The 220,919-nt window shown below is 42.1% G+C and overlaps 28 protein-coding genes, 1 non-coding gene and 1 pseudogene across 35 annotated transcripts; 14 read left to right on the top strand and 16 right to left on the bottom strand.

Moving 5' to 3' along the window:
• Positions 1 to 889: 889 nt before the first annotated feature.
• Positions 890 to 6,102, top strand: LOC102709085 (eukaryotic translation initiation factor 3 subunit D-like). Its single transcript, XM_040524399.1, has 7 exons — positions 890 to 1,310; positions 1,400 to 1,558; positions 2,096 to 2,191; positions 2,331 to 2,395; positions 2,494 to 2,563; positions 2,853 to 3,015; positions 3,985 to 6,102. Exons 1-7 carry the CDS (start codon positions 1,189 to 1,191, stop codon positions 5,857 to 5,859), a joined length of 2,550 nt encoding a protein of 849 aa, XP_040380333.1. The 5' UTR covers positions 890 to 1,188; the 3' UTR covers positions 5,860 to 6,102.
• An 8,911-nt stretch (positions 6,103 to 15,013) lies between these two features.
• LOC102700712 (mitogen-activated protein kinase 7) lies at positions 15,014 to 20,107 on the top strand. Of its 2 annotated transcripts, XM_006654736.3 has the most exons (10): positions 15,014 to 15,215; positions 16,106 to 16,514; positions 17,015 to 17,142; positions 17,258 to 17,317; positions 17,746 to 17,895; positions 17,991 to 18,146; positions 18,274 to 18,485; positions 18,586 to 18,678; positions 18,880 to 18,962; positions 19,069 to 20,107. In XM_006654736.3, exons 1-10 carry the CDS (start codon positions 15,156 to 15,158, stop codon positions 19,494 to 19,496), a joined length of 1,779 nt encoding a protein of 592 aa, XP_006654799.1. In that variant the 5' UTR covers positions 15,014 to 15,155; the 3' UTR covers positions 19,497 to 20,107. The 2 variants fall into 2 exon arrangements, with proteins under 2 accessions (XP_006654799.1, XP_040380193.1); XM_040524259.1 differs by lacking the exon at positions 15,014 to 15,215 and having other exon boundaries at positions 16,025 to 16,514.
• Positions 20,108 to 20,298: 191 nt separating this feature from the next.
• On the bottom strand, positions 20,299 to 25,957 carry LOC102700432. The gene is made up of 10 exons (XM_040524258.1): positions 25,583 to 25,957; positions 25,344 to 25,478; positions 24,490 to 24,600; positions 23,817 to 24,098; positions 23,275 to 23,474; positions 22,871 to 23,102; positions 22,265 to 22,378; positions 21,560 to 21,748; positions 20,649 to 20,969; positions 20,299 to 20,472 (listed from the first exon to the last, which is right to left on the bottom strand). The coding sequence occupies exons 1-10, from the start codon at positions 25,922 to 25,924 to the stop codon at positions 20,437 to 20,439; spliced, it is 1,962 nt and encodes a 653-aa protein (XP_040380192.1). The 5' UTR covers positions 25,925 to 25,957; the 3' UTR covers positions 20,299 to 20,436.
• Positions 25,958 to 28,288: 2,331 nt separating this feature from the next.
• LOC102708527 lies at positions 28,289 to 33,837 on the bottom strand. The gene is made up of 7 exons (XM_015837463.1): positions 33,751 to 33,837; positions 32,014 to 32,223; positions 31,687 to 31,778; positions 30,298 to 30,379; positions 29,272 to 29,700; positions 28,849 to 29,186; positions 28,289 to 28,664 (listed from the first exon to the last, which is right to left on the bottom strand). The coding sequence occupies exons 2-7, from the start codon at positions 32,174 to 32,176 to the stop codon at positions 28,497 to 28,499; spliced, it is 1,272 nt and encodes a 423-aa protein (XP_015692949.1). The 5' UTR covers positions 32,177 to 32,223; positions 33,751 to 33,837; the 3' UTR covers positions 28,289 to 28,496.
• Positions 33,838 to 40,513: 6,676 nt separating this feature from the next.
• On the bottom strand, positions 40,514 to 44,048 carry LOC102708248 (WRKY transcription factor 6-like). Its single transcript, XM_040524303.1, has 3 exons — positions 43,262 to 44,048; positions 41,811 to 41,960; positions 40,514 to 41,505 (listed from the first exon to the last, which is right to left on the bottom strand). The coding sequence occupies exons 1-3, from the start codon at positions 43,747 to 43,749 to the stop codon at positions 40,872 to 40,874; spliced, it is 1,272 nt and encodes a 423-aa protein (XP_040380237.1). The 5' UTR covers positions 43,750 to 44,048; the 3' UTR covers positions 40,514 to 40,871.
• A 17,122-nt stretch (positions 44,049 to 61,170) lies between these two features.
• Positions 61,171 to 61,713, top strand: LOC121054540. The gene has a single exon (XM_040524566.1). The coding sequence runs from the start codon at positions 61,254 to 61,256 to the stop codon at positions 61,662 to 61,664; it is 411 nt and encodes a 136-aa protein (XP_040380500.1). The 5' UTR covers positions 61,171 to 61,253; the 3' UTR covers positions 61,665 to 61,713.
• A 285-nt stretch (positions 61,714 to 61,998) lies between these two features.
• On the top strand, positions 61,999 to 66,074 carry LOC102700146. Its single transcript, XM_040524398.1, has 10 exons — positions 61,999 to 62,968; positions 63,444 to 63,665; positions 63,870 to 63,935; positions 64,648 to 64,722; positions 64,811 to 64,873; positions 64,966 to 65,025; positions 65,112 to 65,201; positions 65,301 to 65,408; positions 65,496 to 65,618; positions 65,693 to 66,074. The coding sequence occupies exons 1-10, from the start codon at positions 62,012 to 62,014 to the stop codon at positions 65,819 to 65,821; spliced, it is 1,893 nt and encodes a 630-aa protein (XP_040380332.1). The 5' UTR covers positions 61,999 to 62,011; the 3' UTR covers positions 65,822 to 66,074.
• Positions 66,075 to 66,217: 143 nt separating this feature from the next.
• On the top strand, positions 66,218 to 66,290 carry TRNAR-ACG. Its single transcript has one exon. It is a non-coding gene; the product is annotated as a tRNA-Arg (tRNA).
• Positions 66,291 to 66,485: 195 nt separating this feature from the next.
• On the bottom strand, positions 66,486 to 69,511 carry LOC102699865 (urease accessory protein G). Its single transcript, XM_006654733.3, has 7 exons — positions 69,384 to 69,511; positions 69,087 to 69,296; positions 68,022 to 68,082; positions 67,559 to 67,760; positions 67,229 to 67,350; positions 66,973 to 67,077; positions 66,486 to 66,856 (listed from the first exon to the last, which is right to left on the bottom strand). Exons 1-7 carry the CDS (start codon positions 69,470 to 69,472, stop codon positions 66,773 to 66,775), a joined length of 873 nt encoding a protein of 290 aa, XP_006654796.2. The 5' UTR covers positions 69,473 to 69,511; the 3' UTR covers positions 66,486 to 66,772.
• A 479-nt stretch (positions 69,512 to 69,990) lies between these two features.
• LOC102699588 (cytochrome b561 domain-containing protein At2g30890-like) lies at positions 69,991 to 71,859 on the bottom strand. Its single transcript, XM_006654732.3, has 4 exons — positions 71,115 to 71,859; positions 70,780 to 70,941; positions 70,541 to 70,689; positions 69,991 to 70,429 (listed from the first exon to the last, which is right to left on the bottom strand). Exons 1-4 carry the CDS (start codon positions 71,250 to 71,252, stop codon positions 70,123 to 70,125), a joined length of 756 nt encoding a protein of 251 aa, XP_006654795.1. The 5' UTR covers positions 71,253 to 71,859; the 3' UTR covers positions 69,991 to 70,122.
• A 3,298-nt stretch (positions 71,860 to 75,157) lies between these two features.
• On the bottom strand, positions 75,158 to 77,087 carry LOC102699309 (60S ribosomal protein L18a-like). The gene is made up of 4 exons (XM_006654731.3): positions 76,987 to 77,087; positions 76,780 to 76,895; positions 76,608 to 76,671; positions 75,158 to 75,671 (listed from the first exon to the last, which is right to left on the bottom strand). Exons 1-4 carry the CDS (start codon positions 76,999 to 77,001, stop codon positions 75,330 to 75,332), a joined length of 537 nt encoding a protein of 178 aa, XP_006654794.1. The 5' UTR covers positions 77,002 to 77,087; the 3' UTR covers positions 75,158 to 75,329.
• A 609-nt stretch (positions 77,088 to 77,696) lies between these two features.
• On the bottom strand, positions 77,697 to 80,262 carry LOC102707681 (60S ribosomal protein L18a-like protein). Its single transcript, XM_006655528.3, has 4 exons — positions 79,881 to 80,262; positions 79,188 to 79,266; positions 78,986 to 79,103; positions 77,697 to 78,003 (listed from the first exon to the last, which is right to left on the bottom strand). The coding sequence occupies exons 1-4, from the start codon at positions 80,182 to 80,184 to the stop codon at positions 77,944 to 77,946; spliced, it is 561 nt and encodes a 186-aa protein (XP_006655591.1). The 5' UTR covers positions 80,185 to 80,262; the 3' UTR covers positions 77,697 to 77,943.
• Positions 80,263 to 82,606: 2,344 nt separating this feature from the next.
• LOC102707403 (ethylene-responsive transcription factor ERF094-like) lies at positions 82,607 to 83,434 on the top strand. The gene has a single exon (XM_006655527.1). It carries the CDS (start codon positions 82,607 to 82,609, stop codon positions 83,432 to 83,434), a length of 828 nt encoding a protein of 275 aa, XP_006655590.1.
• A 2,892-nt stretch (positions 83,435 to 86,326) lies between these two features.
• On the bottom strand, positions 86,327 to 91,893 carry LOC102707124 (WUSCHEL-related homeobox 12-like). Its single transcript, XM_040524397.1, has 4 exons — positions 91,701 to 91,893; positions 90,433 to 91,566; positions 86,491 to 86,750; positions 86,327 to 86,359 (listed from the first exon to the last, which is right to left on the bottom strand). Exons 1-4 carry the CDS (start codon positions 91,891 to 91,893, stop codon positions 86,327 to 86,329), a joined length of 1,620 nt encoding a protein of 539 aa, XP_040380331.1.
• A 6,787-nt stretch (positions 91,894 to 98,680) lies between these two features.
• On the top strand, positions 98,681 to 100,466 carry LOC102722859 (ras-related protein RABA1f). The gene is made up of 2 exons (XM_006654730.3): positions 98,681 to 99,131; positions 99,702 to 100,466. Exons 1-2 carry the CDS (start codon positions 98,914 to 98,916, stop codon positions 100,132 to 100,134), a joined length of 651 nt encoding a protein of 216 aa, XP_006654793.1. The 5' UTR covers positions 98,681 to 98,913; the 3' UTR covers positions 100,135 to 100,466.
• An 845-nt stretch (positions 100,467 to 101,311) lies between these two features.
• Positions 101,312 to 108,718, bottom strand: LOC102722578 (probable E3 ubiquitin-protein ligase ZFP1). 2 transcript variants are annotated; one of them, XM_015837883.2, is made up of 7 exons: positions 108,500 to 108,718; positions 105,180 to 105,887; positions 103,505 to 104,303; positions 102,921 to 103,264; positions 102,267 to 102,359; positions 102,031 to 102,186; positions 101,312 to 101,784 (listed from the first exon to the last, which is right to left on the bottom strand). In XM_015837883.2, the coding sequence occupies exons 3-7, from the start codon at positions 104,208 to 104,210 to the stop codon at positions 101,638 to 101,640; spliced, it is 1,446 nt and encodes a 481-aa protein (XP_015693369.1). In that variant the 5' UTR covers positions 104,211 to 104,303; positions 105,180 to 105,887; positions 108,500 to 108,718; the 3' UTR covers positions 101,312 to 101,637. The 2 variants fall into 2 exon arrangements, with proteins under 2 accessions (XP_015693369.1, XP_006654792.1); XM_006654729.3 differs by lacking the exon at positions 105,180 to 105,887.
• Positions 108,719 to 111,750: 3,032 nt separating this feature from the next.
• LOC102722121 (splicing factor U2af small subunit B) lies at positions 111,751 to 116,740 on the bottom strand. Of its 5 annotated transcripts, none has more exons than XM_015837803.2 (4): positions 114,258 to 114,361; positions 114,098 to 114,151; positions 112,977 to 113,509; positions 111,751 to 112,863 (listed from the first exon to the last, which is right to left on the bottom strand). In XM_015837803.2, exon 4 carries the CDS (start codon positions 112,831 to 112,833, stop codon positions 111,955 to 111,957), a length of 879 nt encoding a protein of 292 aa, XP_015693289.1. In that variant the 5' UTR covers positions 112,834 to 112,863; positions 112,977 to 113,509; positions 114,098 to 114,151; positions 114,258 to 114,361; the 3' UTR covers positions 111,751 to 111,954. The 5 variants fall into 5 exon arrangements, with proteins under 5 accessions (XP_015693289.1, XP_006654790.1, XP_006654791.1 ...); XM_040523974.1 differs by lacking the exon at positions 112,977 to 113,509 and adding an exon at positions 115,920 to 116,740 and having other exon boundaries at positions 112,827 to 112,863; positions 114,258 to 114,441; XM_006654727.3 differs by having other exon boundaries at positions 111,751 to 113,509.
• Positions 116,741 to 117,917: 1,177 nt separating this feature from the next.
• LOC102721553 lies at positions 117,918 to 122,928 on the top strand. Its single transcript, XM_006654725.3, has 4 exons — positions 117,918 to 118,305; positions 119,536 to 119,645; positions 120,385 to 120,489; positions 121,640 to 122,928. Exons 1-4 carry the CDS (start codon positions 117,963 to 117,965, stop codon positions 122,399 to 122,401), a joined length of 1,320 nt encoding a protein of 439 aa, XP_006654788.3. The 5' UTR covers positions 117,918 to 117,962; the 3' UTR covers positions 122,402 to 122,928.
• Positions 122,929 to 127,127: 4,199 nt separating this feature from the next.
• On the bottom strand, positions 127,128 to 127,856 carry LOC121054503 (monothiol glutaredoxin-S9-like). Its single transcript, XM_040524436.1, has one exon. The coding sequence runs from the start codon at positions 127,810 to 127,812 to the stop codon at positions 127,417 to 127,419; it is 396 nt and encodes a 131-aa protein (XP_040380370.1). The 5' UTR covers positions 127,813 to 127,856; the 3' UTR covers positions 127,128 to 127,416.
• Positions 127,857 to 137,313: 9,457 nt separating this feature from the next.
• Positions 137,314 to 138,513, bottom strand: LOC102706847 (fasciclin-like arabinogalactan protein 12). The gene has a single exon (XM_040523828.1). The coding sequence runs from the start codon at positions 138,423 to 138,425 to the stop codon at positions 137,598 to 137,600; it is 828 nt and encodes a 275-aa protein (XP_040379762.1). The 5' UTR covers positions 138,426 to 138,513; the 3' UTR covers positions 137,314 to 137,597.
• Positions 138,514 to 141,179: 2,666 nt separating this feature from the next.
• LOC102706568 (fasciclin-like arabinogalactan protein 11) lies at positions 141,180 to 142,182 on the bottom strand. The gene has a single exon (XM_040524483.1). The coding sequence runs from the start codon at positions 142,140 to 142,142 to the stop codon at positions 141,381 to 141,383; it is 762 nt and encodes a 253-aa protein (XP_040380417.1). The 5' UTR covers positions 142,143 to 142,182; the 3' UTR covers positions 141,180 to 141,380.
• A 4,319-nt stretch (positions 142,183 to 146,501) lies between these two features.
• Positions 146,502 to 148,544, top strand: LOC102706289 (annotated as a pseudogene).
• A 473-nt stretch (positions 148,545 to 149,017) lies between these two features.
• On the bottom strand, positions 149,018 to 154,631 carry LOC102721276 (auxin response factor 15). The gene is made up of 12 exons (XM_040523875.1): positions 153,953 to 154,631; positions 153,763 to 153,819; positions 153,482 to 153,652; positions 153,289 to 153,373; positions 152,663 to 152,753; positions 152,428 to 152,592; positions 151,968 to 152,087; positions 151,817 to 151,889; positions 150,667 to 150,826; positions 149,728 to 150,587; positions 149,526 to 149,656; positions 149,018 to 149,440 (listed from the first exon to the last, which is right to left on the bottom strand). Exons 1-11 carry the CDS (start codon positions 154,253 to 154,255, stop codon positions 149,591 to 149,593), a joined length of 2,151 nt encoding a protein of 716 aa, XP_040379809.1. The 5' UTR covers positions 154,256 to 154,631; the 3' UTR covers positions 149,018 to 149,440; positions 149,526 to 149,590.
• Positions 154,632 to 172,201: 17,570 nt separating this feature from the next.
• Positions 172,202 to 179,165, top strand: LOC102720988 (guanylate-binding protein 3). The gene is made up of 14 exons (XM_006654723.3): positions 172,202 to 172,543; positions 173,170 to 173,331; positions 173,906 to 173,971; positions 174,079 to 174,222; positions 174,347 to 174,460; positions 174,584 to 174,685; positions 175,261 to 175,446; positions 175,974 to 176,063; positions 176,146 to 176,280; positions 176,452 to 176,574; positions 176,685 to 176,770; positions 176,924 to 177,536; positions 177,621 to 177,698; positions 177,778 to 179,165. Exons 1-14 carry the CDS (start codon positions 172,292 to 172,294, stop codon positions 178,816 to 178,818), a joined length of 3,192 nt encoding a protein of 1,063 aa, XP_006654786.2. The 5' UTR covers positions 172,202 to 172,291; the 3' UTR covers positions 178,819 to 179,165.
• A 34-nt stretch (positions 179,166 to 179,199) lies between these two features.
• LOC102720707 (NAC domain-containing protein 73-like) lies at positions 179,200 to 181,395 on the bottom strand. Its single transcript, XM_006654722.3, has 3 exons — positions 180,889 to 181,395; positions 180,442 to 180,637; positions 179,200 to 179,986 (listed from the first exon to the last, which is right to left on the bottom strand). Exons 1-3 carry the CDS (start codon positions 181,048 to 181,050, stop codon positions 179,412 to 179,414), a joined length of 933 nt encoding a protein of 310 aa, XP_006654785.1. The 5' UTR covers positions 181,051 to 181,395; the 3' UTR covers positions 179,200 to 179,411.
• Positions 181,396 to 187,467: 6,072 nt separating this feature from the next.
• LOC102706010 (protein DMP6-like) lies at positions 187,468 to 188,384 on the top strand. The gene has a single exon (XM_006655524.2). It carries the CDS (start codon positions 187,494 to 187,496, stop codon positions 188,238 to 188,240), a length of 747 nt encoding a protein of 248 aa, XP_006655587.2. The 5' UTR covers positions 187,468 to 187,493; the 3' UTR covers positions 188,241 to 188,384.
• Positions 188,385 to 190,210: 1,826 nt separating this feature from the next.
• Positions 190,211 to 192,298, top strand: LOC102720430 (dnaJ homolog subfamily B member 4-like). The gene is made up of 3 exons (XM_006654721.2): positions 190,211 to 190,564; positions 190,703 to 191,172; positions 191,707 to 192,298. The coding sequence occupies exons 1-3, from the start codon at positions 190,400 to 190,402 to the stop codon at positions 192,143 to 192,145; spliced, it is 1,074 nt and encodes a 357-aa protein (XP_006654784.1). The 5' UTR covers positions 190,211 to 190,399; the 3' UTR covers positions 192,146 to 192,298.
• A 2,657-nt stretch (positions 192,299 to 194,955) lies between these two features.
• Positions 194,956 to 198,152, top strand: LOC102720148 (protein DEHYDRATION-INDUCED 19). The gene is made up of 5 exons (XM_006654720.3): positions 194,956 to 195,304; positions 195,441 to 195,580; positions 196,632 to 196,709; positions 196,859 to 197,136; positions 197,636 to 198,152. The coding sequence occupies exons 1-5, from the start codon at positions 195,232 to 195,234 to the stop codon at positions 197,742 to 197,744; spliced, it is 678 nt and encodes a 225-aa protein (XP_006654783.1). The 5' UTR covers positions 194,956 to 195,231; the 3' UTR covers positions 197,745 to 198,152.
• A 1,760-nt stretch (positions 198,153 to 199,912) lies between these two features.
• Positions 199,913 to 204,062, bottom strand: LOC102705724 (putative mediator of RNA polymerase II transcription subunit 26). Its single transcript, XM_040523975.1, has 3 exons — positions 203,816 to 204,062; positions 202,645 to 202,920; positions 199,913 to 201,552 (listed from the first exon to the last, which is right to left on the bottom strand). Exons 1-3 carry the CDS (start codon positions 203,918 to 203,920, stop codon positions 200,377 to 200,379), a joined length of 1,557 nt encoding a protein of 518 aa, XP_040379909.1. The 5' UTR covers positions 203,921 to 204,062; the 3' UTR covers positions 199,913 to 200,376.
• A 3,109-nt stretch (positions 204,063 to 207,171) lies between these two features.
• Positions 207,172 to 210,206, top strand: LOC102719866 (3-deoxy-manno-octulosonate cytidylyltransferase). The gene is made up of 8 exons (XM_006654719.3): positions 207,172 to 207,516; positions 208,285 to 208,330; positions 208,575 to 208,661; positions 208,757 to 208,881; positions 209,160 to 209,299; positions 209,372 to 209,423; positions 209,531 to 209,641; positions 209,966 to 210,206. The coding sequence occupies exons 1-8, from the start codon at positions 207,277 to 207,279 to the stop codon at positions 210,056 to 210,058; spliced, it is 894 nt and encodes a 297-aa protein (XP_006654782.2). The 5' UTR covers positions 207,172 to 207,276; the 3' UTR covers positions 210,059 to 210,206.
• Positions 210,207 to 220,919: the final 10,713 nt, after the last annotated feature.

The raw sequence follows: 220,919 nt of genomic DNA, 5'->3' as shown, positions 1-220,919 counted from the left end.
TCTGGTACTAATACGGTATCAGATCTGACACTGGTGAGGTATTATGTTTGATACCCGGTAATCATCCCATTATAAAACAAGATACCGTGCTATAGCAATCCCCTAAAAGAAAATATATTAATAGCACATAAAATAAATAAAATATTATTTTTTCTGAAACGTGTGATATATTTTCATAGAGAATATTTATCTTAATTTGATTATATATATAACATTTAGATTTGATTGTTTCTTAATATTAAGAAGTTAAATTGAGAATTCACAAGATTTATAAATGGGATAGTTATGGTGATAGATTTACTGTCGCGATCATTTTTTCCCTAAGGAGTATAGATTCATGCTAACCCGTCTGGCTATTTTTAGCTAAGTTGCTCTGCGTTGCAAGGCCCATACTGCAAAGGTTCGTAAAACAGCAGTGCCACCATAGATTACCGCACTCACTGTTTCCCGTAATGAGCGATGTCTTGACACACTGGCTAAAGGCTGAACCAGAAACTGATCACGTCTAGGATTGAGTTAGCGTGACATTCACTATTTTTAAATTATATACCGTAATTGATAATATTTCAGTCGGATTATAAAGCTATAAACCAAGGTTAACTCCGTTGCCCCCCACTCTTAATTCCGCACTGAAAACGGGTGTCCTAGATGGTATAGTTTTTAAAATAAACTTTAGTGTGGTTTATTTTTAAAAACAATTATGTAAAAGATGACAAATAAAAGAATGAGTGCTAGTTTTCTCTAGAAAAAAGAGGGGAAAAACACGAGAAGTTGCCGGTCGCGCTCGGCTCCTCGTCCGCCCCACGCGCGGCGGTCGATCAACCCGGCACTCCACGTCGCCGTCCCCGCCACGCGATCGCCGATCGGCTCGCCGAGTCAGCCGGGGGAGCTCAGATCCAAGACGAGATCACACCATCGCCACCACCCTCGAAGCCGACGCGCACGGCAAGCGAGGCCTGACTTCTCGTGGGCCGTCGCCGCCCAGCCGCCCGGACACGTGGACGGTCGCGGCGCCCCCCCGTCCCGTCCTGCCACGGCTTCGATAACACTAGCAGCTTCGTTTTCACCTCACCGGTCAGTTCAGTTCGTCACGCGCAGACAAGAACTGCTCGCCCAGTTCGCGAATCGCGACAGGCTTCTTCCTCTCGCCTAATTCGAGAAGAGAGAGAGAGAGAGAGAGAGTGAGAGATGTCCATCTCGCTGCGGCTCGCGGTCCCGGCGGCGGCGCCCACGCCCGCGCTGCTGCGGCAGACGGTGCGGGCTACGTCGTGGAAGAACAGCGGCGCCGCCCTTCCGCCGGCTGTGCTCAGGCGAGGCTTGCTTGCTCCGGGTTAAGTAATGCGCGCGGCGGGGTTATCGTTTTGTCCACACTGACGATGCCGTTGTGATGGATTTGCAGGGGATGCGCCTCGCTGCCCCTGAAGCCGCAGCCGCTGGGCGCGGGCGCGGGAGCCGGGGCGGGGCGGCAGAGCGGTCGCCGGGGTGCCGCCGCCGTGTGCCACTCGTCGGCGCACCTTAGCGCGCGGACGATGCAATGGGTCTCCGCCGGGGCCACCGCGTGAGTGCCTCCTTCCCTGCACCCTAGCCACCCAAAGTCTCTGTTTCTCTCCATATCTCTCTCGTCAAACGGAAGTGGATAATGCGATGCGATTCATCCGTGCTACGGCATGGCGACTTGGGGGTTTGGCATCTGTTCGATCTTTTGCCTGTGAGAACTGTGAATAATCGTGCAAGTGTTAGCTCATGTTCTTCTAGTTGCCACCTGATTCTCTTGCGTTTTGTTGTCTGGACGTGACGATGTTGATTGCTGATCCTTGAGGAAGGGCAAGGCACAAACAGCAACATGTTAATCTTGAAAAATCACATTAACACATAGTCTACCGTTGTCCCATGTAAAGATCAAGCTAAAGGAATATAACCTCCGAAATTATGTATCGATCTTTGTGACTGATAACCATTTTAAAATCAATTTAGCTCAAACACAATCTCTTAAGAATTTTCTACTGTTTGGTTTATTCGTGGAATGCTACTATAGTGCAAATTACCAGTACAGATTATTATTTGATTATTTACGCCCTTTTTTTGTCTTTTGCAGAGTGCTATTCCTTGCAAAAGGTACAGCCATACACAAATCTTTCCTCGTGCCACTGTTTGCTCTGCTAGCACCTTGCAGTGTAATCTCATGGATCAAGTAAGGCATCGCCATTCTGTGTAAATAATCGTATAATACCTACTATTTTTCCTTTGTTAACAATAACTAGTAAATGCTTCTTCGGTTTAAAATAAGATATCATCTTGAGTCTCAATTTTTTGATCAACTTGAAATGTAGGAGCGACTATGGTCAGTGGACGGCTTTTCTTGCTCTTTTGGTGCGGTTGTTCTTCTTCATTCCAGGTAGAGTAACAAAAAAGATCCATATTAGAAGGTTACGCAATTTCATTTAAAGTGCCCTCGTCCAACCTGAATTCAGATGTTTACCCTGACTGTCATAGGTGAGCTGGAGCTTCCACTGTCAACGATGTTGCTTGTGAGCATTGCTCCTCACCAGCTGATGAATCTGAGGTGCTGAACACTCTCCCTGTTTTGGAAATAATATCAGTAGCAACTAGCCAACACAACAAATGCAAAAGGTTCAGGCTGACATTAACACGAGAAAATTCAGTCTTTGGCTATAGGGTTATCAGAGGTTATAACCATACGGTATGCGAGTAGCAACATGAACATATGTATCCATTGTGTTACTATCGATAGGGGACCACTTCATGAGACCTTACTTTCTCTGCTCATGTTCTGATTCTGAAAATTGTTGTTGCCTTTTGCTCATGATCTACTTACCATTTCCTTTGTACAGGGGAACTCAAGGTGGTGCAGCACTGTCTTTGGCATTGGCTGGGTATCTTGCTTTTCAGCACTTCACCAGGGTTGGGGGTTTAGGGAAAGCATTTGATCAGGGATCAATCATTGCAACCTTGGCCATCATCTGCATCACAGTTATCCCCCTGTTAATGCTGTTCTGAGGCAGATCAAGGTTGCAAGCGGTTGCTCTTCATTGAGGGCATTGCAGGAGCCAATAGGGAGTAAAGATAAATAAGAACTTTGTAATGCATCATCTTGCCAGACTTTGTAGCCTTGATAAAAATAAGTTCTGAGATGGCTACCGAAAATATGTAATGAGACATCGTGATGCATGGTTTCTTTTGCCCAAATGTTTCGAGATAGCAGCTCAGTTTCTCTCTGAGTTCACTTCAGTAGCTCAGTTTCTCCTCTGATGTTTGATACTTGTTCCGCTGTCTGTTTTGTTCAGCTTGGGTAGTTTCTCTGATAAACAAAAACATCTCGCAAACTGATGTTTGATACGTCTCTCGTATCACTTGTTTTACGTATCCTAGTCTCTCGACATGACAATCAGAGAAGTTGAAAAATAAATTGGGACCATATCTCGAAAGCTGAGGATTAGGCTATAGATTAATTTGGACGAGAACAGAGTTTTATGGACAAAATTTCCCAAATGCAACTGTTGAATAGAGGAATTAAGCACCAGAACAGCATGCCTCTTTAGTTGGAGAGAAAATTTGCATATCTAAAGCACGATCCATTTTAAATTTTAACCCAAACTTGATGTATTTTTTCATTTTTCTTTCACTAATTTATGCACCAACTGGTGCTTGTATGCTACAGTGATCTATACTTTCCATGGAAAGACACTAACAACACTCCTTTGTTTTACTATTTTCAATTCTCTCGTCGCAACACATGAACATATTTGCTAATCTAACTCTAAACTTTAATGGAATTTACCGTGTTCCAAACATGATATCCATTTGAAACGCTATCAAATACATGCTTCACAAAATTCAGGTGCTAGTGTATCGAGAGACTCCTGATGGGCTAAAACTAAGAGGCTTACGCGTGGGCCACAAAAATAAAATACTCTCTATATGGGCCGGGCTCCATTCGCCGAGCCGATGCCCCTTAAATATTAGAAATATTCTTATTTCCAAACCCTAATTTCCCCTCCTCCACCCCCCACCCAAACCCTAGCGCCGCCACCTCCAGCCTCCGACCGGATCCAGGCCACCGCCGTCGCCGAGCACACCATGGGCTTCGACGTCGGCGTCGTCGCCTTCAACCAGGACGGCTGGGGCCCTCCCGAAACTGCGCCCGCGCCGGCATCCCTCGGCGGAGGCGCCGCCGCGGCGTCCATCCCCTTCGCGCCCTTCTCCCGCTCGGACAAGCTGGGCCGCATCGCCGACTGGACGCGCAACCCGGCCGGCCCCGCCGCCCTCGCTGCCGCCTCCCGCGACTCCGTCTTCGACTTCACCTCCGTCGACGACTCCCTCGCCGCGGCGGCGGAGGACTCCTCGTTCCGCCTCGTCGACGCCAAGCCGCCGCCGCGGCACCCGCGGTTCGGCCCCAAGTGGCGCTTCAACCAGCGCCCGCAGCTCCCGCAGCGCCGGGACGAGGAGGTGGAGGCGCGCCGCCGCGAGGCCGAGAAGGAGCGCGCCCGCCGCGAGCGCCACTTCCAGAACCACCGCTCCCACCACCACCCTGGCTTCCGTGGCAACCAGTCCTCGTCGGCCAAGCCTTCCGTCGACATCCAGCCTGATTGGACCATGCGTGAGCAGATCCCCTTCGCCAACTTTACCAAGCTCTCCTTCTCCGTCACCGATCAGCCCGAGGACCTCCTCCTATGCGGCGCCGTCGAGTACTACGACCGTACCTTCGATCGCGTCAACCCCAAGGCCGCACGCCGCCTGGAGCGCTTCAAGTCTCGCAACTTCTTCAAGGTCACCACCACCGACGACCCTGTCATCCGCCGCCTCGCCGAGGAGGACAAAGCCACGGTGTTTGCCACCGACGCCATCCTTGCCGCGCTTATGTGCACTCCCCGCAGCATCCACTCGTGGGACATCGTCGTGCAGCGTGTTGGCAACAAGCTTTTCTTTGACAAGCGTGATGGTTCCCAGCTCGATCTGCTCTCTGTCAATGAGACTGCTCAGGAGCAGCTCCCAGAAAACAAGGATGATATCAATTCAGCGCACTCCCTTGCTGTTGAGGCGACCTACATCAACCAGAACTTCTCGCAGCAGGTGCTGCTGCGTGATGGTGAGAAGGTTAACTTTGATGAGCCTAACCCGTTTGCTTCTGAGGGTGAGGAGGCGGCATCTGTTGGCTACCGCTACCGCCGTTGGAAGCTGGATGATGAGATCAGCATAGTTACTCGCTGTGAAGTTCATGCTGTGAATGCTGACCCAGGTGGTGGTCGTCAGTTCCTTACGCTCAATGCGCTCAATGAGTTTGATCCTAAAATAACTGGTGTTGACTGGAGGCAGAAGCTTGAGACACAGCGTGGTGCTGTGCTCGCTACAGAGCTCAAGAACAATGCCAACAAACTTGCTCGCTGGACTTGCCAGGCTTTGCTTGCTGGTGCTGACATGATGAAGCTGGGTTATGTGTCACGCGTGCACCCCCGTGATCACTACAACCACGCCATACTCACTGTGATGGGATACAAGCCAAGGGATTTTGCTGCACAGATCAACCTCAACACCGCAAACATGTGGGGAATTGTCAAGTCGATTGTGGACATCTGCATGAAGTTTGAGGAGGGCAAGTATGTGCTTGTAAAAGATCCAGCGAAGCCACAGGTGAGGATCTATGAGGTGCCTTCTGATGCATTTGAGAATGACTACGTGGAGGAGCCACTCCCCGAGGAGGAGCAGGTTCGGCCGCCATCAGATGATGTTGATGCTACTGCGGAGGAGATGGATGCAGCTGCAGAGGCAGAGGCCAGTAATACGGCAGCAGGTGCTACAGTTGGTGAGGGTGAGAAGAGCGCCGAAGCTACTGCTGCTTGAAGTGTTCTCTTCAGGTTGTAAGCTAGATCCTTTTTGGCTTATAATTATCTGTTTTGATGGATTACTTTTAAGAGTTGAACTGCCTATTATTGATATAGTGGTCTTGTTTTGGTCGATCAGAGAACTGCTTTGTTTTTGGTTCTTAAAAGATGCTAAGCTGTCCGTGCAACGACTACATTGGTAGTTTGATGTCAAAGCTGGCTGTTTATTGAGCAAGTTACTATGTTTGAACCATTACAGTGCTCCATTGTTTCCTCAGATTACTTTTAGTCGTTAATTAACTTGCAGTTAATCAGTTGATTAATTGTTGATGGCTCGAATATGATACTGCGGCGCGCTTTAGTTGTGTTAGTATTGCATGTATGATGATTGATGTGGTACGCTTCCACTCCACCCAAAGGTTAGGGTTCTGTGTTTGCAACTGGGAGAAATCAAACCAGGATTTCACGGCTATTTAACAAATGGTAGGCATATGGCAGACACTCAAGTTCATTGCAAATCATAGCCGTTTTTTCTGATAGTTTCTGCTAGATGAGAGGAGCGGATCAGATATTTGCGTCTCCTGTATTCATGTTTAGACTTTCAAACAGTGTATTGGCTGGAAATGTTGCATATTTTAGTCTTTTTTTTTTCATCTTCACATCCCTTGAAGAGTTGGAGAATGTTGTCTGGTTGTTTTAATTATTGGTGTTCACTCTGTTCTGTTGTGTCTGAAGAACGAATTCAGATCTGGTACTCATGTAGGCTTTTGCACAATTGATATCTTGTTGACACCTGAATAAATATTTCGGGTGGGAGGTGGAAATGCAAGAAGACAACATCTCTGGGCCTCAATATAGATTGGGCTTTCATTGCATCTCCTCTGGGCTGCTTTTCTCTTATACCTTTACATCTCATTATCGAATGATTTTGGATCCTTTGGATACTTTTCTCAAACTTCTAAACAGTATATTTTGTAAAAGGAAAATTCTATATGAAAGTTTCTCGTCTAAATAAATCTTTAAATTTGTAGCAGTTAATCAGTCGTTTATATACTCCTTAAGTAGCAATCACAAAAATCAAACAATTCAAAAAGCTAAAAATAACACCACCTTTGCTGCTTGCTCGCTACTGTGACCGAAGGCAAAATTGGGAGGTTTACATGTGACAGACTGAGACACGATCACGCAGTCCATCCATCCCTTTCCCAACACCAAGCTGACCTACCCAGCATGGATCATCGTGTAGCCGATCATGTATTTTGTTTATGCGCGGCTGCTCACCTTCTCACGATCGTTGTCACCACGGCTGGTGAGAATCGGATCGTACGCACACATCATCCTGCCATGCGTAAACCCGTTTACTTGCGTCCGTTTCACAGCAATTATTCTATCTGCAAAATTCTTACTGCTCCCTCCGTTTCACAATATAAGATTTTATAGCCTTAACTAGATTCATTAGATGCTAATGAATCTAGACATACATATAAATTATATACATTTATCAATGAATGAATTTAGACGATGCTTAAAAGTCACAATATAGTACTATCTAAGCAGTGCCATTTCCAACCAATCACGTCCGTAATTTCACATGCATCATCCTCCGTGAGCCACCTGTTTGTTCCTGACCTAATTCACGTGGCAGGGCTATCCGATACACGTATGCTCGCTGCATCACTGTCACGCCCAGCCTTGGCTGCTCTACGAGTCTTGCAAGTTCTTACTTGTAAATTGGCACTATGTCTCCTCATGCGTGGCTGAATGCGCATTGTCTTTCTTACTTGCACTTCAAATGCTACCACATTGGTATTTATTGAGGACAATTATAAATTTATCACTGATTTAAAATGTTATTGTAAAACCGTTACTAGAAAATTAAAAAATACAACCTGCTTGCAATTTTGAAAACAATGACAAATTTAAAAAACTCCCTATTTGTTACGGTATTATCCCAAGCAAAAACGTAGCAAGACTTGGGAGGAAACCATGGCATCAACCTGGCCTGGTCCACACCCAGACAAGGCGTGATGGTACAAGGGAAAGTACCAAATTAGCGTGCTATCGCACTAAGCACCGAGACAGAAAGCAACCGCTGAGAATGGCGATATGCCTTGGACTATACTCATCACACATGTATGGAGAGAGAGGTATACAGAGGGAAAGAGGAGGAATCTGAGAGGTTGCATCGTAGCAAAGGCAGGAGCAACTGGCTGCAATTATTCTCTTGTGGCTATATCAGCCTAGCACTGAGGTTAGTTCATCACAGTTCACACCCTCCAGTAAGTCACCGAGCTCTCTATGGGAATATCATAAATTGACCCTCGTATAAGCACTCATTAGGAATAGATTTTAGCCAAAGCTTATTTTAAAAACAAACCGACAACTCATTGCCAGCTCCGATGATGCTAAGAGCTAATATCACGGTGCCATATAAGACCTAGTGATCACTTAGATTAGGGTTTACAAAACCGATGGAAACTGGTTCAGATGGCACAAATAACTTGGTTTTTTTTTTGCAAGTTCAAAAGAATTCAAACTGAATTTTAGGGGGGTGATCGAAAAAACAAACAGCATGAAGCGAGTTCAATTTCCGAAATAACTTTTTTGGAAAGGGTTCATTTGTCAATTCTTTGGGAGCTCTCTCCTCCGTGGTCCTTCCTGTCCATACGTAGATGCCTCACGTCGCGTTCAAAAATAATTTGGATTCGAGTGCCCCTCCAACTCTCCAAGTGACTGTGTGCGTCCCCACGACGCTGACAGCAAGTCTTCTGCGTCAGGAGAAAAGATGCCTGGACCTTGAGCAGCAGAAGGAACCGTGAAATTCCTAGCAGAAACAGCAGCACGAGAGTAACCTTTTCGCCATGTTTTTTTTCATCCTTTTCTCGGTTTCGTTGGTGTGGTTTTTAGCCTGATCCGCAGATACGAGCACGGACACCGGCGAAGCCGCACGCCGCCGGGCCGTGTCGCGTGCCGGATTCCGCATCGGTAGCATGGGCAATTCGGCATCGGATTCATGGGACCTCCTCTCCTTTGTCCCCGTCCTGGGTCACTATCTTTTAGATTTTTCATTAAAAAAAATCAAACAATATATTAAAACATAAATATAATATGTAACAAAATTTAGATATGTGTTTTTATCGATTTAAAGCAAAACTAAAATATAAACTTACGATAAAAAATTCTTAAAATCAACATCAATCAAATTTAAGGTTGCATACTTATATATTTTTTATAAATATAAACCGAAATACAGGGCCGCAAGATCGCAGGGTGGCAATCGACCGTGCGTTGCCGTGTCACCGTGACGCGGACATCCAGCGACTGTACGTTGGAGTCTACATGATCGAGCGGCTGCAGATGGACGTCAGAAAAATCACGGGAGATTTTTTTGGGTGGTTCATTCAGGTTTGTACGTCGTGCTCCGCACTGGAGTACATGAAGTGACGGCGGCGAGGCGAACGGGTGAGCGTAGGCAAAGTGATTACTGTCGTAAAGGGGAGGGAAAGGAAGGTGGCCAGCCATTCTTCGGCAGGTTTGTTTTGGTTTAACAAAAAATACTTTATCATAAGATATTAAATTATTTTTTATTATTAGATCTAGCTGACTAGGACGTGTATTTTAAGCTAAACTTATGTAACTGAAAACTTAGGATCTACTATTAGTCTAGGTAGTGACTAATATTATAAATTAACTCTAAATTTAAGGTTAAATCTTTAAATTTAGAATAAAAAATATAAGTAAAAAGAAAAAAGATACGTAGAAATAGACGAGTGATGTATACGGTGCAAAGCAGAGACGGAAGACCCATGCCATGCACGCGGCGAGTTGGGTAGTGGCTGCAGGAGGCATGGGTTACAGAGTGGTTGATGTTTTCGTGTGGTTTTTAACGGTTCTATCATGTTTACAGGGTAAATCATGCTAATTCGGTCTATCTCGTTAGTTTCGGTAACCAAGGATATTAAGGTCTTCTTTAGATTCTTTAAAATAGTAAAAGTTTTACTATTTTAGAGTATTTTTGATAAAATAGATCTAAACACTAGGGTAAGAAAATATCAATTTTGTATTTGGCATTTGACTAGCAAATTTCGTCAAAAAACGCATAGAGATGTGAACCACCTCTCACTTTTGCAAAAAAGGGCAACTTTTGCATGCCTCTAAACACCAAGTTGTAAAAATATAATATCAAAACTTTTGTCACCAAAACTTTTGTTATTTGCTATTTGCTATTTCAAATGGTTCAAAACAGGCCGTAACTAAATTGATCCACAAAATATGATTCCAAACACCTGAAAACGAATTTCTTGGATCTTAATGTGCTGCTGCGCGCTGCAGCTGCAGCTCCCCACGCGCTACCCGTTCTTCTCGTGTTCCCGTGTCCTCCCTTCCTGGCTTCTCCACGCCTCACGTTTCTTTTTAGCCGAGCCCGAGAGGCCGGGTACTGGAGCGGTGGAGCCTGCACGCATCGCGCTCGCGCGTAGCGGATCACGTGAAATCCACCCGTGATACCGCGCTGCTCTCTCGCGGCCGCGGCCGCAGTTGGTGGCCCGCGCGGCGCGCGTGTACGCGTCGGAGAATAACCGAGCACCGGCACGCTGCACGCAGCAGCAGATCGATCGGATGACGGAGAATCAGGGGGCCACACGCACGCCCATGCACGCACACCGTGACACGCCATTTACCGACGTATTTAAAAAAATAATTAAAGTTTTATATACGTGTTTTTATCTAAAAGTAATTAACTTTAAAATTTAAAATTTGTATTATAAACATTAGTAGAAGAGAAAAGATAACTGTGACGGATGCTTAGCTGAACCTGGACGCGTTACGTCCTCTGATTCGGGTGACGACGGACGGATGGACGTCGTAGCTCGTCGTACCCTCGGACGGCATACGCTACGTCGGTGCATGGCACTGATTGATTTTGAGCCGGCCGAGAAAATATCTTTTCCTGCTGCGGCTGCGGGGGGTGCATTTTTCACGTGTCATATGGCTCTCGCTACCACTGCTAGCTACTACACTGATTGCCCATGTTGCCAATCACCAGCTAGCCCGGCCAACGTACGTACGCGTCATGCGTGTTCCACGCCGCTAATTGTTTAATCAGTGTTTCACATTTCACCAATCAGTTCACTGCTAATCATGTAGCTGCTCCTCCCAACGACCACGAAACGAGCAATTATAATAGCAGGATGCAAGGAGTGTTTAGTTGGTGAAATGAAAATTTTTATATGTCACAACAGACGTTTGATCGGATGTTGAAAAGGGTTTTCGGACACGAATGAAAAAACGAATTTCACGGCTGGCGTGGAAAGCGCGAGACGAATCTTTTAAGCCTAATTAGTCCGTCATTAGCGCATTTGGGTTACTGTATCACTTATGGCTAATCACGTACTAATTAGGTTTAAAAATTCGTCTCACGATTTCTCACGTAACTGTGCAATTAGTTTTTCGTTTTATCTATGTTTAATACTCTATTTAGGTGTCTAAAGTTTCGATGTGATATTTTTGGATGAAAATTTTTGGGAACTAAACAGCCCCTAAACCGGCTAAATGAGAGGAGAGATGGGAGGACAGAGAAAAAAAGGGCTGCAAGCCTATAGCCGGCTCGAGCACAAGGAAAAAAACATCTACAAGAGATAAGTGAATTCTATATTAATAATGGAAAGCTAACTACTAAATGGATGAATTAAAAAAAACTATAAATAATCCTACAGCTGACTTGTTGACAATATTATTATTCTCGCTCTAATATAACTACTAGTATATTGGTCGATCAGCTTCATGCGTATATTTATGTGTACTAAACGAAGCCATCAAGGTGGATTCTCAAGGACGGCGTATTAATACAGGAAAGGTGACTACCTCTCCATCAACCGATCCACACGTACTTAGTTTCTATTAATTACATCGACTAAGACGTATATGCATAATTGCATATATTTACACTCGTTGACTGCGTTTGTATCATCAACATCCGGGCAACTCAATATATATATACGTGATCATCGTGTGTGGCTCGTGCTTTAATTTGTTAGTAGCTTGCAATTAAACATTGCGTTGCGTGATGCTGCTACTGTTCTCCCAACAGTGCAATCGCATCTCACGATTTCACACATGTGCACGTTTATTTCTCTATCGATCCAACGGCACGGCATCCATCTTGTGTAGTAAATTAATTTTAAAGAGTGGTACACTTAGTTATTAGCATGTGGGACAAATGTGCCGGGCACAAACAATTTGGTGCCACCGGGCACCGACGATTCATCTCCTGATCCACCTTGGCGTATTCAACAGTTATATACTACTCCCTCTCTCTACTAAAACAATCCCGCAATACGTACGACCCAATTATATATTTATACTACATATGTCCGACTGAAACATTGTAATCATTAATTAGACAAAGGGATCAAGTGAATGGCACTGTAGCCGTTGATCAATTGGGTCATACGTAAGTTAGATGGTTGAGTCGGACGCATAACAATTTTCATATAAAAAATAAGAGCAAGGGTTAATTGATTGCTATCTATTACTATATCATCTATAATTAACTTAATAATCTATCCCTACAAAAATTAGTCATGTGAAAATATAACAACATTAATATATTGTTATATTTAGCCCCACTTTATACACTCACATAAAGCTTTTAAAGCACATGATTTAGGCTGATTATAGATTTGTAGCTCATATTTCCCCTCTCTCTCTTCTAACTTAGTACAAATCGTGAGATGCAACTTCGATTACCCACTTATAGCCACCTACATCATACAAGGTGTATTTTGTTTTTTATCAAGATAAGACTTCGACCATTAATTACTTTATTATAACATTTTTTTAATGCAAAACTGATTTCAATATATTAATATTTCAACACTTCTTTATTATACTCTTGTCTGTTTGTCTCTTTTTATACTGAGAGAGTATACTACACTAGCTAGACACTCGACCGCCCAAGAAATATGATCTATTGTGCATAAAAGGCCGGAGAGTTGGCATATATATCTATAGAGCAGATAACCGCTCAAGCCATATTGTAGTGGACAAAGAAGAGGATCAATTAATATGCACAAGTACTGGTATGCCGCTATAAACCCATAGCTTAATTCTATTCCACTGGTAATAAAATACTATGTTAGAGAACACGGTAGTATTTCTCCCGGCACAATAGTATCCTAAGCATCTTCTAGTCACCGCCCTCGTGGACTTGCTTGGAACAGACAAACATGTGAAACACATAAACCTAATTAAGTTATCCCTGGGCTAATACATGTGAAAGAAAGACACAGACAAAATTAATCTAAGTTATCCTTGGCAACATCCAAGTGCAAGAAATCACCACCGACTCCTGCAACTGCAACTACGATGCCGATCGATGCAAAAGATTGCAAGTTGCTTAAATATTACACTGTTACCTCGGCATGCAACGCAAGTTGCTTGAACAATAGAGCAAGCAAGGTATTAGCTTTTGTGTGCAGTCCCACCATTCGTACGACCTAATTATACTACCTGTGTACAACTGAAACACTCTAATCATTGGTTAGATAAAGGGATTGAGTAAGTAACACTATATCCATTGAGTAATTGGATCGTACGTAAGTCGAATAGTTAAGTTTTACGTGCACCAATTTTTCTTTATGTGTGGTGTGTGTCTTGTGGCTAGAGAAGAGGCCAGCAAGCAAGCAAAAGCAGGGAGATTAATGCGTTTTTGGCATCGTGTGACGCAGGGGCAGCTCGGCCTCGGGTTAGTTGGGGGATCGGTCTCGCGGGGCTCTTCGGCTCCAACGGAACGCGCCACCTACTCCACCGCCGACGAAGCCGTCGCTGACAAAATGCGTCCTGTACTCCCTCTCCGATTTGACAAAATGCTTCCTTCCCACCGATTCTGGTTCAGAAAATAATCATATTGTTTCGTATGATCCCTGATGCTTATAAGCCTAAATTTAAATTTTAAACTTAAATTTGATGTTAATTTTAAGGACTTTTTATCGTATTTATTTTCAGCCTTTGTTTTGGATCGCTATGAGAGAAAACAAACACACATATATATATAATTCATAAATTATTTTATTTATAAATATGTTGTTTGGGTCTTTTCTTCGAACATCCAAAAATGACCATCGTATTCTACTCCTGTGATAAGTAATTGTAGATGTTGTTGACATGCGTCCGGTTCTTAGTAGATAAACCGTTGTGATTGAATTTTGATAATTCGATTCTCCGTAACTTCTAGAATTATATGCGAATTTGCTCTTCTTGATAACAACCCTGGTGTAAAGATAACTTCACCCACTGTATTCACTATAACGTTATTTCATCTGTACAATAGGTTGTAGGACTAAATCAACAAAAAAAAACAAATATGACAGCATTACCATTTTATTTGAGGAGATACTTCGATCCATCTTCGTACACAAATACACATAATCCAAATATTAAATTTCTAAACTACACGCTACTCAAGTGAATATCACACGAGAAATGCCAATTTACTTATCACGGAAAACGCTTGGATCCTTCCTTCATCACACGCAAAGCCACCTCAGGGCACCAGCACCAGCAAACCTGCATCCACATACATTGGCATGGATACCGAAAATGCCCCTGCAAACTAATGCTACCTTATTTACAAAATCTCTTTTACGCTGTTTAGCATAGACTATTGAGCTATTAAAAGTATTTAATTTTAATTTTGAATTAGATTTTTTTCTAAGCATCTAATTGGCTTTAAAATCATTGACATTATTAAAATAATGAGGTTCAGTAAAAAAATGCTTATACTATGATGGAGATTTAAATCATAGAAATACTTATGATTTTCTTAACGGAGTGAGGCCGCGTTTGCCCAGCGGTATAAGTTAACTTACATCCCATGTTTCCCAAACTGTTAAACGGTGTATATTTTATAACAATTTTTTATAGAAAAGTTGTTTTTAAAAAATCATATTAATCTATTTTATATCTTTTAATAATTAATTAATCATATAGCAATTTATTACTATATTTTTCGTGACAAGGTAAGTTAAACTTACCACCTCTCGGCGAATGCGGCCTGAGTATTACTACACATGAAAGGGCAAGACCGTCCATTCCCCCAAAAGACCACGTCACCGTGGACGGTAGAAGTAGAACGGGACGGAGACCAAACCTCTCTCCGCCTTGTTGTTTTTTTAAGACACCAACAAGGCCACCACCACCATCACCGCACCGCTACGCACTCAGCTGCTTCCTCCCTCCCTCCCTCCCTCCTCCACATCGCTGCGGATTCCAGCGGCGGGGCTTTGGATTTTTCCCGGCGAGATCTCCCGTCTCGCGATGCCTGAAGCAAATGCCGGTGGGCTGGGCACCCGGGCGGCGCCGGAGCAGCGCAGCAAGGTGGGGAGCTCGTGCCGGGATTGAGATGAAAGATTGCTTCTTGTCTTCTGGGTTTTGCCGGCGTTGTTCGCCGTGAGTCTGGCTGGATTCTTGGGTTGTTCGCCGGCGTTGAGCCGTGAGTCTGGATTTGGCTGGCCTGGAGTCTGGTGGGTGGTATTGGTTCGCCCTCTGAATCCGGGCTCGCTCCCGGATTTGCAGCGAATTTCTTGCCTTGTAGGAGGATCCTGTGCTATCCTATCCTATCCTATCTGATTTTTTTGCGAGCGTTTCCTGTTATCTGCAAGAAGTCAATTATCTCTTTCCTTAAAAGGCATTCGATTTCAACTCCTACAAGGCTGTACTGTTAGCCTGAAATAACTCGGTAATTCTTGTTTGGTTCTCAATCTTGGGAAGTTATTGGGGTAGGTGGCATGGCAAGTTTATCCTAATCCAAGCGACTAGTAGTATGTTCTTGGTTTGAGCCAAAAGTTCATCTTTTCCGAAGTGATCGTTGGAGCAAGGAGGTAGAGATCATCGGTGTTGGTTGGGTCAGATGGTATAGAGGCTGCAGTGTATCTACAGTTTTGCAATTTGGTTCTTTGAATTACTTGCTGCAGTTTGTAGTCGAGTATCGCTCATAGACTGGCGAAGACTACTGTTTCATTGGTTTTTGTTTTGGTTATGAGCAAATATTAGTAGGATTTCAATTGCAAGCTGTATGTAATTTTGCTTAACACAGTTTTCTTATGCGAAGTTTCTCACACTCCAAATAATGCGAAATGCCAAAATCCTTGGTTTTGTGATAAGTTGTGTTGCAGCTGCTTAACTCTTTGGGTGGGGTGGCTTGGATGCCATTGTCTTTTGAGACAAAGAAAGCTGATATCTTATTTTCAATCTTGAATTTTGTCCAGAACACAACAGAGATGGATTTCTTCAGTGAATATGGCGACTCCAGCCGTTACAAAATTCAAGAAATTGTTGGTAAAGGGAGTTACGGAGTTGTATGTTCAGCTATTGACCAACATACCGGTGACAAGGTAGCAATCAAGAAAATAACCAACATCTTTGAGCATCTATCTGATGCTGCTAGGATCCTCCGTGAGGTCAAGCTTCTCCGTCTTCTACGGCATCCTGATATTGTTGAGATCAAACACATAATGTTGCCTCCATCCAGAAGGGACTTCAAAGATATTTATGTTGTCTTTGAACTAATGGATACAGACCTCCACCAAGTTATTAAGGCTAATGACGACTTAACAAAGGAACACCACCAGTTCTTCCTGTATCAAATGCTTCGTGCTTTGAAATATATCCATACTGGTATGCATATTAAGAAATCTTATCTACTTCTGAAAGTTCTGCTGTCATGGTGTCACATTGCTGCTTCTGTGAGTTAGGATCATGAGCAGTTCTGGATAGTGCATTTGCACAAGTTTCAGTTTTGTGTTAACCAATGTGATAGGCTTATTGTCCTGTGCATTTTCTTAAGTCGCTGTGAAAAATTTCTTAGTGCCATTTCTACTATATCTTATCGACTTATCTATATGGTGTTAACCATGATTCTACCCAAGATAACTTTGAGGCTCAGATTATATAGAGCTCTTTTCTGTCTTGAAATATCTTCCATATATGAGCTAATTGCCAAAAAATGCGCTCTTAATTCAATAGCTATCAAGTTGTGTTCAGTTCATAAAGTCTTCGTTGTATGAATCCTTGTTCAAATTCTGCCTTTGGATCTGCTAGCTGCAGTTAGTAATTTACTACTCAGTCGGGTTTTGAGTATTTGGCTATGTTCTGATGACAAGCCTTTGTGGGTGCAGCTAATGTTTATCATCGTGATTTAAAGCCGAAAAATATATTAGCAAATGCTAACTGTAAGCTCAAGATATGTGATTTTGGACTAGCAAGAGTTGCATTTAATGACACTCCTACCACAGTTTTCTGGACGGTATGCTATTTTCAACACTAAAGTTCTCTATGGAAAACTGGATACCTTGTTGTGTTCCATATGAAAGAATCTGACATGCAACATAAGTCTGACTATCTGATTCACCATGCCACAGGACTACGTTGCAACTAGATGGTACAGGGCTCCTGAGCTGTGCGGCTCTTTCTTTTCTAAGGTAATCAATTTCCCCAACCTGGGCTTTGCTTTATCATAGTATATTTTCTGTGCTCTTTCATCGGGCTCTACAGCATAAGAAAATTTAGTAATTGTTCCAATTTCTTCTTCTTATCTGTTGAAATTGACATTAAGATGCCAGACACATACACATAAAGAGCAATAAATAAAAGAACTGAGATTCGGCATGGTTAGTGCATAGGTCTCTGTCATTCTTTGGTTATTATACATCAATTAGTTTTAGAGTAGTGTACCAGTATATTAATAGCAGGGTGCTTGTTCAGGAGCATTTTTTGACAGGCCGAAATACATCACTTAATGTTACGGGTACTCCTGTAAAATCTGCTGTTAGGTTTTTTTTGTTATCCATACCTTCATATTAAATCTCATTCTATGCTAAGTAGATACTAAGTTGATTCTTTTCTGCAGTATTCACCAGCTATAGATACATGGAGTATTGGTTGCATTTTTGCGGAGATTTTGACTGGAAAACCTTTGTTCCCTGGTAAAAATGTGGTTCATCAGTTGGATCTGATGACTGACCTCCTGGGTACACCATCAATGGATGCTATTTCACGGGTATGACTTACTACTTTTTTTGGAAACATTGACTTGTTTAATACCCTGGCAGAAATTATTCGAGATCTGATGTTTTCACATTTTAAATGTTTCAGATTCGGAACGATAAGGCAAGGAGGTACCTGAGCAGCATGAGAAGGAAGCAGCCGGTGCCTTTTTCAGAAAAGTTCCCAAATGTAGATCCTTTGGCACTCAAGCTCTTACAAAGGCTCCTAGCATTTGATCCTAAGGATCGACCAACTGCAGAAGAGGTAGGCATGCTCTAGTTACATTTAGATAGATTTCATGTTACTATTTTGTGTTGTCATTTGTGCTACTTTCACAGTGATATATATGTCTATTTTAGATGTTTTTCTAACAGTGTGTTATATGTATCAGGCTTTGGCTGATCCATATTTCAAGGGTCTTGCAAAAGTGGAGAGAGAACCATCATGCCAATCAATTTCAAAAATGGAGTTCGAGTTTGAACGAAGAAAGGTTACCAAAGACGATATCAAGGAACTTATATTCCGGGAGATATTAGAATACCATCCTCAACTTCTCAAGGATTATATGAATGGCTCCGAAAATACGAGCTTTCTATATCCAAGGTTTTTATCTTGACATCTTATAAATTCGTTCCCCTATCTATATGGCTATATTCACAACTTATACCCTTGTTTCTTGATTTTTTTTTGGTATGGTATGTAGTGCTGTTGATAATTTCCGGAGGCAATTTGCCATCTTAGAGGAAAATGAAGGAAAGAGCAGTGCACTAGACAGGAAGCACGTTTCTCTCCCTAGGTACGTTACATCATTACAACTCTTTACAACGCGATTGTAATTTCCAATTCTCAGTGATTTGTGCTGCCATATATTGCACCTGTTAAATTTGATAAACGAGAAAAATGTTTTAGTTGTTAACACATTTTGGGTTATTTTGACTGTTAGGTCCAAGATATTGTCCTCGAACTTCACCGCTGACTTTTTTTATTCTCTTTGTAGGGCTACAACAGTTCACTCTACAGCAGTTCCTCCTGACGAAGGCCCAGACGCAACATCCCAAATTCCTCAGAGGATTCCAACAGGTATCTATCTGTTTATGTTTTACTATTTGGCACTTAATCCAGCGTACATTTTAATTTTCAACTTGAAGAACATTGGTCTCATGATTTTCATCGTTCACTCTCACAGCTAGACCAGGAAGAACGGTTGGCCCAGTATTACCATTCGAGAATCCAAGCGTCACCGATTCGCACAACGCATGGAGGGTGGGGAGGAATCCAGTTCCTCAAGCAGCTAGCAACAAACCGGTGTACAGCTACCACCTAAAGCCGGACTACTCCAGTACTCAACATCAGAAAGAGCTTGAGAAAGATAGAGCGCAGTACAGGCCTGCACAACAAATGATGGATGCCAAGGTTGCTCCTGAGACGGTCCCTGACATGCGGCCTTCGCAGTACTACATTACAAGGAGTGCTCCCAAAACTGATCTGACAGACAGGGCTGCACTCCAGGGGAGCATGCTGTATGGCATTGCTCCCTTCAACGGCATCGCCGCGGTTGCTGGTGGATACAGCAAGGTTGGCGCCGTTCACTACGGTGCTACAAGGTTGTACTAGAGTAGAGCAATGGTCAGGAAAGTTGGGTTGCACCTCGGTGGGATGCAAGATGGGGACGCCGGTGCCCGGCTTTATGCTCATCCAGCCAGACATTCAGGCTGCAGCAAGGCAGGTGGCCACATCTGGATCATCTGGTCATGGATGGAGACCATGGTTGATGAAAAGAGAGACTTTGGCTGGGAAAACTCCTAATCCATCTCAGGCGGCTATGTCCATTTTGCTGAGGAATGGACATGAGCGTGCTCTAGAGAGGATAGAGGGAGATAAAAAGTTCAGGGTGCAATTTCTCGCACTCTATTAGTTGCTGAGAAAGGGGGAGAATGTGAATAACAGCACTAGGCTGGGCTTGTGTACATACCTGCAACATTTGATTTTCTTTTTCCTGCTCTCTTGCTTGAAGCTGTTGCTTCTTGTGTAATACCTGCACAAGCATACTCCGAAAGCGAGTTTTCGCCAAAAAAAAAAATGGAACGGCAATTACTTGATAGAATGTTATGCTAGTCAAATTTTAATCGTACTGGAACAAATATTGTGGAAACACACTGTACCTGTGAAATTTGAGCCTCCATTCCAGTTAGTATATAGAAGCTAAAAAGGCTACTATCTCCATATTTTTAATAGATGACGTTGTTTTCTGTATTTATCATTTGTCTTATTAAAAATATTAAAAAGAACGAACTTATGTGATTGAATTTTTTATGAAATGTATTTTAATTATAACTTATATTTTTTATATTTACACCAAATTTTTAATTTTTAAATATGATGCATATTTAAACGTGTAAAAAATAACGGTGTCGTATAGTTGAAATATGGAGGGAGTATGTATTTTTTTCATGTACCTTTGTTTCAGCCCACTGCCCAGGTTCCTTTGCTGCGATCCAAATTATGATGGATCAAATATACTGCAATAAATATTGGCGACCCACATTCCATTGGGCTAAGTTCGATCGCAATTCTGTTGGAATAACTTGGGCTGTGGTTTTAGGCAGATAGACAAATAATCAAGTGAGCTACGCATGAGCCATCATGAACGGACCAATGGCTCATGCAACATTTGCTAGATAGTAGTACTTCATTTCTATGATATACACCTACCTAGCTACTTATCAGGCAGAGAGCCTATTGCTCAACAATCTCTATGACACACACCTTGTCAGGAGAGCAGTAGTTCAAAACACTAGAGACCTCTGAGTGCAAGCGATGACAGTTCGCAGCCTCTGGTTGGACGCTGACCCATTGGCCATCGTAATACTCGACGTATGCACGTTGCTCCGGCTGGGCAGAGAACCTGAGCTTCGTAACATCTCTGCACACCTTGTTTATGTGGTTCATGGAAAGAATCAAATCAAAATCATCTTGAATTTCCTTGCTGCTCTTGCTAAGCATGAGACCAGCATCCGCGCCAAAGGAGTTGACAGCCCCAAACAGCAATGGATGCCCAATGATGGGCTTGTTGGATAGACTGCATATCTGCAGGACAAGTAAGGCTCATTTCAGGTACCCCGGTTTATTAAGGTATAGAAGTTAACAAATATAATATAAAATTGATGAAATGAAGAGGAAGGGGTGCAATCTTCCAGATAGCATGGTCAAAAAAGGACTTGAAATATTATTGTACTATACTCATAACTGCCTCACTGGTATTCAGTGGAGATCTGGCTGTGCTCTTTTGGTAATGAAAGATAAAAGATTATCTGATTTTTTAATAGCTATATAATGGTATAAATGATAAAGTTAATTAGTATAAAGCTAAAAATCTACTCTAAAAAGGTGAAATCATCTAGGTAAACAAACGCATATACTTTCACTTTCTGAGGCACTCATATCAGCAAACAGTAAGGTGCAAAAAACGGCTATGCTTCACGTTTCTAAGTTGTAATTGAAAAATAAATATGGAGCAATTAGACAACATGGCTTTATATACACAGTGTTGCACTTTATTCTTGACCATCATGTACGGAGTTCCCCATTCATAATGAATGGAGTCAACAAATACCAAAGTAAACAAGTGGATGCCAAATGATTGACAGGATAAAGAAGTGGACGGCACTGGATCTTACCTGCACATACTCCATATCCATTTCATTTAGAGTGTCCCAAATTTTATTTGATGAAAGCAAGCTAAAAATAACCCCAGATCCTGCTGGTTCCTGTAATATCTCCCATGGAGATTTCAACAGAATCCTCCTGCTATTTAGCTTAGAGGGCATACTGACAATTGGAAGTTTGATCTCTTCCACAACCCATACCTGCAAATTGATTCCACGGAGCATTTGTAAAAACAAAAGGATAATCGGTCACATCCAGACTCCAAGTTATAAATAAAGAAATAATCGCTACAAACATCAGTGAAGCCATGATGGAAAAAAAAATGAAGCACTACTGAGGATCCACAAAAGGGGAAAAAAGATAAACAACTCTGAAGAAGGTAGGCATGAAAAAAGTTCGTGTACAGCTGCACTAAATATTGCCAGTAAGCTTGTCTCCACCATGATGAATTCAAGGCTCTCCTTAAATTTTGCAAATGGGGCATATTCTTACACTACAGCACTATTTCTTTGTACTGGATTGTGCGATAATTGTATTTGGATTTGATAAAGTAGAGGGTATTTTAGTCTTTTAGCTTTTGTATTGGTAGGTGTGTGATGGTTGAAAAATAAAGTTATATATATAACAGAAACAACTAGTCATCTTGGCTGAAAAAACTTTTTTCTTTGTATGCAAAAGATAGAAGAACGTGAGGTGGTTTTTAAGACATATTTTACCTTCTGAGTGTCTAAACCAAAATAGTCATTCTCTACCAGACAGTTCTGAACTGACTCCACATGACCAGCTGGACAAACAATAACAAATGGAAGAGAGCCTCGGGTTTCTTCAACCTGTATCAAGGACAAACAATAACAATAACATATGAGTTAGTCTAAAGTTCTTAACAACAGAACGTATGAAACAAACAAGCAGAAATCAACCAAAATTAAGAGAAATGTTTATCCTAGATAAATAGATTATACTGTGAACAATGTGGTCATAAAAGTTGTAGTTTTTCAGGGACAAGATTATCTGAGCAATCAGATCGAACTTAAAAAAAAAAATCAATTTTCAATATCACGAAGAGCGATAAGTAGCAGTACTCTCTGTTTTCTACGTTCACTGTGCTCTTTGGGCAACTTCTATGTCAAGGAGTGATTACATACAGGAAAATAAAAAACAAAACTGTAATATCTCTCTCTCCCCCTTCCTAGCAAACATGGGTTAAATTTATAATTAGAACAATCAGAAGGGAACATAAAACTGTGAATTTCAGGGGGCATGCTAATATATTTAGCTTCCATACAGAAAGAACTGCAATAAACAACCATGAAAATGCATACCTTCACTGACTTGTGAAAAGAATTAAGCAATCCTTGAAACTCAACATCCAGGGTAGAAGATTCATTTGTAATAAGTATGGTGGCTGCTTTCGACTTCTGAAGGATCCCTATGCCTTCATTAAGTTCACTACTCAAGTTCACAATCTCTTCATGATTCATGAGGGCTTCGTACGGTATTCGCATCAATTTTTTTCTCGATGAAGAGGAATTCACAAGCATATTTTTTGACAAGCTGCAAATAATAACATGTTCCATAAAGGAAGCTAGAGTTGAGACAAATTACTCACATATATTGTTTCTTCATATTCTACAAATAGGAATGATGTAGTGAAAAAATGCAGCACAAGTCAGCTTCTATTGAAAAAGATTTAGTTAGAACAAAGAAGGTTGTTTGGAGTCTGGACCTGCCAACTGGTCTGCTAACACTATGCATTGCATGTCTGAACAACTGAAAGTCAATGGATCCAATCTGTTCTGCAAGTGAAGCCTTCTGAACCTTGTCACCAGATAGCAAACCTTCCAGAACATGACCCTGGTCCATTTCAGATAGTATCTTCTTTGCTGCAATCACACGACGTTGTAACCTCTTCTTTTCCTTCCATTCCTGTGATAGTTCACATGTGGTCATGCTTTACTTGCAAAATATCAGGTGGTCCATATAATTGTATCATTCTTGGTTAGCACCACAAGCAAGCGAATTCAATGTATTTACTGCATCTGTTCGTTAAAAAGTGTGACAATATTCATTTAATATCTGTGATAGCTATGCAGCTGCTGAAACAAAATGTTTGAGTTCTTGAGCACCTTTTATTTTATGAAACAGGGGTGGTCACTTGCTTTAACAAAGAAAAGTTCTTTAGATCTGACATATTCTTTACTATTACGTTAAAAAAATACTTTATATGTGGGAAGATGGCATGCAAGAAAAGGATGATGCAGACCTAACCATAGCACGCCTTTCTTTCTTTGATCTCTTATCAGAACGCGCGTTGAGCTCGAGTAGCCCCTTCGGAGGTGTAATCCACATTTCTCTACTCTCCATATTAATATCAGGTACAATATCCTCAGCAAATGGAATCCACACGTGCTCAACAGTTGGGGTGGAATCCTGGTTTTCTGAATTTGGCTGAGGAACAGTATACTCATTGCCACCAACCATAACCCGTAGAAGATCTCCCGCTCCAAAGTTGAAAACCTGAGCAACTGTCCCAACAAGCTTGCCCGTGTCCTATGATAAAAACACTCAACTTTAATTATTGAAATGCGATGAAAACTGCCCAATGAGAAAACAAGCAGCATATTGTGTTCTTGTTTCCATGCCAGTACACATTTTGCCAGTGGTGTTTACTCATAGTAGGTGGGAACAGATACTAAATAATAAAAGAATGCCCCAATTATTATTCTGTTGGACATCTGCATATTTATTTTGAGTATCCAAGGGCAAGGTCCAAGACAAACCCCAGAGAGCCAGTAACGCATTACATGTACACATCATCCAGATATTGACTATATTTAAGTTTTACCACCTAGGCACTAAGTTCATAGTAGCTTCATTTCTTATTTAAATCAACAACTGAAGCATGAACTTGAAAAGAATAACATGAAAATAAACTATGTACCTTGACAATAACTCTCATGCCAACAAGATCAAGCGAATAAATTTCATCTTCCTCCATTTGTGGCCTATCCCCAGATTTCACAAGTATAGCTGAACCAACTATTTGCCTGGCCTGAAAATAGAGTGATAAATGAATTGCGACAGAAGATAGCCATATGACAACATATAGTAAGCATTAATAACACATTATACACTGAATGCTATTCATAAAAGAATTTTGATCTAGAGACATGCCGAACATACTATACAATTTGTGTGCATTAGATCAAGCTTAACAACTTATGCAGTCATTTTTTAAGATAATGGAAGCTTTTTATTGATCTCAGTAAATTACATCAAGGAGATACAATCACACTGAAAACACTCCAGGCCTCATGCAGTCATATTCAGTGATAATGTTTAACTGGAGCTGCCAGCAATGAGCGGAACAAAATACAGAATGGACAAAACATTATAAGGTTTTTTTCCAACGGCCTAAAAGTATGAACTAGTGTGAATTATAGAAAGTTGATTTAAGGCTGCATGTCCTAGAAATTGCGCAAGCCTACTTGGGCCACTTTTGTCCCCCTCCTTTAGGTAACTTATACCCCTCGTTTTCCACGTGCACGTTTCCCGAACTACTAAACGGTCTATTTTTTGCAAAACTTTTCTATAGGAAAGTTGTTTTAAAAAACCATATTAATCTATTTCATATTTTTTTAATAATTAATTAATCATGTACTAATCTATTACTACGTTTTCCATGGCAGGGTAAGTTAATTTACCCATGCACCAACGAACGCGACCTTGGTTGCCAATTCAAACTGCAGTGCGAGTCCATACACACAATCAAAATCAAAGTAAAAAGCAACAGACCTCATCCACGGTATCGATCCCATCAAAGGTGACGATCCAACCCTTCTTCCCCGTATGAGCTCTTCCTCGAACAAGCTCAAACTCCTTCACCTGCTGCTTCCCAGCGGCACGGGCCCTCAGCCATCTCTTCCCCGGCTGTCATCGTGGCGTGATCGGGATCGAACAACCGGGAAAAAAAACGTCAGATTGGATGACCCCGAAACTGGGGAGCGGGATGATGGAGAGGAGAGCGATGGCACCGTGGCAAAGCGGAGTTGGGGGAAGTCGGTGCGGGGCGCCACGAGGACGTCGCCGCGCACCCCGTGCGCGCCGCTCACGTATCCCACCTCCACCATCTCTTCCTCCCCCTCCTCCTCATCTTCGTACTCCTCCTCCTCCTCCTCCTCCTCCTCCTGCGCCTCGCTGAGGCTGGAGAGCAGCGCTAGCGCGGCGCCAGGGCGGGCCGGCGCGAGCGCGAGGCGGCGCGGGGGTACGTAGGTGTGCGGCGCGGGGAGGCGGCGGAGGCCGCGACACGACGGAGGGGAGTGCGGCCGGGAGAGGAAGAGGGAGACCGGCGCGGAGGCGGAGGCGGGAGGCGCCATTCGCGGCGTGGTGGAGCTGGGAAGAGGTGGGGAAGCGTGAGAGCGAGCGAGGGAGAGGATAGGGAGGCGGAGGAAGGAGAGGAAGGTTTTGGGTTTTAGCCACGGCCCGTTAGAGAAAGATGGCCTTCGTCGGCCCAAGCTGTTTGGATTTTGGAATCCTTACCGGCCCGAAATTTTGTAGGATCTTCAAAAGCAGCGCACTACCGGCCTATTCATCTTGAAGGAAAAAAATGGTTCAGTTTTGAGATCTGTTTAAAAGCTATTCGGTCAAGTATAGAAAAGATATTGGAAAATTTTCTTTCTTACAAGTTGTAGGGAGAAAACATAGAAAATTTTCCATTCACTCAAAACTCTTAACTCTTGAAAAAATTCATATGCATTGATGTTGTCATACATTTCTATTCCTACGCTTTTTTCTATTCCTATGGGTTGAAATTTTTCTCCGAACCTGAATAATCCCTTCACTTGTTAATTGCTAAACCCTTTGATTTTTTTAATTTAATGTCATTGATTCTTAAATATTTATTTGATTACTTTTCTTATTTATTTTTTTAAAATATGCAAAATTTTAGGTTATGCTTAAAGATCCTTAATAAAACACATCACAATAAAATAAATAAATAATTTAATCTTTTGGAATAAGATGAATGACCAAAGATTTAAAAACTAACCATGTTAAACATAAAGGTTTGTTGAATGCCTACGTCATCACGTGTCTCTGTTACTATCTCGCTAGTCGCTACCGCTGCTGGTTCTTTTTTTAGCACCGTATCGGTGTATCATCATGCACTGATGCACATCTTTGTGACACAGCAATTAAAGATTACAAAAGAGAAATTGGCATGAGCGGATTGCAAATTCAAAATATGTTGATCGTCGCGATGACATTCGTTGTAGATTTCCTAATAGAACCGGCTGTCAATAGAACAATAGGAATGCAGTGTGCACCATTCATTGTTTGTTCTGCTGCCCAATTTAACCCCGCTGACCAGCTCTGATGGTCTTGTAAAAAAGAAAAAAAAACTATTAAGCCATACCACATACTCTCTCCGTCACGAAATATAATTATTTATAAAGTCTAACCTTTTACCATAATATAAGCAATCTTGCACATATTTCCATAATTTTAATCATTCAAATGATTTTAGGACAATTCAAATTCTTAAAAAAGAAACCTAATCAATTCAAAAATTGATCAGTGAAGTAAGTAAAAAAACTTTTGACATCTCCTTAGCCTATACTAAATAACCGAGAAACGAGAAATGCTCGTATTTCAAAACGGAGGTAATAATCAGTAACCATATGTACGGTGTACCGCACATATCCTTTCTAGTAATGTTTAATGTCAAAACATGATTGTCAATCGGTAGGCTACCTGTTTGGCGCAATTATTACTTATAAATAAAACTTTTATATACATGTGTTTTATGATCTAAAAGCTAAGTCTAAAAAATAAATTACGATAAAAAATCCTAAAATCTACTCTAAATTTAAGTCTGAAAATTCAAATGAAGCATAAGCGAAAAATAAATTACGATAAAAAATCCTAAAATTTACTCTAAATTTAAGCCTGAAAATTTAAATGAAGCATAAGCAAAAAGATCAGCAGAAGGAGTTCAAAGTTTGAAAAGAAGCTGGGGTTTTCAAATATTCAGGAGAATAGAAACCGAGCTGTGATCTTTTTCTTTTTCTTTTTGTGAGGATGTTTGTTTCGATATCCCACACCACTTTGACATCATCTTGTAGAAGCTTCCTTCGTCTTTATTTGTAAGTACTCCCAATCTTAAGGAAATTTGGTCGGCTGTTTCTTCGGCCAGCCCGCCAAAAAGAGTGTTTTGATCACTGAGAAAGCAGGGACTTCCAGGAAGGGTACATGTCCATAAAATGCTAAGATATGTGAAATCAGAAGCAAATCAGAAGTCTGTTCATGGCGATGTAAAACATATCATGCTGAAGTCCCAAATGAAGTTTTCTCGACAGATTTTTTATATTTGAAAAAAAGAGTAGTTTTATTACAGATTACGGAGCTTCAGATGTACAGATGCAGATCACCAGTTCACCACCACCACAGGATTACAGAATTTTTCAAGTAAGCCTAACAGCTGCATCAAGCAATGAACCATGGCTCAACTAGTCCAGTAAGCAGCGCCATGACTGAGCCTAGAGAATGCAGGCATTGCTCATCAGTAACTACATCAGAAATGAAGGCATGATGCAACAGATGGATCATGCATTTGGACCGCACATCCCTGATGTACCAAAACAGCACCAGCCTACACATCCCTGATGTAACACATTAAAGGATCAATCAAGGGAACTTCTTGGAAAAAAAAGAATCATCTTTCATCTCCTATAATTGTTTGTATACATGCTAGTTTAAGGTGATGCTACGCACAAAAGTGCAAACCACAAAATAACAATCCGACAAAAAATGCACAAAATTCTGGAATCAAACTGTGAAAGAAGCAATGGAAACTAGTTTGGTAATGATACCATACATGTTACTGTTCAACCATGGGAAGAATTCTTTGTGAAATAAGCAACGGGCAGTTTCTAATATTTGCTGCAACACCTAAATAATCGATCTGTGCCTGCCTAAGTTTTCTGCGATGATTGGTCGGACGTCATCTGCAGCAGCAAGGACTTCCAGGAAGGGTATCAGCTCAAACAATGAATGGTCATCCAGGTCGCTGGTCCAAGTCTTTATGGGAATTCCATTTTCCTCCTGTAGCCGGAAAACCTACAGCAGGTGTGAAAGAAATATTCAGGCATCATCTGGATATGACGCTTCACAAACTCATAAATTTAGTTTTCAAACCCAATGTAGAGATCCATTAAAGCATTCAAAATCCTAAATATTAGTATAGCGAGAAACATTGGACAGAGTTCAAGGGCACCCGAAGACGGATTACATAATGACTCACCTCCGGAGAATTGTCAATTATAGCAACCTTTGCAAGATCAGCAACAATAAAAGTCAGATCCTTAATATATCTACCATCTAGTGGCACACATGACTCCCGGAAAAAACGTTGGGAAATCAATCTGTTCTCAGGATCCAATATATCAAGCAGCCGATTAGCATACGAGCTTACGCTAGCTGTAAAGATAACCACCTTAAACATCTCAGACACCTTCTGAAGGAAGGTGTCGACATGTGGCCTCTTCTTTACATACACAGTGTGCTCTTTTTTGCCATAGCACATAGGAAATGAAAAGTCAGCACCATTGCAGTCATTCGTTGATGAGTGGATAAGAGTTTCTGTGTACAAAGGAAAGGAGCATGTCACTAAACTCAAGTGCTAAGGAAAGAAATACACATAAAAGGTTTCTCTTTCAGGACTTACCATCAAGATCAAGAACAAGAGTGATGCTCTTCCTAGGTGCTGGTAATGCTGGTAAGTTACTGGTTGGATACATGTCAGGAAGATCAGCTAAATCGGGCAATGGACCAGTTAAATTCTGGTCAATCCAATGAGAGAAATAGATATTATTAGAGTACAAGCTTGCAGTTGCCCCGTATGAGTTAGCTTCATCAATGGCAATGCTGCTTTCTTCAGTTTTCTCGATGGAAGGGAATACTCCAAATCTCCCACTCTTGATTGCCAACTCGTTTATGGGCATAAAATCATTTAAAGCGCCAATATTAGTCAGGACTCCAGATGAAGTATCAACGCTGAAAGGGGCAGAATCCCTGGTCAGGGAATGGTCCAACAGATCACAGCTCTGACTCAATTCCCAGGTAGGATTTGTTGCTGAAGGAATGCCATTTCCATCTGAGAAACAAACAATACCCAAAACATATCGTATCTCCATTAGAAAAACTTATCTAACTTTGACCTTCCCATGGAATAAATACAGTGACAGATAAATAATTAATACACAATATATTTTTTTCACATTAATTTTACAGTTTTCCTTAAACTGTAATCCATGTCGAATAGACATATTAACTAATGAGGCTGATTATGACGAAGTAACCATCAAATGACAATGGCATGGGAATGAAAACCACGTACAAATTTCACATTTTGCAACGCGGCTTTGGCATTCGCAATAAGTGAAAGCATAAAAGTGGTCAGTGTTATTAGCGTATTCCCATAAGCAGCCTCTACAGGGATCTAGGATGGTTATAATTATTGAAAATGAAAACCCTCAACTATGTTAGTTACATTGATGGCAGACTTGCAGTAAACCAGTGACATATTAACACAGTAACAACTAAATCAATATTCCCATAAAAAACAAACTCTTCTAAGGAGCATTTTAAATGGTTTGTTTGTAAACGGTTTATTTAAATTAGTGTATTCTACATATGCAAGCAAGCCACGTGTAGTATTCTTCAGGGTAAACTGTAACTCATAACTCCATACCTTCATTGACATAATTTAGTGAATTTAATTGATGAGCCCCCTCATAATATGGTGAAGAAGCTCTTGTTTCTGTTATCAACCCCTGCAAGTATATGCCACAGTTAGCATAAGAATCAAGAATTCCTCCAAGCTAAAGAACAGCAAATATTCTGATAGAGTGATGCAGTTACAACTTCAAAAAGAAAATGGAAATGATATAACATGTACAGTTCTTATTTGAGATGAATGCACAGTTCATGTTAACCAAAGGAATTTTGGTACAACATACAATTAAGTAAGTTGTAAAAATAATACAAAAATGTATAGAAAGCATCCGCATGTAGCATGATTTTTGGAAGCAAATCTAGCATGCACAATCTTATAAAGGTAAAAAACTGTTATTTGTCTAAATTTCAGTAAAATAAACAGTTGTTGATCAAAATGTGGGACTTCTGCATTCAATCACCATCTTAGAATTTTGTCTCATCATTGGATTTGGCAAAACCACAAAACAATGCAGCCTGACTGGGTTTACCTAATTCTAGATTACATGCATTTATAGATTTCACGGAACCATCTTCTTTGTCCTAGAGCAATTGCTAGAAGAAACTTTTGACTGCAGCGGATGGTGGCATGGCATGACAGTGGTGTTACTTACTTCAATCTGCATTTTTTATGTTTTCTTTCACTTGTCAACTGGATGTCTTGATTATCCCTGTCTTGTTGAAGGTAAACATGGTATGTGTATATGCATGTTTTTTCAACAATCCCATACAGGACATTTCATTAGATAGTAGATAGTTTTATGCAGAGTAATATTAGACGTTGGGAGTACTAAGATTAATGTTGTCAATGCCAAATATTGTAGACTAGAGGGAGAATATTTTTTTAAGTCTTGATTACAGCTTTTCGTTAATAACTTGCTATATCGAACTAGCTGGTGAAGTAAGGAAGCAATCGTTCTCACATGTTGTTCCCCAACTCCGAATAAAAGAAGGAACCAAAGATAACCACAGATGGGATAAAACAGGGCAGATGCATCGACTGCTGAAATAAAATATGTTCTCCAAGAATAGTCACTAGCAAAACACTCGTGCAACACAACAGTATCCCAGTGCACATTTCTTACTATGGTAGTTGTCTTACCAATGAGATTAAAAAAGAAAACAAATAATTTTTTTGTGATTCTTTTTGGAGAATTTGATTCATGCATACATGAAATAATCTGGGATTAGCCCCATCGAATCAATAAAAGTTCAAACATATGCAGTTAAGCACATAATCAAGACAGGTTATTAAAGGAAATACGTAAGTAAATAAATGCGAGATATCAGTATCATACTAACATAGAACTAAAAGAAGTATCATTTCATCAGAAGAAAGAAAAGGAATTAATAGCAGAGCTGCCACCTTAAGCAAAGTAAATGCTCTATCATCCATAAAATCAGCACCTCCCCCAATCTTAATATCTTGTCCAGCTACATGAGTCCTCAGGTATGCATCTGAAAAATGACAGTCACAAATTATAGATGCGCTAAATTATGGAAGTGTGGTTTCTCCATCAATGTATTATACACATGGATATAACAAGGCATAGTCAAACTCCTACTCGTGGTCGACAGGTTAGAAAATAAGCATCGAACTCTCAGAAACTGTTCATTAAGCTTCTCACCGTTACGCCGCGTAACGGTGAGAAGCTTAATGAACAATTTCCGAGAGTCACACCACGTAACTTACGCGGAACTCCATAAGGCAAAAAAAACCCAGCTGGTTCCTCATAGTTACTGAAGTCGCCACTTTCAAATGGGTCCACCCCATTGATTTGTGAATAATGGTTACTGAAGCATTCATAAAATTCACTCCCAGTATCACCATCATTATAATAATTGTTCTTCATCATCAATTCTGAGATGTTAATGAATTGCGCCAGTATTAACTATAATACATCTGCAGCAAATATTTGACAAAAGGATATTATCATTAGAAGGCAAACCAAGCCTACATTAGTATTCTAGCAACAAAACAAAAAATAAGCACAAATAGAAAAGAATGCATACAGAGAAAGTTACAAGTTCCATCATCATTTCTATGTTAGACAGAATGCTCTTTTTTTGCTGGGATGGCCAAAGAAGGACCACCCGAATTTCATTAAGATTAGAATGCACAGAATACAGGACGAAAAGAAAACTCCCTAGTCACAAGATGAAACTAGAGAGAAACAGCTGTTTAAGAACAGCGAACAAAGCCCCGAACTGGGGCAACAACCTCAAGACAACTACAGGATGACTATCAGCCTATCCCTTCTGGTACCCTGAGGAATTGTGCTGCAGTCCACGCGGCCACTTCCTCAGACAGAATGCTCTTACAAAACCAGTTTAGTAACGAACCAGGTGCAAGTTTTCATGTAATGGAAAATTGAATCTGTGAACAGACCAGCAAACGTAGGAAACATATCGATCATCCAAGATTTAATCATTATCAGAGTCGTCACAATCATACAGCTAGAACAAAGAACCCTCAAACACCCAGCCAATAACAGCATTACAATATATTCTAAATGGTAAGGTAGATCATTTTACACTTTGCTTGGTGCTGATTTCCGGCAGTACACTTAGTTTCCTACCCAAAATATACAGCTTCAGATAATAGTTCTTAGCCGTACAGTAAGTACAATTCTGCACCATTTTGGGGGGAGAACTACAGCTCTGCACCGATAAAAACTACCTCAAGTGCAAAATCATGAGCAGCGGGTAGAGCAGTACATTTGCATATATATCCCATGCTCTACCATTGCTAACTCGCTCAGAAAATCAAAGAACTATTCTTTTACCAACTCAGTAAAAGAGTAAAATTCGCCGAAACATCACTTACTGATTTTTGTTTTGTTTGAAAAAATGGAGATCAACAAATTTCAATGCAGCATGTCCGATAATTCGATTAAGCAACGAGGAACGGGTATAGCCCATTCCTATTCCTATAACAAAGGAGGAGAAACAAACGATTTAAACCACCGAAAATCGCCACCCCACAGGCGACGAAAGAAAATGAAATTGCTGAGAAAACCACGCGCTTGAAGTTCAAAAAAGCGCCGCATAAACTCAAAACGCAAGCAAAAAAAGGGGCTAACCGCGGGCAAATCGATTTTTTTTCGATCCCCGCTTCACCGAAAACGGACGAAGTCAGGAGAGCGCCCATTCGAATCCCCCCCAAAACAACGCGAAAACACCGAATCGCGCAAACGCCATTACAAAACAAGTGAACAACACCGTCGAAGCAGAGAAGACCACCAAAAGCACCCAGAATTTAGCAACCCCCGGAGGGTTGGGAGCGACAGGGCTCCGAGTTTTAATCTAAAACCCATCTCCCTCACGATACAATCTAACAACAAAAACCCACCACGACACCAACCGAGCGCGAAGCACTCAATCCACAAACCATTGCTACAACTCGAGGAAGCAATCGACGTTTGCTTACCAGAGAGAGATACACGCGGATGGATGGATCGGTGCTTCTCCTTCCCCTCTCCCTCTCTCGCTCGCGTCCGCTCGAGGCGAAGAGCAGTGGAGCGGAGAAGAGGAGGAGGAGGAGGGTAGAGCGGAGGGAAGCAGGCTGGTTATAATGGAAGCTCTCAGCGCCCATTCCACACTCACCGACCGACGAGCTACCTCTTTGCAAACCGCTGTCACTGACATCCCGGACCCATCTTTCAACCCAGCGTGCGGGCCCACTTGTCATCTTCGTAATGGGGTGGGCTCTCGGGTCGGACACTTTGCTCCCCTTCCTGAATTTTTTATTCTCCGCCATACGAGTTTACCGTGGTCAACTTACCCACAGCGACAGACATGTGGGACCAGCGGAGCGCGGTGGGGCCGGTCGTAGCAGCGTCCGACGTGTGGAACTGATCGCGACTCGCGGAATGCGGCGGGGCTCGTTGGTCCCACATGTCATTGGGAGGCCATGGTGCAACGCTGTGGACCATGGTGAAATAAATGCTGGAATTTTTTTATGTTTATCTTTTCGTATTTAAATCGTATTTAAAATTTTCCAAAACTGGCTTTTTTAAACAAATATTACAAATCTAGATTCCCAACTCCCAAGTCCCAGCTGCCCACTGGTCTGACATGGAATACGACGTGGTCGTTGATGATAGATACAGGCTACGGTCGTTGGATTGACACCCTATAGCCGGTCGTACCCCCTGGTAGGAACATCTGCGAATGTTGTCAACTATGATAGAACTAGCCACTTTATACGTGCTCCTTGCCGTACACTATCTAGATGTTTTATGTTCTAGTAAAGACTTCTTGCTATAATTCACCCGAGAGATACAAACCGTGATTTGAGTGACATCTAAAAACAATGATAACTTTCTTGTGCGAACTTGAAATCGAGCAAAATTTATATCCACGAACATCGACAGAAAAATTACATATGTATCACCCCGACTTGCAAGATTGTGTTTTGAGGTGAGAAGCTTCGTAAACATGTTAGATAGATATGGGAAAAAATTTATGGTTAAGATAGTTTGTCCGTTTGAGCTCATTTTTTTGTTGGTTTTCATCTGCTTTTATGTAACAAGGAAATATCAATACAATAAAAAAGTGTCCTCTCTCCATTCGCGCTAGAGAGAGAAAGCTATCCACCCCTCTCTTGGCCTCTCTGATAATTTTACATGCAGCCCCTAGTTGTGCTTAAAACACCCTTTTACTGAGCGGCAAAGGCTCACCTGCAAAATAGCGAGGGCTCCAAGCCTCCTCCCTCGACCAACTTTATACATTTGCATGCGACCCTCTGCCATAGGATAAAACACCCAAAATTTAGGCGATAAGGGCCACATGCAAACATCCCCTCCTCTATTCGATACCCATTGTCCCTTTCCTATTAGGCTGCGTTTGTTTGGAGTGGAGAGGTGGGTTAATTATCCGGCGTGGAAAACGTATTAATAGATTAGTACATGATTAATTAATTATTAAAAAAATATAAAATAGATTAATATGATTTTTTTAAAACAACTTTTCTATAAAAAAGTTTCGCAAAAAATACACCGTTTAGCAGTTCGGGAAACGTGCTTGCGGAAAAAGAGAAGAGTTAGATATCTAACTCCTGTGGCCGAACACGGCCTTAGTCGCCTGCCATATTGGATTATGTGCAAGCTTGTATGAGTTTTATATTCCTCATTAAATTGCTGGACAATGGTTATATATTTCCTATTTTTTCAAAAAAACTATTTTCGGAAAAAAATAAAAATATTTAAAAATCTTAATGTTGACGTGCTCAGCTGATCGGCATTGTGGCCCACCACCATACGGGCGTCGCAGCCCAAAATAGTTGGGCCGGAACGGGATTGTGACCTCCATTAGGTCCATATTATATAAATGGGCCGGAACGTGATTGTGAGTTTGTGACATCCGTGTGGCCCATGCTAGAACTTCTAGCGTCACGTCACTGTGATTTGTGCGGCCCAAAAAAATAGAGGACGCGTGGCCCATGATGAGCTGGAAATTTAGCGATGCTACAGTTACAGAAGGTGCACCGTTGTTGGGCTCCTGGAGGGATGAACAAGAAAGCCTTCGGATTCCAGGTTCACCTCTTGATGGAATTTATTTGTTTGGGGGCCAAATACAATAATTGTACAGCAAGCTTGCAATGTTTTGCAATTTTGCAGACACTTGAATTTGATCCGAAGCAGATGCCCAACAGATGTACACCAGTCCTCCTCTGTTCTAACTCTGAAAAAAAAGGATTAATATAGGAGGAACTATTATATTAATTAAGAATAAAATAGGCACCCAAATTCGCCACGAAAACATTACGAACATGGGTGTGCACCTGAATCATCGACCAGCTAAGCTACTTAATTACTTTTGTTATAACGCTCAATTTAAACCGTAAAAATTCAGCAAGCGCTTACACATTAGTAGTATTAAAGGCTACATACTACTAGCTAATTAGGCATGTCAGGTGCGTCACCATTCTGCACCTACTACAGAAGTTGCCCACTGGACACCATTTCGAAGATATTCAGGTCTGGACTGCCATGAATGCTCATCTCTTTTTTTTTTTCTCCCATCCCTGTTCCCTTTATATGTACTCACAAATCACAGTTCATACATGTAGGTAACCGTCCACTTGGGAAAAGTCCCACATTGAGTTTACGCAAACAATCTCTTGCAGGACGATCTGATAATGGACAATTGGACAGTTCGTACGTTGGGATAAAAAAAGTGGGTAGTTGTGATCGAACAATCGCTGTCCAGTACTCGCGTCTCACTCGCGCTCACCTCTCTGCATTCATTACAGAATCGATAGATCCCACCCTGCAACTGCAAGATATCCACTAATGAACGATGGCCAATTCATCCATCGCTCTACCGGCTCATCATGTACGTCCTCGTCTAGCTTCAGTTCACTTTGGGGCTCAGGTGCAGCCAGCTCTATCTGATCAAGATCGATCTAACTTTGCAGTATCAAGCTAGATATGTACTACTCCTAAACCGCGTTCGGCAAAGCATGATAGTGGTTCATATTCTATCTTTTTTCTGTACATACTTTCCAAACTATTAAACGTTTAAAAATATTATATATAAAAGTTGCTTTAAAATTTTAAATTAATCTATATTCAAATTTTCATAGTTAATAATCAATTAATCATATATTAGTCTGCTGTTGCGTTTTTGACGTCTGATAATACACCAACCGCCGAACGTGGCGATAGTAGCAGGCGATCCATGGTTGAAGAGGCGGCAGCGATGGACCTCTCGTTGCGACGAAGGACGAAGCTGGCCGTCGTCGTCGTCGTCCGTCCAGCCGGCCGGCCGCTCGCTCGCAATTAATCCAAGCCAAGCAGCAGCAGCAGCAGCAGCAGCTCCGCGTAAGAGGAGGCATAAACACGTCGGCGTCGCTTTCGCCGGTGGCTTGCAAAGGCAGCCTCCACTCCGGCATCGATGGGACCGAAACGCCGACTCGCTGTCGCCGATCGTTACACCTCCGTCGCCGCCGCTCGATATATACACCACAAGTTCAGAACTAGCAAGAGGGAGTAGTTTTACGGTACTTGACGAAAAACATGAACACTAACCTGAAACCTTATTAAAATACGTGAGGCTGTGAAATTATAGCAACCATCTTTAATTTTCGCTTCTACTGGTACTTATAAACCAAAGTTGGAATTTTCAACTTTAAATTTATAGTTGATACTGATGTTTTTTTACCGTATTTTCTTTTTCAGTGTTGACTTATAGATCACTAAAAACTCATATATAAAAATTTTCTTTATAAATTATCTTTTATTTATAAATATACTGTTTGGTTTTTCTCTTAAAATGCCAAAAGATTACCCCTATACTGCATGTGGGCTGACGAATGGTGATTTGACACGGAAATTAAGCCCAGAGCACCACAATCTTTGACCATTTCTTGCATCGATTGCAATTGGTTTCGACTTCGACAGCACTGCCTGCACTTCTATTAAATCGCAGCAGCAGTCGGATCGATCATTTTGGGTAAATTTTGACCAAGGAAATGAAGTTATATGCGTGGCCAATCAATGTGCAAGCAGTAAGGCGTTTCGCTAGCTAGATAGCCAAGTCAGCCAGCCAAATTAAACCTTTTGGATTGACATGTACACAAATACATTTCAGGCAGTCCGAGTCAGTGTTGCTCAGTCGTCATGGAGGATAGACGACTTTCCTTTGGTCCAAAGCTAGCCCATCGATGAACGGGCTATTTGCATTGGTTGACGGCTTGATTCCCATTAATGAACGGTGCAACGACAGCTTAACTGAGAGTCTGAGACGAAGTGGCCGGGTAACTGATAATCTAGATGCATCTAAAATATAAGTAATTTTACATTATTTAGCAGAGAGTAAAGTTAAGAATAAAATACTATGGTATCCATTATAAATAAGAAGTAGATAGAGCAGAGGGTAGTTGATGATAAAAATGAGAAGAATTTTAAAATGGCAAGTGAATAATAGAACAAGTACTGATGTGAATAATGATAGTAATATTTATATTTTGCTATCATATTTAAATCATAGAAATACTTCATCATACTTTATCTTTAAGTTTAAAACTTTTTAGAATGGATTGCGCATTTTTATTTTTAAAACTTTTTATTTTTCTAATTTTTAAATTATACTTCATCATACTTTATCTTTAAGTTTAAACGTTTTGCCACACCCCTAAATCCTAAACCGTTGTCACGTCAAGAAGAGTTAACATGGCATCGTTATTTGCTCAAACAAATTAAACTGGCATGGTTGAAAAGTTTAAATCTCAAAATAAACTATGGTGAAGTTTAATTTTAGAACATGTTAAAAAAATAAAATATTCCTAACACACACGACCTGCCGTTGATCTCCAATTAATTCTCCATAGGTGTCGACGTCATCGAGTTGGATTCAATTAAGCAGATGGAACGGCGACCGGCCGGGCGTGTCACACACGTTGGATCAGGCCTTTCTGGGGCCCTTAATTATGTTGCTGGATAACACGAGTTTAATTACGATCGATGCGATGTTCTTAATTACTTGTTGCATGCATTGCAGCTGGACGCATATCTGAAACGTATTCATGGTCGCCTTAATTTCTCTTGCAGTACTACACTTTACGTCTATTAGTACTCCTATTAAAAATATCCGTTGCTTAAGACAAAATTTAGTCAAATTTTAGAATTCTTACGAGCAACTTTTTGTTAAATAAATTTATAAAATTCAGTGAGTTTATGATATTATGAAAATATTTTTTAAAAGAAGCCTATATATTTCATTTGTTTTGTATTTAAACCAATTTTTTTTAAAAAAATATTGATAGTCGGAATTGTAGAAATTTGATCAAATCTGGTTCTAACAATAAGTAATTTGGACCGGTGGGAGTAATGCTTACTCCAGGAGTATATATTATTTTAACCTCATAAATCGCTAATCATGCATGTATCCTGGACGATCGATCGTACTATCACAATTACCAAAGTGAGCATTGAAAATCGGATGACATATTGTATTTTAACTTTGTTAAGTCAGATTTATTTAAATTTAACCAAAAAAGTATAGTGATGGCGGATAATAAATATGCCAGTCAACCTACCACTAATTCCCTATTTCTTTTCAAAAGAAAAAATGATTGTGCTAGCATAGGGCACATATGTCGATCACTTTCACTAATGGATCGCTAAGAATATATATATAAAATTTAATTCAACTTAATTATTTTTTATTTACAAATATATCATTTGCCTTTTTCCTTCGAACAAGAAAAAAAGATAACCCCCTTAGCATTACCAATAAATTGGTAGGCTGAGAATCAAATAGGCCGTTAATTAGCTGAATACATATACGGATTAAATGATTGTTAGGTCCAAACAAATGCACCTTATGAAAATAATTCTTCTTAAGATTTTCAGTTAATTATTTTTTAGATCTATCGGTTGTTACAACAGCTACTCGCGATTATTTCACAAGTGATTTTTCAGTCAATTAGTTTTCTGATTTCACGTGATACATAAGTACACTATGCCATAGGACTCCTATTGTCATGTGCACCCTCTATTTTCATAGAGCAAATTAACACATTTATGTATCCTTTTAATAGACGTTGGTCTTAGTTGTAGATCAACGCTTAAAGTACTGCAAGTACTTCGGTACGTACTTGATATGCAGGAGGAAATTGATTTTGATCACTCAATTTATAAAAAACAATATAAATTATATGTGATATATCATTTCATAAATCAACACGGTAAATTCAACCTCTATAAGTTGTAAAACAAAAATAATGAATTAAACTATTTAGGTACTATGTGCATATTCACAATTACATTTGTTTATTTTTTTACAGTTCATAGAAATTAAATTTTATATTGTTTACAATAATTGTTTAGTGACATACCACACATTAATCTATCGTATCATTTTTCTTATAACTAATTAGATATAGTTCGTAAGAGATAAGGGGACCTCTTCTCGAGGTTTAAAAGAGCTTCCCATAATCCCATTTTTTTTAAAGAAAGGAACAACAAAAACGCATGCCTTTTCCCTAACAAACCTCTGAACGTACTGATATGAACGAGCAACAACAAGTACCATCTCATAATGACAAAGTTAGAATCAAGCTAGATGCATTGCATGCATGGAGATGATATTGACACCAGCAACAATCATGCATGCATGAGCATCAGAGGATCACCTCTGCTGGCCCCATGAACAATCAAAGCACAATAGCTATATATCAGTTGGATTCAATTAAGGAATGGAACAAGAGCATGAAATTACCACTGCTAGCTCATCATCATCATCGATCAGTATTCAGTATCTGAAAATGCTCCAAACTGCAGTACGTACGTGCAAGGTGCAACGTCTGCAGTGCGAGCTCATCAGAATCAGGTACATGTACAACAACTTGAACTACTAGTAGTACTACTGCTGCTGCTGCTACTACTAGGCTAGATCATGATCATATCATCGTAGAATGCATCGATCACTCATATTGATCAGAAGTTCAGAACCAAAAAAAGAGAGAGTTAACAAGACGCAAATCACTATCAGTGTGCGTACGTCTAGCCGGCCGGCCATCCAGCTCGAGCTAGTGATCATCGATCAATGGTGGTTGGTGGTGTTGTCGTTGTGCATGAACGACGACGGGATGAACATGTCCTGCAAGAGGCCGTAGTCCTGCGCCATGAAGTGCTGCATCCGGAGAGGTGTGGTGGCACTCCCCGGCGGCGCCGTGGTGGTGGTGGCAGCAGTGCCGGCGGCGGTAGAGGCGATGATGGCAGCCAAGCCGGCAGCATGATCGGCAGGCTGCATCTGCTGCTGCTGCTGCTGCATGGCGACGTGCACTCCGGCGGCGCCGCCGCTCACCGCCGCCAGCTGCATCTGCTGATGCATGGCGTGGAGTTGCTGCTGGTGGTGGTAGGCAGCCGCGGACGCATGTGGAGGCGGCGCCAGGAGGCCGCCGAGCGCGTCGATGGCGGACGGTGCTGCGCCGTGCGGCGGCGGAGGCAGCCTGCCGGCAGCGAAGTGGGCGGGGTGGTACTGGAGGCCGCCGTGCTGGTGCGCGGCGGCGGCGGCGGCGGCGGCGCCGAGGAGGTGGGCCGTCCCGCGCAGCGTGGCCGGGATCTGGTGCGTGTGCTTCCCCTCGTACGTGGTGATCACCACCGCCGCGTCCTGGTACGACCTCTCCACCCTCTTCTTCACCGGGCACTTCTGCGTCGTGCACCGGTAGTAGCTCCTGCACCCATCCATCCACACACACGCGTTAGAACTTAGAACCCTAAATCCCTAATCAACCGATTAATGATCCCTACCATGCACAGTGGTCATTGTTTCGCTTATCCAATAAAAAAAGACATATTTATAAAAAAAATAATTTATAATTTTATATTCATGTTTTAACAATCTAAAAGGAAAGGCTAGAAAATAAATTACGATAAAAAAGTTTATAATCAACTCTAAATTTAAGGACTAAAAAATTAAATTTTTAGCTTATAAACATTCAATCTTCTAAGTAAAAAAATGAGGCTGCAGGATGCGTACCTGGGAAATGGGCTGTTCTTGACGGCTTTCTGGCCGTACTTGCGCCACCGGTAGCCATCCTCGAGGTGATCGACCTCGCTCTTGGTCATGAACGCGAAGCGCGGCTGCCGCGGCCGCTTCTCCCCCTTCCCCTTCCCTTTCCCAGCTGCGCTGCAAATGCAATTTCACACACATCAATTCATCAGTCATCAGCTTAGCTGATCTATAGCTAATTAGCAGCGAGTCAATGGCACCACTACCCAACATGCTACATATATTTTTGGTGTGTGCAATGGATAGATCGATCGAGATCGTATTCATACTAGCTGCAAGTTGAGATTACACTAATTAATCAGCTGGTCCATTCAAAGATAGTGGCTGTACACACAGTACGTACGTACAAGAGCGTAGACGCGTATGGACGGCACGGCGGCGCGGGCATGTACACATGGCGAGTTCAGAGTTCACACGGCCATACATACGTACGTACGAACGGCCTGGTCTTTTTGATATAAACTGTATATGATATGTAGATTGATCTTGATTTATGGTCAGTTGCTAGCTAGCTAGCTAGCTAGGTAATTTGGAGGAGGGTCAGGGTCACACGGATGCAACAAAAATCTAGGAAGTTGCAATTGCAAGAGGCAAATTAAGCTGACATGAAAACGATCGATCGATGTGTTCAGTTAAACCTCATCAGTCACCAACTGATTGATCGATCGAGATCGATCCAGTTGGGTTTGATATATACAGCCTGGTGTGATGTATATATATCCTAATAAAATCCTTGATACTTGTAATGGTTGCTAACTAAGAACGCACCAGGCATACGTATCTGAAGGAGGGTGAAGACAAGAGGAAGAGATCAAGAAAGATGATGCAGAGGGCTAGCAAAAGGCGTGAGCAAAAAAACATTGATCAACTTTTCATGAGAAAAAAAATCAAACCTACCTAAAGATCAAGCTCTTTTCTCGTTTTATATTGATCGGCGTGCATATGCTAAGCTAGTGAGAAACCCTAGCGCGTCGAGTTCACATTCACACGCCTTGCTTGACCAAACCCAGAGGAGGAGACAAAATGCACACATCTTGACCAAACCAAAGAGGAAATAAATTAGGATGGGAAGAAAATTAGACATGCACAAATCAGGATGTCACAAATTCAGGCAAAAGATGTAAGAAAAATCAACATGAACCTTCTTGATCTTTAACGTCCACATTAATCATGAACTAAATTAACTCTCAAGCAAGTCAGAACAGAAGAATCAAGGGGACTAGGCAAATCAACATCTAGATAGCTAAAGCTGGTCAGAAACTTCAAGATCCAGTTCAAGATTATTAGATCAGAATATCATCAGATTAATTAGATCAGGTAAATTAAAACTCTTTTCTCGAACACACAAAAGAATTGCACATCAATAAATTAGAAGATAAAGAGCACGTGTTGATACACGAGATCAGGTAAAAACTCACCCTTTCTTGTTCTTGTCTTCTCCTTCGGCGTCCCCCTTGGTCGTCGCCGATCCCTCCTTGCCGTCGTCGCCGTCCCCCTCCTCCTTGCACTTCCCGGCCGACTCCTCGTCCCCTCCGGCGCCGCCGGCGCCGCACGCCTCGCTCGACGTCGACGACACCGACATGCTGTTCGGCGTCATCGGCCCCACCGTCGCCGCGGCACCACCACCACCACCACCGGACAACCCCACGCCGGCAGTAGTACAGTCCACCACCAGCTCCCTCTTCACCTCATCCAGAAGCGGCCCCGCCGCCGGCGGCACGTCGTCGTCGAGCTCCCCGACGAACGCCTCGTAGTCGATGAACGACGTCGGCCAAGTGTGCTGCTGCAGCAAGCCCGTCATGCCGCCATCGCCGGGCCGCTGCGCGAACAGCGACGCCAGCTCGTCGCGGAACGGGAAGCCGTCTCCGCCGCCGAGCTGGAGGTGGTCATGGCTCGCCCCCGACATGGAGCCAACTAGCTATAACCTATAGCTACCTCAGATCGAGCTAACCTCCTTGCTCTCAGCTAGCTCCAACTCGATCCTCCAAGCTGATCGATCGATCAAACCACCAGGCTAGCCTCTCCTTCTCTGCGTCTGCTCACATATAGATCGTACTTGCTAGCTAGCTAGTAGCTACTGGCCAGTGAGGGGAGAGGCGAGGTAGAAGAAGGAGAGAGAGGGGGATGAAAGGGAGAGAGGTGTGCATTTGTGTGTAAGCGATTGAGCTAGCTAGCTATACCAAGTGTGATCATGTGTGGGGGAAAGAAGGGATAAGTGGTTGGGTGACCAAGGGCTCATTTGAGAATTCCTAGCAAATTATGAACTTTGCTGCATAATTTGAATTAACAAATTATTTGATTTGATTTGCTTTTGTCATTTGGACTAGTACTTCACTGCCGCACTTGCATGCGCAGCATTGATTTTTTTTTTTACTATTGTTTTTTTTCTTTCAAATAAAGTATTCGGTCGCAGGTTTTTACCTTCTAGCAACGTCTCGTTTTACCAATTCTCAATGCTAGCTGCATTTCTCTATATTATCAGCTAAACTTTCCCTCTAGCCTGTTTAATTAATTTCTTATATGGAAATGAAAAAAAAAAGGTGAGTAGAAGACCATGTCAAGGCTTGTGAGTTACTTTCTCCAGAGATATCTAATTGCAGAGTTGTAGATTTATTTATTAAATGACATTAGAACAGTAATACTAAATTATTAGGGCCCAAACAATGTCCTAGTTGCGAACATGGTGGGGGTAGCTAGAAGGGGAGTGGTCCAAGGTCGTAATAGGGTTTAGTCAGCGACGGCCACCGGAGGCAGCCGGTCAGGTTGGTCAACAGGACGGGCTGCGTCAAACCGTTCAAACCCATGGATTACCGACACGTGTACGTGAAGCTTTGACCAGGCCCCACCTGAGTGACCGGGCCCACCGTGGATGGCCCAACCCGCTGACGACACCGTGACGCTTGCCGGTGCCTCCTCGACCCGTCTCCGTCCGATTACGATCCGACGGATCTGGGCCCCCGACGGTGGAAAAGGCCACGTCAAAAGGGAAAAAAAAACGGCATGCCTAATAAATCGTAAACGAAATTTGCAAGCCAAGAATTCATCGCCTGCCACGTATTAAATGTGATTAATGTAACTTTCTGCACAGTCAATTAAAATGCCATTATATTACTTCAAAAGGACAAGTTGTTCTTAAAGAAAAATATGTCTTGTTTCTTTCAATACAAACAACAAACGCTCATATAGATATGCGGAGTCACAACTTATAAACATATAAAAAACCATTACTTTTATTTGTGGTATAGGTTATTTAGGATTGTAGTGCATTGCATAAAAACATATTAACATCTACCATTTAAATAATTTTTTAGTATATTTATTTTATGTTAAATAGTGCTATATATTTTTTTAAACTCGATCAACTTTAATTAATTCGTGATATTCCACGAACTTATTATTTGCTTTCATAAGTGATTAGAACACGACATTACACGACTTACAAGCACCGTAACCATATGCAACTTATGTTTCCAGAGTCTCATCTATCACTGCCTGCTTATATCTCTGAGTTAAAATTTGAATTTTTAGCTTAAATTTAAAGTTGATTTTAAATTTTTTTATTGTTGTTTATTTTTCAGCATTGTTTTCTATATCGCTAAAAACACGTATATTAAAATTGTATTCACATTTTGTTTACAAAAGATGTCCAAAACAATCTCCCTCAATCTTCGATGATAATGATTCATCATGTTAATCTGTTTCAAAACGGAATCGCTTCATTAATGATTAATGAATTACCTCTCCCGGCTCGGCACGTAACTTTTGTCAGAAAGGCGTTCCACCTGACGAGGCAGGCGGCCGGTGCGACGCCGGCGCACGCTACAGCGAGACATGTCGTACGTGTATCCAACCTGCATGTGCGACCGGGTCCGCTTCGTGCCCGGGGGCCGGACAGGTCACCGCGAGGTTGGTCGCGGCCGGGCCGACCACGGGTCCGGTCCGGGATGACGTGTCCCCCGATCCGACCGTCCATCCGCCCTCCCCCTCTCTCTCGTTTGCGATCGATCAGCTGCATGCAAGTGGCTCTCTCTTGGAAATTTTGACTTGGATAGCTTGAGCGATCGAGATGTTGATCTCCCTGCCGTTTTTTCTTCTCTGCTTTTAGCTGCAAAAAATAAAAAGTTTCGGCTTAATTAGTTTGGTCCAAGCGGCGGCCGCCACCGCGACGGCGACGATGACGACGATGACGGCGATGTCACTAAGATGCCGGTCAGCTTCAGGCTGTATCCTTGTGGTTCAATACATGGATGATCCTGCAGCTCGGATTTGTGATGAGTTTGTGGTGATTTTCCTTGCCAGATTTGTTTAAAGGATCAACACAACAATCGCGCCCCGTTTGGATCTACCGATTTCCAACCTAATCTTTTCGTTGCTTCTTTTTGTACCTAAGCTAAAGTTTAAATTTTTATTCTTAAAGATAGATTAGGTTTTAGAATTCTTCATCATCATTTATTTTTTAATATTGTCTTTTAGATTAATAAGAACATGTATATAAAAGTTTATTTATAAAATATTATTTATTTATAATATGTCATTTAACATTTTTACTGAATAAGCCAAACGATCCCCTTGGATTTTCGTGAGGAGGTTTTCCAATCTCCTAAGAAATATGAATGCTTCATGTAAAATTTTTATATATAAAAGTTTATCGTCTAATCTTTCTAATAAGATATTTACTATACAATATTTATTTTAGCTGTTTATTATCTCAAACACCACCTTAGGTCTCGTTTATTTGGACAAAATATTAAATCGCAACACAAACCAGATCTGTTTCCAGGGGAATTATGGTGAATGAACAAATTCTGGGTACTAGGTAGGTCATAATTCACGGTCGTAATTCATGCTACAAGTCGACTAGTTTTGTATATGTACCCGATGAATTCTGAATTTTCGGCGAAGGGAAGATGAAAAAGGAGCTTTCATCAGTCTACAAGTGGTCCTGTTGTTTCTGAATTCCGAGAGTTTCATACTGCAGGCTGCGGAGATCCCATCGCGTAGCACAATGGAATAGCTTATTAGAATTTATCATTATATATTTTGTAGTTCAGAACTTCAGATTAACATATGACACGAATTTGACTAAACTGATGCCTAGCTTCAGTTTAAGCGAGACTTCTCACTAGCTAGCCAAGTACGATCAGCATATACAATCATGATCAGGTCTATGGGTTGGTTGGTTGGACAGATTTTATATTGAAATCGAGTTGAATTGCAACGACCAAAACCGAACTGTCTCTGATGCAGCTAAGCTAGTGTTCTTCATGCTTGCAGCAACATCCCGCTCTCAACAACCATCAATAATGCAGAGCTAGTCTGAAAACCTGAATATTGCAAGAACCTGAGAAAATATATATACAACTCGAGCATAAATATTTTCAGCGTTCGTACAGGCAATATCATCTTTATATCTTGGATTGTTGAAATGTTGAATCCCATCAACTTTTGGTCCAAATGGAAATGCATCTTCGGGGGCTGTTTAGTTCCTAAAAATTTTCACCCAAAAACATCACATCGAAACTTTGGACACCTAAATAGAGTATTAAATATAGATAAAACGAAAAACTAATTGCACAGTTATGTGAAAAATCGTAAAACGAATCTTTTGAGCCTAATTAGTACGTGATTAGTCATAAGTGCTACAGTAACCCACATGCGCTAATGATGGACTAATTAGGCTCAAAAGATTCGTCTCGTGGCTTCCACGTCAGCCGTGAAATTCGTTTTTTCATTCACGTCCGAAATCCCCCTCCAACATCCGGTCAAACGTCTGATGTGATATTTTTGCTAAAAAATTTGGCAACTAAACGTCACCTCAGTCAAGAGTGTATCCTCTACCGTTGGTACGTCAGAAGAATCACACTATATTTTTTCAGTCAGATCCATGCAACTAAAAATTCAGAGTTCAGACTTGACACCAACATTATATTACCGAGACAGAATTAATTAGAGAAGTACTAGCACAGTAGCACTAGTGCACTACAATGAGGTAGGAATCTTTTGCAGAGTTTATTAATTTGGAGGTTGCTTGTCATTGCTGTCATAAGTTAAACTATTTAACTAGTGCTAGTAGGAAGCGGCCAAACCGAAGTCAAATGCAAATCTGAAGATGTGTGGGAGAGGGCAATCGATATCCACAAACAGGGAGATTTAACTTTATGTTTAGTCCAAATTAATAAACCTCCCATCTGACGCGACCTGGTAACAAGGTTAGTAATCAAGCAAAACAACATGCAGTTAAATCAGCCAGCATCCAACTGCTAATCTACAAAAAAGCACTGTCTTTTAGTGATTAAATTAACATGATAACCTCACTACAACATCTTTTTTTAGCTTAGTTAATCACAAGTAAAAGACACTGTGCCGCGTGAGGTTCATGCAGCTCGCTGCCATTGGTTTGACTTGTGCCAAAGTCCCCATAGGTTCGTACATAATTATGGAGTAGAATAATTTTGGTCCAACTTCTTGCTCGATTAAGTTAGGACGGTGTCTACACCTAATCCGCACCACTACGATAACAAGCATCACCGTCCTCTCCTAGCTTACATATTTCATAATTTTTTTTTTTGCTCACTTGCTCTCTAGTTTTTGCTCTACCATTCACGTGAATTTCCATGCATCTATACATGAGAACACCCATCAAGCATTTTATTCTACAATATGCAGCCATTGCTTCGTCTTGAAGAATTTTGCTCCTTATTCAGGAAGAAAAAATTCAGAATACAAGGGATAGTTTCTCTAGATTTTGTCTATCAGCTTGGTACAAGTGATCTATCACTTTTAATTCAGCAAGTGTGACTCACCAGAATATAAGTAGTAGAGCAATTTTACTGTCCTTAAGAAGGTACCATGAGATACTAAAATTTTAGTGTAAAATTTTGGTACCTCATGTTACATTAAAATTTTGGTACCTCATGATATCTTAAAAAGGACGGTAAAATTACTCTAAGTAGTAATAATTGTGAGTTTGTGACATGTACTAACACAATGAGTGAAAAAAAAATATGGTTCATCTAAATGTGGCCTACCAGATTTAATTAGGCGTGAACCAACAAAGAGTTAAGCATATAATTCAGAATTCACATGATAAACAAGGATCTTTCTTTTGCTCATCGATCTGGAATCGATGGATTTTTTCCAGGCGAGCAAGGATCATATGCATGTTGCATGGGGACCTACTTAAGCCTGAGAATGTTGACCACAGGATAAACAAGGTGTACGTATTCCGTACTCCGGTGGCGGATTAATTCCAACTCGGCAGCAGATGAGATGATTCCGCAGGCGCCTTTTGAACAGTGGACGGACCAAGCAGACGACCGGCCGACGTCTCTCTCGTCTCCGGCCGGCCAGCCGACGTGCCGTCGCCGTCGCCGTCGTCGTCTCTCCGCCGCAAACATGTACGCACCTTGCGAGTTGTTTCGAAGTGAACTCCAACTGGCTAGTTGCAACTTGGGCGGTTTAATTAGCTTGCTAATTTGCAGCTCTATGGGTGTTAGGGTTCATCGGAATGAGTAGCCTGCCGATGGACAAGAAGTGTACTGCTTGCTTTCCTGAAAAAAAATGTGTTCTTTTCTTTCATTTGGCTGTAGAAAGATGGATCAAAGTGTGTACTTGCACGCAAGATAGACAGGATATTTATATATCTGCACCTCTCTGCTGAGCTACATCATATAGTAGATCATTAGGCTGCCAAACAAACTGCTGGTGTAAGATTCCAATGCAAGCACAAGATCATCAAATTCTTGGGAATCATTTTATCAGTTCTAGATCACTGTACTGTGTCCACAATTGTTTAATGATTTTTTAGGTGTAGGGTATGTGTTTGCTTATGGGGCAAGAGATCCATGGACAGGGTTAGAAAAGATCAAAACTTATGCTTGCAAGGCATGAGGCATTCATGAACATGACAATGTTTGTTAATTAATTTCACAAGGCTTGACTTAATCCGGTTAATAGGACTAAACCTCACAAAGTCAAGTACAGCTCTTGGACTGCGTTCCAACATGTTCAACTTGGACTAGTGACCATCATGTCACTGTCTTCAAATGGTGTACCACCTTTGAAAAACTAAACTAATCTACCCAAGGAAAAGGGTGATTAAACATCTCATATAGATCTATCTATTTATCAACCAGTTAAAAGGAAACACATTACCTTACCATGCAAGTGGTAGTTGCAAATTGCATACTTTGAACTTTGAATCCTTCACAATTCAGGCATCTTTGGAGATTTTCTTCTATCTTTGTACAGAGTAACAATCCTAAAACCTTCTAGCACATGCATCCGTTCCAACATCCTGATTCCATTGCAAGACAGATTTTCCCAACTATTCGGTGTTTGAAAAACGAGCATCTTTGAAAAGTTTCTGTGGTGAAAACAACATTCTATTTATCACCCATCTTTTCACTTATGCTTCTGCTTATAATCTAAAATTTAAATTTTCAACTTTAAATTTAAAGTTGATTTTACTGTTTTTTCATCGTAGTTTATTTTTCATCCTTTATTTTTAGATTGCCAAGATCACATATATAAAAGTTCTATTTATAAATTATTTTTTATCTATAAATATGTCATTTGATTTTTTCTTAAAAAAGCCAAACAATAACCCCATAAGTCCTACAAATTAATTAGAATGGGATAGAGAAAAGGAGCAAAGTTGTTCCCCGGAAAAAAGCTAGAATCTTTTCCTTGTTCAAACTGGGTGTACTGATAGACAGCATCGAGAAGTACAGCCGTATAAATTCCACATTTCCACTGTAACAAAACATCCAAATCGAGCACGTTTTGGTTGCCGTCAAAAGGCTGAAAATGCCAAGGTTTTCAACTGTCCAGAGTTTACTGTGGATGGCCTTTCTGAGCCAAGGCATCAACCTGCAAGACTGAGTCGCAAAGCTGGACTGGTTTACTGATGCCCGTAAGAAAGGTTCAGAAAAGTTTGCAGCTTTCAAGTGCTAGTTGATAGGCAATGGGTAGGAATATCTCACATTTCAATATCTCGTCACCCCCACTAAGAGACAGGATGTAGAAAGGTTGGCTATCTCTGATCCTTTCGTTTCAAACAGAAGCCTTTTCTAATCTGAAAATAATGCACTTTATCTATATCACGCTTTTGTAATATGAAAACTCATACCGTCTCATCTTTTCATTTATGTTTGTGCTTATAAGTCAGAATTTAAATTTTGGAACTTAAAATTGAAGTTAATTTGAGGGTTTTTTATCATAGTTTATTTTCAGCCATTGCTTTCAGAGCACTAAGAATATGTATATAAAAATTTTACACATAAATTATTTTTTAATCATCAATAAGAAGTTTGGCTTATGTTCATATATTATGTAGATTCTGAAAGTGATTTTATTTGGAATTTGAGCTGTTTGCAGCAGATGGTCCAAGCTTAGGATCACGTTTACTTAAAGAAATTATCCATATATATGGAAATTTAGTTTTAACTGCAATCTTATGTTTGTATATCTGTGGATCTTATGCTCTGGGTATAAGTCAGTCACTGGATTGCTTTGTGATCTATATATGTTTTCTTTTGGCAGAACAATTCGCATAGATCATAACGCTTTGATGTGATTTTCAGAGTTTTGGCTTTTACGGTAAAAAACTGTTCCTGAAACAAAATTATTAGGAAATCAGTATCAGTGGATGATGTGATTGGTTAGCAGAGCAGATTTAAAAGTTCAGATTACATAATCTCTAGAGAAGGCATTCAAGCTGAAATTTGGTGAACAAAGTCAAGCGATGACCACTGTTGCAAAGAGAAATTCTGTGGAGATCCACCTCCTCTTTGTTTTCTGTTCTTATTCCCCTTTGAACTAGTGCCCATGAGCAGCCGCCAATAAAAATTGGAAGCTTTCAGTGGTTTCAGAAAGGCTCTACCTCTTGTGATCTACTCTTGAAGTATTGTTAAAGGAGAGACCATAATCCAGGCAGAGTTTTTTATATGTGGCAGGTGAAATGGAATTTATTCTGAAATAATCATGCTTCTGTTGGGCTCTTTTGACTTGCTCCTAGCACATCACTATTTTTTTTTCTGCTAGTAGTATTATGATATCGTCTTCCTCTTTTTCTGGGGCAGCAAAAATGCAGGGAATCTTATTATAGGAGCCCCATACTTGGAAGTTCACACTGCAACGCTGGGGAGTTCTAATGATTAGGGGTTGTTTAGTTGGCAAAAAAATTTGCTAAAGGGGTCCAATCGAATGTTTGATCAGATGTCGAAGGGCGTTTTTGGACACGAATGGAAAAACAAATTTCAGATCCGTCTGGAAACCGCGAGACGAATCTTTTGAGTCTAATTAATCCGTCATTAGCACATGTTGGTACTGTAGCACTTATGGCTAAATTATGTCCTAATTAGGCTCAAAAGATTCGTCTCACGATTTCCCCGTAACTATGTAATTAGTTTTAGTATTCATGTATATTTAATGCTTTATTTAGGTGTTCAAAGATTCGATATGATGTTTTTGGGAAAAAAATTTGAGAACTAAATAAAGCCTTAATATCATGTCTTACCTAAAAGGCTGGAGAATACAAACATACTCCTATTTGCTTCTTCTTTAATTTCTTCCTACTTGAGTGAGGAGTTCTTGCAATTGCCATCCTCAACTGCCTCTGAATATTATCTGAACAGAAACCAAATCTTCATGAATTACGAGCTGAACGAAATGCATTTGCAGACGTTGAGGACTCAGACAAGTGGCTGACCATCTTTGGCTAGTTTCAGATTAATCAGATAAATGAACCATGAACTTGCAGTGCACATGCACTGCTCCTGGTTCTGGAATTACCTTCACCTCGAGATTCCGAGTATTACCTGTGCATCCCTAGTTGTAGCTAACCTAGATAGAGGCATCACGCATGGAGAAGAGATCGATTCTTATAATTGCAGAAACATGGCGGTCGGAAGGTCAGTGCAGATCTCACATGAACAGTTTGTTGACACCTTGCTGTAGGCCGGATAGCTTCAACCTGCAATTTTTTCTGTTCGATCTGCAGCACCAAGCTGAAGCTGCGCATACGCGTGCGCCCACAGAGAGCACCCAAAGTCAAGCCCTGCATGCCATCTCCTTCACACTTGCAACCCGGTTTTACACAGGGAAAGGCCTAGATTAGTTCATGAAAAGAGAAAATTTGAATGTTATATCGGACGTTTGACTGAATGTTAAAAGATGTTTTTGGACATGAATGAAAATATGAATTTCATAGCTTGTCTGAAAACTGCGAGACGAATCTTTTGAGCCAAATTACTCCGTCGTTAGCACATGTGGGTACTGTAGCACTTACGATTAATCATGGACTAATTAGGCTCAAAAGGTTTATCTGATCACGATTTTTTACTAACTGTATAATTAGTTTTTTATATTTAATACTCTATTTAAATATTCAAATATTTAATACGATGCTTCTGCGAAAAAAGTTTAGAAACGAAACGGACCTAAGGAGCTAGCCCTTCCAACGAGAACAAAGAACACAACATTGCAAGCACTCCACTGTGGTCACCCACATCGCAGACACCGATGCATCCATGCAGCAGAAAAGCTAGCAGGAAACGCGTCTGGTCAGTATGAGAGTAGAGACAAGCGTGTGCGCTCGTCGCGATGCATGGCCCATGCTGGCGATCTCGTCAGTGCCATGCACACACACACACCTCTCTCTCATCTCATCTCACCTCGCTCTAGCTAGATTCTTCTCTCGTCGCGGCGATCCATGGGCCGAGCAGTGATTCTATTTCTACGCTGTCGCAAAGGTCAACGACTCTGGTAAAAGTTTTCTCCATTGGGCAGTGATTTCTGTAACAGTTTACTCTACGACGCACAGTCGCATGCGGGTAGTAGCATTCAGTAATGTCAACTGCTGCAGAGTTAATTACCCGAGGATTAAGATATGATCGATGGGCCCTCGTGCATCGATCGAGCAGAAAAAAAATTAGTTAATTTAGTGATAAACTGATGCACGAGCACACCGCATGACAGACATGAGAGATGTCTGTCCCTCCTCTGAGTTGGTGCATGCATGCCAGCGTGATTTGTGCTAGCTCTCCTTGGTTTTGGTTTTAGCTCGATCCATCTAAAACAATGGACGACATGCCTCCCAAAAAGTCAGAGCACATGACCAACAATCCAACAAAGGCGCCAGACAGAGGATATGTAGGGGGCAGTAAATTCGAAAGAAAAATGTTTGCATGAATGAGAGGATATATATATATTCACTTATTCAGCATTCATTCAAAAAAAGGAAGATGATATATTCAGTAAGTGAAAAGTTCAGAGTAAAAGACTGAATCTTTGATGCAGTAAACGGAGACAAAAAGGTGAGGTCAAATGCAGCCATGGTGGCGACAATTCAGTCATCATTTTCTTGGTCTCAGGCAGGCTCTCTCTCTCTCTCTCAGCAAATGGGTTTTGGTTGCTGGAAGATCAAAGCTAGCAGCTGCTAGCCGATGGAGTCAAAACGCTTGACTCGGCTGATCCTTTCTCCTGATCTGCTCGGATCGATCGATGCAGCTCGTGCCTTTACTTTTTGTCTGCACTGTTTACTCTTGGACTGATTTGGTTTGAACAGATAATTAGCCTGATTGTTAACCGAGGAAGGAGTCTAGCGCTGTCAATCTGGAGTCCACGTTTCGTTCTACAACGGCTCTAGCTGATTGGTGATACAAGCGTCTGGTGGATTAAGGTTCTGTTTAGTTCCAAAAACTTCTCTTAAAAATATCATATCGAATCTTTAAACAACTAAATGAAACATTAAATATACATGAATATTAAAACTAATTACACAGTTATGAGAAAAATTGTGACATGAATCTTTTGAGCATAATTAAAACATGATTAACCATAGTGCTACAATAACCAACATATGCTAATGACAAATTAATTATACTCAAAAGATTCATCTCGTGGTTTCGAGGCAGAACCTAAAATTTATTTTATAATTAGACTACCTTTAATACTTTAAATGTATATTAAAAAATTCGACGTGATGTTTTGCAAAAAAAAAAATTACAAACTAAACGAGGCCTAATATCGTGTGGAGAGAGGCGTAGACTCGAGGAGGTTGGAGGGAGGCATGCAGGGGACGGCCACCATCGCTACCTCCGGCGAGACACGGCATGAACGGCGGCGACGTGGGTGATGCCCATTTGGGGGGGGGGGGGGGGGGGTCGTGGTTTAAAACTCGACTAAACTTCGCTATAATTTGATTAAATCATCTCAAAAGGTTATGTATCACAAAACTATATAGCACAAATTTACCAAGAAATTATAATTATATATTTAAAGTTTTGTATTAAAAAAATGCAAATTTGTTTTTATTAAATTACAAAATTTTTATAGTTCTATGATACATTAGCTTTTATTAAATTTATTAAATTAAAAATACTGGTTATCCGTTACCCATCTTCATGTCCGTACTCACAATACTTGAGTATGATACGAGTAAAGAATAATTTCCAATTAAAATTTTTCGGTAAATAGATGGTATTGCCTATTACACCCACTTTATCCATAGCCATTTAATATGTATATACAATCGGATATACACTTTTTAAACTTGTGTTCGTATTAAAAAAAAATAAATTTGACTAAAGTTTTGAGAGATGATTTATTATGCCGAAGAACAACTTTGTATATAATTTTTAGTCCATTTCTACATATGAGACCCACGTGTACCTATCTCATACCCATTGAGTTATAACCATTTAGTTTGGTTATAGTATATTAGAAAAAGAAAATGAGTGTGATAAAATGGCTACGGGTAACCCATGCCCTCTGCCTATCTTTCCAATTTGGCCCAAACTGCACCATATTAGTTGGGCTGGAATGTTATTTCAGGCACGTGAGGACCATGAATGGGAGCTGGACTTATGTGCGCTGGGGATTTCGGCCCAGGTACGACACATTTCATTCGACCGGAACGTGAGGCCCATTTAGTTTGGGAGCGTAACGTACGGCCCACTGACCATGCAGGCCCATTTTGACGAGAAATCCAAACGCCACATGGGCCTCACGGCCCACGACAATACACACCCTTTTGTTTCCCTTTTCCTTTTTTTTTTTGCATGAATATGGCTTCCAAAAGCAAAAGGTGTTAAGGGGAAAGCCGTATCTCTGTCGGTAAGCTATAGCCACGTGTCACCCGGTCCAAATGATCAAATCCGTTAAGACGATTGATTAAGCAGCCAGGCTGGCCATTGGCGCCAATCAGTTTGTCATCATAGCTTGCAAGCTAGCTGGGTGACAACAATCAGCAGATAATGTGGCAAAAGCACATCTAATCCTCTATGATCTGCTTTGTCGTTAGTACTTCCAATCCAACCAAAGAAAGCGTTTTTAGTCTGAATATATATATATATGTGTGTGTACGAGCTGAACCTGAATGTGCATTGCTCCAGCTTGTTCATATGGAATGGCTTAGTTTACTCCACTGCATGCATCAAGGCATGAACTTTCAGTTTCATCAGCGTTCGTCGAATCGTCGTGCAGGAAAAGAAAAGGGATGGCCATCCACCATCTTGTGCTTTTGCACCATACAACGCGGGAAAGAGAAGAGAAGAGAAGTAGTAATTTCATTTTTCTAGAACCCTGTAGAATCCGGAGAAGCGTAACGAACGCGTGATCAAACGCTTTCAACTAAAGGTCCTCGAGATGGAGACGACAAAGACCCCAACGGCCTCAGCTTTTGATCGCCACAAGCTGGAGTAAACCAGCAATTTTGGCTAAGCAAACACCAAGGCCAGTAACTTTCACTTTCAGTCATCTAAAAAAATCACTTTTTTTAAAGTTAAAAAAAATCACTTTCAGTCTACCTATCAGAGATTCAGAGCAGTGTTCATGAAACAGCTTCATTTCAGGGCATACAGAACAAAATCATGGCAGCTACCAGATTTACTCACCGGCCTCTGTTTCTCCTAAAAGAAGCGGAGAGAACATATGCTCTCTGAAAGAAGGGAAACAAAGTGGTAGATCTGAAAAAAATCGAACATTCAGAGATGAACACATCTGCAAAAAAAAGAAGCGGGGAATGTGACTAGGATATGAGGGTGATAACGATGTGACAATTAATCCATCGCTCAGTTCGCTAGCAAGAAGAAACCAATGGGAGATGAGTCGAGTGCGTTCGATGAATGGGGCATATGTTCCTTGGCTAGAAAGTGATTTCTGCCCATCGTTTTCGCACGTTAACTTCGCTTTTCTCTTCTTCAGCTAAGCTAGCCAGTCACCTACCAAAGAATCTCCTTTGCTTTCTTCCAGCTGTTGCAGCTACAGGCATACTACTACCACATGTCTGCAATTTGTGGAGGAGCTGGAGATGAAAAGGATTGGAAGTGCCTGGGCAGTGATCAGATTAGCAGAGTATGATCAAATAATCAATTGATTAGTTTGAGGTGTTCATATGCTGAATGTGCTGTGCTGACAATTGGAGTGTGTTAACTCCACTGCACTTTCAGCAATTCCGCATGCATACAGAGAAGGAAAAAGATAGCTCCACCATCCTACACTTTCGCGCCATGCGCCATCCCATGCATGCGGCCATTTTTGTTCTGACGAAAAGAGGAGGAGAAGATGTTTTTTTTTCTAGAACTCTGCAGGAGCTAGAGAAAACTTCAGCCTTCGTGAATCTCCTTTTAACTTTTGATCACCTCAAGCTTGAGCAATGTGCTTGGCAAACAATTCAAAGTACACAACCTTTTTTATTTAATGCCGTTAACTTTTAGATCTAGTTTGACCCTCCGTTCTTTTTTTTGGTAAATATGAAAAAATATATAAGTCATGTTTAAAATATCTTTAGTAATAAATAAAATCATAATAAAATAATTAATAATTATGTAAACTTTTTGAATAAGATGATTGACCGAACGTAAACCTAAAAGTCAACAACGTTAAATAAAAAAGTGAAAGAAGTAATAAGTAACTAATCCATTTTCTCTCTTAGGATGTGCTCTTTTGGTTGATAAAAGATGAATGATTATATGATTTTTATAGTTATTTAATAGTATAAAGATAAAATTAACTACTATAAAAATGGGATGATGAACTTGTATATAGAAATTTCTTTAAAAAATACCTCATTTAATAACTTAGGAAACGAGAAATAATCTGGTACAAACAACGCGAGTAGAGCAGTATACATGAAGCAGATTGTGCATATTCAGTATTCACCGCATGTGCAGTTTACTGCAAGCAGCAAGTATAAGGCTAAAATGTCCTTTCAGAATAACCAGAAAACAAATCAAGAGAACAAAATCATCTCTGTTTTTTTTGTTCGCGAGGGAAGAGAACAAATTCTTTTACGAAAGAAGGAAAATAAAGCAATAAAGTCCAACATGCAGAAATGAACGCATTCGCAAAAGGAGCAAGAGGATGTGATGGCGATGTTGACGATCCATCACTCGCTTCGCTACTAAGAATGAAAACATTGGAGAAATCGAGTGCATGAGATGAATTCAGGCAATGGCATATATTCCGTAGCTAGCAAAGAATCTCCTTCAGTTTCTTCCGGTTGAAGTGCTACTAGTACTTTGCACTATTAAATATTACTAACTCCATCTCAAAACATAATAATATTTAGGATTGATGCATGTACTAAAAATAGGAATTAATAGAAAATATTGTGATAATTGAAAGGAGAAATTATATGAAGATTTAGGGCCTCGTTAGATCATAGGATTGAAAAAGCACATGAACAGAAATACAAGTATGAAATGTAGGATTGAAAAAATTAGCAAAAACACATTAACTATAGTTTGATTAGATCACTGGAAAAACACAGGTATTTGAGAAGAGAGATAGACTAAAAGGAAAGTTTTCATGTGCTTGGGACTTATGTTGAAATTCCTTTAAAACTAACACGAATGAAATATTTCATAGGAATTTCATGTGATTTAATAGGATTCGATCATTTGTTTCAAATGATCATATAGGTAAAAAATCGTATAGGATTGAAATCCTATAAATTTAATTCATATGTTTTTTTCTTTAAGCAAAGGAGACCTTAAAAGGTGAAAGGTTGTGGTTGGAGTAGGGGGAGAATTTAAAAGGTATAAGGTTATGAATGGTTGAGAAGAAAATGTAGGTGCTGAAGTTTTTATATTATAAGACAAATTTTAAATGCTAAAAATTATTGTATTTTTGGGCCGATGGAGTAATATGTTTGTTTCAAATTTCTTCATGTCTGAACTCGTTATTCCAGAGCAAAGCTGAATGCAATGTGTTTCTCTCTTGCTCCTCCCGTTCTAAAATATAGCTACTTAGTAACCGCTTTGATGCTTCTGGTATAATAAATCAAGATTCAGTTAGCAATATTTTACAACGCAGTGAGTGCCTCCGATTATTAATACTAGCATTACTTTGTGCGCCGTCAGAGATTGCAATGAGCTGCTTTATTTGGCCACCAATTGTGCGGCCAAATGTTCCGGTATGCGTCTGCCACACCCTGCATGCGCGCGGGATCTTCGCATTGGGGCGCCCGGAAAGCTTCGAGATTCTCTGATTTGTCAAATAAATAGTATTGTAGTAGCAAGCACTACCTGTCCTGAATCCCTTTCGTGCCTAATTTTCAGCCTGCGCCTAACACTGAACCAGATTTCTTTAGACAATGGATGTGCAGATCGATATGGTTCTAATATTTCTTAATGGCTATTTGCATTGGATTGCTTATTCTGAATATTTCATCTCTGTATTTTAAGTTGGTGGTTCTTGTCTTCTTCTTGATACGTGCATCTAAACGCGACATCAATTCCTTAGGAGCATACACCAGTACAGTATTTTAATTTGTGAATTGAATCAGTCCTCGCCTAATCCGTTTGGGGTGCAAATCTGAGCTTCAGGCTGCATTTGACTCGGTCTAAGGTGTCAATTACCTGGAACATCTGCTTCGATTTTGGATCACTGAAAAATGAATGGAAGAAGCAACGGGTGGATGCAGCTGTAGTACTTGCCTTTGCTTTAAAACTGACGGATCATGCACGTTCTTTTCTACTCTACCACCCAACCAACCACCCTCTTCTCCAGAACTTTCATCCAACGGCACGGCAGCCAACGCAGGCAGTGTATACGTGCTTCTTTTGCACGAGCAAATCAAAGCAGATCACTATGAAAAACATGCTCGCTCCCAGGAAATTCAGAAACTTCAGTTCAGGCTTTCAGGAAAAAAAAAACCCACAGGACCTGAATTTTCTCTGAAATTTCGAGTCTGTGAAACGAACCCCTCACGCCTCTGACAGTATTGACACATACTGCACTCTCGACAGCGAAAAACGAAAACGAACAAGAAATCGATGATAAATCGACAAAATTACTACCTTAGCGACACGAATAAAAAAGAACAAGAAGTTGGCAATGGGCGTCGCCATCGCATGAGAAACGCAGGAAAACGAGGGCGAATCCGGCAGTTCAGTGGCAGCGTAAAGCCATCGCTGCTGCTGCCGCCTCGTCGAATGCCCTGGCTAGGCCGGCCTGCACCAGCTCGCACGTATTCCGATCCTCGTCGGCCAGGTTGTTTGGTTGCCTTCGCTGGCTGCATCATGAGGCGTAAACACGCGCCTGTGCTGTGCTGCGGCTGTAGTAGCCTGTACTGTTTTTAAAATAAACCAATCAAAATTTGATTTACGTGTTGATCATCTGTATTATAATTTTTTTTAAAAAAAATTAAAAAATAACTTTTTTGTTTTGGTGCACTTTTCACCCTGAGATAAGCAAGTCTTTCAGGCTGCCACAGCCAACTTTAATTTTCGGTTTGTGCTGATCCTATGTATGAGCTATCTGAGATTAAAATATTATCTTTTTTTGTTATAGCCATGTGAGAATATAAATAAATAATTAAATAACATATAGTTGAAAATTTATTTATTTAAAAAGTCAAATGAGGCACTTTTGCATATGATTTACTTTTTAAAAAATATGTTTAACTTCTGTATCATAAAATCAGTACAATCTGAATCTACCATCCAACCATTGGTTCCAAACGGCTTGTTTGTGATCCAGAATACGTTCTCTAGAAGAACAGTTGTTTGTTACTAACGTATACATCTCCAAAAATACACAAACAATTCGCTGCATCACATCACTAAAACGTTACCTCCACTGTATTGAATTATCGAGTGCATCATCGCTGATCTACCAAAAAAAAAAACTGTATAAAAAACATGTGTAGGTTTGATGCTGTTTGCTGGGCAAGACGTTGCCTTGGAGATAAAGCATAATCAGTAAAGGAGCAAATCGCAATTAAAAGGAAAATTGGGGGCGTAAAATGGAAACGTGGCTTCTCCCCCGGGTGCCATATATCCCCCTCGCCTCCGACGCTCTCAGCTTCGCGAAGCACGCCGCGTCCCACGGCGTCTCTTTCCTCCAATTTTCCCACCAAAAGATCCGAGTTTTACCTACCAAACCCGCTCCGATCAACGGCCAATGGGCATCGAGACGGACGCGGCAGCGAGGGCGGGGTCCGAGACGGCGCCGATGTCGCCGCAGGGCGAGGCAGCGGCGGCGATGGCGCCGCGCGCGGGCGCGGGCACGGCCACGCCGCGGCGCGGGTGGCTGCGGCGCCTCATACCGCGGGAGTACCTGTCGAGGAGCCGGCGATGGAAGCTGGGCGCGTTCGCCGCGTCGGGCGGCGGCGCCGGCGCGTCGTCGAGGCTAGCGTCGCTGTCGCGGTCGCTCCGGTGGAAGCGGCTCCCGGGGTTCTCCCTCACCCTACGGAGCGGCTCGGCGTCGGCGGTGGTCGACGCGGTGGCGTTCCGCGTCATGTACGTCGTGGAGGCCGTCGTGCTCGGCCTCGCGCTCTCCTGCTTCTTCCTCTGCTGCGGCTGCCACCTCTAGCTCTCATCTCTTCGTCACACCACGCCATAATCGGGCGTGCAACAACTGCAGCCAGCTTAATTTTCCACATCTTTTTCTTTCGTTCTTCTCCTGATTCTGCTGCTGTATAAATCTTCTACTGCCTTTCGGTGCAAAGATTGAAATTTGCAATCTCCTCGAGCCTCGAAGTAATTTGCAATTTCGCATTTCTCTTTTGGATGATGCAATGCAAGAGATAGATGCCGTGTGGGGGCTTTCGATCCTATCACCAATGAGATGTTTATTTGTCGCTGTCTCGTGTGAGAACAGAAAATGCGACAGCTTTGGGTACACTTGGGGGAGTAGAGGGGTAGAGAGTGGAGGCAGTCATGGAGGGGAGCAAGGCGGATGCGGCGGCGGAGGCAGCGGCGTTTGGGTTCCCTTCTCCGGTGCGGCCGGGCGCGACGCGGGTGGGGTGGGTCGGCATCGGCGTCATGGGTGGCGCCATGGCCGCGCGCCTCCTCGCCGCTGGGTTCGCGGTGACCACGTACGCGCGCACGCCGGCAAAGGCCGAGGCCCTAGTCGCTGCCGGCGCGAGGCTTGTGGACTCTCCGGCCGCCGTGGCTGCGGCGTCCGACGTGGTGTTCACCATGGTTGGGAACCCCCGTGATGTCCGTGCGGTCGTCCTGGACGCTGTCTCCGGTGTTCTCGCTGGCCTCTGTCCCGCCGGCGTGGTTGTGGACTGCACGAGCTCATCCCCTTCCCTCGCGCGCGAGGTCGCGGCGGCGGCGCGCGCCGCCGGGTGCTACGCCGTGGACTCCCCGGTCTCCGGCGGCGACGTCGGCGCCCGCGACGGCACGCTTGCCATCCTCGCTGGTGGCGACGAGGCGGTGGTTAACTGGCTCGCCCCGCTCTTCGCCCATCTCGGCAGGCCGACCTACATGGGTCCTCCCGGCAGCGGCCAGAGCAGCAAGATCGCCAACCAGATCGCGGTGGCCGGGGCGGTGGTCGGCACCAGCGAGGCACTGGCGTTCGCCAACGCCGCTGGGCTCGACGCGCCGCTGTTCCTCGACGCGGTGTCCAAGGGCGCGGCGGGCTCGCGCGTCATGGACATCTTCGGCGAGCGCATGCTGAACCGTGAGTTCGTGTCCGGCGGCGCCGTGAGATACATCATCAAGGACCTTGGCATGGCGCTGGAGACCGAGGAGGGACCAGAGGGGGCCAAGGCGCTGCCAGGGGCAGCGATATTCCGCCAGATGTTCTCCGCGATGGCGTCGAATGGCGACGGCGACCTGGGCATGCATGCATTGATCACCGTCGTTGAGCGCCTCAACGGCATTCGCAAGTAGGGATGGTGTTCGTCAGAATGCCGCACTGGGAATTCAAAACTTCTATTTCTTACTTCTGAATAAAATTTGATGCCCATCTCTCTGTAACAACATGAACTTCACGGGTTCCCTCTTGTTAATGCATTTGTCATGCTTTACTCAGCTGATTGCAAGTGTCATTTTGCTTATGCCTGCTGATGTAACTTCAGTTATCTAAGTGTGTGCTAATCTTATGGACGAACATATTGCTGATCTTCTAACCTTATCTCCTGACAAAAACTCTTTACACAAAAATAGGTGGATAGGACAGAAACCACCTTCTCTAATCTCATAATTGTGCCAGTTCTTTACTAATCTGAGTATCTAACAGAAAAGGACCAATTTGAGAAGGATGAGAACTAAGAGGGGCTTTCTGATGAACCATGTAAGATTTTCATGTGTCAGATATTTGCAGAGGCGAAGATAATATATGTACGGTCTCTTTCCTGTGTAGTGCAATCTTATCTCTTTCCCTCCAAAAAAAAAAACTTCAGAAGAGGAGAGTGGCACAGGAGCAAGAATGGCGGCGGCAGGCTCGCTCGGACTTCTCCAGGTGCCGTCTTTCACGGCGAGCCGGCCAGCTGCACGGCGAGCTCTGTTCGCCGTGAGAGCCTCGGCTGCTGATGCCACCAAGGACTCCGTCCTCAAGGCCTTCCGCGAGAAGAGAGCTCTCAAGGTCTCGCCCTTTTTCATGCTACCTCTGTGCCAGTGCAATGTTTAACTGCATATGCAATAAGTTCTGAACACTAGTGCTTCGAATGTATGGAGCAAGGACATCCATGTCTGAAATGGAGATGTGGTGTTCTCTATGGAATAAGTAGCAGAATCCATATTGCTTTAGGTTGCTGGAATCTGACATTTGTTGATCTTTGCACTGCAGATCATTTCAGGGCTTCAGAATTTCGACAGGAGCAGTGTTGCCTCTGTTGTCTCAGCTGCAGATAAGGTGTGGTTATCCTCCAGGCTTTGATATATTTTTTTGAGGGTTTGGTTATGTGCATGTGGATGAAGTGTTTCGTAAAAAAAAATTCTATCTTGATGGATATAGAGAATAAATTGAATGATGGGGTTGTATTGAGTAAATTTAGTGGATATGCAGGCTTCTCTCAAATCACGTCAACGAAAAAAAATAATGTATTGTGTGGCTCTAATGAATCCATCACTGAATATAGTAATAGTATTATTCTTTTTTACCCACTCAACATATATGTGTTGAGTTGCCTACTGATGTAGTCTGGAACTATAAATAATCTGGGCTTACGTCATTACTGATTTTGTCAACGAAGAAGTCTATAAGCAAACGGCACTGTAGTGTAGTGCCTACCCCTGTTTTAAGCTGATGATGAGAGTCAAGAGTTAGCACACAACATTTACTACGACATATCAATAGAAGTTAGTTGCATCAACAAAAGTATCCTCTTCGAAATCGTACAGCTTCTACAAAATCAGTAAGCAGCCATTTTTTGGGGGGATTAAGGCAACAAATATTGTCATCTCCTTCTCTTCTCTGACAGTTGAATTGTTGAAAACGTTCCAAATTTTTGCTGAAAACTTTGTATGAAGTTTGTTTAAACGTTAGGTAACTTGCAACTAGAACAACCAGATTTTGGAGGGAATTACACCATTTGTAATGCTCTTCAGCTCTTGTATGATTGCAGGGAGGTGCCACCCATGTTGATATAGCATGTGACCAAGACTTAGTAAAGCTTGCTCTCGAGCTAACTTCTCTTCCGGTGAGCAAAAGCGTTCATGTAGCTGTCCTACATTATCCAATTGTGTTATTTGATAAAATAAATGCATTTTGGGTGTCTCTTATTTCAGATTTGTGTCTCCTCCGTAGATCCTTCAGCGTTCCATTCTGCAGTAGAAGCTGGCGCAAAGATGGTCAGGCTCTGAGTTTGGATAAGAACTGCACTAATTCAAAATAATTGCATTAGTCCGGTGGTTCCTTCCGCTCACAAGATTTCTCCATGCAGATTGAGATTGGAAACTATGATTCTTTTTATGACACAGGCATCGAATTCTCTTCTGAGAAGGTAAATTCTTTCTATTTGATAACAGGGCATCTGTTTACTGCAACTATATTTCATTTCTTTCTGAGATTAACTGCCAGTCATTTCAGATCTTAAAGCTGACCAGGGAGACAAGGGGAATGCTTCCGGATATCACACTGTCCGTGACAGTTCCGCATACCCTGAGCCTACCAGATCAGGTATACCTTATACAATCTGTCCATCTCTGCACTGAAACAATATTCTGAAATTATAAGTAACGAATTATTTAATCTAGAAACGTTTGTGCATAATTGCAGGTAAGACTTGCAGAGCTACTCGAAGAGGAAGGCGCTGATATCATCCAAACTGAAGGAGGAAAGTGTTCTAGTCCAACAAATCCTGGAGTGCTTGGATTAATTGAAAAGGTATGGAAAAAAATTACAGAAAAAGAACGCCTTGAAATCTATTCAAAACACATTGTAAACTCATAATTAGTGCTCAAACAATTGTAGGCAACACCAACTTTGGCTGCTGCATACTCTATCTCTCGGGCTGTCAGCATTCCAGTGATGTGTGCATCAGGGCTAAGTTCAGTGACTGCACCAATGGCAGTAACTGCAGGAGCTGCTGGTGTGGTGTGTATCTCTCTCTAACTCTGCAGAATGGTTGGGTAATTTGTACATAGCTGATGTTTTTCTTCTGACTGCAGGGGGTTGGTTCTGCTGTCAACAAACTTAACGATGTCGTCGCAATGGTCGCTGAGGTGAAAAGTATCGCAGAAGCATTGGGTTTGCCTTCAAGGAACGTGCCTAACAACTTGAGAACAGTTCACCATTAGTGCTAGTGACCTCCTTTTCTAGTGCCAGTAATTAGTAATAAGAAATACAAAGATGCAGACATGCAGTAGCTTAACATGTTTTTCTTTGTCTGCTGCCTTTTGTAACATACAATGCAATGCAGAGGTGCTCATCGAGTCAATATCACCAGTCAGGTCATCTTTTGTAATGTCTCTTTTGCTAGTGGACTATGATCAAGTTTCAGTTTCGGATATGTGAATTTCTTGATAAGATATTCTGTGCATTCAATTGTCAGATATTGCACCTGCATTCCTGTAATATAACTATAGTATGTCTCGGTAAATGCATGCCTAGATAAATAGACATGGCTTAAATCAGGTTTACAACTTAAACAGCTGCGTAGATAAAAAGAAAAGAAGATAGCTCTTTTCAAGCAGGACTCCGTGGCCCAATGGATAAGGCGCTGGTCTACGGAACCAGAGATTCTGGGTTCGATCCCCAGCGGAGTCGTTTTAAATTTTTGGCGCTGTAATTTTCACTGTTTCCCTCCTCTTACCCCTGTAACTCTCTGCTAATGTGCATGAGTTTATTGTAATTTCACTGCTTCTCCGATCTCTGCTGCTCCTGCACTTTTTTGGGCTGTGGGGTCACTGTAAGTTTTCACAGCACAGCAGGACGCAGCGATCATACGATATGGGATGCAGATCTCTCATCGGTTATTACTGGATGAACACACAATCACACCTCATCCAATTTATGATGCATACTTTTGGCCCTCACTTTCCCAGTCAGAAATAACTTATGGACTATCAGCTAGTCAAGTCTCACATGCTTGATTGTACACTAGCGTCTTTCAGCAGAACCAGAGCCACCAAAAGATGCAGTTTATTCAGAAAAACAACAGTAACACTGGAGTGCACGATATACACGCGCGAGCCTAACAACTCGTGATATGAGGCAGGCCGATGTTATTTTGTCGCCGGGCTACGTTCTTAACGACGCTTGTTGCCGGTCGCGATCTCCCAAGCTTGCAGAATGTGGTTCACGATTTCTTCCACCCCGACTCCATGCTTCACCTGAAAGCAGTGCAAGATAAGCATGTGTAAATTCGAAACTTTGTCATGTGCAGTTAGCATCAGTATATCGGCTCGTGAGATAAAGAATTAAGCGTTTGTATGGTTTGATCCTGAACCTGTGCAAAGACAAATGGTCCTCCTTCCCGCATGCGAAGTGCATCTCGTTCCATTACAGCTAGGTCAGCTCCAACTGCTGGTGCTAGGTCTGTCTTGTTTATTATCTGTTTTTGAAAAGATTGGGATTGTTATCATTCAAAAAAAAGATTGGGATTGTTGAAATGGTAAAAACATATGCGTCTCAAGAAGGTCAGAAATAATCAGCTTATCAACACAGGTTTGCATTGCAATGCAATGGAGAAAGCAATAACCCACCAAAAGATCTGCCTGGGTTATCCCAGGGCCACCTTTTCTTGGTATTTTGTCCCCACCGGAAACATCAATGATATAGATTATGTAGTCTGCCAGTTCCCTGCTGAAATTGGCAGCCAGGTTATCTGCAAAAAGAGTGTAAAAATGTTTCTTAGCTCTTGGTTTTGAAGTTAGCACAACATTTTCTTCCAAAACTAAACAGATAATATAATTCTGGTTGTAGTAATTTCTCGCAAATCAAGTCAAGACAGAGCAGGATGGTATACAAAAACATATATGATAAAGAAAGAGTAGCCAAGTGCTTCCAGTGTTGGCATTCAGATAGTAAAATACCTCCACCAGATTCACAGAGGAGTAAATCGGCTTTGTACAAGTTTGATAGTTCTTCTAGAGGACCTAGGTTTATGCTGATGTCCTCACGTATTGCAGCATGAGGGCAGCCTCCAGTTTCGACTGCACGGATACGCTCTTCGGGCAGTGCTCCATGTTTGATCAAGAATTCTCCATCCTCTTTTGTGAATATATCATTTGTAACCTGCACAACAAACAGCAAAGAAACAAAATTCCAAGCATGAATTCAACATGGTGGAAACTACTAGGTTGATTTGTTTTTAGAAAACTAGCATGGTGGTCCGCACATATTGCACAGCTAGCATCATTATAAATTATATCTATAAATAGGTTCTAATCTTGATATTAATTAATTTTTAATTTTTAATTCGAATTTAAATGTTAAGATGGTGCTTGCAGAAGATCTGAAATCCAACAAGCATTAGGAAGAGTAAAAGAATCATACTGCTGCAAGACTATATTTTTCACGGAGGAATCTGCAAAGTGCCAACATCAGTGCTGTTTTCCTGTACAGCAGAAAAAAACCAACATTTTTAGGGATCAAACATCACCTATGTTAATTTCATAGATTACAGCGCGCATATGAACAATGCTCTACAGTATTTGTACTTGTTTTGTAGATATGAAGGGAGCATACAAAAATTAGAAACACTTGCTCCAAACTGACCTGATCAACGCACAGCTCAAATCCTATGAAGCTCATGCTGTTGAGCTACAGCTGTACTATTATAGGTTTGTAGGAACACAGTTCTGAAAGCAAGAATGGTAAAACTAACACAGAAGCAAGGTCCTTTCTTCAGCAAGCAAAACTAAAAAAGAAAAATCCAACACTCTGACCCAGACAACCAAACCAACAATCACTCTGCAGATTTTATTTTTCTTCGTGCTCAATAGTTCCATTCCAACATTCACAGAAACATTTTTGTCTAAAAAAAGCTAAATCTGTGTGATGAAATAAACTCATTTATCGCCAAAGATCAACAAACACCTAAGCAGGAAAGCTACTAACTTTGTGCAGCAAGGAAAGGTGTGGTAAGCAAACAACAATGGGTTTGGCACGCCCACCAAACCAGATAGATCTAAGCCCCGTGCGCTGAAATTCGCACCAATCCTACTCTACGTGGGCAAGATGAACAATTTCAGAGAATAATGCAAAGCAGGCGCCTTTCTCCACCGGCCACCACAAACATCACCAAACAGGAAAGCCACGCCACCGTATGTTTCTCCCTTCGTTGCATATATTATAAAATATAAGATGTTTTGTTCCTATCTAGATTAATCCATAGATCAATAAATATATTTTATATACGTGTCCAGATTCATTAGCATCTATACGAATATACGAATCAAGGAAGAACCCGAATATCTTATATTAGTAAAATGGAAATATACGAATCAAGGAAGAACCCGAATATCTTATATTAGTAAAATGGAAAGGAGGTAAGAGAAGCTACCAGGAAATGTGGAAGGTGCAGTAGCTAGTGGAAAGGAGCTGAACGGATAAACCTACCCAGTGCCGACGGGGCCGCCAATGCCGACGGTGAAGGCGCGTTCGGCGAAGCGCCGCGAGGTGAGCGGCGGCGCACGCTTGGTGAAATCGCCGGGGGAGTAGATGGGCTCGTGGGAGTGCGGCGCGAGGCCGTCGTGGGAGTGCCAGACGCGCCCGTCCTCCCCGACCCACGAGCCCGCCCCCGTCCCGGCGCCGCCATGGCCGTCGTCCCTGCAAGCGCGAGGTCAAACAGCTGGTGAGCAACTCAGCCGCAAGGACAGCCCGGAAAGGGGGAACAGAAGCCCCAGCTGCACGCACTGGTGATGAGAATGGTGGTGTTCGCCGTGGGAGTGGCCGCCGTCGTGGCTGTGGTGGTGGTGGTGGTGGTGGTGGTCGTGCGACGCCATGGATTCGGACCTGGAACTCCGGGGCGGATTCCTCCGGGATGCGGGTGGGTAGGGATGACGAAGACGAGAGATTCTCTGAACAAGTCGTCGTCCCGTTGACCAGGCCCATATCATTTGGGCCCAAAAGGGATACCGGTTATGGTGCGGCCCAAAAGGCCCATATGTATTGGGCTCAAACGGGATTTCGACTTCGTGTGGCCCAATAGTGCGATTGGGATTTGGCCCATATTACTTGGGCCGGAACGGGATTTCGTGAGGCCCAAGAACGCTGGCCTAGACGTGTCTTCCCCAACTCCGACGAGGCGACCAATGGCGCCGCCACGCCGGCGAGGCAGCTACAAGCCGTCCTCCCCACCTTTGACGAAGGCAGCGGCCACGGCCTCGCGAAGTCACGGGTCCGCGGCTTCACGCTCGTTGGATTCGGCATCGCCCGTCCCGCCGTCTCGGCCGGGCGGTAGTTGGCCGCGGCGGCGGCGGCGCTTTCGCAAATCGTAAAAAGGCATGGGTGATACTGATCGAGCAAGGCGAATGTATCAGAGATCCTCTTCTACCGCTCTCCACTCGAGCAGAGCAACTGTACAGATGAGAGCTCTTCAGCACAAGCTCTCTCAAATCAATACATTTATGATTTCTACTGTTTTTTTTTCTCACTACGGCACCACCTCCTTGTGATCGTTGGCAGGGTACGCGTGCTCCTCCGACTGCTCGTCGTCGTCTCCAAGGGCGGCCGCTTCTTGCTGCTGCCGCACGACGTGGTTCCACCTGTCCTGGAAGAGGTAGACGAACGCCATCGCCGACACCTCCACGGTGAGGAGCACCGTCCACGGCCTCACGCTCCTCCCCGTCCTCTCATGGTACGTGTGGATGCCGATGTATACGTTTGCAACGCCCACCACGCAGATCCCGATGCCGAGAAGCCAGTGAGCCAAGTACCAGACGCTCCTGAATTTCACACCTCTGAAGAAATGCACAACGTACTCAGACATTTTAAGCTTCAGAGATTCAGACAGACAAAGCGCTCCATGGTATGAATGGATTCAGATTTCAGAGATGTGCTCGCTCTTCTACCTGTCTGGCCGCAAGAAGCCGATGAGTGGCTGAAGCCAAATGAAGCCGTACAGTACCAATCCTATTCTCTGGTGTGTGTTGTTGAATGCATTCTCGAAGTTACTTATCGACAGGACTGCGCCAGCAGTAGCAAGAATGACAGCAACAATCTGCAGGGTCAAGTGCTCAACACATAGTTTGCATCCTGATGCTTATGTGGGGAATCGATCGAACAAGGATAGCGAGCGAAGGTTACATACCTGTGAAGCGACATGGGAGTAGAAAAGAATCTTGATGCTATTGGTGCTTTTCACATTGCTTGTGATTCTGATTAGCAGCACTCCTAATGGCATCAAGAAGCCAACTGAAGACCAGAGCAGGAAGGCATGGAGCTTGAGTTGAAGGGAGAGTTTGGGTGTGAGCTGCAAGAATAATTGATGTGCTGCAGTCAGTGATGCATCATCTACGACCAGATATTCAGGTTACAGTGCATTTACATGGAACCAGTGAATTTCTCAACTATCATCAGATAGTCGTATTACAGTGCATTTAAATGGAACCTGAAATTCCTCAAAATGACAGAAGAAGCAATTACCTCCAGAGGCTGGACAGTCTTGTAACTCTGATTTAAACTATCAGGGCTGCTTGAAGCACACTGAGTTGGAGTGAGAAACAAAAGAACAGTACAACTTCCCAACACAGCAAGCAGTCTTTTTCTTCCAAACAGTAGCATTGATGCTAGTCAATTTAGTCTCCCCTCGACGGAAAACAACACAAAGGAAAGATGAAGCAGCAGAGATGAACCTCTTCAATAGAAAAAGAGCGAACTAAAACAACAAATGTTATTCCTATGCTAACAAAGACAGGAGACGAATAGCTAAAATTTCTTGATGTCTCTCACTATCATCTCATACTGATAAGGAAGTCATCCCTTCCTTCAAAGGTCTACCTCACCTTAAATACTGGCATTACAAGCAGATAAAAGAAACCTATCTGCACTAAAGAATGAACAAAAAGAACAGAAGGAACCAATGCCTTCTAACTCTCTGCACAATGTTGGCTGTGTTCCAGGATAACTTCTAGTCGAATGGGAAGAATCTGCCAAGCAAATTAAGAAATAAGAGTTCTCATGGGGAATAACTTGAGAGGGGTGTCCTATGAATGATTTGGATATGAGCAGCTGCTTTCTCTTCTTAGCAATACTATAGTATATGGTGGACTTTTGTGCTGTTGGGGGAATGGAATGGAATGAGATGGGCGCTTTTGATCACATTCAGCTTTGCTTTTACAGCTCTATGGTATGATGGTATAAAGGAAGGCTTTTGTGGTGGTGCAGCAGGAAGCAACAAGATATTGTTGGCTGCTCTATCAGCATCTAGGACAAATTGGCGAAAGCAAGTCTGAAAGAAGGTGTCCAACTGTTCGAATTTGTAGGCCAATTGTCCAGCTCCAATGGCCAACAAACCTTCTAGGTCACCACAAAGGCGCAGCAAAGTTATCTGCTTTGGGTCATGGCATTGCTTTTTCTTTTTTTCAGATACGGCCATGACATTGTTTCATATCTTCATTCATATACCTGTGTACACATCAACATGACGAAATGCGTAGTTCTGCTTGAATGGAGTTAAGCCTGAAGTTCTTACAAATCATCTTAGGCTCATAACCCATCATGTGCCATTTTCTTGTTACTGTTCATTTGCCCAGCAGATTGTCATGTGCCTCACAATGTCACTAGCATGATGACAGTGTCACTGCTAATGCAACATTTTATTTCCAACAATTAGATATAGCTAAACTTGCAATTAAGCGTTGCATTGCACCTAGCTAAACATGATCATTTTCAGAGTGATATGTTGTCTGAAGTATTAGCCAAAAGACCGGGATTCAGATATGATTATTGGAGCAGTTCAGATTGCTTGAACAGCGGGCTAATGTAAACAGCATCACCTCAGCCATGACGGGAGCTAGTAGTGGAGATCCATAGGTCAGGTCCATCCATCTCGTCCTCCCGGTCTCCTACCAACTCCATGTCTGCATGTTTGATGCCAACTCTGCTCTACAATTTGCATGGGCAATGTGCGAGATACCCTCCTTGATTGTCTGATCAAGAGTAGCCATCCATCACTTTAGCTCATGTGATTTCTTTCTCCTCCAACAAAAGAGATCACCAAAAGAAAAAAAGAGGTGAAAAAGTCTGACCAGGAGCTGAAAGATTTGCATGGCGTAACAGAATTCGGACTTCGAGAGCTTTGATTCTTCAGTAGTAGTTGTTGCTAATGGGATGAACTGTTGAGCAGTCATTGTCAGGCACAGACAGAGATGGTCCTGCTTTGGTCAAGGGGATTACGCTGTAGAAGCGGAAAGTGACGAGCTAAGCATGATCAGTGCCATGGCCTAATCGCTTTCTTGATGTTCGTTTGCTAATTGCTCTAGACTCGTGCAGGCTAGCATACAGGTTTTCTTGATTTTTCTTCTTTTAGGATTGTACGTGTGCATCTGTCTCAATGGGTTGCCGTGATGTGCAGGGTTCTTGTACGTGCATTTCTTGATTAGGAGATCAAATCCATGTATAGGCAAATGATGGGCTCAGAGTTCAGAGATAACTGAAACTCTGAAACTGGATCAACAGTTAGCAAATGCTCTCTCTTATGATGGCCAAACCGACCATTCAGCTTTCCTTTTAGCCTTTTCTCCATAGGAGCAATCATCTCTCTCTCTCTCTCTCTCTCACACACACACACACACACACACACGATATATCGTGCATTCGTGCTGCACATATCTGCAATTTCTGCACTCACATGCACATGCATGAAAGGCCAAGAAGAACATTTCAGTGACAGGAGGAAAATGCAGAAAAGGACACGTTATATGAGTTTCTGCAATTGCACTCATTAGGCCATGGCCAAATGGGCCAGCAAGCACTCACACTGAATCCATACGAATCAATTGACAAAAAGGTCAAATTTCTGCAGCCTTGCAGCGTCCATGGTTCACGCCACTAATATCTGCTTCCGCTCTTTTGAGTGGAGGTGAAACTTGGTGCTATTTCTCCATGGACCATCAGTACATTTATTATTATTACCATCCTTTACTTTGCAAGTTTGTGCTGCTGAAATTGACAAGTCAGTATGGTCAAACCTTCGAGAAAAATGATGAAGGATCATTTCATTGCAAGAACACCATGCGTGTCTCCTCCTTTTGGGTACCTTTTCATGAGTTTACCAGCTACAAGGAGCTTTCATCCTTGCATTCTTGATAAGTTTCTTTGAATTGAAACCTAACTGAAATGTGCCATCTTTCTGGATCTCTTCTTCAGTAGTTCAGTGTACTAATTGCATACTGTTACAGTATTACTATCTTGGGCTAAAAGTCAGTCACCAAGATCATGAGAAACGCAGCCTATCTGAAGCGTAATCATGCCTATGATCTCCTTTCCAACAACCACCATTCGCTAATTATCAGATCACGAAAAGCATCAATGGGCTAATCGAGCCATCGGTCCTGCCTGGGAATAGTTTAGAGTTGGCAGCGAAAACCAACTTCGCGATTTTTTTTTTAAGAAATAACATTATTTTAATAAAAATCACAAGATTAGAGGCCATACATGAAAAATCGCAATTTTAGAGGTCTCGATAGGCCCCCTATCGAACAGGGGCAGTTCAACAGACCCTCCACAGGTGCTTGTCGAACACTACATCGCCCGACTGAGGCGGTAGGGGGGCCTGTCAACTTTTAGCAGTTCGACAGGGAGGCATGTCAACCTTTGGCAGTTCGACAGGCCCCCCTGTCAACGTTTGGCAGTTCGACAGGGGCCTGTCAACCTTTGGTAGTTCGACATGCCCCCTCAACGTCAGGTGGTGGGCCCTGTCGAACGGTGGGTGTTCGATAGGGTCCCCTCTCGAACAGCAGCAGTTCGACGGGGCCCAAATCGAATATTTCACTGTTCGACAGGGTGTTAAAATTATGATTTTCTACAAATGGCCTCTAATCTTACGATTTTCCATTAAAATAATATTATTTCTCAAAAAAATTCCCAACTTCTCACTCGAATATGCTTTTGCACACAACCATAACCAAACCATGGACATAAAATCAGCTGCTGATTGAAGTCTTTGGTGAGCTAACTTGCCCCTGATGTTGCATTGAGCCATTGATGCTGATGTTGCATTCATGGGTAAAAGGTGCTGATTGAAGTCTTTGGTGAGCTAACTTGCCCCTGATGTTGCATTGAGCCATTGACGCTGATGTTGCATTCATGGGTAAAAGGTGCTGGCTCTTGTTTTTTCACTTATACTTATAAAAAAAAATTAAATTTTTAACTTTAAATTTAAAGTTTAAAATTCTTTTCATCATATTTTATTTTCCATACTTGGTTTTAGATCGCTAAAGTCATATATATATATATATATATATATACACAAGTTTTATTAACAAGTTATCTTTGTTTCATTTTGCTTATTACTGAAATAAGCCTAGCCAAATGATGGGCACCGATATCTTCAGCTTAAATCATTGGTGCAATGAAATGCGAGATGAATTTAACACCATGGTGCAATCAAAACGAATGTCCAACCACAGCGATAAGAAACTGCCATCGCAAACTACAGAGATAAATAATGGCACATGAGGAACAGATTGAAGTAACAAGAAGTCTGTTGAGTACTAATACGACGAAAATTCAAGGTTTTGCAAAGCATCATTTGGAGGGGTAACAGAAAATGCCTAACCAGCAGGGCACCAAAACTTCCAGACAAAATCTTTTGACTCTTGTGCACTAAATTGCAGAACACGATTACACACCAGTCAATCACATGAACAAGTTCGGCCTAGATGCCTTAAAGGTGGTCTTCAGCTTCCTGGTGGGCGGCCGGACCTTGCGGTAAACGAGTGGGAACTTGATACTTCCGTTGTGGAACTGCTTGGTGTTGTCCCTCTTGCAGAGCTTGAAGTGGACTGTTGCGGTCTTGATGATCTGAATGCAGGGGAACCTCACACGGTGACGAGAGGCCATCTCAGTGTACATCTGCTCCACAGCGCCATTCAGAGTAGTGTCACGGTATTCCTTGTACATGTTGTGGTAACCTGTTCTGCTCTGATAACGCAGCCAGATGCCGTAGTTCTTGATCGTCGTTGGGTTACGCTCAAAGATCTGAGAACATTCAGGGAGTTTACAAGCAGGCTTGACTATGAAATAACAGCAATACAAAGATAATAGCACTAAAAGGTTCGACTACATTTAACCACTCAACTCCAATATATGCGCGTCTTAACAAGTGAAAATTTAGCTTACGGTGAATACATGGCTCATTACAAAATTTCTTGCCATATATGATGCTTGATTAGCACGCTGTTGGCACATCAGCAATCAATGGACTATAAAATGTCATAATAGGACATCTTACAGAGCAAGAACATGACTACTATGTGACAAGTTACACAATGTCTAAAGCTGACTCCAATAGTCCAATTTTCAGCATGCATTACCGTGAATTAGAGATCAATACTGACAGTTTGATACTACTGAATGCAACTGATTTTTCAGTAACGTGCGATGAAGTGACTTGGGATGTAGGACAGAAGGCTGTTTAGAGGAATCACTATCAACATAGATATCATTGCCTCATGGGCGGGGCACACAAATAATTAACATGGTAGCATGCTTATGGTACCGGAGACAGTTCGTTTAAATTACGTTTGCCCCTCAAAGGACCCAGTAATTAGCACCGGTATTTAATTGTTTATTATAAATGATTAACAGCTTATCTGTAATCAAACCTTTGTACGCAAAATATTAGTCATTTCGGACTACCACTAGGTCATAACGCACAGATGATCCTTCCTACTAGTAACCAAGGATCTCCAGTACTGAATAGTAACTGCAAGCCATGTAGATATCATTGATCTTATCACATTTGGTCGAGACATTGCATTGCATACTTATCACTGCCTAATGAGCTAGGAAGGCAGACTATGAATAAATTAAGATCAACGCGGAAGCAGCATTAATCTAAGACGAAATCACAGCAATTGATACGAATCGATCCAGAAATCTTGCATTACTGAAAGTGAGCAAATTGAGTGGTACCTCGTTGATGGCGAGCATCTGTCCATTGCTCTTCTTCACCTTCTTCAGCTTCCTCAGGAAGTACCTGCGCGCCAAACACACACGCGGATGAGTCCACACGAAACCATCAAGAGATCACGCACCGGAACATCGCACGAAGGATAAATCGCTTCAGGCAGTTTGGGACACCAACCAGAACTTGGACTTGGCGCGGACCTCGTTGGTGGCCCAGAGCTTCATGCGGTAGATCTTGGGGTGCTCATCGCCGGGCGTCGGAAGCGCGCGACCCACCACCTGGTACTGATGGAACTGCGAGCCCGGAAACCAAAAGATCAGCCACACCGGCGGAAGAACGGGAACGCGAAGGAGAAGACGACCGCGCGGGAAAGAAGAACCTTACCCTGTAGGCGACCATTTCGGCGGCGAGGGGGGGAGACCGGAGGCGGAGGAGACCTAAACCTAAGCGGGAGATGGCGGCCGTCGGGGGAGGAGGTGGAGGAGGAGGAGGTATTTATGTGTGGTAGCGAGAAACCCTAACGGGCCGTGGTCTTGGGCCTTTCTGGGGTTGAATTGCCCGTTCAGTTCATTTTCAAGTTTGGGCCGGATAAAGTTGGGCCGTATCTGCTTGGTTGTTACTCGCTCCATCAGTAACAGCACATTTAATTTATATTTTGTTAGAATTGTATAAATCTTGATACGTCATAAGATTTTAACTTAGTTAAATATGTTCTAATGTTTACCTACATAACTCATATTAATATTAGTCTCACTGTATTAGAAAAATATTATCTTATTCAACTTTCCCTAACATAGACCAATGAGCCAACGGGTACATCAACTGCCCTACCAAATGCTCCAGCTGAAATTATTTTTTTAACCTACGCACCCGTGGCCCAAACAAGCAACAAGTGCTTATAATTTCTAGTCTAGCACTTATACTTCAATGTATGAAGTTTCTTCGTCTTATTTCTCTTTTATCCATACACCTCCTTGAAATTGAAAAGTACACTGGAGCTACCCTAAATTTAGATCATCCACAATATGATTATGACTATATGATTGTAACGTTCATGCGTATTATCCATGAACAGGGAAAATTCATTCAAAAGATTTCAACATTGTAAGATCCATATAACAAGTATATTTCTTCTTATGAATTGTATTATACGCTTGGACTTTTATTTAGTACAAAGTAGAACACCGATGGTTCGATATAAGATGACAATGAACTAAGCTGCTCCACTATATTACTATCCATACAAATAAATATACAAGGGATACAACCCAGTGCAGGGTTTAGAACAGTAACACGCATTTACATTCAGTGGCCGCTAGAAAGTAGAAACTCGGAGACAGCTCACCACACGTGTGCTCCTTTGGTTAGCCCCAAGGGGATAACAATTGCGGCAATTACAGCCTGTTTGTGATGCAGAAAAAATTCAAAACGAAGTCAGTTGAAACATTAAAAAGGAAATTCATGTATAAGCGGTCATAACGTCACACGACTGTCTTATGTGAACACAACATGCACATTCACTATGTAGACAAATTTCAAGTGGCAAGCACCAAGCAGTACCACATTGTACTCCTTTTTAGTAACTAATTATCAGAAAACATGAAAAATGATGATCTAATTATCAGTGAACATGAAATATAATGATCTAAGCGTGACCTTTTTTATGTAGTCTGAAAGTTTCAAATTGAGCTGAATTTTTTCAGCGTGCATGTTCACCTCTGGATTTGTTATGACAATCAACAGCATGACTACATTGCTCTACCTCTATGTAGTAGTTCACAATCTAGAACTACAAGATGAACTGAAATTTTAGCTACATAAGGTGCATGCTCGCCTCTGAATTAGAATTCATCAACAAAGAGCAAGGAAGACAGGGCAGGAAAACTTCAAGTTGGCTCAAAGCTTCTCAAACAGGTGGCTGAAGATGTTGGGGATAAACATGGATGGAGTTTGAGGTGAAGCGTCTGCTGGGTTGATAGCGGTAGTGGAGGAAGGTGTCGAAGTTTGTCAAGTAACCCTGCTGTCTTTATCTTGTGTTTCTCAGGTTTTGTAAGCTGCTGGGCAGCGAGGTGTGGTTGTACTGCAGATCTAGATGTTTGCTGTGAATGTAATCTGGGTTTAACCCTTTTGTTTTGGTCTCTCCAAAATTCTGGATGGGATGGCACCAGAGTTTCTTGGAGAGTATCTCTATTTCCTGGGGAAGCTCTTTTATCTGCTTTTTAGTTAGTTTCTGTCAGTTTCAAGTGGTGAATCTGCTGTGTTAAGATTGGTTGTTTTCATTTCTATTAATAGAAATGGGAAGGGTCTTACCCTTCTTTCTCAAAAAGAAAGGAATTAGGATAATATAACAATGTCATTGCAGCATCAGTAGAAATGTACTTACAGCAACAGTGCAGGCAACAAATCCTGGTTTCTCTCTGTAATCGTGTACTCGGACACAGATTAGTATAAAAGCCCCAACATACCATGGAATGGCAGCAAGGAAAAATCCAGCAATAAACCTTTTTAACAAAAAAAAAAGCTTAATAAGCAATTGGATTTAACTTTATAGTACTGGAAAGAATAACAAAAGCATGGACACTCACAGAAGCCAGCCTAACCCAAGGCCACAACAAGGAAGACGACGCATTCTCACTGGTCTGCCCTCAGCAATAGGACCATAACCTGAGAAACCACAAACCATATGATCATACAACATATTTCTTTAGTTTTCCTGTTAGGGGTTCGCTTATTTGATTTTCAATGTAATAAATGCAAATCTGATCCGGAGTTAAATTTTCTTAAAAGAAAAGGTAAAGAAGGATATGATGACTATTGCCGTCTGGCGACGGTAGGAGGTTAATCACAATAAGCGTTTTTTTCTCTTTTTGCGGGGAATCACAATGAGCTTTGAAGCTAGTAGCACTCAAATTTGTCTATCGTCAGTGACAGAAAGTCCAGTCAAAATCAGCTACCATGCCGATCACAACTTTGTAGCCGAGACAAAATGGTGGTTGAGCTAAGGAACTAGTTCATTTAGCTTACAGGTTCATAATCTAAGTAGGTTTTAACATCCGTGAAGAAAATTAAGAGGGTTTGAAATTCGGATCACGCAGGCACATATTGCTCAGAAATATGATTCTGATCGTGCAGAAGCACCAAAAGGATCGGAAATTTGTAATTGCACATGGGAGATTGGGAATTTAGCCATGAGGTGTTTGGCGAAAAGGAACCTACAGCTGCAAATTTCCCCACCAATTCTAAGCATCACAAACAGGAGACCGAGAGACCGACCGTACCTGGCACGGTCTGGTACCCCTGCGCGTAGTAGGGTTCTGCCGGTGCGTAAGGCTGCTGCTGGTGGTGGTGGTGGTGGCCGTCGCCGCCGCCGCCGCCGCCGAAGCCGGGAGGCGGCGCGGGCTGGGGGAACCCGACGGGCGGGCGGCCGAAGTCGCCCGAGGCGGCATGGTGCGGGGGCGGCTGGAAGGTGCCGTACTGGTACTGGCGCGGGTCCTGGCCCTGCAGGTGCGGCGGCGCCGACGGCGGGAGGTCTCCGGTGGGGGAGGAGTACCCCGCCGCCTCCTGCTCCCTGCCTTCTCCCATGCTCTCTCCCGTCTCTCGTTGACCTTGACGAGACCACGTGGCGCGATGGCGCGGGAGCTCGGGTGTGGGGAATCTAGAAGGAGAGTGACGAGGCGAGTAGTAGAAGAAGAAGATGCAGGTGTCGCTTATGATTTTTTTTAATTGAGTACAGTATTAATTTTCAAAAGTGCATATAGTTTGATCATACTATAAATTTAATATTATTTTTTTTTACTAAACAACATATTAAGACATTGTATTCCACTAAAGCTTTAACATCAATTTTATTCCAAGACTTCAACTTTTGTAACTTAAAAAAAATAATGGTGGAAATCTAAAGCATGAAGACATTGAGGTGTATTTTTGCAAATTTTTAAGCTGAACATATATATTTAAAATCTTTTAATAAAGAAAATCATGTCGGTGATTATTTCAATGCCTTGATGGGTCCAAATCCGGCCCAAATTTTTATGGGCCTAATTTCAGCCTTGCTCGCTATGGTTTCAGCTCATGGTGTCACTGTGTTGAATGGGCCGGTTTAACCCATTTGCTTCACCCTTTTTAAAAATGTTTTCTTAGAAAAAAAAACCTCTAATGTATTTATAGATTACTTGTTTCCAACTAGTATTTGTTAAGCCTATTTCGGATAATACTTACTTCATTCTTATAATCAAGTAGATAATCTAAGGCAATAATTTAATGAACAACTTGTTTCCAACGGGCTAATATATGCTTCATCTGAAAAACAGAATAGACAAACTGTTGATTCCAAGATCCCGTTTGATGGAAAATTGCAGGGGTAAGTGTACTTGCTACTCCAAAATTCTCGTGGGAACTCAGTACGGTTGTATCACCTTGATTTTTATATATGATTAGTTGATTTATATATAATTGGTTGAGATCAACAAAGCTTCCGTTATCTAAAAATTTCTGGTCCATTTCTGGTTCAAATTTGCAAGCTAACTATTGCGTCATGCATGTGTCGACCGAGATGCAAAAGATCACAAACATTCTAATGCAACCTCCCCAAGCTATCTGCCCTCTGTCTCTGTGGACGAGCAACGGCCATCAGATCGATCCATCGCATATATCACGGTCAGTCCCTGCACCCAGAAGCATCTTATCATTTGTGTGACATTTTTCTGCTCCAACGTACGAGCAATGCAACGATGGAATACGCGATTTCCTCCAGAAAGTCAGGCTTCAAGAACACTGCTTCAATGTTCCAACTCAACTCCAGATTAATAAACTAAGCAGAGCATAATTAGCTTCAAGATCAAGCAGTCGGATAAACTAAGCTGTTCAGTCTCGTCAGAAAGCAACTTGCATGATAGCCTGAAGAATTGAAGACGGTGTTCAGATTGAGTGATATTGTCAGCCCAGTTGACTTGTGAGGTAAGGGTTATATAAATTTATAAGTAATTTATAATAGGGGGTTCAAAGATAAGACCCACAGATCGATTCAGATGCAATTGTAGAAACAAGTGGCTATTGTGCCTGAATGCAAGCGGCGCCTGCAGTACGCATGAACATGCATGGCTTCGTGAAGCAGATTAAGCAACTGGATTCAGGAAAGGAACCCTTCTCTGCTGATGTGATGACCCAATCATTAGGTGATTACCTTGTTCATTAAGCAATTTGATTAAGGAGATGCTTTACTCCTGAATATAATGCCCCTTGTTTACTACTTCTTTTGTAGAATCGATGGGGATGTTGTATGTCATAACCAATAGTATAGTACTACAACCGTGCAATTACAGTCTGACAAAGAATTAAAATACTGTGCAATGCATGTATGGGTCAAATTCTCTTCAGAACCGACTTGAGTAAAAATGTGTTAAAGTCTCTTCCTGCTGTAATTCATCTGCTCAAAATTGCACCAGTTTCATAAATGAAGGCACGAATGAATGAAAAATACATTTTCTGTGACAAAAGAAGTATTTGTGCATTCTGAATAATATGCTGGATTAACAAGAACACCTGCAACTTGCAGATCAACCTTGTGAAAGCTTAATTGATATCTGAACTCTGAAATTAATACCGGGGGTCTGGGGCTGACCTAAGCATTGCATGAGAGCCATGCATCTGGTCAACCCAGCTGGAAAAAAATTATGAATTTAAAGAGCACAAAATCAACCACCTCAAGATACCATGCACGCGTGAACATCCCTGGATTTCTGCAGAGATCTTGCGCGGCGATTGAATTCCGGTTCACTCATTTGCAGAGCCAGCGAATTCTCCCTCTCATTCGCTTAGCTGGCTTGCGAAATGAGCCACACGCGCTGACTTGCTTTGTCAGAAATCGGCAAGCGGCCATCCAGACATTGTCAGCTATGACACAACCACCTTGATGAACACACGCATATATATCCGGGTGCAAATGCACCGTGCAATCTTCAGAAGAAGAAGAAGAAATCTTCAGAGCTAGCTTGCTCGATCGGACATGGCGATCGGAGCAGCACCAGGTTCCAATCAGCCTCGTGACACGAGCAACATACTCGAGAACGTGTGGGCTAGCATCATGACAGGGTGCACCCCGAAGACGTCGTCGGTGGTGTCAATGGCCAGCGAGGAGGAGAATTCGGCGATCTTGCAGAGGTTGCCGAGCCTGGGGAGGTGGATATCCATGGGTGCCCAGGAGTGGGACGAGCTGCTCAGCGGGCCGGCGCTCGCGTCCGATTCCTCCGGCGAGCTAAAGCTCGTCGCCTCGCCCGGGGACCAAGACGGCCACCGCCAGGTCATCGTCGTCAACAGGACGACGACGTCGTCGTCGGCGGCGGCGGCGTGCAAGAGCTACCGCGGGGTGAGGCGGCGGCCGTGGGGCAAGTTCGCCGCCGAGATACGCGACACGCGGAGGAAAGGCGCGCGGGTGTGGCTCGGGACGTTCGCGACGGCGGACGAGGCGGCGCTGGCGTACGACATGGCGGCGCTCCGCATGCGCGGCCACCGCGCGCACCTCAACTTCCCGCTCGACACGGTGCGGGGGCACCTGGAGCGCGAGCTCCGCGCCGGCCGCTCCGACCAGACCACGGCGACCCGCGTGCTGCGCCGCAAGAGGAGAAGAAACACCACCACCGACTCGGCAGCAGCAAGAAGCGCCGTCCTCGCCGCCGACGTGATCACAGCGACGAACCGTGACCAGATGCTGTCGTTCGCTTCAGAAAGCGACCAAATCTCAACGCAAAAATGCTCGACAGGTGACGCAGGAGCGATTGATTTCGATGAGATCGGTGGTGAGTACTGGGATTACTTGTTCCCGCCTCTTGTGTGAGAGGGCGAGCGAGTAGCTATAGATTTGAATCCAATATTATTATGTCATTATATGAGTGACGTTACGGTCACTGATACGTCCTTGTTTATTCCTAAATTTTTTTCTAAAAACATCACATTAAATCTTTAACACTTAAATAAAGCATTAAACATAGATAAACCAAAAAACTAATTGTACAGTTATGGAAGAAATCTTAAGATGAATCTTTTGAGCCTAATTAGAAAGAGATTAACCATAAGTGCTATAGTAACCAACATGTGCTAATGACAGATTAATTAGACTCAAAAAATTGGTCTCGCGGTTTTCAGCCGGAATCTGAAATTTGTTTTGTAATTAGATTACGTTTAATACTTCAAATATATATTCGAAAACTTGATGTGATGTTTTTATAAATTTTTTTTGCAAACTAAATACCACCTCATTCTTCCGCGAGTTCACTTAGAGGTAAGCTAGATGATATGTAGCTATAGCTAGCTAGGCTTTAAGTCTGAACTGAAAGTCCTGTAGACTAACGGCTCATTTGGAAGGCTCGATGACTGCTTGGATACCGGCCCAGTCCACAGCGGTTCGAATTGGTTTCCTGGGGATTAGGCCAGATTCTCACAATGAATCGGGCTTTCCAGATGGGCTTAGCACTTATTGATTGTTTTTTACAGGTATGTGCATTTTACAGCCCACTGGAAATGAATATAGAAGCTGGAATTGTACTTTAGATATAAGCACGAGTGGCATTTTGATCCCATGCAGTCTACACACTATAGTTGTTTGATCCTAATCCAATAGTCCAAAAATTTCATGGCACTGTTCATGCGAAAAAAATACTATAAACGGTTGAGATTGTGTGCAATCCTTAACATGCAGTTGACATTAGAACTATATCGGATCTCAATTCGTACGAGTGCTACCATAGTACCATACAACACAATATAAAACGTAGTACCTTGTCAATTTGTTCGACCGTTCATAATCAGTTTTTTGTTTCACCGTACCGAACGAATCGATGTTTCATACTACTATAACGGTACAAAGCTACCACGAAAAAACAAATGAGAAAAACACACACCATCAGTCTACAACTCAACAACGATGGTTGCGTTTCTTTACCATCTTATCCCTAGATTATTGCTCAGTTTTCACGCTCACAATTTTTAAATTATTAAATAAAATGTGTTTTGAAAAAAAATATAAAGAAAGTTTATTATCTTATATTAGTTAAAATAAAAGTTTAACTTTATAGTATTTAATTTTATTGTTTATATCACTAAGGGCAACTTTAGTATTTAGTTCTCTAGAATTCGCTAGGGAGGACAAGTCAGTCATTAGCACCATAGCTCAATATTGCTCTAATGTATAAAATCTTATAGTCCATACTAAGATGAGTCCTATGGATTATAGAAATATTTGGTAGATATACTTGGTACGTAGTACAGTAGTAGCATTAACTCTCTCGCAAAAAGTCCTTGGCACCAGGTGCTAAAAGAAGCTACAGTGCTTTCAAATTCTAAGCTAGCACCTTTACTCTAATGTATAACACCTCTTATGTTTATTTCTCTATCTTCTTGGCACCTTCTTAGCATGCACATTAGAGCTGCCCTAAATAACTAAAAAATAGATAATTTCTTTTGTCTGAAAAATAACACATCCAATGATGCATGAACTAGTACCAAACTTGTCACCACTATGCGCGACAGTTACCATCAGCCGCACGACCATAACAAATTAACAATCGCAGCCACCCAAACATGACAGGATCACGGGTTAGAGATGGGGAGGACAAGAAACATACTACTAAGCAATGCCTGAACTTTCCATAAGTTGCCTCCAAAGAGGAGACTTGAAAATGCCATCGACACCACCCATCCAAAAAATTCCTTCACAATTTGTTAGACAAGAAGATTTTCAACCGGAGGGTGCAATACCTACTGTATACGCATGCGGTATCTACCCGTCGAAGCCAGGGCACCGGCTGACCGGCACAATAGCTCCGCCATTGATATTTTAACCAGATTTTCTATATTCATATCGAGTTTATAGTGCTATGGAAAGTTCAAGCATGAAGTAGACGCCAAAAAAAAAAAAAGATCTACGACACAAATGACCTACACCGCTACACACACGCTCATGCTAACTTCCTTTTGACGACAAACCTGCCCTTTTGATTCTGGCAGGCAGGCAGCGAGGTAGCGAGTGATTGATGAACACAGAGACGGACGCGGCTGGCCTGTCTGTGCCTGTGCCTGTGCCTGCCTGCTCGCTTGTGAAGCTAGCAGAGAAACGAGCACGCACGCACGCAGGAGCACAGTACGGGAGAAGCCTCTGCCAACACGAAACGTGTGCCATTGTTTCCCCTGCGTCCATGCACAGTGCAAAAGCCGGCCGCGCGCGCTTGCATTCAAGTCCGCGAAAAGGCTCTCGATCCTGGCCGCCTCTCCTCCCCTGCATGCATGCATGCGCCCTGCAGACCATACCTTGTTTTGCTTCCCCTCCTGCTGCTGCCCTGCCTAGCTCGGCTCCTCTCTCTGACCGTGCATATGTTCTTGATTTCAGTAGCACTTTGCATGATCATTGCATCAAATGAGAGCATAACACGACTGTTCAGAGTTCAGAACTCGATAGCAGTTCATTGGGATTATCTCAATCGATGTGGCATGCTTATTGCATCAAAATTAAAACGAACATACGTAGTACTGTGCTAACTGTTTGGATATCGGACGAGCAAAACACAATACACGACAGTGAGTACATTAGCTAGCTAGGCACAAACTGAAGGAAAGTAACAGAAATGAAGCTAGCTAGCTATAGCTACCAACGCTACGGAGAAAATAAACTTTAGACGACACGATTCGATCGATCGCAACCGGCATCAACAGTGCCAAATTTCAGACGGCTTAATTACGTACTCCACTGCACAACGTCCTCGGTCGCCTGCATATATAAGAAACGTAATAAAAAAAAGGACCACAGATTAACTCGAGAAATGCTAGTTAATAAATTAATTCGATTATTTGAACTATGATATTTCATGAACGCAGCTATGAGATTTATTGTGTATATACCAGCACTGCGTAGTAGGTCGCACCCTGCTGCAGCGGCTCAACGGTGACGCCGGAGTTGTCGACGAGCACCGTCTCGCCGCTGTTGCGCACCAGCACGGCCGCCTCGCCGAACATCTTCACGTTGAGGTGCATCATCGCCGGGAAGCTATAGCTCGTGGTCTTCGTGCCCATCGTCAGGGCGTCACGGCTCACCACCACCACCGTCGCCGAGGGTAGCGGCGGCGGCGCCCCTCCCTGCAGCAACCCAGCATCCAACAGCCCTGCACCTCGTAATAGTTTACAAACCAAATTTAGTTGACCGTCCGTTCCAAAATATAAGAATTTCAATGATTCGAAATGTTAACATAATATAAACATCGTGCGGTGATTTAGGCCCTGTTTCTTTCGGCTTAAGATTATTATAATCTAGATTATTAAGTTAGATTATTATAAGCTAGATTATTATAATATGCAGTAGAATAAACTATGAGTTGTTTCTTTTTTCTATATTATTATAGCCTAGATTATTAGGTTTGTAAGTCTAAAGAGGCAGCGGGGTGGCATGGTGGGTAATTTTTCACCCAATAAGCTAGAAAAAACTCATCTAAGTAATCTTATTAGATTATAATAAGTTGGGCTCCAGATTATAATAAGATATTTCAATAAGTTGTTTGTTTCTTTCAGCTTACTCCTAATAATCTAGATTATAATAGTCCCAAGCTGAAATAAACAGGGTCTTATATGATTTCCCTGTTTCTACAACCGATTAGGTGCTTTGGAAAAATTAAGCAATTCAAAATTCAAAATTTGATCGCTGGAATGATCAAATAAGTTATTTTTTGACCAAATCTTAGTATGCTCCATTCATCTCAATATAATTGCATTTCTACAACTATAGATTAGTGTGAAGAATAAATAACTTAATATCCCTCATTAATTAAGAAAATGGTACGAAGTGTGAGAGATGTGGCGTTAAATGGAAAGAAATTTAAGTATGAGATGATCGATATGATAACCAGTAGTCCACAATATACTTGTAATGGATAAATTTGAATTTCAGAAATCAATTTATTATGAAATAGATGTGCTCTTTTATAAATAATCCAGAAATGATTATATTATTGATACGTGGAAAACGAATTCAAACAAACAATCAAACTTGCAATAATCTCTACACGCAGAAAGTCATGTCTGCTAAACCTATTCAAACCTCTGCAAATATCTATGCATGCGGAAATCCAAGCCAGGCCAGGGGAGTCAAGATCAGAGGCATCGACGTTGAAAGCATCTTTTTGAGAAGAAGGTTTGCCATGCACACGTCCAATCTCGGAAGAAACGCCCTGAAAGATAGAGCTGCTACTAGTACTACTGATCGAGCTAGCATAGCAGCTTTCAATTTCCAAGTCTTTCAAACTTTCAAGTCAAGTGCTTTGGCTTGGAGATCGAGCAGCAAGAGAGGAGGATTTTTTCGATTGAGCAGCTAGCGTCGCCCTCAATCTTTTCAACAACGTACGCATGCAAATTGATCAAAGGCCCTCGATCCTTTTACCCAACCCAACCCGGCCTCCCTCCCTCTTGAAAAGAAGCACTGCGACGTGACCATACAAGGGGCGCCATTTATGATCTCGATCCACGTCCCAGACCTAGCTACTGCACTGTTGGTCGATGCTCTTTTCGGTTCTCATGATGATTATTTTCTCGCGTCTTGTTAAATGGTCACGACTCTTTTCTCTGGCTACTTCTTGGTTACTTTTATCTGTACTCTCTTTCCCTCTCACCACAAATACTCCGGTAAGATTTTTAAATTATAGTAAGAAATATACTAGGAGGGTGATTGAATTGCATAAAAAAGTCAAATAATATATTTGTAAATAAAAAATAATTTATGAATACTTTATATATATATATATATGTATTCTTACTGATATAAAAGACAAGTCTGAAAAATAAACTCTCGTGAAAAATCCTCAAAATCAACACTAAATTTAAGATTGAAAATTCAAATTTTGGTTTAAAAACATAAGTAAAAGAGAAAAGATGAGATGAAAATACTTGATACCGCTTGTTAAATGAGGGATTTATAGATATATCGTTGGAATTAGGATTGGATGAAATTAAATAAGAGCTGGCTGGGCGGAGAAAATAGTACTCAAGAGGTTCCTATATTTGTTGACAAGTTTCATATGCTAGATGCCCTTATGTTTATGTATAGCTTCGAATATTTGTAGGCATAGTGATATCATGAGGAATAATTTTATGTTACTTCAGAGGTGTTAAGAGGCTACAATATCACTCCAATATACTCTAAATGTGTGTTATATATAATCAACGAGAGTTGTTTAGGGGTAAGATCACTTACTGATCCATATGTTTCAAAATATAAGTATTTCTGCAATTTAAATCTGGTACCAAATGTAATCTTTTATGACACTATTGGCATTTTTACTTATTGCATCAATCACTTTTCATTTAAAATTCTTTCCATTTTAAGCACACAAATCCTCCCACCCCATATCCGTTACTCGTTTATTAAGAGCATCATAATATTTTTTCTGAACATTTCTCTATGCTAAATAATTTAGAAATATCTATATTTTAGGACGGAGATAGCCCATCCCTTTTCTATACTAGTACTATAAAAGAGATTAATGATGTTGGTGGGAACTAACTCCCCACAAATTCTAACATATGGGACCACTTGACATTCTATCTTAAAAAAACTTGCCAACGAAAACCTATAATTAGTTGTAAAATTCAAAATAGATTCTCTTTACAGTGTCCTAATGTGATATTTTTTTTAGTTTTTAGATATATGAGTGGGAAGGACCAAAATCCTTTATAGGAGTATTTGTGGATGGAGGGAGTATATGCATGATAGATGTGATGTTTTCCCATCAAAAAATTGAACCACCAAGTACTCTGTCTTATGAAACCATGCATCATTTGTCCTTCTTGGGGGGGGGGGGGGGGGGGGGTGAGAACAGCTCACAGTTTTTAGCACTTAAGCAGGACCAGTCTCAATGTATGTTTTATGGGGTGTCATGCGCATTAAATAGAGTGTCATATCAGTAAAACTGCTGACTTGGCAGTGTCATTAAATGAGAGGGTTTTATGAGATAATAGAGGGGTTTCATCCCCATAAAACTTATCTCGTTTGATTATCTAGTTTACAGTCTTGATAACTATGTTATGAAGACTGAACTTATTATGCTAGTCTCAACAGCCTACGCAAGCATGGAAACAAGCTGCCAAGTTTCCCCCTACCCCTCTGTCATGGAAATGTCCCTCTTTGCATCAACAGCTAGCATATGCATATAGCATGACAAGATCGGTGCATGCACAGGAGATTTTACATAGCCTAACCTTGTCTCATTGCCTGCACCATCCATGCGTACATGTAGCTGTTGGCATCCGATGTGATTGGGAGATCGAGATTGGAGCCAACCGTGTAGTACACACATATATACGCTGCTGGCTGTATGCATGCGATGCAGTGTGCAAACCCAATCCGATGCAACTATTCAAGCTAACACACAAAAGGACACGCCGTTGCCCTGTCTCTAGCCATTACTCGTATCATCAGAGACGGCAAGAGTACTCTACTTTTTCCTCCATTGATGCCAAAGCTTGCTAGAGCCAAGGTTGCAGCTGGTAGATCGAGACAGGCCATGGCCGGCCATGCATGCACGCACAACATTTCATGCACGAGCTGATCGAGCTTGGTGACCCCCATGAGGAGACACTTCTATGCACATGCTTACAAGCATGAACAATGCAGCATCATATCCATCCATGCATATGATAACCAACAAAACAGGGAGCAGACAAAGCTATGGCTAGCATGAATGCAAGAGTAGTACTACTTGCAACAAGATCCTGAATGTGCTATGGGGTAGCTAGCTCCAAATGAACTTGTTTTTTTTGCAGGCATACGTTGCATGCATGAACATGGTGATGACATACCTTGCAACTGATCGGCGAGTGCAGAGTTGCTGGCGACGACGTTGCTGCTTGGCGTCGCAGCAGCAGTGGTGGTGAATGGAGCATCTGCAGCGGCAACAGCAGCATGCACAGGAGAGGCAAGGTGATGGTGGTGGTGGTGGTGATGATGGCGTGGCGCCGGATCGGTTGCAGACGCAGTGACACCGACGCCGTAGGGCAGTAACCCCAGCCTCGCCTTCTCGTCGTCCCTAATCACGGTGCTCACCGCGTCGGTTTTGCTGCTCAGCTCGGTGCAGCTCATGTCCATGTAATGGCCGAACCCCTGCTTGGAGCAGCTCATGTCGTCCATGATTTCTTGCCCTAGTGCTTCGTTGCATAGGCCTGCAAGGAGCACGCCCGGGGAGATTGATGGTTGGTGGTGGGTGACCGCCGGATTGTGCCCGTGGGAGCCGAGGACGCCGCCGAGCTCCGTCGCCGGCATGTACTGGCCTGGCGGCCACTGCAGGAGGAGTGACGTCGACTCCGGTGAGGTGAGCTGATGATCACGTGCCAGAGGTGTATGCGTCAGCGTAGGTTGGCTATGGTAGTAGAGCTGGCATGCGGGCAGCGTCGGCGTCGGGGCCACCGAGAAAAGGTCTATGGATGTGGCCGCCGGCAGCATCCCGGCCTGGGCCGCCGCTGCGGCTGACGTCAGCGCGGCAGATGGTTTCACCGACTTGCTGGATCCTGAGGAGCGGTCGGAGGAGGAGGAGGACGAGGAGGTGGGCGCGACGATGCCCGGGGCGGCGAGGAGATGCCGCGGCGGCGTCACGGGGGCAAGCGCCGCAGCAGCAGGGCTGTTCGTCGTCGAGGTCGTCGGCGCCGGCGGCGCAACGCACGCGCGCGCCAGGGCGGCACGGCCGTGCTGCGGCAGCGGCAGCTGGCCGGCGGCGCGTAGCTTGTTCTTGGTGCGGGACTTGCGGTTCTGGAACCAGTAAAAGACGTTGGCGTCGCCAACCTGGCCGTACTCCTGCAGCTGCAGGCGGATGCGGCGGATCTCGTCGCGCGGCGGGTTCACCATGCCGGAGTTGAAGATCCCCTCCAGGATCCTGATCTGCTCCGGCCGCGGGTTCCACCGCGGCTTCGGCTCCGGATTCCTCGTCCCCTCCTCGCAGCCTGCGCGCACACACCAAACAAATTAAACAAACACCCATCAAATAACCAAGAACTCCTCAAGAAACCCTAATTAACCAGCTAGCTCATGCAGCTAAACCTAGCCTAGAACTGAACAGTGACATGCATGCGTATACCTGAGGAGATCAAAGAAGGCTTGCCGCTGGTTGCAACGGGGGGTGAAGGTGACAGGAAGAGGGAAGGGGACGAGCTGCCACCGCCGCCGCCGCTGCCGTTGCCGTTCATGTCAGGCTGCTGCTGCAGCTGGCGGATGTTGCAGGCAAGATTGGACCTGAACATGCTCGGCCAGTGCCTGTTCGGTGAGGCCATGCTCGCTGCTGCCTCCACAATCCTCTGCTTGCAACCAACCAAACGAACGAACGATCGATTCAGATGGATGATGGCGAGATGATGAGAGTGGGTAGGGGTGTGTGTCTTCTACAGCTGCGGCTGGGCTGATCTCTGAAGTCTGTAGAGGAACAGTGTGGATGAAGAAAAGAACCCTATGGATCTAGCTATGGCGCTCTCTACTCTTCTTCTTCCTGTTCCTGTCTCTCTCTGCAGCAGCAGCTGCTGCTGCTGCTAAGCTTATAATGGCCTCACCTACCCCAGTACATTTGTGCAGAGTTACACAGCACAGTTAATGCCATCACTCTCCTCCCCTCTCCTTCCTTTTGTTTTGCTCCCTTGGACTACTTGCGCTGTTGTGCATGCAACAGCTGGGAGAACAGCTATTTGGTAACTAATTTATGAGAATATGAGAAAACTCTTAAACCTAGCTTCTGGATTCTTAATTTATTTTTTAAATTCTCATAAGCTGTGGATCGTTTGGGACAACTTCTGGTAGAAACAGTTTTTGAAAAAAAAAACAGTTATAAGAAGCTCCCTAAACAGAGTCTATAGTGATGATCGGTGATGGCTGATGAGATATCGCAGATTAAAAGGGTGGTGAATCTTGTTGCATATGGTACATGTGGTCGACTGTGGAGAGTGAAGGCTAATTAGAAAAGGATCCAGTGTAAAAATTTTTTTGATCATGTATGGACACAAGCATTTCCTGCCTACACTGTTGGCAGCTTGGTGGCTATCAGGTAGGGAAGTACACTAGGTGTGATTGATTCGTCCAGTTCGTCAAGCAAGGAAGACAATGCAAGTGACTTTCTGCCTGGCCTTCTATTAGTACCAGTACTTTTGCGTCGGAGAATATCAGGAGGCCCTAGTGATTAACCAACTGTCCCACTGTTTTTTTTATTTAGCATCATTGGCTTCTATACGTATGTTTAACTATTTGACTTATTCTAAAATTTATTAACTATTTTGTTATGATTTGATTTAATTTGTTACTAACAAAACTTTAAGCATGACTCATAATTTCATAGATTTGTCCAGCTCATTTTGTTTGTGTCACGGTTTGTGCCCCTCCATCGATCAAGTATTGTCTCTATTTCAGATTATAAGTGTTTAACTTTCGTCAAAATCAAAAAGTGTGATCAAATTTGTAGACATAATATACCTGTCTTAGTTGGGTTAAAATGTTACTACATTTTTTTTATAAACTTGGAGTAGTTCGATTTTGACTAAAGTCAAAATGACTTCTAATCTGAAACGGATGGAGTATCACTTTTTCGTACTGTTCATATATACAGTCCTCGGTACGCTGTGACTGGTTGATTACTATATATTAATACTCCATAGTCCTCAAATATAGACATATTTATACTAGTTTTTAGCTAGAGATAGACGAAAGTAAGATAGGATGTTTGTAATTGGTTAAGACAAGAGAATTGGTGTAGATATAGTTATGTTTGGGACAATTAAATGTCAGGAGTACCGAGAGTATTGTTGAAAAATGAGCCAAAAAAAAAACCTTTTTGAGATGGCTATAAATAGCACATGTATGAGTAGTCTGTTACGTCAAATGGCTCTTATTGGATAAGCTATTGTTGACAATCCGTAAAAAAATGAATGGAGTAAAATAATTAATTATGGTTAAAACTTTTATGTTTCATCTTTATTTGCCACATAATATTTTATCTTTAGAGCAATTATACTTTATCTGCCACATATTACTTGATAAGCTATTTGATATGCATTGCAGTTTGACAATATGTGAGATAAATGTTTTGAAAAGGTGGGGATAGATACATGCAATGGTGTTTGCTAAAGTGAACATCCCTACAATTTCTTTAGTTTTAGTTTTGTATTGGCATTACAAGACGAGCTAAAAATGATTATCTAGACATATGTGGTATACATGTTTTATCCTCGGTTAAATAGCTAATGCTAAAAACAAGATACGATAAAGATGGCCCTAAAATCAACTATATGATTATATATAACTTAAAATTTAAATTTTGGTTAATTACGAGGCTGTTGAGTTTGCTCTGAGCCAGCAAACAGACGAGAGGGACTTTCCCTTATAAATTCCATCCAACTCTTGGAGATATGTGTAAACTCGATCGATATATGACGATGAATTTACCGTACTTGTGATGCATTGAAATGACTACTGGTACGTACGTCCCGATCGAGTCTAGTGCGAACAATTCGAGATCATGAGCACGCAGCGTCAGTATCGATCCATGATCCCATCCGATCGATCCTACCATTTCTCTCCTCTAATTCCTCATCCGCCGCAGACGGAGACCGATCGAGATAGATAGGGTTCTAGCAACCCCGGCCAGCTAGCTTCCTCTCGCACGTACGCCGCAAGTCATCAACGCACGCACGCACGCTCGCTCGCAGCTGTACGCCGGATGGTTTCTTGTTGGTACTATATTAAATGGCAACGCGAGAGAGAGAGAGAGAGAAGAGAGAGAGAGAGAGAGATCATATGAATCCATGGATCGATGCAGAAGAACTAACGGCCGGCCGGGAGAAGTGCCGGGCATGCAGGCCGGGCTCCATATGCATCCCGCGGATTCATATCCCCTTTCACTACCATAACGACAGTACGTGCCATTGCTACCACTAACATAATATGCATGAGAATGCATGGAACCCACATGTCAGTGATCGCTCGATCGATCGACTGCATGCAGCGGGGAGGGAGGGAGGGAGGAGGTAGTAAATGACGCCGGGAGGGTTGGCTACGAGCCGAGGGAAACCCGGAGCTGATCAGGGCGCCGGATCGCGCGCGCGCGCGTACGTGTCGTTTGCTCGAGAGGAGGAGGGAAGCAAGCCGGCCGCGCGCGGAGGGGGAGAGAGATGACGCACGCACGACTGCACGAGCACGGCGACGACGACGACCGCCTTCGATCTTCTGGCTGGGGTCGTAGCGAGAGATCGAGGCAGCTAGCGAGATTCGGGGGCACCGGTGCGCACGCACGCACGCACGTACGTGTGCGTGGCGTGTCTTGCAGCTAGCTGGCATTGACTCGAGGTGGATGCGACACGCGCGGGTGGGGTGTGCGTGCGCACGTGCACGTGCACGTTTGGCTCGGTAGCTAGCCTAACCATCGTGATGCATGGCTACTTCTGTCACTCTCTCTCTCATCTCTCTTTACTTTTTATTTGCACGGCAGTTCATCCATGCTTTAATTGTGCACCACCGATCGAGTTGGAGTTGGGCTGGATGGCCTTGGCTGCCCGGCCAACGACTGTCAAGCGGTGTTGCTCAACCGTCGCCGTCGACCAGAAACAGGAAACACAGGGCTAGTGGGTTACTGTCATTTTGTTTCAAAAATTATAAGTAATTTAAATTTTATACTAAAATATAAGTATTATTTATAGTACTCCTATTTTTATATCAATCTATATTTATTTATTTTTTCTTCTCATTTCATTAATAGATATCACTGTCTCCATCCCAAAATATAATTATTTTTAAAATTATTTAGTAGATATTACCATCGAGGAGAAAAACCTACGGTAACTTTTAATAATGAGGAATGAGGGTAGTAGAGGTGGAGGATAAAATAAGAATAATATTGAATAATAAATGATCGTTAGAATACTCAATACTATAAATAAGACTACAAATGTTTATATTTTATCACATGGTTTAAATAGTAAAAATGATTATATTTTAGAATAATGAAGTATATATTTTTTCAATCTTAATCTAAATACTTGAAGTATGAGAACGGAGTTAGGTTTATTGCGGCAGCATGCATGCAATGCAACGAAGCGTGCCAGTTTCCAGAGCGACACTGACAGGCATTGCCTCCTTTGGGCGAGACACGAATGGGGAGGGCATTCTTCTCCTGCCTTTTGGGGGACCAGGACGTAAGGCCATGGGGATTTGGGGCGGGGCACGTCGGGACGAAGGAACGACCAACCCAGCCCATTCAAGCCATGCATGATGCATCGATATATCGCGCGTCGGGAATCTCCCTCCCTCCCTGCTGCGACGACCGACCCTCTCTCTGCCTGTTGCCGTGCCAGACGTGACACATTTTCATTTTTTGTGTCAATTCGTGCGCCGAGGGAGGCAAAACAGAGCGCTACCTCTTGCATCGAGTTATTAATGTCGACTGAATCTGTGAACCGTAGAATACGTCTTCATATGTTGATGAAGGGAAGCGAGGAACGAGTACAATAAATGTAGAGCTGGCTCGATCTCAAAATTATCATATTGAATTTATATATGGGTGTAGGAGAAACGAGAGTAGAGAACCAAAAAGTCCTACAAATTTATAATTTATAGCCAGATGCAGTATATAAAGTGGACTATATATTAATACTTTATATATATATATATTATGTGTGAGCTAATTATATTCACAGTAAATAACATGCCAATTCTTTTTAGAGCCAGCAGTTTATTATATTACTCCAGCTAAATTAATTAAATACGAAAATACGAGTAGAGAGTATCAACCGCTAACCACCACATGGCCGGTGTGGCCTGAGTAAATATCCGGACAAACATGGACATATATATATATACGTTTCGGAAACCGCTTAGCATTTTATACTAGTGGTATATATATACACATACAGCATGTGGCGTGACATGATATGTACTATATCCATTATCTTATCAAACCATCTTTGCTGCATGGATGGAAAAACAGAGAACGCGCGAGCCCACATGCAAGCACACGGAACTCGATCCTCTCTCTCCCTGATGCATTGGAAAAAAATTCGGTGGAGGAGGGCTCCAATCCCGTGCAGCTGCAGCCCCTTGCAGATGTATGACGTGTGGTGATCTAACGGTCCACTCGGCACCACGTTATTTTCGTTATTTTTCACGGGAGGCCATCGGCTCAGCTTTCAGCTCGGCTCGGCTTCAGATCGATCTAGCCTACGGTTGTTCTGTTCCTTTTCGTCGCCGGAGCCGTCACTGTCCACTTCTCTCACATCACTGGAGGCACTGCCTACTCCTCCTTGCCTCCTCCTCCCACATGTCAGAGACATCGCGTTTGTTTTCTACGGGAGGTAGTGTCGTGAAGTAGCACAGCAAAGAGGAGTCGAGGGCCGAGCTCGCTGGCGCATCAGCTTCTGCGGTGCCTTCGCGTCCATGCCCGCCTGTCCGCGGCTGCCCGGCGACTAGCAGCTAGCGCAACACGTTCGTTTTTACCGGAGGCGGAGGCGGAGGCGCGGAGTGGCGGAGGGCATGCGAGCGATGGAGCTCGCGAGAGGAAAAGCAAGCGCAAGGGAGGGTGCGATGGGATGCGAAGGCGGAGGTGAACGCGGGAGCGAAGCGGCGCGAGGAAAGCGACGCGAGGGGAGCGGGAGGCGGCATGGGTGAGGAGGAATGATCGTGAACTGAACAGAACAACTGCAGGCTGCATCGATCTAGAAGCCGAGCCGAGCCGAGCCGAGCTAGAAGTTGAGCCGATAGCCTCCCGTGCAAAATAATGCGGTGCCGAGAAGATAGATGCTGCCGTTGGATCTCCACGCGTCATACATCTGGAAAGGGTCGTAGCTGCACAGGTTTGGAGCCCTCCTCCACCGAATTTTTTTCCGATGCATTTCGATCTCATCTTATCACTTCGCAAATTTGTTACTAGCGCTCCACTCTTTTACCCGGATTACTTTTAGATCTTTTTATTAAATTTTTGCAGTCACACATTTCTAAATAGAATTTTAACTTTAGAATAACTAATTGCATCATTTATATTATTAAATAATATTTTATCTTTTATCTTTTATCCTTAGGACATGTTCAACCATTGTGGGCTCTACTTAAGCCACGTCAGTAACAAAAGTCTATTTTAAAATGATACGTTGAGTCAGGCGTGGTTTCTTCATTAATGCAATAAAATATTTTTTATTAAGCTAGTTTCCTTTTTATACATTCCCATGTAAAAAGTTTCTTTTAATAAATGCTAAGAGTCGACTCTAACCGTTGCCATGCATGACAATAGTTTTTCTCTCTACTTCCCTCTCTTTCCTTCACATCGCCAAATTTACTTACGTGGTGACTAAGAGAGCCAGTTAGGGTGCGTTTGGTTGATGGTCAAGGTGGGATAAGATATGACCATCAATATTTTTAGGGATATGGTGATTCAGTTTTATATTTGGTTAGATGGAAGGTATGATCCAATTTTTTGTTTGGTTGGATGGACGAGGATGGATGGGACATGCACGACGACGGCCGGGTTAATTTATCTTGGAAACAATACGGGCGTCTTTGAATGGGCTGGGGTGGAACTATCCTTCTTTTGACAGTGAGTGGCTTGGAATCATGCATGTAGAACATAATCATATCTTGAGAAAAATATTTATTCGAGATTTAGGATAAATTTATTTCTAAAATATGCTGGGCCAACCCAACCCACTTCATATCTCTCATGATATTTCATACTAACTCATTTTTAAAAATACTATAATATTATCTCTTATTCTAGACATACACTTGAATCACCCAATGTTAAAAGTACCGAAATATAAGTAACATATCCTATCTCGTCTCCAAACCAAACATATACTGCAAAAATCGCCCGAAATGACCCCAAATGAGCCGTTTTTGCTGTGATTTCGAGCATCCCTCCGCCCGCAACGTAACGTTGCACAGGGGACAAAAAAAAAAACGCCCCAAAATGCACCGAAACGAGGCGTGCTTGGCGTGATATTTTCCGCACCCGCGTCGATCGACGTGCGCGCGACTAACGCCAGGAGCCCAACCCCGCGTCCGCACACGACACGATCACGACCCATTCGCGCACAAAAACTCGGGGGAGAAACCGAAGACAGATCGATCGAGCCGCAGCAGCAGCAAGCCACCCCGCGTCCGCGTGCGAAAAACGCTCTCCGCCCTTGCTCCCATCCCATCCGCGCTCCTCCTCCTCCCCTTCGGCTCCGCCCCTCGCTGCGTGCGCGCGCCGGTGTCCCGCCCGCCGGCGGCGAGAAGGAAGAGGGGGGAACGAGTGAGAGAGAGAGAGAGGCCGGGCCTGCCGGGCGATGGCGTACAGGGCGGACGACGACTATGACTACCTCTTCAAGGTGGTGCTCATCGGGGACTCCGGCGTGGGGAAGTCGAACCTCCTGTCGCGGTTCACGCGCAACGAGTTCAGCCTCGAGTCCAAGTCCACCATCGGCGTCGAGTTCGCCACCCGCAGCATCCACGTCGACGACAAGGTCGTCAAGGCTCAGATCTGGGACACCGCCGGACAAGAGAGGTAGCTTCCCCTCCAGATCCGCCGTTGCCCAGGGAGCCCCCATTGATCTTCTTCTGCTTGTTAGATTAAGAACATTCGTTAGCGATTAGTAGATTTCTCTCGTGTGGATCTCTGATTTGGTGACAATTAATTGCCACGCCCATCCATATGATTCACTTCATCAGATCCGTGTAGGTTCAGAAATGGCATCTAGACCATATGATTCAGTGATAATTTCGCTTTTTTTTTTCTCAATTCATACTTCCTTGGTTGCACCCCAAAATGTGCGAGGCTATGACAATGACATTTTTAGCTGTAAGCTATATGGTTGGCAAAGATCGTGTAGGACCAGGCATTGGCAATTTGGCATACAGTATGTTAAGCAGTGACATCTTGATTGTCAATTTGTCATGGAGTTTGGAATTGTGCAGATTGAGGACACTTTTTTTTAAAAAAGAAAGGACTGAGGGTGTAGATATGTAGCAAATTATCACCCCCTGTGCTTGATGGAATGTTGTTTTCATGTGCTTTTGCTATTTATTAACTAGTCCATGCACAGCAAATGATCATTATTTCGTGTTGCTTCTGTAGATACCGGGCTATCACAAGTGCATACTATCGTGGAGCAGTAGGGGCACTCGTTGTCTATGATGTCACACGACATGTCACCTTTGAAAATGTGGAGAGGTGGATGAGGGAGCTCAAGGATCACACGGATGCCAACATCGTGATCATGCTTGTGGGGAACAAGGCGGATTTGCGCCACCTTAGAGCTGTCTCGACCGAGGATGCTAAAGCATTTGCTGAGAAAGAGAACACTTTCTTCATGGAGACGTCTGCCCTGGAGTCAATGAATGTAGAGAATGCTTTCACTGAAGTGCTCACCCAGATATACCATGTTGTGAGCAAGAAAGCTCTTGACATTGGCGATGATCCTGCTGCACCTCCAAAGGGGCAGACTATCAACGTTGGTGGCAAAGATGATGTCTCAGCCGTGAAAAAAACTGCTTGTTGTTCATCGTAGATCAAAGGACTTGACAGACATGGAGATACTGAGATGGTTCGTTGATACTATGCGGTAGGACACAGGATGTTATTGCAATCATAGACCTTATCTGTATTCATGTGTTGCGAAGTGTCTCCTTCGTTTTGCCATTTGATATATTAATTCATTCAGGACATAATCTTGCCGGTATAGTTTAGGGATATGAAATTGTGACTTGTGAGGCCATCAGATTTTCACAGGCCATTTGTTTGCTTCTATTATGGTTTGACCGTGATTTATTTGTATGTTGCTGTCTATTTTTTTTCACTAGCACAGTTCATTGATTATATATATATTTTCCTCTACTGATAGCTAGACTGCCATTCATGAAGTTTTGCTGCTGTCGTTTACCCATCTCTCGTGCTTTGCATTGTGTTGTATTCGTAATACTTGCCATTGATCAGTCAAAACTCTATAGGATGCTGTCTGGTTTGAGGAATCAAACCATCTAGGATGGATTACGAGGTGGTGGACGAAACTTTATTCCTTTAGTTTTTAACGTTTGACGCTCTCAACATTTTAACCATTTACGCTATTCAAATGAACTAGTTAAATACCCGTGCTTTGCTACAGATTTTATGATGTGTTATCAAATTTTCTTATATGAAATAGTCACCTTAATTTAAATTTATATGTATATATCAATCTACGGTGAGGATAGGTGGTGGTGACAGATTCTTGCCACCACCATTACTTATTTTAATAGAAATATAGATAAATACATAACATTTGATACTATTGACTTTTAGACTAGTTGTCCCTTTTAAATAAAAAAATGACTATTCTCTATTTCTTTATGATTATAAGTACTTCAAACCTAACTTATATTTTTTTCATATTTATATAAAATTTTCAAACAATACAAATGGCCAAACATGCCAAACATATGCTTAAAAAGTCATCTCATACACATTAAAAACTAGAGGTGGTCAAATTGATAATCTCAATCGTTAGACCAATCCCAGGAACAATTCAATACCTGCAAGAACCATTGAAGATTCACACATTTAAAACGAAGATCACCCTGCTAGAGGACTATGGGGGTGAATAAGCTACGTTGAAAAAAAACCCCTAAAATCAACTTTAAATTTAAAATTAAAAATTTACACTTTGGTTTATAAGCATAGACAGAAGTGAAAAGTGGGATGTATCACTCAGAAACTCCTTTAGTTCTTTGAATTTCACAATGTACAGAAGAACTACAAGCTCTCTTTTTGGGGGGCAAAGAATAAAGATAAATATAATGTACAATAGCAAGAGAAATTGAGCGATCTAACAGATATGCCATGATGATGACTTCGCGCATCATGAAACATTAATGTCTAAAATAAATCTACAAGATGAGCGACTCACTGTACAGTTTTAGGTAATGTTCTCACAACAAAGCAAATACAGGCAGAACCATTATCCAGCATGTCTTATATACAAAACTGAACTGAATGTTTGTTGCGGCAAATCACCGATAAATATTATTGGCATCCATCACCTGCTTCTTCCATCTGCTGGCAAAGCTGTTGTTTTGCAGATGGGGCACAGGTTCTTCACCATCAGCCACTCTTTTATGCACGTCACATGATACTTGTGACCACAGCCAAGGGTTCCAATAAGTTCTTCAGCCTCATACTCCTCCTACATGGCAAGGAATTCCCTTTAAAAACGTGAAACACGTATTGGCTGCAAATGTATATTTGACTACGCTGTCATGTCAAAAGGGACTAGAATATATGTGCACAATCTTACCTAAACGTAGTGTTTCTAAAAATTGTGGACCAATTGTGGTGTTGGTCATGGATCTGATATCTAATGGTCCACAAGTTTTACAGATTATCATACAGTAGTGAAAATTACAATGGATTTATAAGAAAGGAGGAAGACCTGGCATATTATGCAAGCATCGTTCTCCACATAAGACTGATCAGGCATGCAAGATGTGTTTGGGACATAAGAACTTGTCTTCAAATTTTCTTTAATGTAGCTTTCTGTAAAACCAGTATTAACATTTCCAATCCGCTCCTCCAACGCTACAAGCTCCTGTAGGGGAAGCAAGCAGAATAAGTCTTATCAGCTAAATGTAATCCACAACCCAAATAAGCTGTCATTCAATTCCATACCTCATAACTCATGCTGTCTACATCTAGCCGCATATCTCTATGTTCATCCACTCCTGCTTCATACAATCTCGAAAGATCCACGAGAGGAGCAACCTGTAGAATCAAATTTATTACTCCAGGAATCCACATTTAATGGGAAATGAACTACAAAAGGTAGGTTCACAAGAGTTATGCGGTTTCAGTGAGCCAAGGACACCATTATTCATGCGCAAAGTATGCATAGCAAAAGAAAACTTGATCAGTAGGCACTCAATCTCCAAACTACGGCCAGCTGGTTGACATGCACAGCAATAGGAAGATTATATACCCAGCAGTAAGAACTAGGGTATATGGTTTTCTAAGAGCTTGAGGGAATTTGATTTCTGGAACATGGCAGACGATGCACGTTTTAAACATTTCACACAAAAAAACACCTCGAAGATTTCAACAACTATGAACTGTACCAGGAACAATACCAGGTGTCTTTTGAACCTAAATTCTGACATCCATTAAATTTAGCATCATCTTGTTTGAAAAATAGGGACTATGTTTGGAGTATGAGTACGAAAAGAAATGCAAACTGTAAAGAAGCTGTGATCAGACCCCAGCATTCATCATCTAATTAGTTATGTACGCCATTGTTCCAAGGGGAAACAGAGAGGAAATGTGAATCACCTCATATGGCTGAATTCTCAAGCTCCCAGTGTTAACTTGGTTTGCTATGGCCGGCTGAGCTGTAGGCCCAAAGGTGGGCACAGAATTGGATGAAATTGCCATAAATCTTGGATCCAAGGGGAGGCCATTGCCAGAAGGGTTTGTATGATGTAATAAATTGTTACTGAGGCAATGTTGAGGAGGTATTTGCATTTGGATATTAAATAGAGCAGGATCTTGCATGATATGCATAGGGTTTCGGTGGAAATGGGGAAGAGGCCCATAAAAAATGGCAGAATGGCCAGCTTGGTACCCCTGAAGACCTCCATTTGGCATGTCTACAGTTCCAGAATGAACAAATCCACCTGTTCAAAGCAAGATTTATCCAATTACAAATCCAAATGGACCAAATCTTACACTAACTCCACATTTTTCTATTCTATTCCCAATCCATAAATGAGCACAAAAATATTGTTACTACCCAAAAGCAGGCTACAATTTGAGCAATCCAAATGCACTGCAAATCATAAAATGATCCCTCAAATCATCACTTAGAACAATATCATAGTAACTTTTGCTTGATTTTATTTACACGGTTTACTTACCTGGAGGATTAGCCACTGCATTGCCACGTTCCCACTGTGGTACTCCACCAGTTCTATTTGCAGCCTGTACAATCCACGATTGGCTCATGTGACCAGCTGGAAATACATAGTTGGACCTCTTCAGTCCATCTGCAGAAGAGTAGCCTGGTGGATTGGAAACTCCAGTGCTGGGTAGAATATTTGATTCAAATGATGTGTTCCATGACCTATGTGAAGGATTTTGAGGCACATTAGCAGATGAACTTGAGCTTGCAAAACTACTAACAAAATGATGGCCACCCGCAAGTAATGCATTCTTCCTCTTGATAAATTCTCTGACTCTGTCACTAAAACTGCCACTGCTGCCACTCTCATCCATGGATCCTTGAGAAACTAGATGATATAAAGGCAATAGTTGTGGATTGCCCAATCCAAAACATTGAATAGGAGGAACATATCTGCTCACAGCTGTTGTTGATATGCAGGGATTGTACATAGTAGATGGGAACACGGAACTTGAAGCAACACCTACATGTGGGTATGAATTCTGAACATGCTGGTGCAGAAGATTAATGCTCTCATAGTGACTCCGGAAATCAGTACTCCCTGGAACTCCAACATTAACTTGTACACCCAGGCTAGATAAGTTGCTCCCAGCAACTCCGTTATAGAAACTTTCAGGTTGAACTTGGTTTTCAGGACTGACAACCTGATGTGTCCAAACCATAGTTCTTTGTGATGAAATGCCAAACTTATTTCCTTTTATTAAGAGGAGGTACAGCAAATTTGGTTAACTATTATGCTTTATCATCACCTTTTCCTGCATATTGGATTAACAAACCTGATTAGCATACAATGAAATCAAAGATGCGTAAGTAGACATGCAGAATGCAAGGAAAACTTTTGTTCTTCGGCAACAGAGGATTGAGAGTTGAGAGAAAAACACACATTTGGCTGATCTCTAAGCCAGAACATCTTGAATGGACACATACAAAAAATAGCTAACACCTCAACTACTTGAGTACAGCATTACAACTAAAGTTTTCATTTGCCAGTTTGCCACTAAAGTAAAAGAAGCTTTTGCTGGGTTTCTGACTGAAAATATTAAGTTGAGGCCACCTACTAATGGAAGCATACCACCTTATGGCCCTGTGGAATATATAATTACGCAGAAATGCATTGAATTTTCAATCCAGCGTTATTCTGACATCATTAGCCATCCACTATGTGCTGTGGTGATTACACTTCCTTTAAACGTAACCATATTTCCCATCTATAGAATTGTTTGGCTGTTTATAGTTGAAACAAAATCCTCCCTCCCTCAACCATTTTCTCATAAAATTATTTCTCCATAAATTTCTAGAAGGGAAAATTTTAAATATATCGGAACACTAACCATGAAAAATCTCGATTTCCACCAATATAATCAAGCACTGGTTATGTGTTATTACGTTACTCATTTATTAACCTACAAACAAGATATTGTATTAAAAAAAGGAACATCTAAAAAATTTATAACTGAATAGCATCGATCATTAAATACACTATTTACATGTTAACCAGAAATACAAGGTATGTAAAAAAATAATAGTTTTGGATTTTAAGTAAACAATGATAAATATAAATTCATTTGGGAAGAAATGGACCAGAAGAGGTTTGATTAGGTTTGTTCCTAATCTAGATGTCAATTAATCACCTTTCCAGACTCTCAAACAATGATGAATACATGACTAATGTTGCAGTAGCATGACATGGAATCTGACTAATAAACAACACAACAATCAAGCAGTTGCTCCAGAAGGCAGTAACCAGTTCCAATTGACTATCCAGGACCAAAATTTGCTATATCTAGGCTCAGGGAGGCACACTATTATCTCTAATGGTCATGCATGCCACTGCCTGGATTGCTCGAATGCTGACCCCATCCTCGTACCAGACCCCAGGTAGACTGGTTACTGCCTCTTCTGACAAATAGGTGCTGAATCTACTCATCCGTGACCGCCTAGCAACATCCAGTTAGTAACCCTTCTTTCCCTAATTCCTCATGTACAGCAATGCTTGTATTGCTTTCAAACATCTGCAATCCCATATATTAAGTCTCGAAGTATAACCAACACTCCCTTCAGCAAACTCAAAGGTGTCAAGTATGATGTCCTCTAGCAAGGTTGGTATGCAGATAATTGCTGCTATAACGTGGGCTATTTATACTGGAGTTTCTTGGTATCAGTGGAATTTCAGGACTTGACCACATTTTGGTGAACTGTACAGTCGATAACAGCATACTGCAACACAAAATATAGCATTATGCCATAGAGCTTCAGCCTTGTAAAATCTCACACTGTAGTAATACAAGGTTTGTAATGTTTCATTGGAAAGGGTCAGTCGATTAGTTCACTCATCTGTCCTGCAATACAAGCAACAAGACATGGCAGAAAAGGCAAGACGATCAGCGGGCCTAAGAATTGAAAGTAAATATTCCCATATTTGATTACCTTCTACATTAAAATCAGGGTAAAATGATAAGTTCAATCAAATGAGTAGCATGAAAGGGTGGAAGCAAAACTAAAGCATGCAGCATTGACTGTTGGCAACAGCAGGAGACTGTCACTAAACGAAATCCATCCTCTGGATATATCAGTTGATCGATCTACATCGTTGTAGAAATAAAGATCACAATTAAATTAGATCTAAAAGCCAAAAATCAAATTGTGCCAAAAACAGGCACATCTAACACCATTTGATAGACAGGTGATCTCAACTAGAAGGTTCAGGATTCTTCAGGCACAACAGTTGCACACAGGATACTGTGATAGCATGATTCACAGAACCATTTCCTATAAAAAGCACGTATCAAGTACAAATAATTTCTTCATTTTTGTAGCTCTCCAGTTATATATTGCAAAGTTCAATTATCAAGTCTCCCACCTTCTGCTCGAAGCGTATGCCACACAACAGTGAATGGCAGGAGCATATATGTTATTTTTGCCAGGACCACATATATGTTATCAGATAACCTTCTTGGACCGAACTGTCCTCAATACTGCAGCCATGTTCTGGCTAACCATTTAATTTAGTATTTTCTATATCTAATATTAACTTTATAAACTTGAGACACATAAACTAAAAAAAACATTGACATGAACTAATGTGGTGCCAAGGCATAAGCAATGCTGTGTATTAAATTTCTTGTAGCTGGAAGCAAAACTAATATAAAATAATAAAATATCAGAAAAGTATTTCATTTGTTACATTACAAACAGCATACATACCATGAGTAACTAAAAGAAAAGAGTCAAAGACTAAGCATAGGTGATCTTGATGGGGGTCAATGGTGATAAAAATTGTATACAAATCAGTAACAAATCTAATGCCTTTGTAAAAACGTATGCATGGCAACAATAAAATGGCATTACCAATAAAGCATATAAGTTGCAGTTTTGGAAGGTTTTTGAGAAGGGAAAACCAATATACCGCAAGCAGTAGTAATCCATCTCATCTTGAAATAAACAGTTGATGACATAATAGATTTCTTCTATAGCCTATGCACATGTATCAAGTGTAGAATTTTATAAGGAGGCAAGGCACATAACAATTGATATCCAATAAGAAAATAGTAAAATATTGTGCAGCCATCTGAATAATCAATTATTCAATATCATGCCACGGTGGAAATAATAAACAGGGTAAGCAGATTGCAACCAAAAGCAGAAAACCGACTCAGTATTATTGACTTGTGTTCAAACATCGTAAAGGGTACAGAGCAGCGTGCTTTAGCTCTCTACTAATTAACTTAAGCTGTTTTTTCAGTAAAACCAAATTCAATCAACAAAACTGTTGCATATACAATGCAATCCATAGTGAAACCACCTACAGACCATAAGATGCAATTGCATAAAACAAAAAAGAGACCCATATTTAGAAATAAGATTGCATCATAAATAATGTCTCTCTATCCAGGAACTCATTTTTATGCTCTCGATTTCTTACCTATGTTTTATGCAGTTCTATGGCTGTAATAAGTGTAATAATTGGCTGTAGCTTCTTGAATTAAAAGCCTGGATATCCCATTATCTTAAAAAAAATGAGGCTACTGCTCTGATATAAACAGACATTTCAAGTATTGTGCAACATCACCCACAAAGAAAAGACATCCCATTATCTAAAAACAAAGCAGCTGCCCTAATATAAACAGACACTTCAAGTTTTGTTCAACAACACCCACAAGGAAACACTGATCCAATCCACAATTAGACCTAACTATGCATTTGAGAGTTAACACATAAAATTCTCCAAATCAGGGGCGGGTGCACAATAAGTCCCAAGTATTCCTGGTAACGCTCAGATTTTTTTTAAGGAAAATTTATACATAGGTATATTACTTTTATATATATGGATAATGACATCATTTATCAGTTCCAAAGCATGCCAATCGGAAAGTTAAGTCGTAATTTTCTTAAATTGTTTGGTAATGTGCTCAGATTATTGAGATTTTTTTAATATGGACCAGAGTATTTCTACTGGATTATGTTACTGTTGCAATCTAATGCATATTTCCTTCTCAACTTTTCCTGTTTTGTATGAAGCTATTGTTCGTAACTGCAAACATCCAGCTATAAATTCCTGCATCCTCCGCGGCTCCAAATAATTAATGACACGAAACAATTGTCGCAATTATATTTTTCCATAACAGCACCCGAATTGTACCCAAAAAAACAAACTAGCTATATGCATTCTTCCCCCGAGAAAACAAACTCGTATTCTGCTCATCTAAATAATGCTCTATCCACCAGGCAGCAGGAGTGGATCTAAACATGAGACATGGAGGTTCAATTGAACCCCCAAAACAACATTTGAACAAAAAAAAAACTGCTATTATTTCTAAAGCCACATTAAGAGAAATACTTCCATATCTTGAGGAAAACCTAGGGTCGATGCAAATTGCAGAAAAATGGTGCGTAGAAAGAGAATGAGACGAGAAGGAGGATATGGCTGCGTAAGGGATGGGTGGAAGCTCACTGGCGACGATGCAGCGGCGGCGGAAACAACAGGACGACAGCGCCCCCGCTCGCGGGAGATCGGCGCAGGCAGTGGGGACGGCAGGACAACGGCGGCCCCTGCTCGAGGGAGATCGCCGCGGCGGCGGGCGAACTCGGGAGGAGGCGACGAGAGTCGAGACGGCCGTCGACGGTGAGGGGACGGGGAAATATACTCGAGGCAGAATGATTTTTTTTTCCATTTTTCTCTTTAGCACAAATAGGCTGGATGCCTGGGAATCTGATATATTGGTATCTCCCCTAATTCATTCTTACTGATATTTAGTACCTCCGTCCGGTCAAAAATATTTATCGTTTAAAATAAAATTTAATCAAATTTATAAAATCCCGACAATTAATTTTATGTTAAAATAAATTTATAAAATCTAACGTGTTTATATGATATCATGGCAGTACTTTCCAAATATAATACATGTATATTTGTATTGTATTTAAACCAATTATTTAAGAAATAATTATTTTTCAGAATTTTAGAAATTCGACCAAATCTTGTTCTAAACGATAAATATTTTTGACTGGAGGCAATAGTATTTGTTTTACTTAAACTTTTTTCCAGTAATCAATCAACGAACAGTCAACCAATGTTTGTCATAATTCCCTATATAATGAGCATTCAGAAAACTAAAAAATATATAGTATAAATATATGTAATTGGTAAAAATATGAAATTTATAGTATAAGTTTTGACTATTATTTTAAATAATATAATGCCACAAGTAAATATGCAATTGGTATTAGGGGATCTATTTTATAAGGAAAAAAAAAGAGAAATTACAAAACCAACCAAATGCACTTAAGTTTGAGATTCCACGTATAATATGATTCGCCATAAATATTTCTGTTAATTTAACTTGGTTTGGGATCCCCTATTAAAGCTATTTAAAAGTTACCATGGTCTTTTTTTTTGCATGTGTTATATAATCTAACATGTTTATTGGTTGACGTGGTTTTGAAGTCTAACGCATCACGGAGTCTGGCCCGATACAAATATGCACTCGTACCTCTAGCGCCAATCATATCTCAGCGATATAATATCACATCGAGCTTATCTTCCACACCTTGAATTTGCGGAAGAAACTAATTAACGTGAAACCCAATAAGATAGACATGTTGTCGTATATTCATGTGACTATGATTGAACCTAACTAGCATTAATAGTAGTGATAGCTTGTCTCCGCCTATCTTATTCCTATGAAAGGGAAGGGTGCATGGATTTGCAGCCATGAGAATACGTGAGCAGTGATAATGAGAGAATCTCAAACCAAAATGAATATGAGATGTGTATTTGTAACAAATCATTTTATATGGGATGGTTGACATTTACAGCTGTCCTTGTGTTTCTTTTAAAGATAAAAACATATCTAAATGGTTCTTGTCCACTTCCATGGAATTGTTACCAAAGGGTATGTTATTATACCAGAGTACATGCTTATCTATTTAACTTGTATTTATATTTGGCCGGAACTATCGAACATGTATTCTAGCTTAGACTTTACTTTATTTTATCACACTATTTGTCCACGTGTATATCTCATTCTTTGTCTCTCTCTATTTTCAAGGAATATTTATGCCTTCCGTGTTCATGTCAAAATAAAACCTCATCCAATCATCATGACATATATGACAAGCATGATGGTAGTCAAAAAAAAAAGTCAGTTTTTAGGATGTGTAAAACAAATAGAGCTTGCATGTCACTATTTGAAAATGAAACATTTTTACTTTCATGTAGTATTTTGTTAGACACCAAATGGATCAAAACAATTTATTGTAAGACTTATTTCATTACAAGATTGCCAACACGAAGTAGTTGTCGAGTAAAAATGCTTTAGAGTTCCTTCGTTAATAGACAAGTGTAATATACACTTCCCTATAACGTTATCTGAATCTTATTCCATCAACAAAGTTAACAAGTTACTTCACCAACATATCATATACTACCACATTTGCTCCAAAATATAACAACATAATATTAGATATGACATATCATATCATCATAAATCTTGTCATGTTCATATTCATGTTATTGCATCAAGTATTAGGTTAATTTGCGAATGACAAGATGAGAATGAGATGAGACATGCATATTATTAATAGAGGGAGGATGAATCCATGAAGGAGACACAGTCCCAAGACTCACGAGCATAACTCAACTTAAATAATTCGAATTGAATTAAAGCGCACAACTCTAACTTAAATTATTAAGTTAAATTAGAGTCAGCTCTAAAAAAAGGAAAATGCTACGCATAGAGAAGACTGGAGAGAAACATAGCTTCCAATTAAAAAACAAATTCAATTAGAAAAAAATTTAATCATACAAAAAATCATCGGATGTATAGCCACGCTCCTAAAATTAATTGTGGAGCTCCACTGCCTTCGCCCAGCAGCCAACTGTTCCGGGAGAACCACAGGAAGAGGATATTCGTCGTCCTCCCAGGATTCCCAGCCCACATGCCAACAGGAATATACTGTTCCGTTCAGAGAATCACACTAATTCATACGAAAAACTTATACAGAAAAAATATCATTTTGTGAGAATCATACCAGTTCTTACGAAAAAATTATACAGGAAAAAAAAATCATTTTTTAGGAGGCATCGAAACAATTCTGGGTATATCTGTGAATTCTGGCTGCTCTTTACCTGTGGTGCAAACGAACTCGACGAACTATGTACAGCAGCATCGTATTGCCAGGAAGCAGGAGTAAAGTTTGCACACAGGAACAGCACAACATTATATATATATATATATATAGTTAACGGAGGTGATTGTTTGGCTTGCTAAACGATATATTTACAAATAAAAAATAATTTATAAATAAATTATTTATATACTTATTCTTATCGATCTAAAAGCTAATGCTAAAAAATAAACTTTAATGAAAAATCTTATAATAAACTCTAAATTCAAAGTTAAAAATTCAAATTTAGCATATAACCAAAAAAGATGGGTGTAACGGCAACAAGTAGCAAAAAGACAGCCAGCACGAGTGAAAACGAGTGCAGAATGGGGTTCTTTTCCAATGACGAGCAGCCTACTTGAAGTCTTGAACTGCAAATAACATGAAAAGCAAAAATAGGCAGCCGAAAATCACAAGATTTTAACAGAATGGGATTCTTTTCACAAGACGAAGACCTGCCTGGCTGAACTGAAACAGTAGTAAGAAGCAACATGGGCAGTCGAGAATCACAGCTTTCAAAAGGCAGTGACAGCATAGTGGACTGACAGAAGATCCAACATCGCATATTCAGAAATAAACGGCAGTTTACATGTTCCACGAACCATAAAATAGATGGAATCCTGCATTACTCAAGCCAAACATAAGTACCAAACCACACAAGCTAAATTTCAATTTAGATCATAACAGCAAATGACGATTCCAGCTGATAGTCCTTGCCCTGAACCGCTCGCCATAGAGACATCACTGTTTTTCCTCCCGCTCACGGTTCCACTGCTCAATCTTCGCCCTGCGCTCCTCACTACTTTCCCTGACTGGGCTCCTTGCACGCCTCGGGGGGCTGCCATGCCTGCGCCTTCCCCCATCATCATACCGGTCATACCTGCTGCCTCCACCCCTGCGACCACCGCCACCGCCACCACGGTAACTGTCACCACCACCACCACCACCACCACCACGGTAACCATCACGGTCACGGGGGCGGAAATCATCACGGTCACGGTTGCCCCTCCTGTGACGTGGGCTTGGGCTGCGGCTTCTACCATGGCTCCTCCGGGAACGTCCCCCGTAGAGCTTCCTCCTCAGTTCCCTACCAATCTGCTTTACATGCATAAAATTACAGTAGCCACCACGGTTGCAGCTGTTCTCCTCAAACTGCCTACAGGTCGCCTCACGAAAATCGGTCACAGGGGAATACTCAACAATTATTGGGCGCCCCGAGTAGAAGCGACCTTGAAGAGCATTATGAGCGGCGACTGCCTGTTCTTCCTCCCTGAACTGGACATAGACATTCCCTATCATGTGGTCAGCAAGGTTATCACAGACATTGAGGGTCTCGACCTCACCAAACTTGCTCAGTTCCTCATAGATATCCTCATAGAAATCCTCAAAGTGCTCCTGCATCTTTTCAGGATCAATAGGCTGACCTTGAGCATCAACTCCTGGTGTAATCATATCCGGACGCTGATACATGTTAGCAAGCACAATAGTTGGTGACACAGTTGGCCTATTGTGCAGACGGGAGCAACGATCTCCATGACGGCAAGCCCCAATCTTGAAGTAGAAGGGGCAGTTGACCCTATCCTTCTCAGTCCCAAAAATTGAAGCCAAATGCTCCGCCATGACTTACAAAACAATTCACCTGCACTTGAGCTGTATAGAGTCAAAAGGATAAAAGAATGTCATGATTCATCAATCAAATCTCAACAAGTGCTTCAATGTATGCGAATGGCTTATCTGGTAACTACTAAGGGAGAAAGAAATACCTCGATTTACAGTCGCATAGCGCATTACAGAAGGAAAACTAGACAAAAAAAAAGAGCATATGCAGCCAAATAAACAAGTTTCATATGTTATATTTTAACTTTTGAGATCACCAACAAGTATGATTCCTGTGACTTTACCCCTGAAACCACTGTGTGATTGGAACATTATAAATCTCTCGCAAGAAAACCCTAATCCCAGTATCTTTTAACCTAATCTGCACACTTATTCAAAGTCGTTAATATTAGAAGAACAATGTGAATTGAAAGAACAAAAGACTTGTAATCCAATTTAAGACATCATGAAGGGCTAGATATTGCTCATGATAAACCTATATCTGGACATTGTTAACACCACAGAAGTGTCTTTTCCACTAGAAAGTTTAGGGTTTCTCCCCCTGCAACTGCAAAAGAGATAAAAAACATGGCACGGAGGCACTTTTTTTTGCCGGTTGCACAAGGGCATTCCTTCCGGAGTAGGCCTTGAAATATCCGCCAGACAAAGAATACTATTTGATCCGTTTTAAAAACCTAAGCTGCAAACCATTTTAGATCATTAATCTTCAATCGACGAAAACAACCCAACAGAACGAAACAGTAGAAACCTAGACATAATTACACCTGACTAACATCAATTGGAGTGTGTCTTAATAGCCAATACCATAGATTTCCAGCCGCTAACAATCATAACTATACGTTCTAGCCTAAGAGTCTCCCTTATTAATGAAAAAAAATCGATTTGGTCGGTTGCAACTTGAAAGAACCACCCCAAATTGCTAATAAAAAACATGCTCCCTGCCTGTTCTATCTAATCCACCCATGCGAACTCCCACCGCAAGAACTCGAAAGAAACCGTGAGAGGCAGTCAGCGTAGATTCAACTTTCTCCCATGTCAAATAGCATCAATTATCCAGTATTTACCATCCGAAACCAAATCCATAGGGGAAAAACGGCCTCCATACGGTGGGGAAGAAAAGGAAATCAGCTACGGTCTATTTCCTTCGACAAATTCTAGCATCTCTCGTACCAGAAAAAGGAAATCAGCTACTTACTGCAAGAACCTAGATCAGAAAACGAGAAGGGAGGCGGGTGGGAAATCTAGGGTTTGGGCGAGCAGCACCCACCTCGAGAGCCGACGAATCGGACCTTCTCCTTCTCGTCGTCGATCCCTCTTGCTCCTGCGAGGAAAACCAAAATCGAGCCTCGAGTAAAGCGGCGAGGAGAGGGGAGGGGAGGGGAGGGGGGGGGGGGGGGGGTGGGGTGGGGTGGAAGGGGAAGACGAACCTGCTGTGCTTGCTTGAGGCGGCGCGACGCCGAGGCGGAGGTGGGGGGAAGAGGAGACCGATCGGGAGGGGAGAGGAGAGCTATATGAGCACGGCTTGGAGAGACTCACTGCCGTCCGATCGGAAATAGACGGATTGGATGGTACCGATCCTCCTCCGGACGACTACGCTTCGGTGTGAGAGGCCTGAATAGGGACGGCCCGCACAAAGTTGGGCCTCCATTTAGCCCACGAGAAATATACTACTGAAGGATTCCCTTTCTCTGTCTTATACTATAATGTCTCGTGCTATAAGACCTTCTAAATTTATTTAAATTATATTAATGTATATGTTGCTATCTTTATAGTTTTGTCTAAATTCATCAATCGATGAATGTATATAATTTATATATATGTATAAATTCATTACAATTCATTTGAATATAGACAAGACCAAAAAGTCTTACATCGTGAAACGGAGGGAGTGTGCGTCTATATATATATATATGTTTAGATTTATACACACGTATGAATCTAAATAAGATGTTACGGAGGGAATAACATTTGATCAATAGTAAAAGTGAAATCTTGTAAGGTGTAACTGAGGGAATAACGTTGTTTATGTAAACCTTTCAACAGTGTTTGAATACCGATTTGATCAATTGCACTCAAAAGGGTAAAATAGAACTGCCAATGACAAGCTGTTTTATAGTGGCGTAAATCATCCGATGTGCCTCGTCCGTTCGACCAACAAAAGCATATCGAATTTCCCATACATCTTGCAATTTTCAAGCACCATGCGAATAAAAAAGAGGGCAAAACAATGCAAGATGGGGCAAACACACATAGAACTAGAAGCCACAGATGGAGGAAGAAATGTCGCTGACGAACATCTTATAAAATAACACCGACAGTTTAGAAGGGTCACCCGACCAGCACAAACTTAAATTTAGCGTAGATTTTTCTACTGTGCGGTAGGGCACGTAGAAGTTAACCAATCATATTTTTTCACTTCTGTTTATACTTATAAACTAAAAAATAAATTTTTAGCCTTAAATTTAAAGTAGATCTCGAGGATTCTTTATCACGATTTATTTTTCAGCCTTGGCTTTTAAATTGTTAAAAACACGTATATAAAAGTTTTATTTCTAAATTATTTTTTATTTACAAATATACCATTTATTTTCTTTTAGAAAAACAATCACCTCCGAGATGTTTGTTAGATGTTTCATTATTCGTCAATGGATTCATTCAACCCCCAAATATTTCCAAGGGTTGAGCACAGCTTGAACTAGGCAGTGAGATACGAAATGATGGTAAGTTACTTCTCTCTTGGTGTTTTTTAACAGACACCGTTAACTAAAATTTAAAGCTGAAAACTAAACTTTAATAAACAAACCCAAAATTCTACTCTTAATTTAATAAGTTTAAAAATTTAAATTTTGACTTATAAGCGTAGCGAAAAAAATTAGGTTCTTAATATGCTCTTCTAGTAGCAAAACTAGCAACACAATATATCATGCAACCATAACTTATGGCAGATCCACTCATCAACACCATCAAATCTGTCCCAATATCAGTTAACACTAACCCACTGATTGCGTTGAACTATCTGGCAAAGTTCAGTAGTTTCTATCGCAACTAAAGCTCATAACTGTGGAGCTGAAGAAACAATTCTTGCAAACCTGCAGAGTCGACGACGAGCAAGCGGTTAGCAATTGCTCAGCAATTCACTGTCGCGGCCTCCTGCGGAGAACGTACACTTCAGATTCTTCGTAGGCATAATCTGGGTCCAGATGCTCCCGTGGAATCTTCTCGATCACCGGGAAGGCCGCCGGCACGGCGTCCCAGAAGGCCTGGTGCGCCTCGGGCGACCGGACCTGGTACCCGAGCAGCACCACGCCGCGCTCGGCGTCGGCGAGGGCATCCATGGCGGCGATGAGGTGGGGAACGGACTCCGGGACGTAGACGACGTCGGCGGCGACGACGAGGTCGAAGCGGCGCGGGGAGGCGAGCGCGGACAGGTGCGCGGGGCAGTTCCAGTGAAGCTGCGCGAGGCGGGGAGCGCGGGGGAGGTGGCGGCGGTTGCGGCGGAGGTTCCGGCGGAGCGCGGGGAGGACCGCGGCGACGTCCGTGAGGACGAGGTCGGCGAGGCCGAGGCGGGAGAGGCCGAGGCCGGCGGGGCCACAGCCGGAGCCGATCTCGACGGCCCGGGTGCCCGGGAAGCGGAGGACGTCGGCGAAGGGGAGCGCCGCGTCGCCGAGGCAGCGCTCGGCGAACTTGACGAGGACGAGGGAGGAGGGCCAGACGGAGGTGCCCACCTCGAAGGAGTCGTTGTCCTGCTCGAACGTCAGCACGGCGCCGCCCACCGGCAGCTCCACCACCGGAGACGCCGTGAAGCGCATCTTCCGGCCGCCCGCCCGCCGCCCGAGAGCGAGGTGGCACACTGTCAGTCGATCCGGCGGGGGATTCGGCAGCGGCGGCGGCGCGAAGCCCCTCGGTCAAGTTCTAAATTGGAAATATACCCCTGGAGCAACACGCTAAGCGCGAGATCGATTTAAGTGTTTTATGCTGAATTTTGAATGGTTTAAATTCTTGTAAAAGTTTTCCAATTGGGCTCTTTGAAACAAAGAAAACAGAATACAAAAGTTCCTATAACTTGAGTACTTGACCCAATATAGTTCTATTTCTCTAGTAAAATAAACATAAGCTAAATTCACATTTTTAATCTTTTGTGTTCGGCTTGTTAAAGATAAGGATAAGTTATCCGTCGCGGAAAACATAGTAATATATTAGTACATGATTAATTAATTTTTAATTATTAAAAAAATAAAAAATAGATCAATATGATTTTTAAAGCAACTTTAGTATAGAATTTTTTTATAAAAAATATATCGTTTAGTAGTTCGGTAAATATGTACGTAAAAAACGAAGAAATAAATAGAAGAGAGTTGCATAACGTGGCCTAAGTCCAATGCATTTATTCATTTACCTCATAAAACAATATTATCCAAACTCTATGTTTATTTTTCATTATCGATTCAAATACACTAGCTTTAATACATGTGTATTTTAGAAATTATAAGATGGAGTATTAGAGTGTGACGTGGTATCTCTATGTTTTTTCTATCAAAGTAATTATGGTTATCTTATTTTAAGGTCTAGATATTAATTTGGCTTTATTTACTCAACAATCAAAAAAAATTATCATATCTATTAAATATAAATCTAACCATATCCTATAAAACCAAGCTAACCATGTTAGATATAAATAGCTATACATTTAACGCACGTGTATAACTTCTGTCCACTTAGTTCACATCTATTAGGACCTAGGCCCACATGAAGAGATGTTAGGAATGTTAATATAATTTCGAAGCAGAGAGAAAATAAGTTTCATCAAGATAAAACCAGGTATAAACTATTTCAAAGACAATGAGGCATTGAAACCGCAAATAAAAATTTGCATTGGAGCCCTTGTCTCATTTATAATTTATTTATTTTATATGGCATAACACTATTGAAATCCTGAACGAAACTCTCTCCGGGAAAAGCTGTTAAAATTCAGTGATAAAACACGGTTTACACACTTGTTATTTGACACCTATTTCTTCCCCGTGATCCCACTATCCAAGGGACTTTTATGAAAATAAGCGCGAATCGACAGGACGGAACTGCAAATAGCACAAACCCCACGCCGCGAAGCGAAAGCTGCGAAACCCTCCCCAATGGATCCCAAGGCGGCGGCGAAGGCGAAGCGCTCGCACACGGTGCGCGCGCGGCGCGCCCACCAGACCCCCGCCGCCGCTGCCGCCCACAGGCAGAAGCGCGCGGAAGCCGCTGCCGGCGGCCCCCGCAGCCGTATCCTCCCCTCGAACTGGGACCGCTACGACGACGAAGCCGATGCCGCCGGCGGCGATGACTCCGCGGCCCCCTCGGAATGGACCGGCGAGGTGGCGCCGCGCAGCAAGGGCGCCGACTTCGGCTTCCTGCTTGAGCAGGCGCGAGCTCAGCCCCGCGAGGCGCCGGGCCTCGGCGCGCCGTGGCTCGCCTCCCAGGATTCGCCATTTGGTAAGCGAGCACTCACTGCGAGGTTACTCTACCTCCACTACTCACTGACAAAGCTCAATCACGTGATCGCTTCAACTAGGAACTGTGATCACTGACAAGCTCAATCAGGTGGGCACTAGCTAACCGAGAATTATTTTGTTATTGAGAAAATTCTATTGGTAGTACAATTTTTATCCCAGTACCCAAAAATTAACTTAGAAAATTTGCTCCTCGGTCTGAAAGCACAACTCCCTTCGAGGCTTTCGGAATTTAGCATCATGCTACAGAAGAACTAGAGACAAAATTGCCCCCTAATTGCCCTCTGTCTCTCACCATTGAGCCAAAAACCGAGCGATCGATTTTGGCCTGCTATGTGCTAGCTGCTCACGCTTGCGGCTAATTCACTGAGGCGCTCGCTACAATGCCCAATCTGCTCTTCGACCGAGGACTGTCTCAAGGGGCCACCCACACAGCCTTCACCATCTGGGGCTCCGGCAGCATCGACATGGCCAGTGCCCAGATACGAATCAAGGAGCAGTAGTGACGGGTGTAGCGAGTAGTTGACGTGGTAAGAACTGGAGGTAGAGCAAGGAGCTGATACTGCTGCCGATGCAATCAACATTGCTTTGTTGTTTTGTTTTTGAGTTATTATGTCCAGTTTGCCTTTCTTGTCCCCCACCAAATGTGATGCTCTTTCAGTTATTCTGTTGTCTCGATTTGAATGCTGCCCTGGCATCTCCTGTTCATCGCCCATGCAGATGAAGCAAGAGGTAAAGGGTCACTGGAAAGAGGAACAGGAGATTAGAGTTGATTTAAGGTCTTCTTTAGTTTTTTCGTGTTCAGGTGTAATGTGCTAAAGTGACGGAAGTGCTAAATTTCAAAAGTATCTGACGAAGTTGTGCTTCTAGGTGGAGGAGCAAGTTTTTTTGTGTTATTTTTGGACAAAAACTGTGCTCCCAATCGAATTTTCTCTTTGTTCTTAGTCATTAAACCTCACTTAAGGAGCCAGTTGAGAATACCAAACATCCTGAGGTGTCCTTGGCTAACTTTTGTGTTATAACTAGAAGTCTAGATCTTAAATTGAGCTTACATCTCATAAGCCGATAGGCATGTTCAACAGAGTTTCTGTTGTGGTCATTTTAGTTTTGACAGTTTTGAAAAATTGACATCTATAATCAGCTATTTTCATTATGAACATGTGGTGTGTCTTTTGTGAGATTATTGATGCTTTGTTAATTTTCTATTTTTTAGATTTTATGCAGGCTTCAACCTCTATGCTTGAAGCTAAAGGTGAAGAGATTTTGTCCTGGTGTGATGATGACAACTTTATATTAGAGGATGATTTAGCACCTGATTTTGAGGTAAAATATGGCGCTGTGGTATTACCTTTTTTGCTTGCCTTGTGCTGCCTATATCATGTGTACTGTTGTAATATTTGGCCTTGCTGAAATTATTGGTGCATAGGATTAAAATGTGCCCTGTTTGTTGTAGCTATGACTGAAACCTCTCGTTGGGTCTTCCATCGAGAGTCCTGTCAAGGTTTATGGAGTGAAATTTATTTGTATAACTAGATAATAGTAGCCCAAACAGATAGGGATGTGGAATCCAGGCTTTATTTGGATTTGTAGACCCTTATGTAGTTTTAGAGGCTGTTTGGATCCCTTCAACTTTTTTTTAAGTACTTGTCACATCAAATGTTTGAACACTAATTAGAAGTATTAAATATAGACTATTAATAAAACCCACTCCATACTCTGGACTATTTCGCGAGACGAATCTATTGAGCCTAATTAGTCCATGATTAGCGAATGTGATGCTACCGTAAACATTTGTTAATCGTGGATTAATTAGGCTTAAAAAATTATCTAATGAAATAGCCTTTATTTATGCAATTGGTTTTGTTATCAGTCTATATTTAATACTTTTAATTAACGTCTAAACATTCGATGTGACAAGGACTAAAAAAAAGTCTCTGCATCCAAATAAACCCTTAGTTATGTACCTTACAGTTTATATAAAAACTATTCAACCTTGTGAATTTTTGCAGCTTCATCATACATTTAGATATTCATGTGAGATTTTTTTTCCTTCAACTTTTAGGTGCCTTTCCTCTCCATGGATCTGCATGCATTGGCCACCCATCTTTCAAAGCTGAAGCTGTCTGAGAGGCTTTTCTTAGAAAAAGATCTCCTACCTGAGGATCTGGTATGTCTCTATATAGCATTTTTGTTTAGTTTTGCAAATTTTCCAAGTACTCAAATGTATATAATGATATAATCATGCACTACATTGTCTGCTACTCTACTTTTAGTAAACCACAACTGTAGTTTACTTTAATGAGAAATCTTATATATCCTTATTTTTAAAAAGTTCATAATTATGAACCAAGTGGTCCTTTGCACGTTGTTCAACTAGAGGGTTAACTTAATTCAAGCAAACATTTATTTTCCTGAAGTGTCTGGGTGGTCTATGGTGGCACCCGGTCTGTATACAATGAAAATGTGCAATGCTCCTCATCCTGATTTGCATATAATAAAACAAAGCCCTACAAGGACAATTTGGGCTTATACCCTAATGCTTGATCAGTAGTCATCTTCTCCTAGGCACTGCTCTTTTGACCTCCACTTTGGTACAAGTTATTCTTTGCTGTTAGCCATGCCCTGCCATGGCTGTATTGCCTGCAATTCTGCCCTTCAATGCAATCATTGTCACATTGACGTTTTCTGCTGCTATTATTGATATCCATCTGCCTTGTGTTATGATCATTTTTGTTCCCCCCAGTACTCTGTTTGGTGCCAAAACCGCAGTATGGCTTGATACCTACATTTCATATTGCATTGATGCACCTATTGCCAGTGCGACGACCATCATGCCAACTGTCTGCACTACAAACTCTTATTTCTGTCATTACCTGCAGCAACAGGCTTATTTCAGCTTCCAAACTTTCTGATTGGTGGAAGAATTATTTTTCTACTGGGGGCACATTAGCCATCTGCGTAGGATTGGACAGAGTAATGAATTTCATTGGGTATTCAAAACCAATTACACTATGTCTATTTGACCTATTGTACTGGGATGATTTAATACACATGCCCTTATTACTTAGCTCTCGCCCTTATCACTTAGCTCTGTGTATGGTTCATGCAATTGTCAAATTCATTGATTTATAAAGGTTCTGAACCTGTCAGTATTCATCTTAGTAAGTAAGCTATTTCTCCCTCCCTTGGATATTATTGTCTATTGACACTTCAATTGCAGGCTTTATATATGCCTACTTTCCAAATATTGACATTAAGATCATCTTCTTGCTATTTTTTTTCACTGGATATTCATGGTTTCGCCTGATTATTTATAGGTTGTTGCATCTGAGGTCAACCAAATACAGATTCAATGTGGCACAGATGTGGGTAGTGATGCTAAAGGCAGCTCAGTTCATCAGAAAGGTATAGGCATTCATGATTATGACAACATTCATTGTGATGATCAAATGAAAACAGACTGTCAGTTGAATTATTTTGAAGAAGATAAATCCACATCATCACCCAACACTAGTTCTCACTTTGTGCGTTCGGACACTGGAGAAGATAAGAGCAATAGTGAAGCGGCAAAGTTTGAAGTGGTTTCTGCAGAAGAAGAACTTGACATGCTTCTTAATACGCTTGGTGGAACTCGTCTTTCTGGCTCCAATTTAGATGAATCGTTTGGAAACAAATCAACACTGCAAGATGTGAAAGTCAACCAACCAGATAAGAAAGTTACACCTAGCACTTTATCCAAATCGTTGGTGACTGTTCCTTGTGATGATGCTCTAGATGACTTGCTTTCAGAGAGTTCCCTGACTGTCCAGAATGAAGGTTTTTCTGAAACAGACTCAACGTCTAAACCAACTACTAAGGACCACAATATCGAAATCAGATACGCTAACCAGATAGATATAACTACGTCTATTGATGATTTGGTGGACGACTTGCTCACAGACACTTCATTGTGCTTGAATGAACAGAAGCAAATTACATCTGCTCAGGGCAAAGACAAGATCTCAAGTGGTAGTATTGCTCCTAATTCCGGCCCCTCAAATGCATCTGATGATTTCGATTCATGGTTTGATTCTCTCTAGAAAGGATCTTCATGTTGAAGAAGTTTCAGTTGAATCATTTACCACAGTGCGGAGGCCCGTTGCACTTATATTGACTCAAAGATTTAGTTTATAGCTTTCAGGAAAGCTGTCTTTTGAAGCTCACATACCAATTTTGGAGGTTCACTGCAGAACAAGAGATGATACACCGGCAAGTGGAACATTCTAAAGGCCTGGTTCCCATCGCCCCATGGCTTCCACTTTTTACTGTCTGCACGTGTCAATTCAGGGCGAAGTCTTTGCTATGATGTCAGCCTTCTGTAGTCTGTACCATACTATGTTGGACTTTACTGAAACAAAACTAATTCTAACAGTTTGGTCTCCATTTTTATCGATGTTAAGTATCATATATATTACTTACCTATTCTCTCCACACTACAAATGTATTCAGCATCATGCTGATGTTTATCTTCCATGATATATATGCAATCCAAACCTTTATGGTCTTCTGCTCAACAGTCAACAGTGCTTCAGATGGATTCAAACCGTTCAACTGTAAATTTAACTCACTGTTTTTGCTTTTAAATACTTGCTATCTTCTTTTTAGTAGTAGCACTTGCTGTCTGATCCATATGATTTCATGTATAATGCTGCAGCCCTACCAATGATTTGTATGACCAAGGGATCAAACAGACTGTCATGCATGATCACGATGGAACATGATGTGCCAGCTATGTGTGGGAATAGGTAAATATGAGAGCTATCTTTTCCCTCGCTACTGAGAAACTTATTATCCACAAACCATAAGGAAAAACAAGTATAAGGTTTTTGTGGAAATTTGTTGCTATAGCTTTCATTTAATTTGGAAAAGGAAATACAATATGGATTTTTTTTGTTTGCCTTGATCATTTACTCAGTACTTTTTTTTTGGGTTTATCGCCACTTATTTGGCTCTCTCGTGTATATATATGGTGCAGCTGTGAGCATATCTTGACACCCTGTCCATGAAAAATCCAGATTTTATTATAACGATATACACAGAGATGGCTCTTCATCACTCCATGGGCTATGTGGCCTGCAGCCAAATTTGTCACTTTCATGGGCCATCTGCATGACAACATGACACTTGCCCATCCCATGACTTCAGCTGTGTGGTTTGGTAAGATACTTGAACTCAGCATTGTAGATCAATTCGTAGCATTCATTGGAAACAGTATGTACATATACTGCATTTAATTTTGATGATCCTGCTTCTGCCTTAGTATCCCGGCCCATCAGCTCAAATGAGTCTGCTGTCTGCCTACTTTCTGCCCTTTTTTTTTAAAAAAAAAAAGAGAGAAGATGGCAGGTTATGATACCATAGTAGTATCAGATTCTGTTTAACTTCATCTAGAAACAGAAGTTGCTAACTTTATTTTTATCACACTTTAAATCTTAAACACGTCTCTTCAATGTCACCTCGGATGTTTGGACACTTATTATAAATATTAAACATAAACTATTAATAAAACTCATCTATAATCTTGGACTAATTCGCTAGACGAATCTATTGAGCATAATTAATCCATAATTAGCCTATGTGATGCTACAGTAAACATGTGCTAATTATGAATTAATTAGGCTTAAAAATTTTGTCATGCGAATTAGCTCTCATTTATTTAATTAGTTTTATAAGTAGTTTATGTTTAATACTCCAATTTCATCCAATACGACAGGGACTAAAATTTTAGTTCCTGAATCCAAACACCACCTAAAAAGGACATGTTTTCTTTAAGTCTCATAACTTGTAAGCTTCAAAAAAAAAAGTTGTGGTAGGCCAAACTCCAATATTATGTGTTAACCGGAAAAGAGAGAGATCCCATGGAATTAGTTCAAAAGGAACAATCCACAATTGTACATAAGAAACAGGGCATCTAGATTCTGAACCGAAGTTTTTGACAAGGTTGAGCTTAGACCAGACCTTAGGTTAGATGTAGCCAAAGTCTTCCACTATATGATGTGCTGGAAACCATAAGGGAGAGTGATTTATGGAAGAATATGACGCATAATGATGAGCACATATGCAAAGCCATGGCGTCAAGTATTTGCCGTCCAACTACTAGCTAACTTGTCAAAACATGTTGATGTCACTGCCTGATCTCGCAGATCTTTTATCTCACGTCGCACCGTGGCCTTGCTCGTGCCACGTCGATGAGACTAAGTACATTGCCATCGTCACCATGCTTGTTTGTGTATTTTATTGTTAAGCTGAAACGCTCTTATCATCATCATGCCACTGATATGTCAGCACGTTTTATGGTTAGTTGCCTGCTGAAAACTGAGTTATGAGAGGCGTCATTTAGGGTTTTTTTTTATTACTCAGGTCGTTCCAATATAAATATATTCATAACATCGTAGATGTAAATTAGTCGTAAATTAGTCGTAAGAAAAATAATTTAAATATCTTTTACTAGGAGGTGATGGTATGAAGTGAGATGTACGTAGAGATAAAATAGATAGTGATTTGAATATGAGGTGATTGATGAGATAAATAGTTTTAAAAATGCACTTTTTATGATATTTAAATTTAGAAATGCATTTAGAATAGGACATAGGTAGTAGTATGCATGCTCTTGTCGGCTAGCTAGCCAGGTAAAATTCATAATGTCAATCATATTCAAGAGCTCCATTAGAAATATCTGTATACCGCCCACGATTTGAAGTAAGCTGAAACTGAAACCACACATGTACTATTTGTCGGGCTTAAGCATACTGCATATCCCAAAATACTATTATTTAAGTTATTTAGCAAATACTAAGATTAGGTTAAAACTTGTTTTCACCTTTTTTATTTGCTTGGATTCTTTATTTCAAGTATTTAATTGTCTCTGGAATCATTTGAACGAAGAGAATTATGGAAATCAACACGGGAGTATTTATATTATGACACCAAATTTTAATCCTAGGAATAATTAAATTTTGGAAGGATGGAGTCCTAGTATATATATGGTTGGTCTCAGACTTGCACTAGAGTGTTGAGCTCAAAAAAAAAAAATCTGAATCTTTCAAATTTAATTTACCGTCCTTTCGTTTCTTCCCCTATCTTTCTTGCGACGTGCCTCACGAGCTGTAAACACTGTCGTGAGCTCATCTGACAACCTCAATGGAAATTGTCATGACTGTGACGCTTTAGTTTGCTGCAATGAAATCGAAGGGCATTTCCTTGATCATAGCATGCCATTTTCTTTGAAGACTTTATGGGATGGTGAGAGAGGGATATGAAAAATATCTCGATTAGTCAAGTCTTCTTTTATTTGTACTTGATTACTGTTCTACGTAATCTGTCTTAGTGCTCTAGTACTAAAGAGTTGATAGGGAAACGCACTCAGCATCTTGTAGGCTGTAGTAGCATGCAGAAAGGAGGAATGATTAATAAAATTGGCAGATTCGCATTTTCTGTTATTCTTTCCACAGGATGGGTGAAAAAGGTGGCCATCCTTTGGCTTTTTGAGCGAAGAAACGAAACGGTATAATTATAAGAAAAATAATTATGAATAAAACTTTCATATACGTTTTATTAGCTATATAAAAACAAAAGCTGGATGATAAAAAATATTAAAATCAACTACAATTTAAAGTTGAAAATTTAAATTTTGGTTTATTAGTATAAACAGAAGTGGAAAGATTGGGCCGAAAAATTTAAAGTGAGCACACCATGATTTGCTTTTTTATTTTTATTTTTTGGCTGAATGATACTAGGTAGTTGGTTAGTACCATTCCAGCCAGTGCAATGTAAGGTACTTATGCAAACTATTTCATGATTTATTTATTTATTGAAACATTGCATAATTTATATGGTACGCATTTGACAGCAAGGAAGAAAAAGGACACATAAATAAATGCATTTCGTGTGGTTTTGTTCACTGACAACTCATGTGCTTCTTGTTAACATTTTTCCCACCGGCCTAACCGTGCGTGCATGGAGGTACAGTAAAGAATTATACCCAACCTATAATTCAATTTCGATTATATATTGCAGGTTGGTTGTGCCGTCAGTTTTGAAAGGCTTTTCTGCTCTCCTGACGTAGAATGCATTCATCCTATCCTATCTTTTTGCCATGGTTATAACCCACAATTTAATTTTTTAAACTTAAATTTAGAGTTATTTTAGAGTTTTTTCACCGAAGTTTATTCCTTCGTTATTGATTTTAGATCGCTAGAAGTATATATATAAAAGTTTTATTCACAAATTATTTCTCGTTCTTTTTTCATTGAAAAACCAATCAGCCCATTCTCTCTCAACCACATGGTGCAGGCATGCATGTAATACTTGCCTGCATCCGGCTTTATCCAAATTCATGCGAAATCGTAACGATGGATATGGATATATAGATATACACGACCTCTTCGGAGTACATAGATTTTACACACTTTTTTTAATAGAAAACGGTTTAATTTTTCTAAGGTTTCTTTAAAATCCTCCAGAAAAACGCCCTATATATTACGCAACTTCAGTTAACCTGAATTGTTATGTTTAGAACACAACTGTGTGAATATATAATTGATTAATTGTAGTGGCATCAAATGGTTAGGAGAAAAAAGAAAATAACAGCACAAGAAACAACGACCGGCCATGCCATGAGTTACACAAGTCCAATACACTCCCGTTCCTCCACGGCAGCGTTTGTTCGTGCGACAACGCATTCATCAAACGAAAGGGATTTTTGCTTCTTTTTCTTTTTCCTTTTTTTTTTTTGTAAGAGTATGCACAGGTGTACGCAGCATCAGATGCTCAACTGGCAAATCACCGCAAATCTCTCTTTCATTTCTCCCATTCATCTATTTACATGGTCGAAAATAGATATACTTGGTTACAAGATGATTTAAGTACAGTAGCGTTAAGTAGACACATCTCCTAATTTCCTTATTAATAAGTGAGCCTAAAAGAATTCAAGTTTCCTCCTATCTAATTACAACACCATTATTAATTCCATGAAAAAAAGAAGCTAAAAGCGATCAGGTGATTTGAACTTAACACCCAAAAAAAACAAGAAAATGATTGATCCTAGTCGGTTGGCTCAGAGCCAGAGTGCACCGGCGTCTTTCAGTATGGGCACGAGCTCGCCGGAGATGTGCACGGCCATGAGCCGGTCGAGCCCGCCGAGGAACCTCCCGCCGACGAACACCGCCGGCAGCGACACCTCGCCGTCGGCCACGACCCCGGCGAGCTCCGCCTCGCCGGCGACCTCGTGCACGGCCGGGTTGACCCCGAGCCCCTGCAGGAGGCGCTTCACCACGTGGCTGAGGCAGCACCCGCCCCTCCCCACCACCACCACCGGGCACTCCGCCACCGCCCTCCTCACCTCCTCCTCCCCTGTTCCTCCCCTCCCGCCGGCCGCCGCCGCCGCCTCCGCCGCCGTGGCCATTGCCGCCGGCCACGCCCGGCTCGCGCTGTACGGGATCGCCTGGTACATCTCCTCTCTCCTCTCCTCTCTGCGTGCCGCGACCTGCGCCGTCGTCGTGTGCTGGGGGCAGAAGCACGCCGAGCCATCCCGATATATATAGGGCGGTGACGTCAGCGGCAGGGGGCGATGGCGTCAGCGGGGGAGCCGTCAGTTTCGGTGGGGCCCACGCGCAAAGGGCGGAGGACGGCGACCCCCCCCCCCCCCCCCCCCCGCCCCCACCCCGGTGCCTGCCTTTTTCGCGCCAACCGCGCTCGCGGCGGAGTCGGCGTGACGTGGCGGGGCGTCAGCCTAAGCGGTGGGGCCCCGCCTCGTCGGTGGGCCCCGCGCACACCGAAGCCGTGACGTCCCCCGCGTGGCGCGAACAGCGCGCGCGCGTGATGGGTGACGCGTGTAGGGTCACCGGGTGGGGCCCATGATCCATGGACGGCCGCGATTAATCGCCACGAGGACGTCGTGGTAGATTTCAGATTTGAACGTCGTAATAAACACTGTGCCGACCTGACAGTGATCTGAGTCGGCTAAGCATACCCAGTAGTGTCCATTTTATTGAACTCGCTTCGTCCCAAAATTAAGCATTATAATAATTTAAACCGTGTACAACGGTATGTTTCATAATTCGTCTTATTTAAAAATTATAGAAATATTATTTATTTTGCTTCTGACTTATTTTATTATCAAAAGAATTTTAAATATGATTTATCATTTTTTATATTTATATTTTTTAAATAAGACGAATGATCAAACATTACAGAAAAAAAACAAACATCTTAAATTATAAAAGGAGGTAGGAACTGCTGACCACATTAATTGCTTTTTATCTAAAATTATTTCAATTTAATCTTCACATATTTTCCGCTCCTATTCATTACTTATTAATTGAAGTATACTGTTACACTTTTATTCTCGATCCATGCTAGATAAATTAAAAATAATTATGTTTTTTAACAGACAGTTAGCAAAGAACAGCTTAGTTAGCACGGCAACATTAGATTACGACGCTAATCAATCAATTGTTCATCGTCCTCACACGTACTGTATGTACACGCAGCTCCTGTTCCAACTTCCAAGCCGTGCAAGCACTGTTTGGTCTGTCACTTCAGCTGTTGCCATGGCCAAGTTGGGAAAATATTCCAATTAATCAACTCTGCATCTGCATCGTCAGCATGCCATGCCATGCCAGCACCGGTGTTAACAGCAGCAGCAGCAGCAGGTATGGGATCGGATGCGGACGTCGATCGATGATCCGCCCAAGGTTTTGATCCATCGATCGATCAACGGCGTCGGCAGATCGGTCGCACGACGTGATTTGATTGGACTTGGACATCTCCTCTTGCAGGTAGTACGTACTAGCTACTAGCAGCAGCTCATTCGATCCGAAAATGGTTTGATGCATGCATGATCCATTCTCTGTCATCCTATCAGCCGCTGGGTTTTCATTTTCTTTTGTTTCTTTTTGTTTATTGTTTTTCTTTTTGTACGCAGGTGGATTGATTACTTCATTGATCACGTACGTACGAATGGATTTGCCCGTCCTAATACAAGGGGTGTTCAGTTGAAAAAATAAAATTTTTGGGTGTCATATCAAATATGTGACCGGACGTCGGAATAAGTTTTTGGATACGAATAAAAAAACGAATTTCACAGCTCGCCTAGAAACCGTGAGACAAATCTTTTGAGCCTAATTAATCTGTCATTAGCGTATGTTGGTTACTGTAGAATTATGGTTAATCATAGACTAATTAGGCTCAAAAGATTCGTCTCACGATTTCTCGCATAACTGTGCAATTAGTTTTTCGTTTCATCTATGTTTAATGTTGTATTTAGGTGTTCAAAGATTCGATATGATATTTTATAGGAAAATTTTTGCGAACTAAACAGAGCCTAAATACCATGTACTTCTTCTTATGAGCGATTATAAATTATTACGGGTACCCACTTTTAAGCTTTTAATTAAACGGCATATTTCAGGTAAAAAATTTACATAAAATCACATCTCGTATTTAAAATTTTACCTCTGTTATAGTTAATCTAGTTATTTTTATATTTAATAAATATCTCTCACAAAATCAGATGATTTAAGAAGCCTGAATATCCCGGGAGAAGAAGAGCATGCACGCACGACGTGTACTCTGAAATGGCCTAGATGATCTGACGACGTACGCTGAAATGGTCCTGAGTGCCTTGTTTTTCGGGTGGCGACGGCAAAAGTTATACCCTGTTTAGTTCTAAAATTTTTTTCTTAAAAACATCACATCGAATATTTGAACACCAAAATGAAGCATTAAACATACATAAACATTAAAACTAATTACATAGTTATGAGGGAAATCATGAGACTGATCTTTTGAGCCTAATTAGAATGTGATTAGCCATAAATGCTACAGTAACCAACATGTACTAATAATGGATTAATTAGACTCAAAAGATTCGCCTCGCGGTTTCCAAGCGGAATCTGAAATTTGTTTTGTAATTAGACTACGTTTAATACTTTAAATATGTGTTCAAAAACTTAATGTGATGTTTTTTAAAAAAATTTACAAACTAAACAACCCCTTATACTAGAATTAATACAGATCACGGATGACGTAAACAGTTGGCTTCTGCTGCCTGAATTGAACCATTAATCCTCTGTGTTCAGATAAGGCGGGCGGCGTCTTCATCTCGATCGAGAGCATCAGCTTGCGAAACTAAGGATATTTTAGTCGCCACACGTACTCCACGCCGGCTGCCTGCTAGGATCATTATCGAAGAATCAACACGATGGTATATTATATTAGTGTATATTACCGAATTATATTACTTTCTGTCAATTACCACGGTCGATTCTGTGATATATACACTTACCAGAATGGTTAGGTAATTGTGTGGCAAATATGCATGCGTGCACCTGAGCATTAACTAACTCTCCAGAAAGCGCCAAGAGGCTGACGCTAATCCAGCTCTGATCTGATTCACCTTTTTTCCTTCCGACCCAAATCATTTGCTTGTGTGTTGTAATTAAGTTGTGTGTTTGTTCAGTTGCTTGCTTCAAAACCACTGAAACGTACTGGCTGGTTAGCTAACAATGGGCCAATTAGGTCCTTTTTATTCAGTTTAGAATTATTATAATCTGACTTATTAGAAGTAAGCTGAAACAAACAGACAGATTATTGTAACAGATTATTATAATCTAGAGTCCAGATTATTATAATCTGATAAGCTCGTCCAAATATGCATTTTTCAGATTATTGGATAGCTTTAGACCTACTACCCTACTATACTTTAAAATAATTATTCATATTTATGATTCGTTTTTACTTTAGCTTATAATAATCCAGCTTACATAAATCTAACTTAATAATCCAAATTATAATAATCCATAACGGAAACAAACATGCCCTTAATAATTCACAAGATGGATACGGCGGCATCGGCATGATCCATGTAGTTGCGTCACCCATCATATGACATGCAGGCACGACGGCTACGCGCGGCAACCGCGCACGTCACGTCGTCGATTCGATCGGCGGAACGGAAACGACCACGGATACACATGCGGCGTACTTACCACTGTGCGTGATAAAACAGAGACAAATGGGATATCTCTCGACAAATATATCCATATCTATAAAGTTCTAAATAGCGTGATGGCGTTCGTCTTCCCTTCGCCTTCCTCACCGTGCAGGACGCATCTGATGAGATAACAACAGGATCTAGTGCTTTGCAATATGATGGGTGTGTCCCGTGTATATCACAATTCACTCATCGTACATATTTAAAACTCAGCAGAATTTAAGAAGTGATCAAATCTTATTCTAAATTATTATTAGTTTTATAAAAAGAGTAATAATTAATTTGACAGAGAATGGAGTTTAAGGAGAGCAGTGTAATATATAGCAGTTAATTATACGGTTATCTTTTGGCTTATTAAAAAATAGAAAACAATCTAGAGTTAAGATTTTAAATTTTAGCTTATAAAAATAAAACGAATCAAATTGAGAAAGTTGAAAATCTCGCCTTCCCCACGTCGTCGTGGATGATCTGGGGATGTCGTCGGCAGATCGCGCGCCGCGCGCCGCAGCTGCTGCGTGCCAACTACCATCCTCTTCGTGAGCCACGTTGGACAACCGCTCGACCACGCAGGCATGGCGATCAGCACGGCACGGGAGTCGTGTACTGCGCACAAACACACGTACACGTCAAGACTGTCGCGTCAACGGTGCGGCCGCGGCAGAACGTGTACGATTCGAGAACAACAGCTTCTCCTATCCCATGCCGCGGCAATGCTGCCAGTGGCGAAGCTGCATACGAGAGGAATCTCTTTCGAAAAATTTTTTAATTAAAGTTTATAAATTTTTACCATATATCTATTTCTTCAATTTAAATTCAGTTATCCGTGACATCTCCTTCTATTTCACTCTAACTTCACCACTGAATACTGCCATGTGCCTAACATGAAGTACCTTAGTAGCGGTGTTGGTGTGGAGAAGATACTATTTTGTCAGTCAAAATGTGGTTTCCCTAAAATGATACTTGTAATTTTGGCTTCACTACAATACCATTCTTAAAGGAATAGAACACGTTGTAATATTATTTTCAGTCACTTGATGAAAAATGTTTTTACTCTTTCTTTACCGACGAGTCTAGCAATTTACCTCGGAGTATAGGTAATAAGCTAGTTCAGAAGATTAAATGCTATGGTAATTAGAGAAAATATTTTTGAAAACAAAAAAGTAAAGCATATAACATCAAACAAGGTGGTGAGTAAGCCATATATTTATTACAAACTAAAATACATATAAAAATAAAACAAAATTATATATGCACCAATACACCACTCAATCATAACTCTAAGGACACCAATAATATTTAAATACTTAACTCAATTAAAATTCCGCACCCACAATTATAAAATTTATGTTAGGATTTTGCGTTTGCTCCCCATTTAAATTTGCAAGATAAATAAGTCTCTTTTAAGTCAATGGACTAGGGGCACAAATGTCATTGCACTGTAAATAAACAAATAAACAGTGTGGAATTGATTTTTTTAGAAAAAAATGAGGCAAATGGCGTTTTAGCTTGTTGTATTAGTTTGAGAATAATATTTTAGCGAAACCAAAATTAGAAGTGGTATTACAGCGAAACCGCTTTTTGAGAATGGTAGCAATTTTCTCAAGCTCGTGTCCGGTACTCTGTTCAAATGTCGCAACGCGAAATTTCCCCTCGGATTTTACATCCACGTCATGTTCCTATAACTGATTTTTTTTCCTTTGCCCATTCCCAAACGTGGAATTAATACTCCTATTCACTTATAAACAACATAGTGTGCGTATCAAATTATATATGTAATCCATATTTTATATTAATATATTAACATATGTACTCTCTATGTTTATGATTTGATTTATCAATTGATTTGAAAAGGTTGTTTTTTTCAGCTTCTATCATTTAGTTCACTACTCTATATTATACAACTGCGGATTCTCATAATATAACTAAATATATGGGCTGTTTGGAGAGTCGAAAATTCTTGGAGTAACTGCAGCGGCTGGAAGCTCCCTAAACACGTCCAAAAGCGACAGCTCATCCTAGAATATTTATCTATTGAAAGATCCCTAAACAGTCTAAGCTGTCATCTAGGTTTTCATAATCTATAATTGCAGAGTTTGCAAAATGAGCTATGAATCAGAAATTTTAAAAACACAGCTTTTCCATATTTTTACCGTGTGACTCTTCATTGACTGTCATTCAGAAATCGCGGCCCATCTATCACCAAACAAGTCCAGACTCCTAAGCCGCAGGGCGTGTCGTCCGCCGGCCTGCCTGCCTTCGAAATCGCGGCCCATCTATCATCGGGCAAGGGATTATGGGCCATACCGGACAAGGGGTAAGTGGGCTCGGTCTGGCAGAGAGTAGCGAATGAAATAAGTTTATTTGTTGTCCCTCAACTTTACATCGAGTCCACAAGACATCCCTAAACCCCAATACTAGAAATCTTAGCCCTTAAATATTTAAAACCGTGCAGTTTAGGTCAAAGACAGTATGCATGGATGGTTTCCATCCTAGTCAGCAAGAAGAAAAAAATAAAAAAAAATGGAAACCACGTGTAAATCACAGGTGAGCTGCAAGCTCTTCTCTCCCTTCCTCTTCTCTCTCTTTTCCTCTCTCCTCTCCAGTGCAGGTAGCTCGCGGCCGTGGCCATAGCCGTCGGCGCGTCGCCGCCGCCCCGGCACGAGGCACCGAGGATGCATGTCCGGCACGTCCCGCACTGGTACCGCCACGCCTTGACGACAGCGTGCCCGCACGCCGCGCACGTTGTCGTGCCGCAGCCGTACGACGCCCTGACGAGCCACGCCTCGTGGGCGCCGTCGTCACCGTCGCCGCACTTGGCGCAGCCGTAGCATGCGCCCTTCACGTCCTCGCCGCACACCTCGCACTTCCCGACCATCTCTTCGTCAGGCTGTGGCGCGGGAGCTCGAGGACCATGGCCGAGGATGTGCTCGAGATTGAGGCTCTTCTTCAGTGAGGTTGGTCGGCAGCGGGCCTAGGAGGCTGGCGGCAAGCAAGTGCGGTAGCGGTCGGTGGGTGGCGGGTGGAGCGGCTGCGGGCGAGTATGGCGATGGGCAAAGCTACTCACTTTGCAGCTGGCCTAGTTGCCTTGCGCTAGTTATGCAAGGCAATAAGTTTAGCAGCTCCAAACAACAAATGGAGCAAACCAGCTCCTGGCTACTGGAGATTAGTAGCTGCGGTTGACAATGCTCCACAACATTGTACATTCCACATGCTGTGTTTTGCTTTTGCAATAAAATTCTGTAGTGAGGCATTTGGTGAACATATATCTGGATCTATATTACTTAATTTGTTTTGAGACGACAAACAGGAAGACCGTAAAAAAATTTTAATGTTCCCTACCAGCTGCAGAGAGTAAAAAGAGCAAACAACCAGCTCATGGCAGCTTAGCTTTAGTTGTCATGATTGACCATGCTTCACAGTAGACTCTGCAAGTGCATATGTAATTTTGTGTTCTTCTCTACTCTTAGCGCGAGGTACTGGTGCGGTCCTGCGCCATTCGCATTCACCGCCGCCGGCCATTCGCTTTCGCACGGGTGGCACGGGCCGCCGGCGCCGCGAGCTACCCTCACAGGAGAGGAGAGAGAGGAAGAAGAGAGGGAAGAGGAAGGTAGAGAAGAGCTTGAAGCTAACCTATGACTTACACGTGGGTCTCACATTTTTTTATTTTTTTATTGCTGACTAGGATGCCACATCACCGAAACCATTCATGCATATTGCCCATACGGTTTTAAACATTCATGCATATTGCCCATACGGTTTTAAACACTTAAGGGGTTAAGATTTATAGTATTAGAGTTTAGGATGTCTCGCAGACTCGATGTAAAGTTAAGGGATGTCAAGTGAACTTATTTCATAGCGAATACACTACGGCCCACGGGCCTCGAACTGATACGTGCGTTTTCTTTTCACTGGACCAGTTCAATGAGCGAGAGGTATCGCCCGCTTTTTAAAAGTTAGCCCAAATCTCTACTTTGTCCCTTTTTTTTTCTAGGGATGTTTCAGCCATGGATTATGCAGGTATTTTGGAGACCGTTCAGCTGTAAAAAGAAAAAGAAAATATTGACTGCTTCAGAGTAGGTATACATTTTGTATACTTCGATCTCCGACGCATTAATAGAGACCATGTTGTGAAAAAAATAATATTTTTTGCCGGGAAATTGAATTTATTTGTGTGGGGTGCTACAGGTACAAAATCAGTAATACAGCATTACTGTTTCTTGATAAGAAGCATAACCGCGATTAATCAATTTATCCACAGGAAACGGCTCGAGGCACAGGCGTAGTAAAATCCAACGGATACCGACCAGAACAAGCCTGGGAAAGGAAATCCACAACGTTAACCTGCATAGACCCGTACAAAAATTAATTCGGTTCAATTCATGACTAGGATCACATGCAAATGCAATGGGGCAAAGGCCAGGGGTAGCCACCACCACCGATTACTTTATAGCCGGCACAGGAGAAAGAGAAAAGAGATCCGTAACCGTAAGCCAGATCCAGAGGTGGAGCTGGTTGGACATGATGGTAGGTAGGTTCCATGTGATGCAAGGCAAGCAAAATAGGCGATGGTGCCTGGGTTGCCCAAGCTCGGATGCTCTGTTCTTCCTCCCATCCGGGGCGTACCTCAAGATACTTTTATGCGCCGCTGCAATCACGTACCCCCCCCCCCCCCCCCCCCCCCCCAATCAATAATTCGCTCTAGCCGTATGGCGTTTGCGATGTTGCATCCCTCCCCACTTGATCGAAATGCCAGCTCAATCGATCACTTTTGTGGCAGATTCGGGCGCCTCAGGATGAGGAGGCCACGATGATAGAAGGCAGCGACAAGGAACAGCGTAGCTGCCTGGGTTGAGGCGGATCAGGATCCTTTGTTGTCAAAATCACGGAGCTTTGTTATTGACATATGAGCTCGACGAGCTCTGAACCTACATATCGGTGGTAAAGATGTTATGTCTTTAAAGGCAGAGAATTTTGAATCCAGCTCTAGGCATGCCAGGGGCATGGGATTGAGAGGAGGGGAGAGTAAATTAAGAGTACCGTAATGCAGGCAACATGTTACAATTTTAGCTTTTTAAAAAATTGATTGGCGAAATAGCCTATAACCTAGTGGTTACAAAGGCCTTAGTAGCACATAAGAGCAAGTTCAATAGTATAGCCAACTACTAGCTCTAATTCATCTATAGTCAATTTAATAGTCAATGCATACAATAGTTAGCTACAAAACATTAATACATGGCCCCACATGTCATACACACATTTTGTCTTGGAGTCCGTGTGCAGGCTACAAATTAGTAGCACACCTCTCTTCTCTCTACTCCTTTATCTCTTTAAAATATACTTATAAATGACTTATAGCATGCTATTGTACCTGCTCTAAGGTCTTGGGTTCGACTACTTGTTGGAGCGAATTTTCCAAGAGACATGCCTGTTGACACGAGGCGTCCGTAGCGGTGACTTTGTGATTCTCTAAGCGGCTGAAATTCCTTGTTTCAAATGTTCGTCTAGAAAAATATGAGCATGCCAAAAACTTAATGTGCTAATTGCTTATAAATGTTTTTTTCAACTGTATTATGGCGCATTTTCTCTTTGATTTGCAAGTACAAGCAGATGCGTGGTGAGTCTGCAATCACGATGTACGTACTGTAGGCGCTAGGCGGTATCGTCGTCTGGTGCGGCGTCGCTTCTGGCAGCGAAAACGATCGTTTTGCAGCAGGAGAAACGATGCGTTTTTGCTCGACAGGTGACGACAGCGAAACATCGCTGGAACGCATGCAAGCAATTGCGAGATCTATCGTCTACTGTGCGTCGATCGCTGTGCTGCTGCCACTACCAGCCTCTCGTGTTTTGGATCTGGCAGCAGCAGCTGCTGCCACACTAACCTACTCGTACTTTTCTAAGCATCAGAGGGTGTCGTTACTGTGAAGCGTGAGCTCAGATCCAGATCGAAATTTTTTGAAATGATCCATGCAGTAGAACCCGATGGGAAGAAGTACACTCTAGTAAGTATATCACATTAAATTACAAATACAAATCAACAAGAAATTAACCCCAAAAAAATAAGAAAGAAAGAATAAAGCCGATGGACATACAGAGCATCACAATATCGGTACAATCAATTGGGTTTCGTTTCGTGGTTTTCTTTTTCTTCTTTTTTGGTTTCGGTACACCACTCCAGCTCAAACCGTGCGTGCGTGCATGCACGCATGGGCAATGCATCGGACGTCGTCGTCGTCGAGGTCTCCTCAGAAGAGGCCGGCGAAAATGGCGCCGCCCAAGACACCGGCGGCGGCGACCCACCTGGAGACGCCCGTGGCGGCGGCGGCGGCCTTCTTGGCGGTGTCGGCGGCGGTGGTGTCATCGGCTGCCGGCGGCTCGGCGATGCCGGTGGACTTCTTGTGCTTCTTGGTCTTGGACTTGGACGGCGCCGGCGCCGGAGCCGGGGCCGGGGTGGGGGGCTTGGGGCCGAACAGCTCGTACGGGAGCGGCACCTTGTCGACGGAATAGACGGCGAGGGGGAAGTCCTTGCTGACGACGGTGGAGAGGAGCGCCCAGTTGACGCCGGTGGAGATGTTGACGTTGTTGTTCGACGGCTTGATCTTGTACTTGTAGGGGCCGTCGGCGCCGGAGGCCTGGGTGTTGACGGGGCCGCTCAGGGTGGTGAGCATGGAGAGGCTGTAGAACCTCGGGAGGACGCAGTAGAGCATTAGCTGGATCTGGTCCTGCGACGACAGCGAGTTGAGCGTGCCGGGCTTGAGCGCGGCGAAGGCGGCGTCGGTGGGCGCGAACATGGTCAGCCCGTTGTAGCTATCCATCAGCTGGCTGTTGATCTGCGTGTCGACGCGGCTCTCGTGGAGGAGCCGGAGGAAGGTGGTGTACTTGCCGGACTTCTCCAGCACCGCCGTCACGTTGGTCGGCGCCGGCCCGTCCGCGGTGGCCGCCGAGGGGCCCGACGCGGCCGGCGTCGCGGCCTTCGGCTTGGTGCCGGTGGCCTTCTGCGCCGCCGCCAGCGCCGCCGCCGAGGCGAGCAGCGCGGCCAGGAGCATGAGGCGGGCCGACGAAGACGACGCCATCGCCGCTTTTGCTGGTGGCGAGTGGTGCGCGCGGCGCGGTGGCGAGGACGAGCGGTGGAGGCGGCGATCTGAGAGCCGGGAGCGAGCAGTGCGTGTTTAATAGACTTATAGTGTGGTTGGTGGCGAGAGTGCGATGAGCGAGTGTGATAGTGAGTGAGCTGGCCGTGGGCCTGCAACAGCAAACGCAGCAGAGAGGTTAATTTCATAGCCATCTTTCTCTCTTTTTTTTCCCTCTTTTTTTTATATTACGTGAGCTAGATGTGATTTGCGAGCTACCTTCCTGAACCCAATTGATCCAAGCAAATGCTACGGCATCTCCATTCTGTTGCAGATTTGCAGCTCGGTTTCACATTTTCACTGATGATTTTTTTTCTTGCAGTGTGTGTACGTACATGCACCTCTTGAGGGCGATGTTTTACCTGTCTGAAATTAAATTGATCAAATATCTTCTTTGCTGTACAAATCAGCTGTATCAAAGTACCAAGAAAGACACAAAATGATTGTTGGAATATTAGGTATGATCGTCTTGACATTTTGTCCTCTGTTCATCTTGCATATTCAGAAAATGTGCATTCCAGTAGTTAGATTGGTCCACGGACCATTTAGTCCATATAAGTATGTGCATGGTGACCCCATGATTATATACATTATCACCACAGTTTTCTGATCGAAGAGCAAAGAATCTGTCGTTAGAATTTTATATGTATGTTGAGTCATCCAGTGGCATATATACAAACCTGAAGAACTTCTCCACCGACAGTATAGTTGTAGTTCTACTGCAAGCTGGCCGTCCACGTCGAATTATTGATCGTTTGACAGTGCCTGCGCAACGTTCTGGCGTGCGCGGCTTGCAATATGAAACTACTCCACTTCAACTCCCAGGCGAGAGTTGAGCCATACACAATTAAATCAGATCGGTCCCTAGCCAGTACATGCAACTGTGCTGAACTTTTATAATAATTTCAGTAGCGTTTCAACCGATGAGAGAGCACGGTGGAATCGTTGAAATGGAGTTTAATTGTGGTCACTCACTAGAATCTGTTCTAGCTACATCGAAGGTAAATGAAGTGGGGCATTATTCATCCACTCAGGAACAACGGCAGATATATACGTCCGAAATTTTTTTATTTTTAAAACCTTTTTAAGAAATAATTTTATTACTAAATCTCCGGGAAAAATATTTTTACCCTATGAATCTTTTGGCCATGTCACCAACATTAGCGTGCGAAACGGCTAGCCACGCTGCTATTGTCAGTGGCGTGGCATCATTGTCTTGCTAATGGCAAGACTGTCACGTCACGCCATGCCCGATCAGGCGGCGTGGCAGCGTTATCTTGCCACGCCAGTGTTGGCGTGACCAAAAGGTTCAATTTTGAGAAAAATTGTCTGGTGGTTTAGTAATAAAATTACTTACAAAAAATTTTATTTAATAAAAAAATTTCTATACGCCCGTATTTTAATTTACGTTTATGCTTATAAGGTAAATTTTAAATTTTCAACTTAATTTTGAGTTGAATTTAAATAATTCATTGAAGTTTATTTCTAATATTGGCTTATAGATCGTTAAGTGTACGTGGTTTTATTCATAAATTATTTATTTTTCGTTGATAAAGATGTTGTTTGGTTTTTTTAAAAATATACTGTTCTGGGCTTAATGCCGAATCTTGTAGATATATACATGCGGCAAGTCACGAATCACCAGCATGCAGATGACCTGAACAAGGAAGAGATATCGGCGACGGCGACGTCGCAGCGGCTGGGAAGCGACAGCCGATCCATCCATCCATCCGGCCGCGTGTTTCTACCATTCTTCTCCGTCTCCGGCGCATAGCTAGGTGAGTTCTACGAGATTTTTTTTAAGCAACACGGTTGAGCCATGAGTGTCTAACAAGCCACCACCTAGATGCGTCTTCACTTTTTAAGCACGTAAAACACCATATGTTCGATAGATCTCGATGGCGCGAGAGGCGAGAATAAAATAATTGCAATGCTGTCAGATTGACAGGCGAGCACCCCATAACGTCGCCACTTGAGCTGAAACCAAATTGAAATTATTTCCAGCTATGCGCAGCCATGGAGAAAGCTTTCAAATTCAGACCAGGAACAGCGGGAGGATCGATGAGATGGACTGCTCACCGGAACATGCTTGTGCTTGGCACCAAATGACCAAACCCGCTTGTCTTTTCTTAATCGCAGTCCATGCAAATCACTGAACTAGAAGAGCCACAAAGCGACACATATGCAGGTTTAGCCTAGATTAGGACCAGAGATAATTTGTGGGCCTTGCTAAAAGTAGGCCCATGAAAAAAATGGGCTGGCCCAAATACAGCCCAAATGCAACCTGGACCTTTTTTATGTCAGTTTGGATTTTGATCTACTAGTCAAACACTCCAGGTCAAGAATTGACTGCTCCTCTCTCTCTAAAAAACTGTTCATTCTGTCTTAGAGATCGAAGATCTAGGCTGTATTATTTTTCTAATAAAAAGTAAAAGATTATATAATTTTTTGATAGTTATTTAGTAGTATAAATGATAAAAATAACTAATATAAAATTAAAAAACTACTTAAAAAATGAGATGATGAATTTCTATATAGAATTTTTTCTAAAAAGTTGTATAGTTTAGTAATTCGAGAAACGTGCGCATAAAAATGGAGGAATAATCCGGCTAAATGAGCATATCCCTAGTGATCCGTGATCTACGCGTGAAGATGAACTATGGACGATGATAATGTACAGAGAGAACATTTCGGAAGTAGAACATCATCAACATTGGCATATGGCCATCCAATCTTCAAAACCACTGGATAAATTGTTCGATCACAAGAGGGAGGAGAAAGAAAGAAGATTAATTAGGGAGGGCGGGAGAAAGTTTTTAAGCTGCAGCAAGAACTACGCTTGAAATGCATCTTGCACTTAGCCGGTTGCACGATGCGATTTATCTTGCACGTTGAATCTTACAAGAGAGAAGCGGCAGAAACCACCAAGGCAGCCAGGCCCCACCCGGCGGCCCTGGCGCCGGCCGGGGCGGCGCCGGTGGAGTTGCCGCCGGAGCCGGCAGGCGCCGCCGCGGAAGCGCTCGCGTCCCCCTTGGACGGCTTCTTGTCGGCGCTGGGCGCCGGCGGCGGCGACGGCGGGGGCTTGGGGCCGAACAGCGCGTACGGCAGCAGCACCTTCTCGACGGAGTAGACGGCGAGCGGCTGGTCGGCGCGCAGCGCGTTGCCGAGGGTGGTGTCGACGACGCCGGTGGAGACGTTGACCTGATTGGTGCTGGTGGCGGTGATGTTGAGCGTGTACGGCCCGTCGGCGCCGGACGCCTGCGTGCGCACCGGGTTGCTCGCCGTGTCGAAGGCGTCCATGGAGTAGAACTTGGGCACGATGTGCGCCTGCACCAGCGACACCTGGTCCTGCGCGGACAGGCCGTTCAGCGTGCCGGCCTTGAGGTTGCTGAAGGCGCCGTCGGTGGGGGCGAACACGGTGAAGCCGGTGGCCGTGCCGTTCAGCTGGCTGTTCAGCTGCGTGTCCTGCTGCGTGCTCTTCATCAGCCGGATGAACGTCGTGTACGACCCGCCCTTCTCCAGGATCGCCGTCACGTTCGGCGGCCCGGCCGCCGCCGCCTTCGGCGCCGGCGCAGCCGCCTGCCCCATCGCCGCCGGCACGGCGAGCGCCAGGCACAGCGCCGCCGCCACCAAGAACCTTGTCGCCATCGCCATCGCCATCGCGCTCAGCTCACTGCTCTGCTCACTAGTGTGAAGTAGTTAGCTAGCTAGCTAGGCAGATCAACGGCAACGAGATGCCGTTATTTATATACCAAGATCAAGCCGCATTTGGAGCTGTCGGCATGTGCCGTGTCGACGTGGATGGATGAACAGACTGTCATAGTGTCATGCAGGGGAGGTTAGGGTTATGTTGACCAAATGATGATTCGACTGACGAGATGATAGTGGCGAGGAGCATAGATCAGGGAAGGAATCAATATCGCCATAATTTAGCTTAAAATCCAATTTGGCAGTACTGTATTCGAGATTGTTTTCTCCTCCTCGGTGCAGCAGTGTGATCAAGGTGCAGATCATGAATGCCAGATCAAAAACTCGAGTTTTGAACTCGAGATCATCAGATGTATCGCACATGGGTTGCGTCTGCCTCTTGCCCCTCATGAAGTGAATCCGGTGAGCTCCTGGGCAAAATTCAACTGCACGCACAAGACCCATCCAGATGCAGCAGCAGCTCATGGAATTCCATCGCTCGGACAGGAAAGTGTGTCTGGTTTTCTTCGGGAAAAAGGAGGAGTTTTGCACGGATCAACGGCTGGCCTCGCCATGGCACGGCAGCATGTGCGACAGCCCTGCACTAGTGCATAGTATTGTCAAATGTTTGCTTGCAAGCACATGGATCAACGGTTCTCTGTTCGCTGCGTGACAATCACATGATCCATCAGAAACACATCCAACTAGTAAAGTAAATTACTTCTTGCTGCAGGATAAGCAGGAATTAGTGTGCACTTATCTACTGTACTTTCCGGTCATCTGTCTGCAGAACAACGGTTAATGCACAGATTCAGGCTTGCACGATTCCAAGCTGACAGCGAGCACACTCTAGCTGTTAGAGAAACTTCCAGCTCCAACGGCAGCATCCATCCGTTCTCTCTCGTCATCCTGCCGACACAAAACGGGATAATCTCTTCGTACGCTGCGTGCCAAACACGACGAAAACGACGAACCTGGAGTACTACTAGTAGCAGTTATCGTTTGCTGAATGTGCCCCATGATTGAGCAGGTAATTGCAGGAAACAGCACACAGCTGTGTACTCGCTCATCATGGAGACTGAACTGAAGAGAAAGGCAGGAGTTCGTTTAAGCCACAACTATTCCAGCTACGGGAATAATGGCTGGAGCCTGCTTCTCAGCTTGCACATAGCTTGTGAGTTTTATATTGCTCAAATTGCGATGGCCAGAATATCTCCAGCGAATCGAATTTGGCTGATATGAGTGTGCGCTCTTTAGCCCATCTGCACTCGGCACTTCAGAATAAAGTCAGGTGCCAAGGTGTTTTTCACCTTTCCTGCACACAGCCATTCTGTATGTGTCCTTTCCATTTTAGCTTATCTTTTCGCTTCTGTTTATATTCATACGCTAAAATTTAAATTTTTAATATTAAATTTAAAGTTTATTTTAGGGTTTTTATCGTATTTTATTTTCAACATTAACTTTTAAATCGGTAAGAACACATATGTAAAAGTTTAATTTAAAAATTATTTTTTATTTACAAATATACTATTTGCTTTTTTACAATCACCTCATTTCTTTCTTATACAAGAAAATGGAAGAAAACTTACCTGTCTCTGCATAATGAAACGCACATAGTTGCAATAATTTAACATAGTTTTCGCACTCTATTGGTCATTTTTCAATAGTCAGGCCCGTTCGGTAGTTGGTTTAGTGACTGACGCGGGAAAACAAAATAACATATTATATGATTAACTAATTAATTATTACTGTAAAATCTTAACAACTTAAATAAGAAAATGCTTAAAATAAACAACGATAAAAAAAAGTCTAAAACCAAAATTAAAATTAAAATTTAAAAAATAAATTTAAATTTGTAGGATGGCTTGGTGCTCCTTCCAAGATTGTCAGTCATTCAGGCCGGTTATCCCGTACAGGAGTGGATCCAAGGTAGGTCAGTTTCTAGAAAATCTGCGATGTTCTTAGTTCTTACTACGGCAACGGTATTCTGCACTTTGGGTGACCAGACCATTCTTTACTCTCTCAAGTCTCCAAAGAATATCACGTGGGTTTCACCTTTTATAAGTTGATGAGTGCTCTTCTCATCTTTCCGTTTTTATCTATACTTAAATTAAACTTTTAATCTTAGATTTAGAGTTTTTTTATCGTAGTTTAATTTTTAGCCTTTACTTTTAAATCACTGAAAACACATGTATAAAGTTTTTTATATAGTTTGGTTTTTCCATTGATACTGTGTTCTCTTTACCCTATTCGTGGCAGCACCGGGGCGACGACGCATCTCTGCAGCTGACGAGTTATTACGTTTTGATTTCTGAACCTACAGTACAGGGGTAAAAAGAATCGGATTCAATCAGAAGCAGCAGTTGATTATGCAACTCGTTGCCGAGTAGCATACGAGTGAAAGTAGCCGTTGGCTTCAGAATACAGAAATGGTAGCGTGATTCGTAGTGTAATTTACGAGGGTAATCGGGCCAGTATAGTTTAATTAAAATTTCGGTGCAGTTTCATTTGATGTTCTCTAGTGTATTGGAAGTAGTAGGTCAGTTGACCCCATATACTCCCTCCGTCCCAAAATAAATTAATCTTTTACTTTTTACCTATAATGTTTGACTCTTCGTCTTATTTAAAAAAATTACGATTAATATTTTTATTTTTATTAGATGATAAATTATAAATAGTACTTTACGTGTGACTATTTTTTTTAATTTCTTAAAAAAATTAAATAAAACGAATGGTTAAACGCTGGACACGGAAAAAAGAATTTATTCTGGTAAGGACAGGGGGAGTACGCAGTTTGGGCGCTTTGCTGGTTGGCATTCACAATTTTATATGACAAGTTGCACTAAATACTGACTTGTGGTTCAGATTTAAAAGAGTCCGTACCGATTGATTTTCTTGCTCGACAGTTCACTAATTGTTCTTTCTTTATTCAAATCAGTTCACTGTAAAATACTCCTAGTGAACTAGGAGTATACCATAATCGTTTGTATCTTGTACGGCCTGAAGTCAATATGACACTCGGTTTGTTTTTCGAATGCGTGTAGCGGCAGCAAATTTCATCGGATCCCTGGCTTCAGTTAAGTTTTTCGATGCTTTTCCGTGAAATTGGAGTACACTGATTACATCGACTGATCGACAAGTTTTTCGTCCACAGGCTGGAGTGCTCTGAATTCCGTAGTCATGGACGCCCACTTGCTGCGTACTGTAGGAAGGTTGTGAATTTGTGATCCACATTCATGTCCAGCCTGCAGGCGAGGAGGCCACATGTTTTAACACGTCAGTTCAGAACCTTCAGATCCAAATGGTTTAGATCAGTCAGGCAGTCAGCTCAGCTGTTGAATTTTTGATTGCTTCATGACGAAGATCTGTCAGTGTTTTGTATGCTCGGGTTGCAAGCTCGCAGCCGATTCATAGTTGCGCACTTCAGATAGTACAGTTGATTGGAACGTAGGTTTTTAAAAACACAGAAATAGAAAAATGAAAGGATTTAGGATGTCATGCCAACTTTGATCGTGTGAAATGTCAAAACACAAGAATTGCTCAATTATGTTGTTTGGTTGCTTGGAAGGAAAAACGTACAGAAATTTGGAGAGAGGGTGACATAATGACAAAATTTTAATAGGTTTTAGCTTATGGTAGAATTCCTCCAAATTTATATGTTTTAGATCATTCCATAGGAATTCTAAATGGTTCATCATTTGATCCAAAGGAGCATATAGGAATTTTTTTCAAAAGATTCATACCCTAAAGATTCCTCTAAAGTTCATTTGTTGCAAAAGAGCCCTTAATTCATCTAAAATTTCCCCTGATCAAGCATATTCCGATTGGCCAAATTTTAACAACTTTTAAGTTGCAGTTGATACACCTTGCCAACTTCGCATGATCTAGGTCACGAGTTATGAACTGAGTGTAGCTCTAGGCTGCGTTCTTTTGTTGCCCTTTCCTAATTTATAGTCTCTCCTTTTCCACGTGTACGGTTCCAAATGGTACCGTCCTTTTTCCTATTGAACAATCTTTTAAAAACTTGCTTTAAAATCATATTAATATATTTTCTAATAATTAAAAAAATCGTGCCCTCCATTGCTCCATTTTTCAGGTCGGGAAGAGATCACCAAGTAACACAGACAACACACCCTCTGCATTACGAAAATCCCAACGATTTCGGCCTAAATTCTAATTGGGCCGAAAGTATTTCTATCATCAGCTGGGCCTGTTAATTAGCCTCTAACCCACTAAAACTTCTCACGGGCCTCCCGAAACTGAAAATATTTTGCTCAAATCCACACGACACAAAAATGCTTCAACCGCTCGGCTCCATTTCACTGTGAGTTTCACTACCCATCGGCCTGAACCGCGCGAGCGCGGCGGAGATCGCCGGAGATGTCGTCGGTGCTCAACAAGCTCACCAACGCCGCCGAGAGGGAATCGTCGGAGTCGCAAGCCCTCATCGCGGTAAGAGCCATCCTGCTGCCATTCTCCACTGGTTCCCCCTCTCCGCTGAACCCCCCAAAACCCTAACAATCTCATCGAATCCCCAGGACATCCGCAAGGCGATCGGCGAAATCAGGAATGTTGCCGTCGATTACGAGAAAGACGGCAAGTCCGACAAGGCGAGTGGGCGCTCCGCGGTAATCTGTTTCCAGTCGCGAAAACCCTAATCCCCAGCCGTGTGATCCTTTCTGCAGGTGAAGAAGCTTGAGGAGGCGGCGCTGGAACTGGTTGCTTCGAACGTGGATTGCACGTGCTACGCCGAGGCGATCCGGGAGGTGCCTCGGGCGTACCAGCCATCTAATCAGGTGAGGAGGGCTGCACCAACCGTGGCCATTTCTCTTTCTAGGGGATTGTTCAAATTGGACGAATTTAAGCTAAATGGTTATTTGTTGTTGCATTTGTTTGAAGAGTACGGATTTCGAAAAGTTGATCGAGGTGGAGGTTAACAAGGTCAGGGCGGACTCATCAACATCAGTAGAGAACCATCCCCTCATTCGGCAGTTCAGGGAGGCAGTTTAGGTATGTTGCGTACTATTTTCCACTCCATAGATTATGACTTGGTTATCTCTTGTGCTAATCATTGTGGATTACAGTATGGATTATGTACTTCTGTATATATATGCACTGATTTAGCCAGGAGCTTAACTATTGCTGAAAATGTTACACTGAAGATCGATTTCAAGTGATTGCATTTTTAGTATGAAATTTCCATTACTTCATGTTTGGGGAAGAAAAATTTTTGTGCATCACTTCTAATTCTTTGTTATTTCTACAGAATGTTCACCATGCTGGCCAACCAATGCCTGGTGATGAACAAGAGGATATTCTGATGACTAGTACCCAAACTAGCATCTTAAATGTTACGTGCCCATTAACTGGGAAGCCTGTAATTCAATTGACAGAACCAGTTCGTTGGTAAGTGTAGTACAGTTCAACTGCTAAGGCTTGTTTTTGTTTTGTAATTGTAGAGAATTTATATCATGATCTGTTAACAAAAGAAACTTTAGGATTGAGTTGTGTTACATTTGCTGGATGGCTTTCTTCATTGCTCTCATTTTCATTTTAAGCACAACTTAATGTTCCAAAAAAATATCCATCATTAATCTGATTTCACCTGTTAAAGACCAAGTTTTTGCCAGCAAAAGTGATTTGCTGCGAAGCCTTAGGATTATTTTTCTCCAATTTTCTTCTACTGCCCATGTTGGAATCATCAGGATCTGCCCAAGTTCTAATTTGGAGTTTTCATTGAATAATCATCATTGCATTCCAAGTATAATAGTAATGCATACCTTTCTAGGTTCAGAAATGGTGAGTTATACCAGTAGAATTCTTTCAGCCAATACTATTAGGCATGATCCTAGGTAATCGGTCCCCTAAGTTTGTATGGTCTTTATAAGTTTACTATTCACATAATCGGATTCAAATTGGTCAAACGACTACTCAATTTGTTTATTTTGCTCAAAGGGATTTCTCCTAAGATATTGCATGTATAAAGCATTGTGAAGATATGTGCAGATATTTGGATTTTGTGTTGAGCTCATATGGTGTTTGTGTTGTGCAGTGTGGATTGCAAGCACATATATGAAAAGGTTCCAATCATGCATTACATAAAACACCAAATGCCTGCGAAGTGCCCTATCGCAGGTATGCCCTCTGTCCGTTTCCCCTTGTTTATTTGCTTTCAAGGATGATCATTTCAGATTGTTTGTTCAACCAGGTTGCCCAAGAGTCTTACAAGTAGGAAGGGTTATCTGTGATGCGCTGCTCCAAGTTGAAATAGAAGAATTACGTTCGTCAGGACCTTCTGCACCAAACGCTGAAAATATAGAGGATTTAGCTGACGATGAGGATGACGAAGATGAATGAAGTTCTGGAAAAGAAAAGGATAGAAACTTGTAGGTATTTTGTTCGAGGACGGGCGTTGGTGATGTCCAGATTGCCCTTTTGGATTATTTGTAACTAGTGATAAATTTAAATTTGTGCTTGTGTCGTTGGTGTCTTTTCTGGGGAACATGGCTGCTACGTCACCTTCCTGTGTGAAATATAGGGGAGGACGATAATAACCCTTAATTGCACTGGGCATACTTTGCGAAGTGGGCAGATGAGCATGGTCCAATATGGTATCCGTTGCTATATCTCAAATCTTAATTATACCATGGTAGAAAATCATAATTTCTAAGATGCCTTTCTCAATTTTCATTTTCAGCGCAGGCTTCTGAGCGGCTTCGTACTTCAGGTTTCGCTCGGAGGATTGGAGCGGCGAAAATCAAACAGGTGTTCTTTTACTTTTTACTACATCTACCTCGTTTTTTCTTCATAATCATGACATGATTGGCATGGCATAAATATGAGCTAGCTTACTGAAGGCAGCGATGATTACTTAATGAGTTGAGCGGTAGAAATATTCTTACAGAAACCAGTAATGAGCAGTATGCTACCAAAACATGAGGCCTTACAATGCCCAACCATCATGTTATACAACTCAGGTCAACATAGGAGCGCATCTAGTAGGATAAAAGCATGCTAATGATATTAATGCTCTAACAGTAGCAGAACCCTCTAATGCGCCTGTCATAGCTTACAGCTTATAAACGTATAGGTAGTTCCAGCAGCGACAAATGCCACTGATAAAGTTGCAGCGACAACAAATGCAGACGAGCACTAGGTAACTAGGTCACATGAAAGGAGCTCCAACGCCTACAACTAGGATAAAAATTCAACACTCGGTCCATCCGTCTTCTTGATACTCATCATCATCTGGAGACTATCCACAGCAAAATCTGGTACAAAGTAAAAACAATGATTAGCTCATTTGTGCGTAAAATAGTCATAGGCGAGGATTTTATGCTGTGGAGTATCACTAACATGTGGCTGGAAGCAATCCTAGTGTTGCTTCACCTCCAGATAATTTTGCAAAGCCAGCTAACAGATCATATCATCATATCCATAGTTGAAATATCAATCACCCTGCCAACAACAGGCCTTTGCTCATGAACCTGCAGAACTTTTAGTTAAAAAGCAGTTTCCATTAGTAGCACATGAAAATCACTCATCATAAAACACTCACGGTCGCACAACTATTGCCCAGGGATTTCGGCACTTGCTTCAAGGACTGGAGTGAATAGTTGGCATCGTCATGATCTAATTCTTCTCTTGCTGGAACCTTCTCCGTCAAAGAGATGCCAAATATTTTGCAACTATTTGTGCCAAGAGCTTTGTTATCTGTCCCATCTTTTCCGAGTCGTCCTGGGGAGTGAGACTTCTCAACTATAGTTTGTCCATCTGACACTTCTCCAGAAGCAGGATTAGGTTGGAGAGATATTCTTTGCTCTGTTCTTTCAATTCCTTCAGAAGGGCCAAACCTAACACGTCTATCATTCTCATGCTTGTCCAACTGTCCATGCCCAAACTCAAACCGGGGCATCTTTGAATTTGCCTGCTGAAACATTAGGACAGATGGCGGCGATGATGATTGAGATGGAAGAGCTGGTGGTCCATGGAAGGCAGCACGTCCATGTAGTTGTGCATGCCATTTATTCACGACACCGGGTGTACGAGGACCATCTTGTTGATGAAACCCATTACTTCCCATAGACACATCAACCAAAGTTCCTCTGTACGGACGAAATACTTCTTGACCTTGCAAGACCTTTTGGAGCCTCTGAGACTCCCCAAAGCCTGAGCAATGGTAGGGAAATCCTGGGTTTCCAAGCGATGTTCTATCACCAAGTCTTGGAACCCCTAGGATGTTGTTACTCGCATCATTGGAGCAACTCCGCTCATTGATGTACTGTAAATGCCTTGCTTCACATGGCTGAGAAGTAGCAGCAGCAGTAGCACCATGAGACTTAAAACCCAATAATTCTTGACCTTGCAAGACCTTGTGGAATTGGGTAGATTCCGCAAAATCAGGACAACCACCTCCATCTGACAAAACATTAATTAAATCAGCAGTGGGTCCAACAGAACTATTTAGTGACCGTTAATAATAATAAGAAAGACATACGTGGAACCATATATTCTGGATTAACATGGGGAAGACATGGTTTCAATCGCTTTGAATGGGGTGTGGACAAATGGGATCCTGAAACTGAACTCGTCAGCTCAATCTCCCAAGGAGAAACCTTGTTTGGTCGACGGAACTCAGTGTCATCATCCCACCTCACCTATCAACATAGACATAGGTCAATAAATCATAGATACATCCATTAAGAGAACCTTAGGAGTGGCCATGAGAACAAAGTTACAAAACTATGTGCTCCAAAAATGAAATTCAATCACACGAGAACCAGTCTAAAAAACTAACTTGCAAATGCCTAAGCATTCATGGAAGGTAAATTTCAAAAGACAAGCTAGCAGTGTACATAACTTCGGAAACCAAGTTCGAGTATACAACACAGCTCTATACTAGCTAGAAAAACTCCTGGTGGAAATTAAATTGCGAGCTAAGATTTTACCAATAAAAAAACAAACCAGAAGGTTAAATGATACCAACAAATCAGTTTTGGTCTCTTCCAATTATATGCAACCAAACTAGCTAAACAGTGCATTTATCAGTGAAAACCTAATCATGTATGCCGACATTGACTATTACCACAATGTTCAACAGGCTGAGAACCATTTTTACTTTTCATATTGAATTTAAGAAAATTCAGTACTACCTGACTTGAGTTTGGGTAAGGAATAAAATACATCAGTACAACTAAATTGTGTTTAGTAAAATTTATATAAACTAAAGCTCAGTTGATTCATCAATTAATAGAATGAATGTGTTCAAAGCTAGCAACTTTGAGAACAAAGATTAGCACCAAACTCCTATATGTAAAATATTACTACCTTCATTTCACATTATAAGATTTTATGTCCCTCTCTATGGATACCAATAAATCTGGACACATATAAAACATATTCATTGATCCAATGGATGAACCTAGGTAGAGTGAAAACATCTTATAATATGGAATATGGAACGGAGGGAGTATCCAAATAACACAAGTCAACATGGCCACATGATGCAAATGCCACGGGACACTAGGAAAAGAAGGGAGTTAAATAGTGAAATTGCAGCAACACTGACAAAACAAAGTATGCTAATTGAGTATACAGCAGATCCACACAAACATATATTGCAAGGCACAAGAGAAATCATAGTTTACCAGCAAACATTTCCATTTAGAACCATGCCATATTGGGTCCGTATCACCACTTCCAGTAATTATCCCAGTGTACCTGTAAAATTATCACATATGCATCACCAATTGCAGTTCAATTCATTATACTACAAGAGTATATTTAATGTCCAGATACCTTCTTTCAGTAGCATCTTCACTTTCATATCTCACTTTGAACCTCAGTCCAACAGAAAAAGGTTGGCTGAGGCTTTTCATGAACTTCCAGTAGGGTACAATGAATTCGGATTGACTTAACCTGTCAGTTTTTAGAAGAAACTTTGAAATAAGAGTGTTGTGTTGCAATAAAAAGAAGTAGGCGCTAGCTGCAAAGCACTAAATGCAAAAGGATAGTACAGTGAGCAAAAAACATATCAATAAATATAAATGAAACAAGACTATTAATTTTCTTCGCATCATTTAAACAAAAAATCAGCTACAAAAACAACTTTTCAATTTATTGCTAAGATAACAGCACCTAACTTCGGAACTTCACATTCAGCAAGAATACAAGTGCAGCCAGATAAAACCTTGTGTTGTGTGGCATAATGCAAGAACATCTGAAAGTATTTACATAATAGCTCGAGGTTCTTCATTACCTGGGGTTGTAGTAAATGTTGAACACACTTTCTGTAGCCACTGCATGTGCAACATTAGCAAGTGTACCAAGATTAGAACACTGGTTGTAAAGCGCTGGAAAAGCGGACCCATTTTTTAGCTGAGCTGCACGGCGAACTCCCAGTCTTAGCTCGCCATCATCACCCCTGCAGATTGATTAAGAATCTTTAGAAAAGGTCAACATGTGATAATAATCTGCATGATCTTGTGGCCTACCGCAAAAATAGTACGGCATCCCCAGAGACAAGCTTCTTCTTGTTAACAAATGCACTCCAACCTGTGGTTAAAAGATGCCTACGTGGCTGACCTGTAGCATATTCAGATGTAGATCTATCAGAAACCAAGGACCACTAGCTTCTTATGTTTGTCCTTTGCAATCCTTAATTAAGAAGGGACCAGACATTACAACAAGAAGGTTTGTAAGAAACAGAAAATATAAAATATGGTTAAACGCGATTGTTTAACCAAACAGTATGGAAGCTATGGACAAATATATGCAGCACATGAGAAAGCAGATTAGTATGAAGAATCACCACAACATATTGCATAGTACAATCACATAGTATCAGTGTATAGCCATCATTTAGCATCATATAACAGGTTAATATGTCACAGCTTTATCAGAATCAGACTCGTTGGCCGTCAGTAATATATACTTAGTAAAGCACCATTGCAGTACTAACATTCAATATCATTGAATCATTCAGGACGCAGAGGAAGTGAATGCACAGTACAGAAGACTAATGAAGACGGAATGTATGCATGCCCACAGCTGCGTATCTCGGTCATCAAAACAGGTAAAAACCGGTCTCAAGTCATGTGCTTTTTTTTTTCTGCTGTACCTCGATAGATATGGCGGAACCTCCATTCGGTGCCGTGCAAATCCTTGGCAACAAGCTCCTGCGACGGCCGCTGCTGGCTGTAATCCTGCGAGCTCGAAACCGACGGGTTCATCAGCGAACAAACCCAGAAAAAGATCGAGTCTTTGGCGTAAAAAAAGGTGGGAGCTTTTCTTTCCCGAATGCATGCACCGACCAGTGGCGGGAAGCAGTCCTCGGCGGCACGGCGCGGCACGGAGAAGCCGCCGTGCGTGCTGGTGTCGGACGCCGTGAGCGTCTTGCAGAACATGTGCGGCATCCGCGCGAAGCGCTGCTTCATGGCGTCCCCCTCCTCGGCGTTGGCGTCGTCCGTCCGCCTCACCACCTCCTTCAACCGCCAACGCAAAAAAAAAAGCTCAGACCAAAACGCAAGAACGAAACCAAAATCAAATGCTACTGTTTGCCTCGCGTGATTGCGAGGAGGGGGGAGGGGGGCACCTCTTTCTCCGGCACAAGCGAGAGCTCCGCGTAGACCTCGTCGGTGGCCGGGTCCGCCTGCAATAGAACACGAAGCCAATCAATCAAAGCTCGTCGTCACCTCGCCGTGGAGAGAGGAAAGCAGAAGCATTGAGCAGCAAGAACCGGCGGGGGGGGGGGGGGGGGGGGGGGGGGGGGGGGAGGCACGCACATGGAGGGTGACGTCGACCACGCGGCAGAAGACGTGCGGAGGCACGGCCGCCGCCGACCCCGCCGCGGCGTCCCCGAGGTGCTCGAGGTGTCCCTGCGGCAGGTACACCACGACGCTCCCTTTCCTCGGCAGCGGCGCGACGGGGCCGGCGCACGCGTGCCACAGCTCGAGGCAAACCGCGCTCGTCCTTGCCGGCGCCGCCGACTGCGAGCAGTTCACGGCCGCCGCCACCACCACTTCCTCCGCCACCGCCGCCGCCTCCTCCTCGTCCTCCTCGACGGTGTTGAGGTCGATACCCGTCATGGCAGCGACAGCAAGGCGCGAAGCACGAGAGCAGCGGAGCAGGCGAGGGAGGGAGAGCTAGGCAAGTGATAAATGAAGCTGGTGGGGGTGGTGTCCGGAATAGGGGCAGGGCAAGGCTGGGCTTAGGAGGAGGAAAGAAGAAGAAGAAGAAACGGAGGAGAGGAGGGCGGTGGGGCGGGGTGACACATCGTGGTAATGGCCATGAATGGGGAGGGAGAGAAGAAGGCGAGCTGGGCTGAGCTAAGCTAGTTGCCGGAAAGCAGCAGCTACGGCCTTCTGCCCGTGCCAGTTGAAATCAATACTTCTACTACTACTACTACTCCCTGAACACTTCTCGCTCGTAGTACTGTGCGTGTATAGAGGTATTTTTACTGCTCGTGTCACGGGGGAGTAAAAAAAAAAAGAGAGAAAGGGGCAGAGGGGAATTCGGGGCGTGAGGAATAAAGAAATGGGAAAGGTGAAAAAGAGAGCGCAAGAGGCGGGAGACGCGCACAGTGGTCGTGGTTCAGAGCAGGCAGGCAGGCAGGCAGCTCTGCGTCTGCGGCTGCGGCAGAGGGGGGAGTGGACACGGAGAGGCGCCAAGAAGGGGAAGTGGGGTGGACTCGTCTATGGAGGTTTTCGTTTACAAATAAAAAATAATATGTTGTTAAAACTTTATATGTGTGTTTAAAACGATATATAGATAGAAGGTGAAAAATAAAATATGATTAAAAATTATAAATTATTTTAAATTTAATATTAGAAATTTAAATTCTGGCTTAAGTCTTAGATAGTATCTAGACGCAAGACATCAGGCTAACGTTTAATGTAGACCCTAGTCACTGCTCTAGGACGGTTGTAGATGGTCAAAACGGTCCAGACGAGACTTGAGAACTAAGAAATTTGATCTAACGTGTTATTTATCATGTTTTTTTATATGTGTATGTATCCATAGTACACATTGTCTAGACGGCGTATAATTCATTTGATTCGTCTAATGCGTCGAATATGTCCAATGCGTCTAAACGTCGGCTAGCTGTTTATACGCTAAACATTGGCTCATCGTCTAATTTCATGTTGTGTCTAGAAAGATATTGCTCATAACCATAAGGAAGAACCTAAAAGATAAGGGTGCAGCACACGGGAGTAAAGAACTAAAAACTGGTGAGGTGAAACGCAGATAGGGCATCATAACTCAAGAAGCATGATTAGCAACATGCGTGATGCTTACATAAAGCATAAAGCCAATCTCAATGGGAGTATTATGGACAATAAATAGGATGCCACGTAGACATTTTTGATAATGTGACAAAGTATTAATGAAGAGAGGTGAAATGAGTTTTATGGGGATGAAACCTTCCGTGCACTGTTATTACCTAGACAACTTTTGTCTTGCATGTAACCTAGGAAACAACAATAGATGAAACTATATACTGAAAGAGGGGTGTTTCATCCTAGTTTTAAACTTTTTAGATGATATGTCACTCTAGGTAATTGTGTTCATGAAAGTTGCATTGAGGATGGGCTAATAAAACTTTCAGGGATTGATTGTCAATTTAAACTGGGAAATAATGCGCTTGTCTGGCAATGTCAAAATCTAGGCATGTTTTGCATCGTCAATATTTTAGCAAAATTTATGTTTTGTCGGCAAGATTTATAGCAAGCCAAACATTTCCTAAACATAAATTATCTCCATTACTCGTTGGTCATTCATTCACCTCATATTTAAATATCTATATTTTACTTCTATCTATCTCTCGTTGCATATAATCTTTTTTTAATGAGAGACATTTAATATATTTTAAAACTAATTTAGTCCTACAGTGTTAGAAATATACTTGTATTGAGACGTATTCAAATACAAATGTTTTGGGAAGGGCACTACTACTTTCTTCCTTTCATTCCGCCTCTTCACTTGTAAAGTATAGATCCAAAACCATCAAAGACTATTACATCTTCCATCCTAAATTAACTTAGATTTTCATCCGTCCTATATGCATCAATACAAAATTAAAAAGGATAAAATACCCTTTAATTTATCAAATACCAATGCAATTATTTATTTCTTTATCTATTTCAGATGCAAATGTTCTGTACTTTAAAAAAAAACAATGAAATGATTGATCAAGCGTGAACTTTTTTAGAACAAACATGAGAGTGCAGGGATAATCTTATTTTTGGATCAATGGAGTATTCTACGATTGCACTTCTTTTATTCACATTATCACACCCCAACCCTTTACTCAGTTCTCTATCCTAACATCATTAGGGCTATCTATGTATCCATATTCGTTGCCAGATTATTTTAAGGCAATCCCACAGATTTTGGATGGTTATTTGCTTAAAGATTTGTGCAATACCCCATAAGTCTAACCCGTCGTCATCACAACATTTTAAGGGTCTCACATGTCATTAACTTTTATAAAAGTATGTCAATTTTGCACTGGTCCAACTAAAGTAAAGTGTGGCTTCAATTTTTTTTTAAACAGACGAGCAGGTCCAGCAACTAATCCATCTCACATTTCATCATAAAATAGAGCATGAGTAATAAAAAAATACGGTCTAAAAAAATCCATAGGAGACAGAGAATCTCCTCACTCCAAATCAGTATGCAAAATTATTTCTGGGATAATATATATATATATTTAAAGAAATATGTATTTTGATATATTAAAAAGTATACCTATGTCTTGTGCGAAGGATGCGATATATACACAAGACCTGTTGGAGTACAACCAAATATGGAGAAAAGAAGGGATGTCTTTTTAGTGATCATTCAAAATTCAAATGAAGATATCGAATACTACTACTAAATTTAAATGAGTCGTCGATAATGCGTTGGCTAAAAGAGCACGTCAATCGTGCCGGTTGTTGTACATCATCTTAGTGCCAATTGTGTATCCTCTATTTATTCTCGATCGGTAACACGAGATGCAGTCGACGTTAAGTTAAGCAGCCAAGTTGGCCCGGACATAACCACTGATCAGCGAATTCATCTCCCCTGTAGCCATTTCCCCGTGTCGCTGTCCGCGCCCGTGCCCGTGCCCGTGTCGTCGCCGTTGCGTTGCGCGAAGGTTTCTTTTTCCATCCCCTCGGCGTCACGGCCGACCGACCGATCGGACGATCTGTCGACGCGTGAGCGCGAGAAGGCCGGTTAATATCTCGTGCGTTGGCACGCCACCTCGCCATTATTGGCGCGGTCGGGGGATGGTGGTGGTGGTCCATGCGTAATGCGATGCGATGCAAATGCAACGCCATGCCGTCGCCGGGTCCCCCAAATAACACCGGTGTTTTAAGACGGGGGGATTCGATTTGTCGCGGTTTTATTGCCCCCCGTATGCTGCTCCCCCCGCCCGGCGTACGCTACGCCCGGTGTTTCTTACCCGTCCGCGAGCAAATCCGATGGATGGATACCCGTACTAGCTCCGGCAAAAGGACAGGTGCGTGCCTGTACTCCACTCCAAGATGCTGGTCATCGCTGTGCTCTGGTGAGACGGTTGCAGGGATAACTCTCTGTACGTACGTACGTATGTATGTATGTACGGGGGAGTGGAGTAGATTAGAGCTGGTAATGGTCCAGAAAACACGGGCGTATCAGGGGGTTGTGGTGCAAGAAAGGCCCCCCCCCCCCCCCCCCCCCCTCAAATAGGAACAAAACATTGATGGCTCCCCATGCTGGGCAACGAGACTGTTGATGCAGCTGCTGCTGCCAAATTTGATGGTGCTGTCGCTGCCACGGCCACGAACGACGAGAGAGGCCAGTGCGGATAGAAAAGGGTGGTAGGAGAACCAAAAGCAGCTCACAGTCACCACGCCAGATATACCCACGCACACACATCCACCCATGCAGTAGTCGTCGTACCACTGCTACACCAGCTCCCTCGTCTCCACGCGCACAGGTAGCTCTGTAGCTCTACAGCTGCGCGCGCCTCCCCCTCGATCATCATCTAGCACGACACGAGACGGAACGGTGCGGACACACAAAACATACGTTACTTTCTACTCCTACATAAACAGAGATGGAGACGAGTACATAAACGTTGTAGTACCTGCTGTACATCACACACGCGTATTTGATCAATGAAAAAAGAGTCGGGGGGGAGGGGGGGGGTGTACCCCGGCAAGTGAGCCAAGGTAGTGAAACGTCACACGTCAACTTTCCCCTCGCTTTTATCGGGCGTGGTTCCAGTTAGACGCTGCCGTTTGCAGGAGGAAGCAGCTGCTGCTGCCGCACGCAGGAAGGACATCATCGCCCAGAGGCTCCCCTCCACATGCGGCGCCGGCAACCTCTGCCTCCTCCTCCTCCTCTCTCTCTCTCTCTCTCTCCCACTGCACATTGCCCTGGGGACCCGTGCGCCCTTCCGCTCCGCTCCCTGCTGGCTGGCTGGCCGAGCCCCCGACTGGTGCTGGTACCTCCCCCTCGTCGTCGTCCCCCCAGGAATCACGAGCGCCATGCTACCAACGGATCGACACGACTGGCTGGCCCCGCCGCGCGCAATGCAGTAACTGTAGTACATGCTTTCACTCCTCCTGCTTGTACTGGCACGAGTAGAATATGGGATGGACCGGGTCGGATGGATGGGCATCCCTCAAGTATAGACTGTTTAGTCTGGAACGCTATTTTAATTTACATAATATATTCATATAAAGCTCTCACACGAGAGGAAAGAAGCGATATAATAATTTTTAATTTAGGTCATGTGTATGATCCTTTAAAATGGTAAAAGTTTTGCTATTTTGAAGTACTTTTTGACAAAGTGGATTTAAACACTAGGGTAAGAAAATGACAACTTTGTATTTGACAGTCTAGAGTAGCAAATTTCACCAAAAATATATAGAGACGTGGACCACCTCTCATTTCTACCAAAAAAAGCAACTTTTACCTGTCTTTAAATACCAACCTGTAAAAATGGAATATCAAAATTTTTACCATTTGCCATTCAAAATGATTCTAAACATGGCCTTATATGGATACTCCATATAGCTAAAGCTAGATATTCTATTTTATCTTCCATGCTCCTTTTACAATGTTAAATATGCTATATAAAATCATAAGAACTTCCGTCCATGCCCCTAAGTAGGGAGAGGTGAGTGGTTGGTTTGGTTCCCCGGCCACGGCCATGGCGTCCTCTTTTAGCTTTGCCGGGCTGGCTCCTGGGAACCCCACGCGTCCGGCTCTTGTAGCTGCGGGCCAGCGGGCAGCTGATAAGAGGGAAGTAGTGGTACTGTGCGACGTACTTGAACACCGTGTTCAGTTCTGAAAAGAGAATTTTAGCTATTAGATGTTCGATCGAATATTAGAATAGATTTTTAAATAAAAATAAATAAATAAAATTTATAGCTCGTCTGAAAACTGTAAGATGAATCTTTTGAGTCTAATCTGTCATTAGCATATGTGTTTTATTATAGCACTTATAGCTAATCATGCATTAATTAGGCTAAAAATTTCGTCTCACGATTTTCCCTTAACCGTGTAATTAGTTTTTTCATCATTTAATGCTTCACTTAGGTATTCAAAGATTCGATATATGTTGTTTTGGAGAAAAAATTTTAGGACTAAACTAGCCATTAGGGCAGTCCCAATGATATATTAATGGTGGTTTCTATCCACATTAAATAGCTTATCATATAAGTAAAATGATGACATAACAACGTAATAACGAAGAAAGATAGAGAAAAACTTAGAAATAGTTTTCTCACGAGAAAACCAAGTTTTCTCTTCATCCGGTACACCAAAAAACCATGAATTCAATATTGAGAAGAAACTACTAGTTTGTAATGGACATATGTCATGCTCACAATTGCTGAAATAATATATATATAGGTAGAAGAGAGAAAGAGAAAATAATTATTACTCGAAGACACCTCTACTGTGAAAAATAGTTTCTATAGATGATTTCTTATACTACAACAATCGTATCAGTTTTTTTTTCATTGGGACTACCTTATTAGCTTGTGTTGGGAGGAGGCTAGCTAAGCTATCCTAGCATTAGCAATGCCACGAGTTAATAAATAAGGGAAATTTACAAATGTACCATTATAATTTTATAATATTAGGGATACGTCATTGGTATCTAATGATATATGAGATCCGTATGAGTCAATGATATGTAGGTTAAGACGACGTGTTTCTAATTTTACAAAATTATAACGTCGTACTTGCAGTTTTTTTCTAATAAATAATGGGTGGGTCATGGGTGATATCGAAGCTGTAGCGGAGACATCAAGGATGGCAGGACGGCCCGGCGAGAAGCCGCTCTGCTTTTCTTTCTCTTTTCCGGAACTGATCACATAAACAGAGAGAGATAGAGAAAAAAAAGAAGATAGTGTGTGTAGGCGTAGCTATGGATCATGAGATGAGAGGAGGAAATGGCATTTGTTATCGCTGTTGCTTGCGCAGTGGGCGCTGCTGCTTCCCCCCCCCCCCCCCCCCCCCTGTTGCCTTCGAGTAAAGGACGCGTCGCCTGCCTGCCCTGCTTCTGCCCCTCTCGCCCTCGCGGGCCCGTGTCGCCCGGGGCAAGCTTTGTATGCACTCTGAGCCGCGTGGCCCAGCTGCCGGCTCCTCGGCTTTCCGCTCCCCTTGGCTGCAACTGCAAAGCCACCGTTGTATACTCCATTTTTTTTACCTGTTTCTTTGACCCTCCGCTTTGTGCTTTCTCGCATGATCGCATCGCACCGCACCGATGAGCCCTGACCAACGGTGATACTCCTGGCTAATCCGAGCAATGCAGCTTCTTTTATTAGGCCATGTTTAGTTCCTAATTTTTTTTCTAAAAACATCGTATCAAATCTTTGGACATCTAAATGAAACATTAAATATACATGAATATCAAAAATAACTACACAGTTACGGTGGAAATCATGAGACGAATTTTTTGAGCCTAATTAGGACATGATTAGTCATAAGTGCTACAGTAACCAACATGTGCTAAAGACAGATTACTTAGACTCAAAAGATTCGTCTCGCGGTTTCCAGGCGAAATCTGAAATTTGTTTTATAATTAAACTATGTTTAATACTTAAAATATGTGTTAAAAAACTTGATGCGATATTTTTGAAAAAAATTTACAAACTAAACGAGCCCTTAATCTCATTCGCTCGATCGTTTTGTTTGGATGATGATTTTGACTAACTGGGGAGTACTCCTACGTGTCTGGTCGACAAATAATGAGACAAGACTAGGTAACGAGCAGCACTCATATAGTACAATCACCGTCACATGATAAACTCAGTTTTCGTTTTTATGTATTCAATCATTCGTCTTATTTGAAATTTTGTTACGATCAATATTTTTCTTGTTACTAGATAATAAAATATAAATAATACTTTATATGTGACTAATTTTTTTTAAATTTTTTCTAAATTTTTTAAATAAGACGAATGGTCAAAGGACGAAAAAACGAAAAATAAAATTGTTATAAAAAGAGGGAGGTAGTAGTAAAAGTAGCCGTAGGTTACACATGGTTTTCAGTGCAGGTCAATACTTGCTCTCTCAAAAACTAATTAATGACGACAAGACGTGACGGACAGAATCACCACTCCACCGTCTATAATGACCTCCATCCTCTGTTGTTATTCTGATTGGTCTATAAAATGTCACATTGATCAACCGGCTGGTGCCCCCAAAAACTTTTCAACGACACGAGTTGGTCGAGCAAAAATATCAACGTGGTACTGGTTGGAGCTGTTACCTGTAGCTTCCATCAGTTATCGCTGAGAAAAGCACTCCCGTTCGACTTCGACGAGGTGCGTGTGATTTGTACACTAGGGCCGTGTTCACCGGCAGAAGGTAAGTTATCTTACCTCCTCGTTTTTTCACTCCCACGTTTACAAACTGTTAAACGATATATTTTTTACAAAAATTTTCTATAGTAAAATTGTTTTAAAAAATCATATTAATTTATTTTATATTTTTTAATAATAAATAAATAATTAATTATGTACTAATCATTTAGTACGTTTTCCGCGCCGGATAACTAACCCTCCTTATCCCACAAACGAACGTGGCCTACGGAAACCTTCTCCCTATTCTTTACGCTTAAGCTTATACTTATACCAAAATTTAAACTTGTAAATTTAAAATTAAAATTAATTTTATATTTTTCTTTATTTTTTAGTCTTTATTTTTATATCATCGACGTTAAGTGCTCCTATAAATGGGTACTTTTTAACTATTAATAAACAGTTTTGGTTATACTTTTTTCAAGGTAAAGGCTGAGGCTGGTCGCCTGCGACCTGAACTAGACTGTAGTGGTCAGTTCATCCGGGAGCCAGAGACGGCCACACGGTCAAAGTAAAGTTTTTTAACCGGATGCTGCACGTACGGCGCGTCATCCCGTGGACTCTCTCGCCCTCGCCCTCGCCGTCGCCCGTCGCGGATGATGGAGCGGCAGCCGCGCGCCCACGATGATTTGCAGCATGATTGGGTGCAAATCGTCGTTGTTCCGTGCCCGCGTGTCGGCGCCTCGCTCCCCCGCGCGTCGCCGGGAGACAAATCTTGGGCGAGCACATGCGCGGGCAGGCAGGAGTCCTCCTCCTCCTCCATGTCTGTACGGCCGATTGGGGGTCAGGGTCTACTAGTACGAGTACAACCACTCTTCCTCTAGCTAGAGTAGCTGTGTGCAAGCTAGCTCATCATCGCGATAATGATACGTTACGAAGGGGGGCCCCGGCCGTTTATTATGCCACGATAGTAATAGGAGGAGTACATTGTACGGGGGGAGCTTTGGGACAGATTGCCCCTGTTCACTCGATCCTCGCCTTGGGCCTTTCGGGGCATTGTTTGCCGATCTAAAACTGTACTCCATCTAAAAAAACCAATTTTCTGGCTTGCGTGTCGAACGTTTGAATATCCGTTTTATTTGAAAAATTTTCAAGAAATTAGAAAAAAATTAGTCACACGTAAAGTACTATTTATTATTTATCATTTAATAAAAACAAAAATATCAGTCGCAAAAAAATTTGAATAAGACGAAGAATCAAAAATTATAGATAAAAAAATGAAAAATTGGTTTATTTTAGGACGGAGAGATTAGATGAACGTGTTTTCTGCAGGCTTGATTCTTGTATGACCTGCTTTTACTACTAGTACTACTATACAACTCAACCCTCGTACAATTAGGCCTAGTTTAGTTTTTAAAAAGTTTTTCCAAAAACATCACATCGAATTTTTAGATATCTAAATAAAGCATTAAATATATTTGAACCAAAAAACTAATTGCACAGTTATGGAAGAAATCTTGAGACGAATCTTTTGAGCCTAATTAGCCTATGATTAGCCATAGGTGCTACAGTAACCAGCATGTGCTAATGATGGATTAATTAGTGTCAAAAAATTCGTCTCGCAGTTTCTAGGCTAGCTGTGAAATTCGTTTTTTCATTCGTGTCCGAATACCCCTTTCAACATCAAGTCAAACATTTAATGTGATTCTTCTAAAACTTTCTCAATCTAAACATCACCTTAGATGCCCAGAGCTAAAGAGCGTCTAAAGTATGCAGTCGTGCAGGGTCTACCGTTCCAGTGGCCGGAGAGGCGGAGGAAGTAGTGGGCGTCCACCAGAGCACAAACCGCGACGTGCCTGTGACTACGGGGTGACTACGGGTGAGCCGAAAAATCCATGAACTGAACAACCAAACCGAACTAAAAATCAAACTAACCAATATCGATTCTCATAATTTCAATCACTACAATATAAACATTTATATAATTATTATAGTGATTTTAATGATTCAAGTAATTTCAGAGCCAATTAAATGCTTAGAAAAAAATCTAATCAATTATAAAATTTTCTTACTCTATGTTAAACAACTTAAAAATACATATATTTTTTAACAGATGTAGGAATAGTACAGGTTAAGCGTAAGGAGGGGGCTAACTGCATGCTAGGTGCATGCTAGGGATGATGGGTCTCATGCACCCCTTGAGTTCATTAGTCTCTTCATTCAAAAATAACTTTTAGTCTGACATTCTCACTTTTGATTATCCATATGAGAAAAAATTTAATTTTTAATCTTAAATTTATAGTAGGTTTTGGGGTTTTTTTAATCATAATTTATTTTTCAACCTTACTTTTTAAGATCGCTGGTAACATATATATTTATAAATTATTTTTTATTTACAAATATGACGTTTGGTATTTTCTCTAAAATGCAAACAATCACCCTTTATTTTTGTTCACCTATGCTATGCATATCAATACAAAATTAAAATTATTTTTTCCACCTATGCTATACATATCAATACAAAATTAAAAGAGACTAAAGTACCCCTCATTTTATCAATTACAAATTCAATTGCTACATTATCTATTTCTCATGTATTTACTTTATACTTCTATAGACTATCATAAAGTGATTTCTTAAAGATAAACTTATTTTAGAATCAATGAAAAGATGTAAAATAATCTTATTTAAAGATTGGGCTACTTTATCGTGTCCCACCGATCGACATAAAGACATGAGTGCGTAGCTAGCAGCGGCCCGGGCCCTGGTTTACCCATGTTGTGCATCCGGTTTTGATCGACCCGATACAGCGCTCGGTTTTAAAAGACTCTATAAATACGGGTACTATTACGCGTAGATAGTTGCCTACTTGCCTGGCTGTGCCAGCCAACGACCTTTCACTCTCTCAGCACAAGTGTGTCGTTTTGCATAGTTTTTTCCTCCATTTGTACGCGTATATTTCTCGAACGGATAAATAATAAATGTTTTGTAAAAAATCTTAATATATAATTACATCTTACGCTTTTCTATTTATAATAATTAGTCACATAATTTATATCTTAATAGCTATCAAATAACCTTTGGTTGCATATATAAAAAAACATAGAGACAATACCACCACATTTTCGGTATGGTACGTGTTCTTACTCCTAACTCCTTGTTGATTTTATCGCAATTTATACTGCTACATGTATCTAAAAGATAGCTACGTAACATCGAATTTAACACTCTGATATAGCGAATCTGGCATTTGCATGTTTAAATTTATTATACTTAGCACAATCTCAATGGGTGTTTCATGGGCAATAAATAGAGTGTCATGTAGGCATTTCTGATAACGTGGCAAAATATTAATGAAGAGAGATAATATGAGTTTCATGGGGATGAAACCTTATATGCACTGTTAGCTAGACAGCTTGTGTCTTGCATGTAACCTAAGAAACAATAATAGATGAAACTATGCATTGAGAGAGTGGTGTTTCATTCTAGTTTTAAATTTTTTAGATAACATGGTAATCGTGTTCATGAAATTTGCATTGGCCTTAGTAGTGTTACATCCGGTGCTAGATAGCTACTATATTTTAGAAATAGGTTTAGCCACCCACGTAAATTGTGGTAAGGCCACTAGTTTCCAGTTTATGTGATGAATGAAACTGACTTGCATAAGGACATAAACAAATCAAATGGATATTAGAAAATTTATTTTTAAAAAGTTTTATACGAAATGGCCGGTGATGATGAAAGTTTCTTTAAAAGCGTACTGATGTTTACATGATAATTTGAGAAATCTAATATCCACAAGCCGTAAAGTGTGCATGAAATGGATTTATCATCAATATTGACGTACGTGAGTGTTGAATCCATTTTCCATTTATTTTTTTGAGAGGGACGTGGATGTCATAGTATTATATTTTCTCTTAAAATAATCATAAGAGAAACAGTATTATATTTTCTCTTAAAATAATCATAAGAGAAACATGTTATCAATAATAAAGGTTATTTATTCATGATCTTAGTCATCTAAAAACAAATGCTAAAAAGTACAACAAAAGAACACTGATTAAACTCAAATATAAATTTGAAAATTTAAACTTTAGTTTATAAGTATAATCATAAGAAAAGATGGTGGCCAGCCGCACACTAACGCCTTGTTTAGTTTCCATTTTTTTTTTCAAAAACATCACATCCAATTTTTTGACACCTAAATAAAGCATTAAACATAGACGAACCAAAAAACTAATTGTACAGCTATGAAGAAATCTTGAGACGAATCTTTTGAGCATAATTAATCCATAATTAGCCATAAGTGTTACAGTAACCAACATGTGCTAATGACGGATTAATTAGGCTCAACAGATTCGTCTCGCGGTTTCTAGGCTAGCCGTGACATTTGTTTTTTTATTCGTGACCGAAAACCCCTTCTAATATCCGGTCAAACGTTTGATGTGATGTTTTTATAAAAAATTTTGGCAACTAAACACCACCTAAACGGAAAGATTAAATATATTATACTGTACCAGTGAGACACCTTTTTAATATTATTCCTGTAGCCATACTTTTTGCCTGATAAGATTACACGAGGAACAGACAAATACTAGTACAAGATGCATTGATGCGTAATAAAACACCGGATTAATTTGTTTTCGGGAACGCGCTGCAGATGGTACGTATACTTCCTAAATGGGCACAGTGCTGATGGGTCCTACGTACCAATTGCTGCTAAAGGATTTGCGTACTTATACTGTTCTGCTTTCAGGTTGGCATGTGGCTGGACAGCAAGCAAGCGAACCAAACCAGATCATGGCCATAAATTTTCTCCTCCATATATATCCAACTGGTCGAAAAGAAAACAAAAGAAAAGAAAGTGACACTACAATACTACAGAGATAGTAGAGACGTTAAAGCTAGGGTTCTAGAGATGATGCACATGCTGCACCACACACTGATTTTCAGTCGTCTAAACAGATCATCCTATAGCCAACATGTTTCTCTTGATTTGGAGGGTCCAGGGATATGCATTTGGCAACCTATGGAACGTACAATGATTTCAATGAATGGACGATGATGTATCAAAACCAGCTGTACAGACTAGCGAGGGTGATATGTGGGATGCATGCTTGCTGTCTGCACCATTAGTAGTGATAGTAGCTTTTTTGGATCGGGACAAATTAAGAAAGGGAACACAAAGAGAGCTCTAGATGAATCTATACAAGAGATAGATGCTGCCATTTAATTTGGAGTAAGACTGGATCAGTTCACTTTTGGTTTGTGGCAAACCATGATTATGGGTGCTATATGAGCTACGTAGCAGTAGTGATTAGCTATTGCCTACAAAGAGGTAGGATTAGCTTGTAAAAGGTAGTACACATCAACTGATTGATGCATACAAATATAAGTATATGTCATTGTAAAAGGAGCACCATGAATCAAAATCCTAGAGTGCGAATTGCTCCATGGAAATTCCTCTTTTGTGCTCCAACCTTCTTCAAGCTAAAGGCTTTTCTCTACTAGCTGCTGCCAAACTTTTCTAATGAGTTACTTTGATCTCCAGACAGTTCAGAAAAAAAAAAGGGTTACATGTCGCTTTAGCTTCGGCAAACTCTCACCGTGAGCCTAAAGCCCCAAACCAAAGACAAAAAGGAAAAAAGAAAACCACTCATGTTGTTTACGTCCTAACCAACTTTAATTAATCTGTACTAGAAGAACAAATGAAGGGCAACAGTTCTAGCAGTCTGTACTGCATGTAGAGCAGCATTCATTTGGACGGTGCAGCGAACCACTCCAAACAACGCAAAAAAAAACTGACGAGAGATGGAGCCAATACAATCCACCAATAGCCGTGTCCTGTCACGCTAAGACCAGACAGACACTAACCAACCCAGATTAACACCCAAACCCCCTTCCAGACTCCAAAGCGGCGATCGATCGATCGATCACCCTCCCCCGGATATGCCGGGACGTGCACAGACAGCGCAGAAAAGCCGCTCTCGCTTCACAAATTCGCATGCGCGAGATGGTCTAGCTAGCCGAGGGTATTCCTAACCCATAACACTAGATGTTATTTTCGTAAACTCCATATCATCAAGAAACTAGTACTAGACACTATTTTTCTAATACAAACACTATTATTTCATACTTTAATTTAACGCTACTTATCTCCTATAATATTTTGAATGTTGTGTAGAAACAATGTCTCATGTAAGATATGTTTTCATTCTCTTTCCTCGTTTATTCACCTGCTCCATTATCTTTTATCCTAGATGATAACTTAATTAATATTATGGACACCATCCTACCCATTGGGTTGAGAATATCCTGATCAGTGCGTGCGTGTGCCTGTGACTGTGAGACCCTACTAGGGTCACGCAACGGCTGGCAGCGGCAGTAGCAGGGGCAGGACCACGCTAAGCCGTGCCGCTGGGGGGGGGGGGGGGGGGGGCCTCCGGCCGCGCGTTCATTGATTGATTGGTTGTGATCGGTACACTGGTACTGTACTATAGATGAGAGAATAGCAACATATCACTCGTTTATGTAAAATTAGTGCTACATCCGTTTTTAAATAAAATCATTTTTACACTTTGTTGTATTTTCTAAAATGTGTTTAGCTTTGAGTAATAATTGCATCAGTATTTTTAGAAGTACAAAACAAATGCATTTGAACTATTCCAGAGAGAGTGGTGAACAATTATATCGAAATTTGATAGAGCGGGGGATATTATATTGTTTTGTTTTTATATTGGTACAAGTGAGATGAGTGAAAACAAATTTATTTTATGACGGATGGATTATTAGTTTATGAATATTTAGTACCTATTTGGTTTGAAGGGGAAAAATTGAATTTCTATGGATGAATTCATATGGAAGCTATTCGGTTTGGACTAAAAATCAAAAAAAAACTTTACTCTAAGTTGTAAAGAGTAAACATATAAAAGTTTCCACCCATCTAAATCTCTTAGAAACGGACATGTATAATCATTCCTTCGTTCTTTAAAAGAATTTCTCTAAACCGAAAGTACCCTTAACATGGATCCAAGGATAACCACTTCAGAAAGTACTGCTTTAATCTTAGGACCATGTGACATAGCAAAAGAGCACACCATTGCCTGCGAATGGCCGGCGGCCGGTTTGGGCAGGCTGATCATGGCAGTGGGCGAGTGACCACTTCATGCACACATATGCATGTCAGGGGGAAGAGGGGGTGAAAGGACAGCTCGTGATTGTGCTTCGCCGATTGGAAGAGGATGGGGGTGTGATTGATTGATGGCCCGTGAGATGGAATTCTTTGCTCTGATCGATTCACCTGATGAAACGCTTCAAAACTTGCTGGTTTTATTTGGGAGCTTTATTGACTGACCGGGCATGTTCATGGAGCCATCACTTTCCCGTTTTCTAGCTAAAGATCTTTGCTCGTATCTGCTTGGCCTCACTTTGTTAACGCTAGCTTGGCTTCCACAGGGCCAAAAAAAGTTCTGAATCCAAGACACTGCTGCTGAACAGAGTAACAAGGAACACAACAACATGCCAGGCCAATTGAGTACGCACCAGACCCCACGCCAGGAGGCTTTCCATCCTTTTCCCTTTACTTATGATTATAAACCAAAATTTAAACTTTCAACCCTAAATGCAGAGATTATTTTATGGTTTATTTATCGAAGTTTATTTTTCATCATTTGCTTATAAATCACGAAGAATATGTAGACAAAAGTTTTATTAACAAATTAATTTTTTTTGCAAATATCCCATGTGGTGTTTGGGATGGTTGAGATTGAATGATTAAATAAATATCTGATTTTTATTACGTCTAATTGAGTGTATAAGTGAATCAATTAATTGCTGTGAAGTGAAAAAAATCACACACACACATGAAACACACATTTTAGGAGTTCAGGAACAACAGAAATCCACAATGAACGGGGCCTTACTAGTACTGTAGTACTATATACTAGGCTAGCTGTCGACGAAAATTGAAGCAAATGCGATCTAGGCTCAACTTTTGATCAATCGATCAATTTGCAGCTGAGTTGGTGAAGTGTGAAGCAAGATAAGTGCTCAAGTTGAGCACTTAGCAGGGTAGGCAATCAGATAGGGAACCTGTAGCTTGTACGCTGAACACTATGGAAATGTCAGCTTGGGCCTTTTTAATTTTTCAGCTCAACCTTTTGTCTGGTACTTGTAGCATCTTTGCTCTCACTTTCTTTGTGTTTGGCCTACCACTCCATTTACTTTCCCGGCTTATAAGGAGCAGCAACTAATCTAACAGTAGTGTAACCTCTTTGCGAAATCCAGCTGACTGCATGATAGTGTCCTCTGTATCTCCAGGACAGGCACCCTGTGATTATTACTGTAAAATCTCTTCTTTTGCTGCCGGCTTAGTGCTGTAAAATGTACTCCCTCCGTCCCAAAATAAACCATTTTTTCACTTTTTACCTATAATTTTTGACTATTCATCTTATTCAATTTTTTTGCGATTGATATTTTTGTTTTTATTAGATGATAAATCATGAATAATCTTTACGTGTGACTAATTTTCTTCTAATTTCTTGAAAATTTTTCAAATAAGACGGACGGTCAAACGTTGGACAAAGAAACCGAAGAATTGTTTTTTTTTACAGAGTGAGTACTAAGTGCAGCGTGCTGGAACAGTTCGATGCCAGTGTTTCTTTAGTTCTTCTACTGCTCATGATGCAACCATATTTATCAGTACAGCCTTCAGTGTTTTGTCTGAAAAAAAAGGCATGATTAACCCAGACGCAATTAGCATGCCGGCCACTGCAAACCTGTGATTTTGAGGGGCACCCATGCGACCGGACGACGTCTGAAAGATTCTGTCGCAAAATGGCGTTGCATAAAGAGGAAAAGAAAAACAACCAGCGGTGCGTGCGATTCTCGCAGGGCCACATGAGCCTTCAGAAACCATCCTTTTGCTAATCTGGTAAAAGATGGGACTTGTCTTTGATTCAGACAGGCTCACTTTTGTATTTATCCCGTAATCCAATAATGGCTATATGGGAATAATTCACATGTCCAGATTCAGAGTCGATGGACATATATTCAGCAAAGTCTACGTCAGACGACTTTTACTCAAACATGCCCAGTCTTTTTCTCCACTTCTGCTGGTCATTTAAGATGATTTTTTGTTAAATTACCCTTTGCTTAACTAAATTATAGAACTGAAAGAGATAATCCTCTTCTTCTTCTTCTAAAAAAAAAAGAACAGGGCATCTCAATATACATACTGACAGAGGCGACGATGGTTTTCTCTCTTCTTTCTTGAAGAGAAGACATGATGAGTAAACAGGCCAAGCAATCAGAGAGGCCCCAGTGTCTAAGGTCAACACTAAACCAAATCGGCCCAACACAGTAAATATTTGCTTTTAGGCCTTTTTTTTGCTACAGGTCTAATTTTCAGTCCCTCAGAATTGCCTGAGACTTGTTTGGTCCCTTAAAACCAATTACGAAATATTAAAACCACCTTATAAAGCATAATGTATTTTTTCTTTGCAATGCTATACAAAGCATTATGTATTTAATTATTAATCAACTTTTTGTTTATAGATGTGTTTATATTTATCAGTATCATATATATTTAGACAAAACTATAAAACTCACGATAGAGCATATACTGCCTAGGAGTCAGTCCAAGTCAGTGAGTTATATAGGTGTTACGATGGATACAACTGTTCATAAAAAATGAGCTGGTTTTAATAGTTAAGTGTAGCTCCAATGTATGTGATTAAGTGAGTGAATTTAGCGTTAAAATTTCTATGTATGTCTTATACTTATATGTGAAGAAGAGAGAAAAATATGAGCTCTAATATGCTCTGTGCATATAAAAGGTGTACCATATATTGATATGACGTTATATATGTTTTCGTTTAACTATTGTATAAATTGACTTTATGTTAGCTGTTATTAACATATAAAGATTTTTGAAGCTAGCACCTGCGTCTGGTACATTTATAAGAAAGTAAACATTAAATATGACATAAGAAAAATTTGTAACAGCACTGCGGTCGACGAGGGAGTCAAATCGAACTCTTGAATAGTAGAGGGACCAAAAGTAGACTTTTTTATTTTTTATCTCTCACATGCGTTGCGCCGACCAACTGGACCAACGCACCCACCGGCAGTCCGGCACCGACCATACCAAGAAGTCCAGCTCAAAGTGCGCAAGCGTCAAGACCGAAAGGCAACTGCGGCGCGTCGCTTCCAGCGCGGCAGGAGGAAGGAACCGACTCGAACCCAACCCTCGCGACCACTCCCCAATTCGATTCCTCTTTCCCTCTCCCCATTTTGAAACCACCGGGAGCAGCGGCGGCGGGGGCGGAGGGCGCGATGCTACAGCGGCTCGGTCTCCGCAGCGGCAGCGGCGGCGGCGGCAGCCCCAGCGCCGGCGATGCCCCCGTCGTCGGGAACGGCGGCGCGGGTGGCCCGGGGCGGCCGCTGCGGCTGGTGTACTGCGACGAGAAGGGGAAGTTCGTGATGGACCCCGAGGCGGTGGCGGCGCTGCAGCTCGTCAAGGGCCCCGTCGGCGTCGTCTCCGTCTGCGGCCGCGCGCGCCAGGGGAAGAGCTTCGTGCTTAACCAGGTACGCGCGCGCTTGCCCTCCTTATGCGGATTTCAGGAACTTCCTTGGGTCTCGCAAACTACAACGTGTGGTTAGGGTTTTATTTGTGTAACATTGAGATTAGCTCGGAGATTCAGGAGATGAATTCAGTATATTTTTTGTTGTCGTTTCAATGAACGGCTGCCTCTAGGGTTTGTTCACTTATTGGCCGGTTAATAAAAGCATTTTGCACTCGATTTAGTTGCTTTGTTGCACTGCTCACTGCTCATTGCTCACTATGTTAGCCCTGCAACATTTTGGGGTTGGGGCCTTGGGGGTACCCCCAGTTCAGTAATACGGTTGGTTTGGTTGATGTGTCGTGCAACTGTTAAAGGGTAAAGCTACCCATACAATATGTGGGATTCTCGTGAGGACTTCAAAAGAAAACAGCACATCAAATGTTGTTATCTACTGACATTTTTAGGCCCTTGGGTTTTTAGCATGTAAACTTGAACTTTCTGCTTGGTATTAGAGTTATCTCTTATATTCAATTGTAAAACTGGTGTACCGTCTTGATTGGGCAATCTGGGAGTTCAATATTCAATTAAGCCATCTAATTTTTTCCTATGCATCGCCATTAGATGATGAAATTCAACCTACAAATGTAGCTTCTAGGGCGAAGCAGTGGTTTTCAAGTTGCACCAACGCATCGTCCTTGTACCAAGGGACTTTGGATGTGGAGTGCACCTTTGAAGAGAACTGGTATTGATGGAACTGAATACAACCTTGTATTGTTGGATACTGAAGGAATTGATGCTTATGACCAAACGGTATGTTTTCTATCTTTAGCAAAGTTGACTGCCTTTTGTTGTTAATGACATATGCTGTGACACTGGGAGGTTGCTTGTTTTGTAATTAGATCAACTTTTCTGGAGTGAATAGTTGCATTTCAGTTACCAAAATTAAGAAAAAGATTTATGATCCAAGAGATTCTCTTTGGCATGATCATGTTATGATTTTCTGAGTAGTTAAGACTCAGCCTCTGTGGGTTGTACGCAAACTTTTTATACACATTTCATCTCTAGTAGTTGATAATGTTCTTTTGGAGTTTACTTTGATCGATATTTCAATGCATCTTTTCCTGTTTTGACCTGATTTCCTAGTGAAATCTTTAAATAATATTCCCTAGAAATATTTTCTACATAATATCAGTTGTTAAGCTGAGTTGCTGACCATAGGTCCAATGCATTGCATTGGACAATACTTTTCTAATTGTAATTTGGGTGAATTTCTGTTGTTACCTGTTTCTCTGTTGAACTGTTTTTTTCCATTAATTTTGACAATGCATACTTGTGTTTCTGCTTTCAGCTTGTCACCTCATGCTATCTCTTTCCTCTTTGGCAGGGCACTTATAGTATCCAAATATTTTCGCTAGCTGTTCTGTTGTCGAGTATGTTCATATACAACCAGGTACTTTGTTGAACAAATGACTGAACTTTCTGCTAATTTTGTAATTGGTAAGGCATCAGAGAGTAGAATGGTAATGAAGTTTTCTCAACTTCTTTTGCTTCTTACAGATGGGAGGCATAGATGAAGCTGCTCTTGACCGCCTTTCACTGGTTACAGAAATGACAAAACATATACGTGTCAGGGCCTCAGGTGGAAGGTCCACTGCATCTGAACTAGGGCACTTTGCCCCTGTCTTTGTTTGGTTGCTGAGGGTACGCTGTTAGATTTTTCTCTTTTGAAATCAGCTCTTTGGCACATGCATCTTAACTGATTACACGTGCACATTCTAATGTTCACTTCTTGATATTGAATGAATGGCTTATTTATTTCCTATAGGACTTTTACTTGGATTTGACAGAAGACAACAGAAAAATTACTCCAAGAGATTACCTTGAACTGGCTTTGAGGCCTGTTCAAGGTGGAGGAAGGGATGTATCTGCTAAGAATGCGGTAGGGCAACAGGAATCTCTTGCAATGCAATTTTCTAAAATTATCTCGTCTAACATTTTCTCTGATGAGTAATTTTAACATATATGAAAGATACTGATGCATCCTTTTTAATGTATCTGAAAGATACGGGAATCCATCCGCGCTCTTTTTCCAGATCGAGAATGCTTTACACTTGTGCGACCTGTGAACAATGAAAAAGATCTTCAGCGCCTTGATCAACTTCCGGTATGTGTTACTTCCTTCGAACTGTTTTCGACTAGCTGCTATTGCGATGTTCATTGGTATGTCAATGTATTTTATAAATGTGATGTTCCTCTCTGCAATTTTGAACTATGTATTAGAGTAAGTGCTGATTGGATTTCAATATTTGCAAAAAAAACATGACAGTTATAAGTTAATCTCATTTATAATAGCATGATCACCTTGCTTGAAAAGGATGACAGCATAATCATGTATTCATGTTACCTTTCAGAAACATCCATGGGTTGGCCAATACCTGAACATGTTAGATATGGCAAGGGTATCTTTTTTTTTTGGTAAATACTAGCACTTGCACTACATGAACTGGTACCCTGTTAGAGAAAAAAAAGTTAATGCCATTTGTCTTTGGAACTTTAATGAATTTGTTCAGCAACATATTATGAAATGAATGATTTACATGCATTATCTAATGCAGCTATAACTGCATTCCATGCTTCACCATGTTGGGCTTTGTGGTTGATGTTTCTTAAGAATTCTGTTGTTTTTGTGATATTCATTGCAATTTCTGCTGCATGATTAGCTTGTTTCCTTGTTTTCAGTTGAATAACTTCCGTCCAGAGTTTAAATCTGGTCTGGATGCTTTGACGAAATTTGTCTTTGACCGAACAAGGCCTAAACAACTTGGAGCCAGCACCATGACAGGCCCTGTACTTGCTGGACTGACACAATCATTTCTTGATGCTATCAATACTGGTGCAGTACCTACAATATCTTCATCATGGCAGGTGAGCCATAGATAGAAATATATCTTAACTCGATCTTTTCCATATATTATGCAAAGTGCAAACTAGTTGCTGATTAATGGTTGGTTCTATCACATCTCAATATTTTTTATGTAACCTTAACCAGGCAAAGAGTTTTTCTGTTGTAGAGCTCTTTCGTAGTAGCTGCTAATTTTTGAAGGATCTGTTAGCTATGAACTTAGTATTATGAGAAGGAACTGTTTAACGGAGAAAGGAAAATTGAGATCGGATGAGAAAGATTGAGGTTTCAGTTGTTTTTGCAGGCTGTGCTTGGACTTAAGTTTTCTGTGGACACTGACCTGAAAAACACTTAAAAGAACAGCAAAAGTTGTTGTAATAAAAGAGATAGTGAAATGATGGTACTGGTTTGCTGTGCTACTACAGCACTTATAGTTTTAAAGACTACCGGCAAATTGTTACATTATCCTTGTGTTTCTCGTGTTATTCGAAACCATCAAGTTATCTAGTTTGTTTGAGAGGAATTTGCCTAACAGTTTTTAGCTGTGCAGAGTGTGGAGGAAGCAGAATGTCGAAGGGCATATGATTCTGCCATTGATACCTACAATTCTTCTTTTGACCGGAGAAAACCAGCAGAAGAGGTAGACATCAGTTATGAATGACTTGTTCGAAGTATCTTATTCAAGCTTATTCAGAATGACACTAATTCATGGATATTTGCAGGATTCCTTGAGAGAAGCACATGAAGATGCATTGAAAAAGGCTGTTAGTGTCTTCAGTGCTTCTGCTGTTGGTGCTGGGTCAGCTCGTTCAAAATTTGAGAAGCTTCTTCAGACTTCTCTCAAGAAGGCCTTTGAGGTGACTTCATCTTTTCCCATCCACTACTTGGATTTTATCATGCCTGCTATTGTTTGTTTTTCTTCCTTAACGATTCATTAATCAATTTGGCAATTAATAATTGTTGGTGTAATTTAGTGTTTTAAGTTTGAGCCAGCAGATTCAAAATAAATATTACTCGCATACATGCAGGATTACAAAAGGAATATTTTTCTGGAGGCTGATTTGCAATGCTCGAATAGAATTCAGAGCATGGAGTCAAAGATACGGACAGCATGCAACCGTCCTGATGCAAAGTTGGATGACATAGTCAGGGTAAGATGAATATCAGTTCACTTGTAAAGAGTTGTCATGTCGTCTTTTATTTTAAGTCACACTAAATGAGAAACTCGTGATGATGTGAATATATATATTTTTTGTTCCAGCTCCTCGATGGCCTGCTTACAGAGTATGAGTCAATATCTTATGGTCCAGGGAAATGGAAAATGTTAGCTACATTTTTGCACCAGTGGTATGTACCTCCTTTTCTTAGTGTATTTAGTTTTGATATCATGATCTTGCATGATGCCTAGCGTTAACGTGGGTAATTTGCACAGCTAGAACCTCTTTCCTTCACTCTTGCTTTGACTTGCTAAAAATCTTATCTGTGGAATGATAACTGCAGTTTGGCGGGCCCTGTGCTTGATCTTTTTAGAAGACAGATAGAGCATATAGATGCTGAAAGGAATTCCCTGAGATTGAAATGCAGTTCAAATGATGATAAGTTGGCACTACTCAGGAAGCAGCTTGAAGCAAGTGAGGGGCATAGGGCTGAGTACCTAAGGCGCTATGAGGAATCTATAAATGATAAGCAGAAAATTTCGAAGGATTACTCCGGACGTATTGCTGAACTTCAGACCAAGAGTAGCAAGTTGGAGGAACGATGTGTGAGCTTGTCTTCTTCTCTTGAAAATGCTAAACGGGAATCTGTTGATTGGAAGACCAAATATGACCATAATCTGTTACAGCACAAGGCAGATGACAGTAAGTTAAAGTCCCAAATTGCTTCTCTGGAATCCAGGGTAAATATCAGTGAGGGCAGATTATCAGCTGTACGAGAACAGGCTGAGTCTGCTCAAGAAGAGGCATCGGAGTGGAAACGGAAATATGAAGTTGCTGTAGGTGAGGCTAAAACAGCTCTGCAAAGAGCTGCTGTGGCACAGGAACGCACTAATAAGAAAGTGCAAGAAAGGGAAGATGCTTTAAGGGCGGAACTTGCTAGCCAACTATCTGAGAAGGTAATCCTCTCTCTTAGAGTCTTGACTTGCTTTTAAATGTCTGGGGTGTTTAGCACCTTACATTTTCTTGTGGTGTTGTAACAGGAGGAAGAAATCTCAAGATTAAACACAAAAATTAACCAAACTGAAATCCATGCCACGAATTTGATCTCAAGACTTGAGGTATAGTAGCTTACTCCTCTCATTATCTCCCCTTTGTGAATTGTGAAATGTCCTTCATTTCTGTAATGTCCAAATGCAGGCCACTGAGTCAAAGTTGAAGAACCATGAATCAGATTCTCTGGCTTTGAAAGAAGAGATCAGATCACTGACTGTTAGTTTGGAGTCTATTAGAACCGAAGCTCTGTCACGTGAGAAGGAAGTAAAGATCTTGGAACAGGAAAAAAACCATCTTCAGGAGAAGTATCTAACAGAGTGCAAGAGGTTTGATGAGGCAGACAGGAGGTGCAAGGAAGCTGAAAGGGAGGCTAAACGAGCAACGGAATTGGCTGATGTAGCTCGTGCTGAAGCTGTTGCTTCTCAGAAGGATAAGGGTGAAGCGCAGAGGCTAGCAATGGAGAGACTTGCGTTAATAGAAAGAATGGAGAGACAGGTTGAGAGTCTAGATAGAGAGAAGAATAAGATGCTGGAAGAAATTGAGCGACTTGATAAGTCTGAGAAGGACGCTGTATCTAAGGTTGCATTGCTCGAACAAAGGGTTGACGAGCGGGAAAAGGAAATTGAGGAGATGATGCAACGGAGCAATCAGCAAAGATCCAGCACAGTTCAAGTGCTTGAGAGTCTACTGGCAACAGAACGTGAAGCCTGCGCTGAAGCCAATAGGAGAGCTGAAGCCCTGTCATTGCAGCTGCAAGCAACTCAAAGCAAGTTGGATATGCTCCAACAAGAGCTGACATCTGTTCGGTTCAATGAAACTGCACTTGACAGCAAGCTCAAGGCCTCACATGCAAGGCGCTTGAGGGGCGAAGGTACTGAGTCTGTCCATGATATGGATATCGATGATGAAAACACCGGCAGGCGAAGGAAAAGATCAAAAAGCACAACGAGCCCGTTTAAGAGCAATCACACCGAGGACGGTGGGTCAGTATTTGTAGGAGAAGACACCAACAACGGGAGCCAGCAAGCGCAGGAAACGGAAACTGAAGACTACACAAAATTCACTGTGCTGAAACTGAAGCAGGAGCTCACTAAGCATGGGTTTGGTGCTCAACTCCTGCAATTGAAGAATCCCAACAAGAAAGACATCGTCGCCTTATATGAGAAGCACGTCGTTGGCAAGTAAGCGTACTGTTCCTCTCTAAGCGTGCTAGGTTTTTGCTGTAGCGCTGAACGTTGGTGTCACGTTTGAGGTGAAAGCGTGAAACAACTAATCTAACTTAGCCTAAAACGCCCGTTTGTGACTTTGTGTTATGTTAACTTGGTGCAGTTTATTTTTCATGCATCATTGGCAAGTGTTTGTACCTTTTTTTTGGTCAGAAACTCGGCTTGCAATCCTCTCCATCACTTATGTTGTGTTTGTGCTAACGAAACTGTAATCAGCAAACTTTCGTGTAGTGATGTTGCAGCACACAACGAAACAGATGCCAAGGTTCATTTTGTCTAGATGTGATGTTAGAAGCTTGGAACCATCCGAGATATCTAAAGATATGAAGTGATGAACACATGGACAAATTGATGCCTCGGCATTTTTTCTCGAGTTAGAACGGCGTATAATCTTTGCACAGCAGAGCATTCGAACAATAATAACAACTTTAAACAAAACTGTAAATAATTGATAGATGAATATGTAAGGTTAATATTGTAATATAATAGCACCTATGTGAATCGTATTGGTGTAGATCTGTATAACTTTTGTGTTTCTTGCCGCTGCTCGGTTCAAGGGCCAAAGCTGTTCCTTGCTGCGTGCACTGCGAAGTTTGGCGCGAAGTGCGCGGCAGGAGGAGCAGCAGGTGGCCTGTAACCCATCGTCGCTGCCGGGTCGTAGAACTCGTGCACAACGCTTGCATCCTTGAGAAAGCTACCACCTTGATGATGGCCGGAGTAGTTGTTGTTCACGGCGGTGGCGGTGGCGACGGCTGCTGCTGCGGCCGCGGAGGCCTCCTTTGCGGTGGTGGAGCCGCACTGCCTGGGCTGCGTCTGGAAGAAGACCTTGGAGACGACGAGCTCGCCGTCCCTCTCCTCCTCGTCGGAGCCGAGGTGGTACTGGTGCATGACCCAGTTGGTCTTCTCCGGCTTGCGCTGCTTGCCGTAGTTGGTGTAGAGGACCAGGATCTTCTTGTAGCCCCTGGGCCGGCCGTTGGCCATCACCGGCCGCGTCTTGCCGGTCTTGTGCCACCGCGTCTCGCCGCCGTCCTCGTCGCTGTGCACCTTCCGCCGCTTCCTCGTCCCCGTCGTGTACGCCTTCGACGGCCGGTGGAAGAAGTGCCTCACCAGCCCGTCCTTGCTCACACCTAATGGCCAATTGAAGAAATTAGCCCACACAACTACTCATTCGACTTCGCTTCAAAAAGATAAACATTTCTATACTTCAAATCTATTTCATAATACACACTTTTAATATTACTATTCAAAGTACTATATGCTACATTAATTACTTTTACCAAAATTTCTTTCCATGTTACCCTTATCTATCCTTCCACCTCCACCCACTCAGTTTTTTTCTTTAATCTTAGTCACTTCTAAACAACTTAAAAATATTTATTTTTTAAAGTGCAATCTTAATCTCTATTAAACGACTCTAGAAATATTTATATTTTAAAACGGGAAAATACGTTTGTGCAACATTCACGTACACATGTACACATCATTCGATCTATCAAGTACATCACGCATAAACCAATTTATGCATGAAGAATTTAAGCTCGGCAATTCGTTCACCTGTGATTCAGCAAATGCATGTGTATACCTGGAAGCCTCTCGGGATGGGTGTAGCAGATGCCATTCTCGCCCTCGATGGTGGGGATGAACTCGTCGACGAGAGGGTGGAGATTCCTCGAGTCCGGCCTCGCCTTGCCCTCCAGATGCTCCAGGAGCTCCTGGTCCGTCGGATCGAACTTCACTCCGGCCGGTAGCCCCGGCAGGTCCTGGATCGTCGTCGTCTCCTGAAAATTACACACATATCTTGTATTCAGTAATTCATCTTAATTTGCATCTAAATTAATGCTCTGTATCAGCTAAAAGTAGAATACATGCATGTGCAGTATTAGTTAGTAGTTACTGCTGCACTCGGACAGTCTGTGTACATGCATGATCTTGACAGAAATTTGCAGAAAAATGCATCATCTTGATCGAAATATGCAGAGAAACGCATGATCTCGATCTCGCGCATGCATGCATGGGCATGCATATATACCTGTTCATACCGGGCGCGGTGGCCGCAAGAGGGGCACATCTTGACGAGGACGGCGAGCGACGCTGCCGCCTTCTTCCCCGCGGCGGCGGCCACGGCGGCGGCCGGCGACAGGCTGCTGTCCACGGCGGTGCGGACGTCGCTGAAGCTGTTGCACCACGTCATCTCTCCAACCCCCAGCTCCTCCTCCTCCCAGCAATATATACACGCCGGCCGGCTAAGCTAGCTAGCTAGCTTAATGCAACATTAACCTAGTATATTACCACTAACGCCATGACAGCCAAAAACTAAGACCGGCCGGCCGTGCCGGAGATCGAAGCACAATGCCGGATTAAAACAAGAAGGCTACTCGCTACTAGCTCACCTAGCTAGCTAGAGGCACATCGATCTCTAGCTGCTAATTAAGCTCTAGCTAACTAGGCAGATGAAAATAGAGAGAGAGACCTGAGCTGAGCTGAGCTGATAGGGAAGAAACAACTTAAGGTTGGGGTCCTGATGAGAAAGAAAGCTTGGAGAGACGACGATGGAAAAAGAAGGAAAGCTTGCAGCAGCTAGCTTGTCCCTGTTAAAAGCTACTTGTAATCACAAACAGCCGTACTATCCCTCTCTCTGATTTCTCTATCCTCAGCTGGTACCAATGAACAGGAACGCAACTATGCATTGCAAAACTTTCCCCCTAGCTGTGGTTCATTCCCCAGCAAGATCCATCCAGACATGCACCTTTTCTTCTTTTCTTTCTCTTTAATTATGTCCAAGTGTGCATATATATACAGGCATCTGTACACAATATTCCTGTAGCAAGTAGTAGTAGTAGTAGGCAGCTTAGGCTGGTAGATGATGCAATGAGCATGTAAGTTGCTTGGCAATCACGTATAGGCATGCGAAAATCGATCAGCCTGCATACGCAGTGTGATCGATCGATCGACCAACAACGCCGGCATCATGTTTGGTTTTTCAACAGAAGTTAGCAAAGGAGGAGCAGTACATGCATCGATCTGCAGCTAGCTGAAATTAAAGCATATTGCCAACGATCGATCGAGCTACAGATGCATGATGATTTATGGATGAGATTTAAGTTAATTAGCAGGGATCATGAATGCATGGGAAACACGACCAACATTATTCTCTCTCGATTTGTACGTTGTTGGAGAGGCCGTGCATGCAGGTGCACACTGTCGATGAAAGTATCTTATACTAGAGCCTGGTTAGTTACATTGGATTGGCTAGGAGAGAGATATATATTCCATTTCATTAATGAAACGCATGTGTGTGAAGTTATACAATGATCAAGTACAATCAGGCGAATGGATTCAGATCGCCCATCAAAAAGTCATGTTCTCGATCGATAATCCGATCTGGGAGAGTGATATATTTTAGGAGATAAATTCTACAGATCTTGATAAAAATACTACTCCGTATAAAATTGTTGTTCCTCTTAATATCTTCTCAAAAATTATAAAACCCTTTTATTTTAGGATATAATTTTTATACCGAAAAATATGGTTTTTCTCAATATTTTCTCAGCGATCGTAAAAACCTCATTAGAATGTACTTCACTAGATATCACGTAGGTGTGTTCTTTCCCACCTACGGATTGTCGATCGATTAGTACATGCACATTTTCCTATGTATTAAACTGTATTATTTTTCTAAAAAAATCTAAATTAGAATTTTCGGTTTCTTAATATTAAATTCATTTATTTGCTCCCTCAGATGATTATCACGTGAACTCAATTTGATCCATCATCCATCAGGACTTCACTGATGATCGAATATCATCAATTGTGAGAGATTTATTAATTCTAAATAATGCCGTCAAATATATACTGAAAACTTTGTGCATACTGTCTTAGCTTCATCAGACCCCTTTGAATCGAGGGACTTATGAAGACAAAAAAAATCCTATATGATATTTTGAAACAAAGGGTTGGAGTTTTCCAAATCCTATAAAAATCCTAATAAATTCTCAATGTAGGAAATTTTAGAAGTAAATAGCAAGAGATTTAACCTCTCAAAAAATTTCCTTTTAAGTCCATATCTCTTATCCGATTACCGTAATTTTATCATTCTCTATTTCACACTTATATATTATTCCGGTCAAAATCATACATTTTTTTTCAATTCCTCCCATCTCAAACCCACATTTTAAAGGAGCCATACAAATACAGCTGCAAATTAAGACGTACATGCGTGGTCATGGAGGGAGTCAATAATAACAAAAGGAAAACTTAAAAGGGTCACCAACTCGATCGCCATGGCATATATGTTTGAGCATGCGCGATGGGGTTTGCAGGTGGATGGCGATGGATGAGAGTTAGCTAGCTAGGTGGAGTGGAGACGGGGCAACCCGATTCGTCGCAGGACGTTCCAACGCACGAGGCCCAGCCAAACCAAGCCAACAAGGAAGCAGATAGCCAAGGGAAATAAATAATTGGTGCATGCATATTGCACATTTGCTATAGCCTGAGTTGAGTTCAGTTGGCTTTAGATACCATGTCGCCGTGGAGTGTCTTGCAAGACAAATTTAACACCACCACACATCACACCCATACACAAGAACACTTTTTTATATATAAAAAAAAGCTTTTGGCCCTTGAATTTTGCTGGAAATCTATTTTAATTTCATCGTGAACTGCAAAACAGATTATTAATTTTCACCCCCTAACTCTCAAATCTGGATGTATATATGAACACTCTAAAGTATATTTCAAGGTGGTTTTGATTGACATGGCAGCGGTGAACTTTAAATTATGTATGCTAGATGTGGACTTGAATTATGTAAATTTTATGGTTGTGGACCAAATTAAGTGACATTTGCATCGAAAATCAACTGCCTCCATTTCCTGGGAAAAAACACTAACAAGTAGTATGTTCTAATTGTTCTCTTTTTTTTGTCCAATTTTAAAAATTAAGGGTGACAAATATATAGCCGGCTTTGTAGACTTTAAGCAAATTTTAAGTGCTAAAATAAACTTCACCCAATAATAAAAGGCGAGCTAATGCGTGGGACATACTGTGCACCCATCTCAATCTTGGCCTAATGCTTAAGTTTGCAGAACAGTTAAGGGTGCCAGTTTTGATCAGCTAGCTGATAGCCTTTTTGAGCATACGTGTGTATCATGTCAGAAAGGATTAATTAATCATGCAAGAGCTTACAAGTTTGGTAGGTGATCGATGGTGCGTGTGTGTGTCCGTGTGTGGCAGGAAGAGCTAGTGGATTGCACCAACTCGATCCATCTGTTGTTACATTCTTCAGTTTGCAGCCACATGCAGAGCTGCCCATACTGTACCAGTAGCTTTTAGGTGAGACGAACACGAACAACTGCTACTACTGCAAGTGGTATTGATCACTCGCCATGTTCACTATTCAAATCCCCTAATCGTCTCAAATTCTGAAACCAACGATATGTATGCCTTAAGCTTGCAGAGAAAATAAAACAACTACCACCTCTACATTACACCCGTTTCATATTATAAGACTTTCTAGCCTGACCTATCTTAGCATGCATCCATATGATTTATTAGCATGTATCCATATGATTCTACATAAGACTAATACATTGTGATCAGAAGGAGTAGTTAATTAAGAACACGTGATCAAGAGAGGATCTCGACGATGTATTATTCACTCCGTCTGAAAAATAAGTAATTGCTGTAGTTAGCTTCACACAAATAAATACTTTGGTAATATAACATCCTTATTCTTATAGTGATAAAAGAGATACGTTAATATTACTTTTCAATGGGTGTAATAGTTATGCATATGTCTGCTTACTCTCATTTATTTTATTCGTAAATATGAAAATAGTTATTTATTTTGGTACAAAATGTTTAGCTAAATTATCATTTATTTTGGTGGAGGAAGCAATGTTTTTCCGTCAATCGATCGTAAGAGAGCTAGCACGCCTCTATCAGAAAATGATATGGTACCCCAAATATGTGGCAGGGTCGAAGTAGCCAAAAATTCAATATATATTTTTAATTTCTTTGCTACTACCATTGTACCATAAGCTCTCCACTAATGATGACATGTCAAATCAGCACATGTTTTTTTCTCAGAAAAAAAATCAGCTTAGTTAATTACATGCGTACCAGATGGACCTGCAAAGTACAAATTAATTAACATCTCGCACTAGGTTATATCGAGAGTAGTACTGCATTGCCGTTGAGACGTAGCATTTGACACAGATGTATGCAAAAGTTATTAGTATGCAAAACTTTGCATTAGATTGCGGACAGTACAGAGAATAATTTCTTGGCTGTCGTCTGACTGTCTCATCTACGTACAAATGCAGGCTTAATTACACTCGATCGTTCAATTCACTCCTACTATTTTACTTGATATGGAAGTTCTTCTGTTTACTAGTAGTTGGTACGTAGACTACCTAGCTATATTATGTTAATTAGGATGCTAACAATTTCGTATATACGATCGAGCTGATTTATTACTAATCGAGGAGTACAATTAACCTAAATTAAGTGTTTAATTAGCTTCTTTAGGAAGCTCAAGTTTCCTCCATAGACAAACGGTGGCAAGTAATTAAGTACTTTATGATTGGAATGTTTATATATATATTGGCGCATTGATGGGATTTTTTTTATGTGGTGATGTTAATCTGTCAACGCATGATTGTTCAAAAAGTGAGAATGGTACTTCACGTGGATGCAATCGCGCTCGTTCGCTTCAACTTACATACATTATCCGTCTACATGACGTCATGACTATGTTATACTCGTATGGTTATAAATATTCGATATTTATAGAAAAACTTCCGCAATATACTCTCTCCGTTTTGTAACGTAAGACTTTCTAGTATTACTTAAATTTATATGTATGCTATAAACATTGGCGTGACCAAACGGCTTGCCACGCCATTGTCGGTGGCGTGGCAGCATTGTCTTACCACGTCATTGAAAATGGCGTGCCATGCCCGAACAGGCGGCGTGACAGCGTTGTCTTTCTACGTCACCAACATTGGCGTGGCCAAAAGATTCAGTTTTGGAAATATTTTCTCCGTAGGTCTAGTTAATAAAATTATTTCTGAAAAATGTTTAAAAATAAAAAAAATCCTGGTTAACAATCTTCCTGAGGCAGGGGGGGGGGGGTTCTCATGCAAGTAAATCCTTTGGTACAGCTGCAGCATAAGGTAGGGTAAACCGCTAAAGCTCCCAGCCAGACACCCGGATCGACCATGTTAATGATTGATGCCCGAGAAAGGATAATCACATGATTAAAGTGTGATGCTGTCGTATAGCTTTGCAATGTTTGTTCTCCAAGACCTCAGGTGGAGCATGCATTCTACTCCTGTTAGTGCATGCAATGTGTTGGAAACTTGGAGTACATATTTTGCCAGAAAGAAAGGCCATGGACTGGGCAGGTTAAAGGAACATGTCTGCATGCATTAGGACCACTACATCAGGAGTTTTTTTTTTTGTCTTGACACACAAAAGCTTATTCTTGTCGTGTCCAAGCTAGCGAACTCCTGTTCGAGTTTATGTTAGTTTTGATTGCATATAACTCCTAACTCTGTTACGTGACCGTTCCATTTTGGGCCTTTGTATCAGCTTGAAAATTGATTGGGCCACATGAACTACCGGACCTGACTATCTTGGCAGGCTTTTAAATCAGGATGAGCCTAGGGATAATTTAGAGATAACTCTAGCTCAACCAAATGTTCTGAATTTTATTTAGTTAAACTAGACTTGATTCTAAATCATTCGTGGTTTTATCCATGCCTATGCGTACTTTTGATAGAGGTTAAAATCCCCAATGGCTCAACCTCAACTGAACTTTCTTAGCAGGCAGCAACAGCCAAACAGGGCAACCCGATGATCCGAAATTTTTCAGCACCAGCCAACACGCCACGATCACTTATCAGCCATCACGAAAAAAAAAAAGAAGGAAGGAACACAAGCTAGATATGGCCACACTTGCTCGCTCGAACACACCACACGAATGACACGCACCCGAACCATCTCCGCAAGCCACACGGCAAATCTAGGGTGCCTAATCCGCTCGTGCCAATTGCCAAAGCTGGCTTTCGAGTTTTCGGCCCATTAATCCTTGTTGCACCAAAACGCTCATGGTTCGATCCAAAAAATAAAGAGTTTTTTTATCGTCATTGAAATAGTATCATGAGATATCATATTTTTAGTATAAATTTATATCTTTAAAGTATCAAAATTTTTCATTAAATTTTTTGATACCTCAGAATATTTTTAAGAACGATAAAAAAGTATCAAAAATAAAAAGAAAGTAGTGACCGTGCTGCTGGATTAGGCCTTCCGTTACTCAACCGTGTGTGGATGTGGTGTGGCAACACCGAAAGTAACTCAACGCCGACGCGGCCGCAGAAACCTCAGTCTCGTGGCAAGTGACCGATCACTTGGAAGCAACAGAAAACCCCCCGATTTGCTCGGATTCAGGTTGTTTTTCCTTGCAAGCGAAGTGCCAACCATCCGAAAACGCGCAGCCCGGCTCGGCGAGCTCGACCGATCGCCACCACGCCGCGTGCATGCGGCGCGCGCGCGTTTCTTTCTTTTCTCCCCTCGCCTTTTAAATCCTCTTCAATTCCCTTCCGTTTTCGCAGTGGCTGGCAAGAAGAGAGATGCGAGCGAGTGCCATGGCATCTAGTAGTACGACATCATCGGCGTCGACTATGGCGGCGGCGGCGGAGGCAACGCAGCGCGAGGACGTGGAGTCGCGACGTGGTGGTGATGAGCATGGCCATGGCGACAGCAAGAGGCGGCCTCTGCTGGTGAAGCGGCGGTCCGCTGTCGGAGGCGGCGATGACGGGGATGGTGGGGGGATGAGCCCGGTTCAGAGGGCGATCAGCCAGACGTACCAGAGCACGGCGCACCTGGCGAAGCTACTGCCGACGGGCACCGTGCTGGCGTTCCAGCTGCTGTCGCCGATCGTCACGAACCAGGGCCACTGCGTCCAGGCCAACCGCGCCATGGCGGCCACGCTCATCGCGCTCTGCGCGCTGTCGTGCTTCGTCCTCAGCTTCACCGACAGCTTCAGGGACGGCGCCACGGGCGCCGTGCGCTACGGCTTCGCCACGCTCGGGGGGCTCTGGGTCATCGACGGCGGCGCGCCGCTCGACCCGCAGGCCGCCGCGGGGTTCCGGATACGGCTCCTGGACCTGGTGCACGCGGTGATGTCCGTCATGGTGTTCGCCGCCGTCGCGCTGTTCGACCAGAACGTGGTGTCGTGCTTCTACCCGGTGCCGTCGGAGGGCACGAGGCAGGTGCTCACGGCGCTGCCGATCGCCATTGGCGTGGTCGGGAGCATGCTGTTCGTCAGCTTCCCGACCACCCGCCATGGCATCGGGTTTCCACTCTCGCCGCACTAATATTAGAATTCTGCGGTGGCTGTGCATATCTCGTTGTAGTTCTTTACTTGCATGTAAATTATTACACGAACAACCTGTAAACTGATCACTCAAGGCCCCAATGGGCTCGCGAAGAGGTATACAATATTAACTTTAATCGATCAATCTTCCTCTATGCTTGTTGCTTGATACTCTGACCCTTGATGGAGAGTGTTTTCTTTTTCATATTTTTCAATGACTATTTAGATGATATATAAGCAACTGATAAACATCACTCGTGTGCTAAAAACTACTTTTATAAATAAGATAAACTAAACAATAAAGACGAAGATATTAACAGATGGTGGTGTGTACGAGACACATGTAGGTGCAACCGTGCAGGAATCAGCATACGTCGTATTAGAAAAGTGTGCAGACCAAAGCAAGCATGGGCATGGATACTTGGACACGACCTCCAAACAAATACTCTCGTCTCAGGCCGAGGCCCATATATTAGTCACTGGAGCACGTGAATCCCTTGGGCCGGCGCCGTGACGTGAGGGTGCCCGGGCGTACGCAGCTGTGAATTTGGGCCTATTGCTAGCCCGTTCGAGAGAATCGGCCCGGTGGGGGAAGGGTGGGTGGGCCAGTGGCCTCAAGTGGTGGAGGGGTCGGCCCGCGGCTCACTGCTGTACGTCTGTACCGCGGGGATGGCAGATGCGTTGTGACGTCGTGTATTTCTTTTTCTTTTTTCTGACCGTGAATGATTAGGACACAGTGGATTGAATTTTTGCCGAGAAACCGCCCCATCAAAAAAAGTTATATCTAAAAAGGACTGATATACTACACTATCCTATTTTAAAATATATAATTTTTACAAGATACCAAATGTGATAATGTCTTATCGGTATCAAATATGATACCACATCGTTATCGATTAATATTCGGTTGTAAAGGCCTATCAGTAATAACTAATATGCCCATCTCTACGTCCATCAGCGCCTGCTAGCTGCTTGAACCCAATACATTTCACCTTCCCCTCCACCAGGAAGGGGTAAAGTGCAGCGGAAACCATCTACTTGATGAGGATGTATGTGTCGATGTGGTGCTGGTACCGTAAGCCGACGTAGGCTGCTTTTGGATGATGGGGTGATATGTTAATTTATTTGGAATGAAAAGCGTAGTAATAACATGGTATATAATTAATTAATTATTAAAAAGTAAATTAATATGATTTTTTTAAACAACAGATCAATATGATTTTTTTAAGATAACTCTTTCATATAGAAACTTTTTCAAACTAGCATATTAACCATGCGTTGCAACGGGATCTTATTAAAAAATATCATTAGCATTTTATTAAAATAAAATTAATAAAAACGGTTTGATATATATGTCTTAATTTTTTATTTTAAAAAATAGAAGTGAGTTGGTGGTAGGGTAGGTGCCAGAGTCACCACCACTCCCACCACCACCATAGGAGTAATAAAAAATATACCATTTAGCAATTTAGAAAATGTGTGTGCAAAAAATAAAGATGTTAAGTTAACTTGTGGGTGCTATCGAACGCGGCCGTTAGTCTATGCCGATGTTGGCTTTTGCAGCAGATGAGCACGTACTTCAGACGACGGTAAACAAAGCTCACGTTGTTAGCACCGTCGTATCCTGAACTCTGTAGCCACTTACACAAATGGAGGAAAGGTTATTCCATTAAAACGGTATAACATAGTATAGAATTTTGGTTTCAAATATACCGTTTGTCAATTGTAATCGCCAACGGCGCCAAGCCATCGGAAAAATCTGTTCGTTTACGGATGTACCGTTTGCTATCACCAAGTCACTGTGACATCTGTTTGACGGATAAGCGTGGAACATTTTCCTTCGGGTCCAACGAGCCTCCTACGCGTCCGCCTCACGTGCCCCCTCCTCGACAGCGCGCGGGCCCTCCAGCATGTTCTGGAACCTTCCACACCCATCTCCACACTCCTCTTCTCTTCCGATACCTCCTCCTCCTTCCCTCTCCAGACTCTTCTCTCTCCCCTCTTTTCTCCCACCCCTCTCTCCTCCTCCGCCTCCGTACCAGACCACGCAACCAACCACCGCAGCGACGGCCACGCCAATCGCTAGCGCCAAGCTGCTCGCCGGCGAATAGCCGAGAACGCAACCAAACCACGCCGAACAGATCCGAGTGAGGTTTAGCCATGGGGATGGATTACTACAAGATCCTGGGCGTCGACAAGGCCGCCACCGACGACGACCTCAAGAAGGCGTACCGCAAGCTCGCCATGAAGTGGCACCCTGACAAGAACCCCAACAACAAGAAGGAGGCGGAGAACAAGTTCAAGCAGATCTCCGAGGCGTACGAGGTGAGCGGCCGGGGCGGTGGAGACAGATCTGCTTGTGATTAGATTCGTTTTGGTGAATAATATTGTCTGGTTGAGTTGACCTGAGTTGTGTGCAATGTCGTGACGCGTCCATGGTGTTTGTGTTTTGTGTCGGCGTAGGTGCTGAGCGATCCGCAGAAGCGAGCGGTGTACGACCAGTACGGCGAGGAGGGGCTCAAGGGTCAGGTCCCGCCGCCGGGCGCCGGCGGGGCGGGCCCCGGAGGCGCGACGTTCTTCTCGACCGGCGGCGACGGGCCAAACGTGTTCCGGTTCAACCCGCGCAACGCGGAGGACATCTTCGCGGAGTTCTTCGGCTCGTCCAGCCCGTTCGGCGGCATGGGCGGTGGCATGGGGGGAGGACCCGGGATGCGGGCCGGCGGTCCGCGGTTCTCGTCGTCGATCTTCGGGGACGACATCTTCGGCTCGGCGTTTGGCGGAGGCGCCGATGGGCACCACGGGATGCACGGCGGCGGCGGGAGGGCGTTGAAGGCGCCGGCGATCGAGAGGAAGCTGCCGTGCAGCCTGGAGGAGCTGTACAAGGGCACCACGAAGAAGATGAAGATTTCCAGGGAAATTGCTGACGCTAGTGGGTATGTAGCATCTCTTCACCATTGAAAAAAAACTATGGAGTATTACCTCTTTCTTTAATTCACAATTCACAATTATGTCTTCGAATTAGCACTAACGACTTGTTAGTAGTACTACTATATTTCCTTAGCACAAGCAGCATGTCAGATCAATCACAATTATGAATCATGTCTTCGCAGAATCATTAGCGATTTGTTAGTACTGCAGCATGGATTCTGCGATAGATGCCTGGCTGTTTCAATTTGTTTCACTACAACGATTGGTACTCTTATTTGACTTAAAATAAGGTTTTGTCAAACTTCTAAAATTTTGATGCTCGGATTGTAAAAGCTTGACAGAATCATGTTGTAAGCGTCAAATATTTATAGTCCTATCATTTATATGGTCGGGAGTAGTTATTAAGGATATTCTCATTCAATTAACCTTTTGAGTTGTTCGGCCATTCTCCAAATTATGAGTAATTCCATAGCAGAGCTGACCACTTCCTTTTGCAGTTGGTACTGTACTGAATAATGCTGCTCATCCTGACTGTGCAGGAAGACCATTCCAGTGGAGGAGATTCTGGCAATCGATGTGAAGCCTGGGTGGAAGAAGGGCACCAAGATCACCTTCCCGGAGAAAGGAAACGAGCAGCCGAATGTGATCCCGGCCGACCTCGTGTTCATCATCGACGAGAAGCCGCACCCGGTGTTCACCCGCGACGGCAACGACCTGGTGGTGACGCAGAAGATACCGCTCGCCGAGGCCCTGACCGGCCACACCGTCCACCTGACGACGCTGGACGGCCGCAGCCTGACGATCCCGATCAGCTCCGTTATACACCCGGGCTACGAGGAGGTTGTCCGCGGCGAGGGCATGCCCATCCCGAAGGACCCGTCCAAGAAGGGCAACCTCAGGGTCAAGTTCGACATCAAGTTCCCGTCGCGGCTCACCTCCGACCAGAAGTCCGGCGTGAAGCGGCTGCTGGGGCAGTAGATCAGGTGCACCGGTGTATCAGCCCTTTCTTCTGTGCAGTCTAGAGCTTTTTTTCTCCAGAAGTCCAGATCATGTGCCACGCTGCAAGGCAATGCGGCCTTCGATGTGTGAGAAACTGAGAACTAGTAGAACGTTGTACGGTTTTGCGGTGCACAGACAATGAGAGAATTCCTTGTACAATCTCAGGCCGGGAGTCTGAAAGGGCATAGGAGTAGATACTGTACCTATTGCACGAAATTTAATGGCATAAGATATTCAGTCTGAATTATGCATCCTCAGATGTTCCAGTTCGCTCGGACTTGCTTGGGTTTTTGGCTGGAAGAAATGTCATATTTGCTTGCCCAGCTTCTAGCTTCTGTTGTGTTAGTGCTAGCTGTTCAGATTCGTTGAGTTTGTTACGATCATGAGGTTTTGTTGCTGTGATAAAATCAGTGGCATGGAGTAGATTACTATGTAGTTTTGTTGCTATACATGAATTATTCATCTTAGCTCCACTTAAGCAAACATCTTCGAGAGGCTATTTCAGCTGCATTTGAATATTTTGTTAGTGAACTCCCCCATATTTCATTTTCAGCTAAGTACACGACTTTATTCTCGAAAGTCTATCACAAGACAACAAGGCAAGGATGCCAACATCATTTGTAGTCGATCTCAAGTAAAATAGGATGTATGCTGTCACCAAGGTGGAAGTTCGCAAAACCGCGAACCATCCGATTAATCGCAAAACCGTGAATCGATTCATCGAAAAAACCGTGAATCGTCATGATTATCGCAATAATCGTGTGAGCCGCTGGAGCTGCCAGAGCACGTCTCAGTAAGACGGGATAGGGTTCGGTACATTTTAAACTTTTTGAAACTTTTGGTAAAAAAATCGAAAACCTTGGTGATAACACATCTTTAGAATTTGTGATGTAGATTTTTTTTTCCAAAAATGATGCATTAGATCGAATTATGGTCGGAAAGTGAATTGTATTAGTATAAACGAATAAAAATTATAGATATGTGCTACTGTTCATCCGGACATAGTTGGCCTAATGTTGCCCAACAGGGAGATAAATATCCCCGATGGTACATCGACTCATACTGTCCCCTTCTTCCATAGGACTTTGACACGTCCAACGCTATCTATCATCTTCATGTGATCGGTGACTCAAATCTTGCCATATGCCACGATAACTGTGGCGACAGGGGTCGTGATTGTTCATGATGAGCAGTGAACGGTAATCCTCTCGGTATATACAGTTATCATACGTTATATGATTTTTTTTTTTTGTCCGAATTGTATTTGGGCGGCGGTAACAATAGATGCGTGTGATAATCACATAATTTAGGATGTGAGCTAGTAGCCATTATCGTCAGTTTATATGTGGGTTACCGGCTACCGCCGAGGATATGGGCTATGATAATCACATCTAATCGCATGATTATTGTTGGAATTCTTGTGATTACTTCAACATTGGTTATTCCACCGCATTATTGTCTAACATATGATGATAATCGGGCGATTTTTACACCCAAACAACTATGACTTCATTCAGTTCTTTGATTCAAAATTACACGATAATCGCCATATCGTTGTGGGGGAAGGTTTTGGCCTGGGAAACAATTTTGCAAAGCCATTGGACCACTTATATTGCCTCCAAACCCTAAGTGAATGTGTTTTAGACTAAAACACGGTAGCTAACCAAGTCACTATATTAGTATTTAAACTAAATTACATCATTAAACTAAATTACATCTACCAAAGAAGGTCGTATCATCTATAAAATAATACTACAGAAAAAGTGTGAAATTAGAAGTGAAATCTACCGAGTTTGTCATAAAATAAAATCATTTTTAGATTGTTTAAAATTGTTTAGCAGATATTAAGTTTTAGAATAAAATATCATAGTACCATTTAATAACGAGAAATGATACGAGTGTGCTGATAAAAGATACGTGGGGATAAAATAAAAATAGTCTTGAATAGAGAATAAATAATATTACAATGCTTATATTTTAGAATAATAAGATTAAAGTGCTACGTTATTTTAGGATGAGAAGCATGTATGAATGCGAGGGTGGAACAGGAACTAATTAGGTGTAGGGCTGAGTTAATATGTACTTTATTATTTATAAAATTTACATGATGAATTGATAAGATATAAGTGGGATTATATAACTAAGACAGCCTACCATTGATTCCGCCCCTGTTGAATGGTTCTTCCTCTCGGTTTGTGTTGAACGTTTTTGTACCAATGCCATTGTTTGGACCGTGGACCGACCCTCGTCCGGTGGTCGTCCCCGAGACGTGCCATGGCCACAACTAGAACCCCACCACGCGTCGCCGGAGCGACACCGCCACACCCAAAACCGAGCCTCCCCCCGTTGTTTGCCGACGCACGAGACTCCACTCCCAACCCGGGGCCGACCATGCGCCGACGCCACACATGCGCCTCGTCCCCTCGCGCCACGGTCTCACGGATCACGCGAAATTTACCCCCAAAATGACCCCCCCACACGGCCCCGCCCCACACACACCGCGCGGTAACGCGCCCGTGCCCGCCGCGCGCGACCCCGCGGAGCCAGCCCGGCGCTGCTGCCTGCCAACTTGCCTGTCCACCCGCACGGCCCCCCACCCCACCCCACTGGCTCGTCAACCCCGCGCGCGCGCGCGGCGTCATTTCGGTTTCACGGCCGGTGGCGCGGGGTGAAACCGGCCAAAGAAACACGGCACGATTGCACCACCACCGGCTGGCTGGTGGTGAGTCCATGACGCGGCGGGGGACGGCGACCCGGTGCCGAAGAAATAAATAATAATAACCAAAAAAAGAAGAAAAAAAAAAAGAGAAGAAACTGTGGTATGGTACCTAGCTCAATTCCTCACTCCTCCCCCGCATCTCACCTCCCGATAAGACACGCGCAGGCAAGCTCCTCCTCCTCCTCCTCTCCTCGCCGACGACTCCGCCCGACCTCCAGCTCCAGCTCCAATCGCCCGAACTGATCGCGTGGAGTCGAGGAGAGGACCACCGGAGAGCTGCCGCCGCCGCCGCCGCGAAGGAGGAGAGGAGCTGGAGAGGCGAGCCTTATCTACCCGCGCCGGAGCCATGGACTCGGAGCACTGGATCTCGCGCCTGGCCGCCGCCAAGCGGTTCTACGCCGCGCAGCTCGGGCACGCCGGTGCGGCGACCCCTCCACGCTCTCCTCGTATCGTTTGGTTTCTCGCTCGCACGGTGCGGGATTGTGTCTCATCTCGTGGGGGGATTTTTCTGATTTGTGCTTGTGGCCTTCCTTGGCTTGCCGTTGGCGGTGGCAGATCGGGCGGGGATGGAGGAGATGGACATGGACGAGGAGGTGAGGCCGGAGTTCGCGTGCCCCTACTGCTACGAGGACCACGATGTCGTCTCCCTCTGCGCGCACCTGGAGGAGGAGCACCCCTTCGAGCCCCATGCGGCGGTGAGTGACCCCGTGCCAAGCTCCGCCTGATTAATCTGCTCTTGGATGGCTAGAGAAGATGACGTTGTTGCTGGGTTGACCTGGGGAACGAACTTATGCTACTCTACTCTACTAGCCAATTAGCCATGGTGGTGCATTAGAGGTGGAGAGCTTGAGCTGTAGAGCGATGCGATTTTAGTTGGATCTCTTGGGCGCCAGAAATTGTAATCAAGTCTGTAGTTTTGCATAGATTTGGGGTGTACAAAAATATATTTTGAGAAGAAAAAGGGTGGAGACTTTGGCACTCGTTGATGTTATAAGCAAATGCTTGGCTTGAGAACGGGCATAACCGTGATTTAATACTTATATCAGCAATCGGCTTTCTAAAGATAGGATAAGTTTTGCTTGCCTCATTTTGGGGATCGGCCACTTCTAGCTTGTCTGAAGTTCATGTGTACAACAGATCGTTTTAGTTAAAACTTGAGTGTGTTAGAGCAAGTTTAATAGTATAGTCAACTACTAGCTCCAATTCATATATAGCCAATCTAATAGTCAATCTAATAGTCAATGCATATAATAGTTAGCTACAAAACATCAATACATGGTCTCACATGTCATACACACAGTCTTGGAGCCCGTGTGCAGCTGGCTATAAATTAGTAGCCCACCTCTCTTCTCTCTCCCCTCTTATCTCTTTAAAATATGCTTATAAGCCAGCTATTGTACCTGCTCTATGGAGCCAGGAGTAAAAGAGGAGCTATGCTCTTGTGGTGGTGAACAGCTACTTTTGCACCAGGAGTAAAAGCAGATTAGCTTGTTTAATTGTGATGTGGAGATTCAAGAGAAATCATTTTTTTCCTGATTTCAAGTTTTCAACAAACACATGAGACCACGAGAGCATTGGATAGACTGCTGAACACAGACCATGAACAAATGTCTCTTTTCCTTTTCCTCAACTAAAATAGCTTTGTGTACATGGCTGAAAGTACTGGTTCTTCCCTGGTAATAATCCAAATAGCAGTTTTTTCCCATCTTATTATGAATTTCTGATGGTTTTCCCCCTTTATTTCAGCCTTGCCCTATCTGCTCTGATAAGATTGCAAAAGATATGCTTAATCATATCACTGTGCAACATGGATACTTGTTCAAGGTACTTCCAATCTCCTATCTGTATATTTATCCAGTGCCTACACAACCAAATAGCCCATAAAACATGCTGATGTTAGTGACAGCTGATGCATAAAAAAAGATCTTGTTAAGTCTTGGTTTGCTAACTTTCAAACTTTGTGCCACCTTTAGAATCGTCGTAGGTTGCGCAGATTTGTTATTCCAGGCAGCCAAGCCCTATCTTTGCTGAGTCGAGATTTACGTGAAGCTCATTTGCAAGTGCTTCTGGGAGGTGGGGGACATAGGTCAAGCAGCAGCAACACAACAAATATTTCAGCTGATCCTCTTCTGTCATCATTCGGCCTTAGCTTTGCAACATCAGATGTGGAGGAAACATCGAAACCACCTAGTTCTATTCCAGATGATGCATCCATGGTAAAAGAGACACCTGCTCAGCATTGGGTTTCAAGGTGTGTGATTTTTCACGTGCTAGATTTTTACATTTTTGTGGTATAGCAAGGTTTGCAGTGATCATCTTCCTCCCTGTTATCCTCCTGCATCATGTGTCATACTTGACTTTTATTCAAATTCACAAGTAGCATATCTTATCAGAGTCGTCACAAATTTTCTTGGAGAAAATCTATTGTTATACTCCTACCCTGTGTCAGCGTCTAGTTTCAACGCAAATTTCAGTAAAATCCATTTAGAGCACATTAACTCCAGTTTGACCATAGTAGTTTTGAACCCAATAATTCTAGTCTAGATAAGCCAGTCACAGTGTTGATAGTAGCATTCTACTGAATAAATGTATAATAGCAAGTACTTCGACTGATGAGTAGCATGTAGCAACAACATTCTCTTAGCACTATATGGGAGTTGTATAATGAAGCAGTGGGTTTTCTGAGTAGCTCTTTAATCCTGTAGTTAACTCACAGTTGAATCATCTACTCCTTATTTCCTCATTTGCAGAGTTGACTCATCCCTCACAAGTGAAGAAAGGGAACAGAAAAGGAAACAAGCCAGCGTCAGAGCAACATTTGTGCAAGACCTGCTGCTCACTACTTTATTTGGAGACTAAAAAATCAAGATGAGCCAAAGAAACCGATAGATGCATGGTAAATCCTGGTGCAAATTTGCAAAGATAAGTGCACACTCCAATTGCTGAAGGTAATATCCGTAGAAGATAGGCATGCTTCTGGGGCACCAGGCGTCGTTTCCTCCCGTAAAGCGCAGAGTTCTGGGCATGGGGGAACCTAAAGTTATTGTAGGCGGTCTGTATCTTCAGTTCCATTACAATCCACGATATGTAGATCGTGGCTGTGTTTGTAGCGCTTCTATGTTTAGAAGCATTGGTTTGTTGTACCAATATAATAATTATGTTATGCAACAGCAGAATGCTATGCAGTTTGTCTATGTATGTGGGAGCTATAAACGAGGTATAGAACCGTTTGCATTTGCAATATGAGAAGTTCTAAGATGCGACATCTGCAACACTGCTTTGGTGATACGCCCTCCATTCCATCTCAAAATGCAGCTATTTCTAGCTATGAAGTTATTTCTTGCGATGAATCTAGATAGAAATAAGCGTATTTTAAGACGGAGGGTGTAATTACTCTGCCTTTCTGGGTCACCAGCAAAGCAACAAATGTGAATGTTCCATGCCTTGTTCCATGTAAGGACATTCACAGGATATCCCCACGAGTGGTTTTAAGTTGCCACATCAGCCAGCTGAGACTATAGACCCAAAATTTGCTTTCTAACAATGCAAGTGGTGCTAGGAGTGACTTAAAAATTTCATGTCAGACCCTATCATATTATAGTTTAGTCCTTTTCTTTTTCAATTTACAAATACCATAATATTTTGCACCAGCATCCTACAAACCTAAAAATAAATAAATTCCACCATAATCCTCTAAGCAGTCGCTCTTCTCCTTGACGTCGGCCTCCTCATCACCTCTCTTCTCTTCCCTCTCTCCGGGGTCCCTCTCTCCAGACGATGTCAAGGAGGCTGCCGACAGTGCGAATGGATGCTGACAAGCTCTAGCGGGCACAGATGGACGCGGTCGGTCACCGGTGGACTCCGACAACATGGATAGATCCCTTCTTCCTCAAGGTTTTCCTAGCTGCAAGTCATGGTTAGATGAGAAGCTCCTCAACGCGACTCCGCACGAGTGGCTAGACAGGCGCTTTTCTATGACGAGACCATCGTTCCCTGCAGAAGACACAAGCATCCTGCCAAAACCACCCCTTTCTCCTCTAGTAATACTTCTCCATGGCGAGTTGGGACCAATATCCATGGAGGAGCATTGTTCATGCCCTAAACGGTCCAAACGGCAGGACGCTGTGAGTTTATGGAAGGGGTCGATGCGGCATATGTGCTTGTAGCTTGAAAAGGAGCAATGGGGCATCTAGTTTCTAACCTGCTGTACACGTCACTCGAGTGTGTGCGTCTACGTGAAGATTTTCGGGCAATCCTTCCCTTCATGAGATAGAAATATCAGAGCTCGAAGGTGATGGGCTCGTGCAGTGGCAGTGCGTCACTGCAGAGGCGCGTGTGATGCCAAGCAGGCAGCAGCTCAAGTGGTGCTGGAATCTGGATGGTGCCTGGTTCTGGCTGCCGTGTGTGAATTGCTAGGGCCGGTTCAGTCTCGGGGTCTGTTTGGGGGAAATTTAGATTCTAAGAAACAGCTGCTTGTTAGCCAGCTTCTGAGAATATAGAAAAGCTCATAAACCCAGCTTTCCAGATTCTGGGTTTTTTCTAGAATCTGTAACTACATATTCTCAAAAGCTATAGATCGTTTGAGGCAGCTTCTGGATAGAAGAAGCTCCCTGAACAGGTCCTTAGCATCCCAGGCAATTGCAACCACTAAGCGGAGCATCGTCACCTTGGTATCCGATGCGATCCGATGAAAATTTAAACCCTTGTTCTGATAATGACTATGACTACGAGTTCGATAGGCAGGAATAATTGCGATATGACGATTTTCTGCAGACCTTCACAATTATTGAAAATTATTGAATATTCTGTTCGGCAAAAACGAGCTGTCAGTTTGCCTTCCTCGATGCTTTTCTTGTCTTGGAAGGGAAAAACAAGCCAAACTTGTGTTTTTGTGTTGCCTTAACTCGTTGACCAAAACAAGAACGTCGAGCGGATTGAAGCTATATATACAAATATTTGGAAAGCATTCATTTTTCCTACAGATCAAACAAACCCTTTCTAACCGGCAAATTATAGTCAAGATAGGCTCACAGAACATACAGAGGATTTATGCATATAGGGGGAAAGGGACAAACAAGCTGCACATTGCTCAAGATTTTAGCAGCTGGACTTGGGTGAAAAACAACAAATTTCTCATATCTTCGTATTGCAAACATGCATATGCAAGTCCACAAAAGGTTACAAGCATATATGTCCATTAAAAGGTAGGACATATGCCAACAATCATCATTTAACTAACTAATAAACTAGCAGTATTATTTCATCACATTCCTCCAGCTGAAAAAAATAAGCTGTAGGATACGTACCAATCTGCTGGCTGATAAAAAAGATGCCAGACGAAATACCTTAGCAAAGCTGAAAAGCTTCTCATGATAGTAAGATATTATAATATTTCACAGGAACAAGCCCAGAAAGCACATGCAGCGCCTCCATACTGGCCTGTTCATTCTCAGCTCCCTGCCACTTCATGTCACCATAGATCATCAGCTTGTCAAGCAAGCTGTTTGAACTCTACAGGCTGTCCAGCACTCGCCATTCGAAGCGCTATGCTCTCAGCTTGATCCTTGAAGTAACCCATCCGAGCAACCTTTTCAACCATGTCTATAGGATGATTCTGTAGAGACTGTGGTCCTAAATGATGAAGCACCATTGGAGAACTAGACTGTGCTTGTTGAGGAAGGACAGCAACGACAGCAGCAGCATTGTTGGACGGACATCCATAAGCAGTGTTATAGACCTGGCCATTCCCCTGTACTGTGTATGATGCAACACCGTGTACGCTGACCTTGCTCGGTTTAAATGAACCATTGCCAAGCGATTGAAGTTGCTGTGGCTGCTGAGGCTGGATGTTATGCTCAGCTAGTGGAACTGAAATTGAGCTGCTTTGCACATAAATAGGAGCAACTTCATGATGATTCCGTTGGGATGAGGAAATTGTAGAGTATGAGGGTTGCGCACCCATGCTTCTTGAGCGTGGCTCACTGTTAGCACAGGCAGGTTGTTGAGATCCATATGGGGGATATAACAGTGTGACATGAGGTGCACTTTGAGCCTGTGGAGAAGAAGTTTGCATTTGAACTATCTGTGCTGGAACTTGCTGAATATTGTTGTAATGTTGCTGTTGTACCACCTGTGGCTGTGGCTGCCTTGCCTGAGGGTGAACTTGCTGACCAGTTTGATGTGGCCATTGCTGCTGGGGTTGAAGGTAGAAATCTGGGGCCTGACTCTGTGGTACCTCAACTACAGTCTGTGGCGGAGGATTCGGAGTATGTCGCTGCACAGATTGAGGTGCCGGTTGAAATGGTTGTGCCTGCCTGTGCTCAACATGAGTTTGGTTTTGCATACAGTACATGGTGGCTTGGTTCATGTGCTGCTGGTCTTGTTGAGTGCTCAATGTGACCGGGACCAGTTGCTGCAGAACAAGCCCATTGCAACTTTGGAATTGCAAAGCAGGAGATTGGACAGCATTTACTTGATGCAGCGGCACAAGGGCAAGCTCAGGTTTTGCAGCTGGCATGCTGCCCTCAATTTCCTTCATAAAAACTGATGGAGCAGTACCTTCACTTTTCTGTGCAGATTCCTCGTGTAATATTTGAAGTTTATTTAGTTCCTTCTGGGTTTCAGCAAGATCTTGCTTATCCTGCAGAACCTGTACAGATTTCTGAACCTGGCCAAAAAATATGTCTGCTTGTAAGTTATGCTAAGTAGTTTGGTTAGTTTCCTAACAAGATGATTGCAAGAGGAAGTGAAAAAAAAAACATATTAAATGTCATTGTCAGCTATGCAGTTTATCCTGATTGGCTCTACGCAACAATATCTACAGAACAAGTTATGCTTAAAAAATTATCTAGACCAAGCAATCAAGTCTAAATGGCAGCATTTTCCTCATCTTAAGTTCATTGTGAAACTTATCACATCTTGAATTCTTGCAGCAACCATAGATGGGTGTGTTTGTGTTGTTCTAGGATAGCTTGCTTTAAGTTACAAGAAATCATGTCTTCTATTACTTCACAAGTAGTGGATAGGTCCCGCCTTAGACTGCCCCCTTTCTTTGGGGAAGTACTTATTTACATAGCCTTTCATTACCACGCCATTGCTTTGCCTTCGCTTTTCTTCCTCTGGGCATCAAAGGAGGGTGGATGTGCTCAATTGTGAAATATATCATGTGCCTTGTCTAATATATACATGTACCGTTACTTTGAATTTTGAATTTTCAATTGATGGTAATGCTTTACACTACATCCCTCCTCCCACCCCTTGTTTTATATAAAAATTTCACACTGAAATGCGTGATCTCCATTTTTGCCATGGACTCTAACTGACCATTTGCCAGCTTTGGCGCTCATATTACCCCTGTATAATCGGAAGAGCTATTGAATATGCTCCGGTATGGAGAAATTCAACTCACCACTGCTAATATATGTAAATTATGCACTTTACATACACCTTTTCCATCATCAGCTAAATATCCTAAAAGTGAAAGTGGGAAACTCTAGGAAGGAAAAATATAAAGATTTGTAACAAGAGGTTGTGTGTTACAGCCACCCCCCACATTTTCGTTGGCTTATGTATCCATCACTAGTATAGAATAATAATTGGCCCAACATTCTTATAAGTACAAATAGAATAGTATAGGATAGCATTGTTTGACAGAGCAAGTGAGGTGCTATTACTAGAGCAGAAAGATTCAGTCCACATCAATTTGGTAATTAGTTCTCAGTGATTGCTTATCAGAATGTCAATGAAAAGCACAGCATACCTCTTTCACGTGCTTTTCAAGGCAACGGAAGTTAACATTTGCTTCACCATGATAATCCATCACATCACTTCGTAATTCTCCAATTGACCGCTCCAACTTATAGCAATACAGCTCCAACTGTGATAGCCTTCCACTGATGACATCCAGTGTGTTCACCAAGTTTTCTGCTTGTTTCTTCATGCAGTTCTCTATAGCTTCCGTTATTATCTCTCTTGAATAAGTTTCTTGCTCATGGATATTAACAAGTGACCTCAGTAGCCTGTTGTCTTGGAAATCCTGCTTTATTGAAGAAAGGAGAAAATGTGAAGGATAAGAGGTTTTGAGCCTATAGATTAAGTGCAAGACAGAAACAAAGTAGATCTTGACAAAAACCTAGGAAACATAATAAAATTTACCCTGGTCACTGAACTTAGCCTTGCTACGTTCTTATGCCATGATAAACAGTAAGCCGGCACTAAACTACCTAGATGACTCCAGATCTTCATCTCAACACAAGAAATATCATGTTAATACCTACTATATTGAACTAGTGTTTACTTGCTGATGTGTTTTGAATCTAAGCAGCACGAGTAAATTCGGATAATGTAACAGTACAAAATCCCCAAAAAATCTACGCGAACAGGCATAATATGTTACAACAGCTCTTTAGTTTGATTACAAACACGAAGTTTAAACCAAAACTAGCACTGCATCACGCAACTCCCCAAATTTTGCTGCTCGCGTTTTGCACCAGCAACAGTGAAACCCTAAACGTAACGAAACGCCCGCGAATCCCCAATAATCGTTCAAAAACTAAGACGAAATCTCAACCTGAAACCGAAAGCGGGGTGTTTCGTCCATGTCATACACCCAAATCGGTCAGAATAATCACATCGAACAGCACAACCTCGCACGTCCAGAGACCTACACCTCGAAATGGTTAGCGAGCCCGCAGATCCACTGCTACACGCAAACAACAAGCGAAAACCTCCATCCGTTCACCTCACCCTCACAAAATCAGAACTAAATACCAAAAGCTGCACCCCAGGCGACGCGAGCCACCGTTCGCACAGCGCACGCAAAGCGAAGCCGCTGGGTACCAGCACCCACCCACACCCCCGAACCCCGAGCAAACAGCACACACCAAACACGGGAGATCCCAGGCGGATCGGCGGAGAAACGAGCCGCTCACCTCTCGGCGGAGCGTCTGGTCAAAGGAGCACCGCGCGGGGTCGGCGGAGAGGCCGCCGAAGGCGCCGGAGACGGAGGCGGCCGCGGGCCGCGCCGGGGACGCCATGCGCTAGGGTTTCCTCCGCTGGGCGGCGGCGATGCGAGCGAGAGCTCGGAGAGGAGAGGAGAAGCGACGCGACGCGACGGGGAAAAGCGGAGGAGGCGTGGGTGGGGAGGAGTGGAAGCGAAGAGAGGAGAAGAGAAAAGGAGGAGTAAAAGCTAAAGAAAAGCGAGGGAGGGAGGCGAGTTGGGTTTGGGTTTGGGTTCGTTCCGAGCGCGGAATAAATACGGGGGAAAAGAGGAGAGAGGGGGGAGGGGAAAAGGAGAAAAGGAAAGGAAAAAACGGGGCGTGGTCGCGCGAGGCGGGTGGCGGGTCAGATTCCGGGCGGGGTTTGGCGTGTGGGCGTGGGCTCGTGATCCGCGCGGGGTCAATGGGGGCGCCCCCGCGCGCGCCGGCCGTGTTCACTGCACCGCTACGAGGGCGTGGCCGCGGAAGGACCCGGCGCGCCTGCTTCCACTTGTCGCCGGCGTTTAGAATGCTGACAAATACGAATCAAGGATTCAAACTGTACGCACCAATCTGTGCAACCCAGAAAACTTAAACGGTGCAAAAAGGCATACAATTTACTTGTATTTTCGTAGTTACAAACACATAGGTCATAAACACCGGTGTATACTCACTTATACGTACGCACTACACCAACGAGCATCTGTGGTAAACGGAAACGGTATATTTCGAGAGTCTTTTATAACTAACTTATAACACACCTTACGGTTACGTTATATCTTAAGAAACTTTTATATAGAAAATTTACGCCTAGAAACACAGCTTGTATACTGACATTGTTCCTTACAATAAAATAATGGCATAAACCCAAACATCTAAATTAAGATATTATTGAAATTACCCAGAAAAATACTTACTGTGAAATTTGACACCAAACGAAACCAAACCATAATCGGTAGGAATATGAACAATTGCAGCACACCACTCCAGGCTAGCACTGACTGACCCGTTCCTAACAAGTACAGCGTACTGTCATTTTTACATTTGGGACGGCTAGTAGGTGAAGCCAAGTCTCAGTAAACAATTACCGCTTCGATCTCTAGACCAACTTGTACAGTACTCCAGTAGTAGTACTCGTATGTCATTAAACAAGTAAGCGTACATGCGTTTTTAAATGAAGGAAACTAGGCAAATCGTACGGGCAAGTTGGCCTAAAAACAAAACCCCCCCAATTTGCCGAGTCAAACACGCATTTCTGCCTAGCATCAAAAGCTTAATTCAAGTTGCGTACAATCATGGACTAAAAGATATCGTCCTTGTTCCAGGATTTTTCTTTCCGGTTTCCTTCACCCAGAAACTTCGATTTCCAACTGCCCGTAAGCATCAAATCAGCACGCCACAAACCACACGAAATGAAAACGATTTTGAATTCCAATTGCACCACAATTCTGGTGGATACGAATCGAAACGACAGGTACAGTACAGGGGCGGCGTGAGGCGCCAATCGAACGGGAGGCCACGGCGGCGTTGCGGATAGACGCGACACCAGAGAAAAGGATTCGCTAAAATTAGGTATAAGAGCGGTACAATAGCTAGAAGTATATTTTAAAGAGATAAGAGAGAAGAGAGAAAAGATATGTGCTACTAATTTGTAGCCAGCTGTACACGGGCTCTAAAACAAAATATGTGTATGACATGTGGGACCATGTATATGTTTTGTAGGTAATTATTGTATGGGTTGGCTATTAGATTGACTATATATGAATTGGAGCTAGTTGGTTATACTATTAAACTTGCTCTAAGCGAAACAATTCATTAATATTAAAAAATAATTTATTGATAAAATATTTATGTACGTGTTTGATTTGTTTGCTATTTAAAAACGAAGTCCTCATTTTTTACTAGCCCCGTCACGTAAAAAACATCACTTCTTTCTCACCTTCTGTTACGAAAATAGAAAAAAAAAATGAGATATTTAAGAAAATTATTTCTTTTCTATATACACTTGTACCATCTATATCAATTACATGATCATGTTATAATGTATGGGTATATTACAAATAAACTGACTGGAAAATAAGGTACGATTAAAAAATCTCATCAAATCCAACTTCGAACATAAATTTTAAAATTAAAATTTTGGTTTGTAAACATAAGTATACGAAAAAAAATATGGACTTAGATTTTTGGAGCTCGAGAAATTAATGACTTATTTAGGCATGGCTCAAACCCCTAAATCTAGCTGCATGATGAAATATAAAGTGGAGCAACAGAGATGTACTGTAAAAGTTTTATTTTTCTAGTTTGATTGGGCTCCAGTTACCCACAACTTTGTTCCGGAAGCTGGCGGAAGCGGAACATATCCTAATCATATGGGTGGGGTTTGGTGAGCTGCTGACGGGTCACGCGCCGTCCCTGCCACATGAAACCTGTGGCCATGCTTAATCAAGAGGGGACAAGAAAATAACAAATTAAGTGGCTGGTAATTGTGGCGCCAGTCCATCCCGAATAAGACACCGGACTTGACAGGATTCGAATCCAGCTTAACTCGTTCGTGTTCAGAAGCTCTCGCAACCACAAGTGCCCAAACCCACGGATTCGATCGTGTCACTCCCTTAATTCGCATCGGATTCTCGCGCATTCATTCAAACATATTTATAAATAATAAATACTTATAAATAAAATTTATATATATAATAATATAAAATCTAAGTATAAAAAATAAACTACGATAAAAAATCTTAAAATTAATCTTAATTTTAGCTTAAAAATTTTAAATTTAGTTTATAAGTATAAACGAAACTAGTGAAGTGATGATATGCCGCGCATGCCGGCTTGTGTGCGTGTGCCTGGCGACTGATCGGGGCGAATGATTTGATGGAGTTTGGGGGCGGATTAATTAGCACGTAATCCTCGTACGCACAGCGTGGGGTGGACAGGCGTGTGGATTAGCGGTTGCTTTCGCTGCCATTTGTGCCATCGAGTAGGCTGCACAGTCGCAGAGGACGATGGGGGCAAATGGACGTTGAATGCAATGCACACGTGAACCATGCGGTTTTTTTTTTCTGATCGAGTTTGTTCCGCGTGGACCAGATGGTTTATATACGTGCCACAACGTGTAGCCTAGGTGGAGTATGTGTTTCACGCGTACGATCCCATCATGCCCCCATCTGCAATAAGTCAATTAATTCCGTGTTTAATTATGGGTTACTTTGCAATGATCGAGGATTGCTTCGTTGACATGAGTTGTTGACATTGTCGCTCAAAACGGACTTTCCCTTCCTCATTGCTTTTGTAACATTCTGGGCTAAGCCCATTTCGGGACAGGTTGGCCCATCCCGGTTCGGCCGGTGGCCCTCGCTGTCGATCGGAGCCCACTCGGCGGTCAGCGGCGCCACCGTTGCCAAGCCGGCGCGATGCCGATCTGCCCGCCGTCGTCGGACTCCGCCCCGTCGCCGGGGTTGGGGGGACGCGCGTTGATATTCCACGGGCTGGCCCTCGGCGCGGCCGTGGCGGCTGCTGCTGCGGCGGCCTACCTGTACCGGCGGCCGGGCGGGTTCCGCAGCCGCGCGGTGGGCATCATACCGGCGCGCTTCGCCTCCTCCCGCTTCGAGGGCAAGCCGCTCGCCCCCATCCTCGGCAAGCCCATGATACAGGTAGGTCCGCCCTTGCTGCCTACGAGCCGCCTGATTGATTGCTTGCTTCGCGTGTCGACAGTTTGACACCGGATCTGGGAGTGCGAGTGGAAGCTTACGCTGGAGAATTTGAGTAGGGAAATGGAACTGGTGATGGGAAGCCTGCGAGTGGAGTTGCGATTTTCTGCTGGTGTGGCGTCCTCTTCAGGATGTAACTACACCACAGTAGTAGCAGCAGTGACAACTGACAAGTGGTTGCTTAGTTTTCAACTGGACTTCATTATTCTGCATTGTTCGTTTACTTATGTGTGTCATGGTTGTTCGCGTCAGTGCATGCTAAGATGAATACCTTCAGTATTTCTCCACATGTTATTATGCCAATTGCAGTTTGCGGCTGCGCTGAGGAATGATGAGTCTCACTCAGTATTTCGTCCAGACTTGATTTGTAACGTCTCATTTGGTTCTAAGAATTACAGAAAATTAGGTGGAGTTTCTGTAGTGTGCCCTGCGATTTCCTTATGTGAATGTAATTTATTGAATCATTATTACTATTTTGAGCATGGAGATTAGTGTGAGAGACCAAAGCTGCCTGATTAGGAAGTATGATACTAAGTTATCTTCTGCGTGACTGTTGGATTTGTAGAACCCAATGGTACATAAAATGCATTATTGGATAATATTATATTTTGCAAGTTGGTTTGTTGAATCATCTGTGTAGCTCCTCATGTTGGCATTTTCTTTATCATAAGCAGATCTAGTTATTCCTGAAACTTCCTTCCATTTTTACAGAGAACATGGGAAAGAGTTATGCTAGCCTCCTCTTTGGATCATGTTGGTAAGTCCAAACCCATAAATCTTATATTTATTTGTTCCTAATGATTCTGCTCAATTCTCTGTACTATCATCATATATTACTTGATTTATGATCGTAGTTAATTCTCTTTTGTGACAACATATGTACAAGTAATTATTACTTATAGCTTTTTATTGTGACATTAGTTTAAGTGCTTTTGAATCTGTTATAGTGCTAGGCACAAACCTATTGTTTTGATACTGCCATAATCTTTTCTCTATCGTAGTTGTGGCAACGGATGATGAAAGAATAGCTGAATGTTGTAGAGGATTTGGAGCTGATGTAATAATGACATCAGAATCATGCAGAAATGGTACTGCTTATGTTATTTGTAATTATATATATGTCCTTTTCATAATTACTTGATAAACCCCTACATTTTGTTTTGTTTTATATGCTAACATTTAGGATCTGAACGTTGCTGCGAGGCTCTTCAAAAGCTAGACAAAAATTATGATATTGTTGTCAATATTCAAGGAGACGAGCCTCTTATCGAACCAGAGATAATAGATGGTGTGGTCATGGCACTGCAGGTTGCTACTCATGTAACAATATCTTTGCTAAAATTTTGCAGTTCTCATCAAATAAACAAATTTCTCTTAGATATTTTTATAGAACCAAGAGCTTTCACTTAATCATAAGAAAAGGTTAGACTTGAACATTGAAAGTTTTAAAATTTTCATGCTACTTTTCTGTTGGAGATTCCAGATTGCATTTGATGTTGCACTCCTATAATCCTTTACCTTTTGCATCTCCTTATAATTCATGTAATATACTTGTGCTTAAGATGTGCCTCAATTTTGGCTTGCAGCGAACTCCTGATGCAGTCTTTAGCACAGCTGTCACTGCACTGAAACCTGAAGATGCATCTGATACAAATCGAGTGAAATGTGTTTTAGATAATCAGGGTTATGCAATATACTTCTCAAGAGGGTTGATTCCATTTAATAAGTGAGCTACTAGCAGCATGTACTTCAGCTATTATATTGAGCACATTTTCACTTGCAATTTCGAACATTTCAGATCAGGGAAAGTCAATCCTCAGTTTCCATACCTTCTTCATCTGGGAATTGCGGTATTTATCAATTCATGCTTCAGTCTCAGCTTTCTGTTATTTGTCTTTTTTTATACGTCTGTAGCCTGTAGTCCCTACTCTTCACAATGTGCCTTTTTTTCACCCAGGGCTTTGATTCAAAGTTTTTGAAGATTTATCCAGAGCTTCCACCCACTCCATTACAGCTAGAAGAGGACCTTGAGCAACTTAAAGTTCTTGAAAATGGCTACAGGATGAAAGTAAGTCAACATACAACTTAGGAACTATGAGGCTGGCTGTGTGTTCTGCTATGATTCCTGAAAAAAAAAAGGTTACTGCTTGTTATTGTTGGAAATACCTGCTTCAGAACAAGTACCATTCATAAATCATGGCACGGACACGCTCATGTTTATTAGAATGCCAACATGGTGAACTTATACGGCTCAAAGACAATATTGTAGTAATAGGCATCAATTCATGCTGTTCAGTATCATAAGCCTTTCTATTGTGCATACAAATGCCACGTTTTGTAGCTTATGCCTTACACTGCTGAATCGAGTTTTTATTTTCCTCGTTCATAACAGGTAATCAAAGTTGACCATGATGCCCATGGTGTGGATGCTCCTGAAGACGTTGAGAAAATAGAAGCATTGATGCGGGCAAGGAACATCCAGTAGCATGAAACGGCTTGGTTTTGTACGTTGTGTGGATACATGTTCGGTTCGACTGTTCGTGTGCTGGTATAACTTTTCTGAAGAGCACATAACAATAACTTGAGTTTGTTAATTATAAGCTGTATGAAAGTTGAATTACTGTTTGTAATGACGTGAAATGGCAATGCATCCACCTGTATTTACTGTAATGGCCAGAAGTCACACTTTTTGTTTCACGTCACAGTTTGTTTCAAGTTTGTTGTCGCTAAGCTGTTAACGCTCCTGCATTTCCATTGTTATTGTTTTGTTTCTCATAAAATATTTTGGCTAAGCTTGGGCTTCGTTCCTTTAGCTACCGATAAGCACAGTGCCACTCGGATCAAGCTCGGCTTAGATCAACTCGAACTCATAGTCGAGCTAACTTATGTTTTTATCTAACTTTACAATAATTAATTCTATTATTTATACTATTAAATAGCTATAAAAAATCAAATAATCTTTTATCCTTTTATCTTTCATCCGCGAAAGAACGACGGAGCGTTTGAAGGACGCAGAACTGAGTTGAGTTTGTATTTTAGCTTTGTTAAGGTTAAGTAGCCACCCCTAGTGCCAAGTCAGTTCACCAAAGAAAAAGGAGAGAGCAAGCAACAGCCGTTGCACCTCAGTCTAAAAGCACTAAGCCGCTAACGACATCATCCGAGATGGAAGTAGTAAAGTAATGAGCACAACAACACTTTTGTTTAAGAAAACCATCACAACAAACACATAGGAAAACCACAAGGAATTACACAGAACACAAGACTATCCAAACACTGCCGTTTTAATTTATTCGATCGTGCCGTACGTGCATGCATGGGTTGGGTTCTCCAAGCACTGCCGGCTACTCGTTCTTGTCTGACCAAACGATCATCCTGCACCATCCACCATGCATGCATCGCTGCCTGCATTGTCGTGCGTCGAGATGCATGATGGTATGTACGTGCGAATGCGTTGTGTACGATAGATCATCGTCGATCAGTGGTGATGCTGCGGGTCAGGTCCGCCGGGGACCTCCCACTTGGCTGCGCCGCCGCCGCTGATCTCCTCCGCCACCGCCCTGTTCCACGTCCCGCCCACGCGAGCAGCCGCCGGCGGCTGGAGGCCGCCGTCGCGCGCCGCCATTGCTGCTGGCGCCGCCGCGAGCAGCGCCGCGCCGACGATCACCGCGAGCGCAATGAGGCACCGTACCTGGACGACGACGCTAGGCCTCATCGCCGAGGTCTTCATTCTCTCGATCGATCGATCGCTAGCTGTGATCAGCTACGTAGTTGCTCGGTACGTGTACCGTGGTCTGATCGTTTCTTGATGGCTAGATCACGTACTCCCCGGTGCCCTTATATAGAGAGCGAGCCAGTGAGCTGATCACGCATATCATAAGTCCACGTACGGTGCATGCGAAATAGTAGAAAAGAATTGTTTTACAAGGGTTAACTAGTGATCAAATGTTTGAAAGTTTTAATTCCATCAATCAACTCCGATCACTACTTTTGGATGATAATTTGAAGACGTGCAACCAAGTCAAAAAGGCCATACATGCCCTCTCCCATACATTGCGCACGTGTTTAACGGAAAAAAATTAAACATTTAACCAATAGCAAAAGTGGTTTTACCGCTAGTAGAACCAATTTAGTTCATTTTTGTCTAATTTAATGGATTCATATATATATATGCCATCATATAAAAATATTTTACTTTTTTTATCGTGAATCTAACCTATAAATCAATGGTTAAGGTCACTTTCGAAATGATCGTGCGAGCAGTAGAATATTGCAGTTAGATAGCACGGTAAAGATCAGGACAACGATTGCCAGGACCCGGTTAAGGTGGATTTTAATTCCTATCCCGGCATACAGCACCAGCCACTTGGGCACTAGTATTACTCTAGCAGGCTCTAGGTTAGCTGCTCGATCAACCACTGTATCTGTAAATCCAAGCCTCCTGTCGACTTCTGAATCGTCACACCAGAGACTTGATCTTAAGCGAAATTTTCACGTTTTAGCCCTTTTCATAAAAAAAATTATAAATGGATTTATTTAGAAACACTATTAAAAAAATGATCACATTGGATCGGCTCGGAGTTAGGTCAATCAACCCCACTTCGGTGCCATGTTAAGTGATGTTGAGTTATATGATATAAATTTGTTGGGTCCGCCTATTAATCAAACGTTTAAAAATTTTAATTCCATCAATCAAATCCGATTACTGTCGTTAGATGATAATCTAAAAATATGCATACAAGTCAAAAATCTCATACATGCCTCCTCCCTCAAGTCCCTCATGCATTGCGCGCGTGTTTGATAGAGAACAAAATATCAAACATTGATCAATAGCAAAAATGAAATTTGTTTGTGCTAGTACAAATGCCGACTTCGACGGAGCGAAGCGGAGGCTCGTCGCCGGGAGGGTTGGGTCAGATTTTTAGGTTTCACCTTATATATACTTCTTGTAAGCCGTCGTACGGCGTTGTAAACTCATCATAATATAGTGAAGATATTTGTTGGTTGGCACTCGTGGTTTTTTCTCTCCTGAGGGTTTTTCACGTTAAATCCCGTGTCTTCTGTAATTGATCTATTGCGTTCGTTATTTATTTGCCGATCATTTGCTAACATGTGACGCCGAGAAATAATTTCTTTTTTATTAATAATATTTCTGGATATGTTTATTTATAAATTTTCTTTGCGAAAATTAGATTGCGAAAAATTCAGTGAATCTTACACAACACGTCGAGCGTTTTGCTACGTGTCCTGGCGATTGAAACGGCGTGCCGATCGGTCCGTGTCTGCAAGAGCGACAGGCAACAACGTCACGTCGTCACACGGCCGGAGCAATTACGTGGAGAGAAAACAGAGCTAGGCAACGGCAGGCACCATGTGGAGAGAAAACAGAGCTAGGCAACGGCAGGCACGATCATGGTGCTGTTGCAGCACATGTTTTGCGACGACTGTGTTTTCGTGCTCAAGTTCGTCTCTGCGACCTAGCTAGCAGAATGCTAGCTAAGGCAAACGGCAATTTGATTATTATCAGTTTATCACCTATCGGCCATTCAGCATGCAGCCAGCCGTTTAATTGGGTTGGGCTCGGATTGGTTCGATCGATCACAAAACTCTTCATGGATAAGCTTGCTGCTCGTGGATGCTGATGACACAAGGCTTTTCCTTTCCGGCTGGTCATGTTACTCATGTAAACAGACCATCAACTGACATGATTCAATACAGAATTACAGGTGTTATATATATATCAAACAGATAAAAAAGAACTGCAGCTTTTTATTGCCCCAACACTGCACTGGATAGCAAAGAAAAAAACTGCTAGTGTGCATATATAGTAGTAGCACTAGTAATTAATCAAACAAACTTAGTCAGCATGCATTGCCGAGTGGATAATAATCTGCATATTGGGATAACTAATCCAAACTTACTTTCTCTAGCCATCATATCCATCACCTTTTCTTTTCTTTTCTTTTTTCTTCTTTGCCGACAAACAGCTAGCAAACATTGCCCATTGGGACCAATTAACTAACTCACTTGTTTAGTTTTTTTCCTCCCTTTCTTCTATCAACACCACTAACATGGTCTGCCGGTTCAGTGCTTCAGCATTCAGGTCTGAGTGACATGCTATGCACTCGGGCGATTTAGTTTATTTTTGCCCGGCAGTTGGACAGTTAGTTGATAAACAAATATGCCCAAAACTGATTTAGGTTCACCACTTGGCTAATGGCCACGGCGATCTGATGCGCTTATCGGACATGAATTAAAAAACTAATGCTTTTTATCTGCATACGGTTTCTGGTCGTAGCGCCGCACAGGACGATGATAATGACTTTTGTGATGGCAGACAATTTTTTGTGTGTCACGTACGCAGAGATTTTCTGCACATTTAGTTTTGGTTGCCGACGACGGCGGTCAAAACTCAAAAGTGTTATTTTCTGAAAAGCGGCGTCGTTTTCCCTTTCAGCAGCTGCCTGCGAAAATCTCCCCTTTTCGCTGTTCATAACTTCATATTTTCTTATCAATTATGTGTGACATCAAACATAGTGGTCAAATACTCGGCAATTATAATAAGATTCAAATTAATTATTTTTTAAAACCGGCTATCAATAATTTTTCAGATGTTTAGTTTTAAAAAATAGTATACATATATTTACATCAAAAGGTATTACTACCCCGGTCTAAAATACAAGAGATATTACCTAATATTCATTTACATTGCCAACTTTTCTTATATTTGGGGGCAAAGGTACTATCACAATAATTTGATATCATCTCGGTATCGAAATTCTAAAGAATGATTAAATCTTGTTATAATCTTCGAATATTTATAACTCCCCGTTGTTTGGCAAAAGTAGATGTGAGTATTATCCACGTGTCATTTGTTTCCCCCAAAAAATAATGTACACAATCATCTCTAATTCGATTTCTCCACTATTTTCTAATCACAATAAAACATAACCATCTCAACCATCTCGTATTTAATTTCATTACTTATTGGGAACAAAGCAAAGATGACCAAGGAAATTCTACCCTACCAAATGATGCCAATACTAGACTAGATTTTGGTACTACCAAATTTTTTGTTAGAATAATGTACAGTTCAAAATTACCTTAAAAAAAATCAATAGCACGTACATCATTACGATGTACTATGAAGAAAGTTGCCAGTTCCTCTCGTATTTTTTTAAAAGGAAATTTGGCAAGATCAGCTCTGACTTTTGTTGAAGTGGGGAGCATGCAGAATAAGTGGAAGTGATCTATTCGTTTTCGTGATTTATCCTGTGTTAGACCCCTACCAGTTTGTGGTACGAATTTGTGTGATTGGTGACTGGACTCCGAAGTGCCCAATAATATAAAATGCATATTTGCTTAGGTTTTCCATTGCCCTCTTAGCTAGTGGATTAGCGTATCACTTCAAATAATAACAACTAGCTAAGTATGCTGATTAGGATTTTCTTTCTGAATAAAATCGTAGTCAGTACGACATCTGATCGATATAGTTATAACAAAGAGTTTACTTTATAATAGTACGCTGAGGTGTCATGCTTTTAGCGTATATAAAAACTCGTTACTTCAAGGTAGAAAATTTTAGAGTACCGCAAAGTTTTCCATTAACGAATCCATTATTTGTTCCATCGTAAGACTTCCTAGATTTACAAATATATACCCATAAATCTAAGACATATATAAATTATATACATTTATCGATGGATTAATTCAAACAAAACTAAGAATTTAACCATACGGATCGGATGGAGCAAGCTTTTCTTTAGCTAAAAATACACCCTCTCAACTCGGTGCTCAGTCGTGGAACATGATGTACATATTTATTACTCACTTCGTTTCATATTATAAGCTTTTTTTAATTTGTCTAAATTTATCTATATATCAATGTATATATGTCTAGATTTATTAGCACGTAGATGAATCTAGATAAGGCTAAAAAGTCTTATAACGTGGAACGAGGAGAATACTAATTAGTAACTACAAAAGGCATTCATGCAGGAGATAAATCTAGTGCATGTTTACTCGTTTGAAATTGAGGGCAAGCACAAAAATATTGGTGAAATCTCAATCAGAAAAATCCATCCAACCATGTATTTATGTCTGTTGTGGTGTGTTGGTATCTTTAGCCACAGACGTGTTATCATTAAGCAACTAGATCAAACGGATCAAGACATTTTGTAGAGTTGACTGAATTGGTGGACCAGGTCCAAGAGACAATTTGAGGTAGGAGAAATAGATAAGGCTGTGTTAGCCAGTTTGAATCTTTTGACCGTGGTTTTTTTTCGTACAGAGACAGTTTAAGGTAGGAGGCTCAGGCTGCGTTCAGTTATCAAAATATTTTGGAGAAGAGGTCATATCAATGTGTGCGGTCATATATTTATTATTAAATGTAGTCTAATTACAAAACAAATATTAGATTTCGCCTGAAAACCACGAGACGAATCTTTTGAGTCTTATTAATCCATCGTTAACACATATTGGTTACTGTAGCACTTATGACTAATCATATACTAATTAAGTTTAAAAGATTCGTCTCACGATTTCTCCGTAACTGTGTAATTAGTTTTAATATTCATGTATATTTAATGCTTTATTTAGGTGTCTAAAGATTCAATGTGATGTTTTTAGGAACTGAAAAGGGTCTAAACAAACTTTGTAAAATTGACTGTTAACGGCCGCGTTCGTGAGAGATGGAGGTAAGTACTTACCTGACACGGAAAACATAGTAATAGATTAGTATATGATTAATTAATTATTAGCTATTAAAAAATATAAAATAGATTAATATGATTTTTAAAACAACTTTTTTATAGAAAATTTTTGCAAAAGATACACCGTTTAGCAGTTCGGGAAGCGTGTGCGCGAAAAACGAGAGGGGTAAGTTAACTTAGGGGTTGTTTAGATGGGGCTAAACTTTTTAGCCCCATGTCACATCGGATATTTGGACAATTAAACATAGACTAATAAAAAAACTAATTTCATAAATGAGTGCTAATCCGCTAGACGAATTTTTTAAGCCTAATTAATCAATAATTAGAGCATATTTACTGTAGCATTACATAGACTAATCATGGATTAATTAGGCTCATTAGATTCGTCTCGCAAATTAGTCCAAAATTATGCATAGGTTTTATTTATAGACTACGTTTACTATTTATAATAAGCGTCTAATCATTCGATGGGATAAGGGACTAAAAATAAGTCCCTTGTCCCAAACACCACCTTAGTAGCTCATACGAACGCGGCCTGAGGTGGCAGCCGGTAGGACGGATTAGCCATCTAGTGGTGTTTGGGACAAGGGACTTATTCTTAGTCCTTTGTCCCATCGAATGTTTGGACGTTTATTATAAATAGTAAACGTTGACTATTAATAAAACCTATTTATAATATTGGGCTAATTCGCGAGACGAATCTATTGAGCCTAATTAATCCACGATTAGCCTATATGATGCTACAGTAAACATGCTCTAATTATAGATTAATTAGGCTTAAAAAATTCGTCTCGTGGATTACCACTCGTTTATGAAATTAGTTTTTTTATTAATCTATGTTTAATACTTCAAATTAGTGTCCAAACATCCGATATGACATGGTCTAAACAACCCCTTAGCCTAGTAGTTGGTTTACAGCTTTAACCCATGTCTGTCCTCACAGCGTAGTGGTTTTTCAATTGGTTAATTTCTTCATGATTTGTACTGAAGTAGGAGTGTAGGACATTTAAACAGAAAATATAAGCCATGTTTATAGGGTTTATGACAGCCACAGTTTCTTCCCAAATTTTCAGCTTGTCAAACAATCTAGAATCTTACCTAAATCTTAAGAACAAGTAACTATCGTAATCCAGAAAATAATTAGTAGACAAAAGTTGAGAGATCTAGTTTTTCCGTATTGTCACTGGATGCCTATGCACCAACAATTCTCAAAATCTGACTCCCTAAACAAAACGCTACTCTTTGAGTACGGTGATGTTAATATAATATATGTAGAAAAAGAAAACTACAGTGCAATTCTCATGGGGCAAGGGTTCATATGCACGGGGAGCAGCAACAATGTATGTTTCTACGTTATCTCTAGATTTGATAGTAAGTATTCTATCTGTTTCATATTACACGACATTCTAAGTTTGCTTATATTTATTCATATATCAATATTTATGTTCGGTATATACGCCTAAATTTATCAGCACACAAACAAATTTAGACGTGACCATAGAATATGGAACGGAACGGAATAGTAAAGATTAATTTGACACAATCCAATTAGCAACACGCCATCCCTACTCACATATTTCTTTGTTTGTGCAATTATTGGAATGCTCACTATGGATGGACGTAGTCCATCAGTCGATCTCCATTTTGGTCACCTCCAACAATAGGGATAACATACTATCTCTAAGTATTCTAAAAAATAATTTCTTCAATGGTCTAGCTCCTAACAAATACAAATGACTCTACAATTCATTCTCACTTGACATTAAAATATATGCAAGAGACTATCTTTTGATTAAGAAATAACTTTAACTCTCTTCTATTAAAAAAATATATAGTATATCTTATAGAATAGCTTATAGTATATCTTATAGGAAATTCATTTGATTGTTGAAGTGGACTGTTTGCTGCGTGCTTAAAGAAATGCACGTTCATAAAATCTTTTTTTATCAGAATGTTTAGTCCACTTGTACGTTTTAAGTTATTTTTTAATGAAGTTTTTTAAAAAAGGATACTGAATGCATCCTTATAATCAAGTAAATAATATGCAGTAATATGCAGTCCAACAATCTAATCAAACACGGCCATGGACTTGTTAGGAATTGTCTAGCCTAGCTCAAGGAACAAAACTGACGAAAACAAAGAATTGCCGAACTGCTACAGTAACTGACGAAACTGACGAACAGAACAGAGACTGAGCCGTTTTGGAGCTGCGAAAAAGCTTACCGCGTTTTCTCCTTTCTTTCACGACTGACCTCACGCGAGTCTGCAGCTACAAACTGAAAAAACTGAAACTGCTAACTGAAACTAAAGTTAGTCTACGTCTAAACCGTGAACCCCTTTTGGACACAGCACGAGTCAGGCTCAGAATTATTCAAAGCATAATAAACTGCTAACAACGAGATTATATTCATCAGGACTATACAGAAAACTAATACCCTAAAAGAATTGTAAAAAGACTCAGAACTTGGCGTTGAAACTATGCATGCATATACGGAATCAAACAGAACCATGGAGGAAGAATTCTGTTTTCATCTCCAAGAAGAAAAGAAAAGAAAAGAAGAATCCTGTTAATTTTATTGCCAATGAACAGTGATACACTCGCGGCTCCTCATCTCCATGTCCCTGCAACTATGCGATGGTGGCCGGCATCTATATAACTATAACTATGCATACATGATACATGTACAGCGGTGTACGCTACAAGTAATAATATATACATGTATGCACGAAGGAAATTAATTAACAGCTCTAGGAATTGGTACAGACAATGGTGACAGAACATTTTTCCTATCCTTAAGAAGGTACTATATAAAATTTGGTATCTTTTATCACATAGAAAATTGGTACCTTATTGATACCTCTTCAATAATAATGATAAAACGGTAAAATTACTCATGGTGACATGTATCATCACTAGACTAGAGCTGATGACCGTCTTCCGGCCCCCTGATCCATTTCGCTTCTCCTCGCTGAACTGATCAGTGATGCTGGGGATCTGGACCGCCGGGGCTACGCCTCTTGGACTCACCAATGGCGCCGCCGTCGTCCAGCTTCTCCTCTCGCATAACCTTCCTGAAACGCCCCCTCACAGCCACTGCCGCCGCCGCCGTCGCCGCAGACTCCCTCCCCTCCTCCCTATGCCGTCCGGCCTCGGCCGTCACGGCGGACGAGAGAACCAGGAGGATTACGCATACCAGCACTGCCACGCCCGCCATGATGCTAGCCTTCGCCTTCGCCATGGCAATACCTCAATGACGCTGTAGATGCAGTTCAGTGCTACGATCGAACATGGGAGGATTTATATAATATATAGGCGTGGCCGCGTGGCGAGACCAGTGCGTGGTAGCTAGCTGAGAATCTAATTAATAGCTAATGCCATCAGGTCAAATCGGTTGCTCCTTTTTTTTTTCTGGCGTTGCTTGCTACATGCAACGATCCATCACCCGTCCACCACCGGCGCCGGCCCGCGATAAGATGGCCGGCAAAATCGGCGATAAGGTTGGTCGCTAGCTACGCATGCAATCGCAGTAGTTCTGCCGCATTTGTAATTTAAAGCTAATTAAGTTACTGGAGTTCATGCGTTGGCCGGCGGCCGGTGCATGTGAGCGGCCAGGTTCAGAGATGGGGGCACGCTACACGTTGGATATATCGATCGGCATGGCGCGCGCGCAGTGCCGCCTGCACCGGCCGTCATCTCCTCCTGTGGTGCGCTCGTGCTCCGGCGGAAAGATTGCCATTTGGAAGGTGGTGGGTTCGGTGGGTGTCGGCCGCTCTGCTGGGTTTGAGTTTTGGCTCGATGATCGCAGCAGAAGCGGGCCAGCGAATCGATCTGGAGAATGTTGGGCATGGCCTAGCCCATCGCGTACTCTAGGTACGTCAGGCACAGCACCGATGCGAGCTGTCTGGGCTGAAAAGACAAGGTCCATTTTGTCTTCTCAATATTGACTTGAGTCTGATTTATCTCCCTCAACCACAGAACGGAGTATCATCTGTTGAAACCTGTTTGTTTTATGTCTCTTATCAGTTTTACGGCAAAAAATAAACTGATGTACCGGTAAATTATAAACTCCAAGTATAGCCGAGGGAGCGAGAATGGACTTCTCCGGATGAAACAACACTCATATCGCAAACGGCTGCACGTAAGTAAGCCCATTGCCTTGTCAACGTGTCCCCGTTCACTGCAAAAAACATCGGTTAAATCTGCCGCCATTTCCAGACGTACTACAAGATAAGATCATCGACAGTTCTTGCTAAATAAACGCATCACCAAATGGCACAAGCATTTTTCTTTTCTGTCTCTGTGTTTCGAAATTCGACCGATTCGATGAGAGAATGCATGTACGATCGATCGATGCGTGCGTGCATGCATGCGTAGTGATCCGGTGGTCAGTGGCGCGCGGCGTCGACATCACGACATGTAGTCCCCGTGGAGGCGTTCCATTGGGACAGGGCGGTCCAGGTAGCGTGCGGCACACGTGATCGATCAGTGCGCTGCAGCCCAGCCAGCGACCGAGCGAGCTAAGGTTGGAGGTAGCGAAAGCGACGTACGTGCTCAGCTCAGCTACCTACTGTACACGTACTGCTCCATTATCCTACACTGCATAGGTTGTCATGTATATGTCGCTAGTGGTATAACGG

Source organism: Oryza brachyantha, chromosome 5, assembly GCF_000231095.2.
Source record: "Oryza brachyantha chromosome 5, ObraRS2, whole genome shotgun sequence".
In the NCBI taxonomy this organism is placed as follows: domain Eukaryota; kingdom Viridiplantae; phylum Streptophyta; class Magnoliopsida; order Poales; family Poaceae; genus Oryza; species Oryza brachyantha.
This window is presented reverse-complemented; position numbering and strand designations above follow the sequence as displayed.

What these genes read in the sequence shown, in the direction of transcription:
- LOC102709085 (XM_040524399.1), top strand. Translation starts at nt 1,189, where the DNA reads ATGTCCATCTCGCTGCGGCTCGCGGTCCCGGCGGCGGCGCCCACGCCC. An exon ending in AGTGTAATCTCATGGATCAA is followed by an intron (nt 2,192 to 2,330) that starts GTAAGGCATCGC and finishes CTTGAAATGTAG; the next exon opens with GAGCGACTATGGTCAGTGGA. An exon ending in CACCAGCTGATGAATCTGAG is followed by an intron (nt 2,564 to 2,852) that starts GTGCTGAACACT and finishes TCCTTTGTACAG; the next exon opens with GGGAACTCAAGGTGGTGCAG.
- LOC102700712 (XM_040524259.1), top strand. Translation starts at nt 16,043, where the DNA reads ATGCCATTGTCTTTTGAGACAAAGAAAGCTGATATCTTATTTTCAATC. An exon ending in GCGGCTCTTTCTTTTCTAAG is followed by an intron (nt 17,318 to 17,745) that starts GTAATCAATTTC and finishes TCTTTTCTGCAG; the next exon opens with TATTCACCAGCTATAGATAC. An exon ending in ATCGACCAACTGCAGAAGAG is followed by an intron (nt 18,147 to 18,273) that starts GTAGGCATGCTC and finishes TATATGTATCAG; the next exon opens with GCTTTGGCTGATCCATATTT.
- LOC102700432 (XM_040524258.1), bottom strand. Translation starts at nt 25,924, where the DNA reads ATGGCGCCTCCCGCCTCCGCCTCCGCGCCGGTCTCCCTCTTCCTCTCC. An exon ending in GGATCGATACCGTGGATGAG is followed by an intron (nt 24,601 to 25,343) that starts GTCTGTTGCTTT and finishes CTCTATTTTCAG; the next exon opens with GCCAGGCAAATAGTTGGTTC. An exon ending in TTGGTTTAGACACTCAGAAG is followed by an intron (nt 21,749 to 22,264) that starts GTAAAATATGTC and finishes ATCAATTTGCAG; the next exon opens with GTATGGGTTGTGGAAGAGAT.
- LOC102708527 (XM_015837463.1), bottom strand. Translation starts at nt 32,176, where the DNA reads ATGATGAAGAACAATTATTATAATGATGGTGATACTGGGAGTGAATTT. An exon ending in GAGCATTTACTTTGCTTAAG is followed by an intron (nt 30,380 to 31,686) that starts GTGGCAGCTCTG and finishes ATATACTTGCAG; the next exon opens with GGGTTGATAACAGAAACAAG. An exon ending in TCTTGTTCTTGATCTTGATG is followed by an intron (nt 29,187 to 29,271) that starts GTAAGTCCTGAA and finishes CTTTGTACACAG; the next exon opens with AAACTCTTATCCACTCATCA.
- LOC102708248 (XM_040524303.1), bottom strand. Translation starts at nt 43,749, where the DNA reads ATGTCGGGGGCGAGCCATGACCACCTCCAGCTCGGCGGCGGAGACGGC. An exon ending in GAAGACAAGAACAAGAAAGG is followed by an intron (nt 41,961 to 43,261) that starts GTGAGTTTTTAC and finishes TTGCATTTGCAG; the next exon opens with CGCAGCTGGGAAAGGGAAGG. An exon ending in AAGAACAGCCCATTTCCCAG is followed by an intron (nt 41,506 to 41,810) that starts GTACGCATCCTG and finishes GGATGGGTGCAG; the next exon opens with GAGCTACTACCGGTGCACGA.
- LOC121054540 (XM_040524566.1), top strand. Translation starts at nt 61,254, where the DNA reads ATGGGCATCGAGACGGACGCGGCAGCGAGGGCGGGGTCCGAGACGGCG.
- LOC102700146 (XM_040524398.1), top strand. Translation starts at nt 62,012, where the DNA reads ATGGAGGGGAGCAAGGCGGATGCGGCGGCGGAGGCAGCGGCGTTTGGG. An exon ending in GCGAGAAGAGAGCTCTCAAG is followed by an intron (nt 63,666 to 63,869) that starts GTCTCGCCCTTT and finishes TTTGCACTGCAG; the next exon opens with ATCATTTCAGGGCTTCAGAA. An exon ending in TGCTTGGATTAATTGAAAAG is followed by an intron (nt 65,409 to 65,495) that starts GTATGGAAAAAA and finishes AAACAATTGTAG; the next exon opens with GCAACACCAACTTTGGCTGC.
- LOC102699865 (XM_006654733.3), bottom strand. Translation starts at nt 69,472, where the DNA reads ATGGCGTCGCACGACCACCACCACCACCACCACCACCACAGCCACGAC. An exon ending in CACCACCATTCTCATCACCA is followed by an intron (nt 69,297 to 69,383) that starts GTGCGTGCAGCT and finishes TCGCGCTTGCAG; the next exon opens with GGACGACGGCCATGGCGGCG. An exon ending in AAAAATATAGTCTTGCAGCA is followed by an intron (nt 67,761 to 68,021) that starts GTATGATTCTTT and finishes TTTGTTGTGCAG; the next exon opens with GTTACAAATGATATATTCAC.
- LOC102699588 (XM_006654732.3), bottom strand. Translation starts at nt 71,252, where the DNA reads ATGCTACTGTTTGGAAGAAAAAGACTGCTTGCTGTGTTGGGAAGTTGT. An exon ending in AGACTGTCCAGCCTCTGGAG is followed by an intron (nt 70,942 to 71,114) that starts GTAATTGCTTCT and finishes TTATTCTTGCAG; the next exon opens with CTCACACCCAAACTCTCCCT. An exon ending in ACTCCCATGTCGCTTCACAG is followed by an intron (nt 70,690 to 70,779) that starts GTATGTAACCTT and finishes TTGACCCTGCAG; the next exon opens with ATTGTTGCTGTCATTCTTGC.
- LOC102699309 (XM_006654731.3), bottom strand. An exon ending in CGCGCCAAGTCCAAGTTCTG is followed by an intron (nt 76,672 to 76,779) that starts GTTGGTGTCCCA and finishes TTTGGCGCGCAG; the next exon opens with GTACTTCCTGAGGAAGCTGA. An exon ending in AGATGCTCGCCATCAACGAG is followed by an intron (nt 75,672 to 76,607) that starts GTACCACTCAAT and finishes GAATGTTCTCAG; the next exon opens with ATCTTTGAGCGTAACCCAAC.
- LOC102707681 (XM_006655528.3), bottom strand. Translation starts at nt 80,184, where the DNA reads ATGGGAGAAGGCAGGGAGCAGGAGGCGGCGGGGTACTCCTCCCCCACC. An exon ending in GGGGTACCAGACCGTGCCAG is followed by an intron (nt 79,267 to 79,880) that starts GTACGGTCGGTC and finishes GTGGTTTCTCAG; the next exon opens with GTTATGGTCCTATTGCTGAG. An exon ending in TTGTTGCCTGCACTGTTGCT is followed by an intron (nt 78,004 to 78,985) that starts GTAAGTACATTT and finishes CATCACAAACAG; the next exon opens with GCTGTAATTGCCGCAATTGT.
- LOC102707403 (XM_006655527.1), top strand. Translation starts at nt 82,607, where the DNA reads ATGGCGATCGGAGCAGCACCAGGTTCCAATCAGCCTCGTGACACGAGC.
- LOC102707124 (XM_040524397.1), bottom strand. Translation starts at nt 91,893, where the DNA reads ATGGCCTCACCGAACAGGCACTGGCCGAGCATGTTCAGGTCCAATCTT. An exon ending in ACTCGCCGATCAGTTGCAAG is followed by an intron (nt 86,751 to 90,432) that starts GTATGTCATCAC and finishes TACGAGGTGCAG; the next exon opens with GGCTGTTGGATGCTGGGTTG. An exon ending in CGACCTACTACGCAGTGCTG is followed by an intron (nt 86,360 to 86,490) that starts GTATATACACAA and finishes TTATATATGCAG; the next exon opens with GCGACCGAGGACGTTGTGCA.
- LOC102722859 (XM_006654730.3), top strand. Translation starts at nt 98,914, where the DNA reads ATGGCGTACAGGGCGGACGACGACTATGACTACCTCTTCAAGGTGGTG. An exon ending in GACACCGCCGGACAAGAGAG is followed by an intron (nt 99,132 to 99,701) that starts GTAGCTTCCCCT and finishes TTGCTTCTGTAG; the next exon opens with ATACCGGGCTATCACAAGTG.
- LOC102722578 (XM_015837883.2), bottom strand. Translation starts at nt 104,210, where the DNA reads ATGGTTTGGACACATCAGGTTGTCAGTCCTGAAAACCAAGTTCAACCT. An exon ending in TGAGAATTCAGCCATATGAG is followed by an intron (nt 102,360 to 102,920) that starts GTGATTCACATT and finishes TTGATTCTACAG; the next exon opens with GTTGCTCCTCTCGTGGATCT. An exon ending in ATGCTTGCATAATATGCCAG is followed by an intron (nt 101,785 to 102,030) that starts GTCTTCCTCCTT and finishes CTTGCCATGTAG; the next exon opens with GAGGAGTATGAGGCTGAAGA.
- LOC102722121 (XM_006654727.3), bottom strand. Translation starts at nt 112,833, where the DNA reads ATGGCGGAGCATTTGGCTTCAATTTTTGGGACTGAGAAGGATAGGGTC.
- LOC102721553 (XM_006654725.3), top strand. Translation starts at nt 117,963, where the DNA reads ATGGATCCCAAGGCGGCGGCGAAGGCGAAGCGCTCGCACACGGTGCGC. An exon ending in CTCCCAGGATTCGCCATTTG is followed by an intron (nt 118,306 to 119,535) that starts GTAAGCGAGCAC and finishes TCTATTTTTTAG; the next exon opens with ATTTTATGCAGGCTTCAACC. An exon ending in ATTTAGCACCTGATTTTGAG is followed by an intron (nt 119,646 to 120,384) that starts GTAAAATATGGC and finishes TTCAACTTTTAG; the next exon opens with GTGCCTTTCCTCTCCATGGA.
- LOC121054503 (XM_040524436.1), bottom strand. Translation starts at nt 127,812, where the DNA reads ATGTACCAGGCGATCCCGTACAGCGCGAGCCGGGCGTGGCCGGCGGCA.
- LOC102706847 (XM_040523828.1), bottom strand. Translation starts at nt 138,425, where the DNA reads ATGGCGTCGTCTTCGTCGGCCCGCCTCATGCTCCTGGCCGCGCTGCTC.
- LOC102706568 (XM_040524483.1), bottom strand. Translation starts at nt 142,142, where the DNA reads ATGGCGATGGCGATGGCGACAAGGTTCTTGGTGGCGGCGGCGCTGTGC.
- LOC102721276 (XM_040523875.1), bottom strand. Translation starts at nt 154,255, where the DNA reads ATGACGGGTATCGACCTCAACACCGTCGAGGAGGACGAGGAGGAGGCG. An exon ending in GAAGATGCTACTGAAAGAAG is followed by an intron (nt 151,890 to 151,967) that starts GTATCTGGACAT and finishes ATAATTTTACAG; the next exon opens with GTACACTGGGATAATTACTG. An exon ending in TCCAGAATATATGGTTCCAC is followed by an intron (nt 150,588 to 150,666) that starts GTATGTCTTTCT and finishes ATGTTTTGTCAG; the next exon opens with ATGGAGGTGGTTGTCCTGAT.
- LOC102720988 (XM_006654723.3), top strand. Translation starts at nt 172,292, where the DNA reads ATGCTACAGCGGCTCGGTCTCCGCAGCGGCAGCGGCGGCGGCGGCAGC. An exon ending in AGTTGGATGACATAGTCAGG is followed by an intron (nt 176,575 to 176,684) that starts GTAAGATGAATA and finishes TTTTTGTTCCAG; the next exon opens with CTCCTCGATGGCCTGCTTAC. An exon ending in GCTACATTTTTGCACCAGTG is followed by an intron (nt 176,771 to 176,923) that starts GTATGTACCTCC and finishes TGATAACTGCAG; the next exon opens with TTTGGCGGGCCCTGTGCTTG.
- LOC102720707 (XM_006654722.3), bottom strand. Translation starts at nt 181,050, where the DNA reads ATGACGTGGTGCAACAGCTTCAGCGACGTCCGCACCGCCGTGGACAGC. An exon ending in ACCGCGCCCGGTATGAACAG is followed by an intron (nt 180,638 to 180,888) that starts GTATATATGCAT and finishes TGTAATTTTCAG; the next exon opens with GAGACGACGACGATCCAGGA. An exon ending in CCATCCCGAGAGGCTTCCAG is followed by an intron (nt 179,987 to 180,441) that starts GTATACACATGC and finishes ATTGGCCATTAG; the next exon opens with GTGTGAGCAAGGACGGGCTG.
- LOC102706010 (XM_006655524.2), top strand. Translation starts at nt 187,494, where the DNA reads ATGCGAGCGAGTGCCATGGCATCTAGTAGTACGACATCATCGGCGTCG.
- LOC102720430 (XM_006654721.2), top strand. Translation starts at nt 190,400, where the DNA reads ATGGGGATGGATTACTACAAGATCCTGGGCGTCGACAAGGCCGCCACC. An exon ending in AGATCTCCGAGGCGTACGAG is followed by an intron (nt 190,565 to 190,702) that starts GTGAGCGGCCGG and finishes GTGTCGGCGTAG; the next exon opens with GTGCTGAGCGATCCGCAGAA. An exon ending in GAAATTGCTGACGCTAGTGG is followed by an intron (nt 191,173 to 191,706) that starts GTATGTAGCATC and finishes CTGACTGTGCAG; the next exon opens with GAAGACCATTCCAGTGGAGG.
- LOC102720148 (XM_006654720.3), top strand. Translation starts at nt 195,232, where the DNA reads ATGGACTCGGAGCACTGGATCTCGCGCCTGGCCGCCGCCAAGCGGTTC. An exon ending in CGCGCAGCTCGGGCACGCCG is followed by an intron (nt 195,305 to 195,440) that starts GTGCGGCGACCC and finishes TGGCGGTGGCAG; the next exon opens with ATCGGGCGGGGATGGAGGAG. An exon ending in CCTTCGAGCCCCATGCGGCG is followed by an intron (nt 195,581 to 196,631) that starts GTGAGTGACCCC and finishes CCTTTATTTCAG; the next exon opens with CCTTGCCCTATCTGCTCTGA.
- LOC102705724 (XM_040523975.1), bottom strand. Translation starts at nt 203,920, where the DNA reads ATGGCGTCCCCGGCGCGGCCCGCGGCCGCCTCCGTCTCCGGCGCCTTC. An exon ending in ACCAGACGCTCCGCCGAGAG is followed by an intron (nt 202,921 to 203,815) that starts GTGAGCGGCTCG and finishes TCAATAAAGCAG; the next exon opens with GATTTCCAAGACAACAGGCT. An exon ending in TTGAAAAGCACGTGAAAGAG is followed by an intron (nt 201,553 to 202,644) that starts GTATGCTGTGCT and finishes TTTTTTGGCCAG; the next exon opens with GTTCAGAAATCTGTACAGGT.
- LOC102719866 (XM_006654719.3), top strand. Translation starts at nt 207,277, where the DNA reads ATGCCGATCTGCCCGCCGTCGTCGGACTCCGCCCCGTCGCCGGGGTTG. An exon ending in GTGTGGTCATGGCACTGCAG is followed by an intron (nt 208,882 to 209,159) that starts GTTGCTACTCAT and finishes TTTGGCTTGCAG; the next exon opens with CGAACTCCTGATGCAGTCTT. An exon ending in GGGTTGATTCCATTTAATAA is followed by an intron (nt 209,300 to 209,371) that starts GTGAGCTACTAG and finishes CGAACATTTCAG; the next exon opens with ATCAGGGAAAGTCAATCCTC.